This window comes from Solea solea, chromosome 13 (genome assembly GCF_958295425.1).
Source record: "Solea solea chromosome 13, fSolSol10.1, whole genome shotgun sequence".
Classification (NCBI taxonomy): domain Eukaryota; kingdom Metazoa; phylum Chordata; class Actinopteri; order Pleuronectiformes; family Soleidae; genus Solea; species Solea solea.
The window spans coordinates 10,524,985-10,754,868 of record NC_081146.1 but is presented as its reverse complement, the minus strand read 5'-3'; the positions used below and the strand labels follow the sequence as shown (position 1 = coordinate 10,754,868).

At 40.6% G+C, this 229,884-nt stretch overlaps 6 protein-coding genes across 14 annotated transcripts; 4 read left to right on the top strand and 2 right to left on the bottom strand.

Moving 5' to 3' along the window:
* The first annotated feature begins 375 nt into the window (after positions 1–375).
* On the top strand, positions 376–10,108 carry rxrbb (retinoid x receptor, beta b). Of its 4 annotated transcripts, none has more exons than XM_058646676.1 (12): positions 376–527; positions 1,583–1,776; positions 3,967–4,120; positions 4,369–4,548; positions 4,832–4,885; positions 6,098–6,258; positions 6,407–6,536; positions 7,756–7,873; positions 7,989–8,030; positions 8,117–8,208; positions 8,294–8,399; positions 8,507–10,108. In XM_058646676.1, the coding sequence occupies exons 2-12, from the start codon at positions 1,636–1,638 to the stop codon at positions 8,652–8,654; spliced, it is 1,326 nt and encodes a 441-aa protein (XP_058502659.1). In that variant the 5' UTR covers positions 376–527; positions 1,583–1,635; the 3' UTR covers positions 8,655–10,108. The 4 variants fall into 4 exon arrangements, with proteins under 4 accessions (XP_058502659.1, XP_058502657.1, XP_058502660.1 ...); XM_058646674.1 differs by having other exon boundaries at positions 378–536; XM_058646675.1 differs by lacking the exon at positions 376–527 and adding an exon at positions 622–767.
* Positions 10,109–10,239: 131 nt separating this feature from the next.
* Positions 10,240–103,562, bottom strand: fhod3b (formin homology 2 domain containing 3b). 5 transcript variants are annotated; one of them, XM_058646671.1, is made up of 28 exons: positions 102,878–103,562; positions 96,562–96,668; positions 90,190–90,254; positions 53,485–53,552; positions 52,076–52,181; positions 40,933–41,027; positions 29,921–30,032; positions 28,619–28,713; positions 27,899–28,042; positions 27,475–27,719; positions 26,140–26,247; positions 24,751–24,813; positions 23,774–23,869; positions 23,477–23,611; positions 23,176–23,226; positions 22,601–22,791; positions 21,473–22,027; positions 20,458–21,380; positions 19,651–19,809; positions 18,851–19,033; positions 17,884–18,003; positions 16,979–17,140; positions 16,603–16,793; positions 16,320–16,512; positions 15,361–15,384; positions 14,686–14,863; positions 13,947–14,108; positions 10,240–12,790 (listed from the first exon to the last, which is right to left on the bottom strand). In XM_058646671.1, the coding sequence occupies exons 1-28, from the start codon at positions 103,040–103,042 to the stop codon at positions 12,708–12,710; spliced, it is 4,779 nt and encodes a 1,592-aa protein (XP_058502654.1). In that variant the 5' UTR covers positions 103,043–103,562; the 3' UTR covers positions 10,240–12,707. The 5 variants fall into 5 exon arrangements, with proteins under 5 accessions (XP_058502654.1, XP_058502652.1, XP_058502653.1 ...); XM_058646669.1 differs by lacking the exon at positions 26,140–26,247 and adding an exon at positions 25,840–26,010; XM_058646670.1 differs by lacking the exons at positions 15,361–15,384; positions 26,140–26,247 and adding an exon at positions 25,840–26,010 and having other exon boundaries at positions 102,878–103,561.
* Positions 103,563–106,269: 2,707 nt separating this feature from the next.
* slc6a19b (solute carrier family 6 member 19b) lies at positions 106,270–112,594 on the top strand. Its single transcript, XM_058647802.1, has 13 exons — positions 106,270–106,654; positions 107,277–107,417; positions 107,504–107,641; positions 107,730–107,911; positions 107,989–108,099; positions 109,546–109,658; positions 109,746–109,874; positions 110,516–110,672; positions 110,803–111,007; positions 111,102–111,261; positions 111,518–111,680; positions 111,766–111,902; positions 112,558–112,594. Exons 1-13 carry the CDS (start codon positions 106,456–106,458, stop codon positions 112,592–112,594), a joined length of 1,872 nt encoding a protein of 623 aa, XP_058503785.1. The 5' UTR covers positions 106,270–106,455.
* Positions 112,595–121,151: 8,557 nt separating this feature from the next.
* On the top strand, positions 121,152–125,655 carry si:ch211-254p10.2 (solute carrier family 40 member 1). The gene is made up of 8 exons (XM_058648171.1): positions 121,152–121,245; positions 121,326–121,393; positions 121,506–121,665; positions 121,844–121,959; positions 122,143–122,269; positions 122,450–122,704; positions 123,125–123,802; positions 124,188–125,655. Exons 1-8 carry the CDS (start codon positions 121,182–121,184, stop codon positions 124,445–124,447), a joined length of 1,728 nt encoding a protein of 575 aa, XP_058504154.1. The 5' UTR covers positions 121,152–121,181; the 3' UTR covers positions 124,448–125,655.
* A 3,649-nt stretch (positions 125,656–129,304) lies between these two features.
* On the top strand, positions 129,305–151,075 carry LOC131471879 (rap guanine nucleotide exchange factor 5-like). 2 transcript variants are annotated; one of them, XM_058648670.1, is made up of 18 exons: positions 129,305–129,772; positions 135,252–135,377; positions 136,037–136,166; positions 139,952–140,030; positions 140,215–140,359; positions 140,436–140,533; positions 142,659–142,689; positions 142,849–142,927; positions 143,113–143,262; positions 144,604–144,701; positions 144,808–144,930; positions 145,910–146,088; positions 146,286–146,376; positions 147,693–147,743; positions 148,045–148,132; positions 148,231–148,295; positions 148,394–148,448; positions 149,233–151,075. In XM_058648670.1, the coding sequence occupies exons 1-18, from the start codon at positions 129,593–129,595 to the stop codon at positions 149,352–149,354; spliced, it is 1,890 nt and encodes a 629-aa protein (XP_058504653.1). In that variant the 5' UTR covers positions 129,305–129,592; the 3' UTR covers positions 149,355–151,075. The 2 variants fall into 2 exon arrangements, with proteins under 2 accessions (XP_058504653.1, XP_058504654.1); XM_058648671.1 differs by having other exon boundaries at positions 135,252–135,391; positions 136,066–136,166.
* Positions 151,076–152,085: 1,010 nt separating this feature from the next.
* On the bottom strand, positions 152,086–200,449 carry si:dkey-233k19.3 (dynein axonemal heavy chain 11). The gene is made up of 82 exons (XM_058648362.1): positions 200,102–200,449; positions 198,691–198,834; positions 198,380–198,573; positions 197,758–197,947; positions 197,546–197,645; positions 197,214–197,425; positions 196,810–197,031; positions 196,562–196,729; positions 196,300–196,416; positions 196,076–196,213; positions 195,877–195,992; positions 195,574–195,766; positions 195,182–195,286; positions 194,689–195,084; positions 193,645–193,977; positions 193,190–193,444; positions 192,925–193,094; positions 192,616–192,838; positions 191,698–191,814; positions 191,529–191,615; positions 191,282–191,440; positions 191,112–191,195; positions 190,830–190,988; positions 190,609–190,731; positions 189,892–190,014; positions 189,193–189,417; positions 189,016–189,107; positions 188,798–188,924; positions 188,149–188,301; positions 187,818–188,051; positions 187,126–187,257; positions 179,413–179,573; positions 179,136–179,292; positions 178,885–179,030; positions 178,687–178,803; positions 178,466–178,604; positions 178,200–178,292; positions 177,927–178,121; positions 177,776–177,853; positions 177,541–177,673; positions 177,299–177,426; positions 176,841–176,989; positions 176,459–176,609; positions 176,235–176,366; positions 175,630–175,803; positions 174,828–175,032; positions 174,425–174,590; positions 174,187–174,289; positions 173,405–173,644; positions 173,162–173,323; positions 172,861–173,054; positions 172,316–172,478; positions 171,712–171,835; positions 171,048–171,190; positions 170,087–170,248; positions 168,034–168,267; positions 167,730–167,876; positions 167,490–167,603; positions 167,260–167,403; positions 166,055–166,237; positions 165,843–165,944; positions 165,607–165,741; positions 164,250–164,423; positions 163,863–164,098; positions 163,479–163,601; positions 161,137–161,341; positions 160,342–160,506; positions 160,006–160,146; positions 159,587–159,757; positions 159,045–159,167; positions 158,331–158,524; positions 158,075–158,223; positions 157,865–157,992; positions 156,770–156,997; positions 156,479–156,670; positions 155,340–155,468; positions 154,448–154,690; positions 154,163–154,345; positions 153,968–154,083; positions 153,783–153,895; positions 153,055–153,195; positions 152,086–152,964 (listed from the first exon to the last, which is right to left on the bottom strand). Exons 1-82 carry the CDS (start codon positions 200,318–200,320, stop codon positions 152,717–152,719), a joined length of 13,386 nt encoding a protein of 4,461 aa, XP_058504345.1. The 5' UTR covers positions 200,321–200,449; the 3' UTR covers positions 152,086–152,716.
* Between the last annotated feature and the right edge of the window lie 29,435 nt (positions 200,450–229,884).

The following is a 229,884-nucleotide window of genomic DNA, read 5'->3' as shown; positions in this document are numbered from 1 at the left end:
ATTTTTAACTTGTCAGATTTTGTCATCATTCCAGCAAATTTTTGTTTGCAGAAGCAGAACATTAATCCAAATCCTGTCAAATTGTCAGTGCAATATTTAACAATGACATTGCACGTCTTCCTAATATTGTGCAGCCTTGATGCATTGTAAAAGGTGTGGGATTTTCTTCAGAGCAAAGTACAGTATGATATTTATTTGTATTTGTGACAAGCAGCCAACAGTATTTACATATGAATAATGTTAACAATTATATGTGGGCAAATACCTAAATGTGATTAAATAATGCATGCAGCTGCACATGTGCTGTCATCATATGACTGCTGCTGCTTGCATGGGTGGTCTCATGAGACATTTTGACTCTAGGGATGCTTCTGGCACTAAGCCAGCATGGCCTGTAAACAACAACAGCGGAGGCAGTGGCGTCAGGTTGAAGTAAACTGGATCTGAGCGTCGGCCTGTTGTCTGGCTGTTTCCCTTTACTTAACTCCGGCGACCACGGGGAAGTGGTTTTCAACAATGTGTCCGAGGTGTGTCTGGTAAGTAATTTCAACCTTCAAACACGACACCATCCCTTGTTTTGTCTACTGCTTCTCCAGACTATCACCTTGAGCCTCGCACTAGGCTAATGTTAGCTGTGTTAGCTTTGGGCTAGCCGTATTTGCAGCTAGCGAGCTAATCCTAGCTGCCTAGCACCAGTTGTGCGGATTTATTGGAGTGGCTCGACCACCGTCGAGTCATCAAGCTCCACGTTTTCGATGAATAACGGGGTATGTACATACAATGATATTTAGAAAATAACTTTAAAGGTTGTAACGGTAGACGCATAGCAACTAATAGCTAACCTACCGAAGGTCCTCCGAACATTTACCGACTTGAAGTTAGCTAACGGGTTAACAGCCAAAGAAAAGACGGGGGAGTATTCATGCTATATGGCTAGTTATGTACTGTACAGTTAAAGACTGTACAAAATGCTCGTTAATATTGTCGTCCAATTTTATGGTTAGAATCAATTTAATGCCGTTCTTCACAGAGTAGCGTTAACGTGGAGGTAACTGCGTATTGCTAACCCAGTTTAGCAAACGTGTAATATTTTGCGATGCTATCGGGAGCCAGCTAAAGTTAGCAAAGAAGACAAAAATATTAGCAAATGTACTGTGTAAATGCATTTGAGTGTAGCTTTAGTTTGAACAAAGGTTTTCACTCAACACGTCATCAGCTCAGTGTATTTTTGATTAATGTTACCAGGGTTTTATTCTATAACCATGTGGAGTTTGGGATTCCATTTCGCGTAAAAATGCGGTGGTTGACTCCTATTAGTCCGTCAAATTATCGTTTGTGTGATTGTTTGAATGTGTACGGTATGTTGGTGCGTTTAATGTATCGGTCGCCGGGCTAACTGTTGCTAAAATGTGATGTCGTTGACACTATATTGTGCAACAAGGTCTGTAACTAATTATCACTGTCTTGTATGATGGAATTGTTCAAGTGTCAGAAAAAAAAATGTATATATGCAAGAAACGAACGAATGATATTGAGGTTTTATTAACATTACTATTGATGTTATTATTGTTATTTCCCTTAGATTGATATCCTTCAGACAGGACATCATCCTCTCCACTGGGTTGCATATAAGTCATGTCCTCACAGCAGCCCAACAGTTCAGCCTCCAACAGCCCCACCAACATCTTGGGTTCTCCGTTCTCAGTGATTAGCCCCTCACTTAACTCTCCAGTGGTCTCACCCTCTCTGGGATTTGGACCCATCAGCAACAGTCAGGTATTGAAAGCCACAAGAGTCTGTGAAATGATGCCATTGTCCATGTATGTTACATTTTGCTGAGTAGCTGCTGATTTTCATGATTCAATTAAATAATGATAAATGTAGGCATATTTCCGTTTCCATACTAAGAGATGAAATTGATTTTCACAGAACTAATCATTTTTGTATCTCTAACCTGGTGCACTAATAAAAATATAAACGTTTACATAAAAAATTGCATTAATGCACTTAATATGTCCAGTACAGTATAGTAGAGTACAGTATACAAACCCTAAACCTGTTCAACGTATCTATCCTACAATCATCAACAGACATTTTGGTGTTCTTGTGCACCCTTTTAACAAAATACCGATTTAGTGTTGGATGCTATTCATTGCTACTTTACACTATGGGGTCACGACCAAAACTCGGTTCTAAACCGACTCCGGGGCTAAATTTTGAAATACTGTATCAATAAGAGTGATATGGTCCGTGTCACAGCAGGAGATACAGAGAACATGTGTAAAGGTGATTAATATAACAATCTTGTCAAACATTTAGCTAAAGTGCAGCTCACAGCACGTCTGTGCCCCTTGTTTGTTATGCTAACAGGACAAAAATAACTCACAATAAGTTAGTTAAATTATACAAACATGCGTTAATAGTAATAAGTATTAGTAAAAAGATGAGCTATCTGTTCATTAATTCTGTCCAGAATTGTTTAATGTTGTTCAAAGAAATAGATATGTAATGAATTAATTTATTGTTTGAAGCATTGACCTACAAGTATATACATAGATATTCCCACCCCTCTGTTTGATAGTGGATTTTTCAAGCACATTTTTAATTGTTTTTTAGTCAGTCTTATTGCTGTTGGGTGTAGATTTATTTTATTTTTTTCAATGGTACTCCACTGCTAGGTTTCCATGAAATTGTGCTAGTACTGTGTGTGCAGTACAGTGCAGTGAACCTTAATCTGGTTTATGTTTCCAGTGTGGGGCATGAAAGAAGGATGGCAATGTCAGCTATGCCAGTAGTGTGACATAATGCCAGCACAAGATGCATAGATACATAAAAGTGGATTTTTTTTTGTGTAGCCAGGAAGTTGGGGGGAAGTTGCAGTCAGCCGCAATGGGCGGACTCTTACGTTTGCTAAAACTGAACTGAACTGAATAGTCATTAAACATTTTCCTGAGGAGTTAATGTCTCAGTTGCTAGTTTCAGGTCCGCTTCAAAACCACATGATGTCAGTTTTGTCAATTATGTTCCCTTTAGAGAAAAATGGATAATAAAGCACAGCACTCATGAGTGGACACCGTGTGTAATTGACAGCTGTATGGTCCAATTGGTGGCAGGTTGAACATGACGTCTCTGAATTTCCATTTGTAAAACCAGTCGTGGTGCCAGTCAAATTGTAAATCTAAAGGCTTCAACACAGGAGTTTGTTTTTCAACCAGAAGAATATACAGTTAGAGCTGCAATTATTTTCATAATCGATTAATCTGTCGATTATTTTCTCGGTTAATCGAGTAATTGTTTGGTCCATAATATGTCAGAAAATGTTGAAAAATGTCCATCAGTGTTTGTCAAACCTGAAAATGATGATGTTCTCAAATGTCTTGTTTTTGTTCTTATACCAAGATGATTCAGTTTTAATTGTTTCTTTGTTATGTGGAGCAAAGAAACCAGAAAATATTCACATTGAAGAAGCTGAAACAATCAGAAATCTTGTTTTAATAATGAAAAAAAGCTTCAAACCGATTAATATAGCAAAATAGTTGACTATTAATTTAGTGATCGATTAATAATTGAGTAATTGTTTCAGCTCTATATACAGTCTATGGCAATACAGTGTAGTCTGCCAAAAATGTATCAAAGAAGCAAGCAACAGAGTGCACTCAAATGGCCTTAAATTCTCTCTGTCACAATGTAGCGTATTTGGTATATCTTGTGTTTTTCTCTCATTCCTTTCCTGTTGTCGTATGACAATACTCTATCAATCAGTGTACCGCTGTGGAGCAAAGGGTCCACTGCAGTGTCATGTATGTACAAAGCTCTCGGGATGTTTTTGGTTGATAGAAACTTTTGTTTGTGTACTGGACACTACCGTATAATTGTTCATCTGTATTGAAAAAAGTGACCACTCCTACTTATTAAACTAAAAAACTGCCATTACATACAGTTTTTTTTTCTACTCTATGTATGCAGATCTCTTCCTCAGCATCCATATCAGGGATGCACTCGATAAGCAGTTCGGAGGATGTCAAGCCTCCTTTTGGCTTGAGGCCTATGCCACCACACAGCCCTGGAATAATGATGTCTCAGAAGCGTCTGTGTGTCATCTGTGGAGACCGCTCCTCTGGTGAGTGAGGGGGCCAATAACATAATTGGCAGAAAGGAAACCTCAGCTGGTGCCTGTTTTATCCCTTGGCCAGCTAGTGTGGATGACACCTTACTGTGTAATATCTTAAAGTGTTTGCTCAACAGTAAAAAAAAAAAAAACCCTCCTAATTTAGCTAAAAATGTAAATGACCTAATTGTGTTCAATCAGTTGTTTATGTTTCTCCTTTTGGTATCTAACTGTAATTTTTAAATTTCTGCATTTTAAAGGCAAACACTATGGAGTGTACAGCTGCGAGGGATGTAAAGGTTTCTTCAAACGAACTGTGCGTAAAGACCTGAGCTACACCTGCAGGGATAACAAAGAGTGCCTGGTCGACAAACGCCAGCGCAACCGCTGCCAGTACTGCCGCTACCAGAAGTGCCTGGCTATGGGCATGAAGAGGGAAGGTACGCATGAAAGGGGGTTGCAGCAGAGGTTTCCGTTGAATTGGAGAGGCTTTTTTGGCTATTGAAGGCTTGGGCACTCATGTTTTGTGATGTGGACATATATCAGACCAATGTACAACAGAAGGTTATGTTTTTTTCTGTATAGATATTGAAAAAAAAGATAAACTCAAGGGAAGATATATCAGGGATGGTTAGGGTAAATTAGGGATGGTTTTACATAACTAACCCCTCTCCCTTTCTCCCACTCATTCTCCTATTCTTCCCTTTCTCCATCTTTCAATAGTGGTCAAACATGTAAAATGGAATAAAGAAGATGGAAAAGATGAGGGATGGATGAGTATGGCACTAAATATTGATAAAGCTATTGTATACTAATTTTACTTGGAGAATTAGCTTATTGTTTTTAATTCTTCACTAGGGTGTTTTGTGAGTGAATATTTACCCAGAAATGAGTATGTGATGGACTTAAGTTTCAGGCTGCAACGATTAGTCGACAAAATACATAACACTGATCGTTAAAATGATTAACATAACAGAAGTTTTGACACCACTTCCACCACGCCCTGGAGTGGTTTAGAAGACTCCTCTGTGTTCTTTGACTTTGGTCTCTGAGCTATAAGAATTAAAACATGTCTTAGAAAAATATTTAATTGTGGCTGAGATGTCTCTGAAGATTTACACATTGTTGAAAATGAGTTCCGTGCATTAATGCGTACAGGGCTCAATTAGCATCAGTCCGTTACACTTACTATGGTCTGTTTACAGAAATAATAGACCACAAGTACTGTTTTAAGTCATGTTTGCTAACGTGTCAAGTGCAGTGAGTTACAGAAGTAGCTGTTTTCCCTATTTTTATTTGTATTAATAACTTTACTAGTGTTTATTCCTAATAAACCGAAACAAATCTGCTGATTATTCATTTATTCGACTATCAATATCATCATTCGTTGCAGCCCTGCTTAAGTTACAGTTAGCCAGCTGTAGTCTCTGCTTTTGTGTTACTGGTCTGTATGTACAATTGGATGTAGTCGATCACTGTTGAAGCAGCAAAGAGATCAATTGTTCGCGAGTGAGACCATTGAGTTGCGCTTATTGGACCCTCCCAGCGAAATCACGTACTTGTCAGTATTTGAACTACCAGTGAGATCGGTAGTTACAGTGTCAGTATTCTGAGATCGTTTTTTTCTCCTAATTTGATCTTGTCTGTTTGCTGAGATCAGTTTTTAGCACTTTCCCCACTGTTTATTTTTAAGTTTGTTGGCTCTCTAACTTATCCTCACGGTTCTTTGTGTTTGATAGGCCAGCATGATGCTGGAGTATAGTTGCCATTTCAGTAAATGCAGTCAAAATGTAACGATGTGTTGTCTGAAAAACAATAAGCTGAATGATTCTTAAGGAATAGGACCCTTACATTAAGTTCTTAAATGAATACAACACTGACATTATTACCATTATTACAATACAGCTTCTGCTGCAGAGGCTCGTCATTTTAAAGTGTTAACCATCCTCTCATTCCTCTTCCTGTTTCTGTATGTTTGGTCTGATGCAGCGGTCCAGGAGGAGCGCCAGAGGAACCGTGAGCGTGAAGGAGAGTTGGAGGTCAGTGTTGGCGTGAATGAGGAGATGCCTGTGGAGAAGATCTTGGAGGCAGAGACTGCAGTAGAGCAGAAGACTGAGCTTCATTCTGATGGAGGCTCTGCAGGCAATTCTGTGAGTGGAGGGTGGGGGCACAAGTTTGTGACCGTCTGTCATTTGCTTCTAATGGTCTTTCAAATTTCAAGATAATTAAAATGTTCTGTGAGTGGAAGCATTTTGTATGGATATGTAACTAAGAAACCTTGTATTTGTATTGTTTTAGCCACACGACGCAGTCACCAACATCTGTCAGACTGCCGACAAACAGTTGTTTGCTTTAGTGGAGTGGGCCAAGAGAATCCCTCATTTCTCTGAACTGCCTCTTGATGATCAGGTCATCCTCCTGCGTGCAGGTACGAGTGAAAACTGTGTCTTAAAATGATCATGCTGCAGTTAAACGAGGTAGATTCCAAAACCTATTCAACCAAAAACATTGAAGAAAAGGAGTATTTCTAACATTTTTGATGTAAGAGTCTTATACTGAGATACTGCTGTGTGCAACACTTTTAGTTTTGTATTTGCACCATAAAGTGTAAAATCAACAGTTTTCGAAGCTAGAACACAAGGCTTTGTGAAACAACTTTTACATCAGAGCCAATCATGCCTACAAAGACACTTCGGCTCTGTTTACACCTGGCATTAAAATGTGTTTTCTGTAATGGGATTGCAATTGGATAGCGCCTGACAGCGGCAACACAACTGTGCAATCTCCTTAGTCAGTTTTCCAATTGTTGAAAATGACAACTTCTCCTGCTCCCAAAAGCAAAGAGGAGTCAACTTCACTTTCGGCTAACGTTGTTGTTGATATGGCAGTGCACAGGATGTCTGCTGCTGGAAATCTTTGCAGAAGGAGAGGTGATGTTGGGGGGATGACCGTGATATAAAAGCAATCCCATCTTGATGTGGACACTGGAGACACATGTTAATACCAGGTGTTAATGCATGTGGTGAAGCTGCTAGTGTATTTAGAGTATGTATAAGTATGTAGTGTATTAATGACATGCAGCAGTCAGTCAGTCAGAGAGAGATGAAATCAACACTCTGACCTTCCACTCTTTATCTGAAATGTAATAATGTTACGATCATTAACAGCTTAATTTTTGATTATTATTGATTATTTGATAGAAACACAAGTCTGTCGACTTCATTGGGATCGAGTGCGGCTCCGTTTTATTTTACATTATCACCCTCGGATGAAAACAACGCAGATTGAATGCTATGTGTTTGTACACAGGTATTTATGAGACAGCTCACCCTGAGATGTACTTACTTGTCTCTCCAGAGGTGGCAGAGCAGGGGTGGGCGATATTGCAATAATTGATCCTCGCTATGCACCGATCCATGGGCCGGATCCTATGGAGTGTGAATGTTTGTCTCATAGGCTGCTTCACTTCCGCATCGTTCAGAACGATCCAGTCCATGGATTGGGACGTAGCTTTTGACGGATTTGACCAAGACCATGTCTTAAAACACAACTAAGAGTTCATCTATAAAACAGCTATTCACTTTTCACTTTGGTTTCTGCTGTCCTCACATTGTCTTATTAGTTTTTTATTGCATTTCTCCTGTCAGGATGGAATGAGCTCCTCATCGCCTCCTTCTCCCATCGCTCCATTGCTATGAAGGATGGAGTTCTCTTGGCGTCTGAGCTGCAGCGTAACAGTGCAGGAGTTGGAGCTATTTTTGACAGGTAGACTGATGGAGATGTAATAAATGTCTGCATGCTAAACTGCAGCTTGTTTTGCCTTTTTTTTACGTTTTATGAGTTTAGTTATCTACACAATGGCTGCTTTTCTTTAATGCAGGGAGAATGTGCAGAGTGCAGAGGTTGGCGCCATATTTGACAGGTGATTTCACATCTTACTCTTCTACGTCATAAATGCTGTGTATTTTACATTCTTTACAATCTCTGGATTGTCTGTCATTTTTTAAGGGTTCTCACTGAGCTTGTCAATAAAATGCGTGATATGCAAATGGACAAAACAGAGCTGGGCTGCCTCCGAGCCATTGTCCTCTTCAACCCAGGTGCTCCATTCTGCTCATATCTGCAAAAGAGAAATAACGTTTTGGTGTTGAGACCATGGATGAAATATGTTGTGCTTTCCTGTAGATGCTAAAGGGCTTTCCAACACCAGTGAGGTGGAGCTCCTGAGAGAAAAGGTCTATGCATCATTGGAAGCCTACTGTAAACAGAAATACCCAGAGCAGCAGGGAAGGTACATGTCGTCTTCTGTGACAAGTTATTCTACTGCATTTGTTTTCACCCGTGTCTTTGATTAATTGGTTAAACTAAATACACTAAAAATATGTCTCCTTCCTGTAGGTTTGCCAAGCTCCTACTTCGGCTGCCGGCACTAAGATCCATTGGCTTGAAGTGCTTGGAGCATCTCTTTTTCTTCAAGCTGATCGGTGACACACCTATTGACACTTTCCTCATGGAAATGCTTGAAGCTCCCCATCAGTTGTCTTAGATAGGAAACGTGTACTGTGGTTAGGTTCAGATAGCTGAAGTCTAGGAAGCTGGAGTGGGACTGGAGTGGCACTTTAAGTTCTTTGAAGATTTGTCAATTTGGCTCACTTCTCTCTGTGTCGCACTTTCTTAGTGCGACACAGATTTGCTCTTTAGACCAAACCCAAGGCGTGGCATGATCTACATGCTGGTGCTATATGTTGAAATAACTTCATGAGTAACTATGGTTATAAAAAAAAAAAAGTATTTTTAAAAATGTAAACATTTACATATTTCCCTCACAGGAATTGCTATAATTTGGGTACACCTTTTTATATAAACTTTTTAGACACCTTCAACGTTAAGCTTCAGTTGTTTCTTAAGGTGAACTGATACCTAAAGCCTGTTCTTTAAAAGGAAGGCAAACTGAATTGTGAGTAAGCATTATGGAAATGGTCTTCTTTTTAAAACTTCTAAATTGAACCAGACCTGTCACAGCTCTGAGTTTACTTCTAAATATTGCAGAATATAAATTCCCAACAGTGACCCTGGGATAGACAGTCGGTGTCCACGTTAATTGAGGATCAGCTATGTGTCTGTTAATATACAGGTAGTGTTGTTTACTTCTTTGCCATTTTATAAATCTAATCACTTTGTGGTTAACAATTAGACTGCACTGCACATTTGCTATGTACTATTTCTAAAACATACTTGTAACAAACACCGGGGCCTCTGAAATGGTCAGGTGTTTGTCTTTTGGTGCTATTTCAGAGATAATTTGACTTTGTTGGTGCAGATGCACACAGAACCACAAACCTAAGAAAATATGCAAAACTGAAAATCCTTTTGTTAATTTTTATTGAAAATGTAGCAATATAAAATGTAAAATGCATAAGAGCTTTCTGCCTGTTAGTCATTCAGGGGTTTTACAAAGTAAATCAAATCATGTCTGGTGGAAAGGGAATATTCCATTTTGTAATTTATCTATACAATTCTAAGGTACTGTGCAAAAGCAATTGTTCAGGGAAAATGTACATTGACAAATTTGAATTATGATCAGGAGATACAAATTATATAATTCTTATGTGCCCTTGTTTTTAGTTTTCAGCTAGTATAAAGCAGAACGTGTCTTGGGTTGCACTGGATTTGCTGAGATTGTTTCAGCACATTCCCCCCCACCTCCCTTTTTTTGACGCTAGGTTGTGTTTCCTATTACCCCCCCCTTTTAAAAGTAGCTGTCTTGTTCATTGTAATGTCTCTGCAATTAATTGAAAGCAAACCATAATCACATTTTGATCCAAAAACACCTGTGGACATAGGAATTTTAAACAAGACCAAATGAGGTCTAAGTAATGGCCATGTGCAAACACCAGATGAGCTGCGTTGGCGAGCTCGTCATAGACCTCTGTATGCTCTTGAACGTAAGTGACTTTAAGCATGGGTTGTGTGGACTAAAAATAAAGAGGCTTAAGTTTTCTTTTCTCTTTTTTTGGATCTGCTCCCCCCCCCCCCCCCCCCAAAAGTGTCAAATGTGACATTTATGTTTCCCTGGAGGATTCCAGGCCAAAACAACAACTGGAAAACAATTACAAGAGACGGACAAAGGATGCTTTATCAAGCCTTTTTATTGTAGTTGTTACATAGTTTTTGCTGTGGACACAGATGCAATAGAAGCCTCGGTTGTATAGCGCTTGTATCCAAGCTCCACAGTGATGTAATGGCACAGGCAGCGATGTGTGTGGCGGGGCTAACGTTACATGAATAGAATAAAATGAGTGCAATGCAATAAAAAAAAAGGCTTCTACGAGATTCCACAGGGAGTAGCTGGTAAAAACACAAAACCTACACCTCAACCTACAACCAAAGTTAACCTCCCTTTATATCAAGCAGAAGTGACACTTTTTTTTTTTTTAATAAACCATGCATGGCCTGGTTTGCTTAAATTATATTTAGAATAATACTGCGTTTAGTCTATAATACACTATTCTACACATGGAGCAAAAACAGTAAAAACCAAAAAAAAAACAGAAGAACAAGGACATTATCAGGACATGTACATTATTTTACAGCGTTCTCCCATATTACTTTACACGTTCTACTGTGTTGTGTTCCTAGACAAAAGTCAGTACAATCTGGCAAACGCAATGAGCTCCTCTCTCGTCACTTCAGTTCTTAGTTGCATGCTACACATCGTGTCTAAGGTGCTGAATAGTTTTCAGTAAAAAGAAACACAAAACAAAACAAAAAACGCATTGCTGGTGTGATTTTATGAAGCTTGAGCGTGTGATGCGCCAGATTCCTGTCTCTCAATGGCTATGTTTCCATCACAGTGAATATTTACAATAGGATAGAATGACTTGCAACTTACAAACTGTTGTTCTGGTGAAGCCAGGGTCATAACAGTTGAACCAAAACAAGCACAATGAGCTCACCGAAAGTTCAAGAACATACTCCCATTCTAAAAGGTTGAGCTGCTGCAGGCTCCTTATTGTCGATTTCAATACGGACTAACGTGTTTTTATTATATTGATAAATCATGGAGATGTTATGTTACCGCGTGTGTAACCTCTGATGTTTACATTCATAATTAAATAATGAAAGAACACTCTCTATGTCCTGTAACTGATCTCCAGTGATGCCAGTCCAACGACACATCACATGGCTGACTACTTTTTTTTTATGTTGCATTTTACCGAGAACTTGACTTGAGTGGATTAACAAATTGCCCGTGTTCTACAGTTCGGTCACAGGATACAGCTAATGTGCATAACCATCCCTAAGTTGTCATAAATACTTAAAAAGCTATCTTCATAAACTATTTGATCCAAACGATAAATCACTGGAGGTCAAATAAACAACCGGAATTCTTGCAAGGGCAAGTTTAAAAAACACTGGTTAAAAATAAATCACAGCTCATTAATGGTTGCAATATGATTGTTTCACCCCTTGCAGACTGCCGACTTTTTTTTATCATTATTATTATTATGTCCCTGAAAACGTCTTAATAAATAACGGTCTCTGAAAGGCACTCTGAAATGTGCAGCTCGTAAATCTTCTTGAAAGTAAAAACAGCGTACTGTAACTTCTGCAGGTTGCCGTCGCGCACAACCCAAAACAATCTCCCCCAACTGTTCAGTCCATGAGTGAGAATAGGTCACGTGACGTAACGCGTCTGCGTTTGTTGAAGCTGGAAATGTTTACGTGGCGAGCATTGGTGCGAAACATGGCTTTCACTAGTAATTTAGTTCCTCGGATTAATTCCTCTGTACCCGGTGAACGAATGACACCTGCCTCCAATCTGTGGATTTAGATCAGACTTTAAAAACTGTGCTACTGTAGTTGGGGAGTTGCTGGTAAAACTGGCGAGTAAAGTTTTAGATGCAGATGTCGGAGTGGTTCATCAGTGTCAAGGTTTTCACATTCCATTGATACTTTCACATCCAGTGCAATTATATATATATATATATGTGTGTTTTTTTAATTATTATTATTTGAGCACCTTCTCGAGCAAAATGGAACAGAAACATACAACTACCACAGTAGTATAAAACAATAACTCTGCACAATGCCATCTATTCAATAGATGAAATGTCGTTTCAATTCAACATGATACTAGAGCTGCAAGTAGAGCCTGTACCACGTTTAGCCCTCTTGATTCAGTCAAGGCCACTGAGATTGAAGCGCACGCCCTGCCAACAATTCTGACGACTAAGTAGAATACACGTCACATTCAAAGGAAGATGGTGATTGCAGATCGTCAGCAAAGCCGAGTGGTTTGAATGCGTCGGTCGGTGTCAGCTCTCTGTGCCCCCGTAGTTCAGTTTGTGAATAAAATCTTGCTCAGCTTTTTTTTTTCTTTTTTTAATCCGCTCTCTTCAAGAAGCACTTTTGCGTCAAGCCTACGTCAACTAAAACGCATAAAAATGAGATGAACTCATCGAAAGCTGAAAGGGAGGGATGAGTGCCGAGTCGGATTGCAGTGGGGTCGCCGTGTTGGATGTAGGCAAAATGGAGGGGGCGCAGTAAAAAGGGGATTCCAGACGTCTTAAATGTCCCAACGGGATCCAGGTCCAGCTCATACCTGCATCTCTGTCCCGCTGGAGAAGCCAAGAGCGCTGGCCTCCTCTGTGGTCAAACCATTCTTCAGTGTCCTCCTCACTGCACAGTTGGGAACAAAAATTAAGCCTAAGTGAGGTGAGACACATTGTATTAAAAAACAACTTTTATTGTTGTGTAAGGGTGTGAGAGCTTTGCTTACGAGATGAGACGTTAGCACAGTTAATAACACAGGGAGACGTCAATGACAAAATATGTGAAAATAACCTTGAATTCATTCAGTCATTCAGACTGCAGTACGTACGAGTAAGACGCAAACAATATTGACGCTTTGGGCCAGATTGGGATTATGATTGTGCATCAACTACAACATCTGAAATGCTAAATGAAAAATGACCAACACTGTCTTATTCTGTGGGTTGTGGATTATATATATATCATGGTTATAATAGTTTGAATTTGGAATTTTTAATTAGTTATAGTTTTTAAAACGAGTTAGTTTGAATTAGTTTTAGTTTTTTGTATTTGCCAGGTGCAAGAAGTAAAAAAAGTCATAAGTATTGTGTCATAAAAACCCAATTTTAATAGGGACAAATGAACAACCATCCCCGAGTCAAATAGAACAGTCGACAAGAAATGAGCCTGAACATTAGCATAATACTGCTGAGTTAGTGTGAAAGGTAAAAGTCTAACAGTCAACAGACTAAAGACACACATGAACATAACGTAAGTGATGATAAATAACCCTCATGAGACACATCTACTAACACAACTAAATGTATGATTAACTTGCACATGCCCCACATTTTAACAGAAACAAACTGAAAACATTTTATTATAAATGAAAATAAAACCTTTCAAAATTGCCGTCAAGAGTAAAAAATAAATACAAAACTGAGCACAATTTGACTCTAAGTTTAGTTAATTTTAGATCGTTTTATAAACATACACAGAGTTTCAGTTAGTTATCGATTTTTCTTTCATCTCTAGTTTTTTGTTTTTCCTTAGTTTTCATTAACTATAATAACCTTGTTCTATATACCAGCTTTACAGATGCATTACTGCCACCTTCAGGACAGGAGTGTGGATCAATAGATAAGGTGGGGAAAATTATCTAGTGAAACATTATTTTTACTAGACCTAAAATCTCGTCATACTTGCACAAGCACTCTTCTCACCTCTTTCTCACCTCTCATTTACACATACAGCTGAGCGTATAACACACATTAATTGTCCAGTTGTGGACGCGATGACTCACGTGATTTCCGGTTGACGCGGGACCGTCTCCTCTCTCGAGGCTGTGTCCGCTGGCTGGGCCCCTGAGTGGCTGACCTGACGATCCTCTCCATGATCTCATCTGCCGTGTCATCCGCACAGGTCACCGGGTCACCACTGGCAGAGCACCACGGGGGAGCGCGCCCTGCACGACGGGGGACGGGCACAAACAGAGACTCTTTGGAGAAACGGCGACACAGTGACTCACGTTCACTTTACCGTTCGGTTCTCATCGGCCACAGTTCTGCTGTCTTGAAATACAGTTGCGGTGGCGTGTGGGTGAAGCCTTACAACATGAGCACACTGGTGTTACGCAGGTGTAATGTAGTCATGTTTAGTTAAAGGAGCGGGTCATAGTTTCCACGTTTAGTCTAGTTTGTGGCAAGCTCTCGTTTTTTTTATATAGAATGGGGTAACCATGGAAACTTGCTTGAGTTTTTTTGAGGAAGTCCACCAGCTCCAGATCATGTACAAGTCAGCACTCAAATAAAAGAAGGAAGTGTGGGCAAATTTAAGACCTGATAAGAAACTGCTACTGGAATGGAAAATGGTAATGAGGACGTATGTGAGGAGCGCGATATGAGATGTGGAAAAAGTATAACCTTTTTCAGGTAGAATGAGGCCAAATGAGAGATGTGTGTGTTCCCTTTGTAGTCGTATTCACAAAGAAAAGCAAATCTCTTGACGGCGCCGTAACCCGGTAACCTGTTTGAGAGACTGACCTCTGGCGCTGCCAGCTCTGGTGCGTGTTCTGAGGCCCGGCACTGTGGACGTGCTGCCCTCCCCGCACTGCAGGCTGCTCTTCAGAACGGCCTTCATGTTCTCATGTTCGGCTGCGTCTTCAGCATACTGGATACCCTGAGGCTGGCTTTCCTGTGGGGAGCTGCCAAATTTACCACTCTGCGGGGAAGGAGGGGAGGGGAGGGGAGGGAAACAGCATTAAAACAGCTGATAATTCATGAGTGGGAGAAGGGGAAACGCAACACCATGCTCTGCAAGACTTAGTATTTCAGGGGAACTCTTGGGTAAATGTCATCAAACACGTCGTAGCGACGTCAAGGCAGTTAATTTTAACTAATGTTAAAATAGTTAGACATGTTAAGGTGTCTACTTCGTTATTTTTCTTCCTGTGACACTTTGTTTTTGCAACAATGCAGACACGCCAGCTTCAGGCATTTAGCTGTGAGAAGTCCATTATTTTCGACAAGGAAGTTTCTCATCAACACCGTGGAACTTCCTCATTCACGTGGGATCACACACACACACAAACAAACACAGAATCCTTCCAGTCTTTCCACTGACCCGTCCTCTGTTAGTCCTCACAAACACACCAGTTATTGTTCAAAGTTGCGACAACTAACAATGTGAGTCACGACAAGTTCATGTCCCCCACCTACCTCACTGTCATCGTCATCCTCACTCTACAGGGATGAAGGAAGCGGACACAAATATGCCCCGTGAGTTGTGATGTAAATACAGAAGTGCACACGTAAGTGATAGCATCTGATTTAAAAGACGCGGACATCTTCATATATCTAGGATATTAGGCTTTTACACTACAATAAAGACATATGATAAACATGTAGCTTGGAGCATAGAGACGGGACACACACAGGTATTTACAGACTCACTACAGTAAAGGTTGTGGGTGGAGGTTTGGACATTCTAGTCTACGCGTGATCCCCAGTTGTCAGTGTTTCTCCTAAACAAAGCCAGTGATTGCAGTCTCATTGTAAAAAAGATTACACGGCTGTATCTTATCATCTAACCCTGATGACAAGAAAAGAGAGTAGGTGTGTTTCACAAGATGTCTGAGCAGGATTTCACAGCCAGAACAAAACACAAGCTGTGGAACAACTGAACACCTCTGTAAGAATGTGTTCAGGGTGTGGGTCTTGTTATTTCTCCTTCAGGGATATCCAAAGGTTTTAATTTTCACACAGTGATTGAATTAGCGTCCGTTTGAAGGCCGAGAGGCCCCCGCTGCAGAGTCCGGCTCTGAGAGGCCGACTCCTCGGGGGTTTAAGGGATTTTAATCACGCAGGGAGGTATTTGCTCTGGCCTTTCTTCGCCTGCTGCAGCTACAGAACGGGATACACTCAAAACAATTAGAGGAGTGTTTTTGCAGTAACCTATACATGCGAGTACTGGCAAACTATGCTGATGTCACTGTAAATACACGCCTCGTCCGTCATAACTGGCCCCAGTTTGGCGCTTTATCCGGATTATATAGAGTACAACCCGCGTTGAGGGATCGGAATCATGGAATTAAGGAAATACTTGTCAAACAAAGACAAAAGATCAAGAAGTGGAGGACGACGACACGTGACTGTTGCTGGTGGCCAACACCACTTACATCTGTTATCATTTTCCCCCTGGTCTTGTTCCTCTCCCGGTGGTTGGCCCTCTTCTGTTTCTGCTGCAGCACACGCTCTCTTGTTGTACGATACTCCAGGGCGAACTCACTCAGGATCTTGCTGAAGCGGTGAATGCTGACTTCCCGCACAGTGTATATCGGATGGCCCAGGAACAGCAGGAAGGCGTGAAACCTGCGAAATGTGCAAAGAGACGTGGCGTCACTGCACCAAACGGGAGTCGGGAACGGGAACGAACGGCATTCGATTTACAGCTGAACCCACCTGTTGATGATCCGCCGATGTACGATCTTGAGGATAATGATCCTCTCGGCACAGTCTTTGAGGAAGTCGGACATCTTTTGTTTCAACGCTGGCTTCATCTCGTGCTTTGCTATGACTTTGAGGTGATCCCATGATGCTTTGCACCGTCGCTCCATCTGGGCCAAATTGTCTTGAAGCTGGTCAAAGTCCACCTGACGGCAACATCACAGCAAAAATGATGACTCAGAGACTCTTTATTTGTCATCGCTGCTCCAAAAAGGATGTGTATATATATATATATATATATATATATATATATATATATATATATATATATATATGTGTATATATAAAAAACAAACATTAATGAGCTTCTGAGAAGTAAACACGGCTTCACCTTTGTCAAGCGGGTGATGGCTCCTATCTCAGAGTAGAGATCAGTGCTGTCTGGAAACTTCTCGACCACAAAGGAGCAGGTGTGGTGCAGCAGAGACTGCTTATGGACGGTGTCCTTCACTTCTGGCACTTTCTCCAAGTAGCTCAGCTCAAAGCCTTTAGCCTACAGATGCAGGATTTACAGCAGCGCACTCACAATGTGAAACAGAAACAACTGTCTGAAAGTAACTGAAAGTAAAAAATACTCAAAGAACAAACTGCAGCGAATTTCCTTTTTGGCACAGCCTGAAATAAAAAGTGTGTAGATTAATTAGGCTGAGATTATCAGCACTATAATCTACTGCTGCGCTCACCACAGCAGAATATATCAGGAAAGATCACAATCCTAACGTGAGCGCCCCTTGTTCTCATGCCAGTTTCAAATGGCTTACTGCAAAAATATAAACGCAGCCATTATCTGCGGGAACTACTTGTTTTGATGTCGACAACTTATGTTTCCCTCTTTGCATGTTTAGCTCTCCTATCCCAGATGTTCACTTGCAAGGCTGAAGTAAAAGACCCCCGACACAAAGTGAGACTATAAAAGGAAACCCGACATGCGAGTTCACACGAGTGGCCAGACAAACACTTCCAGAGCAGACGGAGCCAGGTTGTGCAGAGACAAGCATTTCTTAACTGTAGAAGGACAGAGTTTCTGCTGCTGCAGACAAGTCAAGCAGCACATTCTTCCACACACAGAGTTCACTGTTGTCCTTGCCAAATAAATATGTTGGCAGTGGAGCATGGGGGGGGGGGGCGTGGCAGGAAATGGAGGAAGAGCATGAAAGACACACAGAGAGGGAAAGTGGAAAAAAAAAAAAAAAGAGAGGACATTTTAAAGCCATATATGTCTGGAAGATTACTCACATTGGTGCCGTTGAGGAAATTGCCAATAGCCAGCAGTGTGGTCAAGATGTGGCGGAGTGTGCTGTTTTTCTCTAACTGGTCCATCCCTTCCTTCAGGTCCTGAAGAGGCTCTGCCACTTCCTAAAAAACAAAACAGGATACAGTCTGAAAGGACATCACCTGTCCCCGTCTGTCCCTGTCTGTCCCTGTCTGTGACAATACATTCTGCTCTTAATGATTACATCTTTTAAAGCTTTTCAGAGAAGCCAAATTCAGTCACTTCGCTAAGTTTGATGAAACACAGGGAAACAAGCATGTCCACAACAAGAATATAAATGAAGCCGAACCATTACGTTTGCCCCCTGGTGGCCGCCTGCAGTATGGTAATAAACTCAATTTCCATAATTGGTTCCTTAAATACTTTTTAATTTGCATTTGTTGAAAAAGAATCGTGCGTGCGTAGCCCTTACGTTGCTGTAATAAACATGATCAATCGCCGTGTTTAGACCAAACGGATTGTTGTTGGGCCAGATTTTTATTTAGTGATGTCTCTCTAGATGTTAAGTAAACACATAAAGGACGACAGCTTTGAATGGATGAGAGATTAAATTAAAACGTCAAACTATTCAGCAATATTTTTGAAATGATTATAGTCGGGGCAGCTATATATACATACATTTGTTTTTCTGATAAGTTACATTTGATGTTATTAATAATGGACTGAGACGATCCACTTCTGGTACATTTTGGATTCATTTTTGTACAGCGTGAGACATGTTGATCATATTTATATAAAGTGAACGCTTAACGCTTCATGCTACACTTGCAGCTCGTTCCATCAAACTTCTTCTGCAGCTCCTGCCGGAAACCAAATTTCTGCACAATTCCCAAATCTGTTTGTTGAATTCACAACATCATATAAATTGTAAGTGTATATGAAAGTGTGATGTATCTGCTTGTGATTAGAGTGAACAGGAATGAGTCTGACCTTTTCAATAAGCTCATAATCCATCTTGAATGCCCACAGCTGCAGGCGAGCAGACAGCTCTGTGATGGAGGAGAGGATGAGAAGGAACTGTTCAGCGCTGCCCAGGGGAATATCAGGGTTGACCAGCTGAGCTTCCTGGATCCTCTGCTTCTCCTCCTCTGTGGGGATCATGGTCAGGATTTTCTAAGCCAAGAAATGTGAGGAGGGGGAAACAAAAGGAGTCGTCTCAAGTCTCAGGCTTTCAGTATCTTTTACTCAATATGTTAGGGAATAAATGATGGGTATGGGGAGGAAACAAACCGATACTGTCGCTAACTCTCTCTCTGTTTGTCTAAGATGTTTCGCATGTTCCCCACAAACCTGCGTGACACCTGAACTTTCAACCTCAAATCTGTGTCAGGTTGAATATACCTCCTGAGACAAGACGTGGAGAGGAATGCTCCTCTGCTGCAAATTCATTCAAGGAGGAGCTGAAGGCTGCAGGTTATACATCACCAAAGGGAATTGCAACAACAGCCTTTCTCTACAGAAGTCCTGCAAAAGGTCTCTAGTAGGGTTTTTAAAACAAGCTGAAATTTACACCACAGGTGATTGATCGCGACACAAAAACTCAGCCATGCAGCCAGAAACACACGCTATAATGTCAACAACGTGGGCAGTCCCATGCAGATGAGCTAAACCTCGCGTGTTTGGGGAAATCCACTGGTGTGTAAATCATGTTTTTATTGCAATCGAGAGCACTACACAGAACAACATAAAACGTAAGTGCCCTAAGAGACAATCCCTTTGAAAATGCTTACCTCAATTCCCTCCTTGTTTAGTGCATACTCATCGAAGTTGAGGATAGCAGTCTTGATGGTGCGGGGAGGAGGTAAGACAGTCAAACCTATGTTAATGGCATTGCTTCGTTTGGAATCCAGGACTATGATTTCTTGCCGTTTCCCATCGACGGCTGCTTTCTGTAAGAAACGCAAAATACCACCGGAAATCCGGTGTCACGGTTTGCTTTTAGACCCATGTATCATGGAAGCGGTTCATGCTGGTTCAATACAATGCAGACTTAAAAAAGACAGACTTTTGAGACATTTTCATGAAAGGGAAAGCACCCAGTGTTACAGCTGCTGGAGAACGGTCGGGATGTATAAATGGCAAGGACGTAAATGGCAAGGATGATTGCGCAGTGGCAGCAAAGAAAGGTATGCAGCAGAAACCAAGTTGTTGTTAAAATCAAAATGGTTTATTGTCTTATGGTGAGCATGAAGTATGTCTTAGCCTGAGGGTGATGTCAGTGGAAAGCTTGTTAGAGTCATGCGACTTCTGAATATATCTTTTTTTTTTGTTGTATATAAGTGGATATGATGGTTTAACTTTGATGCTACTATAAGATTTAGGGTGTGTGTGTGTGTGTGTGTGAGTGTCTTCCAAAGAGTGATGTTGTTGGGTGAGGAGCTACTGAAAAAGGATTTTGAAGGCCGGTTTTACTCAGGGAGACGCACAAAATGATCCTTTCACATAAAGTACAATGACAGGTAGCAGGAAGGCCTGAGCTATAGAACAACCTGGTTTCTGAAAAAGCTTAATTTAATGCTACTGCAGTTGTTAGTTACCCTTGTGACAGGCAGCTCCTTGGATTTGGACTCAAACAGCTGCTCCAGCTTGGATGTGTCCAGTTTAATTGGCTCCAGTTTGGACCAGAGGGACTCCTTACAGAATTTATGGCTCTTGCACTGCCAGTCCACTGGACGCACCTCATTCCAGAAGAGACGGATGGTCTTCTTCTTCTTTTGGAAGAGAGGCACCTCCCCTCGAATGAGGTGAGGGGAGGGCGGAGGTATAGGGGGCATGAATGGTGGTGGCGGTGGCATCATTTTGCCAAGCATCGGAGGGGGCGGGGGGCACCCAAACAGTGGTGGGGGTGGCGGCAGGGCGGTGTTACACAGAAGAGGAGGAGGAGGTGGTGGTATCAGGTCACGTGATCCCATCATATTGTCCATATCTAAAATGTCCAAGTCATCATCGTCCCTCAGGTCCGTGAAGTCAATGTCTTTGATTCGCAGCTCCCTGGGTGACGCCATGAGCTGATCCCAGATATAATCGGACTCTTTCTTAGGAGGTAAGCCAGACGAGGCTGTGGTCGCTGAGGATTTGTCAGTCTGCTGCTCTTTTGAGGCCTCCCCCTCGGGAGGAGAGGTCAAGCCTTTGACCAAATCTCCAAACTTCTCTGCCACTGCGCGGACACTGCCCTGGTTGTCCAGATGTCCCACCTCCATTTTTTTCACATTTTCTTCTCTGGCCTGTCTGTGAGCCTCCAGCGTGGAGATCCTGCTGGCCAAACTGGCCACAGACGAGTCACTGACCTCCGACTCCTTCTCACATTTACATGTTTCTTTCTCGGTTTCTCCGACACTCTCCTCGTCCTTGCTGGCTGTTGTCTGAGCATAGAGCATGTCCAGCATGAAGCGCTTGCTGTTCAGGATCTCGGTGCACTGGTCATTCACATCTGCGTCTTTAATGCACTGCGTCCACTGGCCTGGTGACATTGATATAGAAATAATTAGGATATAAAGAGAATAAAAACCGTTGATAAGAAGTTAAAGCAAGTTAAATGAACTACAATCTCACCTGCGTCAATGTCACCTGTGAGCTTCTCCTCCCGCTCCTCCCTCTCCAGTGTGCTACTCGTAGAGGAGATGCTCGACGCAGAGCAGTTGTCCTTTTCATTCACTTCCTCATTCTGTCTCTCCTTCTCACTCAGCATTACACTGTCATCCACGTCTCTTTCTGCTGTCTGCTCCCTCTCGCACTCCTCCTCCTCCTCTAGCTCTACATCTACCTCTACATCATGCTCCCCCACCTCTTCTACATTAGGCCCCTCCACTTCCTCTACCTGCTCTTCGTCCACTGCCTCATCCCTGCGCTCTTCCTGCTCCTCAAGCTTCTCCTGCTCTTGTCTTTCTTCTTTCTCCATTCCTGACTGTTCATCGGACTCGTGCTCTGTCACTAAATTCTGATGAGACTCAGCAACATGTTCTGTCTCGGCATGCGACTCTGTCTCAGTCTGCTGCTGTTCAGGCTCAGAGGGAGGTGTGGGGGCAGATGCGGATACTGTTAATTCTGGCGCTGGACTTTTGTTTCTGGTTTGTGGGTCAAGGTTTGGCTCTGAGACGTGTTCTGTTCCTGGAAGAGAAAACAAAAGAATGCACAAAAATGTGACTTTAAATACTTTTATAGGATCTGATAGTGTTCAGAAACATTTTTGTTTATAGTTGAAACAACCTTGAATTGCTTCCTGACATATCGTTAATGAGAGAATGTCGTGATTCAACACACATTTTCAGAGTGCAGATACATGAAGCCTTCCTAAAGCCATTATATGAGTCATTAGCATACAGCGCATATGTGAAAACCTCAAAAAGATAAAAATAAAACAAATAAGGAAGTCTACTTTGGAAAAATAATAAACTATTTTGATGTTTTTCATCATTTCACCACAGGAAATCACCAAAGCTGTTCAATCAGAACCTCATCACAGACTTTTGTTTTTGCAAAAAAAAAAAAAATGAAAGCACTTCCAAAAAATATTGACTTTGCGATTGTTCATGTGATCTGCTATTTAGTAGTGTGTAATACTTACAGTATCTAATAGCCAGAAGCCAAACATGCTGTTCTCTCATGAATACAGCTAAGTAAAGTCATTTCAGTGTTTTTTTTCCATTTATTTGTTTGATGATGAAAAAAAACTTTGCTTACTCGATGTTTGTTGTGCAGCACTAACAGTGTTTTCCTGTAAGGTGATGGGTGAAGGTGTGGCACAGCGTGACGCTGCGCGGCTGGCGGGGTTGGAACTCAAACACAACGTAATTTCTGTCCGTCCTCTTGTTGGCATTCTGGGTCGCTCGCGCTCAAATTCCTCTGCGGCGAGTCTCTCCACAGCCTTGTACCTGCAAAAACACGACATGTACGCTGAAACTTACGATAAAGGCTGCTGAAATCTCAATTTAGCCATTTAGTCATTGTGTTGGAATAAGATGGAAACATAGCACTGCTATTTGGCTTTATTTTCCTCAAAGAAACGGGTTTACATCGTATACAGAGAGATAACCACAACACATCCATGGAAAAACACAATTACACACTTGTCCTGTTAACATTTGGACGTCTTCATGGTGAGCAGTCCTAAAGGGGCCCTGACTATAATTCAGTCTGAGGCTGGGTGAAACTTACTTTACATCTGCTATGAATTTCCAAAAGTGCCTTTGCTTTTTGATCCACATTCACACACTGCTGCGCTAATACGACTCAACGAAGCCATAAAATAAACTCACCTTTCCTCCCGCGCTTGTCTTGCTTCTTCCCTTTTGTCCACATAATCGCGACTGAAACAGAAAAACAAAAGCAGGGACAAGAAAAACAAATGATCAAGAGACAATAACTGGAACTTATATAGTAAATGCAAAGCAAAGTGAAGCAAAGCAAAGTGATAGTATAGTACAGTATATAATATACTGTCCTCCTGCCAGCTTTTATTTTACCTATGGAAAAGTTAGAAGTCAAGGCTGTACCTCTATTGTCTCTATTGTCACAACTGCAATCTACAAAAGTCATGGAGTGCTTTCTCTGACTCACTTGAACCGATTCCTCTCTTCTCTTTCGATTCTCTGCAGACGCTCCTCTCGTTCCAGGCGCCTCCGCTCTCTCTCTGCAGCCAGTGATTCTTGATGCTGTCTGTACGATGAAGTGAGCAAGCCCCCTAAAGTGGGTCTGCACGCCAAAGAGTAAGATGATTAAAAGTGATTACAACGTTAAGTGATATTTTTATTTTTTTTAATAAACATAATCCTTGGCATTGGGATGACACGAGTTCATCAAACATCTTCAAGACGTGTACTTGTGCTTCAGCTGTGGCTAAGTCGACGTGCTGACCTGTCTGGTTGGGAGTCTGCTGAACTGGTGAAGCGATGAATGGGTGATGTCGGAGCCTGGTGTCTGCCAGGGTACGCAGTGCCATTGGCACTGATTCTGTTAATAGAGAAAATTGTTTATTTTTATAACACATATTACCACTGAAGACAGCATTTTAAGGATCAGTGATGTGAATTCCAATGTCCTATATTATATATATATATATATATGTGTGTATGTGTGTGTGTGTGTGCAATATTGCATATGTGATTTGAGTTGTAATACAAGTCAAAGTTCAGAACATTATTTACTGCATTTTGTAATTTGAAAAAAGAGCATTACCACATGAGATGCAATCAAAAATATTAACCACATGTGTATGTGGTGCAATTTAAACTGTCATAGAACATAGAACAATCAACAATAGAACAATTAAATCGCAGCTTTTGAAATTTGCATTGTTTCAAATTCCAGTTTCCATTTTTTAATGATTAATTGTTCAAAAGCTACTTCATTGATTGACTGATTTTTTTTTTTTATCATTTTATATCATTTTCACCTCAGAACCATCCATCCATCATGGATAGTATATATAGTATAGTATCTTCTACCGCTTTATCCTCCACATGAGGGTCGCGGGGGGGAGCCAATCCCAGCTGACATAGGGCAAAAGGTGGGGTACACTCAGAACAGGTCGCCAGTCCATCACAGGGCCACAAACAACCATCCAATCTCACAATCACACCTGATTGTCCAATTTACCTAATCCCCAAATCTGCATGTTTTTAGACTGCAGGGAGAAAACCCACCCACACACACACACACACACACACACAGGGGGAGAACATGCAAACCCTTATTCTGACGGGGTCGTGAACCCGGGTCTTCTTGCTGCAAATGCTAGAGAGCAGCTAACCACTACAGCAGCTGTGTGGCCCCACCTCAGAACCGTCATGCATAATGTGCAGACACATGACCTATTCACCCTCTTGCCTTACCTGTCAGACCAGCAAGGCTTTCTAGCTGTGTAACGTGTGGGAGGGTTGTTTGTTTCTGTCGAACTGAAGATGGAGGTAAGAGAGGAAAAGAGAGCGCCAGTCAGGTCAGACACTCCAAAGATGTGAATCATAAAATGTTAGTCACACAGGCAGGATAGAGTGAGACAGCAGTTGCAGGTAGAAGGGCCACAAGACTACACGATGATGAAGTCAACAAGGGCAGAAACTATTTCTGTTTGTCCTGTTTATTCAGTGCACTGTTTAGAACGCAGTAAAACTGCTGTCATCTAAATAAATACGACTCATTTTGGTATCTTTAACAAGATCATGTTGTATTTTCCACTGCGGAGAAAACAAAATAATTTCTGCTTTAACGGCGTCAGGGAGGGATGCATGCTGAGGAACTACTGCTGCGACAGAGCTCTGCTGAAACAAGAGAAACGTGTGACTCGTGCAGATACTTTCAATTCCTTAATGCTTCGGATTAATTTATCGACTTGTCTCGCATTCATTTTGGTGTGGAGCCACAACAGAAGAGAGATGAGCTGTACATGTCTGTGAAATAATTATTTCCAGCAACCAAGAAAAGGAAGTTATTATGACCTTCCTTCCTCTGGTAGAGAAAATGTTTGTCGATGACAGATGAGGCATAAATCACATCTAAATACAGGCTACTAGGATCAGGGAAACATTTTTGAAAGATGAAAAAAAGCAGAGAGGAACAAAAGCCAAAGCGTGTCAACCAAAAAAACAAGCGTGAATGTGATGTCATTCTGAAGAGAAATAGTATTACTAAAATACTTTTGCAGTATACATTTATGTATTTTTACACTCGTATGTGTATGTGAAGTTACAGCGAGTTACATAAAGATGCATACACCAGTGAGATATAATGGCCACACTCTGTCCTTCCATGTCTCGTTCTCTGACAATTCAATATACACCTGGCTCTGGTTCAAGTCAGTGGATGGAGGGGTCGATGGAAGGGAGGGGGAGGGGGGGGGGGGGGGGTTTGGGTGAGATTTGTGGAGACTGACATTGAGGGTGTGCAGTGAGAGTCTGGCATTCTATTCAGGGAGAGGAACACACCAAGGACTAAAGGTCCCCTTTTCAGGTGCGACGGACACAGGAGAAGATGTTCTGGTCTTGACGCTGACATATTCTCTCTGCCCTTCAGGGTCACTGGCTTTAGGAAGGATGTTGGCCATACACTTTAAGCTCAAGCACATACTAGGAGTGTCTGCTACAGCTGGAGCCACACTAGGATGACAAAAAAGAGGAGGAGTCTAAATGGGTAGAGGAAAGGGTCAATACTTGCAAAAAAACTATGCAATTGTGAGGGGAATGAGAGATTGAGTCACTCGTAGGAAACCTGCTTGCCTAAAATACCTGCAAGCGCCCTGTCTAGAGGACTCAGTGACTGGATGACTTTCGTCATCTGCCTCCTCCTCCTCCTCCTCTCCCTCCTCCTCTGCTTCTTCCTCCTCGTCCTCTTCTCTGTGGTGAGAGGAGGGGTGGAGGGTGGAAAGGAGGACATGTAAAGATTGGACAACGTGAAGACACACAATAGAGGACGGTCCAGCAGAGACAACACACAAGACATTGACATTTAAACATATGCTTGTCAGAACAGAATTAGACACACAGTATTAGTGAGTGTGTAGAACACAGAGAAAAGCATTTTAGAAACTGTAATGCACAGGCAACAATTATCAGTCCAGTCTCTATAGTAGCACGTTAAATGTAAAAATAAGATTCGACTTAGAGCTGAGGGACATATCTTCTGTGTTTGAATATAATACATGAGTGCTGCGGCCGGTTTGCTGTTTGGATCCCTCTTGGGTGTCTGGATTTCATTAACAACATGGAAAATGGTGAACTTCAAAGGCAGCTTGAATTTCCTGTGGTGGACTGAAAGAAGCTAGTCTGGGATCATATGACCTGCTGGATTGAATTTAAGCACACCTGAAGACCTGAGTGCTACCAGAAATATTAGAGGGCATGCTAGTTTAAAAAATGAGCGTGAGATTAATGATCAGGCAATCTAGTATGTAGCGCTGGGAAAGACAGTAATCAGTCATGATTTTTAACGACAAAAATCAATGTAATTCCCAATGTAAAAAATTGTTTTATTGCCTTTTATGAGACAGACCAAGCTGCTGTGTAATTAAACAAGATTTGGAGTAGCCACAATGGTTAGATGAATATAAAGCAGATGACAATGTGGAGTTTAAGCTCTGAAGGAAGCATGTCATGAGACAGCAGATAGCTTCTATCAGTATGTTTACAGAAGCTTCCTATTTCCATCAGTGGCAGGGGAACGTCTTTGAGAGTGGGGAAATTAATTCAAATGCCACTTTGCAGGAGCTGTCTCCGCTTTAAAATGGCTATTTATATAATTAAATTCTCTGCTTGGGCTCTGGATGGAGAGGACACATTCCTCCAAGACTGAAACGTAATACAACACTTGCAGTCACGCTGTTTCCTGTGAGTGAGTAATACTCCATGGAGCCAGGAATAATTTGGGATTCCTATTTAGTTGCAGTTATCTCTCAGGGTTCAAAATAAAAAGCACCCCTAGTGACTGAACTTTTTTATGCAGGATCAAACCACGTTCAAGCGAAAAGCAAAGATTTAGTGTGTGTGTGTTCGTTTTGGTTTTTTTAATCATTCTTTGGAACATCTTCCACTTTTCTATTCCTCTCCGTCTTCCTCTCGCCTCACCTTTCACTGATGTCTTCAACCCCTTGACCATCAAAGGGCAGGAAGCTACTAGCGTGAGTATGTGACCTGCTGGGAGATGCTGGGGCAGAAGAGTGGCTTCTGTTGTTCTGGAGCGAGTGTCTCCGACTGCGTCTTCTCTCCAGGCCCCGCCTCTCATTGGTGCCACCGACGCTAGCCCGTCGGCGATCCTTTCTGCTGCTGGGGGGAAGCTGTACTTCATCACCATCCTCATGGCGCAATGTCATCTGATAGGAGTCAACAAAGAGAAAGAGTAAATAAACTGTATGTTGTCTATAGACAGGGGCATAGGCGCACACCATTATGATGTCATGTGACCTATGGCCAATTCAGGCAGACATTCATTTTCACATGATATTGACGCTTTTTTGTTATGTGATAATGTTTGCTAGTGCAGATTCCTGACTTCGTAGATGTTGAACTGTTCGACGAGGTCCAGGTCTGTGCCCTTCCTGTTCACGTGTCTCTGGGCCACCAATTCTATGCCCTGCTCCTCCAGACAGTCCACCATGTCATAGTAGGAGTCCTGGTCTGGGAGACCTGCCAGAGTCTGAACCACAACACATAAAACTGTATGTAAACACATAAAACTTTTGGCAGAGCAACTCCAACTCATCTGGAAGAAAAAGTACAAAAAAGTATTGCAAATTTTCACCAAATTTACAGAGATTTAAGTAAAAGAAAATGCGAATTTATCTGTGTTTCCATTAGCTGCTGTGAAGACAATATTGGGAGTTAGTTCACTGAGCTAAGCAGAAGGTGGCGCCAAAGTCATTGTCACCACAGAAGGATTAAAAGGCTCAACTTGATGAAGTGAATGAAAAAGCACCAATAGCTGTTGATTATATGGACGCGTTTCATTGTGGCATCGTAGTAATATTTGCTTCTTGCACTAAGTGGAGGAATATTGTAGTAATATTTCAATTGTCCACACGTTTTTTTCCAATATATCGAAATGCAGAATCAACGGGGGACATTTCAGTCACATGATTTCCAAACGTTTCCATTGCACTTACTGACAACTCCAATTGAGTTTCCATTTAGGTGTTTCTATGTGCAAAAAGACGCCGTATGGTTTGGATGCAGCGGTGATGTAGGCAGTGCTCACCAAATAGAATTGGCTCACCTTATTGATGAGTGTCATCGCGTATACCAGCAGCTCTGTGTCCACTCCATCCTTCTCATCAAGGATCTCCATGAGATTTGACCATGGTTTTGCCTCTGCAGAAGCACAAAACTGACACTGTTGGACACCAAATAACAAAACAAAAATGTGTGCATCCTATGGCAGGAAAGCTGCATTCCACCACTGCGTGGCAATAAAAATCAAAAGCTGTTAAGTCATCTCGTGGCTCCCTTCGGCGCAAAGAAGTCATGGTGTTTTACGTCTAGAAAAGTGACAGCACTGAGAATGTAGGATCTCTGTGCCTCAACCATGAGGGTCAAGACCATCCCCTTCTCATCAGGAGTCCGGGGATCAGGTTTAGTCTTCTTATGCAACAGCAGAAGTGACTGGACAAGACACAACAAAGACAGAGGGATACCTGACCCCTCCACACTGATGCTCAATCTCCCCCAGTTTCAGGCCACAGTGCAATGTGGAGCCTACAGAGCAGCAGGTAACTGAGCCTCACTGCAGGTGGGAGTCACAGTCTGTCTCAATAAGCCTTGTTCTTTGTCGGCTCTTTCTTTTGGCTGAAGGGGCTGCTCAGGACAACTGATCTGGCTACTGTGTAACAGTAGTAATCTGTGATCGGGTGGACAGCACTACTGCCACCATGGTAGGCTTTATCAGTGGGAGCAGCCACTTTAAAAGAGGATATTAGAACAAGCCTGACACAGCACAGCATCTCATCTTGAGAAACAGTGTCTCAAATAGTGGTTTATGTTGTTGTTATTCTGCCTCTGTTTGGCCTTTGGTCTGTGTTCTTTGTGCCTTCTCATTTTACCAGCTTAATGTTGCTCTTTCTGTTTTGACATAAAACAAAAACCTTCCTGGTCGCTGCGTGACTAAACGCCACGAGACTGAGCAATACACAGAGAGAGCCGTATGGAGCTGATCAGCATTTTGTAAAGTCATTTGACAGTGGTTTGAATGTAATGGACATTTGGTTGTACTTAAAAGTAATGCACTGTAGTTTTAAGTGGAAAACGAACACTTAGATAAATGTACTTGCATGATTAAGTGGGTCTATAATCTGTTAATAATTCAATGGAATGAGTAGTAGCACCATGAATAATACTTTTTATTAAAGAGAGATTAAATATGAGCATATGTAGAGAATATATGCCTAACATTTCCTATTTAAATCATTTTAACTAGTTTCACTGACAGTGTGTCACTGATTTTGATGATGTGCTATAAGGCGTTTCAGTTTGTTCGTCCAAGTATAAACCGTACTGTTGGATGGTTAGCCTGGGCTCTTACCTCTCTTGCCATCCACAACGTTAACAGCTTTTATGAGCAGGGCGGCGTTAGACTCCGTGTACTCCACAAACACCAGCAGCAGCTTTAGTGCTGTCTTCACCACCAAACGGAACTACACAAAGAAATAAAAAACACAACGTTGATATGAAAGTGCAGAGCATAAGTGCCCTCCAGACACTTTTTTCAGCTAGCTCTTAAACAGTCCACATACTGAATGAGATTATGCAGAACTGTCTTAGCGAAGCTTTTCCTGACTAAACAGCATGGGGAACTTTGATAAGAGCATTGTTTTGACACTGACATCAGCAGAACATACTGTAAAATTAAATTACTACCAAATGCTGGCAGTGTGTAAAAATCAACATCATTAAAAAGATGACAAACTCATCAGCATTAATGAACTAGAAAATTCTGCGGTGAAATTTTGAGCGTGCCTGCTGTTATTGCTGCCGATGTTCTCGGGTGCAGGACTTGTGCTGGTGAAGGAGTAACATTTGGGCGGATTGAACCTTTAAAACTTGAAGTATTTAGACAAAGTGGTATTTTGGTGGAATCACCCTTTAAAAGAGACTGACTCTTAAGCTGTGTGTGTATGCGGAAATTATTCGCAGTATTTTTGCAATTTTTATCGCCATGGTTGCTCAAAAGCTTAGAAGAGTTAAAGCCAGCCATTCTCGATCAAACCACACATTTTGATATAGGATGTGTAGGAGTTTACTAAAAACTGTCAAACAAGGACATGCTATAGTATGATTTTTTTGTAAAATTTTGGACGACATACTCTAGTATGACTTTTTTGTCAAAATTTGGACGACATGCTATAATATGAGTTTTTTGTCAAATTTTGGATGACATGCTATAGTATGAGTTTTTTGTAAAATTTTGGACGACGTGCTATAGTATGACTTTTTTTGTCAATTTATGGACGACATGCTATAGTATGACTTTTTTGTCAAAATTTGGACGACATGCTATAGTATGACTTTTTTGTCAAATTTTGGATGACATGCTATAGTATGACTTTTTTGTCAAATTTTGGATGACATGCTATAGTATGACTGTTTTGTCAAAATTTGGACGACATGCTATAGTATGACTTTTTTGTAAAATTTGGACGACATGCTATAATATGAGTTTTTTGTCAAATTTTGGACGACATGCTATAATATGAGTTTTTTGTAAAATTTTGGACGACGTGCTATAGTATGACTTTTTTGTCAAATTTTGGATGACATGCTATAGTATGACTGTTTTGTCAAAATTTGGACGACATGCCATAGTATGACTTTTTTGTCAAATTTTGGTCGACATGCTATAGTATGACTTTTTTTGTAAAAATTTGGACGACATGCTATAGTATGACTTTTTTGTCAAAATATGGACGACATGCTATAGTATGACTTTTTTGTCAATTTTTGGACGATGCTATAGTATGACTTTTTTGTCAAAATTTGGAAGACATACTATAGTATGACTTTTTTGTCAAAATTTTGACTACATACTATAGTATGACTTTTTTGTCAAATTTTGGACGATGCTATAGAATGACTTTTTGTCAAAATTTGGACGACATACTATAGTATGACTTTTTTGTCAAATTTTGGACGACATACTATAGTATGACTTTTTTGTCAAATTTTGGACGACATGCTATAGTATGAGTTTTTTGTAAAATTTTGGACGACATGCTATAGTATGAGTTTTTTGTCAAAATAGGGACGACATAATAGTATGACTTTTCTGTCAATTTATAGACGACATGCTATAGTATGATTTTTTGTCAAAATTTGGACTACATACTATAGTATGACTTTTTTTGTCAAATTTTGGTCGACATGCTATAGTATGACTTTTTTGTAAAAATTTGGACGACATGCTATAGTATGACTTTTTTGTCAAAATATCGACGACATGCTATTGTATGACTTTTTTGTCAATTTTTGGATGACATGCTATAGTATGACTTTTTTGTCAATTTATAGACGACATGCTATAGTATGACTTTTTTGTCAAATTTTGGACGATGCTATAGTATGACTTTTCTGTCAAAATTTGGACGACATGCTATAATATGACTTTTTTGTCAATTTTTGGACGATGCTATAGTATGACTTTTTGTCAAAATTTGGACGACATACTATAGTATGACTTTTTTGTCAAATTTTGGACGACATACTATAGTATGACTTTTTTGTCAAATCTTGGACGACATGCTATACTATGACTTTTTTGTCAAATTTTGGACGACATGCTACAGTATGACTTTTTCAACTGATTTTGGACAACATGCTATAGTATGACTTTTTCGACCGATTTTGGACGACATACTATACTATGACTTTTTTGACTAATTTTGGACGACATACTATACTATGACTTTTTTGACTGATTTTGGACGACATACTATACTATGATTTTTTGACTGATTTTGGACGACATACTATACTATGATTTTTTGACTGATTTTGGACGACATACTATACTACGACTCTTTTGACTGATTTTGGACGACATGCTATAGTATGACTTTTCGACCGATTTTGGACGACATGCTATACTATGACCTTTTTGTCAGAATTTGGACGACATGCTATACTATGACCTTTTGCACTGATTTTGGACGACATGCTATACTATGACTTTTTTGTCAAATTGTGGACGACATGCTATAGTATGACTGTTTTGACTGATTTCGGACGACATGCTATAGTATGACTTTTTTGGGTTGTATCGGATGACATGCTATACTATGGGGTTTTGCTGTCATTTAGGACAACATACTACAGTATGTGTCCACAAGGTTGCTCTAGTGGTTAGTACTCTTGCCTCTGAAGCAAAAGACCCGGGTTCAAGCACTGGTTGGAACAACTACTTTGCAAGCCTGAGAGAAATTGGTGTGACTTCGGACGACATACAATACTATGACTTTTTTGGACGACATGCTATACTATGACTTTTCTGACCGATTTTGGACGACATGCTATACTATGACTTTTACGATCTATTTTGGACAACATGCTGTAGTATGACTTTTTTTGACTGATTTTGGACGACATGCTATAGTATGCCTTTTTTGACTGATTTTGGACGACATACTATAGTATGACTTTTTTGACTGATTTTGGATGACATACTATACTATGACTTTTTTGACTGATTTTGGACGACATGCTATAGTATATCTTTTTCGACCGATTTTGGATGACATGCTATACTATGACCTTTTTGTCAGAATTTGGACGACATGCTATACTATGACCTTTTTCACTGATTTTGGACGACATGCTATACTATGACTTTTTTGACTGATTTTGGACGACATGCTATACTATGACTTTTTTGACTGATTTTGGACGACATGCTATACTACGACTTTTTTGACTGATTTTGGACGACATACTATACTATGATTTTTTGACTGATTTTGGACGACATACTATACTATGACTTTTTTGTCAAATTGTGGACGACATGCTATAGTATGACTTTTTTGGGTTGTATCGGATGACATGCTATACTATGGGGTTTTGTTGTCATTTAGACCAACATACTACAGTATGTGTCTACAAGGTTGGTCTAGTGGTTAGTCCTCTCGCCTCTGAAGCAAAAGACCCGCGTTCAAGCACTGGTTGGAACAACTACTTTGCAAGCTTGAGATGAATTGGTGTGACTTAGGACGACATACAATACTATGACTGTATTGGACGACATGCTATATACTATGACTTTTCTGACCGATTTTGGACGACATGCTATACTATGACCTTTTTGTCAGATTTTGGACAACATGCTATAGTATGACTTTTTTTGACTGATTTTGGATGACATGCTATAGTATGACTTTTTTGACTGATTTTGGACGACATACTATACTATAACTTTTTGACCGATTTTGGACGACATACTATACTATGACTTTTTCGACCGATTTTGGACGATATGCTATAGTATGACTTTTTCGACTGATTTTGGACGACATGCTATACTATGACCTTTTTGTCAGATTTTGGACAACATGCTACAGTATGACTTTTTCAACTGATTTTGGACAACATGCTATAGTATGACTTTTTCGACCGATTTTGGACGACATGCTATAGTATGACTTTTTTGACTAATTTTGGACGACATACTATACTACGACTTTTTTGACTGATTTTGGACGACATGCTATAGTATGACTTTTTCGACCGATTTTGGACGACATGCTATAGTATGATTTTTTTGGGTTGTATCGGATGACATGCTATACTATGGGGTTTTACTGTCATTTAGACCAACATACTACACTATGTGTCTACAAGGTTGGTCTAGTGGTTAGTACTCTCGCCTCTGAAGCAAAAGACCGGGGTTCAAGCACTGGTTGGAACAACGGCTTTGCAATCTTGAGATGAATTGGTGTGACTTAGGACGACATACAATACTATGACTTTATTGGACGACATGCTATACTATGACTGTTCTGACCGATTTTGGACGACATGCTATACTATGACTTTTACGACCGATTTTGGACAACATGCTATAGTATGACTTTTTTTGACTGATTTTGGATGACATGCTATAGTATGACTTTTTTGACTGATTTTGGACGACATACAATACTATGACTTTTTGACCGATTTTGGACAACATACTATACTATGACTTTTTCGACCGATTTTGGACGACATGCTATAGTATGACTTTTTCGACCGATTTTGGACGACATACTATACTATGACTTTTTTTGACTGATTTTGGACGACATGCTATAGTATGACTTTTTCGACCGATTTTGGACGACATACTATACTATGACTTTTTTTGACCGATTTTGGACGACATGCTATACTAGGACCTTTTTGTCAGATTTTGGACAACATGCTACAGTACGACTTTTTCAACCGATTTTGGACAACATGCTATAGTATGACTTTTCGACCGATTTTGGACAACATGCTATAGTATGACTTTTTTGGGTTGTATCGGATGACATGCTATACTATGGGGTTTTGCTGTCATTTAGGACAACATACTACAGTATGTGTCCACAAGGTTGGTCTAGTGGTTAGTACTCTTGCCTCTGAAGCAAAAGACCCGGGTTCAAGCACTGGTTGGAACAACTACTTTGCAAGCCTGAGATGAATTGGTGTAACTTCAGACGACATACAATACTATGACTTTTTTGGACGACATTCTATACTATGACTTTTCTGACCGATTTTGGACGACATACTATACTATGACTTTTTGACCGATTTTGGAAGACATACTATAGTATGATTTTTCGACCGATTTTGGACGACATGCTATACTATGACCTTTTTGTCAGAATTTGGACGACATGCTATACTATGACCTTTTTCACTGATTTTGGACGACATGCTATACTATGACTTTTTTGTCAAATTGTTGCTATAGTATAAATTATGCTATAGTATGACTGTTTTGACTGATTTCGGACGACATGCTATAGTATGAATTTTTTGGGTTGTATCGGATGACATGCTATACTATGGGGTTTTGACCGATTTTGGACGACATACTATAGTATGACTTTTTCGACTGATTTTGGACGACATGCTATAGTATGACTTTTTCGACCGATTTTGGACGACATACTATACTATGACTTTTTTTGACTGATTTTGGATGACATACTATACTATGACTTTTTTGACTGATTTTGGACGACATGCTTTACTATGACTTTTTGACCGATTTTGGACGACATGCTATAGTATGACTTTTTCGACCGATTTTGGACGACATGCTATAGTATGACTTTTTCGACCGATTTTGGACGACATACTATACTATGACTTTTTTTGACTGATTTTGGATGACATACTATACTATGACTTTTTTGACTGATTTTGGACGACATGTAATACTATGACTTTTTTGACTGATTTTGGACGACATGCTATACTATGACTTTTTGACCGATTTTGGACGACATGCTATAGTATGACTTTTGACCGATTTTGGACGACATGCTATACTATGACTTGTTGACTGATTTTGGACAACATGCTATACTATGACTTTTTTGACTGATTTTGGACGACATGCTACAATATGACTTTTTCAACTGTTTTTGGACAACATGCTATCATATGATTCTTTTGACCGATTTTGGACGACATACTATACTATGACTTTTTTGACTAACTTTGGACAACATACTATACTATGATTTTTTGACTGATTTTGGACGACATACTATACTATGACTTTTTTTGACTGATTTTGGACGACATGCTATAGTATGACTTTTTCGACCAATTTTGGACGACATACTATACTATGACTTTTTTTGACCGATTTTGGACGACATGCTATACTAGGACCTTTTTGTCAGATTTTGGACAACATGCTACAGTATGACTTTTTCAACTGATTTTGGACAACATGCTATAGTATGACTTTTCGACCGATTTTGGACGACATGCTATAGTATGACTTTTTTGGGTTGTATCGGATGACATGCTATACTATGGGGTTTTGCTGTCATTTAGGACAACATACTACAGTATGTGTCCACAAGGTTGGTCTAGTGGTTAGTACTCTTGCCTCTGAAGCAAAAGACCCGGGTTCAAGCACTGGTTGGAACAACTACTTTGCAAGCCTGAGATGAATTGGTGTAACTTCAGACGACATACAATACTATGACTTTTTTGGACGACATTCTATACTATGACTTTTCTGACCGATTTTGGACGACATACTATACTATGACTTTTTGACCGATTTTGGATGACATACTATAGTATGACTTTTTGACCGATTTTGGACGACATACTATAGTATGATTTTTCGACCGATTTTGGACGACATGCTATACTATGACCTTTTTGTCAGAATTTGGACGACATGCTATACTATGACCTTTTTCACTGATTTTGGACGACATGCTATACTATGACTTTTTTGTCAAATTGTTGCTATAGTATAAATTATGCTATAGTATGACTGTTTTGACTGATTTCGGACGACATGCTATAGTATGACTTTTTTGGGTTGTATCGGATGACATGCTATACTATGGGGTTTTGACCGATTTTGGACGACATGCTATAGTATGACTTTTTCGACCGATTTTGGACGACATGCTATAGTATGACTTTTTCGACCGATTTTGGACGACATACTATACTATGACTTTTTTTGACTGATTTTGGATGACATACTATACTATGACTTTTTTGACTGATTTTGGACGACATGTAATACTATGACTTTTTTGACTGATTTTGGACGACATGCTATACTATGACTTTTTGACCGATTTTGGACGACATGCTATAGTATGACTTTTTGACCGATTTTGGACGACATGCTATACTATGACTTGTTGACTGATTTTGGACAACATGCTATACTATGACTTTTTTGACTGATTTTGGACGACATGCTACAATATGACTTTTTCAACTGTTTTTGGACAACATGCTATCATATGATTCTTTTGACCGATTTTGGACGACATACTATACTATGACTTTTTTGACTAACTTTGGACGACATACTATACTATGATTTTTTGACTGATTTTGGACGACATACTATACTATGACTTTTTTTGACTGATTTTGGATGACATACTATACTATGACTTTTTGTCAAATTTTGGACGACATGCTATAGTATGAGTTTTTTGTAAAACTTTGGACGACATGCTATAGTATGAGTTTTTTGTAAAACTTTGGACGAGATGCTATAGTATGACTTTTTTGTCAAAATTTGGATGACATACTAACCTATGACTTTTTTGTCAAATTTCTGACGACATGCTATAGTACTTATATACTTTTTTCAGCTAGCTCTTAAACAGTCCACATACTGAATGAGATTATGCAGAACTGTCTTAGCGAAGCTTTTCCTGACTAAACAGCATGGGGAACTTTGATAAGAGCATTGTTTTGACACTGACATCAGCAGAACATACTGTAAAATTAAATTACTACCAAATGCTGGCAGTGTGTAAAAATCAACATCATTAAAAAGATGACAAACTCATCAGCATTAATGAACTAGAAAATTCTGCGGTGAAATTTTGAGCGTGCCTGCTGTTATTGCTGCCGATGTTCTCGGGTGCAGGACTTGTGCTGGTGAAGGAGTAACATTTGGGCGGATTGAACCTTTAAAACTTGAAGTATTTAGACAAAGTGGTATTTTGGTGGAATCACCCTTTAAAAGAGACTGACTCTTAAGCTGTGTGTGTATGCGGAAATTATTCGCAGTATTTTTGCAATTTTTATCGCCATGGTTGCTCAAAAGCTTAGAAGAGTTAAAGCCAGCCATTCTCGATCAAACCACACATTTTGATATAGGATGTGTAGGAGTTTACTAAAAACTGTCAAACAAGGACATGCTATAGTATGATTTTTTTGTAAAATTTTGGACGACATACTCTAGTATGACTTTTTTGTCAAAATTTGGACGACATGCTATAATATGAGTTTTTTGTCAAATTTTGGATGACATGCTATAGTATGAGTTTTTTGTAAAATTTTGGACGACGTGCTATAGTATGACTTTTTTGTCAATTTATGGACGACATGCTATAGTATGACTTTTTTGTCAAAATTTGGACGACATGCTATAGTATGACTTTTTTGTCAAATTTTGGATGACATGCTATAGTATGACTTTTTTGTCAAATTTTGGATGACATGCTATAGTATGACTGTTTTGTCAAAATTTGGACGACATGCTATAGTATGACTTTTTTGTAAAATTTGGACGACATGCTATAATATGAGTTTTTTGTCAAATTTTGGACGACATGCTATAATATGAGTTTTTTGTAAAATTTTGGACGACGTGCTATAGTATGACTTTTTTGTCAAATTTTGGATGACATGCTATAGTATGACTGTTTTGTCAAAATTTGGACGACATGCTATAGTATGACATTTTCGTCCGATTTTGGACGACATACTAAACAATGACATTTTGTCACATTTTGGACGACATACTAAACTATGACATTTTCGTCAGATTTTGGACGACATACTAAACTATGACATTTTTGTAAAATTTTGAATGACATACTACACTATGACATTTTTGTCACCTTTTGGACGACATACTAAACTATGACATTTTTGTCACATTTCGGACAACATACTAAACTATGACATTTTTGTCACATTTCGGACGACATACTAAACTATGACATTTTTGTAACATTTTGGACGACATACTAAGCTATGACATTTTTGTGATTTTTTTGGACAACATACTAAACTATGACATTTTTGTGAGTTTTTGGACGACATACTATAGTATGACTTTTTCGACCGATTTTGGACGACATGCTATAGTATGACTTTTTCGACCGATTTTGGACGACATACTATACTATGACTTTTTTTGACTGATTTTGGATGACATACTATACTATGACTTTTTTGACTGATTTTGGACGACATGTAATACTATGACTTTTTTGACTGATTTTGGACGACATGCTATACTATGACTTTTTGACTGATTTTGGACAACATGCTATACTATGACTTTTTTGACTGATTTTGGACGACATGCTATAGTATGACTTTTTTGACTGATTTTGGACGACATGCTATAGTATGACATTTTCGTCCGATTTTGGACGACATACTAAACAATGACATTTTGTCACATTTTGGACGACATACTAAACTATGACATTTTCGTCAGATTTTGGACGACATACTAAACTATGACATTTTTGTAAAATTTTGAATGACATACTACACTATGACATTTTTGTCACCTTTTGGACGACATACTAAACTATGACATTTTTGTGAGTTTTTGGACGACATACTAAACTATGACATTTTTGTCACATTTCGGACAACATACTAAACTATGACATTTTTGTCACATTTCGGACGACATACTAAACTATGACATTTTTGTAACATTTTGGACGACATACTAAACTATGACATTTTTGTGATTTTTTTGGACAACATACTAAACTATGACATTTTTGTGAGTTTTTGGACGACATACTAAACTATGACATTTTCGTCAGATTTTGGACGACATACTAAACTATGACATTTTTGTAAAATTTTGAATGACATACTACACTATGACATTTTTGTCACATTTTGGACGACATACTAAACTATGACATTTTTGTGAGTTTTTGGACGACATACTAAACTATGACATTTTTGTCACATTTCGGACAACATACTAAACTATGACATTTTTGTCACATTTCGGACGACATACTAAACTATGACATTTTTGTAAAATTTTGGACGACATACCAAACTATGACATTTTTGTCAAATTTTGGACCAGATGCTATGACTTTTCTGTCACATACAGTGGAATGCCCCATGGAAGTACACCTCAGGTGGGACTTGAACTCACAATCCTTGGTCTGGGAGGCCATGGTGCTGTCCTCTAGGCCAATGGGGCTTGTCGACTCATGACATTTTGGACGACATACTAAACTATGAAATTTTTTGTCACATTTTGGAAGACATACTAAACTATGATATTTTGGTCAAATTTTGATGCTCCAAAGCGGGCTTGGTTTTTCTCCGTTTCCCATTCATGTGTATGTGGAATTTTTTTTCACAGTTTTTCACGATTTTTGTTGCCATGGTTACTCGAAAGTCTTATAAAAGTCTTGGCACACCATTCCTAGTGAAAACTCTAGGTTCTCACTATTCCTTACAGCAGCAGGCACTCAATATTAAAATTGTAATCAGTGGTCAAAATGAATATATTCCTACTAGGAATGTGCCATATACAACATAGATAGACAAATATTATGTCAATATGTGCACAAACAAATGATATGTAACAAATGGCCTGACATGTAGTCAGGCCATTAGAGGGCTGAAGACCGCAGTGACAGGAGATGTTTACAAAGCAACAGTGAGTGAAGAGATTTCAGAGTAAAGAATAATATGGGTATTTTTAATGTCCAGTCGGGGAAGCAGAGGAACTGTAAGGAGCATCTATATGGCTGAAACAGAGAGCTAGTGAAAATTAACGTTCATTGTCTTTACCTTGGATCCGACCAGAGTGTAAAGCCACTGGACCGTTTCATTGTGAGATATGAGGCCATTCATCCCATCCACGTAAAGCATTATCTGACCGAGAGCTGGACATAAAAACACAGAGAGGAGAGAGAAAGGGGGGAAAAAAACGAAGTCTGTTTAATAATCTGTTATTCCAGCTGTTAGTTTTCATCTCGTCTGCATGAATTTGTGCTTTAAAAACCATAAACCTCAGTGGAAACCCTTGCTACACCAGGTAGATGAAACTTTACCATACTTTTAGTTTTAGAACGATTGTGGAACAGTTATGATCCGTGTTGTCATGTTTATGAATAGAGTTATCTGTACATTCAGAGACACATCATCCTTAAAAACCAGAGGATTCAACTGGGGGTATATGTTGGAGCAGAAAGCTTCCCTGGAAACTGACATGAGTTGCTTTGGTAAAAGGATACAAAAATAAGAACATAAGAGGGATCTCAGTTGGGGTGGGGGGGGGCAGTCAGTGTGAGGGGCAGTAAAAGTATAGGATTTCTGTTATAGAAGGTAGATATGGGGGAGGGAGACAAACACGGCTGGACAAGAAAGGGAAAAAACAAAAGTCACCCTCCTCCCCTTTCCCCCCTTTTTTTGGTCTAAAAACTGTCAGTGGCCATGCACACATAAGGAGTTAATTCATCCAACACAGAACACCACAGTAACGGGATGAGCTCAGCTTGAACTCATTGCGACTTCAAGCAATACAAAAGCTGACATGGGGGGGGGGGGGGCTGAAATATAAAAACATGTGAACACACTGAAAGTGAAACAGTTTTGGAAGACGTGCTGGATTCTTAATTCCTATTTTCTTCAAATGAAGGGTGAGCCCCTCATTTGTGAAGTGGGAAAATCCAGGATTTTACACTTTTTTGTTTAAAACAAACAAAAAAAAGAAGTACTGTCCAGTCCTATTTAGAACAGGATATTTTGACATGCCGTGATGAGAGGCTCTTGCTTCTATCTTATATTTCCCCTCCTCTACTCTAGTGGGGCATGAAAATTGTGAATATGCTGAGAATAAGCCAAAATTCCCAGGTGCAGCTGCTGTGTGAGTATGGTGCATGTGTGGAAGCATATGTGTATGTGTGTGTGTGTGTGTGTGAGAGAGAGAGTGTGCTAATGGTTCACTACTGCAGTTCATCTTTTATCAATCATGGATTAATTACTGTGACAGGCCAGAGAATTCTCCCGCTTAGCGCTCAGAGCCGTGTGTCTCAGCATTCACACCGGCGTGTGTTTACGACAACATGATTAACCTCTTCATCCAGCGTAAGGCCAGAGTGTCACCACTGACCAGTGACTCCCATGCTTTTGTGTAGGACAGGTGCTGACGGACGAGTGACAGCAGTAACAGCATGACGTAGTACAGCTGGTGAATGGGGTCCAGAGTGGACTCCTGTTGTATGTGGTTTACAAACAAAATGCTCACTGGAATTTCTAAAAACAACGATTTACACTCATACACAAACAGCTGTGACTTCTGCCGCATGAGTACGAGGCTACATGTTTCCTTTCAAACTGGTAGTAGATGTCTGACCTGCAATATCATCACAGTCTTTTATCTCTTGGCTGCACCTGTGTACAGTATCTGCCCTTGTGCAATGAGGTTTTGAGGAATGTCTATTGAAAACAGGGCTGAGAAAAGATAGGCGGCTTTAATGAGACTTTTAAAAAGTGTCATTTCACAACATGAATGTTGAGTTGTTGACAGATCAGATGTAAGCGATTGTTCCCAAAAGTCAACCACATAATGAAATGAAATGACTTTTGGATCATTCTGACATGTTATTGTAAGACATTACTGAGATACTCTCACAAAAGTTGAAGGGGGCGGCTTTTCAGCCTGAAGCCAAGTAAAATAAATTCAGGATGAATGTCTATATCATATGTGCATTTGATTCAGTGAGCAGTTAAGATAGAGAAATGATATGATATTAAAACATTTGCGAACCATGTCAGAAACCACAATATCATTGCATTTTCTCTCAGATTCATTAAAACTGCCGCTTCATGGAATTATTCAATGCCAGCTGCCACTCATGTCCATTTCACCTCTAAGGAGCGGAAACCACATGGACTGCAGTTACCCTGTGAAAAGTAAAACGATACCGTAACTGTTTTTCTAAAAAAAATAATAAAATTACCTTTCATTATGGGAAACTGCAACCTTCAGAGTCTGGTCAGAAACCATTTGAAGGAAACATCTAATTACTCCCACAGCAATCACTCCTGTGAACTGCAAATGGAACTGATTTCCACACACTTGTGATTAAATTAGTCATGAAACTGCTGCGAAAAATGAGCAGTTCCTCGCATGTTGCAGTCCAGGTGTTTGAAGTGTGGCCAAACGTGAAACTATGGCGTCCATCCTAATCCTTGTGCCTTTGTGCTGAGCTGAGACTGTACGTCCAGAACCTGGGCTTTGTTTGGAAACTTCACAGGAGACAATCACCATTGTCACGTTGGAGGACGGTTAATAAGGCGAGCATGTGAGCGCTGAGTCTGTTCAGGACTCCTTCCAGTTCAAGCACTGATCTGAGGCTAACCATGTGGGCCTCCATTCCAGTAATCACAAGCAGCTCCACAATACCTCACACAGAGGACAACAATAACATTGCGACATTGCTTTGCATGTATGTCAAGTAATGAGACACTGGAGTACAATGAGCCGCCTGTGATTAGAATATAAATGTAGGCCATTATGGTAGAGCATATCCGAGGAAGGAAAATGTCGCTAAAAAGAAACCTGGAAGTGTTCAATGAGCAGTCTGGCGTCTGTGTAGGACGCTCACACTCCACTTCTTTCAATACTTTTATTTGCTTTATGAGTAAATAGAGATTTTGAATGAGGCTGTAGAAGTGGACCACAGACCCAGTGAGTGTGGAGGCAGACCGTGTCCTGGGGTCTGAATCACAACTCACAGAAGCACAAATGCAAGCGACTGAGTTCTGGTGGAAGTGTTTCCTCGGGGCCTCTCCCTCTCATAAACCGCAGCAATTATCTTCCACAGCTCCAGGAATGTGCAGGAAGGGCTGCTCCCTGACCACGGCCCGAGGTGAGAAGCACTCTGACGTCTGGGTGGCAGCAGCGACACACGCCAGCTGACTCATACACGGATATTAAAAGAAAAGGGCTGAAAAAAAAAAGAAAGTACGACCTTATCTGTGAAGATGTAAGAAACTCAACAGCGTGCCTTCAACCATTCTGCTACCCTCGCCTCCCTCTGACCACTCTGCCCCTTTGGTTTCATTTACATTTTGGAATTCATCAAAACTGGGTCAGCGACCCTGTCTGTCAGCAAGCAACATTTATTTTACCAGGACTGTGGGATAGAGGCCAAAAGTGCAGTTGAAGGAGTTTTTTCTGCAAAGTCTGGCAAATACTTTTAATGTAAATTCTTGTTCTGCTACGTAACAATAATTACAGTTAACTATTTGAATTTCATGAGCTCACACTGGATTCTGCAGTGAGGGACAAACAACACTGACAACTGACCTGACAACATCTCATGTTCTCTTTACTGCTGGTCATTATTGATAATGACTCGTCAGTTAAATTCAGGAATACTTTCATTAAACTTATGAAACTTTTTTTCTAGACCAAGCTGAGACACTGTACACACTCATTTTTTAATATTTTTTGTCCACTTCACCTAAATATATCTACACCCAATTAGATCTATGACATCTTATGATATCTTATTGTTAGACAGTTTTTAGCGTGGGTTCTCCGGCCTCCCCCGGTAAACTGGACACTCTAAATTGACCATAGGTATGAGTGTGAGAGTGGATGGTTGTTTGTCTCTGTGTGGCCCTGTGATGGACTGGCGATCTGTCCAGGGTGTGACCCCGCATTTCACCCTATGTCAGCTGGAATTGGCACCAGCGCCCCCTGCGACCCTCATGCGGAGGATAAAAGCGGCAGAGGACGAGTCAGTGAGTGAGTGAGCGATAACTCTGAGTGAGGTAAATCTGAATGAAAGATTTCAAAAACACAGAGGTCACAAAATAAGACCAGTGAAGTTACTGACAGAGAAAAACAGTGCAACAACTCAGAATGTGCAGAATGTAAAACGGCTGATTCTGTCTATGGACCTTGATGCAGGAGAGTCAGTGATTTACAAGGCTGCACAAAATTAGGACATTTAAAATGTTTCTCCTTGAATTTTCTTAAAGACCTCTGAGACTAAGAGACACTTACAGACCAGTGACAGCTGACAGAATATAAAGCCATTTGACACACATTTTAACTTAAAAATATTTCACTGCCACATTAACCACATTACACATATAAACATTTGAATCTGTGGGTTTGTATAAAATCTCATGGTGATTGCTACATGAATGTACCCATTTTAAAAATCCCTAATGCTTGCAGCTGAGATGCTTCATTCTTGACCAAAGAACAGATGGAACCACAGTCAGTGCCGTCCCAAGAGCTATGGCCGTATTTGCTTCATGACGGTATCCACTCATTGAGCTGGCTTCTGATCTAGTTTGTCTCCCATAAAGTCGACTTAACAATTCGGGCTAATAAAACACCTCCTGGTGTATATGAACTGGATAAGGCATGTTCATAGGCTATGTTCCATTTATTATTCAGCTAATCACCCAGATCATTAGAGCCAGACTAACTGCCTCTGCAAGACCAATTCCAGTCTCCAAATCAACTGCCAGACCTATATTAGGCCCCATACTATAAAACATCAGGGGTATGCATCCATTTTCAGACCTCGGTACATGTCTGCCAGCATTTGACACAGCTTACAGTAGACCTTAGCACAAACAAATCCCCTAAAGACAAACAAACATATCTAATGAAACAATAGCATGAAGTAAGGCAAGGGTGTCTCTACTCAGTTTTTGGCAAAGCAAACCCCACAGACATTGCAGAGCCGATTAACCACTGCAGCAATGAGCAATGTGGACAGCTGAGTAGACTACAATGTGTACTGTTCTCTAAACATTTTAGGACAAGGAACTTTTCCCATCCTTATCCAAGTGGGGAAGACTTTTGAGAAAAGCTACTGCATGACAGCAGCCCACTCGCACAGCGAAGTGAAAGATGAGCTGCGGTAAATTCCTACTGCTCTTGTGAGAGTAGTGGTGTGATTCGCTCTGGTTCAGGCCAAACTTACTCTGAATCCAAGCCCAAAAAACACTCAGCTCACAGGAATCAGCTGTAAAACCCACTCAAATGCTGAGGATTTCAGTCCACAATCCGCCTGCCTACTACATTACTGCGAAATATGTTTTTTTCCCCCAAATTATAGTTTATGTGTCTAAGACAGCAAGGTCAGAGACGACACAAAAAGAGTCTGCGGAAATGAACCAAATAAAACATTCTTATAACATAATTGGCTTGTATACTGAATATGGTTACAGTAAAACAGGCTCCAGGACAGGGTTGTAATTCCACTGCCAGTGGGTTTCGCAAGGGTTGAAAACTTCTCGATAAAAGGGGGGAAGGTAAAGGGAGGGGGAGAGAAAATAGGCCAGACAGGTGAGGTTGAATTGGGTTCAGATGCAAGCTGTCTGCTCATGTCACAGGGAGCTGAAGGTCTATGGGGGTCTGAGAAACACACAACACAACAGTTTTTTTCTGTTGAGGGACTGTCGTACAACTCTGAAGTTGTCATTTAATTTGAACGCTGGTCATTTCATTAAACAGAATCTATGCTGAAGGCGAGAAGGAACGTTGCCAGAGGAGGGAAGAGAGTTGATGTGTTGTGGGCTGTGGTTCACGTGCAGTGCTCATTTCCCCTGACCAAGTGATGTCATTCCTGTCAGAGAAAAGTCTCCGACTTTTTCACAAGAATGGAACCTGATATTCAATATTTATTTGTGGTAAGGTGTTGGCATATAGGGTTAATAACTGGTATGTTTATTATTATTATTATTATTATTAAAAAAAAATCTAACCAAAAGACCTCTCGAGTGCACTTTGGATCATGACCAGCACATTAACACATAAATGTGAACAAATGAGCCATTTAAAGAGCAACATATGTAAAATGAATGTGTTTTAATGAAAGTATAAGTGTTTTTTAGATTGAAAAGTTTTGCACAAATGAGCAGCAGGAGCGGCGGCTCACTCAGATTGGGTGGAAAACATGCACGTGTTCCCATGGGATCTCATTATAAAGCAGGAGTTCAAGTTTCTATTGGTACGAGAGGGCCATTCCTCGAGATCTCCTGCGCACTACAAACAGAGGACTTTGTACACATACAATATGTGTGTCAGCAGTTCCTGAGTTTTCCCTCTCAAATTTCCTTCATCCTGGACTTACCAGAGTATTCCCTCATCTCTTCCAAAGCATTACTCTCGTATGATCATGCAAACAAAAAAAACAAGTAAGCCTATATTAACCAATGTGTGTGTGCATTAATGCATTTCCACAAAACCTCTCAGCCGGGGCCCATCCCAGAAGGAATGGAAATGTTTATCCAGACGATAGACCCCAGAAAAGGTCTCCCCCCTCTAGAACAGACGACCAATAACACAGCCAGACAACACAATACACACTGTTTCCAACAGGGGCTTCCAACATGGCTGTTGTTAACCCAAGTGTGTCTGGGTTTTCACTTAACGCTCAGTAAAAAAATGGTCAAACCAGCAACGGGAGATTTCACTTACCCTCAAACGTCTGAAGAACCTCGGTCAGGTTTTTAACTGTAATATGCAAAAGTACTGTATATCAGCAAAGATTTGAATTTAGAATGATATACAGTACATTACATCTGATTAACAGGGGCATTAGCTTCTTGAGATCACCTTTATCAAAACATATGCAATCCATAGTCTGACTGCTTTTGTAATTTGACTAATTATCTGTGGGTCATTAACACTTGAGGTCAAACAGTCTCACAGATTCAACTCCTCCAACTACACGAGGCGGCTATGTGAGTAAAATGATCAGCGCTCTCGATTTCTTTTGACATGCACACACACACTTGGCACTGTGATCAACAGCTGCACAGATGTGTCACTGGATGATCTGCACTGATGATTCTAAATCTGACACGGACAAAGATTTATGCTGCTGCGCTGACACTCACTCAAAGAGACACAGAAAAAAGAGGTTCTTGTGTTTCAGGTGCATTTGCAGCTTTCTCCTCCTTGTCTCCTCAGAGCAGCTCCCTCTGGAAACCAACGAGTCAAGCAGCTGCAACTTGTGGCATCAGAAGAGTGGTGTCATTAAAAATACGAGCTCTCAAAATGGGGGCAGAAGAGAGGGAGAGAAGGGATGAGATATACAAGCACAAATTGAAAAATGGACGTGGCTTTTGGACAACACAACTCCCATTTTGTGTGGAAGCTATACATTCAAAGGTATAGGTTATAGAGCACGTGTTAGCACAGCATGTGATTAGATGATTTAAACATTATAATAACTTAATAACTCCTTCACTTGCACTCTGTGCGCTCGGACCCCTAACTATTTAAATTTAAGTTTAAGAATGTGTTTTTCCAAAAACTATTCAGAGAGAGAGAGAGAAAAAAAAGGCTGCTTCTCTAAATTCCTACAGATGGAAAACTAATTTGATTCTACTCGGGCTCAGACATGGTCAGTGTTTTGTAAACAACGGTGTGCAGACAGAAATGGCACGACCTTCACAGAGTGCAAACAGACAAGGTGTAGGTGAAAACATAGCTTTGGGTGAGGAATGTCAACAGTGAACATTTCAAAGCGACGAATAATTGCTTCAAGTCGACTGTAATTGGTTTGTCTATAATCTGCCTTCTCTCAGCTGCTTGCATTTTATTTTTTAGACACAGTTGTTACCTTTGTTAGGGTGTGCACTGTAAACACAAGTGGAACAAATGATTCAGGAAAGACCCCGTTATTAATTCTTCCACCTCCCTGTTCTGCTAGAACCACAGAGATGTTCACAAAAAGGCTTACACGTGTATCACATATACCGATTCTCACTGACAGGGTGATAAAGGCATACAAGGTTTTTCCCTGGGTCCAACATAAAAGGCCTCCAGGGGCCTAAGTCCTGGTCTGGAAGCCCTACAAGTCATGTGAGGGGCCCAGACAGCTGAGACAGAGCCCAGTCAGGCAGACACAGATAATACCCACATCACCGAGGGAGCACTAACTGGCCTCAGACACCTCCAGGGCTTGAGGAATAGACAAAAAAAAATGAGGACGAGGAAACAAGTGAGATGTGAAGATTGCAGAGAGATCAGGGGCGACCATTTACAATGATGACAAAGTCCCAGAGAGCTGAGGCTGGGAATCTGTTCGTAGAAAGCTGTCAGACTGGTGTGCACGTGTGACTTTTGACTCTTTGTATAAGATCGATATTTATTCATTGCACCCCACAGACACATTTTGAAATATAAACAAATGTCCCTTACATTTAAATCATTGTCAAATGAGTTTACACAATGCTGATTAAGCCTCAGCTCCGCATGACTCTCTGCCTGTGACTCCCTCTCTGTCTCTCTCTCTCACTCTCTCACTCTCTCTCTCTCTCTCAGTACAGCCGTTTTTTTGCTTTCATGTCTGTGGTGACATTACCGTGCCACGCCCAGAGTGACGCATTTTGGGTCACGACCGAGCAGGTGAGCACACACCACAACCAAAGCAAGGCAGCTTCATACAGCAGCACTATGTCTAAAAACACTGACGCTGAGCACATGAAACGTTTCAGGAGTGGATTCTGCTGCTAAAAATAAACCTGGACATTCAGTAGTTTCACGCTCATATTTCAACCACAATCTTGCACAAAGCACTAATGCGACACTAAGCAGTTTCCTGGATAGAGTCTGGACAAGTGATGCTATACGTTAAAAAACAGATTTATAAAGCACTATAGAAACACAGAGCATTGCTTCTCTCTCTCTCAGAAAGAGAGGGAGAGAGAGAGGGAGGGAGGGGGGAGAAATCTCAGTCATAGGAACTGCACTGTTTTTGTAATTACTCAAAAGTCCACAGGGGGCAATAGAGATTCTGCACTGGAACATTACAAGACATTACTTTAAAAATGGGAACTGATCAATACCTGATACCAAATCAATTGCTATAAATGTTTCCCTCTCCCTTTCTCGTCACTGTAAGCACGTGTGAACATTTCAGCCTCCTAATTTACTCCCCTCCAGGGAATCCATATGACATAGTTCCTCTTGTAAGTCATCAGGGCCAAAACAGCCAGATCTATACACACTGCTGACCTGTGCCTCTACATTCCAGCAGAGGCACAGGCTCCACTTGTGTTCTCCAACACACGTCTCACAGGACAGGCTGATCTGTACTGCACCCCACATTTCCTCAGCTGGTAAAACAAAATTAGGTCAGGGGTTGAAACAGGTTAAAGGGGCTTTTGGGAAGGTGGCAGTTTGGTTACATTACTTATAACACAGATACATGAATTAACACGTGAGACTGAAGAGGGGAAAAAAGGCACATTAACAGAAGTTTAATCAGAATTCTCTGAGGCATAAAGGGGGCAACAAGTGGTTTTGATCATTCACGGCTAATGACACAATCAATTCTTACATGTGGTCAGCTCTGAGGGCTCCGAAAATCCTATTGATCTCTTCGTCTGTATTGTTTTTGGCCATTTAACCCACGTGATTTATCAGTCTGACTCAGAGACCGGGCCAAGTTCAGACCAAGCATCAACCATTAAAGATCAGAGCCAACAGAAGTAGTCCAGACATGGATCCTGTTCCGTGTTTATAACCTGGCCAGAAGGCAACAACATTACTTAGTCACAGACATCCATCCATTGCTCTTTGATTTCTTTCCAATGACAGAAAAGGTCACCATTGGGCAAGTTGGAAAATTACACTGCACGCATTTAGGAAGGTGCAGCAGCTGATGGACTAAACATGATGAAGGCTGACAGATTAAAATGTGCACTCAGACCATGAGGGTCAAGTCCACAGTGACTGCCATTATAGCAAGGTTTATTCAAGTAATGACGAAAGCAACACAAACATTGGATACAAGCTTGTGCGTCTGTGTGTACGTTTATACCATATTCTGTACATAAAAATGTAAAGCTGCAATACATAGCTTTGTTTTTTCTGTTTTTGATGTTATTATTTTCTTTTATTAATATGAATAATAATAATAATAATAATAATAATAATAATAATAACAATTATCTTTTTTCCCCTTTATACTTCATCTGAAAATGGGCTCTGTCAAGCAAAACTATCAGTCTGATGAAGAGAGCATGTGTGTGTTTGCACTGGCGGTGCAGGGGCAGGCAGGGACAAGGAGCGTTTATCCCGTCAAAATGCTAAATGATCCTTCTCGTGCAACGTTGCCACTGCTGCTGTCTCTGTCCGTCTTGACATAAAATGAATCACTCCAAGATTTAAACACCGCTATACTATAAAACACAGCGGGACGTGTGGAGCTGGAAGGCTTAATCAACATTGCGTGAACTCTGTTTAATTTTTGTTTAAATGTAACAGACCTTTGTTTACATTTAAAACGTTTAAAACGTTGAATGATGTTGTTTCAGTTGGGGGTAAAAGAACATTAGAGGAGCAACACATTCACATGAACATGACGGACGGAACACACACACACACACACACACATATACAGATCAATAAAAATGAGAGAAAGACAAAAATAAAGAGGAGAGAAGAGGGGAAATTAGTTTAATGATCTGTAATATCCTGCCAGCAATTTTATTAGCCTCTTGTGTGCGACCTGCCCCCTCACAACAAGCTGTTAAGTGGTAGTGACCTTGGAGTGCTGTTGTCCTCTAGTACCTGCAGACAAGCTGCCTCTTCCTGAAGCTTAACATGTATGATCCTTCTCATCACCGACATGGGACAGATAAATTAACCCCACCGCTAAACTCTGCCTCACTTCCAGGTTATCTGGGGCACACATTTGAGTTTGTTTATATACCATAAGTCTGTGAGTGCGAGGGGGTCATAAGGCAGAATCATCAATTTCCATGGTGCATGTAAACACATGTGGTTCTGGATAGGTTTATGGAAAGACCAGTGCTGCAGGATTGATTAATAACATCCTCGATTAGCCAGTGCAGTAAACGGAGGTGTGAGAAAGTAGAGAAGAGGAAAGCATGCTGTGTTTATGGGTGTAAGAGCTGTGCTCCTGTGCAGCCGACGTACCCCTGAGGATGTAATTCTGGTAATTCTGGTCGGCCTCGGCTCCGACTTTTATCAAACATGTCAGTCCTTCTGCCACCACAAACTCGTGCACCAGGTCCTTGTCATCCTGGGAAGAAGTCAAGAAGTCACATATCACTGTAATGTTAGACATAAACTTTCTTCTAATTCATCTGGCCACCACATGTGACTACATTAGAGTTACAAAACACCAAAAGCAGTTGTTTTATATCTCTTGTGTCTTATTGTCGGGTCCTGGGTTACTCATGTGGTGGGAACTCACATTGAATGCAAAGATCACATGAGAACACATCATGTAGTGTGGAATGCAGCGTCGTGTGAAGCAGTTCACTGACAGCAGCCTTAGTAAAAATAAATGTATGAAGAGAGAAGAGGTACTTAGACCTCTTTATGTGCTTTATGGTTTGCCACAGGTCGCACATACACTTCTCATTTTACAAAATTCTCAGCTGAATAAATGTAATCAACATTTTTTTTTTTTTTTTACAGCCTCTACAGCGCAGGCTGCCTGCAGCATGCTCGTATGGATTCCTGTCGCTTTGGCTTTCCCACGTCGTCCCACATCTTGTCCTCGATGACAAAACCACCTGTATCGCACACACCTGTCTGTGAATTAGTAATTTAAGGCCAAGCAGGGGGCTTTCTGCAGGATTCAACATTTTCTGATTCACTCTCCTGTTCAGACAGGATACAGAGGAAGTGAGCAATAAACACAGTGAGGTGGTCAGGGCTCCTTTCTCTCCCAGGAGGACGCATAAGTGCTTCCAGAGCAGCTTCACCGTAGATCTGTGATGGAGACTCCAGTCATTTGGCAAACTGTCTAAATATACACCAGGAGTGAACTAAAGACACAGAATGAAAAACAGTTCTGAGATGCCACATGTACGCTACATGTGTGTGATGTGGAGAAGTAATACTGATTCCACACTGTGTGGACTTTTCATCACACAAACAGGAGTGAGTGATATTTATAGCAACTGAAACCTTGCAAATCCACATGTAAAAAGTGAGACGCGATCTGCTTGGAATCTGCAGCAATGTTTCGTCTAACTGTCACTTAAAATCTCCCCTCTACGGTCAACTGCCTAGACCCAGCTCAGCCAAGCCCGAGTGTGTGTGTGTGTGCATGTGCGCGCTCTTTCAGACTTTTTCTGGCATAAACACTGATCTTGTCAGGACCAGGATTCCTCATGGAAACCTGGTCCTAATAAGGCAAATCCTAATTTCTAAGGAACTGGTTAGGGCTAAAATTTGAACTGTAGTTAGGTTAAAGTTAGGGATAAGGCATCAGTTAGGATGTCCAAATTAAAGGAAATAAATGCAGAGTCCTTAAAATTATGAAAATGTAGTTTTAAGAAGGTTAATGTGAGCTACAGAAGAGACATAATTACCTGAAAAATCTGCTTGAGGGAAAAAAGGGCTCTTCGTAGCTCACGTCCAGTTGAGTTGTACAGTTTTTCTGCAAGGAGAAAGAAAAAAAAAAAAGAATGGAAAAAATCAGTTCACAGTTGCAAGTGATATTATATCTCGATATTGTCGTACAAAAAGTGAATAAATCAAATTTTCCAAGGAATTAAGGATGACTGTAACTCCGCCTGAAAAAGGAAGCCCGCGTCCTTCAGTGTAACATTTGCTCCACACATGAGGTTTCCATGAACTGTTATTTTCTCCTGTAAAATCATGTAGAGTCATTAGCAGCAATTATCCTCAAGTAGCGAAATATGAAACACATCCTACACGAGGAGCAGTGAGAGCAAAACAGTAGGAGAAAACTCGGAGCACATCTGTAGAGAATTAACAGAGGACGTTTTCCGCTGACAAAGCCATATCAGTGGCTCGCCATAATGCAAAGTCATGGAAGAAGTTTTAGCAACACACACACACAAAAAAACACCCATTCGTCAGATACTCCAACTCCACGGGGTGATATAGGTGTACAATATTTCTTGCAGCTACTTGACAGTTCATCATCACCCTGTGTGCAGGCTGCCCAGTCTGCCAGGGAGTGGCAGCAGTGAGCACAATGTAAGCAGCTCTCTCATCACTGCTGGAGAAACTCAGCCTCTGACTCAGCAAAACTTGCCCCTCACTGCTGCAGAGACAGCAAGAGAAGGTGAACTCTCTGGTGTGGTGAGGATGATGCAGAGGAGGAATAGTATAGTATAGCTCAGTGCTGTCAGTCTCGGCGTTAGCTTTTTATTTAACCACTGCTTTTTACTTTTTATTTAGATGCATTTTTATGCTTTCTCAACGTTCTCTCTCTCTCTCACACACACACACACATTTGCAAAGCTATTCTTGTGAGGACTATGCACTGACTTCCAGCCTAACCCCAAAAAGCCCACTTCCTAACCTTGACCAGAACCAAACCCATACATTTCACATTTTAAAGGGAGCAGAAACACACATCAGCACAAATATGTTAACAGTTTAGTAGTTGGTATTGGTAGATGTGATATCAGTATGAGACAAAAAATAGTGGTACAGAGACATCCCTTAACAGAACCACGATCTCCATCTTAATCCTAACTTGAGCCCAAGCCTCATTAAGACCAGGACTAATGGTCCTGACAAGGTCAGTGCTTAAATCAGAAAAGCTCCTAAGGACATGATAAGCAGAGGGGCTTCACACTGTGTGCTGCACCATTGCAGCTGTTCTTGCACTTTTGAGCAGCAAGGTGATTTATCACCGCACAAGTGTATTTGAGTTGCTCCTTGAACATCCAAATATGCAACAGACGGAAACAAATATGAAGCCAAACACGGAACTACATACATGCTGCCTTGAATACACTCTTCACGCACATAAGCACAAGCAGTTGTGCCCATGAGCTCCTTGTCTTGAATAACATCTGCCACTAATTCTATTCAGAAGAGTGAGAAACATGCACTGAGGAGTGCATATACAATTGGGATTCAGGGCAACAAGCCTCTATTCATGTTTGTTGTCCGCCTCTTCCTCTGCCGTAGAGTAAATCCTCTCAGCTCATGGACTGAGAGACAGAAGGAGAGAGGGCCAAACAAAGTGTGTTGGGGGGGGGGCATTTCCCATGGAACACAACATTTTCACAACACACATCCAACACGCACAGTGACAGGCAGTCAAACCATATTTTACAGAGAGCACATCCACAAGTGATGCTTTTCTAATATGAAATATGAGCTACATGAGTCATGTTTTGAATCTACCATGTTACAGGATGTGTTATTGCAGAGAAAAGTTGTCCACCGCAGTGAAACACTTCACAATCCCTAACACGGGTGTAATCCACTCTACTTCAGACAGACAGGACACTGGAGCTGCATCTGTGTTGCAGACAGCAGGGACTGGGCCACGTGTGGTTAGATAGCTTGTATTTGATGAGGCTGCATGCCGAAATCAAACACCTCACAATCCAGTTGCAACACAGTTCCTTATCTAAAGAGGTTGCCTATGACTTTGAATTTATGACTCTGGTGGTATTTGGTGTGAGTGAAGCAGTACAGCTTTCCTGTACACGGTTCAAACACCCAAGGACTGTGATGGAACATTCCCGGCACGTTACTGGCAACTACATCCAGAAGGAATCAATTTCTTGCTATGTGATATTAGTGATTTATGCCTTATATAAATAAGAGGATGGAGCTGTATGATTCTTTCAGTGCGGAACTCCCAGCCTGAGCAAATCAAGACTTCCAATGTCAGCATCATCTGTTAAATTTCTTCTCAAAATGAACACACACATTTGTATAAGGTTAAATCCTCTTCTTCTTATCTGTTTCTCTCTGGATTCTATGTCATAATCAATTTATGTGGTAAACTACTTTACAACCACACTACAATTACTGCTAAAATGTGCATTGGCATTACATTTGTGGCAGAAAGCATAGAAAACGACAACCTAAATCACTATACACTCATTAAATCCCCACACCCCCAGAATTTTCACACCCATTTCTAAGTTTCTTGCAGCTGTTACAAACGGATGCCCATCTCCCTGATTCTATTATGGGATGAACAAAGTGATGGCTAATGCACTGAGGGGGGAACCCTGCTCTCCTCAGTGGCCATAATGCGCTGTAGTCAGGAAGATGACTCACAGTTTAGATTAGGGATCTCTGAACAGACAAACTCTGTGATCACTGAAGCAAGAAGCCCAGCTGGGACATGCTCCGGGTTACCATACAAAACAAACATCATTTATGGTGCTACCTCAACACTTGAAATCAATATTTAACTTAAACTAGTTCCTTCTTGGAGTCGTAACTGCACTTATGGACATTGCATGTTGGTCAGTCAACATATTTCAACAGCATCTCTCACTACAGACACTCACACACATGCTAAGCCCCGTCTTCCTCTTCTAATTTGGGGAATGTGCATCGTCGCAGGTTTTCACTTCCAGCCAGTCATGAGCATTGTTAGCTCTCAGTGAAACAGCATGCTGCATTTTTATTGGCTCACTGACACTGATGAAATGAACTCTGACGTACTGAAATTTGATATCTAGTGACAAGGCATTTTTGATATTTGGTGATACAGAGGAAGTTTGAGACCCAGTTGAAGTATTAAAGTTCAATACCCAGCTCTAGTGTTTGGAACAGCTTCTACTCACACAGTACTGCCATTTGCACACAGGGTGTATGGCCTTTTACTTGGCTTTGTAGTTTAGAGCAGAATAAAAGAGTCAATCAAATATGTTCTTATCCATGTCTGAGTGAACCCTGCAGGAACACTAAGTACCCTGTCCTCGTCTGTGGTCAACACACCAATGCACCTTCCAGAGGCCGATGTCTAATGAGAAATATCTCAGTGGGGATTAGTTCCATATCATCTGGCACAGATATGCACCCACATGGACTTCTGCATTTTCCTATACTAGGAAAATAGCCCAGAGACTTATTTATTGGGAAGAAATGCTTGTGAACCCCAACTCTCAAAATCATGTTCACCTAAAATCACCTGAAACTTCATTTTTCATGGGTTTGTTTTATGGGAGACTAAGGCAAACCTATAGGTCTGGAAGAAAACAGAAAGATATGATGCATAACCTACAGCGTAGATTCTGGGTAAATGAGATGCATCTTTATGTGCTCACTGGAGCATGAACAAAGCTAAAGTAACATAAACAAACTGTAGCATCTTAGTACTTTTTTTAATACTAACTGAGCTATCCAATTCTTTGTCAATTACTCTTCATCGTGCAGCCTAAAAATTTGAGGAATGTGGGAGTGCATTTAAGGACAAGCAGCCCCTGTTTTTTCTTTTTTTTTTTTCACTCACCTTAGGCTTTTACTGAAAACCTACCTGACAGAGGAATGACTCAACAAAGTGAAAGTGTTTCTTTGAGGCTTCAAACTGATGTACCACAGAGAGACAGCTTTTTTCGACCTCTTAAAATTGCAATACACAGTCGCTTTCCCTCAGCTGGGGCAGTTATAGGGGTGTAATGGTCTCGTAATTATAACAATCATAAAGGTAGTGGTGGAATTTCTATAATGATCAGGAATGTGCTCGAACACACGGACTGAAAGAGAGTGAAAGAACCCTGCAGTGGGGCCTGAAACATTTACACATGATACGACTACTGCCACCTTCCGTGTGCCTCCTCAGACACCTTCTGATTCCCAAAGTCAGTGCCAGCACATTCCAGTCATGTTGTCTTATCCAAGTCAGGGGTCGCTTTTTTATTTATGTCATTTTACATGCCACAATCTCCACCTAGAACCAGTCCCTTAAACTTAATGCCACACTGCATTAAGTTTAAGAGACTTTCCATATAAACACATATCCTCATACAGATATGAGCTACTCATCTGTTCTGAATGCCATTATTTCCAGAAAGTGCCATAAAATGAAAGGGATGACTACCGCTGCTCATGCTTCCAGCAGCAGGCGGAACCCATAAACCACATCTAAAGCACAGCCAGGAAACCCACAAAGACCCCACTGGGCAGGACAACCCAGTGCACAGTGCTGTAAATTAAACTGTGTTTGCTTTCAGGAGCAGAGCTCAGACAAGGAACGGAGGGGGAGTACTGCTAACATCGCACTGGTAAATATATGTAAAACGTCCCTACAGTTCACAGTCATATCCACCGCCATGTATGCAGTCATGGAAGAGACATAAAAGCTGCATTTCATAGTGTAGAACTTAAAGGCTTGAACATGGATGTGCTCTGTCGCTGTTGCATCTTTCCTGTCATACCAAAACACAACAGGACTGATTTTGAACTAAAGTAGGTCAACAGCATGCAAAGTCACCAGTCTGCCATCACCCGCTCAGCTAATCTCGCATCTGGTGTGAAGTTATTTCTGTGGCAACTTCAAACAAAAGGAAAGGAAAGTAAATAAATAGAGTTTCTTTGGAGGATGCAGGGGAGATAAAGCAAACATTTGTTACAGTATTCAATCATATGATCTGCTTAGAGCACCGTCACCTTTTATTTTTTTTTTTGTGGAGATGAGAGCGCAGATGACCTTGTTTTCTTTAACCGCGTCTCATCCGATGGAACTTGTGATGAAACCAGAAGCAACAGTGTGTTGAGTTGGGCGAGTCACACCTCATAAGGCCAAGGGTTTACAGCACGGCGAGCACATAGCAGTGAGTACCGTTTCTCAGAGGTCAGTAATCATTGATCACTCTTCAGTAAAAGACTGAAAAGCTGAGGCAACCATATAATTAGCTACAACCTATACAAATCAAATAGCAGGAGATGAGTGTGCACCCCCGCAGATGAATGCAAACTTTCATTAACATTTAGAGAGTGTTTTCAAAAAGAAAATCAATCAAAACAAAACTTGTTTTTCTTCAGTAAAATCTCTGTGCAAAGTAAAAAACATCATGCCATAAAGGCTGAGATGCTTTGTGAATAACTTTATTAGTCTTATCTATGAGGGGACACTCTTTTAAAACGTCACCATTCCCAAAAAGTCTTGGATTTTTGTTACTTTAGGGCAACTTTTCAAACTAGGAAACAATAAATACAGCCTCAGCACTGGTCAAAGCTGGACCTGGAGAGTGGACTTCAGTCCCAAGCCAGTGCCCTGCCCATGTCTGCATTTAGCTGTGACCCAAAAAGTCCAGAGCCTGCTCTGCTGGTCAGTAAAGGCCACAGACTCTGTGAGAGGAACTGGTGGTCAGACTGAGGTCAGGGAAACTGTAGCCATCGAGGAGAGCACGGCCTCATGTGTGCCAACATTGCCACATCACTGCCTGCCGTGTGTAAGGATGAAGGGATCCATCATTTCATTTTCGTCCTCTGGTATTTTCATGAGAAACCCTTGAGTTTACAGTAAGTGTAATAGCCTTCAACAGTCACGAAGAAGCATCAGCAGAACTTCCTTCTCATCCCTACCTCCCTCTCTCCTTTCTTACGGCGGTAGGGAAACCTGCTGTTCAAACATTTATGAGGAGAAAGCACAAGTTATTCAGGTGACAGACCTCCCAACACGTGCGTCGGCTTGGAACATTTATGGACTAAGCTTCATTATGCTCTTATTATCCTTCTTCTATGTGAATGAAAACACAAGGTGAATGATGGGTCAATAAAAGCAGATTATAGCACTCAGGTGGAAATCATTAAGTAGGAATGGAGGTAAGAATGAGATCACGTTCAACGGTGGATCGAGACAATGATTTTAGGAAATTGTGAGTGGGTGCACACGGACATGCACTGCACACACGCAAGGATATGTCTACAGTCGCAGTTTGCCAAATGCACAGAAGAATAAAGACAATCATTAATTTGTTCCTGTTCCCTGGGGTTCATTCAAATGCTTTGGAAGCTGTGATGGAAGACATATGGAGATAATGGTTTAGATTAGAGAGAACTGAGTCGGGGGCCACACACACTGAAGAAGCCTCTGTCATTGGGAACAGGAAGACCTGCATGCACCCACAGGATGTGAAAGTCTCGGAGCGGACACATCGCTAAGGCATCACCAAAAACAGCTCATAAATCTGGGTTTAATCTGGAGATGAGAAAACATTGAACCTGCATTGCATGACTGCCTAAATTAACAGTCCTGTGTGCTCCCTTTGTGTGTCTGTTTTGCTGTTTAACTGCTATAGGAAGACGTTCCGCACAATATTTCGTGAGGTTAACAATAACGTGCCCCTGAATTATATTCCCTCCATGTTGCGTGTTTGTGACAGCGTTAGGAACGTGCAAATAAACCCCGTTAATTCCTTCTGATTTAATTTCCTTCACGGATGTTGTACCTGGACTTCCTCTACACACCGTGTCTCATGGGAGCAGCGAGGATATCAGGTTGCTGCTCCGTGACACTCTATCCTGGCAGAGGCATTTGATAACAAGCCATACCAAGTTCCTATAAACATAAAACCTGGCTCAGAGAGTTCAACAGCTCTCATTGTCCCTCGATGGAAATGGGGAAATTGAATTGTTGTGTTTATTGATGTGTTTACCCTAGACACTTAGTGAAAGTTTACATTTTTGTCAGTCACAATAATTCCCCAGCTTTGGGTAGTTAAGTATTTTGGAGCGCAGTCCTACTGTTTAGCCTCATATACACCCTTCTATTACTCCTGGAGCTTGAACATGGGCTGTGTAGCACTTAAAGGGCAGGCTAATTATCTCCTGCTAAGTTTCTGCAATAAACTGTACGTTAACCAGCCATCAAGATACTATCAAATGCTGTCAGAGAGAAACAGCGGAGGAGAGTGAGGGTGGAATCTGCAGAATTCCAGATTAGGAGAGAGTCATGACAGCGAGGCCAATGTGAGGACAGACAAATCTTTCATTAGTGGCTGCCTGTCTAATGACTCATTCCTTAGTTACCAGGTGGGGTGACCCTCACTACATCCCCTAATAAATAGCCGCTGCTTTTCTCCTCTCTGCTTTTTTGTGGCCAAGTGCCCCCCTTCACCTCCTCAGCAGGGTTTCCCCACACTCGCCGCCACTGACGCAGATTCGTAGTAAAGCAGAGAGCAGACTAAAGGCCTGTACTCATTCAGCAGACCAAACAAAAGCCTGACACAGATGTAAACAAGGGGATCAACAACTGAAGTGAGTCTGGTTGCAGTTGCAACAAAACCAGCTATAGAGCAATCACAGTAAAGCCTCTCACACTAAAATGTGTGAGTAAACCCTGGATCTTTAAACCCGAGTGAAGTCGCTTTAAAATTGATTAATACAATTCCTAATGAAAAAAAATGAATCAAAAGCCAACAAAAATAACAACCCCATAGCTTTCTCTCTTATTCTTGATTGTGCAGATGATCCGATTGATGACATTAAAGATATCGAGTGCTGTCCCAGGTTTTAAAAATGAAGGATCGCGACAAACATGAATGCTAATGGCCAGAGGATGAAAGGGTGTCGTAGCGTGGCGCTGGAAAAGACCCACTGCTGAGAAAAAGAGCACATGAAGTGGAAAATTAGCGTGTTCATCCACTAACCGAAGCCGATAAAAACCTGAGTCATTTGACCCTGGGGTGAACGTCGATTAAACACATTCTCACTGACGAAAATCCAGTTTAAACCTGAGACCAATGGGAATGGGCTATAGGTCTCTGTGTGACTATGACACAGAGAGTAAAGTTAGTCCAATTTCATGGTTATTACGGTTGTGTCATTGACTTTGTAGGTGAACACTCGTGCAGTAAAACCCATATAAAAAATTTGGACTCTGAAATGGATGAAGGTTTGGTCAAGGCCATTTCCCATATGTTGCTTGGCAGCGGCTGCAGCCAAACAGCTTTTCTTACTGCAATAAAAACAAAAGTGCTTATACTGTAGATGCAGGACCAGATGCTTAAAGAGAAAGATCTGAAATCTCAGTCCATATATCCCCCCTTTATCACATGTGCACACATATATTTTTTTTTTTAGTCTTTGTATCCATAAAAAAACACGTCCACAAAACCAAGTGCTTTTCTCAATTTAGACTTTACGATCCCTGAAATCAAAAAAAAATTCATTTCATGTTCTGCAATTAAAGGAGAATTTTTTTAAGCTTCCTTTCTTTCTAAAGCAACGTTGGAAAATATTCTCAATGACCTCAGTGACTCTCCCCTAACCTGCTTCTCTCCCCTCTTCCTCTCTCACTCCTCTTGGCCGTCTCTCTGCCTCAAACCTTCTCTGCTCCCTCCTATTCGCAACAACCTGACATGTGGGGAAACGCACAAGCGCAAACTCCGTCCAATAAACACAGTTGTGCTGAGGCCACATCTATTTTAGACTCTGCTCTTGGAATAGGAAGCAGACTGATGTGGAGCCACACACAGCTGTGACAGTACACCAGCTCATTTCCATACTGGCCAGTCTGTGACAGCACTTAATGGAAAATGATGAGGGGGAAAAAGCGCTCATCTCATGCAGTCCTAATGTCAAAACACAACATGTCTTATTCTTCCAATTCCTTTTTTTTTTTTTTATCTTTTTACAAGTTCTGCCAGTGCAAAACGCTTCCACTCTCATCTTCTTAGTTAAAGGGGAGGATCCATCTGTCAGTGGTTTACGTAAGGATGCAATCTAGTTAACCTGACATCCAAACTAATAAGGGCAGCCTCCTGTCATCAGTGTTGCCTTCAATCCATAATAACCATGGTAATTACTTTCATGAGTCAGACTTACAGTTTTGACAGGAAGAAAGAAGAATGTGCTCTTTAGAATTTAGAAAGCATTCAAAAACAAGGCATCTCTAAACCCTACTATTTAGGATTATACATAACAAATAAAACCTGTGCAGAGATCAGTGCCAGAAGTTAAAAACAAAGGTTCTAAACGAAGCAGACGACTGTAAAGAACAATTGTCCCATTTTTAAGACAGACAGAACTACTGTCTACCCAGCTTACATTCTCTCACCGACTGAGGAAAATCTCCAAACACTAGTCGTTGTTGGGCTGTGAGAGAGGATTTTATCTCATTATGTTTGATCCAGATCCACAATCAGACTGCCACAGATGTTACCTACAGTGCAATCATCAAACAAGCTGGCACATGAGCATGTTTTTACAGTGTGTGTATGTGTGTGTGTGTCATCTTTCACGTTTGAATCTGACCTTTAACATTATTCACAGTGAACTGATCTTATAAATGAGGGAGGACAGGCAATGGGAAAGGACGTGTATCACTCCAGGTTTAAAAGGTGTTTAAAAGTGGAGTATAAATCCGACTCAGTGGTGATTTCGGATCATAAACATCAGTTTGCACGACAGTCCTGGTCTTGCACCACTGTTCCCTCAGGTAGAAGTGTTGTATCTTGGCACTGGCTTGAGTGTGAAGTGTGAACTGACTGCTGAAGGGGTCAAGTCAGCACTGAGCAACATCCAGAGATAACATGTAAATAGACAGTTGGGATTCAAGCTTATGGTACCGACTGGGATTTAACACTGAGATTTGTCAATATTAAACACAAGACGCAATTACAGAAAAATCTGACGTGGGCCTTTTAATATGGGCCAGACACTACAATTTCTTACTTATCTCTGTTGTTGAGGAGCTGTTTTGTTTGGATAGACATGTCTTTATTCTGGTATGTCACTGAAATAATATAATCCATGCTTGGCACAGACAGTCGACGTACTCAAAGACCTGTTTGTTCCTCTGGGGCCAACATGTTTGCCCAATTGGAACAAATTCACAATCAACATGACTGACTGCCTTCTCCTCGAAATCCCACTTAACAATGCCAGATGACTCATGTGTTCACTGTTTTATTCCTTCGCGAAGTTTAAAGCCCATGTTGGTGCCAGCAGATAAGGATTAAATATTTGCTTGGCAAAGCCAAATGAAAACAGTCAATGCAAAACTATTGGCATAATAAATGTTTTTCTTTACTCTCTTGTGTTGTTTTTTTCTTGTCGGCCGGGATTTAACCTCGCTATGTTGGCCAACCTAGCGCAGACCTATGGATAGCAGACAAGCACTGTTGTTCAACAATTGACTATAGCATTAATGGCATCAAATGCAGATTTCATTTGCCAAATCCGAAAACGTGTGAACGGATTTGTCTTTTGTTGTACAGACGTGAAGAAATACGAGCGTGATATCTCAACTTTTTTAAGCAAACCATCCTCCCTGTCACCTTACAGAGGAAAGGTCAGCTATCATTTTTCTTTTCAGTGTCACTGGGCCTCATAGCACCTCTGAAATATTTGAACTGGTGTGAATGAATGTGGTGTGACAGTTCTCAAATCAATCAAACCATGCACACACACAGTGCTCTCTGTTGTTACCCAGTACAAATCAGGATGAGGTGGTCCAGTATTTTTTCCTTGTCTTCATTTTTCAGCAACACATTGGAACACATTAGGTCTCATGCTCATCAATTATCTGTCCCATCCGAGAGTACATCTACTACATTTCCCCCCCTAAAAAGAAAAGTTAAGCAAGCTTTTACTGAATAATCCTTAAAGTGCATATTTAAACATGACCTACATTATGTTGATGAAATAAACACTGTAAAAGTACGGGTTTCCTAAACTCACATACTCACTTGCACTGAGAAACAACAGGAAACTCATCCTCGGCAGCAGATCACAGCAACATTTAGAATTCCGGTGATTCATTTATTTTTATTCATTTTTTTTAAAGTTTGACGACCAATTACTGCAAAGATTGAAATCACAGGCTATGCTTGCTTGGCAAGTTAAACACAACAGGCCCATATCTGCAGGACAAAACAAAGGGGAAAATGACTGCCTGGGTGAACAGTGAGATCGGAGAAGGTGTGCTTTACCAGCAAATGCCACTCACTTTAAAGCGCGAGACACACCTGGCTTTCAGCGAACATGTCCCAGTAATATAAATCACACGAAGAGATTTTTGAAAACCCTCATTAGGAGCCAGTCATGCGTCCACGTAGCATGACAGTGTCAAGGTGGAGAGACACACCCAGAGCGTCCGAACTTTCTGATGGGATAAGAAGGCGTTCTGGCTCGCAGCACTACAGAGGATCAGTCGTCTTTTTGGCAAGAAAGAATGCAAAGTGTTCCCTTACCTTATTTAGCCAAAGATGGCCATCATACCACAGAGCATGCAATGGAAAAGAAGAAGGGGTACAGCCAAGACTGTGATCCAAAACTATAAAAAAAAAAACTATGTCAACAAAACATACCTTCAAAGATATTTGCGGTATGAGGATGAAAAAAAAGGTGTGCAGAGCAAAAATACACATTACTCAGTGAAGAACCACGTGGGGTGGATACATGAGGTATTCAAAGACTGATTCCACATTGCATCCATCTTCTCAGTGCATGAGTCTGACGATAAAACATGACAAGACATGGAATAAGTGGTTTAGCGTGACCAATCTCTTCTTTCCCGGCTAATTATACACGCAGCAAACCTTTCTGACACAGTCTGCTGTTCACTGCCTTCTCTTATGTTATCGCCGTGAGCGTGAGTGTCAGACGCCGTCGACTTTCCATTATCTTTCAACAAACTGTGTTACTTTTTGAAGAGTGTGTGCGTTTTCATGTGAAGACAGGATTGTTTGTATGTCTCCAAGAATGGAAGAGATAAGAGATTCCTGGCAGTCTCTAAAAGGAAAAGTACTGACATATGGGACTGGGAACCAAACACGTAACAGTAAATAAAATAGAAGAGAACTCGATGAAAACCTGAATTAGTAGATAGTAAAAATATCTGATGTTTATTTCACCAGCACTTTAGTGATAATGCCTTCCTTGGTAATAATCACTGATCTGTGCAGAGGGCGTCTTTACCATCCTTACCCCTAGAGGTCTCTGCTGTGCATGAGTTAACAGGTTTAACTATTCTAACATCACAGGGGGCCGGTGTAATAAAGCCACAGAAAAAAAAGAGAAAGAACCCTGCTCCCTGCACAGCAGGAGGTATCCCCCGCTGTGCAGGGAGCAAGGTCTTTATTCTTTTCTTTTTTTTTCTTTTGCTCAAAGCACGGCTGCTTCTACACCTTTTGAAAAATAAAGCTCTTGCGTAATATTGGTTGATGAGGTCACACTGAGCCTCTAGTATTTCACTTTATTCTCGACAAAAAGTGAAGGCCAATATTTCAGATTACTCGGCAACCTCTTGTACCCCCTCCCCCTATTTTTTAATCACGTAAATGTCGGCGTTTTAAAATATTAGATCCTTAAATCATAAATCATTTTCATGCCATGACTTCATTATTTTTCGCCTGCAGACTGTCGCCCTCTTTTTGCCCTCAATCCCCCACGTGTCAGACGGAGGAGGTGGGGTCGCTGTCATTTACACATTTGAACCCTTTGGTTTTTACTGTAAATCCCAAAGACCCAGTGGTAATTTTAATAATTGACAGACCACCCAAGCCACACAATATGTTTGCCGAGCTACTGATTTTGTATGATAAGGTTCTTATTCTAGGTGATTTTAAGATACATATGTTCTGCCCTGGGCCACGCAGTTGGTGCAAGAAGACCTGGGTTTGTGGCCTGGTCGGATCAAGGGCCTTTCTGCATGAAGTTAGCATGTTCTCCCCCGTGTGTGTGTGTGTGTGTGGGTTTTCTGCGGGTTCTTCGGCTTCCTCCCACAGTCCAAAAAACATGCAATATGGGGATTAGGTAAATTGGACAGCTTAAATTGACCGTGAGAGTGGATGGTTGTTTGTATCTATGTGGCCCTGTGATGGACTGGCGACCTGTCCAGGGTGTACCCCGCCTATCGCCATGAGATTGGCACAGCGTGCACCCCCATGTGGAGACGTGAAAAGTTAAAAGGATTTCTCTATTTAATCACAACATAGAGAACAAAGTGCATAAAGTCTATGTTGAACATGGATGGGGCATCACTTGACGTGGCTTCATCAGCCAGGTAACTTCCACCCAAGTTACCCTCATTTATTTGAGCAGCGCCACGAAGGAGGAGACATGAAGTAATGACACCCAGAGAGTGAAACTGGCAGGGACTGTTTACTTTAGAGTCTTAATTAGTGAATTAAAACATTTTTGACCCAACCCTGGTTTCCATCAGTTCAGTTTGGTACAGTACGGTTTATATTTTTTGCATTTCCATTAGGAATAATAGCAAAATAACCATCCCCCACCATTCCATTTTTTTGGCACCAGAATAACTTTCTCATATAAAGCTTGACGTCTTGTTGAGACAAATGGCCACAAACCAAGCAAGAATAAAAGAGCAGCTGGGTGTCCTCCATTTTTGACCGTTGTGTTGTTGTGACACTTTCGATTTTGTCGTTCACGCTACGTCACCGTGCTGGAAGGTCATGGTACGGTTGGAACAAAGCATAAAGGTCCCGCCTGAGACTAAACCTTAAACCTGTTTTTATAGACTGGGATTCTTGTGACTTTGTCCTCTTGTTTGTTTGTTATTTTATTTATTCATTTCTATGTTAATCTATCTGTCCTTATCATGACGCTTTATATTGACAGTTATTATTTTACCGTCAATACAAACAGTAAACAGTAACAGTAATTATGATGTCACTTTTGTTTATTTGCCTTTATTCATCTGGTCTGTGAAAACACTTTAAATAAAGTCTAATAAATAAATGTTTTGCATGTTCAGCATAGTCCATGTGTGTTTTTTGTTTATTTTAGTTCAATTTGTCATCTTAAGTGCTGCAATTTGTGGCCTTTTATTGTGAATTTTACTACGTATTGTTATCATACTGTGACAACTTCTGAAGAACTAAAGTTAAGGGACGGACGCTGCCAGTTCGAAGTTTCTGTTTGAGATACATAGCAACTGTTTCAACGTCCAAAACTGTCTGCATTGTTGTACAAACAGAGATGATTTTTCCCAGAAGAAATTCACAGAGGAAAATGTGTTCATCGAAAAATAACTCGGCTCAAAGAAAAGACAAAACCTGCTCAGTTTGGACTTTCTTACACGATGCGTGACCAAACATAAACCTTTGCAGTTCAGTTTGCATGAGGCTGTGAGTGCAGCGCAGTGCCTCTCAAAACAGATTATATCATAGTTGGAATAAAGGTGTGTTTTTTTTTTTTGTTTCCTCACTGGGCAGGTAGTTACTGACTTAGTTATGCATTGTAAATCTTACAACTCACCTAATTTGTCTTTCATTTTGATTGACCCAATAAATTCCACCAGATTTAAGAGCCAATGCTTGAAAATAATATTTATGACTTCATTTGACCCTCCTTCTCCAAAATGGAACAAAATGCTCAGGTTTTTGGGGAGGGGGGGGCGGGGGGGTCTTGGTGTTGATGGTCGCTCTCTGGGTCAGCATTAGAGACGTTTTCTGCATAGTCGCACCATAACACGTTCAGACACCTGAGCCAAACACTCCTGTGCCAGACTCAGACTGTTTGATGTTTTTCATATGAAGCAGCTACACTGCTCCGGTCCTCACCCCCTCCCACCTCCACCCCACAATGACCCGGTGCCAGCTTCACCAAAAAAAACCTTTTTTCAAGCGCACCTGGTAATGGTTAGGCTCAATCACAGTACAAAGCTTCTGAGAACCGCCGCACAAGACAGGAGGAACTTGACAGAAATAGTGTTCTCATTAACACGTCGATGCTGAATACTGTATTTCATATTGGGGATAGATGTAAGTAAAGGAGTGCCTTTATCAGACCATGCTGACTTTGATATTGAATCTGCTCCTGTATACATTGACTTTCTTTGTTCACGATATACAGTATACTGCATCTCAGTGTGGTACTCAAAAGATCACCGGCTGTCCCCTGCCCCCAAACCCCCTAACCTCCCTTAGAAGACCTGGCCACAAAACATCATCATTGATCCCTCTCACCCAGGTCACCGACTGTTTGAACTGTTACCATCTGGCAGACGCTACAGAGCTGCCAAAGCACGAACCACCACATTCAGAGACAGTTTGTTCCCCCACACTAAATAAACCAAAAATCATCCATCCTATAACCGCTGTAAACACCTTTCCTCTTATTAGTGGCTTAAATCATGACTGAATGTCCTGGGTCACATCATTTGAGGGCCGTAACTGATTCTGTTGCATTGCTATGCGATGGCAATAAAGGCTTTCTGATTTGTGATTTCTGTGTGTGTGTGTAGTTGGACTAAAAATAACTGTGGCTGAGGTTTTGAAAGCTTAAAAGGTGTCATGGACAGATGGAATGCAAGGCGGCATCTATTATTTTTCTACAGGAGAGATAATAGATTTGAAAGTAGCTCTGACCCACATTTAGCGCGCAGTATTTTGTGACAACGATCAAAAGGATATTTTCCAGTAATTGTGTGGAATCAGGATGGCATTGATCATGTGTGTGTGTGTATGTGCCTTTATGTCACAGTGCGGGATATTCAAAATGAGTTGCTTGTTAGATTCCAGGGAACCTTTCCCATGTAAGACCACTACTGTATGAGCAGGTACAGTAGATACTGGAATGAAAACAACTTAATGATCCCGGTGTTAAACACGTACAAATGTATTCATGTTATCTGAGAGTTCTCTTGCTGTTCCCTGGGCTGCAGTGTGTGTCTGACTGGACTATGCTTGGCTCTGATCTGGTTCAGATAAATGTGTAACTTTGGAAATGTTGGACCAAGCCAGCTGGATTTCATCAAGGCCTCAAAGCGGTCTTTGCACTATAAAAGCCCCAGCATTTAACCAGCAGACAACATAACCTTTATATATTCCAAATATTACATGATTATAAAGAGGGGAGGTTAGATAAGCAGAGGAGAATATACCACACAATTACAGACTTATACACAAGCTGTGTTTGGACTGGGAACAGCGGCGGCTTGTGAAGAATGCTGTGATTTGCATACTATTGAAGTATGAACAGGAAGAAAGAACACATTTGGCTCAATGACTCAAGCAAACATTGAAACATTCCTAATGGCATCCAAAAGGGGGAAACAGACGCGTTTGTTTACAGTGTCCACCTCGTCTTCAAATGGACTGCTGTTGTTATGTTTGTTCACAGAGTGGAACTGTTCCATTTCTTCTCCCCCCCCCCACCTTATTTTCATTCAACATTCTTCATGATGCCAGAATGCACTACTAGTGTTATACTATAACTGTCAGCTCACATAAATCGCCGACTCATTTCAAAATGAAATGGGGAAATTCAGATTGGTGCCCATCATAGCTAAAGCTGTCCTTTGTAAGGCGGCGCTGTTTCACATCTGACGGCTCTGTTGGCAGCCTGCAGTGCAGTCGTTGCTCTAGTGTTTGTGCTACACCTCCAAGAGACAACACTGGGTTTGAACTGTGCCACCGTGCAGAGCTGCAGCATCTTTGTTTTGACTTCAGCAGCAAACTCCTGGTTTCTTTGCTGGTGATCTCTTTTTAGTCAACATGAAGTGCATTCGCTGTTGTATTAGAGATACTACAAGTGATGTAAAAATATATGATAATATTACTCCACTTATATATACTTATATAAGAATATATATATGTATATATATACAAACATGCTAGCTGCTCTGTGAGGCTGTACTTTGACACAATGACAATCTTCTTTACATTGCTGGTGATGAAGCTCCAGCGAGGAACTTCTATCAGCCCCTGTGAATAATTAAACACTGCAGTGTCATGGTGCACTGCTTCTCTCTCTCCCCCTCCCCTCCTTAGACTCTCCCACTCACACACACACACACAGAGACAGAGCGAGAGATAGTAAGCGGTCTTGCTCTAGCTGTGCAAGACAATAGCTGAAGTCTAGACTTCATCCAGGAATATGTTCCATTTGCTTAGTCTTCCTCTGGCGGAGCATGCATTTTCAATATCAGATGATCGTTCATGAGAAGTCAAATTCACAATCATGGGTAAAATATCCCTACTAAGCGTCCAGGTTTAGTAGAATCTGCTTTCATGAGCATTTTAAGTCATTGTCCAACAGTATGCAGCTTTAAGTGTGCTTTTAACACCTGCTAATTAGTGCCTGCCAGTCAAGAAAGGACTGTCGTTCAATCATTTTGTAGGTATAGCAGTACCGATGATCACCAAAGGTAGTGCATTTGACTGAGAGGGATGTGACCCGTTAAGTGATCAAATTTAGCACCAATGCATTTGACATTTTGCTAAAACATTTCACTATACTGTAGCTCAGGGTACCTCGTGGCATGCAGGGAAAAGTGGAGTGATTTGGTTTCATGGTCTCATCCTCTGGGCACCCATAAACATTGGAACCAAATTTAGTGTCAAACTCAATCCCATGGTGACAGTAGAAGAAAAGTCAACAGATTGCTGAAGTCATCTAGGAACTCAGGAATGTGTGGAATATTCTTTGGGAATATTTATCCAAGACACACGTGGTGATTTGACTAACATTGCAACCCCTGGAGCCACAGCCTCACCGTAGGTTAAAAATAAACCTTTCAAATACAAAAAAATACAATTTATGGATGGAGAAAGTGTACACAATGAAAGTTGATGCACTCAACCCAGATGTATCACCGATATTTTAATTAATAAATAATAAAAACCAATCGGCATCTGGTATTAATACAAGCAGGAAGCAGGCCATATGTATGTCCATGAGAACATGTTTTCCCACTGGAGTAGCAGGTCCATGCCTCTAACTTTACCGCTTCAAACAGTGACCTTTGACTCCCTGATATCAATAGTTCCTGTCTCATCAAGAGCTAATTGTCTCCCTTAAGAAAATACACTATGTTTGTGGATCCACAGGGGAAGCCTCCCCTTCTAAGCCCAATGCATCAGTAAGTCATTTGTTACCATTCATGTCAGCAACTTCTTGCCCCTCCACTAACTCTTTTCAACACTGGAGAAACTCTCCAAATGTGAAATCCAGCTTCCTATGGGCAACATCCTGTGAACCAGCTGCACTCTCATGTGAAGAAACAATTCAGGTGTTAGGAAAAAGGTGTGTTTACAAAGGTCAGACTGGAGAAACCGGAGATGGGTCAGGGGCATTTGAAAGACTGCTGGCTTTGAGTTAAGGAGACTTATTCTGGAAGGTTGAGTCTCCTCTTTCCATGTTATCTGAATAGGGCAGAATCATTTGGGTAAAATATCTACAGTAAGTACCATTTTTCAGACCAATTTTGTGATTGCATATTGACATGCAATATAATTTTTAAGTCAAGCTTCAAGTGAGAATCGACACAAGATGGAGCACTACCGTGTGAGATAGCATCGAAATATCAACAGCTATAGTCTAATGCAAGGATAAGAACTTATATATAACTGTTTGTAACGTGCAAAGTATGTACTGCATTTTTAACGGGCAGAAAACGTGCATTCTTTGATATTCCGTTGTTTCAAATTTGCAGTTTTGATTGGAAAACGATTCATTCTCCACCGCTAAATCTTAACTACTTCATAGTGTAACATTAAATACTTTCACGTGTCTCCAATGTTAATGCTTGGACAATATCTTTTTTTTTTTATAATCTGATCCCAATATTAACACAAAGCCACCAAAATGTCTCAACTTCTTTCCTGAAACAAGCGTCTCCATAACTAAAAAAGAAAAACCGTCTCCCCTGCTGCCCATGTCAAAACGTGTATAGCTGCAGCAGAGCGAGCACTTTGTGTTTGCATTGCGGGAGAGCAAGTCTGTACTTAGCATGTTGTTTTTAGCTGGTTTTCATGTCTTCCATGTCTGAGCCCATTTGTCTCTGGGCTGACGAGGCCACATCAGTGGGTGAGGAGGAGGAGGAGGAGAGAAGTGAAGTCTGCATGTGTGCAATGTACGTGACAGCTGTGATCCTGATTTGCACAGCCCCTGTGGCCCACTCTGTCACACCAGCCAACAAACCTGCAACTGTAATTAGCAGATTTATGGTGAGAGTTTTCTTTTAACTGGTCTGTGCTTGTGCTTTAGCCGTGTCTATGTATTTAGCATAACAATCCAAATGAAAGTAGCAGAAAATCATTTTACAGTTGCAGTGTTACATTTTAGTTCTAGAAATTTGGAGGAGAAAAAAAAACAAAAAAACAATTGTACAGAGAGCGCCAGGAAACATATAAGTGGAAACACGAGACGTAAAGAGATGTACGTGGTGGTGATTCATATCTGTCTGTTTGACAGGAAGGTCAAACCAAGTCCTACAGTGTTTATCTCTACTGTCAAGCAAAGGCCAGGTGCAGGTGAAGATCTGATTCCTGGACCTTTAACTCGTAATATGCCTGCTCCTTTCCCCTCCTTTATTGATAGCGAGGGATAAATCTACAAATCGTTTCTTGAAAATATGCTTGTCACTGTTTCCCCATATACGGTAAACATGTATTACATTTAAAACACTCTGCTCATGCCCTGCACTCTTTTGTTCAACAGCTTATCCCAGATATCCCAGCACTCAGAGCGCTCAGAGCAGGGAAAGTCTGGACAGGATGCTGGGAGCAAAAGTAAACAAACACAGCTCTATTCTATTCACACCTTCCAGAAGTGTAGAGTTTCACGTTCATCTGACCCATAAATCTGCTCCCAGAGGAAACACATGCATACTCAGGTGGAACATGCAAACTGAAAGCAACTCTCAAAGGCAAAACATATGCTGTAAGTCAGATGCCATGTTGTATACAGCTTCCAAAATGAAGTTATGACTCCAAGGTGTGATTGAAAAAGTGCATATTATGCATAAATAAAGTACATGCAGCTCACGAGTCACTCTATGCCATTTATGCTGTGTGATGACCTACAGTATGTGGATTTGACTCAAAATTGAGCTGAGAGCGATCATCAAATTGAAATAAAATAAAATGTGGCACAAAATGCTTTGCATTTAAATGCCTTTACTCTTGAGACGATTAAAAGACCTAATGGTTGCAGAAGGTTCATGGGGCAAAAGCAAATCAGATAAATACGAAGGCCCAAGACCACTAAGAGCTTTAAAAACCTTTAAAGAGAGCTTTAAAGGATCTTAACAATCAATTCTGACAGGTAGCCAAAACAAGGCTACTATGGCAGCCATGAGATACCTAATGAACTAAAACTGAAAGTAAGACCAGTCGTTATCATACAAACAAACTTAAACACAAATGACCTGGGGGCCACTAAGTGAATGGAAAAAAAGTCCCAACTTTAGGAAAAAGTTTTAGGAAAAAGCAATTGTTTTGTAGTGGTATTCAATCATGATAATATAATAACAATATTTGTGATGATATTTTACAGAATTTTCTAAATAAAAGTGTTGGAGTGATCAATCGTTCATATTTGGAATGCAAAATGACCCTATAAATAATAAGTTATAAATAACTTGATATTAAGTACATGTACATGCAAGTTTGAGACCTCTGCTTTACCCTGTAGCAATCTGGTGGAACATCACCAGATGATTAGGTGAACACTTAAATATTTCTGTGAATGTGGCCTAACCACTAAGCCACCGTGCTGCCTTCACCACAAAATCCTGCAAGCACTCAGTCTGTTCCTGCAGTCACATCTATGTGCATGTGAAGCACGGCAACAAACCAGAAAATTAGACAATGACACGGGAACTGTTTAAATAATCATTAAAGAACAAAGATATACATTTGTTCTAAAGGCTTGTTCTAAATACCAGTCTGGTAACAAGAGGAAATGACAGCCTCATGTATTCTTTGGGACCTGGAAACATACCAAAATATGTCCACCCACCCAAGCAATTTGTGACCACAACAGTATAAAAAAAACAAACACTTCAACTGTTTAAAAAATACAAACATCATGCTCATTACATCTAACTGACATGTTAAAAAGCCCAAATGACACCATAAAACTCCCACAGAGTTAAGCAAGCGAACACGAGAATGCAGTTTTTGTGTGAGTGCAGTTGTTGGAGGTTGACTTGGCTGCCAAAATCAGGCCTTTGTACCGCGCCACACCATTCTTTGGCACCAATGTGCCAACATGTTTGCCCCTCAAAGTGCTTGCTAGCACTTATCTGTTTGCTTTTGTTACCAGTTGACAACAGATGATTAGTCACTTACATAAGCCCGAGGTGTGGTGTGGTGTGGTGTGGAGTCAGGGATTGTTTCCCATCATTTCCCCTCCGGACAACACTAACTGTTCCAAACAGCTGTATTAGTTCATATAACTACAGAAAAAAAATCTCAACGTGAGCCATGGGACACAATCATCTGATCCTACTGGTGCTTGTTTGTGCGGTTATGTGAAATACATGTTGCATCTGTCTTATTTGTTCATGTCCCGCATCACAAACAGAAACCCACACACAACTAGCCAGATTTTAAAGGGGGATTTCTCATGAAAAACAGTGCTACAATAACAACCCGCAGCCTTCCTACCGTAGGTGACGACATGCTCTCTTTTACCTGGTGTTTTGGTGTCGTAATGGTGATGATCAGATAATGGGACGTTACCTTTGAAGGAACTGAATGACAGACATAAAAGATGGCAACAGTGCTTGACAAATAACACATTCATGGGAGTTTTCAAAGCAACCAGTGCCTCAGAATACAATGCACATCACTCAACAAACCAAATGAATGTATGTAGCAATAAAACAAACAAAAAAAAAGACTTCATGAGTCAAACTAGGGCTGAGCCATTTGGCAAATAATGTTATCACGATAAACATTTTCAAATCAACTGGTATTGATGATTATTGTAAGACTTTACTTTTGCTCTTTGTTTAAACACGGAAATATTTCACACATCTGGGGTAAAACATTCAAAGTAATTAATTGTGTCATAACTCAGAGTGTATTCGTGCTACGCAAACACATTTTGAGGTTTACACTGTAACATATATATATTGTTACTGAACTATTGCCTAACCCTAAGTCAAACATGTTCAAATGGCTACAGCAAGACATGGAACTGTAGCATGATCATTTTCTAAAAGTAACATTTCTAAGCACAAAATGGCATTGATACAAAGAATATATTTACAGCTGTACTGCCATTTGGAACTTACTTGCTTCAGGCCTATATCCAAGGTTAACACACCATGACGTACAACTCTGGCACCCTGCAACGCTGGAAAAAGTAATATGGTGTGACAAGTCGTTTTCAGCCTTTGCCTACTGTAGAGATCTGTACTTCTCTTATGCCAGGCATACGGTCTGGTGTGAGCTCTTCAATAAAAAAGTGGAACTGCCAAGAAACATTAAGTGTTTTTGCACGACCAGGTGTACTTTTGATGCATTGTTCCCTCAGTACAGAGATGACAGAGCCCGTATACACACAGCTTAACAAATCCAAGAGCGGTTTCATGAATACCAACAGCTTCACGGTCAAATCGCCCCACGCACACAGCTTATTACTTGTATTAAAGGGTTGCAGGGAACATAAATTCTGTCAGAATGGCTGAAAATGCTGCAATCCTTCTACAAACTATCAAAACAGTGCAGTGTAAGAGAGAAAACACATTTTCCTTCACTTGCTTAATGAACGAGCATACAAAAAAACATCTGGACGGACCACGCGGGCACAAGATAAGTTCATTAAAAGCTGTTATTACAGTGTTACATGTGTTGATTACTTACACACACCTGCCATATGTAGATATAATGCAAAATTAAAGACAGGTCTCAAATGATTTTCCCTGCGCTCCACTTTTTTCTGAGCTTTACTAAGCGTGACCGAAATTCCTCTGACAGCTTGTAAAGCCATCAGCCTGATTTCGCCTCATGACACAGAGTGGAGGAATACAGGCAGAGAGTAAACGACCTCGCTCACGGCTGGAATAGCAGCGTAAGCGACTTTGTGCTACACCTTGGCAAAGGTATGAGTGGAGACAGATGCTGCATTACATCACACTGAAAGGGACACATTTTTCACTGTGTGTTAGAGGAGTCAAAAAGTCGAACTCTGTCAAATCTTAGAAGAATGAATGAGCAAAAACTCAAACTTTCTGACACCATACTGCGGAAAAATAAATAAATATCATTCATGGGACTGTGCAAAATGACTCACTAAACATAAAGCACGTATCTCAACTTATCACCTGGATAGAGCTGATGCAGCCTGAGTATTTATGTACGTGAGAGGAAAGTGAGACACCTAAAATACATACGAGTTAAAAAATAAATCAACACCATTGCAAACACTCATGATGCGTCACCGGTTGAGCACTTAAAACAGATGGGGGGGGGTGGGGGGGGCCGAGTTATTCTAAATATAAACATGGGCACATTTAAAACCCGAGATAAAAATACATTATGTTACAGTAGACATGTGGCACATTTAATGACATAAACTACAATTTCTTCCACTAATAGTCGGCTTTTCTTGAAGAGATAAATAACTCATAGTTCATTCAGTTGATATTCAGTTTTCAGTTTCATTACCACACTCTCTCCCCATGTCAGATCATCTACTTAAGACCCTCTACCGTATAATGAGCACAGCTGATGTGATATTTTCGTCACGCAAGCCGCTGAGGTGACACAGAGTGCTTGGAATGGTGATGATAAGAATAATGGTGACATTTTATTTCCTGCGTCTTTAAATATTTCCCGTAGGAATTACCCCGGGAATCCTGCCGAGTTAAAGGTCAGTGCGATAAACCGATCGAGGCGTGTTCTAGAAATAATCCAGGGAATATTAAAAGTCATGGAACATGCAAACTTTTCTTTTTGCATTTTATGACCAAATGACTCATCATAAACTTGACTCTAAAATCACTTGTTATCCATTTGGTGTTTGGTGACCCTCTTCATCCAGCAGTATAGCTGTGTTCTTTTTCAGATGTCACTTTTCATGACATAAGCATACATGTAGCCTCTCATATTTACAGTAAGACAATATACATAATAATAGAGATAAATAATAGGATTAGTGTAATACCACAATAAAATATTCAGGTATGTTTTGCCTAAGGTGGAAACTGATATGTGTCGTTTGGGAGTTAAACACAGGACACAGTGCAGTACTGTGCATTGTAGAAGTACAATGGTTTGCTTGATTATTCCGTGTGCAGTGATTTGATTCTTAGCAGAGGGAAGCAGAGACAGCCAAGTCTCAAACTATGAAATTATAAAATAATGAAACGTGTCAAAAGAAAACAGCGGATGTGATGAGAATCTGTCCCTGCCTGAAAAGCTTTACGAATAATCCATTTATACCACAAAACTTTGTTTGCCAAGTCAGGAAATGGCCATGCTGTTTTGATGAGACAAACATCCATAGAAATGCAGGATTTCTGCGGGGTGCTAATTTGTCATGCCCCGCCACAACATGCAGAATGTATAGGAGGCCATCCAATCTCCTGCTGGCTCTTGGGGGTCATTATGGTAGGGGGAAAAAAAAAATCACAACAATATAGAGCGTTAGAATGAGATGGATTCCTGCATTAAGTGGATGAGGCCCTCCCTGCTACAGGACTTGGGTTACACTACACTCTACTACACATATGGAGCTCTTTGTCCCATATTTCCTCAGCTTTTTCATGACAAAAACCCTTGCTGTGTCATCTGACAGCAACGTCCACTACCAGACCATGTCATTGGACCATGTGGCTGATCATGTCCCCTCGTCTTGCTGTGACATTGCTGTGGTCATTGTTGTTGTCATTCCACTGACCAGTGTTCCCAAAGAGCAGTCACATCACCACACATAGAAATCAGCTTCTTAGCAACCCCAGTTTAATGCTCTACGCGCTACTTCCTCTCGTCTGTATCGCGCTGCAGCACAATGTCTCCATCCTTCCTTCGTAAAAGTGAGCATGAGATGTCTAGCTGACACTGGACTCCTTGCTCCTGGGTTTCTGTGGACTCGACACTTTCCAAAGATAACATGGGCCAAAGATTTCCACTCACGGGCAGGCTGAGGCCCTGCTGAGGCAGCCCGCCTGATGGGGAACAGACCAAAAAGAGCTGGCTCAAGACATCTCCTCAGATCCACAGCACTGCACTATGATGTGACTTCAACTCAATCTATAGTTAGTTCATTCAGATGAGAGAAACACGGACCAACAGTGAGTGCATTAAATGCACCAGAGGTAGGATGCTCAGCTGATTTGAAAACATGTTATCAAATGCAAAGAATAATAAAGTTGTAAAATAAAAACGGCAAACAAATCAAGTGCATTTCCTATAAATCTTCACTAATGGCTCCTTTTGCTCATTAGCTTCCCATTTTATGGAGGCATGATTTATTGTCCTTTTCTATTATTCTGAGGTAAATTGAGATTTCCAGGAAAAGCATGTCTCTCAGTGAGGGCCTGGAAAGCCTGGCCTGGCGGTGTGCAGAGTCATACACCACATGACGTCTTAGCAGGGGAACATTCCTCCAACTCCTTTTCTCTCCCACGAAAACCATCTTTCTCAATTTAGAAATGGGGGGCATGAAAAGTGGTTTGGTGCAAAATAAGAAAAAAAAGATGAATACAAAATGAGGCCATAAAAAAAACCTGAGCTACGTGAAACGCCTCAGACTAAATAATAATGACCACTCTTTTTTCACAGAGTTTTTTCTATGTGATGAGAGCAGGTACTGTGATTCCAGTATAGCCATGCTTCCATCATCATACAGTTTGTTTTGGTACAGTACGGCGTGGTGTGCACTGTGCCCGATGGCTGGTCAGCGAGATACGTAAGCGTGACGTTGTACCGGTGCGCCAACGACGACATCTAACACAACGCAATAGACCCTGGCTATCTTGTCTCAACAAGACATCAAGTTTTGTATAAAAATAGACTGCAGGCATTGAGGAAACACCAGTTGCAAGGGAGTGACCCCTTTCAGCTGACTGTCATCCGTACTGTACATCACTCTGGTACCCCAAGGGAAGGGTACCATAAAAATGGATCGGTTTGGTTTTTTAATGGGAACACAAAAAAATATGTACCAAACCGTTCCACTGTGTGGAAATACACCATATGTGTAAAAGGTAATATTGGAAGGAGTTCAATATAAGTCGTTCCTCTTTAAAATATGTTCCTCCCAGCTATGCCCTACTAAACACCGCAGAGGACTGCAACGATGTTCTGGTTTCAGTATCCAGTGTTGCGTACAGGGGCTGCGATTGTCTGTTCTCCATAAATCACTCCACAGTGACAGGAGGTGGTCTTCTAGGCTAGTCAGCCCACCACCACTGGCTGACCTCGCGGGTGACAGCTTCCCTCGAGTGTCAACCCGAACAAAAAGGAGTGCAGCCAGCTCCCATAGCCGAAGCTACAGAGGTCTCACAGGCCCGCGCCCAACCAGCCCTTTCATCCTAAAGCATTTACAGGCTCAGCATCCAGAACACAGGCATCAAAGACAGAGGGAGTTTGTGAGCGGGAGAGAAAAAGGAGATACAGAGAGAGATAGAGAGAGAGAGTGAGCAAAGGGCACAGAAACGACCTCCCTGACCCTTAATATGTGTGGCGCTTATGTGTAGGAGGGTGTGGGATAATCCTGGTGAGTTGAGCAGTGGGGTCTCCAGGTGGCCCAGAGGGATAGCCAGCGTTAACCCCAGTTGACCCTGGCTCTCTGGTGTCAGAAGTAGATCTAGCTTGTCTAGGAAACAGGAACAATGTGGCATGTCCATCATGTCAGACAGCCACTGAACAAAGCCTATTTTGTTCATACAAATAAGCATTTTCATGCACATCATGGAAACCACATTACTACATTACTAATCCAAACCTTGTTTAAAAGACACATATTTGTGCACAGCGTTTGAATATGAAACATCATACGTGCCAACTCATAATCATGTCTGGACATTTCGATTCAATCTAGCATCAACAGTATTAGTTGATGCCAGGACTGAAATACTAGTTGTGTTTGTTTCAATAAACTTCAGACAAGCCTCAGCAGAAGTCGGTGTCTGGGTGTCGGGCTGAGTTTGAACACTTCCTCTAAATGCTGAGACAAAGAGGTCTCAGATGGCAAGTGTTGGTAGGTGAGCATCCAAAGGCAAGTGTCTAGTTTTACTTCTTTGAGATTATGTAAACACATGGTTGTGTCCGGGCATCCAGGTTACAAGAAAAGATGTGTTTTGACATTGACACGTTTCATTTGTACCAGGGAGGATCAGAAATAGGTTGTTATATGTTATTGTTTGTCATTGGCATGTTCTCTCTATGTGTGCATGGGTTCATTCCGGGTTCTCCGGTTTCCTCCCACAGTCCTAAAACATGCAATATGGGGATGGGGTAAATTGGACACTGTAAATTGAATGTAGGTGCGAGAGTGAGAGTGAATGGTTGAATGGTTGTTTGTGGCCCTGCGATGGACTGTCGCACTGTCCAGGGTGTACCCCGCCTAACGCCCTATGTCAGCTGAGATTGGCGCAGCACTCCCCCTGACCCTCATGTGGAGGATAAAGTGGTAGAAACTTGATGGATGGATGGATGTTTGTCACCGGTATTGTTTCTGCATGTCGTGTTGTGACTGAGTGATCACAACTTGCAGTAAGGCCTAGTCCCATTTCTCATCATTAACCACTACCCCCTTGCTACTTGGAATGGTAACATGAATTAAGATTCCATGTATCTGGGAAATATCTGATGCCCCTGAAAAGTATCAGGACACCCTACAGGTGAAATGGGATTGAGCCTAAACATTGGATTAGGTGTAAAAAAAAAAAAAAGACTGAATATTTTGTATATTATAATATATGTGTTCAACTGGCTTCTCTCCATGTTGAAGTTTCACAAGGAACAAAAGGTAGCACTCGTTGAAACGCTGTGTGCACCTTTCTATATGTTTGGTGGCGTGAGTCTACGAAAGCTTTCTGTGCGCATTTCCATTTTGTGAGCGCACATCTCACACAGTAAGATGATAGGGAGAGCATGCAAGTCTGCATGCCTAATGATCCATCAGGTGTCTGCGTGCTGTCATTAAATAATAAATGGCAGTATAGGAATAGGCAGAGTTAAGCCCTCGTTTTCTTTTAGTCTGTGACTCGATTCCAACACAGTTGCTCCTGCCACAGTCGAGCTGTGCTCAGCTGTAGGAGTGGAAAGTTAGGAAGGAGTGTGGAGCAATAATGCGGTTCATGATGACACATTACACTGAAGAAAATGCACACTTAATGCATTCTTTGCAATAAATGCCTGAATCTATTCAGGAAGTGGACCAAAATATATGATATCCTTGCCATATAAGGTCACAGTGGTCAACGGCATAAAGTCTGTGCATGGATTTTTCACTTCCTACCAAACGTAAGCCTATACTATAAAACGTCTGAATGAAAATGTAAAAATACCGTTTAAATTATTCAGACGCTGTTTAATGGATTATATTAACTTAATGTTAAATCATTTGACTGTGAAGCCACAATCATCACAGCTTCTTTAGTAATTGTACTTGCAATTTGGAGCAGATATTAAGCAGGAGTGTATTGATACTGTCAATTTCACAATATTGTTAGAGTCTCTATACCGTCATGGACTTGTGACAAAGGAATTAGTGACAGCTAATGGTGAGATTGTAACAAACAGAGGACTCCTCCACTCACGCCTCACTTTCCCAGACTTGTTAGGGAACTACAGGGGTCTTTGCAAACAAAGGACAATGTTGCTCTTCATTTGCATAGTAAGCTTCCACTTAAAAATGTGAAATCCACACCTTGGCTAATTTGTTTTTTTGGGGCAGCTGTAGAAAAAGCTGCCTCCGTAAAACAAGGCCCTTGCCTTAATTTACTTTTTTTTAATCTTCTATTCTTCTATTTTTAGTTGGTGGGTAGAAGCTTCCTATCCCAACCTCTGAGAAAAAAATTAAAATAGTATGATTATATAATGGCATAATGAGTTTTATTCCAGGTATGCCGTATATCATGTCCATCGCCTGCACTTAGAGCAGCAGCGTGCGCTAATGAAACCCAACACAGCCTCTGTTTGCTTTGTGTTGCACCCCACTAATACAAAAGGCATTCATCACAAAACAGGGAGAACAGCCTCTGATGTCATTCAATTCTGAGGTCCAGACACTGGGAGAGATTTGAACATTTTTTACATTTCCAAACACAGAGATTAAAGGCTTATGTACGGGCTTTTATCTTATAAACAAGAAGTCTAAGCAAAACATTTTAGAGCTTTGTGTGTTTAATGATCCTTAAGTGACCACTGAGAAAACCACCACACAACACACATGAATAGATCTGAATGGATCACAGCGATGTCTGACATGTCCATTGAAAGATGAGACTTAACGTTACACAGCTTTAACCACAACAATGATGTAAACATGGTTCTCTTTCCTCACAGCGTCAAGAAACATCACTTATGGTTTATACCAGCAGATATTTTCACTCCTCTTTATAACCTAGACTAAGCAAAAGCAGACAGTGTGTCTTTTCCTGTCACCACGGAGGACGGTTGAGTAAGCGGTTTGTTCGTATGCTATTTGAACGGAATTTATTAGTTGCCACAAAATTTGTCAATTTACTTTAGCGAATTTGAGAACATTCTCTACTTGCACTTCACTCGGCTCCATCACTGCCATTACACTTGCACGTGTGCGACACGCATTTCAACCGCATTACCCCTGAATCCTCTTGTAACCTGCAGTTCAGATGGAGCCATCCCAACTGCCCAACATGCCTGAACTGATTAAGGAGGCTCTTGGGCTAAAATGCACACAAGGCATTGGGGCCCTCTTCTCTTTTTTTCTCTATCTATGGCTCTTTTCTTCTACTTAAAAGAATGTAACAAAGGTTGTCCAATCTTCTCCTGCTAAGGCCTCGCTGAGTGGTCCCCTCAAGAGCCATGGGTGGGCTGCAAGAGGAGATTCTCCTGGTGCTTGAGTTCTTTATTTGAGCCGGGCTCTCCAGTCACCCAGCAAGGCCTGGAATGGATGTAAGGGGATCAAGTATGTCAGCGTCGGTTGTGGGCTTAATCAAAAGCAAAGTGAGAGCACTGTGGTTACTTGTGTCATTCTGACTGCATAAAATGCACTTTCAGCCGGATGAAAACATAGATTATTCATCACACGTTGGCCAGAAACCTTCTTTTGTGATTCTTTAGGATAAGCTGTAAAATATTGACCTCTTACTTTTAAACACATTTTATAAATCTCTCCCTCTTCTCAATGTTTAGTGTACAAAGGATAAAAAACAAATGACTTACTGTGAGGTTGACAGTGAAAAGGACATTGTGTTTCATAAATGAATCTACTTGATAAATACAGTATTACTCATCCCGCTTCTGGCCTGTGCTCGAGCTTACGTCAGCTCTAAAAATAGCTGTTTCTTGGCCTTGAACGTGTTTGAAGCTGATAAAAAAAGAAACACCTGATCGTCTAGCTAATAACAATATGGTTTACAATATCCATAATAGCAGTGTATCACGTCTCTGGGTGGTTACACTGTTGTGAACCAGAACACACGTGGATGGCGCTCAAATCATTCACACATCAACACAAAATGCCACATGCTCTCTACTGTTGCCAAACGGCTCTTGACGAACATGCCTCGAGTTTCTGTTGGTACCCGGCCAGTCACCACAATAAAATGTGAAACATGGTAAGTCGCAGGTGTTCGACGGCTGCGGCACCATGCGAACTCATAAAGACAAAAAGCCACAGTTCACCTGATACAATAAAAACATGAAATATGTAAGTCTCCTCTGTCTGCATCATTATATCTGCAGAGGGCATGAAAAAGCTAATAAGTCAGAGGTATCGTCGCCCTGATGACAGCTACATATGAGGGCTAAAAAAAAAAATTATTGTACAAAAGGGCCACTCGCATCCCTCTGGACCAAACTAGGTCACGTCAGTCTTTAGTTTTCCAGCTGATGTCAACCTCGAAGACTAAATCAATCTCTGTACATATGAATGTGACAAAAATCCAATAAATTATTCTTCAAAACAAAACCGCAATCGTAAATGATTCAAAGCCAGCCAGCTGTGGTAACACTACATGGTCCAAGGTGAGAGAAAGAAATAACAGAATGTTGGGTGAGTGACAGGTTCTGTAATGACAAACAGAGAAAGTGCAAACCTTACAAAGACACAGACAAACAAAGCTGTGAGATGGTGGGATGCTGAGCTAAAGGTCAGGATTTATTTTTCTTCTTATTGTTAGTAGTAGTACTATTTCAGCTAATAATGGTACCCGATGTATTCCTGCTCTTATTGTACAACCATAAGCCCCAAAATAATAACTCAAAGATGATGAATTACTCCATTTTGGAAACTGCTGCGGGATCACAGACAGGTGTTTAAGAGATGCACATTTAGTGGAGCTTGACGTGCATAAAACACAGAAATGGAAGCAGATGAACTAGTAGAGCGGGGGCTTCTCAAATAATTAAATACAAAACGCATATTATAACTGGTTAAAAATCAAAATCTGATTATAGAAGAAAATGGTTGTTCAGTTGAAACTGTTTATTATTGATACCTGATTTGAGAAAAGGGCTCGGTAAACTAGAGGGCCATTTAGTCTGATCATGTACTCCATTTGCATTCACTTCAATTCATCTGTCAGTATTGTGTAAAACAATTCAGAGAAGGGCAACAAGTTTTGCACGTCCGCTTTTCTTTCCCCCTCAAGGACACAGATGGAAGGCAAACACCAAGGCAGCTCAAACCTCAGCTCTAAACCGTCACAGACCCCCTGTGTAAACAGTCAAAAACACAATGCACGACAGACAAATAAATATTGGTCTGAACGAACGCAAACACAGATTCCTTCCAAAGCAGTCAGCTGTTTAAAGTATGTGGCTACTTAGGTTGAACCACCTGTCCACTTGCACAAGACACGTCCCCAGTCTCAGAGCAGTGATAAACCCCAGAGCCGTCTGGTTCACATAGAATCCACTCTTAGTTTCCCATCTCATATGTCATGATATGACACTTTGAAGAGCTATATTTTGTCACGAGCAGCCAATAAAAGGATCCCTTATACCAATATTTAACTCATGACCAAATGTTCTGTTTGTATTGTTTGGTTTTTTTTCCCTGACACTATAAAAAGAACAAAGCAACATTATTTATGACACTGATGCTCAATAATCAGGTTACAGAATCCTGGGTTGTCCAGACAAAAACAGTTGTGTCCCCCCGGTCAGGCCGCATGCTCACTCTTCTCACTCTCCGTCTTATAAACACACAGAGGGGGAAAGAAAATACTCGGCTCTTGGGTGAAAATGTAGACAGCTCTCTTCTTTTCTGACGTGCTGAGGGGTCCTGCAACTGGAAACAGATGGCTACATAATAATGTGCATGCCTTTGCATGTGAGTGTGAGCATGTGCGTCTACAAATTGATGGTAGTTGTCCACAAACTTGTGCAGTATGTGAAGCAAATAAGTGCAAACAATTAGCTGTAATCCTACCACACAACGGAAAACACGCTGGGCTGCAGTTGTGAGGAGACAGGAAACAAAGTGAAGGGGTAACAGTGTGCTGTACTGTTGCCCATAAATGCAGCATGAGCCTGAGCTTTTCTGATAAAGTCTCTCTGCGTGGGGTTGTTGGGCTCATGCCTAAACATTAAGCACACGTTACAAAAACAGAGTGCTCCAAAGGTGTGAGGCGAGTGACACCATCACGCCTTCCTGTGATGTAGTTCTGCTATCAGCTGTGACAAGAAAATGCTTTCTTACTCACACTGAGATGTTTGCTGCTGCAGATTTCGCCTCTGCGCCGCACTGTTGTTTAGTTTGGCCTCAGCGGGTGAGTCTAAGTCCATGATCCCATTTTGGAATCTCTTTGAGGTAAGTGAAGGAGATGAGAGACCAGGCCACTCGATCTTCCCCCCGCGTCTCACAGGTGCCACATGACATGAGTGTTTTGAGTTATTCCCCACTTGCATTCATATTGAGATATGTGATTTGCACATACGCAAACAAGGATTAAGGACAGAGGTTAAATGTTCCTTTTTATTACCTTGATATTAATGCTGTAAATCAATGAATTCAATTTGAACATTTTCCCAAACTCTATGGACCCTGGATATTATCAACTCTCTTGGCACTTTAAAAAACAATAGTCTACATTTCTACTTTATCTGTTTTGTAACTGGAATTGTTTTCATGCGTGCTAACAAAAGTGCAAATGGCTTAGTGTAGATTTGGCAGAGTGTTTGGAAAGACTGTGGTTGGGAGCACTGCGACCCGCACGAGATGTTATCTTAAATCTGAAAGTGCTGACATCCCGCACAGACACATATACATGATAATGCACTGATGAAGATAAACATGCATTGAAAACGCACACACACACACACACATTCTCCCGGTAACGCGCCAGGAGTTTATCTTCCAACGTGGACGATCGCGGAGAATTTACTGCTCGTCGTCTCCCAGCAACCACACTTGTCAACCTGAAGATCAAAACCATCAATTTGCCAAAATTATAGCATTAAAGAGCAACATAAGTGAACAGCACCGACACAATCATGAATCCTGCCCTGAGCCTGGATTATAAGAGGTTGTAAAAGGCAGGTAATCTTCTAACAATGTGTCACTTCTGATTACAGCTGCCACTCTGAAGCTCACTGCTCTTAAAGAGGAGCAGATTTCAACTTTAAAGTGCCCTTTTTTATTATTATTATTCATTAACGATCATACTATATATTTATATAAACCAGTAAATAAAGATATGTTTAATGAGCGGGACATCAATGAAGCTCAAGATGAAGTAGAACTTTCTGGATTGCAGTGAGATTCACCACATCAAGATGTTAGTTTGGCATTACAAAAATGCCACTGCTTTCTCAAGGAGCGGCCTCTGACTGTATTTCTCTGTGAACTCTACAAAGGCTTCCTCGGATGCTTTGCTTTTCACAAGCGGCTGATAATTGCATGTGACATTTGTTAATTCTTAACTTGCTATCCCCAGTTTTAACATTCTGCAGCCCACACTGTCTCTCTCCCTGTCTTCAGAACCATCACATCACGCAACACGGGCGACCTCAAAAACTAAACGACACATATAAAGGCGACCTACTGTACTTATAGACAACACTAAAATGAGCACAGGGCTGCTTTAATCATCAGGCCCTTCTTACCACAGTCAGTCCACCAACAACAACAACAGCTCAGCAGAAGGCTGTGTGGCCAATGCTGACACGCAGGGAGGGACAAGTTGAGTTTATTTTCTGTATCCCAGGGCTGGTCAAAAGAACTGTGTAGGTTATTTAGATGTGTTAGTTATGATTGCCAGGTCTAATGTAGAGCCTTGTGTGCTTGAAATGTGCTTGAAAACTAACGACAATGTAGTCTGGATTAGGTCTTTCTGTGGCTCAAGAAACATGTACACATCCAAATTAAAGCCATGTGATGAGTAAATCTGGGGGGGAAAAAATGGTGTCATTAAAGATTAAATACACACCAAGGATTTCCCACACAAAAATGTACTTAATGCCACAGATTACATACAGGACTTTAACCAGCTCATCACTTATAATCAAGAAGAAGGGAATAATAAAATGTGTTACCAGGAGTGAGCTCATTTAGTAGTGAGGACAATTGTGAGATTTTATTTAACTCCACAGCACTGCACATGTTAAGTCGGTCTGAGGCTAAAACGAAAGCGGCCCTCTTATTTTTATGCTTGTCAGACTTTAACAAAAGGAGAATTTATGACAAGATTTATAAAGCGGGAGAAAATCACAGCGTTGAAGCCAATCCGATGCCTCTGTCCATTTTTTTTGCTGTTGAATAACATCTCTCATTACACAAAGACACAAAAAGTATGTCAGTAACGGAAATGCTCAATCCCTTAATACATAGCAAGTGATTTGTCTTTTTTATCTCCTGTGAGGAGCAGGAAAATTACACAGTAATTCTTCACTCACGGGAGGGAAAGAAGTCACAGGAACAGTGACCAGAACAGTGGCAGTCACTAGACTATGAAAACTAGATAATGGCAACAGGTGGCTGTGAACTTAAAGGGGGGGGGGGGGGTCATCATCCACTTAGAGAGGAGCAGCACGTCTGTCTGCACCCCCTCAGGATGCACTAAGCTAAGCCCTGCGCCAGCATGAGGAGAAAATAAAGTGGAAGCAGTTCAAAGAGTGCATGGACAAGGTTCAGCCAAATATTCACACTATTTACAACCATGTTCAGCACGTGACTCAGGCAAAAACTGACTGGAAAAGTATTTTTGTTATAAAACCAGGAAGCATCGTCTATCATTATATCAACAACGGAACAACGGGTATTTAGCAATGTTTGACAAAAAAAAAACCACCACATGGTTTATACATGGTACCTTTAAAACTGTAGTGTATATAAATATAAAGAAATATCTGTTACATTTAAACCATTGTCACATGAGTTCACACAATGCTGATTAAGCAGCTCCACCTGATTCTCTCTATAGCTCTCAGGATGTTGTGTCTTCCAGCTCCAGGCAACAGCAACATTGCTCTCGTAAAGTGAGGCGGCCCGATGCCAACATGGCATTTTCGCCAGACCTCACCTCAGCCTGCTCTTACGAGCCTTCTCCTGACATGCGGACGGCACCTTTAATAAAGTGAAGTTTTCAAACCTTTCCATTACACTTCCCTGCATTAACAGAAGGAGTCAGAGACAGCTCTCAGCTCACCGTGACTTCATTCAAATAAAAAATGTCTGGGCGTTTGGTCAGCTTCCACTGAACAAGAGAAAAATTACCAAATTTAAAATCAGACTATTTACAACTTAATAGCTTTTCCAGGCATTGGGATATTTTTACACTGGGAGCCTGTAGAGTAGGCACCGCGTGTCTCTGTGTGAGAATGTGTGCTTCTCTACGTTCTGCCACCAGCAACGTTAGTGGCCTTCAGTTTCCAATGGCCTTGTGTTCACGTCTTACATTGTAAATGCATTCAAACAGAGTTACAAAATAATTAACCCCCTTTTTTATCAGGTGAACTGTTCTCAGAAAGATGTGAAAAAGGAAAACCTTAAACAAACATCCTCAGTTTAACCAAAAGCCAACTGCCCCTGATAAGCACATTGTGTGTGTGTGTGTGTGTGTGTGTGTGTGTGTGTGTGTGTGTGCACAGGACACGTGCGTGCGTGTCTGCATATGTTTTTCCTCAGCTCTTTGTGCTCGTTCCCTCACATTAGACAAAGACAACAGGAGGCCCAATAAAACAAAGTGACAAAACACAGTAAGTCATAAAAAGCTTTTACCAAGTGCTCTGTGCCAGCACTCTGAAAACTGAGCGCTGTTCAAATGCCATCATTTCTCACTCAAATTAAGTTTCTATTTCCCAAAAGTTGCCACTGTGCACTGTGCAAGCTAAACAAGGACATTAGTAAGAAAATTCACCGGTTATGGAGCTAATTAAAGCCCATTCCGCGCTGATGACCGGCCAAGGAAGACAAATTGACCAAAAAGGGGACGTGACAGATGTACAGTTAAGATCACGGCACAGCTGATTACTCACCAATGCAGGCGTGAACTCTGACCGATAGCTGTGTTCGAAGAATAATACTGTGCTTCTTGCCTCTCCTGTGAAGGAGAAAAAAGACAAATGGAGAAAAAGGGAAGTGTTAGTGCGGACATTAGGACTACTGTGATTATTTCAACTGGTATTTGTGTGCGTTTGTGTGTGTAGAGGGGTTGTGTGCACACACAGACAAACACAGTGTGCAGACACAGTGTGCAGACAAAGGGAATTTAGCAGAATGGCTACATTGAAAAGGTGCAAAATGATCTTCAAGGTAAATTCCTTTTTAACAAATGATAACTTTCAGGCTTATCCACACCCTTCAATATTTGCAATGTGAGTACAAAAGGGAAATGGTTTTGGAGCAGATTAGGGGAAAACAAGGAATGGAAGCAAGTCAGGGGTCAGCTCCGCCCCCCCTGTGTTAATGTAGAGATACACCGAGACCCGATCACCATCCTGTCAACTGCTTACAATGTCTGAATGACAATCCCATACAAAGAAGGCAACAATGCATCAGTTCTTTTCAATTGTGAGAGTGAATGTGAGAAGAGTGTAGTTTGTGGTCACACAAAGGCTACTTTCCCCACTCAGAAAGCCAGAGTCTAATGTGTATTAAGTCTGAAGCCCGTAAAATGTGCTATTTCAGAGGATGAAGCAAATCGTGTAAGCAAATCCCAGGAAAAGACCAAAACCAACAATGCATTAGTGGGTATTTACATAAGTAGGATAGTGAATGTGGCGCTGACTCAAAACTAACTACATTTCTGTGTTCTCAGTATAGAAAGAACACTTCTTTTTTTTTTACTCCAAGAGTGTGGTCCACTGATGTTTTAACTGGCAAATTATGGATATGGATATTTTAATTTTAACTTGTTTGTTTTTTTATACTACAGTGACCTTGAGAGCTCTGAAAAGTGATTCTACATAAAATGTATTATTAATAGGCACAAATAATGGCTGATTTTAGTTGTTGTGTTAATGTGACAGATAACACACATTCACATCAAGCCGTCACTGTTTTGTTTACAAATGGAATTACAGAAGCCACCGCATAAGATGAATTATGAGAGTAAGAAGTATTAAAGAAATAGTAATTGACACAGCTTGGGAGGACAAGAGGACAGCAGGTAGAGTTGCACAACACCCCTCCTCTATATACAGCTCCCTGACAAATGAACTTTTATGTTTCCTGCACAAAGGCTGAGTGATTGTTCAGACTGGCACAGCTCCAGCGGCGGTCTGTCGCTGTCAGCCACAATCAGACTGCAACTGGTCTGAGACAGAGAGAGGAGAATCAGCAGAGGAGGCGGATCATATACTGCTGTGCCTCCCCGTAAACAAGCAGACAGACAGACAGACAGGCACACTGACATCTCTCGTGCCCCCCAACCAGTCTGTGGCATGCTCACTCCTTATCAAATATAATATCCTGAAACAAGCAGAGGTGACACAGGAGCAACATCTGTCAGCACGAGCGTTCACCGGTGAGTCGGCAAACGGGAACTTAATCCTCTGTGATGCTGATGAGGCAAAGGGGTAACCAGAGCCATTTTGTCACGAACGTCTGCTTTCTCTCTGCCCTGCTGTAACAGTATCCCCGTGCTTAAACAAGACCTGAGGCTACGCAGGCCAACATGCTCATTATCAAATTAAACAAACGTGCATGGAATATAAGTGAGCCCCCCCCCCCCGCACCAATTAAACAGAAAAACTGAAGTCTCAAACAGAAAGGGGTTGGTGGGGGGGTTTGTTACAGAAATAATCAGAACTGTAGAGAATGTGGGCCAAATAACAAATTGGCTGCATGTTGGGATATAATAGCAGCTGAATTCCTCGGTCTCATTTTTGGTCTTGTGTTCTTCTGTGCCAGAATGTTTACGTTTCTCGGTGGTATTGTATAATCAACTTAAACCAAACTTCTACTCATTCTGAATTATCATCTAAAACATCATGCTTCGGGACAATATTTATCTTGCTACCATTTGAATAACCGTGATTATTTTTTCATAACTGAAAAAATACATTGCACCATCACCCTAAAACACATTTCTTATTACTTGCGTCGTACTCCGTGACCGTAAGCCAAAGCGACTGGTCAAATTAGAGTGCTTTTAATGAAAGGGAGCGAGAGATTAAATGAAAACATATGGCTAATATTATTCATCCCGTACAAGAAAAGAGGGAATGGATAATAAAACGTTTCTCAATATAGTAAATCTGATATTCATCACCATCACTCTGCCCAGCAATCATTGCATATAGGAATAGTTAAAAACTGCCTTGCATGCCAAATACATACCCCACATAAATGTGTTGTACAGCAGCCTTGTTAAAATACGGTCTCATAATACGCTGCAGCGACCGGACCAGTGCGGAGGCCTGCCAGCTCCATCTCTCTATGACTTTATCTAAGGCAGCATTATTAGCCACGTTTAAGAAACAACACAACATGTGTACCCACAGAAATCTAACAACATAGTTGGAATACAGTAAAACCCAGTTTTTGCCCTCGGAGAGGCAAAAAGGCCCACGCAGAGGTGTAGTGACTCAGCATTTCTTGGTGACACCCCTTCACCCCCACACAGGAGATTCCTGCATCGGTGTGTGTATAAGCATGGTTATTGCTTAAGTGGGCCAGGTGGGGTAAAGAGGCAATAAAATGAAGCTTATACCATCTGCTGGGTCAGTGTCCCTCTGTGTGGCAGCTTCACTAACCATTGACAAGGTAACGCACACTCAAAACCAAATACACATACACACTGAACAATCGTGGAGCTGTTCCATTCTGTTAATAATACCCTTAAACTGCTCTGCAAACACAGAGAGCAACTGGTGTATTATTTCCTCCCTTGAAGTTTAAGCTGAACTGTTTTTGACAATTTCTCTGGTTCTTTTCACAAGCGCTTTTTTTTCCCCCCTCTCTCCTCAAATGAAAATCTCGTGTGCTGTGAGCCTACGACGCGATGTCCAAGTGGGTCAGAAAAAAAGTGAAAATAACGAAAGCGGAGCCGTCCCTGCGAGAGATGAAAGGACACGTTGGGAAACGCTGAATAGATGAGGAGCAACGGAGCAACAACGGTTCGGTTTCTATATATATTGCTCACAGTGAAATATCGAAAAGTGTCACACGCTGAACAAACCGCGGAGCCAATAACAGCACGTCATCAGTCACTGCCTCAAGACGAGCCAGAAGATATGTCCTTCATCATCTGTCAATCAAGCGTCACGCACACGCCACGCGCACGTTCAACATCAGCTCTCCCTAAAATGGTCCAACAGGCTCCTGCTTTTCAATCCACATAATCCACAAAAATATTCCAAGGGTTATACATGTCTGTAAACACATGTCAGGCCGTATGATCCCGACCATGCTCCCCATTCTCCATCTTGATTCAAGGCTACAAATGCAGTGTGTGTGGGATCTATCACAGGTAGAACCCTGAATGACATACCAACGACTAAGAAAAAGAAAGTGTGCAGATATGTAAGAGTGTGGTCAGTTTATGACTTAAAGTGAGACTGTTGCAAAGATGGGATGAGGGATTTATGAGTCACAATCTCCTATAGCTGAGCTTCATAACATGGTGTGGAAGTGATTATGGACCTTAAGCTCCCGTGACATGGATATCTCCTGGCTCTGCAGCACTCTGTCTGAGGATCATACTTTAATCTGATTGTAAAGACACAAGGTATGACACAGGCGCCTCAGGAATGCAACCTGTCATTAATATCAATTACAGACGGATTCATTGGCCGGTGATCAGGAGAGTCCAGACACCCCTGCAGTATATGATTGTGGTGCCGTTCTGAGATTGAAACAAAAACAATGACTGCAGCTTGTTAACTGGACTTAGTGGAGCGGAGTTATTTTTACATTTTGCAGGACACATGTGTTGGAGTTGGACACCGCTATTGACAGATCTCCTGCATTAAAAGGGAAACAAAAAGGAACGGATAAAGGTGAAATGCCTCAGCAGAACTTTTACAAGGTGAATAATCATCAAATCAACAACACCGAGCTTTGGGCTCGAGCACATCAGCACCATAAAAAGCTAGCGAGCAGAACTAACCTATTTTTAAAAAAAATAATTGGCTGACCACCTTCACCCCCAGCCTCCTCAGACAACACTGTGTGGGTTTAATGACACACATCCATACCACCCTCTGCCAGCTGGCACAACACGGGCCCTGGCAGGCTCGCTCTTCGACGAGAGAAGAAGTGGACCACTTTAACCTCACAGCTCTCAATAGCCTCCCCTAAGCTCCAAACAATTTCAGATGGAAAGGACAGCTCTCACAACGTCCAATAGAAACACCAAGCCAGAGCACAGCTTATGAATTCCAAGTTAGACAAATAAATCCATACAAGTTTGTGGTCCAGCCAACCAGGAACATTCATGCCAACCTTTGGTTTGTGATCATCTAAAGTGGGCAGCACATGAATGATACATCAACATCCTCCATGGTACATGAAAAAACATATGGAGTCGATAAAGGCAGTGGCCAAAGAAAGTGTCTGAAACTAAAAATGAAACTAACACAATTAGAAACCGTTCTCTTCTACATCCAGACCCAGGAGCCACGTCAAGACAAAGCCTCGTGTTACTGGGAAACAACAGAGCTAAATTAGAAGCGGAGGGATGTGTATATTAGAGTGTGTGTGTACAACTGTAGTCGCCACCTCTAATGAGGTGACATTCAATAGAGATAAGGGCCGATTACTCGTGAGTTGTGTCTACACTTCATGAGTGGTTAAGATGACATCACTGATGCCGCTCAGACAGGGACGCCAGGTATGTGGGTGCAAAGGACGAGTGTCAGCGACAAAAAAGGGCACAAATATAACTGATAATAAACATGATGAAACTCTGGCGACACAGTATATGAGCTCATCAACAAGACATACAAAACGTTTTACACGGCGACATACTAAAATCAATTAATAATAGTCCAATGACGTTGTTTTGGCATTCAGTGACTCTTTCATTGTGAACAAGTGATGACAGTATTCAATATAGGACTTAATCTTTCTCCTCTGAAGGCTTTTGAAATGGAAACTCCCGGAGGTGGAGTAAAGTTCGTTCCCTCGGCTCCTTCAACAGATCAACCACGTCCTGAAAAATACTTTTGGGCAGGACTGCTAAATCACCCAAGGCCTGGACAAAAGGGATTATTTCAGTAATTCATCCTGGAATGAAACGCATATCAATATGATTCAAATCACTGTAATGGAATCAAATTAGGCAAATTGATATAACAAGCAGGATATTAAAACCTATGTCTACGGCCAAGGATATGAAGAGGTTTCCCTCTTAACTCGAATTTATGTCCTGAAAAAGTAGTATCGGGTTGTTATGATAGTGTCTGACTGTTTTTAAAAGCCAAATTGTTCCCATCAACTTTCAAGTCACTTAATACGGTTTCATGTCTGGTCCACTGCATCTGGTTTGACCACAACAATGTGAACGATCTATTCCTGGACAACCAGAGTTGAACAAGCATCCACCTTACTCAACATTACTCAACATTAGGTGTTTTCTATCACAGCTGCTCTCGATCCTTGGAAGAGCCACTTGACCAACATTTTCTAAAACAAAAATCACTTGACCCTTTACAAAAGGTCAAAGAAATGATCGTCAGTGTTTTCCACGGAAAAAAATTCACTGTATTTGTTACACAAAAAAAAAAAATAACAACGTAGAAATCGATGTGTGCATGTCTGCGTAAAATTGGTAAGTGATGATGATTCCCAGCTAACAGAACGTTCTGGGAAAGTTACCTTTTGGTTGTGGGAACATTCCCTGAAGGTTCCCCCCTAGGTTCTCCTGTGGTTGTTTTTGGTTGCACATTTGGTTCCCAGAACGTTACTTTGTCACAACCTTTAGAGAACGTTCACTAAAGGTTCCCCTAACGCTACTTTTATACATCCTTTATAGAACGTTCTTTTGGTCGCCAGAATGTTCCCCTAATGTTAATTTGTCACAACCTTCATACATTAACATGACAGCATTCATTATATAGAACTAATATTATTTCTAATTGTGCACATTAGTCGGCACACTTGATGTCAAAAATAGAAAATAAAGTCCAATGTTTCTCATATAGTAGCACGTGAAGGATTGACATTCACGCATATTCAGTAGCAGTTTCCACCCTTGGCTTTACACACCAAGATTTCCCTCGACTCCCTGAATTTTTTTGACATTACAGACATTTTTTGTGTACCAACTTTTCTGAAAATGGGGTTTGTAGGAGAATCTTTTTTTGTTTTCAACTTTTCACTGTGTTGTGCATACGCTGTCATTGGCTTTCTAATTTCTGTGACAGTGAATGCAACACAAGAGACAGAGGTAGCAGAGTTCTTACCCTCCTTCCTCCTGAAATCCCTCCAGTTCATCCCTCTGCTCCGCCAGAGTTGACTCCAAGTCCAGATAACTTCCATTGTGAGACAGCTGAAGGGCACAGTCATCAGGCTAAAAAGTGAGAAGACACAATTAAACATTTATCAGTAATAAATGCTCTGAAAATCATATCATTAACACTCCACCCGTAAATAGTGTTTTTCAGGTTTACTCTGCACAGGTTCTGTTATCTCCTGTCAGTGCTGTACAATGACAAGGTCTGCAGGGAGGTTGGAGAGAAGGGATTCAGATTTGGAGCAGCTTGGACATCTGGTGCCTCTCGTCTCCCCTGCTCTCCTCGTCTGTTAAACTATCATCGCACATGATGATTTTTCAGACGCAGCTGAATGAATTGTTTCATTTGGACAAGTTGTCATCCACTGACTCAACTCAAGGAGATGAAGAATGAGTCTGACTTCACTTGTTTGGTTGACCTCCAAATTGAGACATATTAACCCATTTATATTCAAAGTCTGTCAGCTCTGCAGAACAGAACTTGTCCTGAAAAATATTCTGTGCATTAAATAAGACAAATTATGGTCTGATGCAGTGCAGTACAATCCCTAAAATGGGTCCTGATTGCTTCGATCTGTTCAGCCACCTATTATGGTAATACAGCACCCGCAGACTCCAACAACATGCAGATTTACGGGATTAGGCAAATTGGACACTCTAAATTGACCGTAGGTGTGTGAGTGTGAATGCTTGTTTGTCTCTATGTAACCCTGGGATGGACTGGCACCCTGTCCAGGGTGTGCCGCACCTCAGCCGGGATTGGCACCAGCGCCCCCTGCGACCCTCATGTGGAGGATTAAGCGATAGAAGATGAATGAATGAATGGACGAAGCAAAACAAAGCTGGTTAGGACAACTCTTCCCCTCTCTCTCAAATGTCTTTATAATTCTGAGATGTCTGTCTTTGTTTGCCTTACAACAGAGGATTACTGGTAATAAAACAAGCCGAGTTTTGATTTTAGGGACCTCCATCTTCATTTTGAGAGGACATTCAAGGTCGTTGTTTGTGTTCCTCCAGCGAGGCAGACTGAGAGGTAAGAAATAAAGTCAGGTAGACAGAGCAGAAGCCACACAAATAGCTGCACTGTACACAGACGAAGAGGGGAAGCAAGTGCTTCCCCAGATTACGGGGCAGATTTTAGACTGACAGGAAATGCAGGCATAAGAACCAAACTCAGACCCACCAAAATAATGAGTGTGAGACAGTAACGCGGCAATCAAAATCATACATGATGACCACATGCTCAGCCACCACATAAGCCGTGAGACACAGCCAGCCTCACGGAGAAAGATATTTTCATGTCCTGAATAAAAATGCTTTTAATTTATGAACAATGGGACTTCTGTTTCAGTTAGGTTCATTGTTTTCATTCAAGTCCTCTTGTAGCTTTACAGCCTGTATCACAACCTGAAATAAACAAAACTTTGGGCTGAATTTTGCAGTGGAAACCAGTAATTAGCTAGCTGTGAAACCATGAAATGCAGTTTCTCACACAAAGTTTTAAATCTAAAACACAAAGCAAGAAATACAGAAAAACCTTAGTGATCCATGGAAGTCGGCCTATTAATCCATTCCCATCTGTATGTATCCATCTACTTAGATGTGTGTTACTTCATCCATCCTTTTCCTGGTGTCATTATATAATGAACCTGGATTACTAATTACAAGTTCTTGCCATGTATAAACAGGGCAGGCTGATGCCCTTAATCCAGGAACAGTGCCACCAGATTACCAGAAGCAGAGGCTTGTTTAGCTGTCCCGCGCCCAGGACTTGAACCCAAGGTGGCTCGTTGATGGCCAAGTCCAGAGAAGCAACCACAAGTGCTCTAGTCACACACTGAGTCTGGCCGCTCCCTTCAACCACCATACTGTGGTCCACTGACCAGGGAGGCAGTTAGGGCAAGACTAAAAATAAACACCATGCAATTTCCAATTTAAAACTGCTATCTCACTCCAAGTGTCTTTGTCTTTCACAGAGGAAGATGTGGAATGAAAATGCACAGGCTGCCTGCAAACTGTGAAGCTCATATTAACACGATAACAACAAAAACTATGCCATATGCATGTTTCATGTAAGTGTTAAACCCGTGTTAGTCAACTGTAGACATTTCTTCTGTAAACAATACATCAAGGAAATACAGTAAACCACTTTTAAAGCATGTTTTTTGTTTTGTTTTGTTTTTTTTAAAAGAAAAAAGGTGAGGGCAGTATTTATGGGGCTTCTCTGCCATGTGATTTAATACGCATCAAACCTCACTTGATGCATAAAAGAGAAAGCCACGACAGTAATCTAAAATCCTGTGAAGTATGCAGATGATGAGTCAGTCAACTGATGCTGCATTCTTCTGGAAGGCTGAGACAACCCACCGAAAACACAGAGACCGGCAAAACCTCAACGCTGCATAACAATGTGTAAAAGAATTCAAAGGAGCTCTGACAGGCATGAAGGAGGAACCTGTATTTTACAGCATTTAACATAACATCTCATTATGAGACTCTGTAATTTCTTAAGAAAAAATGTAGAAAAACAACCGGCCCGAAATTGAAATTGGTAAAGTGAGAGTCCATTCTCCAAGACTTAGTCACATTTTCCCTCTCTTGTATTCTGATTTGTAAATTGGTGCAAGACACAGGCTGCAAAGCACTGACAGAGAAGAACACATGTCAGAGAAGGAACACTGGTCTATTTACAAAAACATAGACTAGGAGCAACTCAGACTGTTTTGTTTTTTTCTGCACATCTGCACATTGTTGTATTCATGAAAAAATCAAACAGCTGTGTCAGGAGGTAGTGAGTGACGAGTCATACTGTACTCTCAGTAGTAACAGAAAAGCATGTTTGGAGATGACATGATGATTTTGATGATTATTACAAAACAGGAGCTTATATTATGAAAATAATACTTTTAATGTTGTAATGGTGTCCTGTCCCGCTCATCATCTGACAATTTCAGCAAAAATAGAACACTGGCATTCAGTGGAATTCCCTGGTTCACCGGCGTGAGTAAAGATATATATACAATATAGAATAATTTAGAGTTATTTTAAGGCAAATTCAAAATTTCATGTTCAAAGCCACTTTTTTACATGCAATAAATTCCATTTGTTTCAATTGTGATTGTGATTTGTTTCCATAATTGAGCAGCCCTAGTAGAAGTGAGTGAAGTTTTTAGTTTTTAGAATATTTAGGAATCTTGGTAAAAAAGACTGTATATAAAATAATCGTAGTCTTCCGGTTTGAAAATAGAGTTGTTCTGATTCCGATACCAGTATCGGAAATGCCTCCGATACTGCCGAAAATATGGGCATCGGTATCGGCGAGTACTGGAGTCCATGCACCGATCTGATACCACGTAATTTATTAGAGCTCCGTTGGCTCTGACACGGTTCTTCTTCGCCGCTCTTGAAACTTGAAATCTTGAAGTTGCGCTGTGCTGTTTTAGAGGTGTGAAGAAGAACTGATCACCCGACACCTGCAGACAAGGAGCTACCGATACCCACGGCACAAGTATCGGAATCGGTATCGGGAGGGAAAAAATGGTATCGGAACATCTCTATTTGAAAAGCCAGGGAAGTAGAACAAAAGTAGGAGTTAGCCACCAGGAGGCAACTCTGCTAGTTTCAAAAAGAACTCCACAGGAATGGAAAGTCTATGGAGTTAATGGTCTCAGTTGCTCATTTCAGCACTTCTTCAATAGAACATGATGTTACTTTTGTAAATTATGTTCCAATTTAGAGGAAAGCGGATGATGAAGCACAGCACAGGTGGACACCAGTGTGGCTCACAGCGGGTATCGTCCAATAGATGCCTGGTTGCTATGAACTTCCAGTTTCAAAAGTGACATGGCATCATTGAAATCACAAATCTCAAGGTTTGTTTTGCAACTGGAACACTACACCTCTTTTTATATAGTCTTTGTACACATTCCATTCCATGTGGACATTGACACTGTCATTAATAATCCTATTATATGATAAAAGTATGACTATTATCAGTACAGTAACTTAAGTACTAAAAAAAACAACTTACTGATCTCTGTTTTCTATTTAAAAAAAATAAAAATGATTGTCTCCCATCTGTAAGGTCTCTTTCTTACTATGAAAGGGCCCTTGAGATAATGGAAGTTGTGATTTAAGGCAATAAAACAATGATGAATAGTGATATCAGAGTGCTTCTGCGGCACAAAACACACACGTTTAAAACTATCGTAAGAGCCTGTGATGCTAAATCTAAGTTAAGGTACTATCCTCCCATGTATGACAGAAGTGAACACTGACATGCACACATGCACAGATTTCCCCTCTGGAGACTGCAGACTGAAACTGACAGGACCAGCCCAGAAACAACATATGCTAGCTGTTTTGACTCCCTCGGCACCATGTGTTGGCTGCGTGCTATTTATACCAGATTGATCTGCACCATAGAGACGGAGGCTCCAAGACAACAGGTTTGATGTCAAAGGTCTTTTACAAGGTTACACCAAAAGGACACACCAACTGCAAACCTTCCAGGTGAATCTGAGACCTCACATGTGCTGAAATGTGGGGGGGGACACACACTCCTGTCATCCACCTATTATTTTATCTTTGAAAAGAACAAGAGCTTCATTTTGGGCAAACAAGTATGCCCATGGGACCAAATCTCACCAAAACCGGGTCCTGCAGAACTCCAAACTGGTACTTGCTCTGTGTCTAGTTTGTGGTCCAGCGCCAACTGGTCTCTGCTAAACTGAGACCAGTTGACTGCACAGAGCACATCAGGTCTTTGTTTGTGTTTTTAATTCTGCCCGCTTCCCTCTCATGTCTCAAATAGTGGAAAGCATTCCCATCCCGTCCTGCTGGTCCGGCTGAGTGGGCTGCTGAATGAGAGCCAGGCTTGTGGTGATCCACAGCATCCTGAGGCTTTCATGACTTATCTTACCAACTCTACTCAAACAAGATGGAGCACCATTGATCTGGTGGAGTGAAGGAAGACTTACATTAACTTTCTATTTACCCAACTTCCTACCCAGACGAAGATGAATGGTTAATAAAAAAAAGAAAAAAAAAGAAGAAGAGCCCCTTTGTTTTGTCTAAAGGACAGTGAAAGAGCCCTTTTGGAAATGTGTTTAGTTGAACATTATCTAATCAAGAGGAACCAAAACGGCATTTCTCATGTAATCCTTCAGATGCCTCCAGAAGGAAAAAGAAGGGCTTTAAATGTACAATAATTGTCAGTGGCTGTCACTGAGCAAACTGCAGGGTGATTACACCAAACCAAATAGGAGCATTCAGTTATTTTGAGCTGTGCAGTTGTGGATCTTAGAATGGCCAACTTTTGCAACCCCAACAATATGCAGTTTTTTTTCCCTCAAAGAGAAAACGAGGACAGACGTGATAGAGCTCACCAAACAAAACAAGACAACAACACAGAACAAGCTGAAAAGGCATGGTGTCTCAAAATAGAAATAACAATAATAATAATAATATAATGACGGAAACATATGCATTAAGAGTTCAGAAGTTGTGTTGAGATCAGATGGGTCCTTGTACAAATCCCCAGATCTAGGTCAATCTGTGTCAGGAATTACCCTCATCCATCCTTCAACAGCTGACCAACTGGCTATTTGACCCCACTTACTATTAACTAGTGCTGTGTAGTGACAATAGCATAAGTGCTTTTATACATAGCCCTCAGCCTGCTCGAACAGTACATTATACCACAAACGCATATTGCGTTACTTTTCTACTAGCTACTTGATAGTTACAAGACAATCCAATTTAAAATGACATTTTTCTGTGAAATCAAACTCATCACTTTGTGACCTTGTTTCTTTGCTGCCACTCTCATACACACAAACCTGGCAGGCATTTTTCCTAGTTTCTAAAAGGTCCCACAGAGTCTAGATAATGACTAGCAAGAGGTTTTCCAACTGACAGGGGATTAGTGCAGTGGTAGAGGTAAACAGTTCCCCCTTGCCGAATAATGGATGGTAAATCCACTCTACAATCACCAGAAGTTACCAAATATTTTTTTCATGTCAGAGCATAGACAAACATGCCATAACTTTTATCCAAATACATGATGCTTCATTAGCCTTATCGGCAATCTGATCCACATCATTGGCTCAGTTAGTGATCCATTAGGTTTGTTTGGCAGTAACCACATCAACATCTTCTAGTTAATTATTAATTTAAAATGTTGGAGGTGGTAACTTTTTTTTTCTTTTTTTCTTTTTTTCTTTCTTACCAAAAACAAAGAGACTTATAAAAACTGCAGTGCATACCTTCTGTGGAGCTTTCAGCAGCCTGTGGACTCCAGCAATCTGATTTATCAGAGGAATATCTTCCCTGAAAGTGTACAGAGGTGGCCTGGTGGGCTCGGGGAAATTGGTGCTGTTAAAAGGATCAGTATCATCTAAGAACTGCACCCTGCACATAAACGTAGCCATGGTGTAGCCATGCAAGGCGTCTTTGGATGATCAAAATAGTGGATGCGACACCGCAGCCTGTGGACGGACGCGCAACACCCCCGCCCCCCCTCCCCCGCCCTCGGCCAGTGAACTACCGGCGGCAGGTCTTCTGCAGTAGCAAAACCCTGCACTCTCTCTTATCATTGGAGCTTCTCCATTCGCGTGAAGGACGCGGGACAGCACGCACAACAGTGCAAGAGAATCCAGATCCAGGTTATCTCCTCCAGAGACGCGGTTAGTCAGAGCGAGGTGGGAATGAGTGCACTATCCAATGGCATTGCGGGCTGCTGAGGCAGACTGCGGACAGGACTGCTACACTTGGCGCCTGGACTGTGAGAGCGATGGTTAGTGCGGCTCCCTCCTCAAGCACAAACTCCAGCCAGGAGAAACACAGCAGAGCAGACCGACGCAGCTCAGGTTACAGGCGCAATGGCGACCTCCAGTGGCAAAAGTGAAGAAGTACGGGAAAAGCAAAGCAGGCAGCGCCACTCACTGGCCACTTTATTAGGTACAGGGGGCATGGTCTGTGTTCTGGTCTTAATGACCACTCGGAGCGTTTTACACTACAGTTTTGACATTTATCCACTCACAACCATTGTCTATTCGTCCGTTAGGCATCGGCATGTAAACAAGCGGAGCCGGGGATCAAACTCTCACCCTTACAGCTGGAACATGACCCATTTGACCAATGATCCACAGCGGCTGCTGAAGGTCATCTACTTCATTTAAGTTTGATGTGTCGTGCATTCAGGCATTAACGAGCTTCTGTTGCCTTTCTGTTCTGTTGTCATTTCGAACCAGTCCAGTCACTCACCTCTGACCTCTAGCCCTCAACAAGGCATTTTAACTGCCACAAACTGGATTTTCTTTTTCCAAGCCATTCTCTGTAAAGCATGGAGATGGTTGTGAGTGAAAATCCCAGTAGATCGGCAGTTTGTGAAATACTCAGACTGGCCTGTCAGGCACCAGCAACCAGAGTCACTTAAATCACTTTGCTTACCCCATACTGATGCTCTAATTGAACTTGACCATGTCTATATGTCTAAATGCATTGAGTAGCCAGGGAGTGTCTAATGATGAGTGATGCACAGGGCCGTTTCTAGCTTTGAGGGGTCCTGTGTAAGATGCTGTTTGGGGGCCCCTGGTCTGCTAAACTATGATGGAGAGATTCCGAACCCTTTAGATGATCCACATAGACGCCACAGTCTATTACACCTCACAAGTAAAACAGGCTACAGTCATGATAACCTCTCATATTAAAATGAAACATCTCATACTTTATTTGTATAGCACATTTCATACAAGGATTGCAGCTCAAATTGCTTCACAATAAAAGGAAGATAAAAATGTCCTTCAGATTACTCAGTACCCTTGAAGTAGCTCTCAGTGTCATAAAGGTTGGTTTAGTGTGTTCCAAAGTTTAGGGGCGCAAATAACAAAGGCAGCATCCCCAATTTACTTTCGACTGTTGAGGGGAATCTCCAATAAACCAGCAGCGGACGATCGTAGTGTTCTATGTGGTACATAGCTAACAGGGGAGTTGGCAATGTAGCTTGGTCCCAGCCCATGAAGTGCTTTGTATAGATGGAGGAGGAGCTTAAATTAAACTCTAAATGTTACAGCGAGCCAGTGTAGGGCGGCTAAGCCTGGACTAATATGCTCTCTCTTCCTGGTTCTGGTTAATAAACGAGCAGCAGACCTAAAAATAGTATGGTCCAATGCATAAGCAAACTAAGCCCCCAAGAGGACTTGACTCACAAGAGAGCATTTTGTAAAATATTAAATTGTGTTACTGGTCATCATACAAACATGCAATATCATGGCAACAACTTGAAAAACAAACCACTATTAGTTCAATACATTCCTCCTGCCTACAGTCTACAGTATATTCATGTTTTGGTGGCGGTAAGGATCCAATTCTGTCTGAGGCTCTGTTTTATGTGTTAACTGGTGTGAACGGCTTTTTTCTTTTAAAGTGAGATAAATGTTTTTTGGTTTTCAAAGGCAGTCCCTCCTCATGCCTCACTAAGGCTGTACTAAGGCCCCAACACAGATGCCGTGCGTAGAACGGTAAAGCAAAGGTTGTTCTTTTTAAGAAAGTTTTGTTGTGGGCATGACTCTAATTTAAGCAAGCTGGGGGAAAAATCTCCAAGTGAAGATAAGATTACTGGTGCCACCCTAAATGATCTTCAGCACTTTATGAAGTGAGGGCCTGAGGCCAAGTCAGCAGAGTTTCAGGTGCTTACATTAGGGTAGAGTTAATCTCCCTGAAGGCAGAACCAAGATACAGATTGTCTGTCGTCGCTTCTGTTTTTAAAAAAAAACATTATTAATCAGTCGTCTGATTATTAGCAAACTATATTTAGATAAATCATAACCGTGCTTTTTTCAAATTCACAATGGCAGTATGGGTATTATAAAGCTGTGTTGTGTATGAGGATTATGTATTTTATTGTATGTACTGTTACACTACTACTGTACTACTCTTTACTCTATAACACACATACCTTAACATGGTAAAATCATAAAGAAATAAAGGACACGTTGGACAAACTGAACCATAAACATCTTTATTACATGTATTCCTTTTATGAGAATGTTTAAATACTTTAGTTGTGTATGTAGACATGACTCACTGCAGCTATTGTTACTGTGTACATGTTTTAATCCTTCACCGACTCTTCATACACGAAGAAGAGTCATTGAATCATACAGTACTTGAGACAATAACCCAGGAGTCTTTGGTATTTTCCAGAATGAATGCACATCCCATGTCAGTCAATTTAAGTCAGTAAATGAAACTGAAAAATGTCACTGACTTTTCAAAACACTGGATTATAGATAACAGTGATAAAAAAAGGAAAACATTTCAATAGTTTTTGACGTAAATTGGCAACTCATTTTAGCTGTTTCTGTTCATCAAGCCAGAAGAAATATTACAATTCTGGCCAAGGTGATTCTTTTTAAAATTGTCTATAAAGTCACAATCTTGGTTATTGGCTATTGGTTACTGTAAGTGAGAAAATACCTTTTTTTATTACATGTATGTAATTATTTAGGTGTCAGTATAAAATAAATCCTGGAAAAGTGTAATGTGTCACCACAGTAAAACGCATGACAGCACTGAACTCTGTGTAATGACCCGTCGTTATCAGATAAGAATCTAGTTAAATGTGTTGTGTTCTTGCTTCACCCAGGGTATCAAAGGCAGCACACGTCCTGCGGATGCTCCGTCAGCACCACCTAGTCAATTTATTACAGAACTCCAGAGCATCTTACAGCGTGAGCTCGAAGTTAGTCAATTTATTACAGAACTCCAGAGCATCTTACAGTGTGAGCTACGAGTTAATTTCCAACCTGCATGTCGACAAAAGCACACGGTCTCAGAGATCATGAAGCTACAGCTTCCTAATCCGGACCTGGAAGACAGGATATTGTCCTATGAGCAGCTGGACAGGCTTGAGGAGGAAGAGGCTGAATCGCGACCAAAATGGGACAACAAGGCCCAGTACATGCTGACATGTGTGGGGTTCTGTGTGGGACTCGGAAATGTCTGGCGGTTCCCGTATCTGTGTCAAAGTCATGGAGGAGGCAAGTGATGCTTTCATTGTTTACTCTACCAATTGCATATTTGACTATTTCTATTGGAAAGACGGGAGAATAATTAATGCCTTGTGTCCGATTTAAGACAGCTCATAAATGAGGTTTTTGGTATTAAAAAACAAAGCTAGAGAATTAAAAAGAAAAAAAAATATGTACAATGTATGGTTTGGATTATAACAAAAAAGCAAGACAGAATCATGAACAAACATATAATCCTTCCCCTTTTTTATAACAAAAAAGCTGAAAGAAATGTTTACCTTTAAAAATAGATACATTTGCAGCAAACTGTGGGTTATAAGGCAGCTTGTTCCAGAGTATTGGATCATGATGACTGGATTCGTTTTCTTTCCAATTCGCTTTTGATTCACTGATTTTTTTTTTGTTTAGACAGGCTTTTTTTTTTTTTTTTTTTTTAAATACTCTCAGAAAATCCTTGTAAAGTGCTCCTGCCTGAATGATAATTGTTGAGGGGTTGGAATGACTTGAATTTTAGCTCTCTGATTTTTTTCTACATTACAACAACTGCTTAGTACATGTTCAAATGCACACAATATGTGTGTTTTACTGTCACAATATGCCACCATTAACATTCCTTGGATACTCCTTCCAGGTGCCTTCATGATACCCTTTCTGATCCTACTGGTTCTTGAAGGAATCCCACTTTTACATCTTGAGTTTGCCATTGGTCAGCGTATAAGAAGAGGAGGCTTGGTATTATGGTCTACAATTCATCCTTATTTGACCGGCATTGGTGAGGCAAAATGTAGCAAAATAAATAGCGAAAGCTCAAGTGAAGCGGTGCCCTCAAATCAAAATCTTTACAAAATTCATTTGCAGGTGTTGCGTCCATGTGCGTATCTCTGACAATCAGTCTCTACTACAACACCATCCTTGCCTGGATTATGTGGTACTTCTTTAACTCCTTTCAAGAGCCTCTACCTTGGAGTCATTGTCCCATGAATGCCAATTTAACAGGTAGTTAACAACAACTCTCCTCCACATACAAACATGAAGTAATCTCACTTTGAGCTTGACGTTACACACTGTTCTTGAATTTGGTCAGGATATACCTCAGAGTGTGCGAGGAGCTCCACTGTGGATTACTTCTGGTACAGGGAGACCTTGAACACAACTCCAAGAATTGAGGAGGACGGTGGGTTGCAGTGGTGGATCTTGCTGTGCCATATTTGTGCATGGTCTGTGCTCTATCTCTGCATCATCCGTGGAATTGAGACTACAGGGAAGGTACAGCTTCTACAACATTATAAACATATTTGATTCACCTACACAACAATTATGTAAATATCTTATGTTTCCACCAGGCTGTGTACGTGACATCTACCCTTCCCTATGTGGTGCTGACAATCTTTCTCATCAGAGGACTGACTCTGAAAGGCTCTTTGAATGGAGTCAAGTTTCTCTTCACACCACAAGTAAGTTGCAGTTGTTTTTGGTTGTTTGTATTTTATTCTAGTGCCTGTTGGTAGGCGTGGTTTACACGGCCTTTGTTAATCCACTTAATCCCAAAATTGTATGTGAGTACCCACTTTTTGAAGACAGCAAACCCTTGTGAGGTAATTAAAACAACAAAAAAACCATTGTGAGAAACATTTGTCCATAACACTGACTACTATGTAACATATATTATTATTTTGAATCAGTAAATCAGTCATTTCCAGGAGATGTAATTAACAACTTTATGCATGTGTTAATGATTTCCAGTCTGTAGTCAATAACTGATCTAAACACATTCACAGTTAAAAACAGATTACATCTGCCATGACATAGTTCTGTCCCTGTTCTGTTCCTATAACATCAGTGTATAAAGTTATTTGTTTACAAATTACACTTTCAAAAGTAATAGCATTACTTATGATTTGGTATCAAATGTAATAAGTTACATTACTTAAGATAGTATATTAGTTATATTAGAAGTTTTAATATACAACTACAATGTGATGTAAAGAACAGAGCAAGTCTTAGATTTGTTGTTTTGGCAACGCCATATTCAACAAACTGTTTTATTTCTCAATCATGTCATTGGAACACACAAAACGTAATAAATAAATAAAAATATAAAACTGCCTCCACAGTATAAAGCAAGTATTTAGTGTGATCAACCTTTACACTTAGAACAATAGAATGAGCATGGCTCTCTTATCGTTATCGTTGAAACCTGGTTTGGTTTTTTTGTCCTACTATTTCATATCAGAAAATATCCGCTATAGAAAAAGGTATTTTACGCCAGGTTTATTTAAAACATGCTTGAGCATCATTCAAATCCAAATGGCAATGATCACAGAATTTGACGGACATAAAAACAACAAAGCTGGTGGTGCCCTGAGACTCTATAACAAATGAGATGATGTGTTTCTTTTGGAACTGAATCTCCTTTATTGAAACCGCAGAACTACAAACACCAACCGCCTTTCAAACCCAAAACGATTTGATTGTTTTCTACATGTTGCTTCTGATGTCAAGTGCCATGACCTGCTACGATTACCGTTTTGTAAATTGTAAACCCTTACACTACTCTGTACTGGATAAAGTAATATAATTACACTATGTGTTACTGATTAACGCGGTGCCGCCCCTGCATTGAGTTCTGCAAAACTCGTAAAACAACAAAGAAATAAGATAGCCGGAGCTTCTTTTACCTGTTAAAAAAAATTACCACTCCTGTTCCCGTAGATAATAAATCAGACACACATTAACTTTAATAGCCCACATTGATGCTGTTGGGCAGTTATAGAGATATGCTATTGTTGCAAAAGATTTTGTTTAATATCAATTATTTTTTGGTTAATTGAATTTTATCTAAATATACCTTAACTACATGTATGTAATTACACACTTTCCTAACATATACATTCTGACAGATATCAGAGCTGGCAAACCCAAAAACATGGCTTGATGCAGGTGCTCAGGTTTTCTATTCCTTCTCTCTGGCTTTTGGTGGTCTTATTTCCTTCTCCAGCTATAACTCTGTGCAGTAAGTTTGTCTTAATTTTTAATCCTTTTAATTCACAGGTACTTGCAATGTATTTTAATAAATAAAAATTGTGTTTTCTTCTTTTAGTAACAACTGTGAACAGGACGCAGTGATCATCTCCATCATCAATGGTTTCACCTCCGTCTTCTCTGCAACAGTCATTTACACCATCATCGGGTTTAGAGCAACAGAGAAATTCGACAACTGTCTTTCTGGGTACTATGTCTTCTTTTGGCATAAATATATACATAATAGTAGCCAATGAGTAGATTATGTTAATTATTCCAGAACGTTTTTAGTGTGAATACATACTTAAAAGTGATGTGTGTAAAATATGTACAACAGCGATATGTAATTTAAAACGGTTACTGCAATCTTCAATGGAAATATTGCAAGGTTGTGGTTGCCAGATGCAGCACTTCTACCTGACATTACGCAGTGTTCATGAACAAAGACATACATAATTGTCCACCATCTGTTTATTTTTTTATAAAAATGAACTGTTTTATAAAGCTTTCTCTCCTTTTTCAGCCATAATCTTAGGTCAAGATGTTTTTAAGAGGGGTACAGAGGATATTTAGGTTCTGTATTGTGAGCTAGCTGCTCTCTGCTCGCATCCCATGTGTTGACATGCTACTAGCTGCATGATTAGGTGGAATGCAGTGGCACAACAGACCATAATAGCAAACCAAAAGATAAACAGAGTTTGTGGCCTGCAAATGGAAAGAACATACTGTTACATCAATATACTATATACATCAATGTTAACAGTGAAGCCAGTATTTCCATTTAAATGTCTCAAAATAATATTTTCATTTCTTACACAGATGTTTAACCTAATGCATTTTGGTTTTCAGGAACATCCTGACATTAATTAACACGTTTGATTTGGCTGAGGGCAATGTCACTGAAAGCAACTACAAAGATACTGTTATACATTTTAATCAAACACACCCAGAGGTTATTCAAGGTCTGGATCTGGAAAACTGCGACTTGAATACTTTTCTCAGTGAGGTAAGAGTTCAGCAAACTTACTGTATTTACGTACCAGAATGGTGTTTTACTTGAAAATGGACAATGCTTTTCAAATCATGCTTTTAAATGCAAATTATGCAGTAACTCATTGCTGTGTTTCATCCTATAGGGAGTTGAAGGAACAGGTTTAGCCTTCATTGTGTTCACTGAGGCCATAACAAAGATGCCCATCTCACCACTGTGGTCCGTGCTCTTCTTCATAATGCTCTTCTGCCTTGGCCTGTCTTCTATGTTTGGTAACATTGAAGGCGTTATAGTGCCACTGCAGGACCTCAAAATCTTCCCCAAGTCGTGGCCAAAAGAGGCCGTCACTGGTGGGTCCACATTATGTCCTCTCATTATCAATTAACATGGCATTCCAGTACATTCCATGGTGTTCTACATCGTTCTTTCTTTCCTAACCTACAGGTGTGACATGCATACTGTGCTGTCTAGTGGGTCTGCTATTTGTTCAAGGCTCAGGGAACTACTGGCTTTCACTCTTTGACACCTATGGAGGATCCATCCCTTTACTAGTTGTTGCTTTCTGTGAAATGTTCTCAGTGGTATACATATATGGAATAGACAGGTAAAAACACTGTTTTGTTTATTCTGTGTCTTTTTTTTGTGCACCATGCAATTCATTGAATTTCTAGATGCGTTGCTATGCAGTGAAGTCAAAAGGAAACCAACAAGCTGGGAACAATAACACAGTAAAAATAATTAAGTCATACATTTTATGACTTCTATGTAGGATGTTATCATATAATTACATGCTGGTATATCTGGGTTATTGGGACATGTAGATAAGAGTCACTGCAACATGTGCACTACTCTTCTTCCAGGTTCAATGACGACATCAAATTCATGATTGGACACAAACCCAACTTCTTCTGGCAGGCTTCATGGAGAGTCATCAGCCCATTCATTATGCTTTTTATCTTAGTCTTTTACTTCATCACTGAAATTTCTGAACAGCTCCTTTACAAAGTCTGGGATCCTGAATCAGTAAATATGGATTTATTATTTAAAACATACAGTTTTGTATAACAAAAACCACAAATGTTGCATTTAACTGTCTCTGTCTTTGCAGGAAAACTTCCCAACTCTTGAGGACAAGCAATATCCAGCCTGGGTCTATGTGGTCATTGTTGTATTGGCAGGAGTCCCCAGCCTTGCTATACCTGTTATTGCACTCGGGAAATGTCTATGGTCAAGGAAAAGTGAAAAGTCACGGAACAAATTCAATTCTAATAAATAAAAAAGAGTCTAGAAAATGCTCAGCACAATATTCTATGGAAAAATTTGGATTTACTGATATCACAGATTTTTATTTATGCAATTCTAACATTGTAAGCACCACTTTTAAGCTTTCACTTCTCAACGTTGAATCAGATGGCAGATAAATTGGGAGGCTCTTCTACATTATTATGGCTACACTGTAGGTTTTCCTAAATCCCTAGAAATAGAGGGTATTCTATCACATCATCACTAGATGTCACTAATTTACCCAATAAATATACTATAAAACAGTAATGTATTGGTCTGCTGCAATTAATATGAGTTTTGCAAGAACAAAAAGAGTATGCAATACCTAGACAGGAATTAAAAAATTAAAAAATAAAAACATAAAGGACATTCTTTCACTTATTTATCTAATGAAAGTAATATGTTAATGAGTTAGGGCTGTAATCAACCAAAGAAATTCTTAGTCGACTATAGCCCAGAAATTTCAACTAAAAATCGACTAACCAGATGCGCAATATCATAGCGCAATATCATAGCCCACGATTTTCCGAAAATATACTATGTCAACTAGTGATATCAGCACAAGAACTGTTGAGGAATATTTCGATTATTCGGTTCTGTGCATGTCTTCACACAGAGTAAGACTGAACATAGGAGCTCAGCTTCACAACTGAGACACAAATAGACTGCTGCCGTTGTTGTGGACGAGTGCGCCTGCAGTTATAAAATGAATCAATGATTATTAGACTAAAACATTGAAATGTGCAAATTTTGCTATGTTCGTATACTCAGAACGAATGCAGACAAGTTAGCTTACTGTTTTTATATGATATGCCATGTTTGTAGTCGAGCTGTGACATGCAAACTGTCGCTGGCAATGTTTGCATTTGACTTTTTTCCTGCCATCTATTTTTGTAAACTGCTGCCACACTGCCGATGTCTTTGACATGGATGTTAGAGGACTGACTGCAGCCTAAAATGTCTTTCATCTATCTGTCTCTAGTGGGTTGGGCTAATCCAAAATAGTGAAAACAAGGGGGGTGTTCTCTGAAGACACGCTGTTACCTGTGAAACAGGGCTGCTCTGAAAACGCCCCCATTAGCACTTGGTACTTTCCTCCTGATGAAATCAAATTAACTATAGACCGTTTGAAATTAACCTGGTGAAAAAAATGACCAATCAGAATTTTAGTCGAGCCAGAACGTATCGACTCATAAATCGACCAGTCGACTGGGATTTACAGCCCTATAATGATTATTATAATTGTTGGTTGTGGTGTACAGCCCCTGTAAACCATATGAATAACTGTGGTTTAGTTTTTGAGTATTGGCATGTATGGTATGATTTAACAGAATTACTAGAACTCATGTGATAAAACAATGAAAATTTGAGACCAGGAGAAAAAGCCAACACGGAGTCCAACTTGGAGTCACTTTTGGGAATAAAATATTGATGAACTGTGAAAGTTGTTATCCTTATTCACCTCTTATTTGTAAATTACACACGTCTTTGTCCTTTATCACTCTGTTTTATGATCGGTAAATAAAAAGACGCTATGATATAAAAAGTTAATAGAAAACACTTTGAATAGTCTATCTTGTGACTACTTCTACTAAGGAGTGATCTTTAAATGCAAGGCATTTTTTCTGATTATTATTTTTGATGACAATTAATCAGAATACAATATCAGTAATGTAAACTGTAGTAAATGCACTACAGTCAAGGCCGGCTCTACGCAGGGGCAAGAGGGGGCGGAGCCCCCTTACATAAATGTATTGCCCCCTCAAATCGAAATTTTGGAATTTGAGAAAGCACATTTTAATATACTCACAAAATTAATATACATTACAAGTTGACAAAATAATCTGCAGTGGCGGAAAAATCCGCCGAAAAAGGGACACACACGATACATCCCTCTCATCTCTCTGTCCCTCCACTGTGCTTGTATTCACAGGCTGCGCAGCACAGACACACACACACACACGCACACACCCCTCAGCCCTCAGTAAACATCCAATCACTGTTGCAGTATGCAAATGAGCCAAGACGTAGCCTGACAGTTTGTGTCAGGTTTCAGCACGGCCACGGAGTGGGTTAGACTTTGAAGGAGCAGCGCCATGTCCACTGCATGTGACAAACTGAAGACAAGTGACCTGTGTCTGACGGACCCCTACGTAAAGCCCCGCCCCAGGCTGTAGTTCTGTACTGTTTCTTTTTATAATCACAGCGGAGAGAAATTCGTTTTTTGAGCTGTTAAGTTGCCAAAAAAAAAAAAAGTTCTGCTGTATATCTGTTGTGTTTTATAAATTATTTTGAGAAGATGTTTTATTATTATTCATAAGACTACCTTTCAGTTTTGTAAATATTGACTATAGTGTGTGAAGTCCTATTTTAGGTTAAAATTTGAGAATTAGGCCATCCAGTTAAGATAAATGTTATGTTGTTGGTTGATAAAATCTGGATGAAGGATGTTTTATTTTATTTTATTTTATTCATTTATTTTATTTTTATTTTTCAGTTTCCCCCCCTGAGGGATTGCCACCTTATTGTGGTCAGGGGGTTTGTGTGCCTCAGTGACCTTAAGAGCTATACCAGCAGGAGCTTAGTCTTCAGGTGGGACACCCAAATTGGACAGGTCTGAAGGTAGAGGCCTGACAAAGTGCAATCCACTTCTTTAGGTTGGGGTTGGACACATAGACCCTTTTCAATGAAGAAAGCATCGTTACTATAAGCACAGACAAACAAGTGCTGGAGCATGATGTGTACACATGAAGCCCTCTTCACATTTCTGACTGCCCCCTCATATATGCCTGGATAGATTCTACTGACTTTGTACAGTACAGATAAAGCTCTGCCTGTTGACCTTTGAAAGTCCAGTAATCAAAAATAGTGCGACCTTGAAGGCTATGCATTTTTTTGAGGGTGAAGTCGATTTCTTCCTGATAAAATCATGTTTACTGTCTGATTTATTACCACTTGTACATTTACTGTTTATCAAGGGAAACTTCTTATACCTTATCTGATAGCATTATTGTTTGAAGGGCTTCCAATTTTGTTCATGAAGCTGCGATTATTAAACGACCAATATTAATGTATTTCTGCTGTATTTTTTAGTGTTTCTCAAGTGTTTTTAAACTGTTGTATATAAATTATTTTTGTATTATATATACGTATATATATATATGCATTATATTTTTATACATGTACACATACTGTATACAGGTGTGGCTTCCTTGGTAGTGGCTTTATCAGTTAATTAATTCTCATGTATTTCTGTCACTCATTTCAAAGTCCACTTCCCTTGAAGAACTTCCCATCAATCTTGGACCACACTGGTAATTTTGACATCATAAACATTAATGATTTGAAATGGTTGAGATAATAGACAGAAAGTACAATAAATTATTTATCATGGAAAAAAAAAATCTAAACATATAATCTCTCTGACACTGATATATAACTGAATGTGCTCACCAGTAAACTATTTTGGACATTGTAAAACACTTAGTATAACACCAGACATCCAGACCAGAGGCTCCTTGTCGTGTTGTCTTGCATCTTTTTGGAGAGAGGCACTTGTCTATCTCTTTACAAATACATGTTTGCCATTAGCTTCTAACTAAAAGATGCTTGTTCTGCTTTTTCACGTAATAAACCCCAGTAGAAATAGACCTGAACTTGATATAAGAAACACTTACATCAACAACCATCAACTATATTTCATGGTGATGCAAGGGCCCGATTTAAGACATTAAATGATTTTCAGAACATACTCAGGTGGACACATTCCTTTAACATTGGGGGTGAAAACATAACTCTATAAAACTACAATGAATGGTTCAACACAACTGATCCCTCAAAAGTTGAAAGACTCAGTCTAGAAACCTGTGATCAACAGACTTTCCTGGTGTAAAATTTTACTGTTAACATAGTTTTGTAAAGTCTTGTGAGGTTGTGTGTAAGATAATGTATCACATCTTACCTGCGAGAGTGCCTCTGGAATGGGACAGGCCTTTATTGTATTTACTGAGGTGACGATAAATATGCCTTCTCCCTGGTGTGGGTGGTGCTATTCTTTCTAATGCTCTTCAGCCTGAGCCTGTCCTTCATTTTTGTAAAATCTACAGGGGTCCTTACACTTCTGCACATGGCTCCACCCAGAATTCTTAAAACAAATGATTTAATAACTTAATGTGGCATTCACGTTATTTGCATAGTGAGACATCGATAGGTCAGCCTTTCTCAAAGTGTGGTCCATGAGCGACCCCTAGTGGTCAGTGAGGTGACAAGCAAGTAACATCATGTTTTAAAAATTTAAAATGTCAGTGTTTTAATTTCAGTGTTTCTCAAACTGCCTGCAACAAATATGTGTTGTTTTCAATATCAAATCAACTAGTAGCCTATAAAAAATGTAACTGTTTGGGGCTATTTTGAGTTAGGTGGTCTGTGAGTGTTTTTTTATGGGTCGAGTGGTCCTTGGTCTGAAGAAGTTTGAGAAACACTGAGGTTCTAGGTTAATACCAGCTTAAGAAGCTGTAACCCACTCTATATTCACAAGGAGCTTAGGGACATAGACCATAGTAACCATAAATGGATGCACACAGACAATGAGGTAAATTGCAGAACTTAAGCTTGTTTTGCATTTGACCTTGCAGGTGATGACTCAACATTTGTATAAACAGATTAAAGAAAAGTTTAGTCTTTGGTTTTGTCAATAATCTTTAAAGTCTGTGCTTCATGATCACGGTCAATATTTGTTCTGTCAATCTAGTGTCTGTGGTTTCTTAATATTTATGATGATTACTGTTCTTGTGATGTGTGATTCCTTGTGGATGTGTGTGGTGCTGTCAACTGGCACCACCCTACCACCAGGTGGAGACCTTGATGGGTGGATTCTATGGTTCAGTTGAATCTCACTGAGAGGCTGTGCCATCAAATCGAAAGAATCTTCCAAATGTGGTCTTCACTCTCTCCATAAGACCTAACCTGTTTTAGCAAACAGGATTTTAAGATTTAATTTTATCTATGTGTTGTACAACATTAATACTAAAGTATGTAACACTAATAAAATAATGATAACACTTTAAGGCCTTAATTAAACTCCAGTTCAATAATTTCTCAAGTCTCAATATCAAAATCTGAATCTTTACAAGCACCTTGTATACAATAGTACTAATTAAACAACTAGCATTGCCATTACAACAACAGCACTTCTGCATACATCTGGTACAGATGTCCAAGCATGTCACTATAACTGTTAATGTGGCTGAGTTGTTTGCATGTAAAAGCACATTTTACATGTTGTCTTAAATATGTGAATTGTAATTCAAGATGTTACTTCTTTACAATGCAGTTGTAACTTTCCAGTTTTTACATTTCATTTCGTTTAATAGATGACACTGGAAATTAATTCTCCATCATCTATTATACTAAACTCATTTCTGGACAACAGCAGAACCAGCGCAGCTGATCTTGTCAAGAAAGCCAACTACCTGTCTCAAGACTTTACCATTGTTTATGAGACACTATTAGAGTTTGTTGTTTCTTTTCTTTTGATGCATTTGTTTTCGTTTGTCTTTTAGATACTGCCAAAGGGACTACAAATGTAAAATAGCAATCTGCAAACTTCTACACTTTTACATATGTATTATATACTTACGCCCATGAATGTGCATTGTGTATGTATGCATACTTCCACAGTTTGCCAAGTTCTAATTTGAGGAAAAACTAAGTGTTGTTGTTATAATGGCAATGCTAGTTGTTTAATTAGTACTGTTGGATACAAAATGCCTGTAAAATATCAGTAGCGTTAACAACAAGTTTAGCGTTTAATTCACGGTCAACTGTCAACAACCACGATAGGAAGCTACAAACCGCCACACTGAATGAACATGCAGGCAACGCAGCATAGCTAACCCAGCTAGCAATACTAGCACAGCCCAACTAGCTTACCGAGAGTAACCGTTGGAGGAAACAGCGCTTTTCAAGTCGCTTCTTCCTCTGTTCGAATTTGTTAGCTTGTATTTAAGCTGTATTTTACTAAATCTTTTCATTCTACTTTTTCTCCCTCTCCATCACACACATACTCTTCCTTCTCTCACACACACGTGACGTATTTCCACCGCCTCTGCTCGCCTCGCCACGGCACGGTTTAAGTAGCGTTTCCACTAGCATAGTACCTGGTGCCAGGTACTATTTTTAGCTGAGCTGTCAATCAGTTCAGTTGGAGGAGGGACTTAGACAACTATGATCTGTGATTGGCTGATTCTTCTCAGAAACTCTACACCATTTAACTCTCAAGATCAACACTAAAACCACCCCGATTATACAATTGGCCCGACAAGTGGTGGTGCTTGACGGGCCAATTCATGTGATTATGAAGCAGACACTATTCAGTCCCTCCACAATTATCTCATTATCACAAGAAAACCTGCCATAAAATCCCAAGATAACGCATGAATTTATCTCGTTATCACAAGAAAATGAGTCTTGTTATCCCATGATAACGCACTCAATTATCAAATTCATTATTCAGTGATCTCGAGTTAACAGACTGAAAAAATATAGTGGGGAGTCGACCGTGTGGCTGTTGTCAGTGCAGAAAATGTCGCCGGGCCTTTGACCAGCGTGAATATCAGTCGTGCTGATATAACGGCACTCCCTCTGCTGTGAATTACATACACAGGTTGTACGACAGTTTACTGATATATAAAAACAACTTTCACTCACATATTTATTTATTTATATGTTTAGTTCGGTCATGACATTTAGATCACTCATTACACAACAGTGCAGTTCACACAATACACATAACCGAAAGGGAAAGCGGGAGAAGCAAAAGTTTATCTAGTCCCGCTCCCCTTATCATCATACATTTCATAGTTATTATTATTATTATTTTTTTTTTTATGACATTTGACAAAGAAAACAGACCGAGATACGGCCCGTTGTAAATCGCCCCTCTTTATGCCAAAAAAATAGGTATGCCTCCCAGGGTCACAGAGGGGAAAATGGCTAAAACTTATTTTTTTGTATACAGTATATGTGCAGTATTTATTAATTTATTAATTTATTTATTTGCTCAGGATCAATGTGTCTTAACTCATTACTCTTAGTCTCATCTTCACTTTGGCATATGGAAAGGACTGTCTCGAGATTTTCAACAGCTATGTCGAATAACTCTGCTGATCACAGACACCCATCTATGGGAAAAATAGGTGAACTGCAATTAATCTCAATATATTTGCAAAACCATAACATACAAAACAAAAACAGGTTTAATGATGACACTGAATGGGTGACAGGTCGGAGGCCAAATATCTACTGGTAATATCTACTTCCTGTAATTTCCTAAGAATACACTGCAATTGAGGCTTAACAATGGCCAACATATGATTCCTGAAGCAAGATTATGTATGGCAGAGTTTTCATCTTTACAAAATCCCAGTGTAAAATTTGTTTAATCTGGCAGAGAGTAGAAAAACAAGAGATTGATTCATTCCATTAGCCCCAAAGGTAAACTTCCCCTGGTTGATGTTCTGGGTTTGTGTTACTTGTTACCTTTATGATTGATTACATCATGGATAGGCATAATCAGAATCCATATGCAAATGAAACCTGTAGTGGAGTTTTTTGGTTTGTTCTATGAGATGTGTCCAGCACTACCAGTAGTACCTGTGAGTTATTGTTATTTTTTTAATTAAGCATGCGAGCTAATTTCCTCACATCATTACTGCTGTAGAGCATTAGCAGTAGCAGCTTTAATCTCAGCATCTCTGTTAAATTAAAACGTTACTTTTGTCGTCACCTGAACAAGTGTATTTACATTGGGGGAAGGATATTTAAATACTGTCAGCCAGATCAATATCCTTAAGAAACATAATTAGCCACTTACCGAACACTGGAAGTGGCCATCAGATTCGTGTTGATATTTGAAAGACAGCAGTTCATTTCCTGTGTTGATGTTGTGAATTGAAACAAGAGGAGATGGATGAATATATTTTTTCATAAAAGATTTGTGATAAGCACATAATTAACCCCCCCCCCAAAAAAAAACTAATAAATAAATAAAAACGTGTGTATAAGCTTATAAGTGGAGCACATGTTCAGTTCAAGTCTGTATCGCTGTCTTTTATTTTTATGCATCTTCTTGTGACTCACACAACTGCATAAGAAGAGGTTTTGTTTTCTGATATTTGAATGCTATCAGCGTTTGACACTCTAAGAATGACGTAGTGTTGCATGATGTGTCTTTTGTGTAAATCTTTTGCTTGTCAATATGCACGACAGTAGCAGGACTGTGTGTGTATGTGCCTGCATGTGCTCCACCTCATGTGTACGTATGTATTTTGTGTCAAACAAGTCACACAGTTGTCCTTTTTAATAGTGTTGCTGGACAGTGATATTGTCCACCCAGTGTCACGTGCTTTGGAATATGCTGGCTGCCTTTGTTGTCCCTCTGCCCGTTCTGCTTTTCTGGCACTTTCATACAATGCTGCACTTGAACGCTGTGATGTTATTAAGCCTTTCAAACTACTACGGCTTGAATTCCAGCTCTCAGGAATGACTAGCATCCCAGTGTAGGACACATGGAACAAGACACAGCACTGGGGAACAACAGCAGGGACTGAGTGTGACATCAGAACAAAGGTGAAGACTGACCCTGTCTTGACTTGTGAGCACTTTAATCATTTTCCGTTTGAAACTGTATTTATAGAGCTATGTAAGGTGTCATTCTAGTGCTGCTTTCAGTATTGCGATATCTCTCTACCCAAAAATATCTTTGTTGAGAGTTGTTTTAACTTTCTACATTCTGTCACACAGGTTCTTTGCAGCTATTATTTATCCATCATAACATTAGATTTTAGACTTAATAGCAGTATGATATTTCATATCATGTTGATTTGGTTGGAGTGGTTTGTTGAGTTCAACAGAACACAGTATTCCAACAGCATGTGCCTCGAAAAATGAATGGTGTATTTAATTAATTACTGCAGTGTTGTCATTTTTTAAACAGTTGCTTCCTAGTGTATGTTATTAAGTAAACAACCAGTATACATGAAAATGGTTTGAACATTCTTGAACTATACTGAGACATCCTGAAGTGAAATATCAAAGATATCTATTCTGTGTGTGAGTGCTGTGGTGATTTATTACACTGTAATATGGAAAGTAGAAGGAGAGTGCAACAAGTTCAACTGTTGTTTCATCCTTCTTTAGGCAATGTCCCAGCGAGTGAATGCTTCCCAATGTGGTGGGGTCATGGCGGAGTTCGAGTCTGACAACATCAGGGATGCAAGAAATAATAAAGCTAGGAGTATACCAGGTGAACTCACCTTTAAATCCTGCTGGAACGTGTGCAATTTAATGTTTTTATAAAAATGCTTACTGCCTTTTCCTCACTAGGTTCAGCTCTTATCTACCTCAAAGGTCCCAAGTTTCTCATCTATGTCAGTGGAGCATTGTCAATGTGGGTAAGAATCATTTCCTGAATTCTGGAGTATAACAAAGTTAAGAAAGTAAACTGCAAGGATGACAGCCTCTCACAGAGCGACACATAATCGCGTCCCTTTATGTTGTGTACAGGGTGACCGCATGTGGCACTTTGCTATCTCTGTGTTCCTGATTGAGCTGTATGGTCGTAGCCTGCTGTTGACTGCCGTGTTTGGATTGGTAGTAGCGGGGTCGGTGCTCCTGCTTGGTGCTGTACTTGGAGACTGGGTTGACCGCAATCCCAGGAATAAAGGTATGCACTGTAATGTCACACACATTTGAACATTGCTGGTTTTATTTTCAACTTTGATAGATAAAATCAAACTCCATCTCAAGTTTTATGCCCACTGACTCATATTTGCCATGGCCTGTGTTCATCTTTCAATGTCGTGATAGTCCCAATTTTTAATTTTTTTTGTCTCCTGTTTTAGTTGCACATGCATCTCTTTTCGTCCAGAACATCTCAGTGACAGTGTGTAGCATTGTGCTGATGTTGGTGTTCTCATATAAGCAAAGGATTGAACAGATCTGGGATGGATGGCTCACTGTAAGTAGACACTAAACATTTGACTAATAAATTAAATTGCAAATGGGATACTCACCGTGGTTGTTACATAGCGTTACGGCTGCAGTTGCTCCCTCTGTCCTGTGTCCCTGTCGTCTCTGTTTCTGAGCTTGTGGCTACTCTTTGCTGTCATAGTAACATGTTGCATCGCAAAACTCACACAAGGTGGTTTGTTATACGGTGGTGATCATCCTGGCAGATGTGGCAAACCTTGCAAGCACAGCGCTGACCATTGCCATTCAGAGGGACTGGATTGTGGTTATAACAGGCTACAACCGTGGTCACCTAGCTGGTGAGGGGATTTAATCTCTGTTTATACAAGTCTTTATACTCCATGTCTTTCATTGGCTCCCTGGTAATTTATGAATACTTGAATATCAGAGAAAACTGTGTACTGGTCCATATCTGCTCTCACTGAAACCCCCCAATGGTGGAAGTTCCGTAACCTCTGTCTCTTTGATCTCAACAAAAGGAATGAATGCAACCATGAGGCGGATAGATCAGGTGACCAACATCCTGGCCCCACTAGCAGTGGGACAGGTCATGACCCTGGCCTCTAATGTGGTAGGCTGTGGCTTCATCCTGGGCTGGAACCTTGTGTCTCTCATTGTGGAGTTCTTCTTCTTGTCACGGGTGTACCGCATCGTCCCCGCTCTTTCAGTCAAACCACCCGGGGTAGAAGTGGATGAGGTGTATCTGCAGAGGATGGAAAGGAGAAGGTTACAAGGTATGGACCAACTAGGGCTTGATGGTACGGCCAAAAACATAAGCACAATGTGATAAATGTCCAAAATTTGTCAGTCAGTCATTATTTGTGCAATATATTTTTGTGTGTTTGTTTAATGCATAAAGCTTATATCATGAATCTTTGTTATATTGCCTTTGAAGAAAATTATATCACTTTCCATTTGATTCATGTTAAATGGACTTAAGTCATTACAGAACATCTCCAAAGCTTAACTAGAGTTTATGTAATTTAACACAATCCTATGTGTACAGTACATAGCTACCACAGTCTGCATCAGTGGGCTGTATGTGACAGGTGACGATTGCAATACAACATGGAACAGACAGGGTGCAGAACAGAGAATTGTGAATGTAAAACTGATGCACTGAAGTGATGGATGAAACTCCTCTCTCTCATCAGCAGAAGATAATGTCGCACAACCTCAGCCTCTGACAGAAGCAAACTGTAACACAAGACTGCAGCTAAAAGAAATCACAGACCTGCCGCTGTGTTTCCGGCGGTTTCGTTGGTTGATGAGCACTTGTAAGGACGGTTGGAGGGCCTACTATCGCCAGCCTGTCTTCCTGGCAGGAATGGGTCTGGCTTTTCTATACACGACAGTGCTGGGCTTTGACTGCATCACCACCGGTTATGCCTATACTCAGGGTATAAGTGGCTCTCTCCTTAGTCTACTGATGGGTGTATCTGCCATCACGGGGCTATTGGGCACTGTGATGTTCACCAGACTCCGGAAGACCTATGGCCTGGTTAATACAGGTATCATCTCAAGCTGCCTCCACCTGGGCTGCTTGCTGCTGTGTGTGTGCTCCGTGTTTGCCCCTGGCAGCCCTATGGATCTCAGCTTGCTGGTGCCCGACGTTACCGCCAACTCCTCCGAGCTTGGCGGGATGGGAAGCCAAAGGCAGAAGCACACATATCCACTGGGTGGAGGCAGCAATCAACCGCTGCTTCCTGACCGCTCATCCATTCACTGGACCAACAACACGGTGCTTTTTGACAATGTGCCTTCTGGCACAGCGCCAGAATCCTACGTCTCCATCATCCTGCTGTTCTTGGGCGTCATCACTGCACGCATCGGTGAGTAGATATTGACACCTAAAGCAGAGTGGATTCAACAGGCGCCAGAACTTCAATAGGTTCATATGATATGTCATATTAATATGACATATGTAAACCTCACCCACACATAGATATGGCACATATTATCAGATGCCTAAAATAGCCAAATACTTTAGGGCATCTTTATTAAGACGTAAACGTTGATAAGAGTCATCTCTAAAGTTTATCAGTCACCCAGGTCATTGTGTCTTTTAATGTAGATGTCGGCAACTGGACTGAAAACAACTGACTATACTATAGTTCCAACAGATTTGATTATTCTTTTGTACGTAGGGTTAAATAAATTCTCAGCTAATTTGATGACGAGGGCATGTTTCAAACCCTAATGACCTCTGTGTTTCAGGGCTTTGGTCCTTCGACCTGACAGTGACCCAGCTCATGCAGGAGAACATCTGTGAGTCCGAGAGGGGTGTGGTCAATGGAGTGCAGAGCTCTATGAATTACCTGATGGATCTGCTCCACTTCATCATGGTCATTTCCGCTCCACAGCCACAGCACTTTGGCATCCTCGTCATCATTTCTGTATTGTTCATCACCGTCGGACACACCATGTACTTCCTCTATGCTCACCAAGCCAAACGAAAAAGCCGCCTCAACACATAGAGAGGCCCACACATCCAGGCACGAGATGCTCACCATCAGCACTGACATCACTGACTCCTGATTCATGAAATGAATGTCTCCTTCCCGTTTCTTCAGCAAATCGTATTGCAACACTTTCAACTTAGCCATTCACGTCAGCACGACCACAGCAAGTGCCTGTCCCACCTCAGTTGTTTCCTTCTGCAGGGCCATGAGCCACAGCAGCCGACAAGAACTCAGGAGAAGCAGAGTGGGAGACTCGCTCTCCCTTTGTGTACATGTACACTACAGGTGAAATATAGAAATCTAATGTATGAAAATAATGGCTCGGCCTTGGCAAACCCTGTAGGATAATGGAGAGACTTTTATCAATCAAGCTTGCTAACCTCCATAGCTATTTTGGATGAGAGGGAAGATGGATGGAGAGGGTTTTTGTAACCAGTGAAGAATTGGTGTGGAGAGCTAAATTTAGTGGTGATTCATGAGAATTTATACAAGTCAACACAGTACTTCTACAAGTGGCATCGATGTTACTGGTCCGTCCACTTGGAAATATTCCAGGAAGTCCAAAATGGAAGATAAAGGGAAACTGATGTGAGATTGGTTGATTAAATAAACAGAATCGCAGCCCCCCTTTTGATGGACAGATGGACAGAAGTGAAAGAACAAAGTATTTCCTCACCCTGGTTTGTTTCTCTGTGGATAAATCAAGCAAACATTTGCCATTCTTTTATGCATGTAAACCTGGCTTATGGATACAAGAAAAAAAGATTCTGTTATCAGACTTTGACAATTTTATTCTAATTGCTTGTGTAAAAATAGTAAGCAGAAAACATTTCTGAAGTTCTAAATTTTCTTTCCTTCCCATATAAAGAGTGATATTGTTATTTATAGAAATCTAAGAGGAAAGCAAACTTAATTTTGTGACATGTTTGAAATCAGTGAAAGGTGTATTGGCAGTATTGCGTTACACTTTGCTTCATTCTTAATCTTTTGTAGTTCTGACGAACTTATCTTTATACCTTACCTCAACTAAGAGCAAGAACAATGTTTGCATATGACCTGGGTCTTTGTTTTCATATCTCCTTCGTGTACAGTGGAAATAACACTGAAGGTTTGTCACACAAGCTGCAACACATCTCATTATTTTTGTACAAAAAACAAACGCGTATTGCATATTGTCATTGTTTTTCAGACTATTATGATAATAAAGATGAAGATGAAGAACATTTCTATCTGAAGTCTGTTTTTTTCAGTGCTATGCTGTTGGATTTAGCTCTTTCCAATCACAATAAATTCAACCTTCACATGTTAATCTTACCAAAAAGGGGACAGCCACATGGTTTGAGGACCACTATAAAATAAACACAAATGTCAATTCCAAAGGATTACTAAAGATTTGATCATAGAGAGAGTGACTGGTGAATGACTGGCATGAAGCACTCACAATGTTATAAGATACAAAACACACATTTGCAAAGTGTTGAGAATATTATGTTAAGGTACACAGCTAAGGAAATGTAATGACGCTTTGTTGCCAGTAGAGGTCAATGTCACATTAAAGTGTCATCTCTATGACAGTATATGAAAGCGGCAGGCATTGGTGCACCCAACTACATGCAATTTCTTAATTAATCCTGATGAGATTAGATTTACTTTGCCAACCAGCTCCATCCAAGAGCAATTGTAATTCAGTTTGACAGAGGACAACAAATTAGCTCATAAGGGCAACAAGAATTAGGGAGCAACACAAGTTAAGAGGGAAATCATATACACTGAACCTATTCTGACATGATTGTAATTGTAAATTATCCCATTACTCAGATTAATGGTGTCTATGTAAGGTCACAGTAGTAGTGTGTTGTAGTACAAATGACCATCATTAAAGTGTAAAGAGTTCCTTGACATCACTAGTCCTCAGTAGTTTATGAAACTCACATTTTCCTATGTTGTTTAATGATTAAATTGACCATTGTAAATCTATGATGTAAGCATGTAATGCTTTCATCACGCTTTGAAATGAAGTGGTATGGGTCCATCAGACGTTCATTCTGCCCTGAGATGTTAAGCAATGGTGGGGAAAAAGAACGTTTAATGTGATAAGGTTCTTCTTTTACAATCATGGATGAACTCTCGAAACTAATATAAAAGATAAGGGCTTCACCGCGCCATCCTGAGGTGGAATTTGGAACACAATGGAAGCAATGGAATGGAAGTTTCGCATGTTATCGAAATCTGTCTCTGTGAGAAACACAGTTGAAGAACTGTAACTTTTTAAAGATGGATGCCGGAAGTGACCAGTGTTGTCGTTTCAAATACGTAAAATTCTAAACAGCAAAAGTGAATATGCTGTAAATGAATAAATCTTAGATTATTGGAAATCATTGCCACTTTATGTATATGTATATATATATATATATATGTATATATATATATATATATATATATATAAATAAAACATATGCTATTGATATGATATACTGTATTCCCTAATTATAGTAAATATACTAAATATAGTCATAAACCTAGGTTTCAACAAGAACAGCACTTTTTTATTTTTTATTTATTTTTGCTCACAAAATTAGTAAAGCATTACTGCAGAACATTCAATATTCATGTATTGGAATGAAGTAATGTCATTGTTCCTGTTCTTTAGTGTCTCATTTCTGTGAGATTGTGCAGCTTTTGAATGTCTCTAGATAATATTGTAAAGGGTAACAGTGTAACAAGCTCAGCAAAGTTGCATCGCAGTACCTACCATGGTTGTCATGGCAATCGTTAGTTAAAGAAATTAGACTCGAATTAGACATTGTTAGAGCATGCCTGCTAATAAGACTTTAGGCATTCTCACTTTACAATTCACGTTCCTCTTGAGAAACTGGGTCAGTGGAAGCAAATTAAGGCAAGTCCTCCTGGCTTTGTCTTAACATTCTAGGACGAGGAAGAAGCAGGAAGCAGCAAGACAGGGCCATTTTTAGATATTCAAGGCAAATACTTTGCTCGGTTTCCTTCCCACAGTGAAGTGGTGTGGAATGGCATTAAAGGAAGACAATATATGACACGGGCTATCTTTAATATATCTAATATCTAATCTAATAATCGAATTTTAACTGTTAAAATATCTGCCACTGTTTCTTCAAGCTTTGGAAACTTTTGGTAGAAAGCTAAATCAAACAAATTCCATCCGATTTGAAAAAAACACAGTACTTTTTTGCTCAGGTGTATTAAAAAAAATACTGGAAAAAATTATACAAGACATGTTCTTATAGCCTCTGTCTATACATTTTAATATAGTAATGGAAAAAAGTAGCCTAAATGCTCTGTGTTCTAAAAGGAAAGGTCAAGACCCTATAGAGACAGAGAGATACTCATTGAAGTTTTATTAGCCTAATATTTACTTTTAAACACATACTGTATCGTTTATCTGAGGGCATCAGTTACTTTTGAAATAACTGAAGTGGAATGACAGGATTCGCCTTACATACATAAAAGAGAAAACAGCACCAGGACATGGGGACCTTTTCTCATTCAGCACTTTGCTCCATCAGCAGTTTGGAGGAGCAGCACAAGTGAACAGCTTTGCTGGGAGCCAGTCAAGCGTCGCACTGCTGACAGAGGAGGAAAGAAGACGATAATGATCATAGATAAAGTGTTCATATGAGGAATGGACGTCCATTCTTATAGCCTGATCAATACATGCTGACTCACACTGGTCCCTCTGTTAGCACAAGACGCTAGCTGACAAGCTTCATTCAGTCAGGACGTGTCTGAGGAGTCAGGGAGATAGAGCAGTTTAATAAAACACTCCTCTGCGGGGCTGACTTATGGGGCAACCCTTTTTCTTCATTTATTATACCAGACGATGTTTTGACATGTCACCATAAGACAAGCAAGGGGGGTTTAAATGAAGTTCATGACTGGGAGCCATCATTAATGTTATTTATTTATACTATTGTTAAAAGTTATTTATAAAACAAGTGCAGCTATTTAACTCAACTAAGAATGAATAAGCAAATATGTAAACAACAAATTAAGAGAGAATTATTCCAATCTGAAGATGACCTTTTGTAAGAGTATATATTATATGTATATACATATATATATATATGTATATATATATATATATATATATATATATATATATATGTGTATATATATACACACATATATATATATATACAGTATATATATACACATATAAAATTAGATGCATTTATGGTGGTCAGAGACATCACAGATAGGATCCATTTTTTTAGGTGAAAAATGATTTAATAAGATCATAGATGATGGATGAATTAATGAATAATAATTAATAAATCAAGAACGATACAGGTCCCCATAGGCACAGTGATGTTTTTCTTCATACACATTTAACAAAACACGACAATAGAAATTCACCACAATTAAGTTATTGTAAGTGCTTTTAACCCCAATAAGCGTTAATATCATATATTGTCCCATCACACATTTTATCATTATATTTAGTCAGTTAGTTTAACTATTTAACATGGCCCCTCTCTCCTAATATTGTAATTGTGTAATGAATATATGGATAATTTATCCCATCAGATCAAATTACATCATCATGCTACGACTATTGTATGAACTCCGATGGAATACATCTGTTTCATTTGGCTCTCACGCTTGTGCGCAAATGACCTTAAACCTACACTCACATAATGCATCTCCGCCCTAACAAGTGTTTGACCTTCCAGTGTTAATCATCCCACCCATTCCTCAATCTCCTCTCTCTTTTCTCGCTCCTGCTTTCGGGAGGTGAAAGGGGTAAAACTTCCTTTTTGGGACTGTTTAGCTCACCAGATGTTTCCTGTAGCCACCAGTGTGTTCATAACTCCGTCCACTCCCTGACAGTGAGAGGAAAGAGGAGGACGGAGAGAGGAGAACTGTGTTACTCGCTCCCAGCAAAGCCAAAGATACCTGGAGTCCTGATTCCTGCTGCTGAGCGGACCAGAGCACACAGCAGCTGAGATTTACTTTGGCTGCAGAGGCAGAGAACTCTTTAACTCACCTGGACAGCACATAAAGAAACTCACACTTTGCATATACACTCACTTTTGAGCTGCTCACCTCCTCGTCCACTTCTCACAAAAGTCGTGTGAGCTCCCAGTCCTGTATCCTGCTGTCGTGCCTGCTGGACAGCCAGCCATGTCGTGGGACTGTGGCCTGAAGCACATGTTCTCTGTGTCCCCCGCACTGCAGCCGGGGAGCATGTGCATCCTGCACGACAAGGAGGACCTGTCCAGACTGGAGATGGTCCAGAGACTGGCCAAGGACGGCTACCGCTTCCTTCAAAACCACAGCAAGGGCCCAGAGAGGACATGTGAGGTGAGATACACAACAACAACAACAACAACAACACACTGCTGCAGTTAGAGGATTAAAATGCATTTACATTTTTGTGTTTTTGCAACAATATTTGTAAAAGTGTCATCTCAAATTAGTCTCCTCTGACCTCTGGAATAAAGAAAAACATTTTCCATTCTCTCTGGCATATAAATAACAACTATGCCACATTGAAAGTCACTTAAATCTCCTTTCTTCCCTTATTCTGATGTTTGGTTTAAGCTTCAGCAAGTTGTCTTGACCATATGTGCCAACATACGTCGAGTTACCTCCATGTGATTGGCGGATCAGATGTTTGTGTTCATGTGTGGTTGAACATGTGTACCTAATAAAGTGGCCAGTGAGTGTGTACTCTGAATTTCATTTGCCTAAGCAGCTATTCCTGGCCTTGTCAGCGGAACATCAATCAAGCTGCTTATCGGTTAGTCCTATTCATGCCATTATGAACCTTACTCAATTAGCATATAGTTTCTCCTTGAATTTTCAGTCAAAGGCAATTAGATTGTCTATTATACCCTGGGCTATACTACGCAATAGTGTTTTATGCTGTTGTTTTGTGAACATCCTTTCTTCCACCCCCTGCAGTGTTCCATTAATCAAACTGATGTTAGTTTGTTTTTATGGCCTCCACACATTATATAGAGCCTCTGCTTTCTCTGAAGATGACAGTTGTTATTTAGATTCTGTCCAGACAACAACAACAACAACAACAACAACAACCGTTCTTCAATCATACTGTACATAGAATGCTGTTAAAGGAGCTATAATAATTATATGGAACTGTGGATGGAAAAAGTGTAATTTGATGATACAGAAATGTTCTCGGAGGGTTGCCGTTACAAAGTGCCACCTCCCCCATTTGTCATCATTTAACCTGTAACGACACGTACTGCATGTTCCCGTACTTTTTTTAAAAACATTACATCACCTGGCAGTTAGCTGCACAGGAGACGTCTAATTGGCTGACCTCGTGGTGGGCTCAGCTTCTCCCTTCCTGCCAGCTGTATCTGTGTGCTGCCCCGTCCAACAATGGCAGGAAAAGTTGACGCAAGAAGCCAGACCACCCTGCCAGGACATTGTGGACACATTTTCAGGGTGGATTCCAGTGCATAAGGTCACTGACCTTTTTTTTTTGTTCCCCAAACACAAGGCCAGATCTCCTTATCTATGTTGATATTCAATTGCCTTTTGTGGGAATTAAGACACTGCTAATCTGTGATAAAATGTTAGCGCTGTGTAATCCAACAACAAGTCTTTTATTGTTTTAGTCCCATCATTTCTACCACGTTTCTCCTATTCTGCATTTGACGTGTGCCACTGACACGTGCCTGTGTGTCATTTACGTAACCCTAATGGCCAGATTTGCTGCCCTCGAATTTAATACTTGATATTATCTAGAAATATTAAAATGATGCGAGATTATCCAGCGGTATATCTAGATGATGAAATGGTTTGAAATAATCCAAAGATGCTACAGTGCACATACTGCTTTACATGTGACTCAAGCAAATATCTAAACCCAGGCATCAAAGCACTTTGAAATCAGTTAAATCCCAGCTGTTGGAAAACAGGGATGCTTAATGTACAGAAGGTTGCACATCTGCATGTCGGGAGATTAAGGATGATATGCCGTTTTCTTTAATCTTATAACAAATGTTTGCTTTTTTTTGGGTTTAAACCAAGTTATTGTATTTAAACCTGTGATATAACAGGTTTAAATGATTTGTTTGAAACCTTACTCTGAAGCATTTCGTATGTTACGTAACATTCTTTACTTTGCTCTGTACGTCCATGTGGAACGTATCGCTGCTGTCATTTCTCACCACATGATGTGTTGGGTACAAAAGCTTCACTTAACGTTAGGGCTGCAACAATTAATTGATTAATAATCAATTGCTAAATTAATTGGCAACTATCTTGATTATTATGATTATTTTTTATCCGATTTTTCAGCTTGTTTTTAATGTGAATAGTTTCTTTTAAGTCATTAAAAATCTTTTAATAATTTTACTTGGTGAATAAAACAAGACCTTTGAGAACATCCTTATTTTCTGAAATTTTAGCATAAACTCTTGTTTTTAGTCTATCATCAGAACTTTAACTGGAGTTTCACCAATTTTCTTCTGCAGAGAATGATAATGTAGTGTATCTGCATCAAAGACGTCTATGGAGACAGCACTGGTGTCCAGTCTGAATGTCTTCTTTGCATTCTGTAGGATTAGCATTGTTCCTCGAGAGAAACTGAGACCCAATCGGCCTCCTGTCAGTTCTGACGTCCTCCAGGTCCCTGTAAGTGTCCCATACCGTGCATGCCAGACTTGCAATAGTGCAGAGACGTACTGTACATGAAACGAGACATTGCACACAGAGCACGTCCTGCTAGCCAGTGGAATGCATCTGGAACCCTGAGCAAGACAGACGCCTGATAAGTAGTGTTTACTCTACTGCTGTGGTGTCCATGTTGGGAGGACTCCCATGGTAGCTGTGAGTCCTCAGAGTGGAGGTCACCTCCAGGCTAACATAGAAACTCTGTAACCCCAGTGTTCCGTCACATTACAAGCATTCATTGTTAAGGCCTTTATTGTCAGGACACCCTTGTGACCACAGAGCCCACTGAGTGGTAGATTGCAGCCGCCAGGTCAGGATCAATAATTCATCGTTTGGAAAGGTTTGTTTGCCATTTGACCTATTCGTGGTACATGGAGACACTGTTAATTATAATTAAAACAAATTGAACCCAAGAGCACAAGATGTATGTTATTTCTTGATAATGACAGAGATGCCAATGCTTTTCTCGCAATGGACCGCAAAGTACAACCTCTCCTTTCAGTGAGTTTTCTGGTTCTATGATTTTTATCAAGACTCTAACCTTACGTCATATTGTAGGTTTGAGAATAGCCTTAGTACACGTATGCCCGTGTGTATATGCATTGACCCTTTAACACAGAGCGCAGTGCTCTTTGCATAACTGCAAATATGCGCCAGTTTTGTGCTATCGGAAAATATTTCAAAGATTTCTGAAAGCTGGGAAGTTGCACGTCAAATCCAACATTTGATTTTTATGGTAATTTTACTCGCGCTGTTGCAGCCGAGGAATCAGCGTCTTTTTCACCAGAGAGGAGAGAGTTGGAAAAACGCCTGGACATAGTTTCCATTTTCTCACACAATTTTCTCCATTTTCCATTTAACTCACACAAATGTTGCTCTAAATAAGTTTTACACTGTTCAAATTTAAAATTTAACACGCAAAATCTGGTGTTCATGTACAACTACAATGTTTTTGGTGTTTTTTTTTTGTTTTTTTTTTTTTTTAAATAAACCCTTTTTTTTTTACCTGTTAATACTCTATTTACCCCTTAAAGCTCCAGGCGCTTATTTTAAGAACCACAAATTGTGACATTTTAAATGAAATACAAATGCTTGAGTGCAACAAATATAGTGCAAATATGAATTAAATAATAATTAGGACCTTAACCTAACACTTTTCAAATGCAGTAAAATCATTAAAACTAATTTATCCAAATCATAATCAATCATGAACTGAAACTACGATGAAACACATACATTATTCATGTGGCACCTAAACTTGTTATGAGTTATGAGTCACTGCACTGAATGAACCACCAGCAAACATTGCCATTAATGGTCCTTGAGTGTGAGGCTTTGAACACAAACTGTTTGTGGATGTGTCTGCTGGTGAAATGTGAAGTGCTGGTCACACAGTTGTGTTCCTTGCATTAGATGTTGTTGTTGTTTTGTAGTGTAAATGCATGTATTTGTATTTGTGTATGTGAAGGACTTGCGTGTGTCTTTGTGTGTCTGTCTTGTGCTCACTGATCATTGATAAGCATTAATGTGCTGGGAAGTCAGGCTTAACTGAAAGGTCCTGGATGTGTCTTTGAGAATAGGCAATTAGGGCACAAAACTGCAACCATTTCCAGTCTGTCTGACTGTCTGGATAATTGCATGCATTGCATTGATTGAAGGCTAAGGAAAAGGGGGGGGGGGGGGGGGGGGGGGGCGAAGGGATGCGACTAATGCAGTGTGCGTTTGCGTGCCCCATACAGTGAACTCCTCATTAAGTCCAATATTTCTTCTTCAGGCCCTCCATTATCATGCAGCCGATGCTGCGTCAAACCATTTTGTTTTCCCGATCATTAGCCTTAAAATAAGCTTTTTACATGTGCTGTAGTTTAGGGCCTTGCTTTATAGAGGCCGTCATATGTTGCGGCACAGCATTTCCACAGCGGCTCCAACGGACAAATCAGAATGAGCTTTTTCTTAGTTTAGCAGCAGGAGAAGTGGAGGTTTCCTGTTTGGTGCACCTTAAGCTAAAAAAAAAAAGACATTACCTTCCAGCCTTCTGTGGCAGAAGTGGGCTTAGTGTCTTTTCAAATGCAATCTTAATATATTCATATACATGGATACAACTTGTGTACTGATTGTCAGACTAAAAGACTCTTTTTGGCATTGATTTTTTTTTTTTAGGCTGAGAGCCTTCCTGAAGCAACCCTCTCTATTTATTCCGACTTTAAGGCAGGAGAGCAGTATGTTTACAGTATGTGCCCCCTGTGGCTAAGTGTAGATTTAAGCATTTACTCACTCATCAGCTACCGCTTTATCCTCCACATGAGGGTCGCCGGGGTCGCTGGTGCCAATCCCAGCTGACATTGGGTGCAAAAGGCGGGGTACATCCTGGACAGGTCACCAGTCCATCACAGGGCCACATAGAGACAACAACCATCCACTCTCACACTCACACCTACAGTCAATTTAGATTAGCATATTTAGGCATTTCATTGATTAAAATTAGGGATGAGCCCATACAAAACTGAGTATCAGTATCAGTATCAGTACGATACTGGTCAAAATCACTGGATCAGATATTGGGAAAAGAGAAATCCAAATCCAATATGATCAATTGCATAGGACACACACACACACACACACACACAATTATCAATCCATTCCTAAGTGTCAAAGTAGTGCAGGATTAGATTGAAAACAGTGAGATTAGGTGACATTGTGTGGCTGGATGACTGTAGAAGAAAAAGAGAAAGAGAGAGAGAGAGAGAGAATACAAGATGAGTCGATTTATAATTCACAGGACCCACTGTCAGTCAAACCACGTTACCACCACTATAAACTCTATTCCTCCACTAAGCCATTGCATGCATAGTGGAACCTGTTTGAAAACAGCCCTATAGACACCACCCATAATTTAATAGGCTCTCCATAAGATTTACTACTTAAAATATGCAGAGTCTATAATGTTAATCCCTGAATGGGCTCCACTGATAAGGGCTGAATAATGATACATGGAAATCCTCTCTCACAGTGCTGGGCTTTGACAGAGCATTATGATGAAAATCAGAGATGATTTGTGTGAGGGAAGAGAAAATAGAGGGAAATCTCCTTGGTGATAACACATTCACCCCCCCCCCCCCCCTTCTCTCCCCAGCCCCAGAGTGGCGAGGCAGTCCGCGTCTATCTGAGGGAGAGGGGCCACGTTGTGCTTGTTCTCCAGAGAGTGTCATCAGAGCAGCCAGCCCTCTCTGCATCAGCGAGGGGAGGAGGCAGGGAGGAGGCGAGGAACAGGAGGTAAGCCTCCCCACTTCCCTCCTTCCTAGATTCCCCTCTCCCTCCCTCCTTCCTCTCTCACTATTGGTTTCTCTTCCTCAGCACTTTACCTCTCATCATTCTCTCTCCCTGTCTCTCTCAGGATCACACACACTCACTCTTACATCACAACTCTCTCTCTACACACACACACACACACACACGACTACATTAAATACATGTTGGTAAGCAGCATGGGGCTGTGAGGCAGAGCCATTCAGAGCTCGCTCAGTCGTGACCATAGCGGGAAATCTCAGCGTGCCTCAGCGTCAGACAGCACTGGACTCTGGGCTGTATCAGCTGCTGGTGGATGGCTGAGTAAAGAGAGCATGCACCAGTAACCACGGCAACGTGTAAGGGCACGGGGACTCTGCGAGGATGGGATCTCGGCCACAGCCTCTGAGCCTGTGGCAGGGGGAGGGCAGGCTGCTGCACGCTGCCTTGGTGGAGCAGGAGGAGGACGAGGATGATGAGGAGGGCTCCGAGGAGTGCGGCAGTGACACCACCAGCCGGGCAGAGCCGGTGACAATGCCCACCTTTGACGTCCCCTACTTTCGCTACATAGACGATGAGGGGACAGAGGGGGAGGAGGAGTGGAGCAGCAGTCGCTCGCTGTCTTCTATTGAGGAGGACTCTGACTCTGTTGTGTCTGACAGGTACATGGTGGTGTCAGGAACCCCAGAGAAGGTCCTGGAGCACTTGCTCTATGGCCTGGCACTGGACGAGGACCAAGGGACAACACAGGGCAAAGAGTCAGGTCAGTATTGATATGCTAGAACTTAATCATCCCATGAATAATATGTTGTCTTCATGTATTCATTGGTTAGATGGTCAAAACAACTTTGCGTACCCTGGTAAGATCAACTTTTTGTGACGTAATAGAGAAAGGGAGAGACCCTCCCTGCTCCTCTTTCTCACCATGGAGCTGAGACAGCACAATCGCCCACCACCACCACCACCGCTTCAGACAATATAACTGGGTTAATCATAAGCGATCGCTCCCAGAATGCCACTAACTTTGAGCCTGTTCATTTAAAAGCCCTAAAAACGCTGCTGAAATGAATTGAGTGAGGTAGTAATGGATGATGGGACTTTAAGTCTAGCCTCACAGCAATGACAAATCAAAACATCCCCCCCCCCCCCCCCCCCCACCACCCCACCCCTTATCCCAGCAGGTTCATGATAATGTGCCACTGTTGCCAAGGCAGAGGAGACCGTTCGCTTAAGCTGGAACCACGACTCGATCAGGGGTGATGACTGAGAGCAGCTGCACATTCAGACATGCAAATTATTAGGAAGACGGGGCAAAATATGACAAAGGGGGGGGAGAAAGAAAAATGGGAGAAAGACTAGTGTTCGCAGGAGATCTCTCAGTGGGATAAAGACAGGCTAACCTCATATTAGAGGTCGTTACTCACTGTAATGAGGGGAATTGATCGATATTGATTTAAATATTTCGCGGATCTGTCAGCTGTTGTAAAATCATGTACTTCGTTATGCACAAAAGAAGTATAAGCCTTACATTGACTATTTTAGTGCTACAAACCATTCCCTAATTTACCTTTTACCTCATGTCCTGTGGGCTCTGTGGGCTTTGTGTGGTTGATGAATGATTCGCCATTGGCTCACTTTTGCATTGAGTGTATTGAAGGGAAACCTCCACAGGGGGTGTGCATGGGACTAGATGAGGGCATGGTGCTGAGCCAGGGTCAAAGAGCCAGAGACCTGATGAGGAGAAGAACGAACTGAGTCCTAAGCAACAATTGATCTGCAGCCAGTGAGGTTTAATAGTGGCCTCGGTCGTCTCTGTGTGAGCACTAAAGCTGTATCTGCTCTCGTCACTGGAGGTTTCGACTGAGTTGCATTCTCGACTTGCTTCTGTCTTTCTTTCTTTACCTACTACACAACACTGAGAATGCGGAGTAGCTTTCTGTACTCATGAATTGCACTTTTGTGAAAGCACCACAGGCACATTTTCAGGAAAATCAACAGCAGCAGTGTGTGTGTGTGCTGAGTCGTCCCTCTGTGGGCTGCCATTGTGGCTAGTATTCACAAGCGTTGCCTTCTTCCCCGTGCCCATCGCGTGTGAGTGCAGCTATTGATTCTTACGCAGCACAGATTCACACTTCGCGCCGCCAGCTCTGGGAGACAAGTAATGGAACATGTGTGTTGTTAATGAGATGATGTTCCAGCTCTGTTACTGGTGCACCGTGTGAGGAGATGTGCTGCTGCTTATTTGTTGGCGAAAATCGCATGATATTAAGTGAGCAAATGTAACGTAACATATACAACCACTGGGAAAAAAGGCATTTACACCAATAGGTGGTTACTGACCCAATGAGTGATGCATTTACACAGTAATTGATTTTACAAGTACTTATTGGAATGCTAAACGGACGGGGAGTTTGGTTGACAGGATGATTGATTTCACAGTGGATTGAGAAGCTGGATCAATGAATCCATTCTGCATTTCTGCTAAAAATTAAACTAAATTTCTTTTAAATTGGACGCCTAACATAGGCGGAATCTGGGAAAAACAGGGAACTGGGCATTGGATATTTACTTCTCTCATACAAGCCTGGCCCCAAATATGATGGGATGTGTGTGTGTGAGACACAAATTATTCATATATATATATAGTTTATTCTGTTAAATATAGGGCAATTCATCAATAAACCATGTTTGTGAATATCCGCCAGTCAGGCTAAATCTTTATCAACTTTTGTTTGGTTTCAAGAACAACTTAAGGATATGACTGAGGGTTGTTCAATGAAATATTTATGCTGCTGCCACAGAGTTAAAACATTCAGCAGCGTGAGTGATCAGTGGTGAATGTGTGTGCATGTAGGAGTGAAGGGACTCTGGCTGTTTGTTTGCCAGAGTGGGTGGACAATCCTCTGTGTGCTGCTTTGTGTCTTTGCATTTCAGGTGTGTTGCTTTCTTCTACGTGATAGCGAACTGTACATGTGTGCGAGCGGGTACCCTCTCATAAAGAGTGATGCGCCCACAGCTGCTCTGCTGCCGGATTTACATAATGAAGTCAGGGAATCGTTTGGACCAGAACGCACACAAAGGCCCTGGGAAGTCAGTGTGAAATTAAAAGGGAGAATTTACAATTCTGGGTGTGTGGCACACTTACGGCACTTTGGAGAGGAGGCTGGGCCTAACAGGATTTGATCTGGCTTTATTTTTGGCCGTATACATGTCTAAGAATTACTGTCCCATTTCTTTTTGTCTTTTTTCCTTTTTGAAATTTACTTTAGCGGCGATAATGTCAACTCCTAAAAGAAAGTTTATCAGTTGGTTTGTAATTTCCTTTATATAATTGCTTCGGGGAGAAAGGGAATTTTATGTTTTAAATAGACATGGTGAGTGTTGCGATGATGTAGACTGCAGCGAGTCTAGTTGCCTTCACAAAGCATTTCAAAATCAACTTAACCCTTTAAAACCTAAGCCTCAAAATGTCTGTCTGGACTTTTAGACTTCTTTTAACCATAAAAGGGCCAGAAAATGTCCTGTGAGTATGTGCTTTTGCACATTTTTTTTCCAGAATAACTATCAAGATCTGGCAGTTATTTACACTTTTAATGTTAAAATAGTGTATTAACAATTTAAAATGAAGAAAAACAAAAAGTTTTATTTTAGCTAACTGTACACGGACAACCAGATTTTGCGTGTTATATTTGACATTAGAACAGTACAAAACATATTTAAACTAACATTTGTCTCAATGTCCAAAAACAGGCCAAAAATGAGAAACTATGCACATTTTTCCAACTCTCTCCTCTCTGGCGACAAAGACGCTGATTCGCTCGCTTCCTGCAACAGCGCGAGTGACATTACCGTAATAAGCACATGTTGGCTTTGACGTGCAACTTCTCAGCTTTCAGAAAACGCTGGAATTTTTCCGATAGTGCCTGCGATAAGCTCGGGCTTAAGGTGCAAAATCACATTTTCATTTCCATGTGCAGCCTGGGAGACACAGCAAATAAAAACTGAGCCAAGCAAATTCAGATTTTCTATATGTACTTTCCTTTTTAGTAAGACATTCGCAATGAAAATGACTTCATCAGGGGTCAGAAAGAGAGTCAGTAAGACTGCTGCCTTATCTCCACTGATACAGCTTGCCACAGTGAACGCGTGAGATTGGCGATGCAGCGAGTGAAGGCTTGTATGAACCCGGAGGAAAATGGAACTAAAGAATCCTCGCTGGTTTCATTATCTGTGACTGGTCGTGACGTGGCATCAAAAGGTCTCTCACATCACGCTGGCGTCTGAAATGACTCAGCAAAGAATGGGCTCACATTCAACTATTATGAAGATGGAGTATGGGACTAACTGAGGCAGAGTGTGTGAGCTGCTGTCTCGGTTAGAAGTTGAGGCATTATGTGCAGCTTAGCGCACATTAATCCTTGAGTCATGAAGGTCACTGACGTCCTGGTATAATGTAACATGGTATAGAGAAGTTAAACTTACTTTAAGTTGTTTCTTTTCAGTGGGTTATAGTGTTTTCATTCATCAGTGATGTGTTCTTCTTTACAGACACACTTGCAGATGACTTTCTGCTGACCTACCCGGTGTTCATGTCGACCAGTGATTTGTGTCAAGCTCTGCTGGGACAATATCCTTGAGCATGTGGGGTTTTAAGGGAACATTAATTGCATATATTGTAATAACCCATTCACTGTCCTTCTTTCCACGTCCACCTAAATCAGCGTCACACGCACTGGCTCTCACTTTACACATGCGTTTGATTCGACTTCTCTTCATCTTCCACTTGTGCTGAAGCCTTAACTGAATCGCACCTATTGTACCAAGCACTACAGAGGGAAAGAGGACAGGAAGGAGGCGCTGGAGAGGAAACAAAAAGTCCTGCACCTGGTGTCACAGTGGATGTGTCTCTGCAAAGACTTCCTGAGAGAAGACGAGAACGTCAAGCTGTTCATGAAGGTATAGGAACACACAATGTACAAGGAAATGGGTGGATGCTGGGCGTGAGAGGTGAAATGAAAACGTTTCCTTTCAGACTCTGTGCCGGTACGTGTTGGATGACCTTTACGAGCACCCAGCCCTGGAGACAGATGTGAGGGAGCTGCAGAAACTTTACCATCTGCATCGGAGACAGTAAGTGACCACGTTGTAACTCAACACATACACGTACAGTATCTATTAAATGGTTAAAAAAAAGATGATGTAAGCCAGTAAGATCTATGACTGATGGAGGCCTGGAAAACAAAAAAAATCTGAGAAACCAGCTGGTCTCTGAACGCAAAGAAAGAGCTCCTTCTCTGCTCCGTGCCTTTATTTAGCTTCTCGTCAATGAATCCATTCAAAGATTGAAGACTAATCGCAGTGTTCTGGAGTGCTATCTGCCAAAATCTGAAGGTCATCTCGAATCTTAAAAGTTGAAGAAATATAGGAATTTTGCAAGACAGAAGCGCTCCTCCACTTATTTACTGGACATAAATGCAAGGCTTTGGGCTATTAATGGTCACAAACATCACACAGCCATATGGACAGTGTGACAGACATGTCATTTTTGCCTCTGGTTAATAAAGTCATCATATGTACACGCATGAATACATTGATCTGTGTAGATTTTTACTCTGTTATTGACTTTAAAAAAAAAACAGAACGTGTATCAGCCGTAACGTGGCCACATTTCAACTGGAATTTATCTATATTTATTCAGTTACGAGTGGCTGCAAGATCAGCTTTCAGTGACCCAGTCCTGTTACGTTTAATGGAAATGATCTCAGTGAGTTTACATCTATTCAATCCCTGTGTGCACGCCTCCTTCACTGTCTACACAGAATAAATAGATATTTATTTAAGTTGATCTTACGCAGGGTAGGGTTTAATCACGCTGTTATGTTTCCGGATACGGATTATTATCACAAATTAATGGCAGATAATTAGAAAGTGAGTTGGAGCAGAAAACAAAAAAAGCCATTGTTAAACCGAGAAACATTATGCAAATATGAAGAAATCCGTTAAATCGCAAAGTGTGTTGGTGTAAAGAATAAACATTACATCAATATTTAATGAACCTTTGTTACTTTGTGTAGAAGAAAATTACATCCAGACATATGTTGTTACTACTACTGGATTATTTTCTTTGTTCCATTTGAACAACAAAAAGAATGACATACAGGGTAAGGGCTGACATGTTGCCACACCTGAGTCCAACTCCCGCCTTTAAGTGCAGCTTCCACTCAGATCACCTCCCCAGGGAAAGCGCCAACCTGTCACCCATTAGAAAGTGGCACAGATAATTCAACCTGGCACCGCTGCCATTGTCTGACTCTGCCTTATTCATGTTTATATCCAACAGCCACTCCTTCAGAGTAGTGGACTGTAGTGTGGGGTGGCGCTAACTGACATACTCGACTATTTATGAGCTTTTCACAATCAGGCTCATCCCATGGGAGGACAAGGTTGGCTGCTTTGTGGCAATCTGCGACCGAGTGAGAAGCTAAAAGGTGTCATCTTTCATAGAGGGAGGAGCCCTTTTAGACGTTTGCTGCCACTGACGTCCATCTGGCTCCGGGTTTGAGTCAAAACGCTCCTGAAAGCATAGAAACCACACTGTGGTCCTGTCATGTGTCACTATAATTTGCCGAGCTCAGTGACATCACAGTGACTCTGGGTTTTGTTGTTGTTGTTTTTTTGACTGAGACTGTGAGTTTGATGTGGAGCTCTGTTTTGACATGACAGTGGGAGTCGGGCATTTCATTAGTGCAGGGCTGCTGGTGCTGCTGCTGCTGGCCAGGGAGAAGGTTTCCCTCTAGGGCAGGCTTTGTGCCAACGTGCCTATTGAGATGCAGAGCCCCGTCAAAGCTGTGGGATGATGAAAGACATGTGCTTATCCATCAAGCTAGTGGGGAAAAAAAGTGAAAAGAATATGGAGATTAAATGAGAGGCTCACATTGGACGCTCTACAGTCGACTATGGACTTCAGAGACTGCGTTATTAGTGAAATTGTGTTAATACTAAACATATTGTAGCTGCTGATCAATGAAAGCCACAGCAAGTTTTGGAAGAAAAGACCAAAGTGACAAATTAATTAGACCCTTGGTCTAGGGGATGGAACAAGCCACCACCCCCACCAACCCCCCAAAAATGGAAGAAAGCTCAGGAAGAGCCACAAAGGAGAATTGCGGTTATACGTGAGCAGCAATAATAACGTTACTAAGTATGGAAAACGTGTCATTTCTGCACTTGACTGACGCGTTTCTTCTTTTTCCAGCATCGCGGAGGAATATTCCCCTCAGAGAAAGGTACGTGAAGTCATTTCATCTGAACAACATATTCCCTCTGTCCTCTCTGAAACACAGCACTTCCTGAGCAAGACACATTGTTCTGTTGTCCGACCACAAAGTTCCATGAACTCAGGCGTGTGTCAAAAAAATCCACGCATTTCCCCTTTTGTCTTTTAGAGCAAAGCACTTTCCCACCAAGTGAGCTTGAAGGAGAATGGGCTTCAGTCGAGAGGCACAAAGAGGGAGAGCAAGGAAGGTACGACGTAAAAACCACATGTTGTTTCCAAAGCTCCTTCATTTACTTAGTCTATTATTAGTTTAATATTTATTTAGTCTGAACGTTAGAACAATAGGAATCTATCCAGAGAATATTAGAGTATGGGTTTAAAAAAAAGAATGCCAACAGCTGAGATTAAGTTTAGCTTCTTGTCTGTGTTCCAGTGTTGTGTCATTTATACATCACCATGGACTCATACCTGAGTATGAAGGCCCACGCCGGTGTACTGGCCCAGGATCTTCTCCACACAGTGGCAGAAAGGATGGATGTCCCTGAGGAGGAACTCATACTTGTGGCCGTGACTTATCCTGGAGGTATTTACCGTTCTATAGCCAACCAGATACATAACCACTGCAATGGGAAGCACATTTAAAGATGTTTAATGTGGTGTTTTTAGACTGTTTGTCGTAGATTCATTATTTAGGTTCATTTTGCTAACCCCGTACATTCGTTTCTTTCATAAATATTTCCTTTGAAGATTTCATGTTACAAGACTAGTCAAAAAGAGACAGAGGAGTTAAAAAAACAACAATAAATTTAATAGTGTATACTGTATATTAATCCACTGCATATGTGTGTGTGTAGATCGTACCCATTTAAGTCCAAATATAGTGCTCTGTTTCTTCTGGAGTCACAACCTCAAAAATCAGAGTTGTCTATATGTGACATTATGAAGGCTTTACTTGCCAGCATCAAAAGTAATCAAACCAAAAACAGTCAACAGACTGACACAGGTTAAACTAACGCTGAATACATGTCTGTGCAGGTTGCCTTTCATAGAATCTGAATCTTCCCACAGAGAGTGCAACCTTGTGCCTACATCGCTTTTACATTTATGATCATTTGGAGTCACGATAGAGCAGAGTAGCAAATACTCAGACATCTTTAATTTATGTCCTTTTATGCATGAGTCATCTAAAAAATCTAATATATAAGTGTATAATATATTAGACGAAGGTGATATACTTTTGAGTATTTTACTGAGCCAAAATGTTTCCAACACTCTTTAAATTCATAGAAATTTGTATTTACTGTATATTCAAGGTAATGGTCGCATTTGAATGACATCGTCCGTTTCAGCTGCCTCAGCTATTGTGAAATGACCGTGCAGGTTTCAGAGAACTTTGACTAATTTAATGAGCACCAGAACAGGAAACTGCAAGTAGACTCACACACGACGGCTGTAACTTATGGCACAAACCCCCATAAAACATCAGGGTGAGGAAGGAAATATTCAGTACTACTCTTCAGTACTATTGTGTGTATTTGTCACTAATGGATCACGACTGCTCTTTGCCATGTGCTGCACATTCTGCTGCTGAATAAGTCCCATGATTCCATGCTGAATCACAACATGCTAACAAACTATATGTTAATGTGACTATGTGTTTAAGTTTCAGTTGATTTCTACGAATGTTCTTCATTGAGTTGTATTTTGAGACGACAGATGAATAAAAGACTCAAGTTGACCTCAATATAAACGGGGCGCAGTTTGAGGGCAGAAGCATTTTCTGACATCAGTAATATAAAGTGCGTTTCTGTTATCAGTAATAAAGCTGACTGGTTACCTCATGGTGATGCCTGCCACAGAGAGTCTGATTGGGAACTGCTCACATGCTGCCTGACACATTTGTGATATGGTTTGTCCCCTGCAGAGAGGCTCCTCCTGCAGCCTCAGGACAGAGTTTTCTCTGAGTCTTCCCAGCAGGTGGGGAGGTTGCACATATGCAGGAAGGATCCAGGAGAAGTCCTGGTAGGAATATCACTGCAATGAGAAAAAATTAAAAAATAAATAAAATGATAAACTATTAGCTCCAAATGTTGTGTGACACGTGTCTTGTTGATTTCTGCTGTTTCAGTATCCGTTCACGGACAACTCGGAGCTGCAGCAGAGAACGGCCCGCATGTTTGGTTTAAACACGTGGGACGTGGCTGTCGCCCTCACCAACTTTGACTGGAACATCTTTGACACAATACATGAGGTGTGTCCTGTTTAAAAATCATTTTCATCCCATGTTACATTTACAGCTGTGAAAAAAGGTGCGTCCAGGCAGGTGGTAAAGCACCTGCAGTACACATCTAAAAATAGCAAAGTGGAGCTCAGGCTTAAAATAGACTTTACAAACGGTGTCCTGTGAGACAAATCCAGCGCTTTAACCACATTTCATCTATTATAATTATTATTATACTGTACAACTCTACTGACTACAGTTTTAACTTTAAAAGCTGATTATTATTATTATTATTATTCACTAAACTGGTAAATGAGATATTGTCTGATTGTCCTGATAACATGCATGTTTTCACATTTAGGTGTGATAATATGAGCACTTAGTAAAACATAACATTAATATGATAAGTGATGAATGAATCTTTAAGAGAAAGCACTTTATATATATAATTATTCTCCTAATATACAGTATATATACATATATATGTATATACAGTATATATATGTTCAACTGAAAGTGTAATATTTATAATTTAAACTGTAAACTAAGCACATTTACATTTGCTGATATGACAGGAAAATGGGCTTTTATAGTATTCTCTATACTTCAGGTAAGCCCTCAGTCTCAAAAAGGTCTCAAACATGGGGCTCGCAGGCCATAATGCGGCCCCCAATCAACCTCACACGGTCCACCACTCAGTCTCAAGTTATAATGGAGTATTTTTGTACGTTTGCATCATTTTTATTGCAAATTATATCATTTAATTTCAAAATATTTTGAAATGTATTTTTAAATTCTGTGAAATACTGTCCCAAAGTGTGATATAATGATGGAATATCATATAATTTTAACTATACTGCTTTTTCCCCACAAAAAGACTTAACCAGTCCCTCTTGACAAGATTAGGCGTTCAGTGGCTTCCAGGTCACTAGAGTTTGAGACCCGTGACCTAAACTGTTAAAACCGTGTGATCTGCTCTGTTCATCGTGACTGTGTTGCCCATTCCCAGCAAGAACTGGTCTACTTCACCTTCGGTCGTCATGCGAGCAGCAACCACACTGTCGCATTGGAGCTGCTGCTGCAGCGCTGCAACGAGGTCCAGCTGTGGGTGATGACTGAGGTGCTGCTGTGTCCAACGCTCTGCAAGAGAGTTCAAATCATCAAGAAGTTCATCAAGATCGCTGCCCAGTGAGTGGTTCTGCCCATGTCCCTGCACACTTTCATCAGTAATCATATACACACTGGCTGCTCACACTGCTGGACCAAAAGGTTGAGCTTTACCCACTCTAGTGACAAAATCTGTAATCATAAGAAAATCGTAAAATCAGTGGATCTGCGTTTATGCCGCTGAAAGTAACTGCATTGTGCTGCATCTGTCTTTTTAGCTGTAAAGCACAGAGGAACCTCAGCTGTTTCTTTGCCATTATAATGGGTCTGAATGCTGCAGCAGTGAGTCGCCTCAGTCAGACCTGGGAGGTAAGAATGTACTTTTGTTTTCCTTCCAGACAGGAACATTTTTTCATTTGTATAATCTCTAAGGTCCAGTGTGTAACATGTAGGAGGGTTTATTTGCAGAAACTGAACACACTACCCACGTGTATGTTTCTATAAGTGTAAATTCATAACCCTTAGGGACAGTTGTTGTTTGTTTTTTGATCATTTTGGCTATGTTCATGCATATGGCATGAATTTTGGCAAGAAGGTCTATTTCTATTTGGTCTTGTTGTTTCCAGCTCAGACCCTACAGGAAGGCTAAAATACACTGTGTGCAGACAAGCGCTACACTCCCAACGTTAAGCGCAAAAAGTGTCCCATTGAAACTGCACTTTTTGATCTCACTTACATTAAAGCATAATACATGTATTTTATTATACATGCATATGGGTGTCAGTCTGGGCTTTTGCCTTGGAATTGATCATTTTTATTACTCTCCAACAGATGGCGTAATTTTTTTTTGGCCATATGGAGAAAAAACACACTATTATCACTAGATGGCACAGTTCCTTCCTCCCTCTCACTGACATAATAGGCTGTAATAATTCAACACAAAAAAAACAACTATTTTGCATGTAGTATACTAACAATAATTCAGGTTTTCATCTAAAAACATGGTGGCATCATCATTAAAACATGGCATTTAAAGGGTTAATCTCAGCTCCCTCATGCAATTAGGAAAGTTACAATCTGTAGTCTCACCGTTAGATGTCACTTAGTCATGCAAACAAGTTAGTCCGATTAAAATCGAGCTGGTCTTAGTCAGACTAACATACCTGTATAATGCGATTCATAGGCCGATTACTCCTGCATGTATACGCTTAGTCAGACTAGAGTCAGACTTTCTGAGTGTGCACCAAAATTTCCTCTCCGGTCTTTGATGGAAGTAGAAGGAGACGACATAATAAACTGTTGCCGGAAATCATGCAGCGGTGTCTCTCTTCGCACAAGAGCCATGCTCCACCTAATTTGTATCACGATTAACATGTCGGTGTTTGCAGGTACGAAGCGTACCGAACCACAGCACAATCCATCTCGCCGTTTGCTGTTTGTTTATCTGTGACGTAAAGGTCTACAGGAAACTGATTCATACGCACTAGCTTATAGAGAGATACAGCGCCACCTACGGAGGCGGAGTCAGACGTACACGGCCAATCAGTTTTCTCCTCTGCATGTATACTTGTCCGATTGCCTGTCTTAGTCGGACTACGGACTTGTTAACGTACTGACTGATTCTTACACACTGGACCTTTAAATCTGAAGAATATTGCATCTGATTCTGGTTTTTACCTCTGCAGAAAATTCCCGGGAAATTCAAAAAGCTGTTTTCAGAGCTGGAGACTGTTACAGTAAGTGCTCAGTGTATACTATACACAGAACAATGTATGTGTTGTCTTCAAAAGAAGTGAAAACTCAGACATGATCTTCTGTAACAGAGGAATAAACACACACGTTTTAGTGTATATAAGGTGAAGCAAACATGTTGGGGTTTTTTTTACCTCGAGACATCAGGCAAAACATCTGGCGTATCAGATGATCGTTAGTCCCTGATGCTGTCATAATTCAGCTGGAGCACAGCATGCATGCACAGGCACGCACACACACTCCTCCAGAGGATTAGACTCATTCCTTTTGAAAATGTCTCAACAGGATCCCTCGCTGAACCACAAGGCCTACAGGGACTCCTTCAAGAAGATGAAGGCGCCAAAGATCCCATTTCTTCCTCTGCTACTGAAAGGTGTGCTCATTATTTTATCACGATCACCGTGCAACAGATTAGTTTATCTCCCTGAGAGGAAACACCGACTAACTGGACATTATGCATCTGTTTTTCAGATATCACATTCATTCACGAAGGCAACAAGACGTTTCACGATAACCTGGTCAACTTTGAGAAACTGGTGAGTTTGGGAACATCTTTTGCTGCACGGAATCAAAGTGGATAGTAAAAAAAAAAAAATAAGAATAAAACAAATGACGGCAATGTCTTTCCTTCCAGCACATGATTGCAGACACAGTGCGGCTCATCCGGCAGTGTCAGACAGATCACATGGGTCAGTATCCACATCACCCACAGCTCATTACAGTGTGTGACATTTGCCTTTGTACCACTTTTTTATGTCTGATACCGATGTCAGTCCGATACAGTCATTTTTAGACCATTTATATTTAACTATGAAGCTGTGAACAACACATTTGTGCTGAGTCATTTCAAAGAGAATTCTCCATCTGTGTAACAAATACTCTTCTCCCAAAAGAGAAGAAATAAACGGCCCAAACATAACTCAGCTAATATGATTTTGCTGATTTTTATGTACATGTTTTACAGTCGGTGCATAGAGAAGCACAAGATGTATAGGATTTTTTTTTTAATTGTATCAGATTTTACTTTATTATCTGTCCGAAATCTGATCCAGTCGTTTTGACCAGTATCTGACTGATACCAGTTCCCATCCCTAGTCATATTATGTGCTTTGGACTCAAGATTCTTTTCACTATTGATTCATCTCTCAGTTTCATAGATAGAATAATGGCACTCAATGAGCTAAAATCACAGAACTTGATATTATTTTTACAGATAAACATTGAAACTGATTTTAGTTTTCAATTAACAAAATAATCTGGGATTAATTTAATGGTCCATTACTAATTTTGGCTGATACTACCGGCTCAGATATTCTTGTCAAATGGGTTTAGAGAATAAAGTTCATAATATAGCTGAGATGTTTTCTCATCTCATAATGATTAATCACTTATAAATCCTGGTTTAAATCGGCGTTGAAACCATAACGACACCCCCTGATGCTGTCATCTGAACATTTTCTTTCTTACCATCAGGAAATGGCATCATCCAGAAGAGCAGCCCTGAAGTGAGATCCTACATCGATTACCTTCATATCATCGACAGTCAGCAGACTCTGTTTGACCTGTCGCACAGGCTGGAGCCCCGGGGTATCTAGAGGGCTGCTCCGACTGCACCACCCAGCCTCTCACGCTGTCACATTTCCCCAAGAACAATGTGCCACTGTCTCCTCAATCTCTCAGGACACGAGTCACAGGAACGCTGCATGATCCTGATCAACCACAGGAGGGAGCCACTCAATCAGGCATCTCTCTCGGGACCATGAAGACACATCTTTAGGTTAGAATTAGGTCAGGCTGTTGCTGCCTGTTGGCAAGATGTGACTGTTGCTCCTGCTGTTTCCTTCCTGTCCCTGCAGGTGGCACAGTTGAGCAGGTGAAATGCAAATCTATAAGCGACCCAACAGCTCCCCCCTGTGGTGTAAAACAGAAGAGATTGTTTGCAGGCAAAGTCCCTCACATCCAAAAAAAAAAAAAAAAAAAAAAGCTACAAACGATGAACATGGAGATTTTTTTTTTTGGCATAAATGTTCAAATATGAGAGAAAAGTCTACTCACTTGCCTTTTCAGACCTTTCAGTATGTGACATACCGTGATGTATCATCAGAGTGTTTGGCATCATCAGTAGGATTTAACCAAAGAGTATTTCAGTTGTATACTGTGTGCACACACACTTTTGTTTTTCTCAGTTTCATATGATGTTTGTCAGACATGCAGTCACTTCTGAATCAGAGCAGTTGTGTACAACACGCCGTTGTCTTGACGATAGAAACAATAACAATGGTTTACAAACCTGTGGTTAAATGTTTAACATGTTCATCTATGTTTGTCATCATCTATTTTTTACAACGCAGAGTTCTCTTATTATGTTTCATATAGTTTGAAGTGTTGTGTATTAGGTCAGGCTTCACATAGTTCAGACGTAGTGCAGGAAATTATAGAACGATATGCAGTCTATACTGTATTACTTTGTGTACATTAGTGCCAAATACTACATATAAAAAAAGCCCATTTTGATGAATTCTAACTGCTCATTTGGTGTAAGGATCTCCATGAAGTTTAGCTTTGGACAATCAGTGTAATTAAGGAGCAGATGTTCTCTTGGTCTCTAAAGTTCAGGTTGAAACACTTTTCTTTTGTGTAAGAGGATCAGACAGTTTCAGGGGGATTTGGTTGAATTTTTTCAAAGATAATGACAGTGACTCACAGCTACGTCACTGTGGCACAGCTTATATTCCCATGTTAAGAGGGAAAAAATAATGACATATTGTGTGTTTTGGGGAAGACTGTCCCTGTAGAAATACTGCAGCACCTTTGGAACATAAAGTAGAGAATGAGGGAACACAGATTTGAAGCCATTTGCTCATATATATATGTAATGCGTAGCGCAAAGAAGGTGGTATTTATTCTCTAACTGAGTCAGTGAACGCTCACTCTTGCTCTAAGGTAGTAGAACACACTGAGAAGTGTGTAAATGGAATTTTTACGTGACATTCTCCACTTTTTAGTTGTATATTTTAGGATTTTAAAGCCCTCGGTGTACATGGACATAAAAAAAAACATGCTTCCTTATTTTTATCACTAATATTGCACAGGTGATTTAATTTATTGTGTATATATGCGTGTTTTAAAATTCTAGACATGTACAATTATTTATTTTTCATGTATTTATTTGTTCTACAGATATTACGAGTATTAATTACCCCCCCTCCTTTTTTTGTACGCACTGTTTTGAATTGGTCTGTATGACATGGGGGAAAAACCGTGGAATGACCAACGGCGTCAACGGTGCATGCAATAAAAATGTTTTTCATCCTCATGAGCCAGTTATTATTTAAATACTCATCAAACAAATGGTCACTAAAGCAGCACATTTACTGGTTAACGGGTTTATGCTTGATCACATGAAAAATAATTCATTGGGGTGGAAAGATTGGGGTGGTTAACATGGCAAAAACATTGTATATTTTAGTCTGTGAAAATACAGCAGCTGTAGTGAGTACACAAGTATTTCACTTGCTTGATCAGTGACGTACCAAAAGAAACAAATGTGGGCTCTTTTGGGTTTTTTCCCCCTCCCATGGCTGCTGTGAGGCGTAGGTGTGACCCAGATGCCCTTTGCTGACTTTAACCAGGTGTCCTGCTTGGCCTTTAACATGACTATCAGTGGCACAACCCCTGCTGCGCCGGGCGCTCTACCCTGCCATTTCCTCCCAAACACTGCCAGCACTGTATCATTTCCCTGTCACCAAATGACTGGCTAGCTGCTATGGGGTGCTAATGAGGGGAAGAGAGGGCAGATGAAGAGAAACTACAGGAAGACTGCTTCTTCATTTCCCCCCTGCACAATACAATACACGGAATCAATCCTCCGTCCTCTGCTTGTCTGTCTGTGGCTGCTTTGGCTGCAGGGAGAAATTAAGTGCAACACAGCAGTTATTAGTGTTGGAGAAAATCTCATTTGAGGAGATAAGAGCCCCGACTTCCTCCACCCCCCCCCCCCCCCCCACTCCCCCAACACCTAATTCACTGGCTGTAAATTGTGCATCATAATATCTCCTGTTGATTACAGAAGATAATGTTACACCTGTTTGTTGCAACCTATTTGTTCAGTTGTTATCTCGTCTGTCGGCGGTATTTTGTCAGTGAAGCACTTATCTCCGTAGTTCCTGTAATATTTTTAGTGTTAGGGTTTAAAGCATAAACAATCAATGCTTTAGAATAATCTAAAGATCTTGTTTTTTCAATGAATCTTAAGTAAATCAATTACAAAAAAAAAAAAATCCATTCTAGATAAGAAACACTGTGTCTTTAGGGTCTTTCAAAGTTAAATGTTTAATTTGGTTCAAATGAAGTAAATCAGATGCTAAAAGAGAGCACGGACAGATAAAGGATGAGTAATCTAATGTGTTGCTTTCTTATAGAAAGTTATCAGTGTCTCTGAATAGGTTTCTTCACCAGGCCAGGCTGAATGAATTACACTCGTCAGTTAGTATTCTGCCTCTGCCGTACAAAAGGTCAATGTCAAATGCACCTCATTTAAAAGTCAATAGCAACCATGCACATCATCTCCTGGGAATTCTGTCCCGGGAAACCTCCAGACGGCATTGTGTATCATTCAGTTAGTAGAGGGCAGCCACGGGGCTTTTTTAATCTTGACCTTCCAATAAAATATGCTCCCAATCCAGAATTACATGGTCTGAGATGGAGACATAAGCTCCCAACAAATCATGCTCACACTGAGCCATCTCAAGGGAAAAGTTCAACAGTGTCACACACAGACAACAGGTTCACCACAGGTTAAACTCTGCGTCTGTACTTTATCTTTAAATCTAAAACACACACAAACACACAGGAATATGACTAAAATACATGTTTTAATACGATCTAAAAAGAATAAAAATGTTTAACACTGCTTTTAGAATGCTGTTGGCAAACACTGTTAAAAATCACTTCACTGTCACACAGACAGCAACAACGCTACTCCAGCTATAATCCACCTGGCAGGAGGCTGTTTGGTTCTAAGGTGGAGGCTCCAGACGTACGTGGAGCCGCGCTGCTTGGTGCGGTACACCGGACACTCGTAAGTACTTCTGAGTTCTTGCTCGTCTGCAGGCACAGCTCTCACATACAGCACTGGCATAGCTGGAGTCAGGTCCCTTAAGACCGCCTCAGATATGACGCCAGACTGAGTGTCCCAGCGAGCTCCTGGAGAGACACGGGAGTGATTTGACGTGTAGGGCTCGTTCGGGGACAGCAGAGATTATCCAACGGATGTTAGCATTGGTTTATTCTCACCTTCCATAAACAGCCCGTGGATGTAGGCTCCCTCTCGTGGTGGATGTCCAAAGTCGTCTTTGGTCTTTTTTGTCACGTCCACAGTCAGAGTCATTTTATCCAACGGCCACTGATTCTTGCGAGCGATGCTCTGCAGCACAGCTGGAAGTAAAACAAGACCACGTGCTAATATTCTTTACTTTCATGTGCACATGTATGAAAGTAAAGGGAATATTCCTGGGCAGTTTGAGAGTTATTTTAAAGCAACATTTTTTTAATCAGCGGATCTTTATCTTCCTGTACATATCTTTATCTTGTGCAGAGAGAAATTAAAATGATGTAACAATGGCGTTCTTCTATAATTATTGTTTCCAAAGATGCCTGAAAACACCTTAACTTTCCTTTTTGTAGAATTGTTGCACTAAATTGTTGTTGTCTATGTTGTGTAACTGTTATGTAATTAGTATAGTCTGGGCATATTGTCTTCTGAATAGTTCAGTAAGATTTTGTATTCAGGTGGAGCCTTTAAATGAGTCCCATTAACTTTATGCCTCTCTCTATGTCCTTTTAAAAAAAAATATATATATTTACCTTTTTCGTTAAGTGTATTATGCAAAACAAATCTCATCAAAATAATCAATGAATTAAATGAGATTACAACTGGGAGTTCAGATCTCTGGATCCCCAAACTACCCGGTGAAAACCACGGATGTAAATGACTGCTGTTCACAGTGGGAGTGGGATCTCACCTGTGAGGAAGGACTGAGGGTTGAAAAGCCCTGACAGCCAAACAACAGCAGGCAGAACAAAGTCCTGAGTCCAGCTGTCCAGCTCATGACAACTACACATTAGATCAGCAAACCTAAACAGAGCAAAGGTTAAAGGAAAGTCCAGACGTGCGAGCATTGCTGATTATTAGAAACAGTTGCTGTACCACTGTGGCAGTGTTTTAGTCGAGGGATAAGCCAGTTTGGCCCAGGAGTCGGGGACAGAATCATTGAACAGTGAGGACTGCAGCGTCTCCATACTGGAGGACATGGTGAGGTCTCCCTGCACAAAGAGAATACAAGCTTTTAGTGTTGAGAGAAGGTCGTTGTTGTGTGAGCAGTAGAGTCACAGTTGATCGTACCCTCAGACCAAGATCCAGCTCATTGAGAGACTTCCTTATTTCTGCCAGCAACAGATTCATCCTTTCACACTCCTGCAGACACACTAAAATGTAGGGGCTTCGCTCTGTCGTCTTTGTGCTCATCTCTGTCATGTTATACTCCTCTGGAAGCCTTTCAAGGATGTCCTCAATGATGGTCTTCACCTGACAAATGGGACAAACATGGCATGGTTATTCATGCAGGTAGGAAGGTCATTGTCATTGTTCTCTCTCTGCTCTCTTCTTTTTCTTTCCTGACGTTCACACCTTCTCCTCTGTGCTCTGAGCCGCTCCCTCTCCTCTGGAGTAGTCGGGAGGCTGCAGCTCCAGCAGAGTCCTTAGCAGGTTGTCTGAGGTGACAGTGAGGCACTCCAGCTCAGCATTTGGAGGGAGACCATAGAGTGTGGGATTCTCAGGTGGAAGATGCTTGTCAATATAACTGTGGTAACCACTATAGTCCATGAACGGCGGAGCCAGGAAGCCAGGACACAGAGAGAGCTCCCCTTCAAACTAGGACATTTGAAAGAAACAAAAACAAAAGGAATGACAGTGCGGGAGAATGTTTGTTATGCAACGATTATCTTGACGGTTAAAGTCTAACCCAAAAAAAGTCTGATCCAGCTTTAAAATTGAAAATGATTGACAGCAGCGCACGCACAAGCCATTTGCTGCACTTACAACTAAACACAGTGATTGACGTCTGATTGTTCAAATTGTTTTTTTGGGAGAATGAGTGTCAGCGTTGTTTGGCTGTGAAAGCAAACTGGCAGAAGGTTAGTCTCACTCCTTTGGGGAGGTGAAACAGCTGAATTCCAGATGAAACATCCCTCTTCAAAATCACCTAATACATATAATACACGTGTAATTCAGCAGCTGGTGAACGCACAGTGGTGAAATTACAAAAGTGAGGAGCTAACAATGAGCAGTTGCAAAGATTTCATGATGGCAGTTCAGGTTTGCATCCCAAGAGGGCACCATTTACCTTGACAACACTAACAAAACTGCACATTTTCTTTATCATTTCAAAACGAGAGCAAACTTCACGACTGTGTTCCAAAATGACAAGGTGAACTGAACCCAATTTAAATAAATAAATCGTTGATATTAATATTTTGTGGCACAATTTGTTGAAACCAAACACAGAGGAGAGGAAACTCACCATTTTTGGATGCATGAATTCTTGCAGATAGGTCTTACACAGTCTCCTGTCCCAGTCATCAGTGATGTGTCCTCCGTACATGATCTCTCCAAAAAGAAAACACAAGTCCTCCCAAGGCACCAGCATGGACTTAAATAGACACAGAGGAGACAAATGTATTATACATTTCAGATATTATAATAATAATAATAATAATAATAATAATAATAATAATAATAATAATAATAATAATAATAATGATGATGATGCTGTGCCTTTAAATAGTTGTCAAAATGTTTAATTATAATGATAATTGAGGAATATTCTCGAATTGTTTCAACGATACTTTAGTTTCATTTTGGCATTATTCCACCATTCCTTTGAAACTTCTCGCACAAACCGCATTATCTCATTAAACGAGCTCTTTAGATCAGGATAACTGTCGGCATATCTAACACAATTATATTTCTTTACACAAATTGATTCAAGGTGTGACAGAGGAGTCTTCTCCTCGGTAAGATTATGATCTGTGAGGGTGAAGGAGGAAGAAAAGAAGGGGTGATTCATAACAAATTACAAAAGCTGGAGGTTCACAATCATTTGTACCTGTATTGTTTTGCAAATTGCTTCCTTCATCAGCTCTAATTACAGTGATCACTTATGTAGCGTTGTGGACTGTCACATTGGCTGCATGTAATTACATTTAGGATAACGCTTCATTGCCCCCCTAATGAATCCTCTGTATACGCACATACAGGTTACTGTTTGGTTAACATAATGAAGGACATTCGTTTTTGGAGGGCAGAATACCTCACAGACATAATTGGTTGTGACCGGAGTAATAGGAGTTGTAAGAGAAATACATTAGGAGTAGTGCAAGTTGCAGCACCATGACAATGATTTTTTTTTGTCTTTGTGAAATAAAGCTAAATTATAGGCTTCGTTATAGAGCAAAGAAATTTCGAATAAAAGATGAGAATGAAGTGCCCCCCCCACTCCTGCAAATTATAAAAGAATTCAACAAGTAATTGCAGACACCGCAAACTCCATTATTATCAACAATGTACACAGGATAAGAAAGAAGTAGCAAGAAAGGTCAGTAAAAAAGTTAAATAAAATATAGAAAGTTGAATTATATTGAAAAGTAGTTGTGGAAATACTTTGGTGTTGGCCTCTAAGTAGTTATACAAGACGTTTGCCGAGATGGTGAGGTCTCCGGTGCTGATGGGGTAGTTATGGTTCCACCCTTGGGGACCAAATTTACGGCGCTCTGTAACACAAGCATGAAAAAAGCAAAGGGAGAAAAGCATGGAGTTGAACTCCTGCTCTCTGGAACACATTTCCAGAGTGTCCTGCAAAAAAAGAGAGAGGGATGTGATGTCATACACAATACAGTGAATGTCATCAATGTAATGTATATTAGAAGAGGTTATTCAAAATGTTTAACACACCTGATTGAAGTTGTTGAGGGCAGTGTGCAGACTGGCATTCATGCCAGTGGGTGGCTCATTGGTAATTTTGATGGCGTTTTCCAGTATTCCTCCAGGGATCACATGCTGCTCAGGACTTGGTGCTGGTTCACCGGTGATGAACACCCTGTAGCTGGGGTGACAGTCCACCGCTACCGTCTCCAGGAGAGAATCTAGAGAAGGCAGCCAGCAAGCCACGAGGTGTACATTCTGGAAAACGAATAAATCACAACATTAAAACTGTTGTGCACAACGTCTAAATATAAACAAATGTCTGATTAAGCCTGATCAGCTCCAAATGACTCTCTCTGTGTTTGTCAGTTGCAGTGTTTGGATCTCATGTCATCCGGATACATCCTTTTGTTGCGTCATTTGGAGTATGACAAAAAACACAAAGATACGTTTTAAAAGTGATTTTTACTGCTCAAAAAACCCAGTCGTTCAGCAGTGTTTAACAGGATAAATGTTTCTTATCCCCGCCCTCCCTTGCGCTGCTGGTGCGTAAACACAAACACTCCCTCAGTCAGAACTGATGGTATTGCTTGACAGAGCCTGTGGCAAAATCTTATAAAACCACGGTGAGTGCAGAAATAAGGACATAAGAGCAGCAGCTGTCTCTGTTGGTTTGTTTGGGTTGTATCGCCTGGAGCACAAAAATAAAATACCATTCCTTTTCACACAGATCAAACAGAGGCAGAATAACAAGTTCAACAACAATAATTAAAAAAAAATATCACCATAATTATACACTGCAGTTAAAAAAAACTTGCCCGGGATATTATTTTTTATTTTTAAGTTTTAAGTTTATAAAGATGAACTAAAACAACATCAGAAACCCAGAGCCAAACATCGGAAGCCAAAACACTGGCAAACCTTCAGTTTCTTGCTAAAGGCTTCTGTAAAGGCAGCATTTAGGGAGCTGATGCAGCCAATTATGTTTTTTATCGAACCAAATTGAGTTTATTTCACTTGCTCGGTGGATTAGATAATGTGATTACATGCAATACTGGCGGCTAAGTGGAAGAGCAGCTTGATGTCACTGCAGTGATCTGGTCACTAAATAGTAACACTCCCTACCTGCAGAATGACCCAGTGTCCCAGTTTGGAGGCATTTTCCAGAGCCCATTCAGCTACCTCCTCCTGTCCCTGTCCCAGGGACACATTGAGTAAAGTGCCTTTGTCGAGAGAGAATCCCAGCTTCAAGCCTGCAACAAAAGGGACACTTTGAATATTTAACCCTGCTAAGTGATGTGGATGTGCAAATACAAAAAACATTAAACATGATACCTAGCTTCTCTACATCTTTGAGTGGATCCACTCCAGGTGAGAGGATGAAGAACACAGGGGTTGAGGGGCCACTTTCCTCGTACAGCTTTTCAAATTCAAGCCTGGCCGCTTCCACATATTTTGTTCCCATGCTCTCCTCCACAAAGTTCCTGTCAGGAAACATTGTCAGAGAAGCAAAATGACGTACTGCTCATCACTTGAAAAGATTCAAATAAGATTAGCTCATTTTGCTACATGCTCCATGTCATTCACTCACCTCAGTGAATAGGTTAACCTATCAGGGCGAAGTGCTCGGAGGATTATGAGCTTCTGGAGGGAGCTCTTGTTCTTCCAGTCCTGAGGAAGTCTTTCCTTTTCAGGACAGCTGGATTCAACCACCTTCCTCCAGCGCTTTGGTGAACTCTCGATATCTCTGTCCAGTCCACTGAAGTCCTCCATTGTAGAAATTGTCTAAGCACATAAACATTATAAGACCTCTCTTTATTAAATGTGTAAAATAGTATATGTAGCAATAATATGTGGTTGCAAACAAAAACAAGGAAGTTTTGCTTAAACCTGGTACAATTAGTCTCTGCTGGTAATACTTTACATTACATTCAGTTACAACATAAAAAATGGTTTAATCTTATTTCTAATGCAATTAACAGCTTGGCAAAAACTATGGTTATAAAGTGTTATTAAATAACACTAATGTCCTTACTTACTCATTTCCAAAACAATATCCTTATAGCAACTGACTACCACCATCAGTGTAACACATTCACTCAATGTTTGTGAATCAAAATTAATAATTACCAAAGTTGAAATTAACTCTCCAAATTGTCCATTACTTGCCCATTACAAAACTGTTAACCATATTGTTACTGTACTGTACCCTTCTTGAAGATATATACTGTACATAGTTAATATTTTATTGCATACTCTCCCTAAATAAAATACCATCCCATGGATATCTTATGATACACTGTACCTTAATGGCTCCCCAGCTATGTGCAGAGAGGAAGGACACAGGACAATGTTTGCTTGTTTCCACAGGAAAACGCAGCAGCAAGTCAAATTCCTCAGCATCGATCAGACCGTGTTTGAGCAGAATCTAAAGGGAAGGACAAAAGCAAGTTTGTTATGATATAGTGTGTTGCATTGATCTCTTTTCAATCATTTCCACAGCTAAAGACTTTGGCAAAAGGAACGGGTTAAAATCATACAGGTTGATAAATCACATGTGAATGTGGAAATGCCACATGAAGGGCAGCCTTCAGAGCAGCTTTTTTTTTTTAAAGGCGAAAACAGTTGCCGCGGTGACAGATAATTGCATTATGCCATCAGAACCAGCCCCCTTGTCAGAACCAACTGTCTGAACAGCAGCCACGGAGCAGGGTGTGAGAGGTAATCAATGGCAGCGTATGGTCCTGCTGACTGCTTTTAATTGAAGTTAATGTGGGGGCAGAAAAGTACTTTGATTGATGAGGATGACAGGACGCTCCACCTTTGAGGCGGCCCTAAGTCTCTCACCTGGAAGGCAGTGTGTGACAAGAAGGTTAACTTGTCTCTCTCAAACAGGCCCTGGCAGGTGTACAGGAATACATAATAGGTGATGGCCTCTCTGAGGGTGTGCACTCTGGTCCTCACATCCTCGTCCCATTCTGCATGCTCCATCGCTTTGTTAAACACTGAGTTGAAGGTCTGAAACACAACCAGAGGGAGGATCAGTGCTGTCAAACGGCCATGAGCCCAAGCTCTGCACTGAACTGAGAACAAAACAGATAACACATGGGTAAAGAAAAGTACATCTAACCCGATTTCTAACCAGCACTGCTGATATAACAAAGAAAATCCAATAGAATATTGGTCTAAATGGACTGTGTATTATTTGAAATAATGCAAAAACCATGTTTGTCCCCCTGAGAGCACTTCAGGCATAAATCCTTCACCTTGAGAGAATGCTGGTACATAGGGTTAATCTTGCTGAGGTCACTGATGATGAAGAAGAGGAGTGATGCTCTCTCAGCTGCTGGGCGGTAAAGTTCTCGCGCCTCGTTGATCTTTGTCTCGTTCTCTCTGGCCTCCACCACCTGCGTGTGCCAAATGCACAAAATGAGCTATTAGGCTCTCAGTCATGCTCCAAATCCCTCTCATTACACATATTCAAACCACATATCATTTGAAGTTAATGCAATAAAATGAGGCACTTGTTGTTGCATGACATTCAAACACATTTGAGTGACAAAAAAAAAAAGGTGCACTCAACAACAGTCTGACCGACTAACCTTGTGCTGGATGTGGGCAGCTGTGGTCTTTGTGTTCTCAAGTTGCTCCACGAGAGAAATATCACCCAGAAAATTACCACCGGCTGCAGAGAGTCGACTCAACAGGTCATCCTCCAGCTGCTTGAGCTCAATCTTAAAGTGGTTCTGTTGTGTGGTCAGCTCCAGCTTAGAGAATATACACAAAACAATTCAGATTGGTGGATTTTCCTATTTATCTGTATATCATCGACCAAGATACTTGCATTTAAAAAAACATCACTTTAATGCAAACAAGTTTCATGTAGACTGATCAGTTGAAGCTCTACACAATTTCATCTTTTTTTGTTAAAATCCTCTTCATGTCCTAATAGAAAAATCAATAAAAACAAACAACAAGTTCAGTGTTTTCTTAAAGGTAATTCAAACATGGTGTAAACAGTATTAACAAAAATGTCATCACTGCTCGTTCTCCTCCACTTGGCTTAGTGTTGTGTTTTGAGGAAGGAGCATTGACAAAAGGACAGACAGGACTCCCAAATCAGGGAGTTCACAAGCACAAGAGTTTGAGCAAACAAAATTTCGATCATTGCAAACAAAAAGTGTATTTTCAAACAAATGAAATACAATATTTTTGAATGGTTAAATCGCTGTTGTATTTGCAAAAGTTTGTGTTGTTTGCTTCCTAAAAAGTCTTCGTGAAAATATTGACACAAATCTAATTATCCGGACATTAAGAGGATTTCAACAAATAAGATTTTTAAAAAAAATGACAGACTTGAGCTTTAACATATTTTTATAAAATGCTTTAAGGTTCACCTTTAGGGCCTCCAGGTCAGGTCTTTCCCGGGACACTACCTGTCCCAGCAGCTGTTCCTCCAGGCCCACAGGAGTCACTGTGAAGTTGATGAGTGTGGTCTGGGCCTGGAGCTCAGGAGGGAAGTGGGGATTGGCCAATTTAGTGTGTAGTATGAGCTTGAAGTTACTGTTGTATTCGCACAACTTGCCCCCAATTTGAATGTACCTGAAAATCAGTGGCAATGTTTTACATATAAAATATGCATGAAGTGAAAAACACAGACAAGAGTAAAAGAAAACATAGGCAATAAAATAAATTAACAGATTTGGTAATGAGGCTGATGCAGTACAGGAAATGTGCCTCAAAATGCTGCTCTTCCCAGCAAATACAGTGATATTTCATGTTAGGAGTATTTGGTTTCAGGTTGCAATAAACAAAATGATACAAACCTATTTTTTACCTGCAAAACAAACAAATAATTCAATATAATAGCATACTACATTACTACATTCACTTTTAAAGTAAAGAGGATTAAGAATGTCACTCTTTCCAGTGCAGATAAAATTGAAGAAGATGATGATGATGACGTAGACAGTTAAAAAAAAGGATAATTATGACAGCGATAACAATGACCATAATGGCAACAGTAAACATTTGAATCGTGACACTGTAAACTCTGTATTTTGAAACTTGTCTCGATGCTCATGATTGAGTCAACTTCACTTCATCTGCAACTTCCACAGATGAAAAAACTTCATTCTGATTCCAAATGTCTCTCATACTATAGACAAATATTCATGAATAAATATGACAGATTGCGTCCACAGCAGCCAATTTTTATCTGTTCCTGCATTTCAATTAAATTAGCGCTTGCTTGACGACGTGGTGGCTTTTCATTTTTCTCTAATTACCCCTTAGATGTCAGGCAAAGGCCCCAATTTTACAGCACAGGTTCCTCGTGGCCTGGGTCTGGTTCAACTCTATATCTTCACAAGCCAGAATTAATGTACTATTGATAGAACCATTACTCCACCAAATTAAAGTCCTTTCTGATGGATTGGCTTGTAGTCTTCCATCAGCCATGAAAGGAATAATTAGTATTCATTACTTCACACTCTACAACATTCCAATTATTAATGAACTTCAGCTGTGGAAGCCCTACCAGATCCATCATGGCTGCCCCAGCAGGTTGTATTAATCATCGACAGAAACAAGTGTGTGGGTCATCTACAAGGGATAAACTTATAATCAGATTTACCATGATGAATTGTTACATCTGGACCAACAGGACTTCAGGTGAAGCTCATACTTGACTTAGATACTTCATATACAGTACATAATCATATATATACATATATGTTTGTGGCAAGAGCCAGGACATTTTTTACAGGTTAAAGTCAAATCCGACTGTCAATTGTGAATATGTTTTTTCCATATAGATTACCATATTCAGTCAATTTAAAAAATAAAGCTGGGCTTTGCCTGTTGAGGCCAACTCAGCTGTTGACTAAAAAAAAGGAAAGTTGATCATTTTTGGATGCATGTGTGAGTTAGAGATTCTTATATCAAATAGCATTAGTGGTACAGCCTTATTTTTAATTAAATGACACAAAATCCCCAAACATGACCTCACTACTTTGACAAACGACAGCAGGTTGTGATTTAAGATAATCCGCATGCAATGATTCATGTTAGTGTGTAGAGTGTAAAGCTGACTCAGTAATTTTATCATTCCTTTTCCAAATAAATAAATGCAGACAAATCATCTATCAGGGCAGTGGAATTATTGAAGCTGAATTGAGTTTGCCATTATGATGGAGGACTGGTGAATTAAGTGTGTTACATGCCAGCTTTTTTGTGGCAGACAGGAGTCCTTATACATAACCATGACTGTCTTCAATTCAGCTCTCTTTACACTGAGGCTCAGCTGTTCAATATTCATCGCACCTAAAGAATATGAACACACAAATATACATCTATCACACATCTTGAGGGGCCAATCAATATGGTGGCCACAGGGATTCAGAACACGTGCCACAAATTCATTTATACTCTACAGAGTGGGCAATAATAAAGCATTCAGTCATGTCTTACTGGTGTTTCAATGCTCACTAAGATTCAACCATCTGGTAAATCTGCCCCTATTGTCTCACACCGCGGACACATTTTGATGGGCTGTGGGCAAATTGACTTGTGTATCTGGAGTGATATAAAGACCATACATTGATTTAAATGGTTTTTGGATGGCGACAACAGTATTTAAACTTGTTAAAGCTAGTTTGTTGCTCCATTTATGTTTTTTGTATCCTCCATCTTTCTACATAAAACGGTATAAATGCAATGTTGTAGTTTCATAACTGACCTTCCTCTTTTGATAGTGTTTCTTCCCAGCAGAGGCTCGAGGACGGGGTCAACCTTTTCGGGCAGATTCTCGATCAGAACTGTCTCACCACAACTGAGGGCTACTTCAATCACATCAAGATACCTGCGAATATAAAAGCAAATTTTACATTTAATATATTTCGGTTTATTTTTATCATATCAAAAAAAAAACTTGTTTTATTCTTCTAACAAGATATTTATTTTCTAATAAAATATTGTTATCGAACCATACTTGGAAGATTTGTGTAATGATTTTGGAAAATGATGGTGATTTTTTGGAAATTGTTTCCAACCAAATATTGCCAAAATTTTGTGATGTGGCTGATGTGGCTGTAAATTGATACATACATAATTCCTTTCTCACCCTTTCTGTCCCAGCTGCACCACCTTCAGCTCCGACCCTAGTCGGTTTCTGACCCACTTGACGCCTTGCTGCTGTGGGTCAATCATGAGCGGCCAACGCTCACTAGTGGTCAGGATGGCAGCATTCTCGGTGGACATCCGATCATTTGGCAGGCCCTGGTTATGCCAGGCAGCCACAGTGGCATCGTCTGTAAGCATGAGGATGGGATCCAGGCCCTCTGTCAGTGGTGTGGAGACCTGGAACAGAAATCACGTTATGATGTCAGTGCAGTTGGAGCAATAAAGGCTGCTGAGACAGATGAGCTTCAGCTCACAGACTTTACTGTGGATGTTTGTAGATAAATATTTCACTGCAATCCAAGACTGTAAAAAAAGAAACAGGCATTACCATCTGAGACTGAAGGAAGGGGATCCACGCATTGTTAAAGAGCTCAATGCGATATTGCCTCGTAAAATATCCCATGTAAGAGACGAATGCTGAAGTGAGGAGGGCATCACCACATAGCGTTTTCTGTTGCTCTTCATACTGAACAAGTGCTTGGGACCAGCGTTCCTTCTCTGACTGCAAGACACAAAACAAGACTTAAAGACAATTAAAAAAAATATGCAAACATTTATGAAACTTAGTTGAAACCAAAGAGATGAGGGAAAAATCTACTACGCGGGGAAATTCATGTGCTGAGTCACCTGCCACTTCAGGAAAAGTAAGCACTAAGGCATTCAACTGCAATTCCTTTAAAATAGCTTTGCAAGTTTGATTCACTCAGCATCAATTTAGCATTCATTTAAACCTTCAATACTAGCACTGTGACAGCCCTACAACAATAAATCATGCATGGCATTTTCTTACAAGGGGCTGTGGATTTAGAATATGTCACATAATAAATTTTCAGACAGTTAAAAATCACTATAATTTTACTCTAATGTATTATGGATTGCCTGTAATATCACTCAGTCCAGGGTGAGACACTGTTAATTTCCAACAGATGTTGAGGCTTTGAGGTAAGTTAATGATTAAATATAGACGGCCTGATTTATTAGTCTGAACACTATTGCTTCCAGGTCAATGCCATAAAGACAAAACATTTATCTTGATATGCTTAAAAGCCAAGCTGTTCCATGCAAACCACATTTATTTTGTGGAATAAGAAAGTGAAAGTTACAAAAAAGCCCGTTAAATTACCATCTTTCATTTCATATTAGCATGCATAAGGATAATAGAGACTGCAGTCCAAAAAAGCCATGCACAGCAACACGTTATATTTAACAAGTGTTAAATAGAATATTCAACAAATCATACAAATCCGAAACATTTGACATTTATGTCTTACATACAGTTATATTCCATGAGATGGTTTTCGAGTGAACTATTATTACACACACACACTGCAGCCCTGACTGAAGCAGTGTTAGTGTAGTGCACATGCCATCTCTCTTCCTTTCTACATTTGGAAGCAGTTCAGTTACCAGTTGCCCAGTTCAGCCATGCGTTTTCTGTGGTCCAGCCCTCTCTACCTGTCTCACAAGTCCCCAGGATGCTGCTGGGCCAGGCTGTAAAATCTGCCTTTTTCCTGAACTACTCATACAAATGTCAGGAAACGCTGCCAAAACATAACAAACTCTAGTCCAGATTATTGATGCAATTCGAGCACCTCTCCATGTGTGCCCCCGGTGATTTAACAGTTTACTTTATGCCAGGTCACCCCCAGCAACACCATCAAACTCGTCCATCTCTCCTTGTTTACCTCTAAGCCCTTGACTAGTTGATTGGCCAGCTCGATGGTGTGGTTGGTATGTGCCACCTCTTCCTGACAGCTGATTTTCTCAGCTGTAGCCCTTTCAAACTGAGCTGTTAAGCTCTGAACACTGGCATCAAGGTCCTAGTGAAACAAAGCAAAATTGGGCAACGGAAGTTAAACATTATTAAGAAAATACACACTCTCTAGCTCTTATGTGAATAAAGTATAATGATTTCACTCACAGCCAGTTTCTTTTGAACTGAAAGCAGTTTGGCAGTAGCCATTTCTAGCTCTGTATTAGCTTGTGATAATGCATGTCTCTTTGGAATCACCTCACAATAAATCTGCAAAAAAGGAAAACTTCATGAAATGAGACCAAGAACATGAACCGAATTTTGTTGCACAAAATGTATATAACATTTATCATAGCTAAGAAGTGAAGGCGTTGACTGACCTCGTAGTATTTGACAATGTTAATGGTCCAGGCACAGAGACCAGCTGCAGCTGTAGATTTGGTTCGAACAAGGTCAGGGTGAAACTCCGGGTTTCTCAGATACTGTTGCTTTACCACAGTCAAACAGGACTCAGGGATGTGCTCCTTGTCGTATGACACCAGGGCCTGGAGGAAATCATCCACCTGACAGACATGAACACAGAAGCATGGGATTCAATAATGTGCACACTGGACACTTGGACTTTAACTGTTATGAATTTGAACAACTAGGCAAAACTTAAGTATGTTTGTATACAATGGCTTTAAAATAAATAATATGTACTTTCGGGTTTTTTTGTGGAAGTGGAAGCTCACCATGCAAACAAAAACAACAATATTTTGTTTTGAATGCAAAGTTCTGACAGGTGTGGTAATAGGAAGGGTGAGCAGATTGTGTCCTCCATGTGTTATAATCTGCTGTCTCATCATTAGATTAATTTAATTTTAATTATATATATCTATATATAGATATATATGTATACAGTATATACATGTAAGATCTGTCTCATTAAGCTCCACACACATTATCTTAATATGGACTGACTGACTAATGTAATTATATATATAAAATATATTCTTTGTTGTGGAACTGTCTCCTCTAAATGTTAAAGTTTAATACAACTCAGGGATTACAGACTATACAGTACAAATCATATTGACAAAGTATACGAATACATTGATATCCTGAATGAAGATCGATGTGGAGGTAAAAATATAAATTTGCATTTCCCTATTTCATGTGTTCCCACTCTACACTAGGCTACAATGATAACAACCTTTTTAACTCATGCTGCCTTGATGTTTTTTAATCTAAATAAGAGGCATGTGTCACAGTATCAGACATACGTGCATAGAAAACTATTTTAAAACCTAATTATGTCTTAAATGCAGCAACTATTTCTGGAAAATAATACTATAGTTAACCCCAATTTCATGCTAAATTCCTCTGGCTTTAGGAAAAATGCACGTTTTACTTGCATTAATAGTCGGTAGAGGTTGATAAATGGTTAACACACTTGCTCTCCAGGCGAAGGAGCATATTCATAGAGCCTTCCAGCTGTAATGTGAGCAATGGTGAGATGCTGGGCAGGGCCAGGGTCAAGGCCCACACACAAATTAGTTTGGCATTAATCAGGCAGATGTGATTGACATTATGACAGCTTAACCTTGCCCATGAAGGCCCGTGCCGCCTTCCAGCTCCGATCCTTAGGCACTCGACCACGGGGGGCTAACAGAACCATCACAGCTGCTACTACATTGATCACTGCCACTGGAGGGTTTGGAAAGGCCTTCAGCTCAGTAAGATTCATCTAAAAAACAATAATAAGTACCACTTAATATTTACATTTACTAAAGATTCAAAAGAAAATGTGTTAAATCAGATAAAATGAAGCACTTTATTGAGGGTGTCCAGTGCTGTTGTGGCAGCTGTCAATGACGGCTCTGCCTTGGCCAAGTCATTTTCACAGTCTTTCTGTTTGACTGACACTTCTGCCTGAATGAGCACCACCTGTACAAAAGCAACCATAATGAGCAATATCACAAAAATACTATGTTAGTATGTGTATATGGTTCAGTATTGATAAATCACTTCAATGTTATTGTATGAAATCCAATACATGACAAAATATCTCACCTTTTGTGCCTCAACATCTGCAGCTTCTCTCTTGTTTCTAACTTTCTCAGTCTGCAGTCCAATCTTTCCGAGCAAAGCTTCGATATCCTGGTTTTTAAGGATCAGTTCACCTTCTTGTGATGCCAGTTTGGCTTGTAGATCCTCAACCTAAAACAGTTCTAATGTTATTACTTTGAATGTGTAATATATGTATACTTAATGTCAAGGGGAAAGCACCAAGGAGATTTACACTATTTCTAATATCCTTGGCCTTGGACCCTAAACCCTAATATTAGCCCCAATGATATATAATAAAGATATTTACCTGAGCAGCGGTGGTTTGTAGTTTTTGAAGGCCACTGTCAAGCCGGTTTATCTTGTGCTGGAGCTGAGCCCGGCTCTTCTCCAGAAGGTTTCTGTACAGTGTGATTTGCTGGAGAAAACTCTTGGGGGTGGTGTAATTGTACCTCTTCTCATTGCGCTGGTATTTTTCACTTGCCTGGTTGACACTAGTGTGAACGTAGGCCATGAAAAGACTGATGGATTCCTGGACGGCAGGCTGTAAAAATAAGCAGACAAGCGGGGGAGAGGGGAGAAGAGGGCAAACTGGATTGAGTAGAGTTTAACATCCCCAACCTGATGGGGACTGAAATATTATCTTCATAAATTTTGAATTCATCTACAAGTTTTGCCATCTTACTTGGATGGCCCTGACTTACTCAATCTGAAATTTAGGTGCAGTCACCAGGAGTGATTGGGCTTTGAAATCTCTATGAAAATAATGTGTTTAGGCCACCATGCAGCTTGTAAGACATGCACAATGTTTACATTATCACTGATGTCCTCCAACTTTCTGAACTCTGCCTTCAGTTGCTGCTCTACTACATCCCAACAAGGTATTCATCATATGGTGCTCAATGAGACACAGTGTCCATTACTCATACAGTTAGCGATCAATTAAAGCCAAAACAAATGAGCAAAGAATACAAGGATCAAGCCTAACCATAATTCACAAAAAGTCATTGTTAATGATCATGGGGCCAGTAGGGAAAAATCATTATTAATTAAGATCTGATATAATGGTTTTTGACAAAGCATGCTATGTTCAGTTGAGATGCGAAAGAAGTTCATATTGATTGGCCTTGGGTAACAACTATTAGTGGGCTGTGCATTTCTAACTTTAAATAAATGATCATTTCATTACTTGTATTCCTGCCTCTTTAAGAAAAAAACCCAATCACTAATGACTTTTAGATATAAGTTCTAATAAGTTTCAACTCTTCAAATTGTTTTGCTGACAATGCACCTTGATTTAAAGTCACACAACATTCCTTTCTCCTTCAATACTAGGTATTAATTATTAATTTTACTACTAGCCTCATACAAATAGTACTCCTATCTTTTATTAATAATAATAAAAGAGCTTAAGTTGCCTCACAATTATTACTTAGCACTAATACAACTTCTTAAGCACTACAGCTGGCATAGCCACGAAACATTTTTCCTGCACATGGCTATCCAGACATACACACACATACACAGTGCATAGTAACAATCTGGCACATGTTCGCATATGCGATGACAATTCCTGGTGGCGACAGCTGTGCCTCCTTAGAGGGTCGTTATGTGCTTAATCACTCTTCTCTCATTAACATAAATGATCCTGGGTTGTGATCGTTCCGCTGCCATGATGGAAAACAATGATATGCCTGCACTCACAGTGAGTCTCCAGGCATGTGTTCAGCAATTTGTCAGTAACACAGCAGAAGAACTAATGATGAGGGATCTATGGAAAAGTTAATCCAGCTGCACTGTAGTAATTAAAAGGTGTTCATTAAAGTCTGGATTGGGGGGGGTATATGGCAAACCTAGGGAAATGCTGTACATCACACCCACAGATGCATCTCTGACATCTAATCCACAAAATAATCAATTCACTGTCTATTAGACAGTGTTGGGCAAGTAGCTCAGGAAGTGTAATAAGTTACTTATTATATATTACTCCTTTAAAAAGTTTATTGAACTTTATTGAGTTAAAATTAGCAGCCAAACTAAACAACTGCAAACATGACAGCTTCTCAAAGCAAAAACCGCAGTAATGTTACTGAGCTTAGTAATTGTAGTATTATTACTCTTTTGAAAATGTTAATGCCTTACACTATTCGTTGCTGGGGAAAGAAGTACTTTTACTGCAATATATTACTGAGTAACGCGTTACTGCCCAACACTGCTGTTTGAAAAAGAAAGAGATGGTGATATTAAGTACTGGGGTTCAACTACTTTGAGGTGTGCAAAAGACACAGTGGAAAGAGGCAGTAATACAACATTATGGATGCAAACTGCTGTAAAAATGCCAAAGAAAAAGAAGGAGGCCTGACCTCAATGCCTTCAATCTCTTGGATGAACCGGTGGCTGACCGACTGTAGAGCATCAGTGGTCCAAGGATGGAACCAGTTGATGGTGGTGCATTGGACCAGGGCTGGGAATCGACGGGCCCTAACACGGAGGACATTGCCCACAGGAGACAAACACAATATCACCTACGAACAAAGAAACAGAGAGATGAAGTGCAGTCACACACAAAAACATGCATGTACAAGGGTAAGAAGAGATATATGGCCAACTGCACATGAGAAAAACAACCCAGGTCACAGAGGGGGGATCCATAACTGACAGCTCTTAGTGATCCCATTTTCATCACACTGGCATGTGGACAGACAGGCAGCCACATTCCCAGTTGGCTGGAGCAGATGGTGACACCACCAGAGGCCCTGGTGCATAGACTAGCGAGACGACATATGTGTGTACTGAGAGGGGACTTCCCTTCCTCTTAACCCCCAGTTGTTAATTCCGCTTGTCAAACATATGTAATAAAATGACACAGCAGCTGTGCCTTTAATTTTCTAGCTCAAACATGTTGCATGAGATCAAGATTTTCTCATTAATTTCTTGTTGTGAATGTCAGCTGTAATGGCACATTCAAGTGCCAACCAAAATAATGTCTTCCTCAGTGTAGTACTGTAGCAGTTCACTGTGGCAGTTTTTGCAATCTATTTGCTCAACCACTCCATTTTAAAGAACATCATTTTAGCACATTTTTTATGAAACCATATAAAGCCCACATTTTTCTTTCACAAACTCACGTCTTATAAAAACAGAGTTCCATTCTGTAACGGCACAATTTTGATGAAAAGCAGCTCATATAGTTATCGTCATGATAGTAGAACATTGAACAACTTGTTCAGACAAAAATTATAAGCCCAATCATAGAACAGACTGAAAAATGTAGAAGCCCTAATGGATAACACAAGGGAGTAGAAGCAACTTAAACGATCAGACCTTGAGCTGCAGTTGGACTCTCTCAGTGAAAAACCTCCAGCAGTTCTCCCTGTTGTCCAGCAGTCCTAGGGCTCGGACCTCAGGTCTTACACTAGACACGATGCCTTCAATCTCCTGCTCACTGAAAAGCACTGGGATTTCTCCTGAAAGGACACCCACAGACAATTAAAAACACTTAATAACAGATATATTAGACTTAGACTTAGACTTCCTTTTATTGTCATTGCACAGAGAACACAGCAGTGAAAACTGGCAACGAAATTACGTTGCTTGGCAAGCAGATAAAAAAATAAAAAATAAATAAAAGAAAAACCAACACATAGCATTGAAGAGGTAGATTATTGTGTACTGTGATTAGTAAAGAAATAAATAAGTGTTTTTGTATTATAAATATATATAAGTAGTGCAAAAAAAACAACAAAAACAGGAATGAAACCTGTAAGCAGCAGAACAGATAGCAGCTAAATATTGCACAGATCGTGGATCGAATTCCAAATTCCTTATTTGGAATTTAGTAGTCTGATGGCCAGCGGAAAGTAACTATTTTTTAGTCTGTTTGTTCTGCAGTGGATGCTGCATAAGATATATATACATATATACTGTATAAGCAATGTTCATTGGGCAACACAGGTGAAAAACAGTAGAAATGGAGATTGGGTCTGACCCGATGCCAGTAGGTCATTAATAATGACCAGGAACCGCTCATCGGGTATCTGTGCGTCAGTCAGGAGCAAAGCCACACGCTGATTCTTCACTCCAGTCTTCAGGAACAAACCTGTCAGATCCATCTAAATACAACCACAAATGGCATAAATCAACACCAATGCTGTTCACACATTAGATATCATAAATTGCATGTTTAATCAATTACAATGATTAATAGGATAGGACAACTCCTATGGTAATGCTTTGATAACAGGCTAAGAAATGATTAAATTGACAAGCTGAATTCATCAATAATATATTGAAATATTACCCACTGGCTTTTAATAGTATCTGACAATTATTTCCTGCATCAATGGAGAAGATGAGCAAAAGAGTTTCATCAATATTCTGTAAGCTGCCTGAAAGAACCAGAGAGGTCTAGATATTATTTTTTAGATAACTTGATTAAAGTGAATTATTTACATTAGCATAACAACACTGTATACCTAAAACCTTGTCTGGGGATTGGAACTACCAGCAGGTCACTTTATAGATTTTAATAAAAGGTCTTTTTTGAAGTTATACTGGATTTGGCTGTCATACATTATGGAGTCATTATTTACCTTGAGGTGCTGGATGGTATAACCTTTACTTAGAGTGATTTGGAAGACTTCCACAGAAGATATGTATGCAGCTAGACGAGTCAGGCTCTGCTTCCCACTGCCCCCGACCCCAACCAGTAAGCCATGACCCCGCGGAGACTCCAGGATGCGACTGATGCGACAGCTGGTAACAAAAAATACATGTTTCCTTCCAGACAAAAAAACTGTCTAGTCTTGTGTGTAACATTAAGGGTTTTATTGGCAAAAAAGAAATATGCTACACATAAATATGTTTGTTTAAGCCTATAATCACATTATAATAAAACATATCTGGTTTATGTAGCATAAAATTTGCCTTTTCTGTGTTGTTTAGGTGAGGGCCTTGATTTATAGAGGCTACCATCATGCTCTGCTGTGCTTCTGCAGCCACCCAAACAGACGCACTAGCCAGAGCAGCCAATGAAGAAGAACAACATGTCATTAATTCTTACAAATTGAACCTATAAATTTATGAAAGAACATACTATAACTTTATTGTGATTAATATGTGAGCTGGCTATACTTACACATGTTGCATGGCATCTTCAAAAAGCACCAGATTCATGGCAGGATTAAGCTCATTGTAGCTCTCCAGTGCATCTGTAAGGACTGTCCTGAGCACAGCCCAGTCTGTGACAGGAGCATAGGAAGCTCCCTCTTCCGTGTGGGAAAAGTGGCAATAGAGGAGAGGCTGCTTTGTGACTTCTTTGTATACCATACCCTGGACAAAGACAAGCATAACAAAGTAGTCTTTCAGTCAGTATTGTTATCTAAAGGTTAAGAACAGCAACTGGCAATTACCATTGTTTAACAGAATCTGTATGACACCTCAAAGCATTCATGCACAGTCTCCATCTGGACCTTCCGGAATAACTGCAGGTCCTTGTCATCTACCAGTCTGTCTGAGTATACTCTGCAGGACTCGTGGAGCCACAGCAGTGCCAGGTCAGTGCTGTTTCTCACACTTTCTGGTCCAGCAAAGAGAATTCCCTAAAACACACAGGCATATGAATAAATATTTCATATTTCTTTCATGGTTCAATTGTAGAGCTTTCCTTCTATCAACACTACCTGAAAGACACTGGACAAATCTCGTAGATTAAATGTATAGTGAAATTTGATTGCTGTGGGCAGAAAGCTGTGAACCATCCTCTTATGAAGACTGATGGCAGCATGGACAACAGTCGCAGCGCTCCTCTGAACCTCTGTACTGAAAGGCTGCTGCTTTAGGTGAGTGCAGAGAATCTGACTGAAGATTGACAGCTGAGCCTCAGATGAAGGAAAGTTCACTGCAAACACTGAGAAATGTCTCTGTGGAGAGAACAAGCACAAGCACATTTTTGTCCGTAAGCATGCAGTTTTAACTGTCAAAGGATGTTAGTGTCAGAATGACTATAATCAACCCCCGGAAAATTCAAATACAGAATATTTTGCAGTAAAAGCTATTTCTTTGAAAATACATATATACAACAGACATGGTATTTGGTACAGCATTAAAAATACAGACCCTTGTCATGCCAACACTTCAGTATAAAATATTGCATTGAAATCTGTTGCATGATTAATTTATTCTACTTTGGTTTTCCTTGTGACACTATAGTGGTTGAAAAATTCTTCTTCTTCATGCCTTTTCTTCGAGATTAAGACTTGCTGTGACAACACACTGAAGATTCAGGACAATTTAGGACGACGAAATTCACACATTAGTTTATTTACATTTATCTTGAGTTAAACTATGATTCAAACTTTGAAATGTTTTAAAAGTAAACCTGTCACTGAGTTGGAAAATAAATTATGCTGATATGCTTTATTGATATAAATAAAGTAAAATTATGTTGGTAAAGGTAACATACCTGTAGTCTGGGGTTGATATTGAAGCTCCCAGCTGTTGGATTCATACAGGCAACATACTGGGTGTTGTGTATTTCTTTAAGGGTCAGTTTCTGTCTGTCGTACCTACAGACAGCGTAGAAGAGAAGAAAGTTTTGGTTTTAAGAACAAAACCTACTATATCTTTGTAAAATGTTTTATGCTGTGGCATCAGACAAACACAGACACACATCTGGTACTAAATGGGTGGGATATTCTCACCAGTGACCATAGTCCAGATGTTGTCGTATAAGGGTATGAGGCTGCACTGTTCCAAAACTGTCCACAGCTGGCAGATTCATATCATCTAAAAAATAAACCAGCTTTTTGTTGCCTACAGGAGAGTAGCTTCTACCAGCTCTTTTCTCCAATGGTTGCTCCAGGATCCCTACAAGAGAAACAAAATGGTGACAACAAGAGCTTGCAACAAGATCTTTACATAGTCAAACCAATATTGGTTTGACATGTAATAATATTGGAAAGGATGGAATCTCATTGCACGCATACTGTACTTGAGGTTACATTTTCTTTCCCTCCACCCTTTCAAGCTAAAATTTACCAGCAGATGGAGCTACAGTTCACTTGATATACTACCACAGAGCAATCAAACCCCCCCCCCACTCACCCTGGAGCATAAGGGAGGAAGTGTAATAGTTGAAGGGTACTTTTGTGGTCATGTAACTCTCTGGCAGAGAGTCTAACTTGTTCCTGACAAGAGCAGTCTTTCCCACTCCTGCATTACCCACAAGCATCATTGGCTGTCTCCTCTCCAGCAACAAGTCCATGAAGTACCGAAGACGCACAGTCTCTGCTGTGTGTACCAGAACAGCCTGCAATCATAGAAACAGCAGGAAGACACAGAACAGAAACATACATGGTTATTATGCCTTTCTTTGAGTGTGATTTATTGACAGACATGTGTTCAGTGAATTGTATGTGATTTATAATTTCTTGTATTTCCCCAGTAGACCACAACTATTCTGTCATAATAGCATCATTTGCTCAGAACAAAACCCCACTAATTATGTCTCAGCAAGAGCCTTTGGAGCATTCACAGCTGTACGCAGGAGCATAAAGAAAGACAATAGAGCGTGGGTGATAGCATGAGCCTTGTTGCTCATGCTTTCACCCCCACACAGTCTGGTATGGGGTGAAGTAGATGGTAATCAGACACAGTGGCAAGCCTATCATCCACTCTAACAACCCAGCCATAACCTCATGACGTGACTTTACCCTCTCTTATTATGTTCACTGAAGCATACATAGATTTTTAATATGATTGCATTGTTCATTTTTGCTTATTTTTCTAAGAAGACTGCTTCTTGTACATGTTTGTGTGGTTATCTGTCAAACTGCTTTGAAAAGTTTGTGTTTCTGGCGTTCCATGAAGGCTGCTACTCTTTCATAGCAATATAATATGTTCCCACCTGTAATGGCGTATAAGTTTCCATTTCAAACGGAGGGACAGTATCGCTCCAGGGTAGGAATCGTCTGCTTTGAGGGTCCAGGTAGTAGTCAAACACTGTCCCCTGTGCTGGAAGCTTCACAGTATTCATTTCTTTGGTCCACCAGTAACTGAACTCTACCCGGTAATCACAGAGCTGGTCAAATCATCAAAAGATAAAAAATGATGCATTAATTCATATGATTTCAATGGCAATGAGCAACCCCGCCATTAGCCCAAATGAGTGACAGTGTGATGTGCTTTATTCTTGGACACTTGACATTTGTGATGTGCTTCTAAGTAAAAGGTGCCATGCAGAATCACCCATCAAACCTTGTAGAAGAAGGTAGTGAAAAGAGCAAAGAATAACAGGAGTTACCAAGTGGTGAATTGTCCAGGTCCATCATTTTTACACAGGTATGAGCACCCAAGATATAAAGCCTAGATTGTATTACCTTTATTAGGATGTAAAAATATTTGTGCCAAAATTACCCTTATTGTTTCTCTATACTGCATGAGTTTAAATGTAAAAGCAAATTCAATTCTTGAACCATAAGTTCATGCACTAGAATTTAAACACCATAATACCTGATCTTGACACAAGGCCCCACCAAAAGCCCAGATACAGGCAAAGGTGAAATATGTCTCATAGAGCTCACGTGGAGAGTCAGATGGGATATTTCCTGGTGTTAGAAGGCAGTCAAGCAAAGTGCAGAGTGTCTGAACAAGAAGAAAAATCATTAGTTCAGAGTGACTTTTTTTCTTAATTGGCATACAAATGGAGACATAAAAACACTGTGCGTGTTTTCTACCTGCACCATAGAGTTCTCTGGGATGGGAGTTATGGTCTTGAAGTTGTTTCTAATTTTTTCTAGACAGCGAGGAACATATTTTTCAAACAGTATAGTGAGGTGGGCCCTCTCTGTAAGCCTTTCTCGTTGGTCAATCCAGCTGGCAACATAGCTGAGAAATGATACAAGGAATCATATTATACTCATCACCTGATCTGATCATGATCTGAATCAGTTTCTCTTATCTATCAAGTAGAAGAAATATACACAAATACAATATATACTCAGTATAGTGTCACAGTGACAGCCCACAACACAGGTAAAGATGATACCACATAACAGAATTTAATTTAAACATCGAAACTCTTTTAGTATTATGTGGAATAAAAATACTGCAACTCACGGATTCCAGCCCAGGTCTTGTTGGTTAACATAAAGGATTCCTGCTCTGGACACAGTGGCAGGAGTGGCTGTTTTTAAGTGACTTATTTCAAACAGCAGTCGCATAGAAGAGGTAAGTGGCACACGTTCATTACTAGCCAGAGTCAGGACCTGAAAGAAAAACATTACAAAGCGTTGTCATTTAGGTTATATAATCTATATCTAAATTTTCAAAATGGAATCAACCCAAACGATGAAGTTAACACCTTCATATTTCATCAGGCTTGGCAGACTTGTTTTAAAATATTTCAAAGGCAAAAGATAACTGTGTGTGACATGATTAATTGCTCTGGAAAAAATAGGACTCGCACTCCAGGAAGTGATTATTAAAGGAGGGGTAACAAAACATCTTTTTCTATCTATACCACCTTAGTTGCTATATGTTGTACAATAGTGTATGAGTGAACAGGAGGGAGGAACCTTGTTGTCATCCATCACTGTGTTGAGTGATTCAATCCACATTGGATCAATGTCTCCATCCAACACAATCCACTTAGGTCCTAGGTGGGAGATGTTTGCCTGCTCTCGCATCAGCAATGAAAGCAAACCTTACACACAGATTGTGGAAAACACATAACAACATCTGTTAATACCCATTATAATTTAGAGCAGATTATGTTCAAATATTGTGACTCTAGTTTAAAAACCATTACTTTGCTTACCATCTTTCCATTCTCGAGTTCCAGGATGGATGAAGCCAAACAATTCATCTCTGTCGACCGCCTTAGGATTGAGATCATTCCACACAGGCTTCCTCTTTAAGTTTGCATATGTTTTATGAAGTACTCTCAATATCTGTTAAAAATATAAACTTGATATTTGACATCTGCCTTATAAAATGAAATTGATCGTTTACTTTCAAAATGTCTCAGGGAATAAATATGTAAGCAATCTAACCTGGCTTTTCCCAGTTCCTGCATTTCCAACAACAAAGACAGAATGACGCACTGATAGAAGTTCCTCCAATTGTACCACCTGATAAAACGTAGCTGTTCAGTTAAACATTCCTTCTTTCTTATTCAAAGCACTGGTGTTTATCATATCTTACCTTTAGGATGAATGGCTCCTCAGGCTGGAGTCGCAGCTCCAGTGTGGTCTTTCGGATGGCAGTTTCAAATTCACAGCTCCTCTCTCTCTCCACCTCCAGACCTGGGAACAGGTCACCAAGAAGTCCCAAGAAGATAGTGACATCCTCAGTGACAATTTTAGGCATATTGAAGTCCCTCAGAGCACGCATCAGCACCTGTATATTAGAGTGCACTTATGTAAGACAATGTTTCTTCATATTGGAGCTGTGAAGTGACACATGCATGAAAGTAACCTGATCCTCTGGTCTAGTCTTGTCTCTTCGTCTCAGTGTCCCTGCCACAAGGAGCACTGACTTGACAGCACGCAAACCCCAATCATAGTGGTCCTAACAGAAAAAAGATTGTAAAGCTGTGGACTTTCACCATAAATCATGTCATACAAAGTACTACAAGGAATTGAATGGTTTCATGTATCACTGAACTCCTGAGGTACAGCTGAAATGATTCATTGTGGATGTATTAAGAAATGTAGCAATGCTAATGAAAACACTTCCCCTACCTGCCTGGAGAGCAGTTCTTTGCAGAGGGTGTACAGAGTGATGAACTTCCGGGCTAAAAGCTTGGCAAAACGAAAGCCCTCTGCCACCAACATTATCTCACAGATAAGCTCAGTGTCAGGCACCACCATGGCACAGGGTCTATAGACAGAAACAATTCAGACAATGAAATCCATGTTGAATGAAAACACAGGGTTGGGTAAGTAGCTGTATCTTTTTCCACCTGAAAAGAGCCTTGAGGTTCTCAGGTAGCTCTGTTCTGCCTGCATAGCCCGGGTTCATGGTGATAAAAATCCCCACAGAAGGCTTTATGACAATGTCTTTGTCCAGAAACAGGAACCTGTGAGGTTTCAAAATGTGTTGTTAATGTGTATGCTGTTACAAAATTTAACAGTGCAAGCAATAAACTTCAATTTCTTACCTTTTCTTTTTTGAGCGAATGGCGTCCTGTATTGTTTTGACCTGCACTGCTACGACTGACAGAACATCCACAGCAATACGGTTGAACTCATCAAAGCAGCCCCATGCTCCAGTCTGGGCCAGTCCCTTGTAGATATTTCCAATTGACTGAACATTTAAAAAAAAAGATTAGATGTTTACTTACTGAACCATCTAATCAAGACCTGAACTCAGTGAAATAAATCATTAAAAAGTGGCTGTTGAATTTCCAACCTTGTAGTCCATCTGTTCAGAACAATTGAAGATGTATACCATGATGCCCATGGCCCTACCAAGATCCTTGGTGGTCTCAGTCTTCCCTGTTCCAGCAGGACCTGCTGGGGCTCCGCTCATGGTCAGATGGAGTGACTGAGTCAAAGTAATGTAGCACCTACACTTGGCAATACCCACAGAGAAACACACACATGCTGGTTACGAATACTGGATTTCAGTAAATGTGCTCAAATATTACACACATGCTGAAAACTGATACACAGAATAACAGAGTTACCGGTCTGTGAGAGGAGTGATGACGAGACGTGGTGTATTCCCAAGATACTCATAAGAGTAAAGGAACTGAGCATCGCATATGTTAACATAGCAGTGGCGCTGCTGCTCATTCCAGCAATGCCGAAGCTGGGAGAGCCACTGGAAGGCCTGTGAGGTGGTAACCTGTAAACACAGACAGCTGCTATAAAACTATATCAAAGCGATTATCCATCACCATAGACCCAGAACATGTGAGAATCTAATTGTGGTTAAAGAAATGATTTTAACTACTGAATATTGACTATTTTATAATTCAGATTTATTTTTCATATTAGATGAATTATTTAGACTGAGTTTGAGAAACCTTATATCTCTTAGGGCTGCCACACAACATCGATAATTTGATACTCATCAATACTTGTAGCATTAGCAAGATTAGATACTCATTTGCACTAGTATTGATACCAACAGTGCAATTGTCTGAAAAGTTACCAGTGTCATTTTAGAGGATAATAATTAGGGTTCGAGCAACAAGGTTGCAAGAAACCTATTGAAACTGGAAGGATTATTATTATTAGGGTTCGAGCAACAAGGTTGCAAGAAACCTATTGAAACTGAAAGGATTATTATTAGGGTTCGAGCAACAAGGTTGCAAGAACCCTATTGAAACTGGAAGGATTATTATTATTATTATTATTATTATTCTTATTATTCCTTAAAGTAAATCGCCTTTTTGAGGCCTTTCCCATACCCCAAAACTCACCAATTTTTGTGACCGCATCAATCGTGGTGTAAATTTACGTCTGAAAAAGGTTCGGGGAATGTGCGTTGAAAATTGAATGTGGGAGGGGCCAATAAGTGCGGCGCCACCTGTCCAAATTCACCATGACCAACACAAATATCGCACATGCACGAAATTCGGTACACATGTGTAGAAGGTCGGGATGAAGAAAAAATTACACTATGACCATGATCCAAACCCAACAGGAAATCCGCCATCTTGGGTTGATTGGCCATTTTTGGGCGATTTTGGCGAATTCGCAGCAATGGTATTTGAACTAACTCCTCCTAGAGTTTTCGTGCGATCACCTTCAAACTTGGTGAGGTCCCTGTGGACCAGTTGAGGAGCTCACGGTATCAAAAGTTTTTTCAAATGTCACATGGCGCACGAGATAGGGGGCGGCAAAGTTTGTGATGATTCTGATGTTTCGCATCAGAAAAACAAAACTCTTATAACTTTGCGATGGAAGGTCCGATCCGAACCAAACTTGCTACCATTGATGATGGGCCATGGCTGAAGACGTCTATGAAAAAACGGTGAAGTTTGAAAACAGCGCCTCCTTGTGGTGAAAGAAAATACACAAAAAAAAAGTTTTTTTACGATTTCGGGAATAACTTTTACACAAATAATCGTACCGCACTGAAAATTGGTGACAACAGTCAAAACACATGGTAGATGATGCGTGATCAATATGACAACAAATCGTTTAACGGTGTTGCCATGGCAACGACGCAAAGTCGGATTTTTGGGACAAAAAATCAAACTGCTACAACTTCGTGAATCCTGGTCCGATCTGAACCAAACTTGCTAGGATTGATGATAGTCCGGCCCTTAAGACGTCTATATGAAAATATTAAATTTCGAAAACAGCGCCCCCTGGTGACAGCAGACAATATGACAGCTTGTATTTCAATTATCTCCTCCTAGAGCTTTTGTGCGATCACCTTCAAACTTGGTGAGATCAATGTGGACGAGTTGAGCATCAAAAGTTATCAAAAGCTTTTTAAAATATTGTATGGCGTACGAGATAGGGGGCGCCAAAATTGGAGATAATAATAATTTTTCATAACAGACAATGAAACTCTTATAACTTCGCGATGGAAGGTCTGATCCCAACCAAACTTGCTATAGTTGATGCTGGTTAGTTGCTGAAGACGACTATGTTGCTGAAACGGTACATTTTGAAAACAGCGCCTCCTGGTGGTGGTAGAAAATTCTAAAAAAACAAACTGTTACAACTTTGCCAATCCTGGTCCGATCTGAACCAAACTTGCAAGGATTGATGACAGTCCGGCCCTGAACACGTCTATATGAAAATATTCATTTTCAAATACAGCGCCCCCTGGTGACAGCAGACAGAATTACGTTTATAGTTTTTGATGCTGCTCCAACAGGGATTGTTGTATCCACTTGAAACTTAGTATGTGGGACCCCAGACCCTTCTGGAACATGTCCGTAAAAGGTCACCTCCCTACAGGAAGTGGAACGCCCGAAACAGGAAGTAAAGTCTTACATTGTCCGATTGACACGAAACTAGATATGTGAGTTACCGGACCTTCCCTGAACATGTTTACGGAGACGCCGTTGACCGAACAGGAAGTCGGCCATTTTAAACAGGAAGTGCCTTCTAACTTTGCCGTACATTGTCCGATATGCACAAAACCTTATATGTGACACCAGGGACCTGTCCTGAGCATGTACGTAAAAGGTCACCTCCCTACAGGAAGTGGAACACCCGAAACAGGAAGTAAAGTCTTACATTGTCCGATTGACACAAAACTAGATATGTGAGTTACGGGACCTTTCCTGAACATGTTTCCAGAGACGAACAGGAAGTTGGCCATTTTAAACAGGAAGTGCCCTCTAACTTTGTCGTACGTTGTCCGATTTGCACGAAACCTTTTATGTGACACCAGGGACCTGTCCTGAGCATGTCTGCAAGAGATGACCTCCTAACAGGAAGTGGAATGTCCGAAACAGGAAGTAAACTCTAAGATTATCCGATCTGCACAAAACTTGATATGTAAGACAAGGGAAGTTCCCTGAACACGTTCACGGACACGCACTTGACCGAACAGGAAGTCTGCCATTTTAAACAGGAAGTGCCCTATAACTTTGCCATACGTTGCCCGATCCCCCACGAAATTTGGCACGACATGCGCGGGGACGCCGCTGAAAATAACTAGTACTGAAAATAACTAGTACTGAAAATAACTAGTACTGAAAATAACTAGTACCGCGCGCGGTGAATGAACGGGTGAGAGCGCGAGGCACGCGGGGAGCCGTGGCACACGGCGACCCGCGTGGGTCGGCTCGAACCCGTTCAGAACCGCGCGCGGTACTAGTTATTTTCATTATTCTTATTATTCCCCCAAATGAATTGCCTTTTTGAGGCCTTTCCCATACCCCAAAACTCACCAATTTTTGTGACCGCATCAATCCTGGTGTAAATTTACGTCTGAAAAAGGTTCGGGGAATGTGCGTCGAAAATTGAATGTGGGAGGGGCCAATAAGTGCGGCGCCACCTGTCCAAATTCACCATGACCAACACAAATATCGCACATGCACGAAATTCGGTACACATGTGTAGTGGGTCAGGATGAAGAAAAAATTACATTATGACCATGATCCAAACCCAACAGGAAAGCCGCCATCTTGGGTTGATTGGCGATTTTTTGGCGATTTTGGCGAATTCGCAGCAATGGTATTTGAACTAACTCCTCCTAGAGTTTTTGTGCGATCATCTTCAAACTTGGTGAGGTCCCTGTGGACCAGTTGAGGAGCTCACGGTATCAAAAGTTTTTTCAAATGTCGCACGGTGCACGAGATAGGGGGCGGCAAAGTTCGTGATGATTCTGATGTTTCGCATCAGAAAAACAAAACTCTTATAACTTCGCGATGGAAGGTCCGATCCGAACCAAACTTGCTACCATTGATGATGGGCCATGGCTGAAGACGTCTACGAAAAAATGGTGAAGTTTGAAAAGAGCGCCTCCTTGTGGTGAAAGAAAATACACAAAAAAAAAGTTTTTTTACGATTTCGGGAATAACTTTTACACAAATAAACGTACCGCACTCAAAATTGGTGACAACAGTCAAAACACATGGTAGATGATGCGTGATCAATATGACGACAAATCGTTTAACGGTGTTGCCATGGCAATGACGCAAAGTCAGATTTTTGGGACAAAAAATCAAACTGCTACAACTTCGCGAATCCTGGTCCGATCTGAACCAAACTTGCTAGGATTGATGATAGTCCGGCCCTAAAGACGTCTATATGAAAATATTAAATTTCGAAAACAGCGCCCCCTGGTGACAGCAGACAATATGACAGCTTGTATTTCAATTATCTCCTCCTAGAGCTTTTGTGCGATCACCTTCAAACTTGGTGAGATCAATGTGGACGAGTTGAGCATCAAAAGTTATCAAAAGCTTTTTAAAATATTGTATGGCGTACGAGATAGGGGGCGCCAAAATTGGAGATAATAATAATTTTTCACAACAGACAATGAAACTCTTATAACTTCGCGATGGAAGGTCTGATCGCAACCAAACTTACTGTAGTTGATGATGGTTAGTTCCTGAATATGACTATGTTGCTGAAACGGTACATTTTGAAAACAGCGCCTCCTGGTGGTGGTAGAAAATTCTAAAAAAACAAACTGTTACAACTTTGCCAATTCTGGTCCGATCTGAACCAAACTTGCAAGGATTGATGACAGTCCTGCCCTGAACACGTCTATATGAAAATATTCATTTTCAAATACAGCGCCCCCTGGTGACAGCAGACAGAATTACATTTATAGTTTTTGATGCTGCTCCAACAGGGATTGTTGTATCCACTTGAAACTTAGTATGTGGGACCCCAGACCCTTCCTCAACATGTCCGTAAAAGGTCACCTCCCTACAGGAAGTGGAACGCCTGAAACAGGAAGTAAAGTCTTACATTGTCCGATTGACACGAAACTAGATATGTGAGTTACTGGACCTTCCCTGAACATGTTTCCGGAGACGAACAGGAAGTCGGCCATTTTAAACAGGAAGTGCCCTCTAACTTTGCCATACGTTGCCTGATCCCCCTCGAAATTTGGAACGACATGCGCGGGGACGCCGCTGAAAATAACTAGTACTGAAAATAACTAGTACTGAAAATAACTAGTACCGCGCGCGGTGAATGAACGGGTGAGAGCACGAGGCACGCGGGGAGCCGTGGCACACGGCGACCCGCGTGGGTCGGCTCGAACCCGTTCAGAACCGCGCGCGGTACTAGTTATTTTTATTATTATTATTCTTATTATTCCCCCAAATGAATTGCCTTTTTGAGGCCTTTCCCATACCCCAAAACTCACCAATTTTTGTGACCGCATCAATCCTGGTGTAAATTTACGTCTGAAAAAGGTTCGGGGAATGTGCGTCGAAAATTGAATGTGGGAGGGGCCAATAAGTGCGGCGCCACCTGTCCAAATTCACCATGACCAACACAAATATCGCACATGCACGAAATTCGGTACACATGTGTAGTGGGTCAGGATGAAGAAAAAATTACATTATGACCATGATCCAAACCCAACAGGAAATCCGCCATCTTGGGTTGATTGGCGATTTTTTGGCGATTTTGGCGAATTCGCAGCAATGGTATTTGAACCAACTCCTCCTAGAGTTTTCGTGCGATCACCTTCAAACTTGGTGAGGTCCCTGTGGACCAGTTGAGGAGCTCACGGTATCAAAAGTTTTTTCAAATGTCGCACGGCGCACGAGATAGGGGGCGGCAAAGTTCGTGATGATTCTGATGTTTCGCATCAGAAAAACAAAACTCTTATAACTTTGCGATGGAAGGTCCGATCCGAACCAAACTTGCTATGATTGATGATGGGCCATGGCTGAAGACGTCTATGAAAAAACAGTGAAGTTTGAAAACAGCGCCTCCTTGTGGTGAAAGAAAATACACAAAAAAAAAGTTTTTTTACGATTTCGGGAATAACTTTTACACAGATAATCGTACCGCACTCAAAATTGGTGACAACAGTCAAAACACATGGTAGACGATGCGTGATCAATATGATGACAAATCGTTTAACGGTGTTGCCATGGCAACGACGCAAAGTCGGATTTTTGGGACAAAAAATCAAACTGCTACAACTTCGTGAATCCTGGTCCGATCTGAACCAAACTTGCTAGGATTGATGATAGTCCGGCCCTAAAGACGTCTATATGAAAATATTTAATTTCGAAAACAGCGCCCCCTGGTGACAGCAGACAATATGACAGCTTGTATTTCAATTATCTCCTCCTAGAGCTTTTGTGCGATCACCTTCAAACTTGGTGAGATCAATGTGGACGAGTTGAGCATCAAAAGTTATCAAAAGCTTTTTAAAATATTGTATGGCGTACGAGATAGGGGGCGCCAAAATTGGAGATAATAATAATTTTTCATAACAGACAATGAAACTCTTATAACTTCGCGATGGAAGGTCTGATCCCAACCAAACTTGCTACAGTTGATGATGGTTAGTTGCTGAAGACGACCATGTTGCTGAAACGGTACATTTTGAAAACAGCGCCTCCTGGTGGTGGTAGAAAATTCTAAAAAAACAAACTGTTACAACTTTGCCAATCCTGGTCCGATCTGAACCAAACTTGCAAGGATTGATGACAGTCCGGCCCTGAACACGTCTATATGAAAATATTCATTTTCAAATACAGCGCCCCCTGGTGACAGCAGACAGAATTACATTTATAGTTTTTGATGCTGCTCCAACAGGGATTGTTGTATCCACTTGAAACTTAGTATGTGGGACCCCAGACCCTTCCTCAACATGTCCGTAAAAGGTCACCTCCCTACAGGAAGTGGAACGCCCGAAACAGGAAGTAAAGTCTTACATTGTCCGATTGACACGAAACTAGATATGTGAGTTACTGGACCTTCCCTGAACATGTTTACGGAGACGCTGTTGACCGAACAGGAAGTCGTCCATTTAAACAGGAAGTGCCCTCTAACTTTGCCGTACGTTGTCCGATCTGCACAAAACCTTATATGTGACACCAGGGACCTGTCCTGAGCATGTCCGTAAAAGGTCACCTCCCTACAGGAAGTGGAACGCCCGAAACAGGAAGTAAAGTCTTACATTGTCCGATTGACACGAAACTAGATATGTGAGTTACGGGACCGTCCCTGAACATGTTTCCAGAGACAAACAGGAAGTTGGCCATTTTATACAGGAAGTGCCCTCTAACTTTGCCGTACGTTGTCCGATTTGCACGAAAGCTTATATGTGACACCAGGGACCTGTCCTGAGCATGTCTGCAAAAGATGACCTCCCAACAGGAAGTGGAATGCCCGAAACAGGAAGTAAACTCTAAGATTGTCCGATCTGAACAAAACTTGATATGTAAGACAAGGGAACTTCCCTGAACTCGTTAACGGACGCGCATTTGACCGAACAGGAAGTCAGCCATTTTAAACAGGAAGTGCCCTATAACTTTGCCATACGTTGCCCGATTCCCCCCGAAATTTGGATCGACATGCGCGGGGACGCCGTTGAAAATAACTAGTACTGAAAATAACTAGTACTGAAAATAACTAGTACCGCGCGCGGTGAATGAACGGGTGAGAGCGCGAGGCACGCGGGGAGCCGTGGCACACGGCGACCCGCGTGGGTCGGCTCGAACCCGTTCAGAACCGCGCGCGGTACTAGTTATTCTTATTATTCTTATTCTTTATGTTTCTCTTATAATGCCAGATTTAAGATGAGAAAAATTGACCAGCAACAAGACAAACACTGGCGGACTAATTTACTGACTCTTTTTGATCAGCTAGGAAAATATGGTGCCAAGTCACCAGAAGCACATACAAGAAATATTTACATTTAAATGATATTGTATTTTTTTGTATCTCAGACCACTTAAAATGTGTTGGAGGGTTAGGGTATACATTATGGAAGTTGTGTTAACCTTGAGCCTAATGAGGTTGGTGACAACATCTCTAGCATGGACATCAATCGTGCATATCGTCATGATCTTCTGTCTGTTGCTCCAGCTCAGCTCTCCCAGTAGCAAGCTAATCAATGAGTTGAGCTGAGAAACCTGAAACATTAAAGAAAAACTGATGCAGGAACTATACATATGTAATATGATGACTCAATTGGAAATAACACAACACATATGTTAACAAATAACAGACAGATGCAATATAAACATGGACCTTGCAGAAAATGTGACAGACACAGTGGTGTAAAATAATCAAGGACTGGGACTAAAACATCAGTAGCTGTCTTGCATTTGTCACTGGGCCTGTATAACAGCAGATCCAATCAGTACAGTGCACCGGGTTGAAGGGTGAGAGAGATTATTCAAACAGCAGCCAAGGACATGTTAACCTAAAAAGTGCTGATGAACTGTCAAGAATGATAATACCACCACAAGGCTACATAAAGGTCTCGTCTCGTATGTGTACAGGATATGTGTATGTGTTTGGGCATGAACAATTGTATTCCTATTGTTTTGAAGACCAATTTTGGTTCGAAACCATCTCGTTTGAATGCTAAAATCAAGGTTATGACTTGATTTGAATTGATTTTATCGTTAATGTTAGGGTAAGAGGCTGGGCTGTGTGTGCATGAATGTGTAACACATGCAATGCAAACCTGTTTCTTGTTGTAGTCCTTTAGTGCAGAATCATAGCCTTCCTCCAGCCTTTTAAATACAAGCTCCATATCGTTGCTCCACCAGATCTGGGATCCAGTGAGAGCCACTTGAGCAGGGAAGTCAAGAATCCACTGTTCTCTGGGCTTGTCCTCATACACAGACACCGCTTCAGAGAGGTGACACCTAACATTGTCCTTCATAGACTCTTCAAGACATGTAAGCCATGCTTCCACCTAATAAAGAGTATTCCAACCATAAATTCATCAGTTTATTGAGGTGATAGATAATTAAAGTTATCTGAAAACTATGAATGTATGTGTAGAGTCTTACTGGTCCATAACAGCGACATTCAGTCTGGAATTGGACATATTCCCTCTCTCTGCTGTACATTCCCACGGCATTTTTAGGGTTGTCCAAATGTTCACTCTCTGCAAACTCCAGATCTGACATGTTGTCAAACAACTTTGAGAGGTGGACAACTGCCTGCGAAAAAAAAATCAGTCATTACACGTTTCATGGCAAATGTAATAACAATAGAGATACAACATATAAAATGGGCTACAGATTAGATATGCAACTAGAGATTAAATTGGGTTCTGCAATCCAAATGAAAAATATTGGAGAGCATTGTTTCCCACCTCCCTTCTTCCCTAGAGACTTGATATTGCCAGAGTTTGAGGAACCAATCCCACACAGACAGAACTATAAGGAGCTTCATTTATATCCCTTTTCCACAACATGAACATAAACTGAATTTGTAGGCTGTAAATTGCCTTGTGAATAAACAGTCTGTACTGTTGTTATCAGTAAAACTAGTAATTCAATTTAACACGTTTCCTTCATCTCTGATGACTTATCATGGCAATTTTATGACTTAACAGAATACATTTCCTCCACATGAAGCTCACAGGGGCTGCTCCTTAAATACAGCTCCTTTAAAAATAATATTATACTGAAAACATATTCCCCATCAGTGCACCTCTTTGGGACGACTTCCTTTAGAGAGGATGTCAAACAGGTCTGCAGATGAAATAAAGTAGAATCGTGGAAAGGCTAGCCTCTTTGTCTCCAAGTATTCAGCAAGAGCTTTTTCACACAATGACAGCCTGTGAGAAAGAAGATACCAGAAGAGCAGTTATAAAACCTTTGAACTGAAAACAGTGTCGTTAAAAGTCAGATATCAAACTAAGCATTGACCTTTTTTGTAGATCTTCCAACTTCTCAAATAGATGAGGTTTGTTGGTGGCCTCAATAACATTCTTGGTTTTGGCACTATCCAACATTAGTTCCTAAATGAAAACAGTTCTCAATGTTCAATATTTTGAGCATGAGAGAATTTACAATCCTGCTTGACTGGTATGTGTTAGTGCAGACCTTGAATTCTCTGTCAATGACTTGGAACCTGTGTGCATCTGTGGGCAGCTGTTGGCAGATGTCATCACAGCCTTTAAAGATGCTTTCCAGGTAAGTCCATGTCCTTTGGACCCCCATCCAAACCATTAGCACAGAGTCAGCCACAGTTAGCTGCTTTTGTAGTTCCAACACCTGGATCAGGAAGTGATTTACATGCTTGCTCTGAAAGACACTCTGAAGCTGAACCTTGAGGATGAGAACATAGAAACATTAACACATATTTTCTTAAGGTTTTGGTCTGAAGCAAAACTCAAACAAAACTAACACCTGATTGGAGATATTTCTTGATTTCCAGACATCATAACATCTGTCAGTTTAATTTCCACCCACATTCAACCTCATTAGCATGTCATGCAATAAAAAAGTGTGGGATGTAACAGTCTTTTTATACAAAGACAGACACACTAAAGTGTCATGACTTCTAATTGCTGGCTATAACCCCTTTGGTCCGATACATCTGCTGTACAAGTACAAAGACTGCCACAGTGCAACAATGGCCTGTGTCCTACAGCAGCAATAAATCTAGGGGACTCAATAGGGACCTCTCTCCCCACAGCTGTGCTGTTTGACAGTCAATGGGGCCTCTCCTTCTGAACTCTCATCTCTATTCACTATCAGTGCCTCTCACAGACAGTCATGTTCAGTGACTTGGATATTTACCTGATGATCCTCAAGCGTTTCAATAAGCTCCTCATCACATTTAAGAAGAGGCACGGAGGTATGGTAATGATCTTCATATGAAAGCTCCATTGATCCCCACGTTTTACTGATTTCTGTTACAACCTGAAATGTAAATAATGGAAAGTACAATGATATCAATTCAGATGAAAACTGTATGTCATCTGATATTCATCTGCAGTATTTTAAGTGAACTGTATTTAATTTAATATTTGTGCAGAATTTAAATGTTGACAGAGAGGTTGTTCCTGGAATCTGTTTGAGCCACTTAGAGGTTACAGCTCCTAGTGTTCCTGTCATCACTGGGACCTCAGTTACCTTTACTCCCCACATCTTCTCTAGCTCCCTTGGTATTTCTCAAGCTTCCTGTGTTCCTACTTCTTGATGTTTCTGTCGCTTGGGATTGCAACATCTATCATTACTGCCCTCTTCTGCTGCTTATCAACAACCACTATGTCCGGTTGATAAGCCACCAACAGTTTGTCTGTCTGGATCTGGAAGTCCTATAGACTATAAACCCAACCCAAAGTGAAGCCAAACACAATTCAGGTGGCTTTCTTAGTTTCATTTTACTATCCAACACCCACATTTTGTAACCTTAACCTAAGCCACATTTAAGCTTTTTAGATCATGCATTTAGTTTGTTAAAAATAAGCCATTAATACCAATGTGTTTGACCATTTATAAGTAATGAAGAACCTTCTCAATGGCCACTTCTTTGACTGCCTTATCCACTATATTGCGAACTTCATCTTCGAACAAATGGAGCTGCAGCGCCAAGAGGTCTTCCAAGGTGGTAGTGTCAGTAACAGTGATGTTCATCTGTTTAAAAAGAATTATAGTCAAATGCAAAGTAAGTTCTGTCCCGTAGGAAAACAAGTGTTCTAGAGCAAGACCTCCACTGTGAGTACTGAATGCACCTGTGTTGTTCCAGTTAGCTGCATCCAGTGGCGCTCTCGTATTGCCAGGTTCTGTAGATAACTCACGGCACGCAGTGATGTCAACAGGTTCTTTACGTAAAGGTCTAGCCCAGAATACACATCCCATACACGAGCCTCCTTGTCAAGCTTCCGTATGTCCTACACAAACAGAAGGCAGGTAAACATAATGATTTATGAGGGGACAAACGGTGACAAACGGTACTTGACAGTAAGACAGCAGGAGAGATGTGTGATGTGATGTAGCACTGTTGGTGACCTCACCTTGGCAAACCCCCTCAATTCGGCATCCATCTGTTCCACGTTTATCTCCCTCCATTTGGTCATTGTCCAGTTTTTCACACTGTTCTGTAAAGATAAAGTTGCAAATTTAGTTCTTTAAATTAAATTTAGTCAGTTATTCAGCTGGATTCACTTCAAATTAAGCTACTTACCTGCACAAATATGACAATGTCCCACAGCTCTTTGAGGATGGTGATTTCTCTCCTGCAGAGCTTAATGTCTCTATAGTCAGGAATAATAACATCAAATAGATTTGTGGCCTTCTGGAGCTCTGCTACTTCTTTCTCCATGTCTCGAATTGCTTTTTCAGACTTGGAAACAACACATGAAAACTGTTATCCATACAGAACATTCTGTTGTTGTTTTTATGCTATATTCAAGCAATTGCTAAATTCCTACTTTCTCCAAACTGGTGTAGGGATACACTGCAATGTAACCAAAGGGTGCTGTTGCTCTGAACATCTCCCTGAATTCAGTTTGTTTAACCTAAAACATAAAAAAGTACATTCAGTTCAAACATGTGCACATGTAATTTCCCTGCAAATAAGAGCAAAAAGTGACAGGTCACCTCAAATGCCATGCATCGTCTCCGTAAAACCATCACTTCCGCATTCTGCATGGGAGCCACCTCATGCCTCACTTTAATGGTTAGTTTCTTAGCAGCACACCATTTCTCAGGGAGCTCCTATGGACAAAATTGGTTTGCATGGCCACAAAAATAAATACACAGCATTAAGATTATTAGCCTCCAAATTATGTATCTGTTGTTAGTAAAAGAGTTAAAGCTCCAGTGTGGAACCTCTTTTGCCCTCTGTGGATTTCTGAGTAATTACCAAAACAGTCTGCGGTCTCTATGACCCTCCCTAACCAACACTCTCTCTCAGTCACTCACACACACACTCACATAGAGAGAGAGAGAGAGAGAGACAGAGAGAGAGTGAGGTAAGTTATGTGTTGTATACAGTATTGTAAGTGTAGCTGGTGGTAGAAACAGCAGCAGTTGTGGCACACAGTCAGGCAGTCGTTCAGCCAGCGTTCAATTGCTATGGAGTACAGATTTTCAATATTGCACATTCATCAAAAGCCAAAGTGATTAAAATATGGCTGTGAAGTCCTACAGAATATCCAGGTACATTTTTAGCTGTAGAATTTCTGAAACTTTTCATGGGCACTTCTTTGTGTTACCAGTTCTGATGTATGAACCTGTTTTGATTTACTCAAACATGTTTCTTCCAACTCACCTACTTAGTCATGACATAAAAAGCATTAATCTGTGTGCAGAATGGGAATGTCACAACAAACACAAAAATAAAAAAAACTACAATTCTGAAAAACACAGAGAGAGTCATGTGGAGACGATCAGCTTAATCAGTATTGTGTGAACTCATTTGACAATGTTTGAATATAACAGACATGTGTTTATGTTTAAATGTTATGCACTTAAACCTTTAAGTAAAGAGTACCAACAATGAATTATTTTTCTTACCTCCATCTGGGAGTAGACCTGTTCCGGTATGGCCACACCGTATCGTTCTAGGAGTACTATTGTGTCTTTAAGAGGCTCAAACATCTTGTCTGTGGCTGTTTGTCTGTCTCTGACAGCCAGCAAGTGACTCATAACTTCCACCAGACCACAATGGTTTCCTTTAGATACAGGATGATTTAACCCTTCAACAGTGTCTCGAATGAACATTTGCAGCTCATCGAGACTGAGTGGGAAAGAACACGCAGTGAGGACAACTGCTAATATTACAATGAAGCCTGTATTTAATAGCCATGCAGAACTGAATTTTACCTCTGTGTGACATATGTGAGAAGGTGCTCTTTGAAAAGCCAACTCCACTTCATAACAGAGTTAAGGAGGCTGACTTTAAAGAACTTGATGTCCACCCGAAACCATCCATCAAAGACTCTGAAATCCTCAAGCTTGGAAATCTCAATGTAGAGATCCTCAAAGTAATCGATCTGTAAAAATAAGACCGCAGTGGGGGAAACAATTAGGGCAGCCAGCATGTATAGAAAAATGTGATGCATGATTTCATGAAAGCCTTCTGTTTTACCTGTTTTTTGAAGTTATCGATTGTGGGAGGGCTCTCAGGGAGCACATCTGCTCTGTGAGCCTCTGTCTCTTCATCTGTAAGTGGACGTCCATACAGGAGAAACAAGCTGAGAAACTCAGCACTGTCATCTTTCCACAGATGGGTGTAGCAGTCAAACTTTCCCTGGTAAATTACTGCTTTCCTCAGAACATTTTCCACACGCTCCATTATTTCTTGTCTCAGGTGCAACAAATCTAGCATGTCATCCATTACATCCTGTAAGAGTAAGATTACATAAAATATAACACCTGGAGTGTCTACTATTACTACAGGAATACAATGTAAAGATTTCAGAAAGTTTTATCCATCACAGTAGGAGTTTTTTAGTCAATACAAAACACTTGCACTTTAGACAATGTACAGACTGATTAACACAAAATGTATTTGTTGTTATTTGTTTTGCATGTTTCAAGTACCTGGTAACTCTCCATGCACAGGTGATCAGCCACTCTTTTCACATTCACTGATGTCTTGTATATGTCTCTGACCAGTCCTTCTATCAGTTCATAGAGGCCGTCCCCTGCATCTCGCTCCAGTGAGGGATGAAAAACCACTCGAGAGCCATTCAGCATCAACTGAGCCTCAAAGAGAGGAGCCTGGTTTGACCAAGACTCCATGTTGTCTACAAAAAACTGAAGAGAGCTGCTGATGTAGCTGTAAAGCCCCTCCACCACCATCTCGTCCACGTATTCCAGGTATGACTGCCACATCTCTGAAGCTGGGTCAGCATGAAAAAGGACCATATTCTCCTGAAGATGTTGTAGGATATTGGAGAGAAGGTTTGCACAAAACTGTTAATAATTTGAATAATTTTCAGAATAAGTAGGTGATATTCAATTAGCAGATCAGAATCAGAAAAAAACCCATAAAGAACAGACAGTCGGTCTTTAGTGAGGCAGGAAAAAATACACACAAACAAAATTCCTGAGGTCCTGCTAGACGCTAACACTGCACATCAAAAAAACAAAAGGCAACTTTGCAGTCCTGCATAGGGTACAACTTGCATCAACTGCTGCAATGTCTCAGTGCAAGTCTTCATCAGGCAAATAACACTGCAGCTCAACCATGGATAAACCTTAAGGCACTCTGCCTTCAGGTGAAGCATTATTATGAATTTATTTTTCAAGCATAAGAGCTCAGAAATGTTAAAAAAATATAAATGAATGATACACTGTACCTTCACCTGAAGACAGACTCCCTTAGAACATCTTGCTGAACCTCAATACAAATTTGATTTTCACTTATTTTATCATACCTGTGTTGAGTGTTTTCTCTACAAACTAGAGAAAGCACCCAGAGAAGGCAAACCTCTGCTGAGTTTCTCACAGTGTCAAAACACCTTTTTTTCTACTTCTTTTTTATTATGAAAAACAATTATAACTGGTTTTGGCACCAAGTTTTGTATAAAAAAATCTATAATGCACAAGAGTGAATATTATTATAAATGTAGCCATATGCACCTGCACCAGCTTATGGACTGCAGCTCCGTCCTTCATTATTGCGTTGTACTTCTTATTGACACGGTCTCCTCTGTCTTCCAGCTGTATAAGTGAACCCCTCTTGTTGTCTTTTCTACAAAACATGGCTTGTTTGCGCCATTCTTTCATGAGAGACTGAATGGCTTCACAGTTATCCTTGGCTTTACAGACTCGACCTGCAAGGTCTTGGACCAGGTCTTTTGTAGTGCTGATGAAGCTCCCGCAGTCCAGATCCTGCCATGTGAAGTCAGTCTCTGCTCTCATCAACTGCAGGTCTATAGAGTCCAGCTCAGCTCGGATTAGAGGAAGTTCTACTGCCAGCACTGTCATCTTGAGCTTGTTGTACCATTGTACTAACAGCTGGAGACTGCTCACATACTATGTGAGGAATAAGAAACACATATTGGTTATGGCTTAACTCAGATAAGTATACATTAGAGTAAATTAGGCTGCAGGTAACTTGATTGTTTCTTACCTTTGTGAACATGTCACGCTTTTCAAAAACAGTCATTGCAGCTGCAGGGATCTGACCCTTACTGAGACTCTGAATGTATTTTACATCTTTTAAGACTTCAGCGAGCTGAGGAGTGAAGTAAATGGATAAATACAGTGGAAATGTGGAAATGTCTCAATGAAAATAAATGTTTAGTGTAAACAATGACATATATATATATATACACACATACATATACATATATACACATACATACATATATATACATATACACACATATACATACATATATATATACATATATATATATATATATATATATATACATATATAAATACATATTTAGGCATGGGACAGCTGACCATATTAAGCAGTGACTTGCATTTGTGTTTGCAGAGACATTGATTGATTACCTTTGGATTGAAGTTGACTGAGATCAGGCCAGATGTGGCATTTCTGGAGATTAGGGGCTGGTTCAGGTTGATCAAGCAAGACTGCTCTAAACCATTACACCAGTCAGTGTAAACATCATGCTCATATTGCTCCAGGAGACTCAGCATTTCCATGTACATTTTGTGGTCCTTCGCCATCTCCACGCTTGCAAGCCTGGAGACAGTTAACTGTCAGTTAACTGAATCAATCTGCCAATAACCCTTCTGGCTAACAAGCGTTGCTGATGATTGAATAATCCACTGGAAATAAGTGTTTTTACTAACATGTCAAAAAGTATTCTTAGTTTCTTCCATGGTATTTCAATGCGTTGTCTGATCATTTTTGCCCACTTCAAAGCCCCAGATGTGTGAGCCGTGTTCTTAAGCAGACCTCTTTCCAGCTGTAATCCAAAAAAGTCAAATAAATTATTTTTCTATTCATGTGCCTTGGATAGACAAAATATCAAAGTGTGACCTGTAGTACCTGATAGATCTGGGATTTAAACAGGAATTTACATTTCTCCAACTCATCTCTGAAATACTGCTGCAGCAAATGGAGGCTGGGGCTGAATATCAGTCTAATTTGTCTTCTCTCCAGGAAGGGTCCAACAATAGTTAGCAGCTTAAAGACAATAAAATAAAAACAAAAGTTGTCCCACTGTTTTACTAGCACTAATCAGTATCATACTGTCATCCAATCCTGCTTACTTTGGAAGCTGACTCCAGTCCTGAACAATCCTTAAAAGCCAAGCATAGAAGGCTGGCAAGGTGGCGTTCAAAGTCCACAATCCACTCTTTGAAATCCTTATATTCATTTTCAAAATCCTGGTGACATATTTAAGAAGACAAGAGTTTACCATGCACTTTAAATTAATATATCATAAACAACTGAATTAGAATAATCTACAGTGAGTACTAACTCATAGTTAACATTTGAAATGCCAATTAAGTGATTTATAAATATTTTTACCTGAGAGTTTAAGTCAAATGGGCTGTTTTCACTGTGCTTCATCATTTGGCAGTGATTAGTAAACTCTTTATACATCTGAGCAACACGCTCACTGTAGAGTTTCCCTTGGAGTCCACCAAATTCCAGCTTTTCCATCCTCTGAAATTCCAGCATTATTTCAAATAAGCCCTGTGAAGATAACATTGCATTGAAAAACAAACCCAAACAACTTCACTGTGACACCTGAATACGAAAAAACCTCGCCTCACCTCCAGCTGTAGCATACGATTATGGAACTGGTTGAAACGTGCAAAAATCATGGCAGATGGGAAATCCCAGGGTGCATGTGTCACATGGTTGACCAACCGCTCCCTCTGGGTCTGGTAACAGCCTCTGAAACATCTGAAAACTTGGATTACTCTCTTTACCATTTGCAGACTTTCCACTGGGTCCTCTCTGAGCAGCAGATCATCAGATAGGTAGGTGGATGCCTGAAGGTTGAAAAAAATGTGTATCGTTGAGTTTGTTCAAACTCACAACCATTAACCGTATTCAGAATAATAACCGAGTCTCAGAGAAGCAAAATAAAAAAAGGCTAATTTGAAAGCTAACTTCACATGTACTTGTAATATCGATGTAATACGTCACAGAAGTTTTGAATCAGGATTCTTACCTCTTCAATGAGCATATTGCACAGTTCCTGTAGTAACACGACAATGCGTGCTGGTCTTTGATAAGATTTACAGTTGGTCCAGATAAGGAAGAGTATGTGAAACAGTGCAGGGAGGAGAGTTTCCCAGTGAGAAAATCCTTTCTTCTTCAGCTGCGACACATGAGCATGCAGTGGCTGCAGATGGAGGTTAATGTCCTCTGCTTCTTGTAGTGCTTTTTGATTCAGACAAAATATATACAGTATTCAGACAGTATATAAATAATTACAACATAATCAATGTTAAAAAGTTTGCAAACACTCTTTCAACTTTGGGAAAGAGCAACTATTCTTACCCTCAAATACATTTCCAACTAGAGTCTTGATTGTTGGATGATAGCTGCTATCCATCATCTCCAACATCTTTGCCATCTTTTGAACAATTGGACTCTGAAGCTACAAGTAAAAGCAAGTGAAAGTTGCAAACACTTGGACACACAGTGGATGTCAGAAGAGGAAAATAAATTAAACTATATTTTTAGGAGATATCAGGAGTAAAAGAGAATACCTGGTGATAAATGTTCTGTACATTGCTCATCCTGGATGCCCAAAACTTCAGCTCTACGGTGGGCCCGGGATTACTGCCTGTCATGAGTAGATCTGATGAATTCTCCTTTAAAATCTTCTGGATTAGACTGGCCCAGTTGATGACCTGGGTCTCTATGGTGTGGGCCAACACCCGGTCATAGTTATTATACCTGTGAAAAGTGTGTAAATGATGATGATGATGCTAGGAATTGTTCATATTTAAATTCACTGGCCACTTAATTAAGTCAAACTGCTTGTTACTGCACATATCTGTAATCAGCCAATCTCATGGCAGCAACCAAATGCATTTACACCTGTTGAAGTTCAAGAAGACAGGTAATTAGAGTGACTTTGAATATAGTATGGTTGTTGGTGGTATTTCAGAAACTGTCGACCTACTGGGATTTCATACACAACCATCTTTAATGTCTCTGGGGGCAAAATGCCTCGTTGATGCCAGAGGTCAGAGGAGCATGACAAAACTGGTTTAAGATGGTGAACATCGAGCAAGACGATGGGTTTAAGTAGCACAACACCACACTGGACACTTTATTATGTACACTTAGCACCTACAGAAGTGGCTGTTTAATGTATATTCCTACATTTCAACGGAGTTGTGTAAATTTTCTATCCAGTCTGTTGCAGTTGGGAGAGGGAGGACGCTTTCCCCTAAAACCTGTCCTCGTAAGACTGACGTTTTGCTGCACATGTTCTCAACGTGTCGAATTATGTCTTCAGATGTCAGATTTGGCCACATCTGGTGGTTTTTGTTGTTTGACAGCAGTGGGGCGCATACCTATGCAAAAAGAGACACAAAATGAATTCATCCAGAACTCACAAAGGCAAGCTACAAACAAAAATAACTTGCGGCAGATGCAGCAGGTGTGTGATGATGAGGGGGTATAACAGTCACCTGCTCCACTGTGCCTGCCAGCTGCAGAAGTGGCGAGGGAGACAAGAGGCCAGAAAGCACAAGTTCCCTGTAGTTTTCAGAGCTCACAGGCTCAAACCTCTTCTTTAGTAAATAGATTTTCTTGTCTTGAGCAACAGGTGGGACCTGCATTTGACAATGAAACAAAATGTTACAAGAAACAAATAATGGCAATTCTAAACAAATAAAAGGCCACCTTGCTAATGCTGGATGATATGGCCTACACATATTATGGTAATAAAATGCTTCATAAATTATTTAACATTGATTATTATCACAATGCAGTTGGGGTTGCTGGTCTTTGAAATGGGGAAGCTCATATCAGGCACAGTTCTTACATAAATTCTGCAAACGAACAACTGGAACAAGGAAATGTGATAATTATGTAAAACTGAAATGGTATAATGGTGTTTTTATTTAAATTGTATATAGGTAAAAATGAAAAAAAAAAAGGAATATATCACTGAGCAAATAAGACACAACGACCAGCTATTTGTCAACAGACGACCCTCGCAAAATCCACACAGGACTGATGCAGAAAAGGCTCCACTGTTGTGTATGTTTCTCAAATGCTGCCAATCAAAAACTGTTCCTCCCATCATCATGCAAAAGCCCAGCACCACAACCACCCAACCCCCTATCCACTTTCATGGAAGCCCAGCTTCCTGGGAAGTGACATTTTTCCAATCACCATCTCACCGCAGTGGGAAAAAAATAGTTGAAGCTGAGCTTCAAGTGGTTTCAATGCGGAGGATGCAACGGGAATATGGAAATCACATACGATAATCCGTCATCTGTGATAAACACCTGATTCTGTACAAACTATTGACACATTCTAATCGCGTTCTAGTGCACGTTTAGTATTGAAATGTAAATACAACACAATACTGTTTGACTAGATTTTTGCTCCTTCTTAAGTAAGAAAGAAAACAACACTTGTTAAAAGTCAAGTAAAAATAAAAGACATCTGGTGACAAGTGTAACAGCGAGGACTCCTTCATTCACATCATACCAGAAAGGACTTAATTCATTTGTGTTGAACATTTACGCTTAGAAAGTGAAACGCACACTCTGGTTTGTCCATTCAGGCTACTGTAGTAAGATGGCAGCGCAAGATGGCCACCTCTATAAGGAAGGCCCAAGTACATATATCTGCCTTCATATAAGGCTAAAAAAGAACAAACCTTTTAAAATTTTAGGCAATTGTGCACTTACACAAACATTCTAATCGATGGTATAACTAATTTCTGCCAATAAAGCTTTCTAAATGTGACTCACAGAACCTTTAAAACAGTAATTCCGTAAGACGTTGGTGTGCAATGCTAAAATCACATAATTGGCCAGCAGCACACATATGCTAATGCTAATTATGAATAACATTACACAGTCATACCTGCTTTAAGGCAACCAGACAACCTTTTATCGCTGTGAAGAAAATAACAAACTCCTTCTCAAAAAAGTCTTTCAGAAGAGTCTGAAACTCCTCGTCAGCGGCACTTTTGTCCCATGTTTGACGGCTGAGTCGCAGCAGAGAACAAACTGTCTCCTCCACAAACTTCACCCTCACGTCCTCAACTACACTGCAAACACTCTCGTCGTCGTCGTCGGACATGTTTGCTCCACCTCGACCATCACCTGCTTCACTTCGTCACTTTCTCAAGGGAAACTCAGTCGTGGAAAAGCTATAACATTTTTTGATCACCTCTTTTCTTCGCAGTACTTTTACTTCACGCCTGTTTAATAAGAGGACTCGCAAGAGCTGTACAGTCTCGGAGGCGTGTCCGCATTCCGTTGCTTAGCAACGGCCACGACCGTCAATCACTGCCAAGTGCCTGAATGTAAAGTAACTTCTTTCGAAGCCGAGGGAAGTTTTTTTTTTTAAAACCAGAGGCAACTCAAATTGTTTTTACTCATTAAGTTTAGAAAAGTGAGCTAATAAATCCTACAATTAAGAACTGGTGAATGGAAAAGGGTCTTAAAAATACAAATAGTAATAACTAACTGTATACTTTGGGCCAAACATGTTTTTCTTAAAGGCACAGTGTGTAAAATTTAGCAACATGTATTGGTGAAGTTGCATGTTGCACCTGAATATCCTTCATCTCACACTTCCCTTGCAAATGTGGTAGATAATCTATATAGCCATCATTTGGCATCAATGTAGTGTGTGTCTATTGTAGACTATTGTAAAAACAATATAACAGCCTCGTTAGAGATGCAACTATAAATGGCTCATTCTAGGGTAATGAAAAATAACAATTCATAAAAGTATTTTATCTTCAATTTAGCCTAAAAAATATAATTACATCTATACACAATGGACCTTGAAATAATAATTTATTTCATCTCATTTCACGCAAACCTTTATAATTAGGGGATTTCATTCAGTGTAGTGTATATAAATGTACAGTAATACCTGTTACCTACCCCTGTGACAAACATTGCGCAAATGACAGGATTAGACATGAAGGGATTATGGTGTTGGAGTCACAGACTGTAATAAAATGTACGTTTGAGGCCAGTTTGACTGTTGTCTTGGCAGCACAGCAATTTACCCAGCAACAGCAATTTACAAGCCACTTTGCCACACTTTATTTCCTAGGAGTCTGACCTCTTGAAATAAATAACAAATTATACTTTTAAAGAATCTTAAATTGTTGGCATCCTGTCATAAAAGTGATACCAGATACTACTGTAGGCACAGATAGTAGTTTGTTGTATAAAACACATGCAGGATTTCTATTTTTTGTCTATTTTTTCATGTGTTTTCTTCTTTTTCACATCAAGAAACAGCACAAAAAAGACAAGAAAATAAGATAAACTCCTCAGGTTTGCAGGTGGCATCACTGCTTTGGGCCACAGCAACACAGCAATGAAAAGACCACCTACGGGGTCTTGTCTGCCTGTTGCTATGGTGTTATAGTGTCCATAATAACAAGTTGGAAGCAATGCATTCAAGCAGTTAAGGTGAAGATGGCTCCTGATGTAATCCACATGCTCAGTTTACTCTGAAAATCAGTACAGGTGTTAACATGGTCCAGAACATGAGTCGTTCAAATTTGCAAAAGAAAACCACTGGACCCTGAAATGGGATGATATGACAGAGAAAAAAGGTTGACATCTGGCAATGCAATTCCATGTAGTGACATCCATACAGTTTGGTCTCTGTGTCAATAAAGGAACAAAGACATTTTTTTGTTCTGTTGCTCCCTGTCAGTCTGTGTCTGTCTGAGCCCCGGCATCTGGGAGCTGTAACATCACAAAGTGTGCAAGACAGATTGCAACAATAACGCCTTCCCAAGGAACACAGAACTATTCCTTAGCAAACATTGCTGTTCAAACCTGGCACTTTACCCATTACTTCGACCATTGTACTGCCAAGGCTTGTCACACTGCTGAGCTGGCCATCCTAATGTCTCCATCCACTGCTTGTTGTGCAGTCTGCCACAACACAACACAACACAACAATCTGACTGTAAATATGTAAGTTCATTCATCACATGAAGCCATTTTCTGTTCTGTTCTGGTGAAGTGTATGATATAATAATACTGCACTTCAGGTAGTTTAGAATGTAGATATGCTGGTCTGTGCTTTTATTGTATGTTGCACATCATTTGGCCGTTGAATATTGTACTGTGGTATAATCCATAATCTGTAATATGGAGCAGCTCATCAATGACTGGCAGTGTCGCCAGAGTTCTGTTGACAATGCTGTATTGATTCCCTAAACTGAATCACAACATAGCGCTCCATCACAGCAGCCCAGTCAATCCAATAAGCAGCAGTGAGCAAGCGAATATGTCCAAGACTTAAAATCAGTCATGTTTGTTTAATGATGCAATCTCTTATTCAGAGGCAAGCTGTCTATGTACACTGATACCAGAACTGTATATAAATATCAACACATTACTGTTTGAATGATTTTTTTTCCCCCTGCAAGAGCCCCATAAAATCAGACACTGGCTATCAATTCTTATTATTGGAGAATTGGAGACAGAAGATTGATGAAGGCAAAGGAAAGTAAGAAAAGGAAATTGTAAAACAGTGGCATCATTTCATGGATCAAGCACACGGAAGGAAGTGCAGCAGTTACACTGACAACAAACACGGGTTTGGATTCTCTATTTTCACTATAGTTTTTATTTTACAAGGAGACAATCATCATGTCACATGTTTTACCAACTTACAGTTGAGAAATATTTATGCCACTGAAGCTTGAATCCCTTTGTTTTTCTGTTTTTATCTTTATCTTTTCCACTGAGCAGTAACCGATTATGTGTAGAGGGTCCGGGTTTATTTTATCCGATGAGACACATTATGCATTTATAAAAGACTCATCCTGTCATTCCAAACATTTACTACATCACATTGAGCTTAATTAACACCGCCATAACAGAGAACAACTCGTACAGCTTTACTGTCGCACGAATTGCTCCAATAATTTTTTTTTTTCCAACCACATGCAATGGGACTGTGCAACACAGCAGGACACTGTTGTGCTGTTTAACTTAACATCCATATCCCTGCACCTGTGCAGCTTTATGACAATTCCCAAACTGCACACTTGCACTGAGTACATACTCATTGTTTTGACTGGATAACTGCATGGGCATCCCTGTGCTTCACTATGGCTCGTATATTTTATTTTAATATTTTATTTCTCTTAGCATTCCGAAGTCCTTCTTCTGTGCTCTACGCAAACTCTGGAATTATCTCTGCTCCCAAATGCACACACTGGACTCCATCTGCTCTCAAAACTCCATCCTTTCAAAATAGCTTCCTCTCTTTCATCCCTCAGGTTCTTATAATTATTTGCACTTGTGTATATGCGTACATAAATCTATCTATGTATCTATGTACCTAAGTACCTATGTATTTATGGCTGTTTTTCCCTGCTTGCCTTTTTTGGCAAATTCTATATCACTATTACATTGTATTTGCAACAATAAGCCAACTGCTGTGATCAGACATCTGACCCCTGGATGTCAGAAAGGTCTGCACCCCAAGGACGCCCTCTACAGGGTTACCGCTACGTGAGAGCTGTACTCTCAAAGTAGTGTCATTGTTATTTTAGCCAGTGAACATCTTGTAGAAGTCTATTGATGTAAAATAGCATTTGTATTTAAAAAAACAAAACAAAACAAAAAGAAGAACAATAATTCTTCAAACCTTTAGATCCAGGCTGGTTGGGAACACATATTTACATTTCCTTTCTTTTTGATAGAGATGGTATGATAAAATTCTAATGTAATTATGGACAAATTGATTTACTCACTTAGAAACACAACAACAACTTGACAGTCACGGTGTGTGACTTCCTGCCGTGGATCTTGCCTCCCTGTGTGTGTGTGTGTGTGTGTGCACTGTCACCAGCAGCTGCAGCCTGTAGAGGGCACTGGCAGATCTTCATGTAGGTCGAGGTCTGGGGGAATAGAGATCCAGCATGGAGAGAACATACTTTGAGAAATGAAAGAATTTGCTGAAAAGGTAAGCATTACTCTCAGGAAACTAAACTACTCGAGGTTCCAAAACAGCCTTATAGAGAGTACGAGTATAGAGACATACGGACAGATGGATAGATTTGATCATTTACAGGCCTAACAATTGCTGTCAGCTGGTGGTGACAAAGGTCCTGAAATCAATTTGTAAGTCATGGGCCTATTTTAAAAACACAGAGTCATCAGGTGGAGCATGCTGGGTGATGGGTCTGCTGTTTGGTGGTCTCCCGCCCGCATAATAATTGATCACATTGACGAAATAATAATATCTTGTCAGTTATTCCGTCATAAGTCATTGCTCCGCCTGTCTATGGAAATACAGACGCGATAAACTAGTTTCATTGTGTTGGTGGCAAATAATAGCCTGCATGTGGAGAATTTTGCACTGTAGTGAATTAACGCCCCTGTAATGAAATTAAAGAAAACAACAACAACAAAAAAAAAACAAGCCTGGTGTGAGCTCGCCCTGACAGTGAGATCTCTGGTGGCAGATCACACAAAATCCAACCAGATAGTGAAAGTCCTGGGGGGTTATGTAAGCCCCCAGAATGGACAAATTTGTTAGCCCACACCCGGGGGCATCTGGTGATGGATATGTTGTCCTGAGGGACAGGGGAAGCCACAGCACAACAGCCGACCGCTTATCATGAATGCCTTGTTTTAAGTGTTCCTCTGGTGGGAAACAAAAGCTTTAAAGGCACCCATTACCTTTCAATGGTTGTACAATCCCTATTGTTTAGTTGGGTCACACACACACATACGTAGCCTGTTGGAGCATATGGCATTAATTAGGAATTGGGGTTTAAGCCTATACTGGTTTAAGTGGCTTATGTGGTATCAAAATGTAGACTGTAAAAAATAAAATGTTTGACACAAACATTTCCCTTGATAACACCTACACGAATTAAGCTACTTAATACTAAAGTAAGAAGCCGGTGTCACTTGTTAACTTAAGTTTAAATTAACTATTTGCAGTTTTGGTATAGATCTAATGCATAAAACTGCATTAAATTAAATTAAATTAAATTAAATTAAATACTTTAACATAAATGGCACACAACACTTATATGTCTGCATGATTGTGTGTGCACAGCAGGGTGTGGTGAGGGTGTTGTGAAGGAACCTAGGCCCAGGCGCTTACAGGTTTCCCCTGAGGACGGCCAAGGCACTTGTGTCTGAGGGTCTGGTTGATCCCACTTAATAAGCATCCTGAGAGACTGGCACTGCCCCCATGGCCATAATGCCTGAGGTCACTGTGGACTTCTTGAAAATGAAGTGAAGCCCGACCAGACAATGCTGCTGTCAATCAGCCTTAACCTGAGCTGGGCCCTTTATTCCTCATATAGTGTACTTGTGTAATCTTTCACTCCATAAATGCAAATTAATCTCATCAATGTTTTGACCAACATGAGGCAAGGATACATAGGGAGCATCTTTGCATATCAAATACGTGGATTTCTCACAGTACAGTTTACCCTTCCTTCGTGCGTGGGGACAACATTATGGACTATAAAGGCAAATCATGGATGTCCTCCCACACACACACACAGTCAGATGAGATAATAACCTTTCCAATATGACAAGCGAGCATATCCATATCCTCTCAAGTTATTTGACTCATATGATATTATATAGAATGGCAAGTTCTGTTTTTTTTCCCCATGGGGAAAATTAGCTGCTCTTAGAGTGACGATCATTGCCATATGCTACTGAAGATACATTTATCTAAAACCTAACAAGATAATGAAGACACAGGAGAACGCTTCCTGCAATTTGCAGTAGCTCTTCCGCTTCGTTTAGACCATAATTTGTACTTGTTTGGATGGCACATACAGTCAGTGGTTTGGGGTTTGTAGCAGTAATGTCCCAGGGGCTTCTGTCAGTCCGGCACCATTATAAATGACAGAGCTGAGTGAGCCTCCTTGGCTGTTTCTCAACATGCTGGCCTCCTCGGAGCCTTGTGGAGCCTTGTGGAGCCTTGTGGAGCATTTTCAGAGCGTGTGCCCTTTTGATTTCCTAATCCCAGCACGAGCAGGGGAATGCTCGCTCTCCATGAGATATTCCACTCACAAGCAGTGATTTATGTTCTTATAGTGCAAGGCTCAATGGTGAGAGATCACAGGTGTTGTGGAGCCTCAGTAAAAACTTTTAATATGCACACCTCGTGGTCTCTGGCACGAGGATTACTCCCGTTCAGTGTGTGTGGGGGGGGGATGGGTCAATAAATGTTTAAAATGTATCTGAGGCTCTTACAGTTGGATAGTCATTATACAAACACCCATGTAGATGTTTTTCTTTTCAGTGCAGTACAATATCACAGAGGATTATTATCAGAATGCACAGTGTGTTGTTTATTTAATTACTGCCATCATGAATAAAATAATCTACTATTACTTATAGGGATGATGATCATGGAAAATGATATACAAACATCTTATAAAATAATATATGTAATAGATGTTATATTGGCTGTTAATTACTGCATTGTTGACTGTGTGGTCAATGCCCACTCTAGAGTGAAGAGGTTTACCTTTGCTCATGTCCCAATAAAAGCCTTAGCATTAAATCAAGAGAGCAAACCCCCTCAGAACTCAAGTGTTTGTCTATTTTTGTAGCCACCACATAATTGCACACCTACTTGATATTTTAAATCACAGGTCGTCGTCTGCTTAGCACTCAGAGCATATTAAAATCGAAGGTTTATTTTGAGAAATTAAGGGAGAAAAGTGGCTGATTCTCCACTGACATTTCTGTAGGACAAATCACTGAGCCATGGTACTTTGCACAGCTGATTTTCCACATTTTATAGATATGTCTCGATAGTTTTTTGGGGAAAAAAAATTCAAACAAACCTCCATACATGCACAGGAAGCCATCATTTGACTGCAACCCTTTTTTTTTGTGAATAAGGTTTTAATGCTGACGAGCAAACCAGACGTAATTTTCATAATTTAATGTGTTGACACTTATAAAGCTGTATCTTTGCATGGAAAATTTTTTCCATTCAGAGATTTATCTGCGTGTTCCTCATTGCACTGGGCCAGATTTTGTCATGACATGTCACAGACAACTTCATGTGCACTAACAACCTTCTTGCATGATTTAATAACAGTGATCTGTGTTAATCACCCACCCTCCCCTTTCCGCTTTTCAAACACTGCCAGAGGGATTACTGTAAACTGCACCAACTTACATAACGGCAACTATCTTGTCCTCTAATGGCTGCATTAGACCCCCACCTCAGTATGTGTTATCTAGGCACAGTGGTCAGGAAGTCCTTTCAGTTTTGTATCGCTGGGTGTGAGCTGAAAGTGGAATGACCTTTTCAACTCTTCTCTTTTTTTTCCCCTGAAGACAACTGAGCTTTCTTGTCTCCATTCAGCATCTTAGATGATACTTTGATTAGGAATTGAAGGGAGCGAGAACTTAACACTTAGATTGAATCATATTTAGTTATTGTAATGTTCGAAAACAAATCAAATATACTTGTTGTCTACCACAGTGAGAATAAATGCATTTATTTATGTATTCAAGAGTGCTGCAACAACTGCGGGATGATAAACAGACAACAAAGCATTCATAATTCCAAAACTGAAAAAAGGATACATTTTAAATTCAGCTGTGAAAAAGAAATACCTCACACAAGCAAATACAACGGAATTATTGTTAAAAAAGATTGCAACAGAAATGTAAATTTAAATGTTATTTATAAATTGAAACTCTAATTTCGTTTTGTTTTATTTCATATTATTTTGAGCCCTTTCATGCTAAATATATATATATATATATATATATATATATATATATATATATATATATATATATATATGTATATGTATATACATCATTTTCTTTTTTCTTTTACCTGACAATTTGGCTTCTAAGACTGTTGCAACCGCTCATACTGTTACATCAGTGACAGAGTGAAAATTTCACCTCTGAATATATCCTAAAAATGTACCTCCCTAAGGTAAGATATATATTCATTTAGCCCCTACTTTGCCCCCCTCCCCCTCCTTCTTTTTCTTTCCCATGTCCATTAGACCTCGCAGACTAATCGAGCAGCACCAATTGCTCCCGTGGTGAGATCATTAAGTAAATTATTTTAAGATCAAACGGTCAGCAGCCACAATGAAGTCCTGTGTAATGGTAAAAGCCTCAGAAGCTGCCACCCACCCCTCTCTCAAATTAAAGCCCAGTGGGGGGAGCACTGCACCTCTCAGGTGGATGCCCCCGCCATTAGGCCTTTTAGCTGCAGGCTAAGGTAGGACCCACAAATTGGTCCTTTGAACAAAACTAACCCACTGACAGGATCTGACTTGTATGCAGCTTAAAAAGAGTGCAAAAATCGTTCCTGGCCATAGACCGACAGCAGTTTTAAACCACTGTAATAGTCCACCTATAGAGAGAGTTAACATCAAGTGTCATGTGGCAACACATGTGTGATTATGTTCATAAAGGAGGGCTTTATAAAGAGGAGGGGGGACTTTTTTAACCCCCTCATTTGGTTCTTTTATTAGACACTTAACAGTTTTAACAAGAAGAGCCGTGGTCACGTTTACACATGTATACAACTGTGCCGATTCCATAGATTTTATGTATACGTCACGATGGACACAGCACTGCTCCAGTCACACGAAACAGTTTAACGTCAAACAAGAATCCCTAGCAGAATTATTACGTGGAAAATATGGATTTAGAAATATTTAGCCTTTCTTTTTTAGTTGTTTTTATTTCATTTCATATGTGAAAACAATCCACCTTACCTCTCTGTTTCTCATTTATTTTGTAAACAACTGTCGTGAATAATGTGTTTCTCTAGTCTGTGTTCCTTCCTGCTGAATTTCAGATTTCGAATTGTCTTTGTAAAATAAAAAGGAAACAGTCGAGTCCATCCTGGTTTAGACGCATGTGTGTAGACGTGTATGGATTGGAGTGTATAATACACTGATTCAATGTAAACGCCATTAGACAGCGATTACTCACAAAGTGCTGTCCATGGACGGACAGGTTGACAGCTTCCCTTTTAACAGGTCAAAGTTTCACTCGGCTCGACATAATTAGGAGCAGGTACTGTAGGCTAGAGAGGGACAAATTCATATACATTAGAGAAAGATTCATGCAGTGTTGGCCCCCACAAGTGACTTTGTTTCCTTGGATTATTTCACTGAAAAGAAGCTATAGACTTACGGAAATAATGCACAGCAAATGATAAAAAAAAGAAAAAAAAGACAGAAGATGTTCAGTTGTTTACTCCTCTCAGCTGAGAAAGTGTTGAACTTACAGTAGCTTGTGGTGTTGAGAGACAGGGGCCAATGCAGCAAAGTGACTGTGAGAGTGATTTATCCTCCGTTGGCATGAAGCGTCACTGTCATCAATCACATGGTTTTAATTAGTGATGGCTCCCCTTTGTGGCTGAGAAATGCGCATGTAATTCAATTTGGGACTAGCTGCTGCCTCAAGAAGCCCACACAAAGATTTGTCAATCTACTGTAAGTTCATACACAGTTGGACCGGTTGATACTGACAAAGCTGAGGGCTACTTCACTCACTCTATTTTGCCTTCTAAAATTATTTTTCCATGACTATAATCATCATTAAATGCATTTGTATTTTCGTTGTATTTGGAAACACAGTACCTTTGTATTAGCACAATCAGGAGGAGAGAAGTGAACAAAATCATTAACTAACTAAAAAGGCCCTTAAATGACCGCAGCTGAAGAGATGACATTTTGGGTTAAGTACTCTTGAAAGGCCATATAAGGGGAGATAATTAAATTTTAATAATACTATTTAATTCAAATTTTAAAATGTCCTCTTTTTTATTTTGTTTTATTCATTGACTGCACAAAGTGGGTGAGGTCACTATTGCTATTGCTTTGTTCTCTGAGTTGATTCACCGATTCAACCTCTTGACACAGAGAAACCTATTATCCCTCATTTAAATGTTTGTTTCTTCTGATTTCCTCTTCAATGGGAAACTTAACTGATACCGGCAGCAAAGGCCGGGCCTTAAATAAAAACAATGACAGCTCGGAGAGTTAAGGTGGCCATTGAAATGCTAAGATATCAATGGCAGTTATTTAGTCCTCTCAAGATACTTGAAAGTCCCTTATCTGACACATGGTAATGTCAGTGACTGTAGTGATGTTTATTTCACAACAGTCGTCCACTTGATTGAATGAAAGACTACTTTTGCATCTTAAATCGCCTCAGAATTGTCAAAAAAGGTTATATAATTTGTTACCTCATTATTACACAGTGACACGGTTTGGCAGATAGTGTAAATAATATATTATATAATATAATAACATTAGGATGAATAGGAAGAATAATAATAATAAGTAAGTAACTTCGCCATGTGTATATGACAACATTATACTGTAAATAATGTCCACAGTGACAATGTGTGTGTGCAAGCAAGAAAGAAAAGACAATTATCATTATTATTATTATTGTTAGCACTGATATTCAAACTACAAATTAAAGTGCAAGTGTAGAAATATAAAAACAGGAATGTTGACAACTAAAAACATAAGACATATGTATTACAGTCGAATAGAATTTGCTGTATCATTGCACTTGTGCTACTGCTTATGTAGGAGTGACTGGGGAGGTGGAAGACGGGCAGACACTGTAGGACAGAGACAGGTCTCCTCATCAGGAATGTATTTTTTATATAACTTTAAAGGTTCTAGAGCATAAAATGTAAGTGACATTTTTTTTTTATTTGGCAGAAATTGAAAATAAAATCATTATATTTTATTGTAGAGGAGACAATCACCTGATTGTACAAATTGTTGTTTTTCGTTATACCCAGAATGAGGCTTTTGTATTTATATCAGGAGCCATCTCTACACGAGCCACCATTTTGTTGTTTCAATAGCCCACAATGAACAAACTAAATATCTTTTGACTTTTGAACTGACTGTATGGCAATGGTGGGTGGGCCACATTCTTTTGCCAGAGGGCCACAATGACATAAATAAAGCAGGCAAAAGGCCACAAATAAATACTTTTTAAGAAATAATCGGGTAGTAATTGAAATTCTTGGAAATGTCAGTGTCAAGACCTAATATATCACATTTTCATGTTGAAAATCATGATCAATGAAGTTACCATATATGGTTCCTTGTCCATCTAGGGTAAAACATTTTCTAAAAGATGTATATATAAAAAGTATAATACAACTTCCAACCTCACGGGGTGGTATAGCGCTGCCATTGTGGATATCCGCAGAAGTCACTTGCCTAATAAAGGGTTAAACCTATTTTATATGCAACATACATTATTTACATTTTAGCTGTGATTTGACTTCCCTGATACATTTCAAAAATCAAAGTCCGTGGGTTAAATGCTATTAATGAGAAGGTGTGAACCTGCCATGTTTGGTCTGTGTTTGCAGTATCTCTGAATAGCGCTCCACAGATCCTGAGCATCGTCTCTTCATATGTCTCACCATATCAGACTTTGAACCCACTCTTCAAAGTCTACAGTTGAAAACGTTCCAAGGTGATTTTTTCTGTTTCTGAGCCGCTCAGATTCTGACGTCACACTTGCCAATATCAAAACGTCAATCTGTCACTTGAGTTGAGCAAGAGTCAAAACAAGGTAAGGGCGCAACGTGAGGACATGGGCCGGATGTTACCTTCGTGTGCTATGTGGGTTCTCCAACACACTTGGAAGGGAAAGGTGAGGTGGTGAGGGATATTCAGCTGCAACATACATCACACACACACACAACTTACACATTTTTTATATGCAGTGTTTTTTTTATATATGATATTGTATTGTTTTTTATGCTTCTTTTTATCTTGCCTACTGGCGCACTTGTGTCATTACGTTTTTGCTGCACAATTCCCCCGAGTGGGACTAATAAAGTTGCTTGAAGTAAAACAGCAATTTAACTATACAAACAGATTTCCTTTTGTCAAAGTGCTTTCTTTGGTTGGCGACGTACCAAATGAAAAGGAATCTCCTACCTGCACTTGGCGTAATCAACTCTGAATATCAGGTTCTACATTTAAAATTGATATAATGACAATACGAGATGTTGTTGATTCAAGTCTGATTGTGCCGCGGCACACTGAAATGTCAGATTTAAGGCTGTTTTTGTTCTTGGGTCAGATCAGCTCCGTTACAATATCTTCCTCCAATCAATGTCTTTGATGGCGGCGTTCTGTTCAACTTTTAGAGATGTTGATTATATTCAGTGTTTGTCCTCGCTGGAGTCCCCCTTACGGCACCAAATCAGTGTCCCCAATTCCACAGAGCACGCTGCTCACAATCAAGCTGTCATTTGGTCTATGAAAATTTGGCCACGCCATTAGCTGATCTGCCGCAAGGAGAGATTTCAGACCTCTATATATGTGGTTATTTTGAAGGAAATGTTGGTTTCACCCCCTGCTGATTGACTATAATCAGCCAAATCATGCCAACACCACTTAGCCCTGAAGCCCACAAACACTGGTGACTGATTGGGTGGGAAGACTGGGAAATTGAAAAATACATCAATATTTAGCAATGGCTTGATTCAGTAGGAGCCCGAGGAAGGCTGATACATACATGTCATTTGTAGTCTGCAGGGCCTGTAGAGGCTTACTATCACTCTTCCTATTTTCATTCTGTTACCAACAGTCAACACAGACACATAAACAGTAGGTTAACACACAAAAATGAAGAGTTTTTGGTGCCAGCAGCGGTGACTGTTATAGCTGTCAACACTCTTGTTGTTAAATAGAGCTACAGCCAAATACATACAAGTATTGGCATGTGAATGTTATTCCTTGTGCTGAACAGGTCTGACCAAAAAAAAAGAAAGAAAGAAAGAAAGAAAACAAGGAAGAAAGAAAGAAAAAAACAGTTGACGCCAAGTCCATGTTGTGTTGTCTCGTACTACAACACCTAAGTACCGCAAATCCAGGCTATTCTCATCCCACATGCATATTTAAACCCATCATCACTACAGTGTAATCTTTAAAAGTCAGTCGCTTGATGCATAGATCATCGTGTTTGAACAGCACTGCCGTGTTATACATGCTGACATTCACAAGGCTAGTTCAGGGACAATGTCCAGGGGCTATGAGAGACAGGTACTTCCTATATCCTGTGGTTGATGGCGAGGGGGCCTCACCTGGGCTGTAATCTGGGAGGACTGATCACAAAGAGCCAGAGTGAAGTGAATTCCGCCTGTTCTACTTCAAACACAGCAGGACAGTAAATCAGACAGGTAGACGACACCAGGCGGCTCACTCATCCCCTGTTTTCGCTGCTCCTTTCCCCCGGGGCACGGCTGAGAAGTATGCCAAAAATGTCACCTGACAACACCGCGGAGCCATGTTCACCACAAAACCACTTAACTTGCCTGCTGCGTACAAGTGTTGTGAGTTTGTGCGCCTACACAAAAAAGCACTGAACAAAGCGAAGACTCAAGTTACACGTTTGAAAATGCAGCACAAATACTCCACTCACTGATAACGATGACTTATAGTTAAAGAGTCTGCTAAAGTCATCAGCACTAAGAATATGAGTGTTATATACTACTATAGTACTAATAGATTGTAAAATAAATTAAGCATATTTGGTGTCAGGGTGTCGCCGTCCCCCGTGACCCTCGTGGAGGATAAAGCGGCAGAAGACGGATGGATGATGTGCCACCAAAACTACAACATGTTTAATCATAATGATGTTACTAAACCACATTTGAAAGTTATCGAGTCCTATTATTATTTGTTTCAACTAACGTTAAGCAGCTTCCACTTGGAAAGGCTGAAGCATTACAAAACAAATGTCTGTGTAAATCTCTGTATTATTTCACGAGACATAAAAATATAAACTCTCAGTAGGCGTTACTTTATAAAATTCACTCTGGCTATTTAATTTCCCCCATTAAATAAAGATCGTTGCAATTTTGTGGAAAAATATAACCAATTAAATAAATAAAGCAGCCAAAACACATTTCAAACCCTCGCATTTTAGTAGTATGTCACAACAAAAGACACAATTAAATCGTGATAAGGCATAGCAACGAAACGGTGTTTCACTGCTGGAGTTGTATTTGAAAATTGCGGTTAGAGTTACAGGAGCAGCACATCAGTTGGATGACTAACAATTGAGAAATTCCATCTGAGGACAGGCTGTCAGGGAAAAATGAATCAGAAAGGAACACCAAGGTCAGTGTGATATTTCAAGGCTCCTACTTTACATGGCCGCATAGCAAATGAAGGCCTTCAATCAAGTCAGATTGGGTGGATGGACTGTAGGTCCACCAACGCACAGCGGCACTGAGAGTAATGACAAAGGGATAAATCCATCAAATAAAAAAAGGGAAGGGGGAACAAGAAAATATTTCAGGAGTTACACCAATATTGTTCCTGCGTAGACGGAACATAATACTCTGCTCCAACTTTATTAAAACTAACCCGTAAATGTCATGTTTTCACCTCAAATGCTTCCCGCTTCACTTTAAAGGTCCACTGTGTACAGTTTAGCAACAGTTAGCATCAAACCACAAAAAGATATTTAATTTGTCCATCGTGGGCTATTGTAAAATCATGGTGGTGCGAAAGGGTGACTTCCACGGAGCTGATCTAGTTCCTGATATGAAAGCTTGTTCTCCGGCAAATCCTACAATCAGTATGTGATTGTACACTCACTCACTCACTTACTCATTGTCTGCTGCTTTATGCTCCACACGAGGGTTGCGGTGGGGGGCTGGAGCCAGTCCCGGCTGACATTGGGGGGGGGGGGGGAAGGTTGGGGTACACCGTGGACAGGTCACCAGTCCATCGCAGGGCAAACATGCAGAGACAAACAATTATTCACTGTCACACTCACACCAACGATCAATTTAGAGTGTCCAATTAACCTCTGCATGTTTTTTTGGGGCTCATAATAAATTAATACATTTATAATAAATTAAGTATAATTATCATTCCGACAAATGAAAAATAAATTGGCCGACACTTTAGACACTGGAGCGTTAATAGCTCATCTTTGTTTGGGTTCAGATTACCATTAAAATGATGATCCTTATCTCAACTACCTCTTGCTTTATTTTCCTCCTGACACCTCGCACAAAATACTTGTTCTTTGTGTTGAGAAATCCGAGCTCCCCTGCATGTGCCCGAGGATATGGATGCATCTCTGACTAATAAAGCCATACATCACGATCTTGTCACCGCTGCGAAATGTTAACTGCGATACAAACTCTGTCAGTTTGCCTTTTCTTTATGGAAGCCTTTTGAATTTGCACTGGGGTGAGTTTACAATTTGCATGTGTTGGGACGTGTGATGCTTCATATCTTTGCTGCCAAAATGGAATATATCCTGGATATTAATAATAAAGAGGCTGATCTATGTCCTGAGGATCATTTATCTAAAGTTTGTGCTATCTAAATATTAGCAAGAAACCCAGTGCACCAGTGCTTTAACAATCAATACATTATCTTATGTGCAAAGTCTAAATGTTCAGAGGGCTTTTTTTTTCTCCCCTCCCCGAGTGTGTGGAACAAATTAAAAGCCCAGACAGTCAGTAAAAGACCAATTCATAAAGGTGAAAAAATGGGGCTGCGGCTGTGACGGGGAGGACCAGTGAAAAATCTCTGCTGACCCTCTCATCCCTCTGCTCATCTATCTCTCACTACTGTCCACTGATAGATTTCCCCTCGCTGATTTATGGGAGAAAAAAAATGTCACAGTGGAATGGGCTTTTGATAAAATTGTTCAAGAGATTCTGGGCAATAAATCCTGATCTTTACATCCAGGTTGCGAGCTACTTTCACATTCTCGGGCCATCAATACAAGGCACCGAACATGACAACTAATCAATAACTTTGCAATATTCCAGGCAGTTTGGGAAAAACAGTAACATTTGTATTTAACAGTAAACGAGCAAGTCACTGTTTTATACTCAAACTATGGGCAAGAAGGGCTCGACTGTAACTTATTCTGAAAATCAGTCACACTGCGTTTGCACCGCCTGCACCGGGGTGACTTTTTTGTCCTTCACAATAACTTTCAAAAATATTTCTGACTATACATATACCTGTTTTCATATCATAAAGGTTGATGATATTATTATTATTATTTTATGCATTCAAACCGTGTGCACAGACGTATCAAGTCCTGTCAATCAATGGAATTAATCATTTGTGTTTTGTCACGTCACCACCTGAGTAATGAAAAAATGGTAATTTAGCGATCATCAATCAAAGTGACTTCACGTTGCAATGGTTACTGGGGATGAGCTAATGTTTTCTGTGAAGCAAGAAGCTTCAGCCCACTATAAAAAAAAAAAAAAAAAAGAGTACTAACAAGTTCTAAAAGGTACTAACAAGTTACATGATCTCTTGTCCAACATCAGTCATGATGGAGTGTTTCTGACAGGAACTCTTCAGTCAGCCGAGTGGCGCCAGGAAGGATGAGTGATTCAGCAAACCTGCCTGGTGTTGTCTCTCTGGTCTCTCAATCTTTACGATGTGTCTAAGAGGAAAACAATGAGCCTGTTGCTCAGTACAGGTGTTTCTCAGAGGAGATGACTTGTAAAAACAGGTAGAATTTCCACCGAGACAAGAATTGACTCACATAAAAGGCTTCTGCTGCTGCAATAACTCAAAACGAGTGTTGGCCATCCGCCAAGAGACACTGAAATCATAGCAGCATTTAATTTGCACAAATATCCTCACAGGAGTGACTCCAGGAAAAGCCCCTATGCAGGAGAAAGCCTCTGACAATGTTTGCGGTAATGTAATCCATTGTTGACTGGGAGATACACATCAGCACTGTAACCTCAGATTGACAAAGAGACAAAGAGAGTCAGCTACTTAGAAGAGTATATTTTAGAGGACCTTTGCACTTGCAGTGAAGGCCAATAGTGGAGCACGAACTCAAGGCACTGGTTGTCACAAGAGATGAGAGAAGAGGAAGCTAAAGACAAATAGAAAGAGGGGGAGCGCTGTGGCCGACTTTGTCTTTCAGATTAAAGCCTGAGCAACAACCAGCAACAAAGACATTTCTGACAGGATGAGGAAATGAAATGTTTACTGTAAGGAGGCTGATAAGTGGGGCCCCATGAGGCATTCGAGTGCACTTGTTCAGACCGTCACTTTTTTGCTACAGATGAGGAGTGGTCACCCTTAAAATAGGTGTCATTACAGGGCAGTGAAAAATGGCAAGTTGTGCGCTTCCCCATTTTATTTACCCCATCTGTATGTCAACCAACCCCCTACAATTTCAATTCGATACAGCGCTCAGATCAGCAATTTGTTTTGTCTGCACAGTGAAACTGAAATACAATTCCTAAAGCACAGCAGTGATTCTATTTTACTTCTACTATAAGATTGGAATTACGCATGGAAGTCTGCCATAAACACATTTCATGTGTACAATGATGTTACTGGACAAACAGAAGACGCTACAGCCTCTCACGTCTATCAAGCAAAGACTCCCAACATGAGAGGCCCGGTATATTTGAATTATTTATATCAGTTGTCACCGACGGGTATGATTTCAAAGAATGCTCCCATTATCTTGGGGGTGCATTTTCTCACTGACAGACTGCTTTTCTGATTCCTATGGCGAGGGAAAAACACCATGTTAATTCAGTGTGTACCAGCACTGCGCGATTGCACAAGCACAGGGAAACATTCTTGCTCTCATCTTTGTAATCACAGCCGCAGGAGCAGAGGGCACACGTCCCCCGTGCCTCATTTCAGGGCTAATCTTTCATTTCATAGCCCATCTCTCCATATCAAACAACACAAATGGCTCAATTTGCATGACAGGATTTGTAACATGGCGAATCAGGTGTCAGACTCGATTAAACATTACACCGGCACACTATCATAATCAGCTGTCTAATGAGTGTAGCCACTGGTGTGAGAGGCTTGGATGGATCAGGCTTCTCCACGGTGCCCAGCGGGGGGTGAGGGATTAAATCAGAGATGCGGTCCCTCAGGCCCTGAAAGAGAGGCTCCTCCGGGCGGTGAGCTCTGTGATGCTGACGAGACTCAGCGACAGGCCACACACACACACACACACACACACACACACACACACACACACACACACACACACACACACACACACACACACACACACACACACACACACACACACACACACACACACACACACACACATGAATGATGAGAGGACAGAGCTGTTATATGGCAGAGATACACACACACACACACACACCAAACAGGCAGCATATAAGGACTGCTTGCCCCTGTGTATCTTAAGCTCTGAATACTAATGCATGGGGCCATTACAGGAGGAGAGAAGCCTCAGCAGAGTGACCTCAGCCCTAGATCACATCAGGCTTTTGCTGAAATGAGGCGATGGGATCATTAAGATGCAACCAGACATGTTTTGTGCGAGAGGGAGGTTCGACAAGGTGTTTTTTTTCTCCTTTCCAGTATTTATTCAAATCAAAATTGTCGGGATCTTTAACAGTTTTCAGGAAAAACCTGAACAATAATACTGAATCATTTGATACAGTTTTTAAATGTACACGTGGACATATTCGACATGCACTGTTTTTTTTTCCCACTCAAAGAGCACAACATTTTAGTAATTAAAATGAACTGTGGTCATGATTTTGTTTCATGTAAACATCAAATCACATTATGAGTCGATGTCACTCAGCCTCTGCAGAGCTGCCCCCTGCCCACTCCACTGTCATTATCACGCCCTCTCCTTGTGTACAGTTTGCCCCTCCCATTGTACGGCCCGTATTGTTATCAGCTGAATATACACTGATGCTAATTCCACCATTGGCTGCGTTGATGTGCAGCTTTTGCATCGTGGTCCACAGAGACTTCCCTATTGCCACCATCCTACCACCCTCAGCATCAAGGTCCCCCTCCCCCTTAGTCCTACCCCCACCCTCTGCCCTGCTCCCCATTTGGGGTGACCCGGGTGCTGTTCTGAGGGTTCCTCACACCCCAGAAGCTGTCAGTGGCCTCCTTCCTTCCCATGAGCGGAACACACAATAGAGAAAGGGCTCCGGCTGAGAGGTTCAGTAGCCATTAACCCCTACCAGCTGTTCCTGCCGAGGGTATTCTGTGCCACAATACGTGCCCCCGAGGGGGCCCTCACGTCCACTAATCTAGCCATTGTTGGCCAGGAATGCTGACAGAAGAAAAGAAATTTTTCTTGTGTCCATGCAAGCGTGTGTATCCATGTGTGAGAGCCGAGAAACGTAGGGCTAATTTCTATAGTTGCCTGTGAAGAAGGGAGACCATGAAGAATACCCTATTTAGCTGCTTGACAAAATTCTTTTGCCCAAAAATGGAAAAACAATGGCAATTGTTTTCAAGTGGACTCCTTTACACTGTCCAAGTCTCTGGATTTAACTGGAGAGAAAAATCTGATACATGCAAAAAAAAAAAAAAAGTTGAAATAACTATATGCGACTTGAATTTATTTGGCAAATGATTCCTAATGCACGGACAGACAAACACTGTGGAAACCACAATCCGTTTCCAGAGCCGTCTCTAAATGGATTAAAAATTGAGGGAAATGATTCCATTTTGGTACTTTGCTCTCAGAATATATTAACAATTAGTCCATTTCGATTAACATGGAAATTAAAACAGCATTTTCCAGTCAATTTAACCATGATGCAGTCATTAGCGGCTTCTGCTGTGCTGAGCATGTTTGTTACTCCAGTCTATAAATAAATAAAAAAAAAGAGAGAGGCAAAGATTTCTGCTAAGTATCGGGAAAGCAATTTTGATATTTCCAACTAATTTATTTTTCCCTTTTTTTTCCCCCAACAAGAAAATACAAAATTTAAATGATTTAAACTACATCTTGCTAGAATAGAGTTTGTTCTAAAATAAATGAATGAAATAATATAGCACAGAAATGATGGTTGCTTTTAAAAATAGAAGATAAAACCTTTTTATTAGTTAGTACCTATAGAGACGAGATGCATAGAGGTCTCAATGTGGAGGACTATACAAACCCCAAACACAGCTTGTGATATCTGCTTTTCTCTTCCCACTGGGCAAAGTCAATAGACGTAATATCAACAGTGTTGACAGCAACAGGAAGCAGAGCTCCATTGCCGTCAGTATAGGATGCAACGTTTGCATGGAGGAAGTAAACACGCCAGCACCTACAGATGCGGGGAGGCATCGCTAATGTAAACAGTTAGGTGCGTTCTGAAGAGGATAAGTATTTTTCTGTATGTGCCGTGTCCCGCAGCCTGCGCCGTGTTGTGACAGGCAGGGGATCTGTGTCAGTCAGTTATATGTCCCAACAGACTTTTGTGCTAATGAGCTGGTCCAGCCATCGGCAGACTTCCCCTGTCGTCCAGAAAAGATCACTTTCATTGCTTGCAGAACTAATTCAGGGCACAAAAGTGGGAGCTTCACCATTGCAGCCTCCTTTACTGCTCCTTTTGTGGAAGCTTTAGAAGTGCGCTGAAGAGAGGGCCTAGTGCTCAGGCCTCTTCATCTCCAGTCCATTGCCTGTCATTAACATACATATCCATATGAAAAGTGGGGTAAGGCCGGAACAGCTGTCCAGTAAAGAGGCAGTGATTCCCTCTCCCAAATGCTGACAGAAGCCTTTAGCCTTCCTTGGGCAATAATAAACCAAACCATTTAAACAGTCTTTCAGGGAGTGAGAAAGAGATTGGGCCGTAATGCTACATTCACAGGCATAGCTGGTCCTCATTGGCTCGCCACAGTCTCTGCTCGGTTCACAAAAGTTAAACCAGGCAACAAATCACAGAATTAAGACAATGTGAATATCAGCACGACAAGACGCAGATCCAGACACAACTTACTTCAAATGTTTGGCAAAAAAAAAGAAAAAAAAAAAAAAGAACAGATGTTTCATTATTTTTTTATGTCTGATGCTACAATTTCAGTGTAGAATTATTTATGTTAGCTTTAGACATGACTTCTAAGTGTAGTCAAACATTGGGCATTGTAATAAAATGGCTACATTTGTTTACTCTGAGGACTCTGTGTTGAGGGCTTTTCACCCTGAGCAAAATGATTTTGTCTAAAAGGACCTGCAGAGTGTATAGGGATGGAACTGAGCAATCCTCTTGTTTAAACTTGGGTGGTGGGCATGAAGACAGAGGTTAAGTGACTTGCCCCAGGTCACATGGGAAGTCATTTACTTAGGGAGGATTTTCTCACCCAAACCCCCCATCCACTTAAGCCAGAAAGTGAGTTATAAAATAAATAATTTTACTTTTATCGCTGCTTTTAATAGTTTCATAGTTTCTCTTAATGTAAGACATGGCATTTAGCTCCACAAAGATGTTGTTATAAAAAAAAGCATTATTAAATCTTTGTATGATTGTGGGGGCAAATGTGTGGTTCCATTTGTATAAGTTTTGGATTTTAATTCGGAAAAATAAATAAATAAATAAATAAAAATCACTGGAATTGTTAAAAACCAAAACAGCTGAAGAACATGGAGAAAATCCCAGTCTGTGTGTGATGTTTAAAGCAACATTAAGATGGAAATGTATCAAAGTTTAATTTATTATTTTGTACTTAAATGATTCATTTGTGGTGATGTAATATTTTTTTCTTACTTCATTGTGCATATTCATACTGTTACTTTTTCTCTGCTGTTGAAAATTGGTACTTTACTTATTTTTGTGTCATGTAAAATATAACGAAAAGAAAGTGATTGAGCAACATGCAAAAATAATATTACTGCAACAGTAGGCAAATATCATATATTATTATCACATATCATCAAGTGCAGCCTTTTTTATTTTACTCGTTAACTGATTAGAAAAATACACCAACATTATATAATTTATTATCATTCCCTTACACAGGCGTAGAGTGGAACGGTGCTAAACCTTGGTTCATGGACCTTTTTGAATTTTGTGTTCTTCCACTGAGGGGTTTTCTTCGCATGAGATACCTCGTTCTCTAGAAAAGGAGGTAAAGAGAGAAGCCAGAATCCGGATCTAATGAATAAGAAAAGCTTTTGGTTAAAAGGGGACTGGTTTGTCTCTTCATGGGTCTCTTTTTATTCAGCTTTAGAAAGACGAGGAGTCCTGATTGATAAACTCACCCCCCCCCCCCTTCCCCGGCGCCTGTGACCCCAGAGTCATCAAGTACAATACACAGCACCTTAAGTTTCTAAATCTGAGATAGAGAAATAGAAGCAGTGAATGTGTGTCCATTGAGGGAGCTCTGACGTGCTTTTACATCGACGATAATTCTGTGGCTGCATGCCCAGTGGGCTACCAGCACATTTCTGCATGCAAGATTTTATATCCTATTTTATATCCTATTTTATCCTATTTTAGATCCTATATCCTCCCACCCTCAGCATTTGCAGCAGCAGCATCCAAAACGTCGTGTGATGGCACTTGTTGCAGGCACTTAAATCCGGCGGAAGTGTTTTTTTTTGTTTTTCTTTTCATTGAATAATCAGCCAACACCTCAGGCCCTTACCTATCACACTTCCCCTCTGCTCTATGCTTTATTTATCACAGTTCTGTTGTTTGTTGTCTCTGCAGGTTCCACAATTCATTAAAAAAGGAAAAGGGGGTGGGAAGCAGAAGAGTGGGATGGAGTATGGACAGACAGAGCTGGGGCTGTTGGGGGAGCAGGGGGTAAAGGGGAGGGATTAGGATGACTTCTTGAACACATTTTCTCCCTTTTGCTGCAATTAAACAAAGTAGGCCTGTGATTAGTGCAGCGCGGGGAGCAGAGAAAAAGACACCCTTGAATCCCAATGGAGGGACCTGACTGAGCATTATTGCCTGACAATGCCTGAGTTTATTGCTGAAACCTGCTTACCCTCCTGCATGGCAAACCATGGGAACTCCAGTCAGGTGGAAACTTTTTCTCCTTTTCTTTTCCCGCTCCTTGTTTCCCCCCCCCCCTCCTGACCACGGAAGCCCTCCAGGAGCTCACAGTGAGGCTGAAGCCACACAACTCCCCCCTGGTAACTGAGATGTTTGGGATAAGCTCTGCCTGGTTTTTGTGCATGAGCTCACACTTGTCTGCTGTTGTTCGAACACAGTTAATGATGAGCTTCCTCTGTTTTTTCCACACCCCTTCCCTCTCTCCTGTCCTCCTCCTCCTCCACCTCCTCTCTCTGCTCCTTTTCTCCTTTCTTATTTGAAGCTAAGCGGCTGTTTAAGTGGAGTGCCTCCTCCCTCTGGCTCTTGGGAATGCTCTCAAGGGGCCCTTGCCTGGCACTGTGTGCATGACACATAATGAAAACAATTTTACGCTGCGGAGGGAAGTATGAGGCAATTACGGATGTGACAGCCACCTGCAGACTCACCCCCCTACAGTCTCCAACTGCTCTCTCCCAACCACCGCATCATTGCCACATCCACCGCGCACTGTCACCGCACTGGTAACCCCCCATCCATTGCTCACAAACACACACTCCACCAGGCCACAGCTTCATGAATAAGTGATGGCTTGATGATGTTGTGAATGGCTGGGGCAGGTGAGGAGGGGGTGAGAAAGACTGGGGCTGTAATAAGTTGCCCAGCTGGAGGTGGTGTTGTGGCCCTGTCGCTCTGTGGCAGTCCATAGAGGCATCTCCCCACAAGCACTGACCCTGGGATCGGCCTCCTGAGGAGAGCCAAGAGATGACGTGACAGGGGCGTGCAAAGCGCTCCCCCAAATCTCTTGTTGGCCAATTTTACACATGAAGCCGGGCCCAAAAGCCCAAGTGGCAGGCCTAACAGAGCTCTGATTTAATTTGATAACCTGCTTAGTGAATGTGAATTAAATGAGTGTTTCACATACAAATTATCTCCTTTCACTGCTATGGTTTCAAGAATTACTCTTTTGCCTTGCAAAACACAGATGTCTCTGAACCTCCTGGGTATTTTTGATTTGCTTTGTTTTAAACATCCACATGAATCACGTCCAGTTTGTCTCGCTCCTTTCAAGTGCAGTTGAAAGAGATACGAGACTCGGAGCAAATCCTACACATGTGTCTGTCCAAATAGGCCCTAGATTGGAAAAATGTCAGAGGTCCAAGGGGTGAAACATTTGACCCACACATATGATGTGTGCCCATTTAAGCTTTTGGCCTGTCAGGTTTATGTCCCACAGCGCTCGTTGTGAAGTCTCTAGCATCACACAAAGCCCCTCTGACCCGAAAATTATTCAGAGTGAGGCCAAAGGTTGTATTTTATGCCTGCCAGTCCCCAAGAGCTGCCTCCTGATAGTGTGATATGTCCTTAACGGCTGCGCTAAACAACCGAAGCAGCGGTGTGAGGAGTGGATCCTCAGCAATAACTGAAGCCAGCCGATAAAGCTGGTAGACACACACTCGCTCATGCATACACAGCCTCAGACGATCGTGTCGTACATGACACAAAGCACAAAGGTATAAACAAGGACATGAGCTGGAGATGTGAGCATTGAGCAAATCATCAGCACTGATCAAATGAAACATGGGTGGGCACATGGTGACAAATGGCCCCAGGAAAGTTGATATTATGCAACGGTTTCTATAACCATCAATCCAGTGGAGTATTGGGGGACTATATTCTCTCAGTGCCTGGAAGAACTGTAATATAAAAGAGGAGAGGATCAAGGTGAAAACAGGGATGAATAAGTGAAAACAGCATATCTAAGCAGGAGAAATATCACAGCAGACATCGCCGACAGTAAACTGAGGAGGAAGGAGATGAGAAGTAGTAAATTAATCTCCCCGCAATATCTTGCGGAAGAGAAAAGTGCACCAGTCTTTATTTCTTGTAACAACGCAAGACAAATGACCATTGCTGGCACATTAGTTCTGATAGAGGACATGCAAGAAAGACAATGGCTTTCAGTTCCTGATTTAATCAACCCATGGCATGATGTACTTCGGAAAATAACAAAATAGATTCATCAGGAATCAAGACATAGAGGAGGCACAAGGACGAGTGTCTTTTTCTCTTCGCGGTTTACGATGAAATACACCAAGCATAATAAAGGGTGTGCTGCTGCCAGCAGAGCCTGCCGTGGACAGGCACCTGTGAGATTGAAGCTGTGGATGCAACATTACCAAAACACAGGCTGCACTGAATTAATGAGACCAAATCTCCAGTGTGTGCACATCCAGCCTGATCTGGGGAGTCTTAATTTATTTTCTCTTTCCAACTCATCCTTTACAAAAATGACAGTGTCTTTTTATTGATTTTACACTCAGAGATCAATCAGCTTTACCCTGGCTCAGAGAAAATTTACAGCCCCCTACCCAACCTCCACATTCCCATTCAGTGAGTCCATGTCTGTTAAAATGGCAGGAGGGGTTATATGACACACACACACACACACACCTACATATACTACTCTTTGACCACAGTTGAAATAAGCTAATCTGCAGGAGAGGAGGAGACTGATTTTCGAGTCATCTTTCTCAACACGTTTCAAACCCCCTATAGACTGCACTACATTCCCTCACCTCAGGAAAAGACATGTGTCCGAAATAAGTGCCAAACATCTACTGACAATGTTAAAAAAAAAAATCCCAGGAACACCTGCCTATTTTGGTGCAATTGGGGAGCCAAAAAGTTTAGGAAAGTTTAAAAAAAAAACAAAGCCATGCACGGGGGCAAAAGGTTAAACAATATTGAATATTTCATGGCTACTAAATCATATTAGCAATAAAAACATGCCTATTAAAGGGGGACTCACAGATATGCAGTGGTGGAAGTGTCGACTGAAATACTTACCATTCACTTTTAATGGAGCAGCAGCAAGTGTTGTCAAACTGCATTGTGGGTAACATATGTTATATGCCAAATTTGTTGATTGAATGATTTTATATATTATCTTTTTTGTATTTTATATTTTAATCTGCTATTATTTTTTAAACCACATCTACTGAATTTGTGTTGAATTTGTCCGTTTTATTTTTCTTCTTCACTTTTGTCTGTTTGATACATCTTCTTAAAGTGACCTTGAGTGTTTGAAAGGCGCTTACAAATGAAATTTAATAATTTAATAATTATCATCATTATTATTATCATCATTATACCACACGGTGCCCAGACCACATGGACTTACAGGACACATAGACAAACATACAGCAAACCATAATAAATAAGAATGGAGCTCGTGTAATGTCAAAGCCAAGACTCAGACCTTTTCAAACACAGAGAGAAGATCTGTACTGTTGAAATGCCTCAAACACAAACAGAGACAAACTGACAAACGTGTTTTTATATGCATCAGATGTCAAATATTTCAACACAGGTTCCAGCAATTAAATCACATTTATGTATGTCACCCAAGAGGATTTGAATTCCCCGTTTTGAAGCCTTGAGATTTGCAAAAAAAGATTCATCTGCAACCAGGCACCTACAGTATTGGATGACATTAGCTGTCAATCACACTGGTGTCCACTCATATGTGCCACGCGTTATCATCTATTTTCCTTTCAACAAGAGCAATCACTCACAAATTGACATAATGTTCTATTGGACCTGGAACTAGCGATTGAGACCAGTAACTCCTCAAGAAAATGTTTGGAGATGTTATAAATCAAATGGGAAGTAGTCTAATTTCACCATAGACTTCAATTCTAACTGGGTAATGTTTACAACCAGCTGAGTCACTCTCTAGTCGCTATTCACTATATTCTGTCCCTTTTATCATGAATGTATCTTTCCCATGTTTGTCAAGATAAAGTCAAGACCACAGGGCAGTGCGTCTCTTGATTCTAGTGGGATGGCACAGCTGAGTATTATGCCCCGCCTGGCAGTGGCACAAGGATGACAGCTGTATAAAGATGGCCATGCTGTCAAACTGTGCCTCAGATGGAGCAAAGGCAGCCAGCGAGAGTCAGTGGTACCTGGCACTGGGCACATGCAGCCATTAGCCATGGCCATTGCATTGCACTCAGGCCTGGCGGGTTAATCCAGGGTTAATTCTATTGGCCTGTCTGGCAGTGGAGAAGTGAGCAGACTGACAACACTTCAGGACATTCAATGGAGAAATTCTAAGTCTGTCTGGGGAGGGAGGGGCTCGCGCTCTCATAATCATTCTTTAGAGACAGTAATGAATGAAAATGGGAGTTCATAGCTTCATAGTGGACTGACTGAAACATATATATATATACATATATATATATATATATATATATACATACGTGTATCTGTGTATATGTATACATATATATATACATATATATGTATATATGTATATATATACATATACATATATATGTATACATATATATGTATAAGATAAGATAAGAAGTCTTTTATTTGTCCCGCAGTAGGGAAATTTACATTGTTACAACAGCAAGACAGTAAAGATAAAGATAATAAGTAATATAATAAGTACTTAATAAGTAATATATAGTAATAGTAATATAGTAATATATATATGTATATATGTATATACACAAAGTTCTTAACAAATTTATCAGACCACCACCCAAATGTAAGGTTTATGCCACAGCTGCCCTAAATTAACAGCATTGGTCAATTTAATCCTGAACAGAACAATACATGTGTAAATGTTTAGTTTTAAACAAGTTTTTGAAAGCTTCCTAATAAATGTGTGTTTTACGGTGATATAGTATGTACTGCATGAATGAAATGTATTATAATGAGAGAGTAAGGAAAATACTGGCTGCTCTGAGAACAATGGTGCAGCGAAAATATTCACAATACTTATTTTCCTTTGCGGCCCACAAACTATTATTTTGTGGTTTGGTGTTTTGGTCTGTTGCGCCACCCAACCAATAACTAAAAATGTGAATCAATATTATTCCAAAATTGTGTATAAAATTATGACACAATAGAGTAAGTAAGAGTAGATTTGTGGAATCTACCTCCTGTGCTGCCAGCCTTGTACCTACACAAAAAAAAAGGTTATGTGTCACAATTTTTTAAATTTAAATGACCACATCCAAAGCTTTATAAAGCCCACACCGAAGGTAAATACACATGATTGATAGCATGACAAAATATTTCCATAGTGAACAAAGCTCTCACATGGACAAGGTTATTAAAGGCTTATTACTGTCACACGTGGACAGGGTATAACTGAAAACAGTCCATCGTTTTAGCAGTGCTTTCTAAAAGAAAGGGAAAAAATTAACACGCTTAACATCATACTGTATGTGCGCAAAACACACTTTACACTGTGGAAGCAGAAAGTTCATTTACAAAGGACTAGCTGTTGCAATCACAGCTCTAATGTAGTAGTGAAGAGAGAAAAAAGGGTAATTGGTTTGGTAAAGATCGTTTTCCATCACACCATAAAGCACTACACAATAGAAAAGGTCGCCAATTAAGCAATCATGAATACCAAGTACCATAGCTGATGAAAATAGGCCAGTGGTTTAAATAGATTTGCAAGCAATTTACCTTTTCACAATGTTGGCAATCTGATGCAATTTGCTTGCAATTTTGTCTGCTTTCAGTCGTACTCGGAACTGACACTGCACAGAGCAAATGGCAAAGAGGACCACATAGAAAATGTAAAACTATCTTGGCCACATCAAGGTATCAGAATGGTGCTTCATCAGGAAAATTACAACAATTAGCATAAGTGCTCCAAAATCAACACTTTAAATGTCAGCACCAAAGGTTGGGCCACAGATGAGCAAGGGTGTGCAATGTCCTCCAGGATGGACTTGCCGTGGAACGCAAAGCAATCACCCATCATCTCTTGCCGGTGATGACCCCACAATTGCTGTGACATTCTCTCAGGCCTGTCATTCTTGGTCACAGAATGTTTTTCCCCTCTCTGCCTTGATTTGCTTGCAGCAGAATTGCAACAGCCTTGCGTCTATACTTCAAAGTCTAATGTTTTTCTCCCCCTCTCTTAACTTTTTCTTCATCATCTTTCCCTCACTTGGACTATTATGGGTCACGTCTCGGTTTAGATACTTTTCCATTTCAATTTTGCGGGTTCACTGGATCCTCGCATGTGAAATTCACCTTCACCCTGACATCATTTTTGATAAACAATATGCTTACAAGTAGGATTTTTGTTACCTTCCTATGCAGAGAAGTGATTTAAATCATTTCTTTTCCTATCAGTATATGAAATGTTTACTCACTGCATGAAATTATTTTAAATGAATCTCTGAGAAATATATATCATTAATACCTTATTTATTCTATAAATACATGAAGGGAACCGTGAATTCATCAGCGAGAAATATTTCTGAAGACAGGTCATATTGGGAGAAATTCTTAACTTAAAGCTGGAGGTCTGTCACATGCACAAGCTTTTTACAGCTTCTCACGACACAGCGTCACAGACAGAACATGATACAGATTGGATTAATCGCTCATCAGATTGTCTCAGAGTTGACTGGAAGCTGTGTGTTTAAGTGTCTCTTCGTGTCGTAGGCTACATCTGATGTTTCTGGCACCTGAGAAGGAACAAAAGTTACTGATAGTCCACTGCACATCACACCTCAGCACTTAGATTAACCATGTGATTTTCAGGTGACAAGGCAAGGACTTCTCTCAGTTGTGGTTAAGTGTCGATGATAACCTCTCAACAGTGTCTTTGTGTGTCACATGCTGCCCTAAGGCACCACTCGAGTGGAACTTCTGGCTTCGCCTGGCAGCTCCTCCCCTCGTCTCGCTGACTCTCCAGTTGAACTTGTCAGAGATTGCCGGAGGCGACAGATGTGTAAGTTGTCTGACTGTGTCATGACAGAGAAAGAGCCAGACGGCGTGGAAAGGAAGTTTTA

Coding starts and splice junctions, on each gene's coding strand:
- rxrbb (XM_058646676.1), top strand. CDS start 1,636: ATGTCCTCACAGCAGCCCAACAGTTCAGCCTCCAACAGCCCCACCAAC. Junction 1,777..3,966: donor GACCCATCAGCAACAGTCAG/GTATTGAAAGCC, acceptor CTATGTATGCAG/ATCTCTTCCTCAGCATCCAT. Junction 4,121..4,368: donor CTGTGGAGACCGCTCCTCTG/GTGAGTGAGGGG, acceptor TGCATTTTAAAG/GCAAACACTATGGAGTGTAC.
- slc6a19b (XM_058647802.1), top strand. CDS start 106,456: ATGAAGCTACAGCTTCCTAATCCGGACCTGGAAGACAGGATATTGTCC. Junction 107,642..107,729: donor CATGAATGCCAATTTAACAG/GTAGTTAACAAC, acceptor GAATTTGGTCAG/GATATACCTCAGAGTGTGCG. Junction 111,903..112,557: donor TGGTCAAGGAAAAGTGAAAA/GTCACGGAACAA, acceptor GTCTTCACACAG/AGTAAGACTGAACATAGGAG.
- si:dkey-233k19.3 (XM_058648362.1), bottom strand. CDS start 200,320: ATGTCCGACGACGACGACGAGAGTGTTTGCAGTGTAGTTGAGGACGTG. Junction 197,646..197,757: donor TACAGAACATTTATCACCAG/GTATTCTCTTTT, acceptor TTTTACTTGTAG/CTTCAGAGTCCAATTGTTCA. Junction 160,147..160,341: donor CTGCCCACATCCAGCACAAG/GTTAGTCGGTCA, acceptor TGGCACACGCAG/GTGGTGGAGGCCAGAGAGAA.
- si:ch211-254p10.2 (XM_058648171.1), top strand. CDS start 121,182: ATGGCGGAGTTCGAGTCTGACAACATCAGGGATGCAAGAAATAATAAA. Junction 122,705..123,124: donor GGAAAGGAGAAGGTTACAAG/GTATGGACCAAC, acceptor CTCTCTCATCAG/CAGAAGATAATGTCGCACAA. Junction 123,803..124,187: donor CGTCATCACTGCACGCATCG/GTGAGTAGATAT, acceptor TCTGTGTTTCAG/GGCTTTGGTCCTTCGACCTG.
- LOC131471879 (XM_058648670.1), top strand. CDS start 129,593: ATGTCGTGGGACTGTGGCCTGAAGCACATGTTCTCTGTGTCCCCCGCA. Junction 136,167..139,951: donor AACACAGGGCAAAGAGTCAG/GTCAGTATTGAT, acceptor TCTTCTTTACAG/ACACACTTGCAGATGACTTT. Junction 140,360..140,435: donor ACGTCAAGCTGTTCATGAAG/GTATAGGAACAC, acceptor GTTTCCTTTCAG/ACTCTGTGCCGGTACGTGTT.
- fhod3b (XM_058646669.1), bottom strand. CDS start 103,042: ATGGCTACGTTTATGTGCAGGGTGCAGTTCTTAGATGATACTGATCCT. Junction 52,182..53,484: donor CCCTCAAGCAGATTTTTCAG/GTAATTATGTCT, acceptor ACTTCTTCCCAG/GATGACAAGGACCTGGTGCA. Junction 16,513..16,602: donor CATCGGCGGATCATCAACAG/GTGGGTTCAGCT, acceptor CACATTTCGCAG/GTTTCACGCCTTCCTGCTGT.